The sequence below is a fragment of the Zea mays genome, chromosome 9, assembly GCF_902167145.1.
Source record: "Zea mays cultivar B73 chromosome 9, Zm-B73-REFERENCE-NAM-5.0, whole genome shotgun sequence".
In the NCBI taxonomy this organism is placed as follows: Eukaryota; Viridiplantae; Streptophyta; class Magnoliopsida; order Poales; family Poaceae; genus Zea; species Zea mays.
In genome coordinates, this window is record NC_050104.1 from 42,484,172 (window position 1) to 42,772,529 (window position 288,358).

The following is a 288,358-nucleotide window of genomic DNA, read 5'->3' on the forward strand; positions in this document are numbered from 1 at the left end:
CTCCGCTAGGTAAATACGCATCCAGTGCACTAACACCTGCATCCAATTGTTCACTAGAGCCGCTCAATTTCCCATTTTCCCCCAAATCACCTGAACCACCGCCGCGTGAACGCCTCACCATGGCTAGCTCATCTCAGGTCCGCTCATACCCTCTGCTCTTTCGTTTCAGTGTACTTGTGTGTCCCTGATGCTCCCTGACCCCGCCAATTAGGCTAGGACCCCTTAGATCACCGGGAAAATGTCGTGCTGTCCATTATGCCCGCTGTCACCGTGGACAGAGCGATTTAGAGCTCCGCTAGTGAAATTAATTGAGGGGAAACACTTGTTAGAGCTTGAATTAGGTCTCAGCCGAAGTAGAGCACCGGTCATCGAGTGATCCGGCCAGTATGAGCTCGCCGGAGCTCGGTTCTCCGCCGTGCGGCGCCGTGGACCGCAGGTTGTAAAGAGATGAAAGCGCGAGGGTGTTTTTGCAAGTGTCAGCGAGACAGAGGAACAGTGGGAAGGATTCTTTATAGAAATTTCAAACCGCCAGGGTTCCTTGCGCAAAACTGAGCGCGCGGGCGCGCGTGCGGGCACGCGTGCGGGCGAATTCTGTCTTTGCTGGGCCGTCTCGGATTGAAATGAGCCCAATACTGTAGAGTCTTTCTTCTTTTCTTTTTCTCCCAGGACTGAATAATTCCTAGAAAATATTAGAAAAAAGCGAAAAATACCAAACCAATTTTGCTAGGCTTCTATTTTCCTATAGTATTTGATAAAAATAGTTTCATAATTTTTAGTTCCAATAGGGAATTTTGGGATATTTAAAATAGCCAAAACCCATACTTCTGGAATTTTAAAAAGTAATTAATTATCCCAAAATTCACCAAACTTTTTAGATAAGCTTTAAATATTATTTAGAAGCCTTGGGTAAAATTTGGTATGATTTGGACCATGTTTGGTACTTAGAACCCAAAACCCTAGTCCCCTGCCCTATGAACTTCACTCTAGACTCCAAAAACCCTAGTTTCCCGGAGACTCGTGAAGGAAAGTTATATTCAAGACATTAGATAATATACTTTTATTATCTTTGCACTTTCATGAGCATTACATGAGCATTCATGATTATATATGGTTATATATAGAAAACGAGGAAGAGATAGAAGTTGAAGAAGCGAGGACTACACCACCACCTGAAGAACCTCAGGCAAGAAACTGCTTTTACTTTGATATCTGTGGAGCAGAGCCTGACTCACCTATCACACAAGGCAAGCCCCAGTGCATTTGCCACCTCCTTGCTATTTTAAAAACTTTCTCACTTGCTTGATGCATTAGGTGATAGTAGTTGTGTGCTAAACCAGTTGCTGCATTTCCTTGGATTTGATTACTTCTCCTTAATCCCCTGATTTACAAAAAGGTTTTTCTTCTGCTAAGCTTTGCTCTAGAAAACAAAATGTTTTGTTTTGACAAAAGATGATGCTTCAAAGTGGGTGGGATGTTTTCAAAAATAAAACTTGATGGTGGATCCATCATGGCCATGATGGGTTCAACATCGGAAAAGATGTACCTCTGCCAGGTACCAAACTTTGGGGTTGAAATGATAAAGCTGAGACCGGGCGGGTGACTTGCACAAGAAGAGAGTCTCGGTGTAGTGTCTCCGTTTGAGTCGATTAAGGACCTTCTCGATGTAGGCTTGATGATCAAGGACCCTTTAACTGGTCACATGCCTCATCATGATCATGGGTAAGCTTTGCCTCGGGCAGACTAATACTAGAATTAGATAACACGCAATGGGAGTGGAGAGATGGCGAGAGTAGCGTGTACCCTTTGTGGCAAGAGGCTGGACGGTGGTGTATCTGTGCTCTCGGTTGGCGTGAACCTGATCTGGTCTTAAGAACCCCGGTGGCGATTTGACATATGCAAGGGTTAAGTGCTACATATGTCGTGTGATCGGAGATCCTCAGCTGAGTATAATCGATTCGGATAGCCGTAACTTCGTGGACATGAAGACTTGGTCACTACCCTACACGTAGCATTCCAGTGAACAAGAAGGGTTGATAAGAAATTGGCTAGTATAGGTCAAGTGCTTGAACTAGGGTAGAAAGAACTCTAGAACTCAGGTAATGACTTAACTTGCTAATAAAACTGGACTTTTAAGGATCCACTATTAGTAAGCATTTCTGCAAACAGAGTCTTTGATTATTGATAAACCATACCTTGACTCCTAAAGGCCAGCATATCCTTGAGAGTCTTTTATTTTGACGGGTAAGACTTGCGAAAGTACACTTCGTACTCAGGGCTTTGTCCCATGTTGTTTTAGGTGAGGAAGCAACAAATTTTTGTTGCTTCTGTTCCATGGTGGTGCCTAAAGAAGAAAATCAAGACTGAAGCCGCGGGAGGAAGTGCCCTCCTTTAAGAAAAACTTTTTACTAATTATCGGGAGGGGTTTTTGCCTCCCATGTTATGTAATAATAATACTCCTGCACTCCTATATTCACTCTGGTCTGTAATAATACTATGCTTTCTTATTTTAAAATAAAGTAAGTTATTGTAACTACTTCTGCATTCCCGTACCTCCTATGTGTTGTAATGTCTGCGTGACGGGTGAAACACTCTTGGGCAAGGTAAGGAATACAGATACTGAACTTGTCAAGTGATAAGGGGCACCTGCAGGGTTGTCTGAGGTCCGTTGGACGAGGACAACGATAGGTGGGTCTTATGACTTGGGAGGTTGTGTCACAGCTGGTATCGAAGCGAAGCCCATCTCTGTAGATGTTATGAGGCATTTTCAAAAAGAATTTTCAAAGACTTATCTAGAAAATTTATTTCCTTCTTATCTAACTACCTTCTGAAGTACTTATTTTAAAGACCAGATAGTAGGGTGCAATGTATAGAAGGTTGTGAATCAACTAAGGTTGATTCTGTAATTATGCATGCATCATACTAAAAACTATACTAATAAGATTTGGAGATATGCCGCCGCGCACGAGGAAAACCGCGAGCAAGTCTATCGGACAAATTGGCGTGCCTCGCCATCAACTAGCTCCAAGGCATGAGGATTGTAGGAGTGGTAGCAATGATCCCATCGGAGATCTGGAAGCTCAGGTAGAGCAGCTTCGAACAGAGCTCCGTCACAGGAACAATGTGTGGGTCGAGGATGGTCAGCGCATAAATGAATTAAGAACTAACATCCGACATCTGCAAGACCAACTTGCTGAATGAGATTTAGCGCTCGATTGGGCTGTTAACTCACGTTCACTTTCTTGGGCCAAGGAAGCCAAAGCTCAAGCCCGTGTGGAGGAGCTTAGCACAACCGTGGATAACTTGCAAGTGTACTGCAATACATTGCATGAAAAAGTTCATGACTTGTATTCGCGACTGCACCCTGACGTACCTGCAGATCCTGTCAGAATGGGAGCTAGACCTTCTGGAACAGCGGGTGAAGCCCTTGGTGGGGAACTGGACCTTTTCAGGCCCCTCCTTCAATGAACCTAGCTGATGAATGGAATCCTACACCCGACAGTGAAGCTACCAAAAGTGATAAGAAGCTAGAGTAGTGTAGTATAGAAATAATGTTAATGTATAATAGGTAATGTGGTCCTGTTGTAAATTCGAGTCTGTACCATTACCTTTTAAAGTAATGTAAAATGGATGGTGTGCTTTGGCATATTATATTTTCCAAATGTTCTTTGCCTCAGGTGCCGTCCAGGACTCGTGGACAGGATGGTGCGGGAACCTCCCGTGGGAGGAAGACTACTCCTAATCCGCCACCAGTACCCCAACCCTTGGCTGAGGCTGTCGCTGCCTTAGTCAATGCAACAACCGATAACACCCGCTTCCTTCGCGAAATGGCGGGACAACAATATCAGCAGAAAGGCGGGCGAGCTTATCCACAAGGACCCTGCAAAACTTCATATTTGGATTTCTCAGAAACGCGTCCCCCACTGTTCGTCAAGGCTGAAGATCTCCTTAAAGCGGATGAATGGATTCGGGTTATTGAGCAAAAGTTTGGGCTTCTCCGATGCACGGAGACTCAGAAGCCCTTATTTGCGGCACAGTAGTTGCGAGGCCCTGCCAGCACCTGGCGGGGAAATTATGTGGCTATCTAGCCTGCTGGTCATCAAATTACCTGGGACGAATTTAAACTGGAATTTCGGGAACACTACATTCCAGGAGTGCTCCATATGAAACAAGAAGAATTTATTAAGCTTAAACAAGGTGGAGATACTGTTACACAGTATCTCAACAAGTTCAACCATTTGTCGCAGTATGCCATTGATCAGGTCAACACTGATCTGAAGAAGAGAAATTGTTTTATGAGGGGCCTTAATGATCGGCTGTAGTGGAAAATGGCCACCTGCCTCGACCTCTCTTATAGCAGGGCTGTTAGCACGACACTGGCAGTCGAAGCCAAGTATGTAGGCCCGGGCAAGTCAAAGGGCTATGGAGGTGACAGGCCCAACCAGGGGCTTGAGAAGCGACAAAGGTTGGTGATCCGACCTTTTAATCAAAACCATTCTTCACCACGTCCACCCTCCTACCCCTTTAAACAACCTGTCTTTATCCGCCCCGCCACTGCCCCCACCTCAACAAATCAGCCGAGTGCCCCTGGTACTCGTTTCCCTGCACTCCCGAGTTCGTCTACTGGTTGCTTTAATTGTGGGAAGTCTGGACACTTCATTAAAGACTGCCCATATCCGAAGCGGAACAATTCCAATAATCAGCAGAACCCGGGAAGTTCCAACCAAGGCAAGGGAAATGCGGCAAACAATGCTGCGGGCAAAAATATGAAGAAAACTGGGCGGATTTATTATACGCAAGTGGCCACAACGCCAGAAGGAGAACCAGTCATGATGGGTACGTTTTTCGTGGCCAATCACCCTGCAGTTATTCTGTTTGATTCTGGTGCTTCACATACATTCATAAGAAAGAAGTTTGTGGAGCAACATTGCATTCCATACAATGAATCAAGGGAAGGGTTTATAATTCATTCGCCTGAGGGACAAATATTCACTAAAGAAGTGGCTTTCCATGTGCCCGTAACATTGGCTGAACGAGACTTTCCCACAAATATGATTGTTCTGAAAGGCCAAGATATAGATGCAATTTTGGGCATGAATTGGTTAGCCCAACATAAAGCTATTCTCAACACTGATCTGAGAACCATCAGGTTGAGCTATGGCCAAGAAGAGGTTCTCTTGTCCATTCCCGTAGCTACTACAACTAAACCATTTGGCAGAGTATATGAAGCCATCATACCGGAAATCCAAGATATTCTGGTAATATGTGAATTCTCAGACGTCTTTCCGGAAGATCTACCTGGATTGCCTCCAGAAAGAGATGTAGAATTTGTGATTGAGTTGAAGCCCAGTACGTCTCCTATTTCTAGAAGGTCGTACTGAATGCCTCCGAATGAGTTGGTAGAGCTCAAGACACAATTACAAGATCTGCTAGAAAAGGGATTCATCCGACCAAGTTCATCACCTTGGGGTTGTCCAGCCATCTTTGTTAAGAAGAAGGACCAAACACTTCGGATGTGTGTGGATTATAGACACCTTAATGAGGTCACAATCAAGAATAAGTACCCTCTTCCCCGGATTGACATCCTATTTGATCAGCTTACCGGAGCTCGGGTATTTTCCAAGATTGACCTCAGGTTGGGTTACCATCAGATCCGTATCCGACCCGAAGATATACCTAAGACCGCATTCACTACGCGGTATGGATTATTTGAATATCTGGTTATGTCTTTCGGACTAACAAATGCTTCTGCCCACTTCACATATCTTATGAACTCGGTATTCATGGACGAGTTGGATAAATTCGTGGTGGTGTTCATTGATGATATCTTGATATATTCCAAGAATGAAGAGGAGCTTGCTCGGCATTTGCGGATCGTGTTAACGCGCTTGAGGGAGCATCAACTATATGCTAAATTTAGTAAATGCACATTTTGGCTGGAGGAGATCCAATTTTTGGGACACGTGTTGTCTGCTAACGGGATTGCAGTGGATCCCAGCAAGGTCAAGGATATTTTGGAGTGGAAACCCCCAACCACTGTACATCATGTCCGAAGTTTCCTTGGACTGGCTGGTTATTACCGCCGATTTATTCCAGATTTTTCCAAGCTTGTGAAGCCAATCACAAGTTTATTGAAGAATGATACTAAATTTAATTGGTCTTCACGATGCAATGAAGCCTTTGAGCAGCTGAAAGTATTATTGACCACTGCTCCGGTATTAGCCCAACCGGACATTGAAAAGCCCTTTGATGTGTATTGTGACGCATCAGGCAGTGGTCTAGGCTGTGTTCTAATGCAAGAAGGCCGAGTGGTAGCATACGCTTCAAGGCAGTTACGCCGGCATGAGGAGCATTATCCAACTCATGACCTAGAATTAGCTGCTGTGGTTCATGCCCTGAAAATATGGCGTCATTATCTGCTGGGGAATATCTGTCATGTCTATACAGATCATAAAAGCTTGAAATACCTCTTTACCCAGTCAGAGCTTAATATGAGGCAGAGGAGATGGCTTGAGCTGATTAAAGATTATGAATTGGAAATTCATTATCACCCAGGCAAGGCTAATGTAGTGGCAGATGCGTTAAGTCGCAAGGCTTCCTGTCATTGTCTTACGATGAAGACTTCTGACATTACACTATGCCAAGAAATGGAAAAATTGAACCTGGGAATGATTCAACATGGAACTTCAAATCACTTGAAGCTTGAGTCAGTCCACCTGCAAAGAATAATTGATGCACAAAGAAATGATGAGGGTATGTGTTGGGGACTTGTTGTCAAATGCTTCGAGTTAAGAACAAGGCAACACAAAATGTTAAATGTTAATGTCCTTCGTCCTTCGAAGCATTATTTCCCCTAGAATATAATGATCTTCAGACGAAGGTTATGAAGGATATACCTTCATTAATGCAATATATGTTAATAAAAGAAGAAGCATATGAAATATGAGAAGTAACATAAACAATCATATGACATTATTAATTCATTCTCATTATACTATCCTGGAAAGACAAAACAATATTGAATTACAAGATGTACCTTCGGCTTGACAAAAGGTAAAAGTACAAGCGTGACACCAAAGTGAATACAAGTCAGCCTGAACAGTACGAGGATACTGTTCATCTATTTATAGGCACAGGACGCAGCCTGTGAGAAATTACATTCATGCCCTTTACATTTATTATGAGCTTATAGAAAAATCTATGAGGACTGGATAGCCTTTTCCCTTTTAAGTCGGTTCCTTGGTTCCCTTTCCCGTGATTGAGCCGAAGCTTCTTTGCGCATAGCTTCGAAGCATCGGCAACCTTCGTCACGATCGCGCCCTTCTCATCGTGTAATCCAAAGGTACCTGTCCATAAGCCATACTTGGAAGACATTGTTAATTTACGTTTTTGAGGACCTTCGGAGGACGAAGGCCCCCAACAGTAGCCCCTCGCAGTATTAATTTGTTTAAAATAACGAATTCATACTGCGTTATGGACGAAGGCCTTAAGCCGAAGGTCCGAAAAAACACCTTCCTTTTGCTAGAATAGCAACAGTCAATGACAAACGGGACCCTCCAATTTGGAGTGCATCGAGCGTATAAATAAGAACTCACCCTGACCACATTTGGTACACTGTTTGTGCCACTTGCTTTGTTTTCTCAATTTTATAGCTCTTGCTCACCAACACTTGCTTAGTTTCTCAAGCTTTCTAAGCTTCGGTTTGAAGGGCATATTTTCGTCATTTCCGAAGAAAAGATGTCTCAATACAAGAAAGTTGCTGCTGAGACAAAGCTAACCAAAGAGGAGAAGCTCTTTGAGCAGAAGAAGGCTGCGAATCCTTATATAGCTGGGTTTTTAGAATCAATGGCAAAATCAAATACAGAGAAGATTACAAAAGAAATATTGGAGGGCCTGTCTGAAGATACTGGTGACAGTGATAGTTATGATGCTGAAAGTGGGGGTGAAGATTCTGAGGACCGGCCCTGGAGGAGGCCAAGTCATTCGATTTTCGGAAAATCGATCATCAAGCAAAGTCACCTTGAGAGTATGAGAGGAAGATACTTTCAGGATATGTCTATTGTGAGAGCTGGCGGAGACAACAACATCCCTGCCCCTGAGGAAGACGAAGTTGTGATTTACCGAAGCTTCTTCAAAGCTGGGCTTCGGTTTCCATTGAGCAGGTTTGTGGTCGAAGTGCTGAAAATTTATCAGATCTTTCTTCATCAGATAACCCCTGAAGCTATTATTAGAATGGGAATTTTTGTCTGGGCTGTGAGAAGCCAGGGAGTGGAGCCAAGCGCGAAATGTTTCTGCAGTATGCATGAACTTGCATATGAGGCGAAGGCCATGGGCAAGGAATAGTATCACAATAACTTTGGCTGTTATGGATTTACTACCCGCCCCAACGCAAGCTATCCGGTGCCAACATACCGAAAAAGGTGGCCTGGAGCCTGGATGGAGGAATGGTTTTACATGAAGAACGACTTGAAGGCAAGAGAAGATATTAAAGAAGTTATTATGCGCCCCATTTGGTCCTGCTTCGGCCTTCAAAGGCCAAAGGTTGAGATTGATGAAGCCGCCGAAGCATGCCAAAAAGCTTTTGGTACTGTCTGCTTTTTTATTGGTACAAGAGATTTAGTCCAGGAGCATATAGCCTTCAGAGTATGGCCACTTGTAGAGAACTGGGAAATGCCGAAGGAGACTGTCACCAAGTCTGGCGAAGGTGAGCTGGTTCGACTGAAATACACCTTCAGATATGGAGATAAATTTGATGAACCGAATGATGACTGGCTGAAATGTATCGAAACTACAAGTGATGAACTGCTTGGGCCATATTCCAAAGCGGAAGATAATGCCTTATCCACATCCTTCGTGGGCCGGGGAAAAAAGAGATTAAACAGAGTTTTTGATGCCATTGATTTTATTTACCCCGACTACTGCTATCCGCTGCGAGGACGGGGAAGGAAGAGGAAAACTGCTGCTTCGGCCACTCCAGATGAGCCTGCACCGAAGAGCAAAAAGTTGAAAGTCCTTACCCACCGGCCACGTTATATTGAGCAGGCCGTGGTGCCTGAGTTTGGCGGGGAGACTTCTTCAGCTACTGAACCAAAGGAGCCCATTCCTCCTATGCAGAAGGCTGAAAAACCGACTACAATGCCGAAGGCGCCCTCAGCCGAGCTAGCTAAGTTAAAGACTGGTAGAGATAAGGCCGAAGAGCCAAAAACTGAAGGAACAAAAATGTTAGAAATTTTAAGCCCTTCGGCGAAAGTAATAGTGCCGAAGGCACAAAAAAGTCTTGCGGCAACTCTGAAAAGAAGAAGAATGGCAAATGTACTAGACGTGCTAGAAACAGTAAAGGCTTTAAGCTCTACTCCTTCAAGGAAAATTGTCGAGGCTTCAAAAATGCAAACCGAAGCTGAAACAAAGCCGGCCAAAATCGAAGCTGCAGTAGGCCAAGCTAGTGACGAAGCTGGGCCTTCAGAGCTTGCCGAGAAAAAACCTTCAGAAATTGAAGAAAAAGCAACAAAAGAAAAAGCCTCACAACAAACTTCGCCTGAAAAGGTTGCTGCTCCTGTTCCTGAAGCTTTGGAAGAGAGCATTGATTACATCATTCGCCATGCTTCGGGAAAGGTGCTTTCTTCAGAAGAAAAATGAAAAGCTCGCCATTATGCCCAAAAACTGAAATACCTGAAGGGGGCACTAGTGTTTAATGGCAGCGGAGAAGAAGATTTTTTATACTGTCTCCCGGATAACAAAGAGATATCCGAGCTGGGAGATAGGAAGAAGCTTCGGATTTTCGAAGTTAGAAGATGGCCTCTCAATATTGTCAAAGGATGAATTAGCTGACAGTTTAGCATATAATAGCATAAAGGTATGAAAATCAATTTTTGTATTTGAAAATAAATTATTTGTTTATACTTAATACTATACTCCTCTTGCAGGGCTTGATCCTTAGCAATGCCCTCAGGGCACAGAAAAATATCGAAGATGAAGGGTGTACAATGGCTCTGAATAACCTTCGCTCAGAGATAATTGAACTAAGGAACGAAGGCCTTGAAAAGGATAAAAGATTAATTTCATTGGTAAACAAAATAAAAGAAGACAAAGCTAGTTCCAGAGCTCAAGCTGAGGCCCAGAAGAGTGAAATTGAAGATCTTCGGAAACAATTAGCTGAGGCTAAAGTAAAATGCGCTGTTGCTGAAGCTGATCGAGATGCCAGCGAATACTGGAAAAATTATTTTTAAAAGACAGTTGCAGAGCTTCGCGCATCGAAGGTAAGATGTTTTGAAAAATCTGTGGGATGCGTGAAAAAGATGAAGACTAGCTTCACCAACGTGGGCGCCTACTCAAACGAAGACAACTTTATACGAGGTGACCCTGAGGGCGTTATCGAGTGGATCAGTGGTGAAGCCGAAGCTTTTGAAGAAATCTTAAGTGATCGTGGGGACGTCTGCGCCTTCTCTGGCGCGAGAGGAGTTGCAGCCGTCCTGGAGAAGGCGGGTTGCGAACATGTTAAAACCTTGGCTCAGGCCAAAGCTGCCTTCTCTGTTGACGACACAAAGGACCCCTCGGCCGAAGCAAGTTTATTGGGTGGCAAATTTTTCACTGATATTTGGAACAATGGCGGCCGAGAAATGGCTCATGAAATAATGAAGAAGAGCGAAAAAGATATCCACGACTCTCGAGAAGCAGCAAAGAAAGCTAAGAAAGCCGCAGAGCTTGAGAGACAGATAGGTATTGTTTAATGGCTTGTAGCTTCGTTGTTTGTTTTCGAGGCTTCGAACTGATTGATTTTTTCTGTCGCAGCTGAGCTACCTCCTCCACTGGAGCCGTTCGACCCCCTAGCCGACCCGGAAACAAAGAAAGCGATAGAAATCATTAATATGGCCGAAGCTATTGTCGACGAAGTTGTTACCAAACTGCTTAACGAAGTTGCAGAAAAAGTTCTCAAGGAAGAAGAGTAGCTATTGTAAAAACATTTATAGGATATTAATGTAACATTTGCTGAACTATGTGTGTAATATTTGGTGTTTATAAATTTGAATGCAATATGCGAATTGTTTGTAATTCAGTTCTTTGCGATGCATGAAACTTTATGTACGTACCGTTTTTGAGCCTTCGGCAAAAAAACACCTTCCCTTCTTTTCATGCTTCATAAAGAAGAGTTTTTATGCCTCGTAAGAATCATCCACACTTTGCAAAAACATCAATGCTTCATAAACAATAGATCCCTTCTTCCACATCAGAACCGATGAAGCTGTAATTCTCAGCTTACTTTGTGCCTTGGCATCTTTTCATTTTTCATAAAGCATTCTCCGAAGATCGGCTTCGTTTCCAATTGATGTCGTTGATGTGATATGATGTATGATGTGATGCTATGCGATATGATGTGATGATATGATGCAAAGAATGATGCTAATGCCGTAGACACATACCCACGCTGAAACACAATCTCTGCGTCCCCTTAGGAACCATCAAAATCTCTTTGCCATTTATTTTCGGCTTCACCGCTTATTTTTTGGTGTAAGTTCTGCATTCCCTTAGGAACGTCTTTTGAACTTCTTCGCCTTCTATTTCGGCGGTATTCGCGTTGACTTTTCGCGCTTCGCCTTATATTTCGGCGGTATTTGGCTCTGCATTCCCTTTGGAATGACTTTTGAGCAGAAAACTTACACTGCGCTCCCTTAGGAACGACTTTTTGTAGCTTCGGCAAACTTACGCTGCGCTCCTTAGGAACGACTTTTGTAGCTTCGGTAAAACTTGCAATGCGATTTTTAGCTCTGCATTCCCTTAGGAACGACTTTTGAGCTTCAGCAGTTTTTGAGCTTCGTGAGTCTGTGGGAAAAATATATTTCACTATGACAAGAACGAAGCTATTACAAGAAATTAAAAATGACAAGAAGACTAGATTTACATTGATTGTTCCTTATTAAAAAGAAAATGACAATGAATGTAAAAATGCTTCAGAGGTAGGATATCTCTCAATAGATGTGTTTTGATTCTGGCACAGTACTGTTGACTATGCGAGCTTTGGATTCCTCCCTGAGATCTCGCTGCTGATGAGTCTGATGGCTCCCTTCTGGCTGCTGACCTCGTGAATAGGCAGGTTGTAGTGGCGACGGAGGTGGAAGCTGTGGCCAAGAAGCTTGTGGCTGACTAGCCGAAGCAACAGAAGCTGCAGGATGATTACTCACATATTCTGGTATGTAGGGTGAGTGACACGAAGCAGTGTGCAGGACCTGCTTCGGTTGACTTTGCCGAGCTTCGGCTTCTGCGATCTCCTTCTGCTTTTGGATGGTGATTTGGCACATTCTTGTAGTATGGCCCTTGTCTTCACCACAAAATAGGCAGTAGATCTTCCTGGGCTGGTCCCCATATCTTCCTCCGAAGCCCCTGGCGCCTCTGCCTCTTGGAGCTGGCGACCGAAAAGAGCTTTGTTGCTGCCCCAAAGATTCTGAAGTATACTGCGGCCTCTGCACCTGACTTCCTCTATCATCACTCTGAGTGGAGTTGTGAATTGACCTGACATGCCTCGGGTGGATTCTTCCTCCGAAGCCCCTAGTCATCTCAGAGAACCTGTAAGCTTCCTCCCTTCTTTGGCGGAAGTCATTGTCAGCCCTGATATACTCATCCATCTTTTGAAGCAGCTTCTCCAGAGTCTGTGGAGGCTTTCTAGTGAAGTACTGGGCAGTAGGTCCTAGACGAAGCCCCTTAATCATGGCCTCAATGACAATTTCATTGGGCACTGTGGGCGCTTGTGCTCTTAGACGCAAGAACCTTCGGACATACGCCTGGAGATACTCCTCATGGTCTTGCGTGCATTGAAATAGGGCCTGAGCTGTGACTGGCTTCATCTGAAAGCCTTGGAAACTTGTCAATAGCATATCCTTGAGTTTCTGCCACGAAGTAATAGTCCCTGGCCGAAGAGAAGAATACCATGTTTGAGCCACATTCCGAACTGCCATGACGAAGGACTTGGCCATGATGGCTGCATTGCCTCCATATGAAGATATAGTTGCTTCATAACTCATCAAAAACTGCTTCGGATCTGAATGCCCATTATACATGGGGAGCTGAGGTGGCTTGTATGATGGGGGCCATGGGATAGCCTACAGTTCTGCTGCTAAGGGAGAAGCATCATCAAAGGTAAAGGTATCATGATTAAAATCATCATACCATCCATCCTCGTTGAACAAGCCTTCTTGATGAAGCTCCCTGTGTTGTGGCCTTTGATCTTGTTTGTCTTGAGCAAGATGGCGTACTTCTTCAGTGGCTTCGTCGATCTGCGTTTGAAGATCAGCCAGTCGAGCCATCTTCTCCTTCTTCCTTTGTACTTGCTGATGGATTATCTCCATGTTTCTGATTTCTTGATCCAACTCTTCTTCCTGGAGTGTTGGACTAGTGGCCATCCTCTTCTGGCTTCGGGCCTCTCGGAGAGAAAGGGTCTCCTGATTTGGGTCTAGTGGCTGTAGTGCGGCAGCCCCTGGCGCTAAAGCTTTCTTCGGCGGCATGACGAAGGTCAGTGCTTGCCGAAGGTGGTCGAAAAAGGGTTCACCGGAGGTGGGCACCAATGTTGGGGACTTGTTCTCAAATGCTTCGAGTTAAGAACAAGGCAACACAAAATGTTAAATGTTAATGTCCTCCGTCTTTCGAAGCATTATTTCCCCTAGGATATAATGATCTTCAGACGAAGGTTATGAAGGATATACCTTCATTAATGCAATATATGTTAATAAAAAAGAAGCATATGAAATATGAGAAGTAACATAAAAAATCATATGACATTATTAATTCATTCTCATTATACTATCCTGGAAAGACAGAAACTCCAGACAGAAACTATATTGAATTACAAGATGTACCTTCGGCTTGACAGAAGGTAAAAGTACAAGCGTGACGCCAAAGTGAATACAAGTCAGCCTGAACAGTACGGGGGTACTGTTCATCTATTTATAGGCACAGGACGCAGCCTGTGAGAAATTACATTCATGCCCTTTACATTTATTATTAGCTTATAGAAAAATCTATGAGGACTAGATAGCCTTTTCCCTTTTAAGTTAGTTCCTTGGTTCCCTTTCCCGTGATTGAGCCGAAGCTTCTTTGCGCATAGCTTCGAAGCATCGGCAACCTTCGTCACGATCGCGCCCTTCTCATCGTGTAATCCGAAGGTACCTGTCCATAAGCCATACTTGGAAGACATTGTTAATTTACGTTTTTGAGGACCTTCGGAGGACGAAGGCCCCCAACAATATTAAACACCTTCATGAGAAAATGGAGGCCGGTAAAGCCAACTGCTTCAAAAGAGATGATCAAGGTGTTGTATGGTTTAAGAACCGCATAGTTGTGCCCAAGAATGATGAGATCCGCCAACAAATTTTAGATGAAGCACATCTTAGTCGCTATTCTATTCATCCCGGAAGCACTAAGATGTATCATGATCTAAAGCAGCATTATTGGTGGACGAAAATGAAGATTGAAATTGCACGCTATGTGGCAAAATGTGACACTTGCAGACGTGTCAAGGCCATACATATGAAGACTGCTGGCCCATTGCAGTCTTTACCTATACCAACATGGAAATGGGAGGATATTAGTATGGACTTCATTGTGGGGTTACCCAGGACAGCAAAAGGGTATGATTCCATTTGGGTTATCATTGATCGACTTAGAAAGATCGCCCACTTTCTCCCAGTCAAAGTAAAGTATCCAATAATCGCATATGCAGAACTGTACATTGCTCGCATTCTCAGTTTACACGGTGTTCCGAAGACCATAGTGTCGGATCGTGGACCTCAATTCGTATCCAAATTCTGGGAAGAACTTCATAAATCCTTGGGTACTAAATTGCTCCACAGTTCGGCATATCATCCCCAAACTAGTGGACAGACTGAGAGAGTAAATCAGATACTTGAAGATGTTGCGAGCATGTGTTCTAGAATTTCCGCAGAAATGGGATGATTGCTTACCATTGGCGGAGTTCTCGTACAATAATAGCTATCAAGAGAGCATCAAAATGGCACCCTTTGAAGCTTTGTACGGACGACGGTGTCGTACTTTGTTAAACTAGTCTGAACCAGGTGAAAGAAGTTTTTTCAGGCCTGATATGGTAAAGGAAACAGAAGAGAAAGTTCAACGAATAACTCATAATTTGAAAGAAGCCCAAGCTCGACAGAAGAGTTATGCAGACAAGCGACGTCAACCCTTGCACTTTCAAGTTGAAGATTATGTTTACCTGAAAGTTTCACCAATGAAGGGTGTAGCACGTTTTAGGGTAAAGGGGAAGCTTGCACCCTGGTACATTGGCCCTTTTCCTATCCTTAAAAGATATGGACCGGTGGCGTACCGACTCCAATTACCCGAAACATTGTCTGCTATGCATAATGTGTTCCATGTGTCTCAATTGAAGAAGTGTCTTTGGGTTCTAGATCGAACTGTTGAAGTAACAGATGTTGCCTTAGAACCAGACTTGACATATTCCGAACATCCTATTCATGTCTTGGATCAAAAGGACAGGGTTACCCGAAAGAGAACTCTCAAGTTTTATAAGATACAGTGGAACCAACACACGGAAGATGAGGCTACTTGGGAAACTCAAGATTTCTAGAAAAGAGTTTCCCAGACTTTTTAGCTTCATGTAAATTATGAAATATGTACAATTGTTGTAGAGGAGGAATAAACCCTGGCACCCTTGCCTTGTACAAGAAAGAAGGAAATAAAAATATGCCGTGTTTCCTTTTCCACTACTTGCCCTAGGACTTTTAATCTCGGGACGAGATTCTTTTATGGGGGGAAGGATGTAACACCCCTGGTCTTACTACCACTAAAACTTGAGCATAACATCATAATCATTGGCATATCATGTGTTTGTCACACCTAGAGTGCATTCACTAGGCAAAAATTTCAAACAAAGTTGTATTGATGTGACAGGTCATGAGTAAAACTCTAGAGTAGAGTACTTAACCCTAAACTGGGCTCAGAAGAGTAAACAAAGTATAAATAAGAGCAAACTTCAAAACTTATTTGTAATGATCATAAAATGTCACCATTAATGGATTTGATAGCATCCAAACCCTAGAAGTACCAAAAACCCTAAATAGACCCCTGGAAAACCCTGGACTGAAACCCTAGGGGGTTATCTGTAAAAATGTGCACATTTTGGACCTAAGTGCAAAAATCATGGAAATAGGGTACCTCATGTCAAATGGTTCACATGTTTGAAGATTTACAAGCCAAAAGGTGTGACTTGGCTTATTTGCAAAAAGCCATTCAATTCCTTTTATAAGGCTAAGTCTGAATTTCAGTGAATGGGATTAACTTTGAAGTCCTGTAATTTCAAAACTATAAGGATTTTGCCCTAGGTCAGCACATCAAATTTGTAGAGCTATGTAAGGAGAATAACTTTGCTGTAGGGATTAAGCCTTGGTCACATGAAAATTTTAGAGTAAAATGAGCCCAAAGTTGGGCTGTCAGACTGCCCTAAGTCTGAATTCAGACTAATAGTGAGATTGGATGAACTTAGGGCTCAATTTTAAGTAAGTTTCTGTGAATTTTTGTGGGTGCACAATGTAACAAAGTTAGAGCTGGTTTATCAGGCTTCGAGTTTGATGCAGAGTATTGGTTGAGTCATCACATAAAATATAGAGCAAAATCAATCCCAAGCATGCAATGTCAGGCCAACTGATGAAGCTTCGCGATGGTACAGTAACCGGATTAGAACGCCAGCACAGAGAACCTCTGTCACACCCGACTTTAAGGAACAAAGCCAGGTGCATCTCATACATGCGCCAAGAAGACAACACATATAATAACAGAGTGTATAGAGATAAATGTTATAAAACATCAGAGTATTTATTACATAGCGGAAGACTTATTACAAAATAAAATAGTAAATATAAAATGAACTAAGGATCGTCGGCGCCAATGTCAACTGAGAAACGCCACCTAGATCAGATCAAACTCCTCGCCTTGTGGCTCCTCCTGAATCACCTGCTCTTCTCCTGTGGGGGGGTGTGAGACAGCAAGGGTGAGCTCACACATGATCATCGCTCAACAAGTTGTGGGGAATAATGTGACATGAACTCACCAAAGGTGGGAGCTCATGGAGTGTAAGGCTTATCAAAGAGAATGGATAAAGCTGAGCATTTCTTTTAAGTAGTTGGTCAAAATTTTATTAGCAGTTACTAAGTGTAAGTAAATACCAAACCTTAAATAAAGTAATAGAACAAAATTAATAATAATCCCATGCATATGCGAATGACAAATTGAATATAAGTTCCATAATTTAATCATCAGAGAGTCCTGAGCTGCTCATGACCGTGAGCTCGGCTAGTATACCAGTTTTTACACTCTGCAGAGGTTGTACCCTTTACCCACAAGTCATGCTACCCATCTGCCAAGGGGTCGCGAATCCCATACACCTCTACCTAGGAAGCGCGGCAGGGCAACACTACGAGGCCTTTACAAAGTTCCACTAGCTTCCGAAAACCCGCTACAGTTTATAGGAAGCTCCAATGCAGGGTTCTTGTCTGACCGCCATCGCAGCAAAATCAACCAAGGACCTCCCTACACTGACCACTCCCCTACTGCCCTTGCCCCTTTCGGGTAAGGTAGTCTTCCACTAGCTTTCCTAATTAGTGAGCCAAGGGCGTCCCATTAAACCCTTGTGGTGGCACGTGGTTCTCAAGTTAAGCTCTATGTTCCAATTAACATTAATGAACTTGACATGAACATAAATAGAATAACAAAAGAATTGGAACATAGATGTAATAAAAGATTATCCCAAAACCATGTAAAGCAATAGCAAACTACCCAAGTGATTCAGGGGTAAACAAGGTAATGAGATAAACAATCTAGGGTAACCTATTGGGTCCCATCAAAATTAACCTATGCATGAATAAATGATATTAAAGAACATTATCGGGTAAAAAGTGGTCAAGGGCACAACTTGCCTTCAATGAGCTCCTGCTCAGCTACTTCTATCTGCTGCTCACCAGGATCCTCGGTCACGTGCTTCTACTCGCCACAATACAAACAAACACAATATGCAGGGAAAAATTAACATCACACCAAGCATGTAAACAAAATACACAACAATATTCTACATATTAAAATAAAATCCTAGGAACAGGAATCATAATTTTTCGAGTTATAGATTTTAAGTTATGGATTTTTAAAGGTTTTATGTGTTTAAAATAGGATTAAGTGAGAGATTAAATTTCTTATTGTTTTCATGATAAAACAGAGGCTCTAAGTGATAGAGAATTAAATTATAAAAATTTAGAAAGTGGAATGGATTAATTTGGAGCAAGTATGAATTTTCTATGAATTTATCAAGTTCTAGTAATTATTTTCATATTAAAAATCCATTTTCTATTTCATTTATTTAAATTATATGGGTTCTGGACTGGGCCTCAATAACAGAAAACAGCAGGGGTCTCGGTGCAAGTGTTTCTAAGACTCAGAGAGTAACTGGCGTGGACGACGGGTTATTTTTAACAAAATCTGAGGGCTTAAATGCATTACTGCTCGGCTCAAAGGTTATCGGCAATCCCTGGTCGTTGGATCTCAAACCGACCACGCGGATTAGATCGAAACCTAACTGAACCGGTACGCTCCCTCAGCCGCCAGATCTCGCACCTACGGCTCGGATTTTATGGTGGCCAAAACATCGCGGATCGCCCGATCGGTCATCGACGGTTGCGATCAAACTGAGCGAAGGGGTATCTCTGCTCTAATCGGAATCGTTCGCCAAAAGATCAACGGCCACGAGCGCATCCGTTCCACTGACGGCCACCCACGGCGGCGCCGCCCAAGGAGTACGACGGAGGGTTGCCGGCGTACACCCAATCCCGCCTCCCCAGTGTTATCTACTACCCGATTTCTAGTGCAATGCCAAGAGCAGTGAATTGTGAAACTAGTAGTGGCGCCATACCGGGAGATTAGGCTCCGAGGGAGTTCGTCCTCGCTGCGCGGCGGCTCGGCCGCGGAAGCTGATGTCCGGCGAGCGATACGGGCCCAAACCGCCCGCGATCCCGCCAAATTACGCGATGCGCAGAACACCCAGACGGTGCCGAAGCCGTGCGCAGCTGCCCGCGATCACTCGACGGTGTGAACTCGGTTTGAGCCGCGGCGGCGCTCTTCCTCTCACTGGTGGCGGTGGCGGCCCTAGAAATTAGGTTTCCCCTACGAACTCAAGTAGCCGGGGACCAGAGGAAAAGCCAGAGCGGACGTAGCTTTATCACCCAGCGCGGTCCGTTGGGTCGTGCGCGCGAGAAACGCGCCGATGGCGTGCCCGCCATGCGCGGTGAAGCTGTTAGGGGCGAACCTGACACGCGGGGGCCACACGCAGTGACAGTGGTTTTTAGGCCACTCGGCACCAGAGGATGACAGCATGGGCCCACAGGTCAGCGCGTGGAGGTCATCCAGCGCGCGCGCGCAGGGGCTGATTCGCGGGGTCCACCTGCCAGCGAAAGAATGAGGGGCGCGGTATAGAGTTGGGCTGGTGCGCGTGGGTAAAGTGCTATTGGGCCGAATAGGGTTTGGCCGACCCAACAGGATTTCTTCCTCTTTTCTTTTCTTTTCTTTTTCTTTTTCTCTCTCTTTTCAAATTCAAGTTGTGTTCAAATTTAATTCAAACTCTTGTGACCAAATATTCTCAGATGATATTGCGCCATAAAAAGCTACTTTGAAGATATATTATTATATATATTATTTTTATATCTTTTCTCTTTTTGGTTTCACTTCTAGAATTTCTTTTCTTCTTTTCCAAACTCTAGAATTTCTTTTAGGATTTAATTTTCCATTGGGGTATTAGCATAATTATTTTTTTTTGTTTACCATATTTTTATATCATCACAAAATGCACACAAAGTAAGATCCAGCATGATGCATAATTTGTTTTTGGGTATCTTTTATTATTTATTTATTTATTTGTTTTCATGTGACGTTCCCATGGAATGATAAATATGAATAACACTCATATATACAAAGGAATATCATTTCTCCTTTTAGGTTATCCTCCACAAATTACAAGTTGGGTGTTACAAATCCTACCCCCCTTAAAAATAATCTCGTCCTCGAGATTTAGGAAGAATGAGGGAAAAGGTGGGGAAAATCTATGTGAAGCTCTTCTTCTCTTTCCCATGTTGCTTCATCTTCACCGTGGTGACTCCATTGCACTTTGCACATCTTTATCACCTTATTCCTTGTAACTCGAGTCAATGTGTCAAGAATCTTGGTAGGATACTCAACTTAAGTCAGATCATCTTGAACACTAAGGTTCTCCATTGGTAGCTGATCTTCAGGTACCCTGAGACATTCCTTCAGTTGTGACACGTGGAATACATTATGCACCTCAGATAGATTATCAGGTAGCTCGAGTTGATAGGACATCTCTCCAACTCGCCTTAAAAACTCATAATGGTCCCCCATAGCGAGGGGACAATTCTCCCTTGACTTTGACTCTCCTCATTCCATGAAGTGGTGACACCTTGAGGTACACATGATCACCTTCCTCAAACTTCAGTGGTCTTCTTCTATTATCAGCGTAGCTCTTTTGCCTGATCTGAGCAACTCTCAAATTCTCCTGAATTATACAGACTTGTTCTTCTGCCTCTTGAATCATTTCAGGTCCAAAGAACTGTCTTCCCCTAGTCTGATCCAATATAGAGGAGTCCTGCATTTCCTGCCATACAGAGTCTCGAACGGTGACATCTTTAGACTGGCCTAGTAATTATTATATGAGAACTCAGCATAAGGTAGACTCTTGTCCCAACTACTACCATGCTGATGGGCACAAGCTCTCGACATGTCCTCCAATACTTGATTAGTCCTTTCAGTTTGTCCATTAGTCTGACGATGGTACGCCGAACTAAAATTCAACTTCGTATCCACATTCTCATGAAAACTTTTCCAAAATCTAGAGGTAAATTGTGATCCTCTATCCAAAACGATCTTCTTTGGTACTCCATGTAAACTGACAATCCGAGCCATATATAACTTTGCCAGTTGAGAGCCTTTATAAGTAGTCTTGACAGGAATGAAGTGAGCCACTTTAGTCAACCTATCCACAATCACCCATATAGCATCATATCCTTTCTGGGTGCGAGGCAATCCAGTAATAAAATCCATACCAATCTCTTCCCACTTCCATTCGGGTATCTTCAGTGGGTGCAGTAGTCCAGCTGGCCTCTGGTGTTCAGCCTTAACTCTTTGACATACATCGCACATAGCCACATGTGCAGCCTCATCTCTTTTCAATCCATACCACCAATACTTCCGCTTCAAATCCTGATACATCTTAGTACTACCAGGATGGATAGAATAATCTGAATCATGGGCCTCCTTTAAAATAGTCTCTCGAAGGCTTTCAATATCAGGAACACACATCCTGTCCTTGAACCATACGGTGCCTTGCTCATCTTCCGTAAATTCCGGAACTCGACCTTCAGTAATCAGATCCTTAATCTCTTTTATTTTAGCATCGTCAAGTTGACCTTTGCGAATTTCTTGCTCCAAAGTAGGTTCCACATCAATAATAACTCCTTCAGTATGAGCAACTATCCCCAGGTTAAGTCTCCTGAAATCCTCAACAATCTCATCGGGTAGCTGGGCAACAATAGCTGAATAAACATGCTCCTTTCGACTCAAGGCATCTGCAACCAAATTCGCCTTGCCCGGGTGATAGTGAATTTCCAAATCATAATCCTTAATAAGCTCCAACCAACGACATTGCCTAAGGTTGAGATCGTTCTGAGTGAATATATACTTCAGACTCTTATGATCCGTGTACACTTGGCACTTGGTCCCCATGATATAATGTCTCCAAATCTTAAGCGCATGCACAACGGCTGTCAATTCCAAGTCATGAGTGGGGTAGTTCAACTCATGTTTCCACGTAACTGACGAGACGCATAGGCGATCATATGCCCTTCTTGCATGAGCACACATCCTAAGCCTTGGCCACATGCATCGCAATAAATATCAAATCCTTTCTGTAGGTCTGGCATAACCAATACTGGTGGCGACATTAATCTCTTCTTCAATTGATCAAAGTTGTCTTGGCACTTCTCATCCCACTTAAATTCTCTTCCTTTCTCCGAAAGCGAAGTCATAGGTTTGGCAATCTTAGAAAATCCTTCAATAAATCTCCGATAATATCCTGCTAGTCCCAAGAAACTCCGAATCTCAGTAACTGTAGTGGGTACTCTCCACTCCATTATCTCCTTAACCTTAGCAGGATCCACCGATATTCCTCCATTAGAAATAATATGACCAAGAAATGGCACCTCGCCAATCCAAAACTCACACTTGCTAAACTTGGCGTAGAGTTGATTATCTCATAGCTTCTGTAGCACCAATCTCAAATGTTCATCATGATCACTTTCACTCCTAGAATAGATAAGAATATCGTCGATGAACACCACGACGAATCTGTCCAAATACTCCATAAACACCTTATTCATCAAATTCGTGAAATAAGCTGGTGCATTGGTTAATCCAAATGACATAACCGTAAACTCGTATAATCCATATTGGGTTGAGAAAGCCGTCTTAGGAATATCTGATGGTATAATCTTCATTTGATGGTAACCCGATCGGAGATCAATCTTCGAGAATACTCTTGCACCTCTCATCTAATCAAATAAATCCTCAATGCGGGGTAATGGATACTTGTTCTTCATAGTGACATCATTAAGAGTCCTACAATCCACGCACATCCCTTGCGATCCTTCTTTCTTCTGTACAAATAGAACCGGCGCTCCACAAGGTGAAGAATCCGAACGAATGTACCCAGCCTCTTGTAATTCCATTAATTGCTTCTTAAGTTCCTTTAGCTCTTCTACGGACATCATGTATGGCCATTTAGAAATGGGGGCAGTCTTAGGTAAGGGATCAATAACAAACTCAACTTCCCTATCTGGTGGCATCCTTGGTAACTCCTCTGGAGAGACATCCGGAAAATCCTTAACCACACGGATGTTGTCACCAACAAACTTCCCATCGACTAAGAATGCCGCTAGTTTGGTGGCGGTAGTTACTGCAATTCCAACTTCAAATCTTTCTCCTTTGGAACTGGTGAGTTCTATGGTTCCTTTAGCACAGTGTATAAACAACCTTTGCCTTTCTTAACCATGACATACCAAGGATCACGTCTATACTGCTTCTCTTCTAACAATATAGGGGTAGCCCATCTGGGTTAGAAATACAGGGTAAGAAAGGAAGAATTGTAGACAAGGTGAGTAATTATGAGGAATGTTACTTCGGGGGATTCATTAGCTAAGTAGATTAGTGTGTCACCTACTAAAGCTAATACATTACCTTATGTTGGTACATGCTAAAATGCCCGTCTATACTATTTCAATCAATCAAAGAAGCAAATCAGGCATTTATCATCAGCACAATCAACCAACATTTTTTTAATAGAAAAATAATTTTAATTTTTGTCTTAGGTTCCCTATCTCTTAAAATATCATAGATGTAGGATTCCCAGGTGTGAAATCCATCTCGTCTCAAAGTAGAGGAGGTAAGAGTAATAGAGTAGGAAAGCAAAAAGTGAGACCAGATCAAGATGAGATAAGTATAGAATGAATCAGAGTAAGGTAAGTAGTGAAGGGTTTTGTCCATCTCTATCTAGGTTTCGTCCTACAGTCAACATTTCCTCTGATACCACTTCTGTCACACCCGACTTTAAGGAACAAAGCCAGGTGCATCTCACACATGCGCCAAGAAGACAACACATATAATAACAGAGTGTATAGAGATAAATGTCATAAAACATCAGAGTATTTATTACATAGCGGAAGACTTATTACAAAATAAAATAGTAAATATAAAATGAACTAAGGATCGTCGGCGCCAATGTCAACTGAGAAACGCCACCTAGATCAGATCAAACTCCTCGCCTTGTGGCTCCTCCTGAACCACCTGCTCTTCTCCTGTGGGGGGGGGGGGGGGTGTGAGACAGCAAGGGTGAGCTCACACATGATCATCGCTCAACAAGTTGTGGGGAATAATGTGACATGAACTCACCAAAGGTGGGAGCTCATGGAGTGTAAGGCTTATCAAAGAGAATGGTTAAAGCTGAGCATTGCTTTTAAGTAGTTGGTCAAAATTTTATTAGCAGTTACTAAGTGTAAGTAAATACCAAACCTTAAATAAAGTAATAGAACAAAATTAATAATAATCCCATGCATATGCGAATGACAAATTGAATTTAAGTTCCATAATTTAATCATTAGAGAGTCCTGAGCTGCTCATGACCATGAGCTCGGCTAGTATACCAGTTTTTACACTCTGCAGAGGTTGTACCCTTTACCCACAAGTCATGCTACCCATCTGCCAAGGGGTCGCGAATCCCATACACCTCTACCTAGGAAGCGCGGCAGGGCAACACTACGAGGCCTTTACAAAGTTCCACTAGCTTCCGAAAACCCGCTACAGTTTATAGGAAGCTCCAATGCAGGGTTCTTGTCTGACCGCCATCGTAGCAAAATCAACCAAGGACCTCCCTACACTGACCACTCCCCTACTGCCCTTGCCCCTTTCGGGTAAGGTAGTCTTCCACTAGCTTTCCTAATTAGTCAGCCAAGGGCGTCCCATTAAACCCTTGTGGTGGCACGTGGTTCTCAAGTTAAGCTCTATGTTCCAATTAACATTAATGAACTTGACATGAACATAAATAGAATAACAAAAGAATTGGAACATAGATGTAATAAAAGATTATCCCAAAACCATGTAAAGCAATAGCAAACTACCCAAGTGATTCAGGGGTAAACAAGGTAATGAGATAAACAATCTAGGGTAACCTATTGGGTCCCATCAAAATTAACCTATGCATGAATAAATGATATTAAAGAACATTATTGGGTAAAAAGTGGTCAAGGGCACAACTTGCCTTCAATGAGCTCCTGCTCAGCTACTTCTATCTGCTGCTCACCAGGATCCTCGGTCACGTGCTCTTCTACTCGCCACAATACAAACAAGCACAATATGCAGGGAAAAACTAACATCACACCAAGCATGTAAACAAAATACACAAAATATTCTACATATTAAAATAAAATCCTAGGAACATGAATCATAATTTTTCGAGTTATAGATTTTAAGTTATGGATTTTTAAAGGTTTTATGTGTTTAAAATAGGATTAAGTGAGAGATTAAATTTCTTAATGTTTTCATGATAAAACAGATGCTCTAAGTGATAGAGAATTAAATTATAAAAATTTAGAAAGTGGAATGGATTAATTTGGAGCAAGTATGAATTTTCTATGAATTTATCAAGTTCTAGTAATTATTTTCATATTAAAAATCCATTTTCTATTTCATTTATTAAAATTGTATGGGTTCTGGACTGGGCCTCAATAACAGAAAACAGCAGGGGTCTTGGTGCAAGTGTTTCTAAGACTCAGAGAGTAACTGGCGTGGACGGCGGGTTATTTTTAACAAAATCTGAGGGCTTAAATGCATTACTGCTCGGCTCAAAGGTTATCGGCAATCCCTGGTCGTTGGATCTCAAACCGACCACGCGGATTAGATCGAAACCTAACTGAACCGGTACGCTCCCTCAGCCGCCAGATCTCGCACCTACGGCTCGGATTTTATGGTGGCCAAAACATCGCGGATCGCCCGATCGGTCATCGACGGTTGCGATCAAACTGAGCGAAGGGGTATCTCTGCTCTAATCGGAATCGTTCGCCAAAAGATCAACGGCCACGAGCGCATCCGTTCCACTGACGGCCACCCACGGCGGCGCCCCCGAAGGAGTACGACGGAGGGTTGCCGGCGTACACCCAATCCCGCCTCCCAAGTGTTATCTACTACCCGATTTCTAGTGCAATGCCAAGAGCAGTGAATTGCGAAACTAGTAGTGGCGCCATACCGGGAGATTAGGCTCCGAGGGAGTTCGTCCTCGCTGCGCGGCGGCTCGGCCGCGGAAGCTGAAGTCCGGCGAGCGATACGGGCCGAAACCGCCCGCGATCCCGCCAAATTACGCGATGCGCAGAACACTCAGACGGTGCCGAAGCCGTGCGCAGCTGCTCACGATCACTCGACGGTGTGAACTCGGTTTAGGCCACTCGGCACCAGAGGATGACAGCATGGGCCCACAGGTCAGCGCATGGAGGTCATCCAGCGCGCGCGTAGGGGCTGATCTGCGGGGTCCACCTGCCAGCGAAAGAATGAGGGGCGCGGGATAGAGTTGGGCTGGTGCGCGTTGGTAAAGTGCTATTGGGCCGAATAGGGTTTGGCCGGCCCAACAAGATTTCTTCCTCTTTTCTTTTCTTTTTCTTTTTCTCTCTCTTTTCAAATTCAAGTTGTGTTCAAATTTAATTCAAACTCTTGTGACCAAATATTCTCAGATGATATTGCGCCATAAAAAGTACTACTTTGAAGATATATTATTATATATATTATTTTTATATCTTTTCTCTTTTTGGTTTCACTTCTAGAATTTCTTTTCTTCTTTTCCAAACTCTAGAATTTCTTTTAGGATTTAACTTCCCATTGGGGTATTAGCATAATTATTATTTTTTGTTTACCATATTTTTATATCATCACAAAATGCACACAAAGTAAGATCCAGCATGATGCATAATTTGTTTTTGGGTATCTTTTATTATTTATTTGTTTTCATGTGACGTTCCCATGGAATGATAAATATGAATAACACTCATATATACAAAGGAATATCATTTCTCCTTTTAGGTTATCCTCCACAAATTACAAGTTGGGTGTTACAACCTCGCCGCCGGCGACCGTGCGCCTTGATTCGTGCTCGCCGCTATGATTCGTGCTCGGCTCAGTTAGTTAACGTCGTGGGGTGGTAAATAACATCGTATGGATGAACTTGAGCCCCTGTTCATTCTGGCCATCGTGTCCCGCCACGGTCGATCGTGCTGGCATCACCGAAGTTCACTGTTATCCGACCAGACCATGCGGCTTGGAGGGTTAACACGTCGCTGTGAATCGGTATGACAAGCCCGGCCATCGCCGGTGAGTTTGCCATAGTTGTGGCCATGAATCATCGCGCCAGTGACTCAGTCCCTCTCTCCGGCCGCCGCGTGTCGCCGTTCAATTCACTGGCCACCATTCAATCATGCTATAAATTGAGTGCACCCGCGGCTCTGCTAGGTAAATACGCATCCAGTGCACTAACACCTGCATCCAATTGTTCACCAGAGCCGCCCAATTTCCCATTTCCCCCAAATCAGCCGAACCACCGCTGTGTGAACGCCTCGCCGTGGCTAGCTCATCTCAGGTCCGCTCATACCCTCTGCTCTTTCATTTCAGTGTACTTGTGTGTCCCTGATGCTCCTCGACCCCACCAATTAGGCTAGGACCCCTTAGATCGTTGGGAACACGTCGTGCTGTCCGTTGTGCCCACTGTCACCATGGATAGAGCGAGTTAGAGCTCCGCTAGTGAAATTAATTGAGGGGAAACACTTGTTAGAGCTTGAATTAGGTCTCAGCCGAAGTAAAGCACCGGTCATCGAGTGATCCGGCTGGTATGAGCTCGCCGGAGCTCGGTTCTCCGCCGTGCGACACCGTGGACCTCGGGTTGTAAAGAGATGAAAGCGCTGAGGTGTTTTTGCAAGTGTCAGCGAGACAGAGGAACAATGGGAAGGATTCTTTATAGAAATTTCAAACTGCCAGGGTTCCCTGCGCAAAACTGACCGCGCGGGCGCGCGCGTGGGCGAATTCTGTCTTTGCTGGGCCGTCTCGGATTGAAATGAGCCCAATACTGTAGAGTCTTTCTTCTTTTCTTTTTCTCCCAGGACTGAATAATTCCTAGAAAATTTTAGAAAAATGCTAAAAATACCAAACCAATTTTGCTAGGCTTCTATTTTTCTATAGTATTTGATAAAAATATTTTCATAATTTTAGTTCCAATAGGGAATTTTGGGATATTTAAAATAGCCAAAACCCATACTTCTGGAATTTTAAAAAGTAATTAATAATCCCAAAATTCACAAAACTTTTTAGATAAGCTTTAAATATTATTTAGAAGCCTTGGGTAAAAATTGGTATGATTTGGACCATGTCTGGTACTCAGAACCCAAAACCCTAGTCCCCTGCCCTATGAACTTCACTATAGACTCCAAAAACCCTAGTTTCCTAGAGACTCGTGAAGGAAAGTTATATTCAAGACATTAGATAATATACTTTTATTATCTTTGCACTTTCATGAGCATTACATGAGCATTCATGATTATATATGGTTATATATAGAAAACAAGGAAGAGATAGAAGTTGAAGAAGCGAGGACTACACCACCACCTGAAGAACCTCAGGCACGAAACTGCTTTTACTTTGATATCTGTGGAGCAGAGCCTGACTCACCTATCACACAAGGCAAGCCCCGGTGCATTTGCCACCTCCTTGCTATTTTAAAATCTTTCTCACTTGCTTGATGCATTAGGTGATAGGAGTTGTGTGCTAAACCAGTTGCTGCATTTCCATCCTTGGATTTGATTACTTCTCCTTAATCCCCTGATTTACAAAAAGGTTTTTCTTCTGCTTAGCTTTGCTCTAGAAAACAAAATATTTTGTTTTGACAAAAGATGATGCTTCAAAGTGGGTGGGATGTTTTCAAAAATAAAACTTGATGGTGGATCTATCATGGCCATGATGGGTTCAACATCAGAAAAGATGTACCTCTGCCAGGTACCAAACTTTGGGGTTAAAATGATAAAGCTAAGACCGGGCGGGTGACTTGCACGAGAAGAGAGTCTCGGTGTAGTGTCTCTGTCTGAGTCGATTAAGGACCTTCTCGATGTAGGCTTGATGATCGAGGACCCTTTAACTAGTCACATGCCTCATCATGGGTAAGCTTTGCCTCGGGCAGACTAATACCAGAATAAGATAACACACAATGGGAGTGGAGAGATGGCGAGAGTAGCGTGTACCCTCCATGGCAAGAGGCTAGACGGTGGTGTATCTGTGCTCTCGGTTGGCATGAACCTGATCTGGTCTTAAGAACCCCGGTGGCGAGTTGACATATGCAAGGGTTAAGTGCTACATATGTCGTGTGATCGGAGATCCTCAGCTGAGTATAATCGATTCGGATCACCGTAACTTCGTGTACATGAAGACTTGGTCACTGCCCTACACGTAGCATTCCAATGAACAAGAAGGGTTGATAAGAAATTGGCTAGTATAGGTCAAGTGCGTGAACTAGGGTAGAAAGAACTCTAGAACTCAGGTAATGACTTAACTTGCTAATAAAACTATACTTTTAAGGATCCACTATTAGTAAGCATTTCTGCAAACAGAGTCTTTGATTATTGATAAACCATACCTTGACTCCTAAAGGCCAGCATATCCTTGAGAGTCTTTTATTTTGACGGGTAAGACTTGCGAAAGTACACTTCGTACTTAGGGCTTTGTCCCATGTTGTTTTAGGTGAGGAAGCAGCAAATTTTTGTTGTTTCTGTTCCAAGGTGGTGCCTAAAGAAGAAAATCAAGACTAAAGCCGCGGGAGGAAGTGTCCTCCTTTAAGAAAAACTTTTTACTGATTATCGGGAGGGGTTTTTGCCTCCCAGGTTATGTAATAATAATACTCCTGCACTCCTATATTCGCTCTAGTCTGTAATAATACTACACTTTCTTATTTTAAAATAAAGTAAGTTATTGTAACTACTTCCGCATTCTCGTACCTCCGATGTGTTGTAATGTCTGTGTGTTGGGTGAAACGCTCTTGGGCAAGGTAAGGAATACAGATACTGTAATACCCCAGGATCCACAAATACCCCGAGATGCTACTAAATCTCACTACCAACAGCCAAAAACTAAGAAATAAAAAATTTGGCAGCATCTACTTTGTATTTATAAGCATCGCAGAAGCAAAAGAGATATATCAATACAAAATGAATCATACTAGCATGATATAATTCTCATCAAGGATGATTAACCACAAATGAACCAACTTATGCCTACATCATACTTTAAAATATGAACCTCAAAAGTCAATAACCCAAGCTAATTATTTGGTTCTTTAAACTATGCGTGCAACGTGCCGCTACTTCCCACTCCCCTTGATAAGCATCAAGCACCTGCATTGAGTATTGCAAGAGTGAGATGAAACATCTCAGCAAGCAAATTGTTTTGACAAGATATTTAAACCACAAGTTGAATTAATCAACATTTTAAAAGAATCTCAATTAAGATGAGAAATACTTGTAGGTATAGAATTCAATAGTTCCAATATAACCAATACTATCTCATTTCCTCGAACAACCACAATAGGTTGTATAACACTTCCCTGTGTCAACAATATCTGCAAATATCACTTTAATGTATGCATAGGAATGCAATGTGTATGTCTTCTGCCTTCACACCTCTGAGGGTATAAAACCACATCATTTGCAATTATCACTTCAATGAATGCATATGAATGCAATGCATATGTCCTCTGCCTTCATACCTCTTAGGGTATGAAGCCGCATCGTACCCCTCCTCCGGCAACGTACGATGCTAAGTTGTACCGGTATGGTCGGACCATAGGTCACGACAAAACTTTAGATGCAAATGAGTCATGCAATGCATATGGCATGCTGCATTTATCAATATACTTCACTTTCTTCACATACAATACAAACCTCAAATAATACTTCATCGTCCTTCAGGGGTGTGAATTAATCACATGGGTCATACTCGAACCATAATCATCATCAATATATGATTGAGCATCAATATAATACCATCAAGTAAAGCATCATCATAAAGTTCAATTATGAAAGAATTCAATAATTCTGAATATTAGAGTGTAGGCGATAAAAATAACAAGTCAAAACGGTAGCAAGCACCGCTACATTCACTTGCCTTCATCGAAGAAGAAAATGTACTAAGCATGATCCGGAGCACAACCACCAATTCTTGAAGAGGAACGATGATGACGACAGGCGACTGTGTGCCCTAATCTTCCCTCTCTTCTCTCCCTTGTTCTTCCTCTCTTCTCTTGGGGCAAGGCACAAAAGGGGATGGATGCTAGGGTGGGAGGTATAAATAGTAGAAAACTCCCCCAATTCTAATATCCAATGGCTCAGATCGACCGGCACTTGAAAAAACTCATTCGGACTCCAAACAAGGCAAACTAGTAGTCGATCGGAATCGTCTCGACGATATCTATGCATCTACTGTCTCCGATCATCAGTAGGACACACCATATTAGGATTATAAACATGGTTTGGTTTTTAGGGTATTATAGATACCGAACTTGTCAAGTGATCAGGGGCACCTGCAGGGTTGTCTGAGGTCCGTTGGACGAGGACAACTGTAGGTGGGCCTAATGACTTGGGAGGTTCTGTCACACGAGCGAAGTTCTTCAACTGTTTTTTCTAGATGGTTTTTCCAATATTCACTGATCTCTCGTCTAGCTTCTACGAGACCGCATTTTTCTTTGGCTTCTGCCAACTGTTTTCGAAGGTCTTTGATTTCATTCTGTTGAATTTCAGCCTGAGTCTTGAAACTAGCTTCGTCTTCTTTCACTTTATTTACCAATGAAATCAAGATTTTGTCTTTCTCAAGACCTTCGTTCCTTAATTCGATCACCTCTGAACGAAGGGTGTTCAGAGCCATTGTATATCCTTCGTCTTCAATGTTTTTCTGAGCCCTAAGCGCATTGCTAAGAATTAAGCCCTGCAAGCAGAGGACACAATTAAGTATGACAAATAAAATATTTTGTTTTCAAATACAAAATTAGCTCTTATACCTTCATGCTCTTATACGCTAAGCTGTCAGCAAGCTCATCTTTCGATAAGAGTGAAAGGCCATCTTCTAGCGTCGGGAATCCGATGCTTCTCCCTATCTCCTAGCAAACAGATATCTCCTTATTATGCGGGAGACAGTACAAATAATCTTCTTCCCCACTGCCATTAAACTCTAATGCCCCCTTCGGGTATTTTAATTTTTGGGCGTAGTGTAGTGCTTCTAGCTTTTCTTCTTGAGAAAGTCTCTTCCCAGAAGCATGGCAAATGATGCAATCAGTGCTTTCTTTTGAAGCTTCGGAAGCAGGAGTTTCAACCTTTTCAGGCGCAACTTGCTCTGTCACCTTTTCTTCAACTACGACAGGCTCTGTCTCAGTGGGCTCTGAAGGCCTAGCTTCGGTTTCAGATTGAGTTACTACAGCTTCGACTTCTGCCTGCTTTGTTTCAGCTTCGGGTTGCGCTTTCGAAGCTTCGGCAATTTTTCTTGGAGTAGAGCTCAAGGTCTTTGCTGTCTCTAACATAACATCTAGCACATTTGCCATCCTTCTCCTCTTAGGAGTTGTGGCAGAACTCTTTTATGCCTTCGGCACTGATACCTCTGATGAAGGGCTCAAAATTTCTAGCACTTTTATTTCTTCAATATTTGACTCTTTAGCCTTACCCTCACTAGCCTTCGTCTCAACTAGCTCAGCTGAAGGTAGCTTCGGCATTGTAGCTGGATCTTCAGTCCTCTGTGCAGGAGGAACAATTTCTTTTCCTTTGGCGGCCGAGGAGGCCCCTTCGCCAAATTCAGGTATCACAGCCGGTTCGATGTAACGCGACCGGTGAGTCAGAACCTTCATCTTCTTTCTCTTCGGCTCAGCCGTGATGGCCGAAGCAGCAACCTTTCCAGCACCAGCAATCTTCCTTTTTACCCTTGCCCTCACAGCGGGTAACAATAGTCAGGGTATACGAAGCCAATAGCATCAAATACCCTGTTCAACCTTTTCTTATTCCGACCCCCGAAGGCTGCGGACAAGGCATTGTCTTCCTTTTTGGAGTATGCTCCAAGCAGTTCATCACTTGTAGCTTCGATACACTTCAGCCAATCATCATTTGGTTCATCAAACTTATCCCCAAACCTGAATGTACACTTCAGCCGGACCAAATCACCTTCGCTAGAGTTAGTGATGGTCTCCTTCGACATTTCCCAGCCTTCTACAAGCGGCCACACCCTGAAGGCTATATGTTCTTGAATTAAATCCCTTGTCCCAATAAAAGAGCAAACAGTGCTGAACGCCCTCTGACACGCTTCAGCGGCGTCATCAATTTCGACCTTCGGCCTTCGGAGGCCGAAGCGAGACCAGATGGGGTGCATAATGACTTCCTTAATATCTTCCCTTGCTTTCAAATCATTTTTCACATAAAACCATTCTTCTATCCAAGCTCCAGGCCATCTTTTCCGAAATGTCAGCACCGGATGACTTGCGTTGGGACGGGCGATAAATCCATAACAACCGAAGTTGTTGTGGTACTGTTCTTTACCCATGGCCTTCGTCTCATATAGAAGTTCGTGCATACTGCAGAAGTACTTGGCGCTTGGCTCTAGCCCTTGACTTTTCACCGCTCAGACAAAAATCCCCATCCTTATTACGGCTTCGGGGGTGATCTGATGAAGGAAGATTTGGTACGTCTTCAGTACTTCAACAACAAACTTACTCAAAGGGAACCGAAGCCCAGCCATGAAGAAGCTTCGGAAAATCACAACTTCGTTCTCCTCAGGGGCAGGGATGTTGTTGTCTCCGCCAGCCCTCACAATAGACATATCTCGAAAGTATCTTCCCCTCATGTTTTCGAGATGACTCTGTTTGATGGTTGATTTTCCGAAGATTGAATGACTTGGCCTCCAGGGCTGATCCTCAGAATCTTCGTCCCCACTTTCCACATCATAGCTATCGCTGTCACTAGTATCTTCAGACAAGCCTTCAAGTATCTCCTTAGTAATCTTCTCTGTATTTGTTTTTGCCATCGACTCGACAAATCCATCAATATAAGAATCCACAGTCTTCTTCTCCTCAAAAAGCTTCTCTTCAGTCAGCTTCGTCTCGGTAGCAACCTTCTTGTCTTGAGACATTTTTTCTTCAGAAATGATGAAAACACGTTTTTTAAACCGAAGCTCAAAGAGCTTGAAAAAATAGCAAGCGCTAGTGAGTAAGAGTTATAAAATTGAGAAAATAAAGCAAATGGCACAAGAAGTGTATCAAGTGCAGTCGGTGTAAGTTCCTATTTATACGCCCAGTGCGCTCCAAATTGGAGGGCCCCGCCTGTCATTAACTATTGCTATTCTAGCAAAGGGAAGGTGTTTTTTCAGACCTTCGGCTTAAGGCCTTCGTCCATGTCATAGTCTGAATTCGTTATCTTAACAAATTAATACTGCGAGGGGCTACTGTTGGGGGCCTTCGTCTTCCGAAGGTCCTCAAAAACATGATCTAACAATGTTTTCCAAGTGTGACATATGAACAGGTACCTTCGAACTCGAGTTAAAACTATACGCGATGTGAAAAGCATGATTGAGACGAAGGCTGATGCCGCTCCGAAGCTACATGTAAGGGAGCTTCGGCTAAGTGGCGGAAAAAGGAACCGACTTAAAAGGGAAAAGGCTATTTAGTCCTCGTTGGTTTATCCATAAATCAATAGTAAATGTAAAGGGCATGGATGTAAATTTACACAGGCTGCGTCCTATGCCTATAAATAGATGAATAGTACCCCCGTACTGTTCACACTGATTTGGTAATCTCTTGTGTGTCACGCTTGTATTTTTATCTTCTCAAGCCGAAGGTACATATGTAATTCAATATTGTTTGTATTTTTCTATGATAATATAATGAGGATGAATTGATAATCTTATATAGTTATTTATGTTATCTCTTATATTTTATATACTTCTTCTCTTATTATCATATACCACAATGATGAAGGTATGTCCTTCATGACCTTCGTCTGAAGATCATTATATCCTAAGGGAAATAATGCTTCGAAGGACGAAGGGCTTTAACCTTTAACATTTTTGTGTTGCCTTGTTCTTAATTCATAGCATTTGAGAACAAGTCCCCAACATATAGCTCATTTTCTACCAGTCAAAACATATTATCCGGTCATTACTTATGCTCAGATATATGTGGCTCGTATTCTCAGTTTACATGGAGTTCCAAAAACAATAGTGTTGGACCGGGGACCGCAATTTGTATCCAAGTTTTGGGAAGAACTGCACAAATCCTTGGGTACTAAATTACTCCACAGTTCGGCTTATCATCCCTAAACAAGTGGACAAACTGAGAGAGTAAATCAGATACTTGAAGATATGCTACGTGCATGTGTCTTGGAGTTCCCGTAGAAATGGGATGACTGTCTGCCATTGGCAGAATTTTCTTATAATAATAGCTATCAAGAAAGTATTAAGATGGCATCATTTGAGGCACTGTACGGACGACGATGTCGAACTCCCTTAAATTGGTCTGAACTGGGAGAACGGTGGTTTTTCAGGCCTGACTTGGTCAAAGAAACAGAGGAAAAAGTTCAACGGATAAGACACCACTTGAAAGAGGATCAAGCTCGGCAGAAAAGCTATGCGGATAAACGACGCCGACCTTTGGTCTTTCAAGCCAAAGATTATGTATACCTGAAAGTATCATCGATGAAGTGTGTTAATCGGTTCAGGGTAAAAGGAAAGCTGGCACCCCGATATATTGGCCCGTTTCCCATTCTTGAATAGTGTGGACCAGTGGCGTACATACTTCAACTGCCTGAGTCATTATCTGCGGTACATAATGTATTCCATGTATCCCAGTTAAAGAAGTGCCTTCGGATTCCTGATCGAACCATAGATGTGGTGGATGTTACTTTGGAACCAGACTTGACTTATTCGGAACATCCTATTCGAATTCTAAATCAAAAGGACAGAATCACTCGAAAAAGGACTCTTAAATTTTATAAGGTACAATGGAACCGGCACACTGAAGATGAAGCTACCTCGGAGACTCAAGATTTCTTGGAGAAAAATTTTCCTAGGTTTTTAGCTTCATGTAACATGTAAGATTTGTATATCTAATTGTAAAGTTGGAATAAACCCCATACCACCCTAGGACCTTAAATCTCGGGACGAGATTCTTTTATGAGGGGAAGGATGTAACACCTCGGGTGTTACTGGCACTAAAACTTGAGCATGAGATCATATGCATCGACATTTCATTTTGTTTATTACACATAGAATGCATCCACTAGGTAAAACTTCAAAACAAGTGTGATGTGGTGGCTTGAAGTATTCTTAACCTAGGGTAGGGTACTTAACCCTGGGATTAGGGCAGGTGGGTAATGGGAAGCCAAAATGAGGAATACCTCAAAAACCATTGGAAATATTCATAAGAGATTAAGTTTGATGGCTTTGAGTGGTACAAAAACCCTAAAGCACCCAAAACCCTAAAAGGAACCCTAGAAAACCCTAATTTGTACCCTAGGGGGTGATTTCAAATTCTATACACTTTTGGACCAAAGTGTATATATCAAAGTGGTAGAACATAAAAAACCAAGCAACTTTTACATTGGAGGATTTTCAAGTAGTGTGGAACAATTTGGACTTAATTGCAAAAAGTCCCAAGAACACCAATGTGGTTAACTCTGAAATTTTAGTGAGATTAAGCTGACTTGTATTTCTTAATCATGAAGATTTTGCTCTAAATCAATACATCAAACTTGTAGATCTATGTTAGGGGAACAAGTTTGATTAAGTGACTAAGCATTAGTCCTGTACAAAAATTGGAGATAAATGGACATGAAGTTGGACTGTGAGTCACCTTTGAAGACTGAACCTGGCTGACAGTGAACTCTGATAAACTTTGGGGGCGAATTCAAGTATGATCCAGTTGATTTTTGGTCGTAGTTGCTGTAATAAAATTAAAGTTGGATTATAGGAGATTAACTTTGTTACAAACGAATTAGGGAGTTGCCACACAAAAATTAAAGAACAAAGCACTACAAATCACTCTGTCGGAACAACTGATGAATAGCGTGATGGTACAATAACTGAATCAGATCGCCAGGTTCAGTGTATCTCACAGCTGGTGATCCTGCACCGCGATCCTCGTCGGCGCTGCGATTCGTGTGCTCTAGCGTGCGTATAACGGTCGCCGGTGGAAAGATCTTGCGTGGGGACGAAGTCGGGGCACTGTTACCGCCCAGTCGCCGTACCCACTTGCGTTGCAACGTGGCCGGACGGTCCTCGCCGTGGAGATCGCCGTTCACCGCGATTGCGCCATGCCATAATCAATTCACCATGCCGTCGCAAGCTGCAAGGACTCAGCAGTGACCACCGTAGACAGTTAGCCAGTGAGCGCCACGTTAGCAACCTCCGGTGACTCCTCCCCCTTCTCACCGTGCGCGCTTCCCCGTCCAAATTCGCCCTCCTCGTGGCTGTCTTCTATAAATTGATGCCCTAGTCTGCTCCGCTAGGTTGTTACGAAGCCAGAGCACCAGCCCTCGCCTTCGATTAGCCACCGTAGCGCCCTGATTTCATTCTTCCCCCAAATCGGCCAAAATCGCCGCCGTAAGCATCTCGCCGTGGCCAGCCATCGACGGGTTGATTCATACTTCTTTGATTCGTGTTCTAGATTCCTTTGAGTCTCATGTTGCTCATAGGCCCGATTGATTGAACTAGACCACACTGAATCATCGAGAACACCTCGGTTTTCGCTTGGGTCTCGTCGTCGTCGTGGGTAGAAGAACTCTGGGCCAGATTAATTCAATTGAGGGATGGATTGAGATCGACAGTGGTGGAATTAGGTGTAGACCGACTTAGGGCATGAATGGTTAGGTGTTGCGGCTGGTGCAAGCTCGCCAGAGCGCGCACGCCGCCGTTCACCGTCGGGGTCTTGGAGTTGTAAAGAGAAAGAAGTGTGAGGGGTTTTGTGCGAATGTCAGAGAGACACATGAATATTGTCGCAGCTTCTTTACCAGTTATTCAAAAGGCCGGGGGCCTATGCGCAAAACCACCCGCACGGGCGCGCATGGGCGCGAGTTTCCCCTGTCGGTGGGTCGTATTAGGCTCGTTTCAGCCCACCACTATTCATTCTTTTCCTTTTTCTTTTTTCTCCCAGGCTTGGAAATTTATAGAAAATTCTAGAAAAAATGATAAAATTATGGGACCAATTTTACTAGACTCATAAATTCACCTAGTATTTAATAAAAATAGTTTCAAGATTTTTAGTCCAAACCTAGATTTATTTGGTATTTAAAGATGCCTAAACCAAACCTTTTAGAATTTCAGAATTAAATTGGTAGCTCCAAAAATAGTAAAACTTTTTGAGTAAGCTTAATATGATGATTAAAACCCTTGAGTAAAGTTTGGCATGCTTTGGATATTGTTTGATCCCAAACCCAAGAAATTAGCTATCTAGGATTTAAATACCTAACCCTAATAGAGCACTAAACTAGGAAACTCTAGTGATTAGTGGGCACCGTGAAGGAAAGTTGTATTCAAAATACAATTTAGTGTGTTTCTATTATAACTTCATATTCATAGCATCACATGAGCATTCATGTATATGTATTGTTATGAATAGAAAACGAAGAAGAAGTGGTAGTCGAAGAAGAAGTTGCACGACAAGCTGAAATTCCACCTGTCGAAAATAACTTCTACTTTGATATCTGTGGGACAGATCCTGAGCCTCCTACAACACAAGGCAAGCCCCGGTGCATTTACCCTTTCCTTGTTATTTCAACTCTTTATCACTTGAAATGATGCATTAGGTGATAGGAGTTGAGTGATAAACAATTGTTGCATTTCCTTCCTTGGAACTGACTACCAGTCCTTGATGCATGTTTTACTTAAAAGTTTTCTGATGCTTAGTCTTTCCTTAGAAAACAAAATGTTTTGTTTTAAACAAAGATGATGCTTCATATGGGATGGGAAGTTTTCAAAGAAAAGACTTGATGGTGAATCCATCATGTCCATGATGGGTTCAACATCGGAAAAGATGTACCTGTGACAGGTACCAAACTTTGGGTTGTAAATGATAAAGACGAGACCGGGCGAGTGACTTGAATGAGAAGGAAGTCTCGGTGTAGTGTCTCCGTCTGAGTCGATTAATGATCGTGTCGATGTAGGCTTGATGATCGAGGACCTTTTAACTGGCTACATGCCTCGTCATGGGTAAGCTTTTCCTCGGTTGGACAAATACCAGAAAGGCCACCACACAATGGGAGTGGAGAGATGGAGAGAGTAGCGTGTACCCTCCGTGGCAAGAGGCTGGACGGTGGTGTATCTGTGCTCTCGGTTGGCGTGAACCCGTTCTGGTCTTGAGAAACCCGTTGGCGAGTTTACATATGTGTGGCAGAACCTCCCAAGTTATTGGGCCCACATGCACCTATCCTTGTCTCACAGACCTCAGACGGCTATGCATGTGCACCGGATAACTTAACAGGATCTGTCCGAGTGTCCCATGGACCTCAGATAAACCACTTACAACCAGGACCGCAGGATTAAGTAAACACAAATCACACACCAACCATTTGCAGTGGAAATCTTATTACCAAATTTTACAAGTTACAACAAATTTACATTATATTTATCAGAGTGGTTACAAAAGTGGTTCAAAGAATAAACTTTGAAATGTTATAAATTATTTATAAGTTTGAAATATATGCTAGCTCAGTGACAGTTCTCAATAAGAAGTATAGGAGAGGTACTTAGACTTATAAGAAGGCCGTGCCCACCGGCGCTTAACATCAATCACAATCAAAGTGACTCGTAACCTGCAGCAACAATGGGAATAAAACCCTAAGTACACAAGTACTCAACAAGACTTACCCGACTAAAGAAAAGTCTCTCAAGGGTATACTGGTTTTAAAAGGATTCAAGGTAAAGCTTATCAAGAATCAAGGACTGTTTGCAGAAATGCTTACTAATAGTGGATCCTTAAAAATCCAGTTTTATTGACAGGTTAAGTGAAGTTACCTGCATCTAGAGTTCTTTTTGTCCTAGTTCAATCACTTGGCCTATACTAGCCGTTTTTTATCATCCCTTCAGTTCACTGGATTTCTACGTGTAAGTCAGTGACCAAGTCTTCATGTCTGAGAAGTAACGGCGATCCGAATCGATTAATACCCAGCTGGGGATCTCCAATCACACGACATATGTAGCACTTAACCCTTGCATATGTCAACTCGCCACTGGGTTTCTTAAGACCAGACCGGGTTCATGCCAACCGAGAGCACAGATACACCACCGTCCAGCCTCTTGCCACGGCGGGTACACGCTACTCTCGCCATCTCTCCACTCCCATTGTGTCGGGGACCATAATTAGGGGTACCCTCAAGACTCCTAATTCTCAGCTGGTAACCCCCATCAGCATAAAGCTGCAAAGGCCTGATGGGTGCGATTAAGTCAGGGATCGGTCCATTCGAGGGACTCGATCACGCCTCGCCCGAGCCTAGCCTCGGACAAGGGCAGCCGACCCCGGAGGATCTCCATCTCGCTCGAGGCCCCCCTCCAGCGACGAACATACTTCGGCTCGCCCCAGGCCCTGTCTTCGCCAAGAAGCAACCCTGACCAAATCGCCGCGCCGACCGACCAAATCGCAGGAGCATTTAATGCAAAGGTGACCTGACACCTTTATCCTGACGCGCGCCCTTCAGTCGACAGAGCCGAAGTGACCACCGTCACTTCGCCGCTCCACTGACCGGCCTGACAGAAAGACAGCGCCGCCTGCGCCACTCCGATTGCGGTGCCACTTGACAAAGTGAGGCTGACAGGCAGTCAGGCCCGGCCGCAGGCACCATAGGAAGCTCCGCTTCGCCCGACCCAGGGCTCGGACTCGGGCTCAGCCCCTGAAGACGGCGAACTCCGCTCCGCCCGACCCAGGGCTCGGACTCAGGCTAAGCCCCGGAAGACGGCGAACTCCGCTCCGCCCGACCCAGGGCTCGGACTCGGGCTAAGCCCCGGAAGACGGCGAACTCCGCTCCGCCCGACCCAGGGCTCGTACTCAGGCTAAGCCCCGGAAGACGGCGAACTCCGCTCCGCCCGACCCAGGGCTTGGACTCGGGCTAAGCCCCGGAAGACGGCGAACTCCGCTCCGCCCGACCCAGGGCTCGGACTCGGGCTAAGCTCCGGAAGACGGCGAACTCCGCTCCGCCCGACCCAGGGCTCGGACTCGGGCTAAGCCCCGTAAGACGACGAACTCCGCTTCGCCCGACCCCAGGGCTCGGACTCCGCCCTAGCCTCAGCCGACGGTCTCCGCCTCGCCTGACCCAGGGGCTCGGACTCGACCTCGGCCACGGAAGACAGACTCGACCTCGACTTCGGAGGAGCCTCCACATCGCCCAACCTAGGGCGCGGACCAGCCACATCGACAGGAGGCACCATCATTACCCTACCCCAAGCTGACTCAGGCTACGGGAAACGAGACCGGCGTCCCATCTGGCTCGCTCCGCTAGATAGGCAATGATGGCGCCCCGCACGCTCCCTAACGACGGCAGCTCTCCGCCCCCTTACGGAAGCAAGAGGACGTCAGCAAGGACTCGACAGCCCCGACAGCTGTCCTTCCGCCAGGCTCCGGCGCTCCTCCGACGGCCACGACATCACACGAACCGGGTGCCAAAACCTCTCCGGTCGCCACGATGGCGTGTACTTAGGGCGCTAGCTCTCCTCCGCTAGACACGTAGCACTCTGCTACACCCCCCATTGTACACCTGGATCCTCTCGTTACGCCTATAAAAGGAAGGACCAGGGCCCTCTTACAGAAGGTTGGCCGCGCGGGGACGAGGACGAGACAGGCGCTCGTGTAAGGCCGCTCGCTCCATCACCCGTGTGGACGCTTGTAACCCCCTACTTCAAGCGCACCCGACCTGGGCGCGGGACGAACACGAAGGCCGCGGGATTTCCACCTCTCTCACGCCCGTCTCCGGCCACCTCTCTCCCCCCTTCGCGCTCGGCCTCGTGCCGACCCATCTGGGCTGGGGCACACAGCGACATTTCACTCGTCGGTCTAGGGACCCCCCGGTCTCGAAACGCCGACAGTTGGCGCGCCAGGTAGGGGCCTGCTGCGTGTTGACGAACAGCTTCCCGTCAAGCTCCAAATGGGCAGTCTCCAGCAACCTTTCCAGCCCGGGACGGTGCTCCGTTTTGGGAGTCTCGAGTTCATGTCTCTCGACGGCAGCTACGACATGATACTCCTTCCACCGCCGAGCGACAGCGACAATGGCGGCCGACAGCCCGCCCGCCGGCGGCGGAATCGACGACGTCTTCCCCGCGTGGTGGAAGAACAACATTCGAGCTCACCCCGTCCTCTCCCCCTCCGACGGAGGAGGAGGCGGGGCAACCAAGGCCAAGCAGGAGGCAGCGCCTCATCGGTTGTGGAGCGAGTCGACGGCGCGAGCGCCCCAACGGGGGGCGCATCGGGCATCGACCTCGCGTGTGAGACGAAGACGAGCGACGTCTCCCCGCGACACGCCAATCCCAAGCAAACGGACGACGCCAGCACGCTCGCGAAAGGCTTGCTGGACGTCACCCTCGTACCTGAGACGACGGTGCAGTCAGTCCCCGACGTGACTTCATCACCGCCCGTCGACCAAGAGGTACCGACCGATTCCCATCTCACGCCTTTCGGATTCAGCCTCGACCCGCCAAGCGGCTTCGCTTTGGCGGACGCTCTCGTAGAGGCGAGTCCAAACCCTCTGGGGTTTCGTGTGCGGTCACCCTGGGACCGGCTGACGGACGTCTCGACCTACGGGCCCTCGGGGTCCGAGGAAGATGGCGAGCCCGACTTCTGTTGGGATTTCTCTGGACTTGGCGACCCCAGTGCCATGCGGGACTTCATGACCGCATGCGACTACTGCCTTTCCGACTGTTCCGACGGTAGCCACAGCCTCGGCGACGAGGACTGCGGCCCAAGCCGCGAATGTTTCCACGTCGATCTAGGGGGTCCCTCCGAAGGCAACCATCTCGGCATGCCGGAGGACGGTGATCTCCCTAGGCCGGTGCCTCGCGTTGACATCCCACGGGAGCTAGCTGTGGTCCCCTTTCAAGCGGAGGGCCATGACCCACAGCTCGAGCAAATCCGCGGGGTGCAGGCCAGGCTCGACGAGGGAGCAGGAGCGCTTGAGCCAATCCGCCGGGACGTCGGGTAGGCATGGGCGGGCCAACCTCTGGCCAGAGAAATGCGTCATCTACCCTAGGGCTTCCAGCACCGCATCACCAACGATGTCAGGGTCAGGCCGCCACCCGCATCCAGTGGGGTCGGCCAGAACCTGGCTATAGCAGCAATGCTTCTCCGTGCGATGCCAGAGCCATCAACCAACGAGGGGCGACGAATCCAGGGAGAGCTCAAGAATCTCCTGGAAGGCACCGCGGTCCGACGGGCCGAGAGCTCCGCCTCCCGAAGGCAGGGGTACCCCTCGGAACATCATGCTGCGACTTCCCGATTCATGCGGGAAGCCTCGGTCTACACCGGGCGCACGCGCAACACTGCGCCTGCGGCCCCGGGACGCCTCGGCAACGAGCACCATCACCGCGACCGTCAGGCCCACCTCGACGAGAGGGTGCCCCGGGGCTACCACCCCAGGCGTGGAGGACGCTACGACAGCGGGGAGGATCAGAGTCCCTAGCCCGAACCACCCGGTCCGCAGGCCTTCAGCCGGGCCATACGACGGGCGCCGTTCCCGACCCGGTTCCGATCCCCGACTACTATCACAAAGTACTCGGGGGAGACGAAACTGGAGCTGTGGCTCGCGGACTACCGGCTGGCCTGCCAACTGGGTGGAACAGACGATGACAACCTCATCATCCGCAACCTCCCCCTGTTCCTCTCCGACACCGCTCGCGCCTGGTTGGAGCACCTGCCTCCGGGGCAGATGTCCAACTGGGACGACCTGATCCAAGCCTTCGCCGGAAATTTCCAGGGCACGTAAGTGCGCCCTGGAAACTCCTGGGACCTCCGGAGCTGCCGGCAACAGCCGGGAGAGTCTCTTCGAGACTACATCCGGCGATTCTCGAAGCAGCGCACCGAGCTGCCCAACATCACCGACTCGGATGTCATCGGCGCGTTCCTCGCTGGCACCACTTGCCGCGACCTGGTGAGCAAGCTGGGTCGTAAGACCCCCACCAGGGCGAGCGAGCTGATGGACATCGCCACCAAGTTCGCCTCTGGCCAGGAGGCGGTCGAGGCTATCTTCCGGAAGGACAAGCAGCCCCAGGGCCGCCCACCGGAAGATGCCCCCGAGGCGTCAACTCAGCGCGGCGCCAAGAAGAAGGGCAAGAAGAAGTCGCAAGCGAAACGCGACGCAGCCGACGCGGACCTTGTCGCCGCCGCCGAGTACAAGAACTCTCGGAACCCCCCCGGAGGTGCCAACCTCTTCGACAAGATGCTCAAGGAGCCGTGCCCCTATCACCAGGGGCCCATCAAGCACACCCTTGACGAGTGCGTCATGCTTCGGCGCCACTTCCACAGGGTCGGGCCACCCGTGGAGGGTGGCAGGGCCCGCGACGACGACAAGAAGGAAGATCACCAGGCAGGAGAGTTCCCCGAGGTCCGCGACTGCTTCATGATCTACGGTGGGCAAGCGGCGAACGCCTCGGCTCGGCACCGCAAGCAAGAGCATCGGGAGGTCTATTCGGTGAAGGTGGCGGCGCCAGTCTACCTAGACTGGTCCGACAAGCCCATCACCTTCGACCAAGCCGACCACCCCGACCACGTGCCGAGCCCGGGGAAATACCCGCTCGTCGTCGACCCCGTCATCGGCAACATCAGGCTCACCAAGGTCCTCATGGACGGAGGCAGCAGCCTCAATGTCATCTACGCCGAGACCCTCGGGCTCCTGCGTGTCGATCTGTCCTCGGTCCGGGCAGGCGCTGCGCCTTTCCATGGGATCATCCCCGGGAAGCGCGTCCAGCCCCTCGGACAACTCGACCTTCCCGTCTGCTTCGGAACACCCTCCAACTTCCGAAGGGAGACCCTGAATATCGAGGTGGTCGGGTTCCGAGTAACCTACCACGCGGTACTGGGAAGGCCATGCTGCGCGAAGTTCATGGCCGTCCCCAACTACACCTACCTCAAGCTCAAGATGCCGGGCCCCAACGGGGTCATCACCGTCGGCCCCACGTACAAACACGCGTTCGAATGCGACGTGGAGTGCGTGGAGTACGCCGAGGCCCTCGCTGAGTCCGAGGCCCTCAGCGCCGACCTAGACAGCCTCTCTAAGGAGGTGCCAGACGTGAAGCGTCATGCCGACAACTTCAAGCCAGCGGAGACGGTTAAGTCCGTCCCCCTCGACCCCAGCGGCGACGCATCCAAGCAGATCCGGATCGGCTCCGAGCTCGATCCCAAATAGGAAGCAGTGCTCGTCGACTTTCTCCGCGCAAACGCCGACGTTTTCGCGTGGAGTCCCTCGAACATGCCCGACATACCGAGGGATGTCGCCGAGCACTCGCTGGACACCCGAGCCGGAGCCCGACCCGTCAAACAGCCTCTGCGCCGATTCGACGAAGAGAAGCGCAGAGCCATAGGCGAGGAGATCCACAAGCTAATGGCGGCAGGGTTCATCAAAGAGGTATTCCATCCCGAATGGCTTGCCAATCCTGTGCTTGTGAGAATGAAAGGAGGGAAGATGCGGATGTGTGTAGACTACACTGGTCTAAACAAAGCATGTCCGAAGGTTCCCTACCCTCTGCCTCGCATCAATCAAATCGTGGATTCCACTGCTGGGTGCAAAACCCTGTCTTTCCTCGATGCCTACTCAGGGTATCACCAAATCAGGATGAAAGAGTCCGACCAGCTCGCGACTTCTTTCATCACACCCTTCGGCATGTACTGCTATGTCACCATGCCGTTCGGCTTGAGGAATGCGGGTGCGACGTACCAGCGGTGCATGAACCATGTGTTCAGCGAACACATTGGCCGGACGATCGAGGCCTACGTCGATGACATCGTAGTCAAGACGAGGAAAGCCTCCGACCTCCTTTCCAACCTTGAAGTGACATTCCGATGTCTCAAGGCGAAAGGCGTGAAGCTCAATCCCGAAAAGTGTGTCTTCGGGGTACCCCGAGGCATGCTCTTGGGGTTCATCGTCTCCGAGCAGGGCATCGAAGCCAACCCGGAGAAGATCGCAGCCATCACCAGCAAGGGACCCATCAAGGACTTGAAGGGCGTACAGAGGGTCATGGGATGTCTCGCGGCTCTGAGCCGCTTCATCTCACGCCTCGGCGAAAGAGGTTTGCCTCTTTACCGCCTCTTAAGGAAGGCCGAGTGCTTCACTTGGACCCCTGAGGCCGAGGAAGCCCTCGGGAACCTGAAGGCGCTCCTCACGAATGCGCCTATCTTGGTGCCCCCAGCTGTCGGAGAAGCCCTCTTGATTTACGTCGCCGCGACCACTCAGGTGGTTAGCGCCGCGATTGTGGTCGAGAGGCAAGAAGAGGGGCATGCATTGCCCGTCCAGAGGCCAGTCTACTTCATCAGCGAGGTACTGTCCGAAACCAAGATCCGCTACCCACATGTTCAGAAGCTGCTGTACGCGGTGATCCTCACAAGGCGGAAGCTGCGACACTACTTCGAGTCTCATTCGGTAACTGTGGTGTCATCCTTCCCCCTGGGGGAGATCATCCAGTGCCGAGAGGCCTCGGGTAGAATCACAAAGTGGGCGGTGGAAATCATGGGCGAAACAATCTCGTTCGCCCCTCGGAAGGCCATCAAGTCCCAGGTCTTGGCGGACTTCGTGGCTGAATGGGTCGACACCCAGCTCCCAACAGCTCCGATCCAGCTGGAGCTCTGGGCCATGTTCTTCGACGGGTCGCTGATGAAGACAAGAGCTGGCGCAGGCCTACTCTTCATCTCGCCCCTCGAGAAGCACCTACGCTATGTGCTACGCCTCCATTTCCCGGCGTCCAACAATGTGGCCGAGTATGAGGCTCTGGTCAACGGGTTGCGGATCGCCATCGAGCTAGGGGTCCGATGCCTCGACACTCGCGATGACTCGCAGCTCGTCATCGACCAAGTCATGAAGAACTCCCACTGCCGCGACCCGAAGATGGAGGCTTACTGCGATGAGGTTCGGTGCCTGGAAGACAAGTTCTACGGGCTCGAGCTCAACCACATCGCCCGGCGCTACAACGAGACTGCGGACGAGCTGGCTAAAATAGCCTCGGGGCGAACAACGGTTCCCCCGGACGTCTTCTCCCGAGACCTGCATCAGCCCTCCGTCAAGATCGACGACACGCCCGAGCCCGAGGCACCGTCGGCCCAGCCCGAGGCACCCCCGACTCGGTCCGAGTCACCCCCGACTCGGTCCGAGTCACCCTCAGCTCGGTACGAGTCACCCTCGGCTCAGCCCGAGGCACCCTCGGTTCGGCCCGAGGCACCCTTGGTTCGGCCCGAGGTACCCTCGGCCCCCAAGGGCGAGACGCTGCACGTCGAGGGGGAGCGAAGCGGGGTCACGCCTGATCAAAACTGGCAGACACAGTACCTGCAATATCTCCACCGAGGAGAGCTACCCCTCGACCGAGCCGAAGCTCGGCGGTTGGTGCGGCGCGCCAAGTCGTTCGTCTTGCTGGGAGATGGGAAGGAGCTCTACCACCGTAGCCCCCCAGGCATCCTCCAGCGATGCATCTCCATCACCGAAGGTCAGGAACTCCTACGAGAGATACACTCGGGGGCTTGCGGTCATCACGCAGCACCTCGAGCCCTTGTCGGGAATGCTTTCCGACAAGGTTTCTACTGGCCGACGGCGGTGGCCGACGCCACTAGAATTGTCCGCACCTGCGAAGAGTGTCAGTTCTACGCAAGGCAGACCCACCTGCCCGCTCAGGCTCTGCAGACGATACCCATCACCTGGCCTTTTGCTGTGTGGGGTCTGGACCTCGTCGGCCCCTTGCAGAAGGCACCCGGGGGCTACACGCACCTGTTGGTCGCCATCGACAAATTCTCCAAGTGGATCGAGGTCCCACCCCTAAACAGCATCAGGTCCGAGCAGGCGGTGGCGTTCTTCACCAACATCATCCATCGCTTCGGGGTCCTGAACTCCATCATCACCGACAACGGCACCCAGTTCACCGGCAGGATGTTCCTGGACTTCTGCGAGGATCACCATATCCGGGTGGACTGGGCCGCCGTGGCTCACCCCATGACGAATGGGCAAGTAGAGCGTGCCAACGGCATGATTCTACAAGGACTCAAGCCTCGGATCTACAACGACCTCAACAAGTTCGGCAAGTGATGGATGAAGGAACTCCCCTCGGTGGTCTGGAGCCTGAGGACAACGCCGAGCCGAGTCACGGGCTTCACGCCGTTCTTTCTAGTCTATGGGGCCGAGGCCATCTTGCCCACAGACTTAGAATACGGTTCCCCGAGGACGAAGGCCTACACTGACCAAAGCAACCAAGCTAATCGAGAAGACTCGCTGGACCAGCTGGAAGAGGCTCGGGACAAGGCCTTACTACACTCGGCGCGGTACCAACAGTCCCTGCGACGCTACCACGCCCGAGGGGTCCGGTCCTGAGACCTCCAGGTGGGCGACTTGGTGCATCGGCTACGACAAGACGCCCGTGGGCGGCACAAGCTCATGCCCCCCTGGGAGGGGCCGTTCGTCATCGCCGAGGTTCTAAAGCCCGGAACGTACAAGCTGGTCAACAGTCAAGGCGAGGTCTACAGCAACGCTTGGAACATCCAACAGCTACGTCGCTTCTACCCTTAAGATGTTTTCAAGTTGTTCATATACCTCGCTCCCATGCAAAGTTTAGTCATCAAGGAAGGGTCAGCCTTGCCTCGGCAAAGCCCGACCCTCCCTCGGGGGCTAAAAGGGGGGAACCCCCTCTGCGCTGAATTTTTTCCTCGAAAAAAGATCCTTTCTGCCAGAATGTCTTTCGTGCTTTTCGACCACTTCGGAAGTGGATCCTGAAAACGATGGAGTACACGTAAGCAGCCAAGGCTGACCGAGCCGAGGGACTCCTACGCCTCCGGGATACGGATACCTCACTCATCACCTTCTGCGATAAGTAACTCATGTTCGGATAAGTGATTCCGCGGACCGAACAAGTCTTCACGTTCGAAAGCTCCTCTGCCGAAGCGATTCTTCGAGCCTTCTCGACTACGTTGGTGACAGAACCCTATGGACGGGTAAGAGTGCGCGTAAGCGGCAAGGCCGACCGAGCCAAGGGACTCCTACGCCTCCGGGATACGGATACCTCACTCATCACCTTCTGCGAGAAGCAACTCTCGCTCGCACAGACAATTCTGTTATCGACGAAAAAGTCTAGATACTCGAAACAAGAGGAAAAGAGACGCAACTTTACAACACGGCGAGGGTGTGTTTGGGCCTCGGTGGCCGCAGAAAACACACACTACAAGATAATCCGATCCTGTAGGCTCGGATCATGACGGTTGAAGGGAGCAGCAGCACCCTCGGCATCGGCTCCACCTTCGGCGAGGTCCGACCTAGCCTCGGACGGCGACGCGGTCTGAGGGTCTCCACTCCGAAGGACGACATCATCACCAAGCCCGGGCCATCGCCGCCAGGGTCTTCTCCGAGAATCCTGCCCGAGCAGGCGGCTCGGCTGGTCACCCCGAGGCCTCGGCCAGCTGTCCTCCGAGGACATCAACCTGGCCCGAGGCCTCGGCAGATCAATTCCGGCGTCGGTCCCGCTAACGGACGACCCGGCCAGGCTCCGGCCGACCAAGTCTTCTTTTTCGAGCCAACTCTGCCTCTGTCCATGCTGACACCGCTACCCCTGGCCTCGACTCATCGAAGAGCGGCCGAGGGGTTCCTTTAACTAAGCAAGAGAAGTCTCGGATAACAAGGCTGACCGAGCCGAGGGACTCCTACGCCTCCGGGATACGGATACCTCACTCGTCACCTTTGCACGGGGCAACTCACGCTTGGTGAAGCGGTTCAGACAACCAACAGGCGAGTCTTAGTGCTCGGAAATGAGGAAAAAATACATACATGTTCAGGCCTCGACAGCCACAATGAACAAAAACACTGGCATTCAAAGTGCCATTACAAACGGAACTCCGGTTTCGTCCCCGCGGGTATGAACAACCTCCACACCGGGGAGCCTGCGGGGCGACGAGTTCCGGGCGACTCGCCAGCGACCTCTGCAGCAGCAGCCATGGTCCCAGGACAGACGCGGCCGCCGGAAGGCTCTCGTTCACGTTCCCGCTCAAGGGACGCGAACCAGCCATCAAAGCCAAAGAGCGGGCCGCTCCAAAGCGCATCGGCAGGTCCTCGTTCCCGTCCTCACCACGAAAGCGAGGAAGAGGGTGGAATGTTGCATCCTAACTGAGCAGCAACAGTTCGCCTTCCCCAGCATGGCTGGAGGACGCCTCCTCCGCAGAGCTGGAGAACGGTTGCCACCACCAGAAGCTAGAAGAAGAGGTGGCCAGCCGGCCCGCGCGGGAGGTAGAGCCCCGGCTCGCCTCGCTCTCCGCCCCAACAAGGATGATGAACATCCTTGAAGCTGAGGGCGGGACCAAGATCACAGCCTGGCTTGCCTCTCCCCATCCAGGGGCTGGTGGTCACCGTCTTGGGTGACCACCGGCGGAGGGGTGCAGCTGGGCTGCATGATGAAAATCCTTGAAGCCGAATGATGGCTGAAAGGTACCAACTCCCACGGAGTTGCGTTCCTCCAACGGCAAGGCGGAAGGACTGCGGGCATCCCCCATCCGGGGTCTCGGAAGGTGGAAAGACACGATGCATAAGGGAGCGCGAAGACATGGTCGCCTTTCAAGGGGGTCGCCCTCCTTTTAAAGGCGACTCTCCCTACTCGCGTCCCCAACCGTCGTGGGCTGAGTCTTCTCCAACATGCCCCAAGGTCCTCCCCCTACGGCGCGGGGGCTGGGTCCCACACATCATGCAAGCCGGCCCAGAGCAGAAGAAGCCAAACCGCCGCGTGCGGTGCATGCAACCGCCCAGCAGTTACAAGCGGCCCTCCACTTTTGCCCAGACCAGCGGGCGAGAGGGCGGGCAGCCATGCAGGCGGCATGCAACCGCGCCAAGTGGGCGCACCTCTCCCACTTCCAGCGCGCCTAGCATGGAGGCCCAGACCCACGCGTCATGCAACCGATGCGCCCGATGCTACGTGCGAGCAACTGCACCGCCACTCGCGCCACTGCCACGCCTCCTCGACTGCGGAACCAGTACCGTGACTCGAGGCAACCCTACGCACGACCCAGTAGCGCCAGCCTGGCGCGACGGTCAATGCGGCCAAAAATGGGCCGGCAGTAATGGCGGTGGCAGGCGGGCAGGGGCAGCGGTCACGTCGTCAGCCAAGCTTACGTCCCATCCGGGGGGCAGCGAGAGAACCCTCTCTCACGGCGTGAAGACGACACGCCCGTGTTCTGTTCCTCAAACGGCTCGCGCACGCGCAACGGCCGCCCCGCGAACCGCACGCCCCGTCGCATTAACTCCACGACGGGAAAGGCGGCGCCTCTGGCAGGGGAAGCGAGCGACGCTTCGCCTTCGCCATAATGACCACGTCAAAAAAGGTACGCCACGTCGTTCAATTTCGTACCCTTTTCCTTTTCCTCTTTCTCTCTCTTACAACAGGGACCGAGAAAGGGGGATACCCCGAAAAGGATCCTTCCCCGTGAAGGAACCAGGCTCTGAGCCTCCCTACTGATCAGAGGTTTGAAGGCTGGCCCCTCGGAGGGGTTCAACAGCCGCCTCAGAGCGCGTGGGCTCCACACCCACTACTGGTCAGAGGGTCGAAGGCCGGCCCCTCGGAAGGGTTCAACGACCGCCTTAGGCTACTCGGGCTCCGCGCCCACTACTGATCAGGGGTTCGAAGGCTGGCCCTCGAAAGGTTCACAGCCGCCTCAGACACAGAGCGAGGGATGACCATGGGTACGTTCGATACATAACCAAGGCTCGGGTTGCGCTCCCGAGGTACCCTAGGACATTTCCGAGACCAGCGGGAACGATCTTGTAACGGAATCCCATCAGAGGGAGGCATCGAGCCCTCGGACCCCGTCGACAGGGGACCGGGTCCGGCAGATCACCCGCAGGTACTTTTGGGCGCGCCTCTGGGCCTCTAGCCGACCCCTAGCGAATGGGGCACGGACGTCCGCTCGGATTACCCGCCAGCAGCTCACCGGAGACACCATGTTCGGCGCCCACCGAGGGCAACATGGCGCTTTCCCCCCCCTCCTCCTTGCGGAAAGGCGACGCAGGGGCGTATGTAAAAAAGTCGAGTCTGTCCCTGATCGTCCTCTCGCCCTGTGCAGAGTCTCGGGGGCTGCTCTCGCAAACCCGGCCCCGGCCAATCCGTTGACAGCGTCAACATACCAGCCTGAGAACTTGGGACCCGACCGTGCTCCCGGGCTACGCCCAGTTCGCATGAGGGAACGACCAGACCAGCCGAAGCATTACGCGAGGCATTAAGACCTCGAAGGAGTCAAACCACTCCTCCGAGGCCTCGGGGGCTACACCCGGCGGGTGCGCTCGCGCGCACCCACCGGAACAAAACGCAACCGAGAAAGGCTGGTCCCCTTGCAAAATAGTGCGACAAAAGCCTCCAAGCGAGTGCTAACACTCCCTTCGAGGCTCGGGGGCTACTGTCGGGGACCATAATTAGGGGTACCCTCAAGACTCCTAATTCTCAGCTGGTAACCCCCATCAGCATAAAGCTGCAAAGGCTTGATGGGTGCGATTAAGTCAGGGATCGGTCCATTCGAGGGACTCGATCACGCCTCGCCCGAGCCTAGCCTCGGACAAGGGCAGCCGACCCCGGAGGATCTCCGTCTCGCCTGAGGCACCCCTCCAGCGACGAACATACTTCCGGCTCGCCCCAGGCCCTGTCTTCGCCAAGAAGCAACCCTGACCAAATCGCCGCGCCGACCGACCAAATCGCAGGAGCATTTAATGCAAAGGTGGCCTGACACCTTTATCCTGACGCGCGCCCTTCAGTCGACAGAGCCGAAGTGACCACCGTCACTTCGCCGCTCCACTGACCGGCCTGACAGAAAGACAGCGCCGCCTGCGCCGCTCCGACTGCGGTGCCACTTGACAGAGTGAGGCTGACAGGCAGTCAGGCCCGGCCGCAGGCACCATAGGAAGCTCCGCTTCGCCCGACCCAGGGCTCGGACTCGGGCTCAGCCCCTGAAGACGGCGAACTCCGCTCCGCCCGACCTAGGGCTCGGACTCGGGCTAAGCCCCGGAAGACGGCGAACTCCGCTCCGCCCGACCCAGGGCTCGGACTCGGGCTAAGCCCCGGAAGACGGCGAACTCCGCTCCGCCCGACCCAGGGCTCGGACTCGGGCTAAGCCCCGGAAGACGGCGAACTCCGCTCCGCCTGACCCAGGGCTCGGACTCGGGCTAAGCCCCGGAAGACGGCGAACTCCGCTCCGCCCGACCCAGGGCTCGGACTCGGGCTAAGCACCGGAAGATGACGAACTCCGCTTCGCCCGACCCCAGGGCTCGGACTCCGCCCTGGCCTCAGCCGACGGTCTCCGCCTCGCCCAACCCAGGGGCTCGGACTCGACCTCGGCCACGGAAGACAGACTCGACCTCGACTTCGGAGGAGCCTCCACATCGCCCAACCTAGGGCGTGGACCGGCCACATCGACAGGAGGCGCCATCATTACCCTACCCCAAGCTGACTCATGCTACGGGAAACGAGACCGGCGTCCCATCTGGCTCGCTCCGCCAGATAGGCAATGATGGCGCCCCGCACGCTCCCTGACGACGGCAGCTCTCCGCCCCCTTACGGAAGCAAGAGGACGTCAGCAAGGACTCGATAGCCCCGACAGCTGTCCTTCCACCAGGCTCCGGCGCTCCTCCGACGGCCACGACATCACACGAACCGGGTGCCAAAACCTCTCCGGCCGCCACGATGGTGTGTACTTAGGGCGCTAGCTCTCCTCTGCTAGACACATAGCACTCTGCTTCACCCCCCATTGTACACCTGGATCCTCTCCTTACGCCTATAAAAGGAAGGACCGGGGCCCTCTTACAGAAGGTTGGCCACGCGGGGACGAGGATGAGACAGGCGCTCGTGTAAGGCCGCTCGCTCCCTCACCCGCGTGGACGCTTGTAACCCCCTACTACAAGCGCACCCGACCTGGGCGCGGGACGAACACGAAGGCCGCGAGATTTCCACCTCTCTCACGCCCGTCTCCGGCCACCTCTCTCCCCCCTTCGCGCTCGGCCTCGCGCCGACCCATCTGGGCTGGGGCACGCAACGACATTTCACTCGTCGGCCCAGGGACCCCCCGGTCTCGAAACGCCGACACATTGTGTGTTGGCCTTTCTGGTATTTGTCTGCCCGAGGCAAAGATTACCCATGATGAGGCATGTGACCAGTTAAAAGGTCCTCGATCATCAAGCCTACATCAACACGGTCCTTAATTGACTCAGACAGAAACACTACACCGAGACTCTCTTCTCGTGCAAGTCACCCGCCCGGTCTCAGCTTTATTATTTAAACCCAAAGTTTGGTACCTGGTAGAGGTACATCTTTTCCGATCCATTGTGAAGCCATCACCTTTTGTTTTTAAAACAAAACATTTTGTTTTTCTAAAGCAAGGCTAAGCATCATAAAAATACTTTTCATAAAAGGGTATCAAGGAAGGTATTCAATTTTCCAAGGAAGGAAATGCATCAATGTTTAGCACACAACTACTATCACCTAATGCATCAAACAAGGTGATAAAGATTTTTAAAACAGCAAGGAGGTGGAAAATGCACCGGGGCTTGCCTGGAATAAACACTATGTTAGTGTTTGTTAGATGACGTCCACTTGACGATCAGCCTTTTGTTCCGATACTTGCTCCGTCTGTCCATCTTCAGGTTCGTCCATCAACATCATCTTGCGGAGAAGCTCACGCGTTACATCAGCTTGCGGTCAACTTGGCTTGTCTTCCACATCACTTGCTCAACAAGCACACCTAATGAAATGTATAATGCACATGAATGAATGCTAGTACAAATATTACAATATAGAGAAGGCCACTTGAAGAAAATTAAATACCTATAGCAAGACATCACAAATCTAGTACGAAAATACTAGATATCAATATCACATTAAAACTATAGCTATGGCATTCTAATTTTGATCGGATTTAATTCTAACATTTCGGCTAACAACAATTTGTGCCAATAATAAATTTAGCTCAAATCCACTATACTGATTAACGAATACTAATTCGGGCTTTTCGTCGATCACACGTTAAATATCGCACTAATTTGGTTCTTCGCCAGCTTACTCCAACTAAACCTATAAATCACTTTGAGGCAACGAACAATCAAACCGTCGCCATAAACACTCACCACTACCAAATTTATACTTGCAAATTTAACTAATGTCTAATACCACCACAGACATTGCTACCACTCTAGACATAAGCCAATCGTAATAAGGGCATAATAATCAAGATATATTCATATATATCAATCAGCAAATTACAGTGATTGTTATTACTAAATATAGAATATCATTATTACTATAGCATCGACTCCATCAAACACACCTTAAACCTAAACTTCACTGTACGACGCAACTACTTTACAATCAAGAACGTAATCACATTTCTATATGGAATGGGGTATATCACAACTGAAAGTTGCCTAGAGGGGGGGTGAATAGGCAATTTAAAACTTTTTCAACAAAACTAGAAACGAACTAGGTAAAACCGGTTCAACCGGTGTCAAAACCGGTTTGCACGAGCTCAACTAAAGAATGAGATATAAAACTGAATTGATCTCGAAATCCACCCAATTAACTTTGGAAATGAGATGTTCTAGTTGATCCATAGGGTTCAAAGTAGTAGATCTGAGAAGAGCACTTCTCAAAATCTACACACCAAAAAGATATAAACAAATCTTCCACGCAATGGTGAGAGAACGAAGAACACAAACAAACACAAGATTTATCCCGAGGTTCGGTCACACCACCAAGATGCCCTACTTCCTCGTTGAGGCGCCCACAAAGAGCCAGGGCTCTTTCAACCCTAATCCTCCCTTTGCCGACCACAAAGGTCAAGCCCACACAATAATCTTTGCTCAAACGAGCGGGTAATATAAGCTTTCTTGTGGTCTTCCACAAGATTTGGAGACTCACAAGAGACACCTAGTCATCTAGGAGCTAGAAGCTCCAAGAGTAATGAATCCACAAAGAACTCGATGTAGTACCAAAGCTCGAATCAAGAAGAGCAAGAGAGATTTGGAGATGAAGCACAAAAACCGCAGCTCTCAAACTCACTCAAAGATTTCTCTCCAAAGATTTGAAATGGGGAGACAAGAGGTGTGTGAGAGAGAGTGGGAGGTGTTTCTCAGGTTAGGAATGGAGTCCAAGTCGTGCTCTACTGTGGGGAGAGAGGTAGGAGTGAGTATATATAGGTGGGGCTCCAAAACTAGCCGTTTTGACTTTTCTGCCCAAAAACCGGTTGAACCGGTCCCAAAACCGGTTGAACCGATTTTCAAAAAGCTGCGGCTGACACAACAGACTGGCAGGAAAAAGTGAACAGTGCAAAAACCGGTTGAACCTGTTTTAAAACCGGTTGAACCGGTTTCCACGAGACAAAAACCGGTTGAGTGTCCGGCTGAACCAGTATTTGAATACCAGCTGAACCAGCCTGAAAACCAGCTGAACCAGTATTTTCCAGAGAGCAATTTTGGCCAAGACAGACTTAAAAAGGTTGTACTACATACTTTCACTAAGGATTAACAAGGGTAAAATGGAAGTTTTAGATCAAGGATTTTGAGCTTTAGTACCAACACCAACCTTCTTTTTGGATCCCCCTTGATAGTACGACGATTCCTATACTCAAGTTAAATAAAATATAATTAAGTAAACTCCTTGAGAAATTGGTGTCTCATGTGTGATTTCTCCATGGCGCTGCTTCATAAGGATCACAAACATCCTTGTCTCGCCTTTTGAAGCAAACACAAAGCATACCCTGTGACTTGTACCATTTCACCATATATGAGTTCAAATCATGGCTTCAAGTCACTTTACTGATGCATCAACATATTATAACTCTTCATAGCTAATTAGTTCATCGACTAAGTGCAAGTACTCTCTTCTTCACCTTAGCCATGGTACCTCGGTCCACAAGCCGTCGCTTTGCCTTCACCTTCGCTTAGTTCCTCGAAGCCCTTTCCTTGCTATCTTCACCCTATCAAGCCATTCTTGAGTCACATCATATTGAGCATCCATTGAGAGAATCATTTCTTCAATATTGTGAACCTTGCTTGAATGTCATCTAGATATAAATGCTAAGATCAATCAAGCTCTAGTTTGATTCTCATAGAAGCATATATGGACTAATAGTAATATGGTCAAGCCAATTCATGATTCCTCATATCTCATTCACTCTGGCTTGACCAGTCCTCTTTAACACTTCAATCTCTATTCTGATCATATTTATGCATAGTGATTTCTTAGGTCTTGTCCATATATTCAAACCAATATAGAGACCATATTATATCCATTTGCATTGTCTCATTGGTTATTTAACCTTGTGTTGAACCTTTGTTCACTGATCATTATACACTATTCAAGTATGTTCATCATACTGAATTTCCTGTTCAACACTTAGCAAACTTGTTAGACCTTTAAATGTGTTGTTATCCAAATCACCAAAACTCACAAAAGGGATGAATGCACTTTCAATCTCCCCCTTTTTGATGATTGATGACAACACATTTAAAGCTTACATAAGATTTGATAAATAATATTTTGAATCCTATGATATAGTTTCCTCCCCCTAAATATGTGCATTTCAGAAAATATCAATTTTGTACTCAAATGCCAAAAGCACATATTTGGGTCAAAGAGTGAAGACAACATATATCATACTATTCATAGGGTGCAGTGTGTCATAAAATAAATGTGATGCTCATGACATAGAATGCACTTATCAACTTTCTACAACTTATGTTTTTCTTATGATTCCCCTTTTTTGTTAATTATTTCTCCCCTTTTTAAAACGTCTTCTAACACTTAGTTACATAAGACTAAAGATAAGCTTTAATGCAAAATTTCTCCCTCTTTGTCATAAATCCCCAAAAAGGATACAAAGAATATAAAGGGTAGAAATTATGATTAAGCAAGATGTGAACACACTATCATGAAAAGAGTCCTTATATGGCACAAAGGTAAGGGAGAAGTGTCATAAGTGATGTACCTTTGCGTTTTACCTTTTCAAAGGGGTGTTCCACACTTGTGTTGTATTTAGAGTTCATTTTGCAATCTCTTGTTGGCATAATTGTGACATAGGTTGAGAATATCAAATGAATATTGTCATACTAATTGAAAGATAAATCTTGATACCTGGAGTCTAGATGTCACATAACATTTTCTTATCATAACAAGAGGCAGCATGAAAATTGCACAAGTATGAATTATACAACTAGTGATCATGTACTAAAAATATCAATTGAAAACCACCAATTGATACAATTTGATAGATAATCAGATCACTAATTGCATATTACACTAAGTTCTCCTCAAGTTTTAGTGCACACATATATATGAATTCAATTGATACCTGTTGAGAGTACTTATTTGCAACTTAAAGTACCATTGGCATACAAGGAGTATCAATTGAACATAATCATGCAACATAAGGAACATGTGCACTATTTAATCAATTAAGTTCTAGACAAGAGAATTTATAAGCTATGCTACTTCAGACATTTGCAATCCAAAAGGATGTGATACATATTTACCAATTTTAGATGACGTTGGAGTAGCATATACAAGAGAAACTCATTCTCTTATGAAATGTATAGAAGAGACATTTATTGGAGCAAAGAATCTTTGATACCCATCAAATTTTGCAGTGGAAGCGATTGTCTTTGCTTGAAGATTCCTTTCTAATTTGAGACTACACACATAATAGACTTGAAAATGAAGTTAGTCTCAAAGATTCAAATTATAGACCATTCTCCCCCTAAATGTATGCATACAAGTGATGAATACTTGTTTAGCTTATGCACTTGGACTTGTGAGGCCAGGGGATTAAGTTCTACAATTTGAGCCTTGGTACAAATAAAGTATGAAAATGTAAAATTGTACCAATTGAAGGAATTACTCATAATCAAAAGGTATACTAATAGACATGATATGCAATATTTTAAGCCAAGATTCTTGAGAAGTTAGCATGTTTGACTCATACCTCACTAAGATGACTTAAGACTAACTTATGACATCACCACAAGAGGTATTAATCAAATATCTAGAGATTCTTTAATCGTCACAACAAGTGCAACCTTATGATGTGACTTAAGATATTTCATATACATGCACACACTAGCATGTAAGAGCCTAGATATACAAATGTAATACAATAGTTCATGGAGTGACACACCTTTGTTCTACGTCACATGGTCTCCATTATAATCATGAATTTCCATGTTAGCTTTTGATAGGCTTGACATTTCAAAGAGAAACTTATCCTCTTCAAACGATCAGGAGAAACTCATTTTCTTGATAGGTTCAAGGGAAACTCATTTTCATTTCTATGGAACCATTCATCCTCATTTAATGTTCTCCAAGGTGTGAGACTACACAACATGAACTTGAAAGAAATCATTAGTTTAATAGGATATAGGCTAAACTCTCCCTCAATTTGTGCATGTAAGAGTACACAAAATACACTTATGCACATCAACAATACGAGGTTAAAGGAGAAGTTTGCACTGTATCTTGGTTTAACATAACATGCTTTAAATAGATGATGAAAATTAAACCATTAAAAGTTTAAGAACTAAAAGTATATCAATTGAAATCTTGAAGGGTAAAGCATGCTAATATGAACCTCAAACCTCATAATGAAGGATGTCATATAAATATGTCACTACATCTTCATTATTTGGTTGACAAAAAGTGTAACTCCCTTCTCGAAGGACTGTGCTTTCTTTTCTTTTATGATTTCATCCAACCAAGTGATCTTGAACTTTATTCATCTTTGCTTGGTTCGATCATACTTGATATGAGACCCATTGAAACTCAATGATTGAAAGAACCAAAACTCTTATATTTGTAGATTTTGAATCCATCTTGAAATCACTTGGAAGGACCTTGTTGAAACACTTAGAAAAGGGAGCATTAAAAACACAAGGGAGGGTTTCACAAATGATGATCCTTATATGTGGATGGAAAATGAATCATCATTCTTGAAACCCAAAAGGATAGACTAAATTCCTTTAAATTAGTGCACACATATAGTTGATGTCAAAGTTATATGCACTATTGAACATTTTATAATGGAATGAATTTAACCTATACTGTTGGGGACTTGTTCTCAAATGCTATGAATTAAGAACGAGGCAACATAAAATGTTAAATGATTTTGTCCTTCGTCCGTGAAGCATTATACCTTTTGGGGATAATGGATCTTAGACGAAGGTTGATAAGCGTCTTATTACGAAGTTGAACCTTCGTAATAAACTTTCAATAAACGTTGTAGAATAATGCAAAGTAAAAGGTAAGAATGGATAAATGATTCACAGATGCATTATGTAATATTCACTTAATATATTGAATCATAAAATACAATGATACCTATGCCTTGACAAAGGTTGTATTCCGAGAAATGTGATTGCAAAAATCCGAATGCGTGAACAGTAACGGAATACTGTTCACTATTTATAGGCACAGGACGCAGCCTGTGAGGAATTACAAGTATGCCCCTTATAAGAACTTACAACGTTGACTCAGACCTTTATGGACTAAAAGGTCATTCTATCTTTAAGTCGGTTTGTAATGCCGAAGCTCTGCGAAAAGGCACCTTCGGCTATCTTGTGCGAACAGCTTCATCCGAGGATCACTTCTTTCTATAAGACCTTCGGCGACGAAGCATAGACCCAACAGTAGCCCCTTTCGCGGTGCTAGATCGTTTTTCGTAACGAGCTTGATCCGTGAAAAAAGTTTCTTAAGCTTCAGAGCACCGAAGGTCTCAAAAAACACCTTCCCTGAGCTCGTTGTCGAGAAACGATTGGATTTCCCTGCGCGCAGCGGCCCCACCTTGCAGAGTTACTGTTCGGTCACTGCGGTCCACCGTACAGCGAGTGCGAGCGGGTGTCCGCCTGGTGTAAAACTCCTGGCGCTTCACCTTCTTACCTGCGGCACTATATAAACAGACGAGTAGGTGTGAAGTTACCACAGCATTTACTGCTATTTGCACTGTTTTGCTGCCAAAATTTTTAACCATCGCCGAAGCTTGTTTGTCAGATTTGAACGAAGCTCCATCTTGAAGCCTGCTTCGGAGAAAAAAGTATTAAAGTTTCACAAGTTCATAATTAAATGGCCAGAGTTCGCTCTACAGCTAGGGTTGAGCGTGAGGGGGACGAAACTGAAGCTTCGGAGACTGTCCCTATCTCCGAAGCCATGCAACGATCCGGGTTAGTGACTTCGGAGAAGATTCCTGATGATGATGCGGAACAAGCTATTGCTGAAGCAGAAGGAGAAGATGCTGGGGAAACTGACCCCGAAGATGATTATCACCTTGCCACGCCAAGCAAACCCAGTCATTTGGACTTCGGGAAATCTACTGTTTCGAAGGCTGATCTGTCCAAGATGGTAAAATCAGGCTATTTTACTGAAAATCAAAAGAAGCTATTACGCTTCGGGGGAGAAGAGACTACCCCGAAGCCGGAAAAAGATGAGATTGTTATTTTTAAGAGCTTCCTAAAAGCTGGATTAAGATTCCCCCTTCATGGGATTATTGCAGAGATATTGAAAAATTTTGGAATCTATTTTCACCAACTAACTCCTAACGCTATCGTTAGGCTTAATGTTTATATCTGGGCACTCCGAAGCCAGGCGATGGAACCATTTGCTGACAGCTTCTGCCGAGTTCACGAACTGCACTATCAGACAAAGGCTAGAAAGGATGGTTTACATGAGAACTTTGGTTGTTATAATTTTGCTTATCGGAAAAGTACGAAGTATCCTGTGATCAGCTACCGAAGCAAATGGGCAGCTGGGTGGAAATCAGAATGGTTCTATGTTAAGGTTGATGATGATAAAGAAAAGCTTGTGCAAAGTCCACTGGAACTGACCTTCGGAGAAACCCGCCCCCAGTGCCACATGTTACCAGAGGGTCCGACCCAAAAAGCAATGTACGAATTCAAAATAATTGCAGAGAATATCAGTACAAGGGACTTGGTCCAGGAATTCTTGGCTTTCAAGGTTTTTCCTAGTGTAAAAGAGTGGGAAATGCCGAAGCTGAAGGGGGAAAAGAAAAAAGGTGAACTTGTACGTTTGCCTTACTACTTCAAATTTGAAAAATACTTTAAAACTCCTTGCCAAGAGTGGCTGGATACGATTGAAGTGATGTGCAACGAGATACTTGGCAATTATTCAAAAAAGGAAGATCAATTGATGACCGCAGCCTTCGGCACCCGTCCGAAACGAAGGCTAAATCGAGTGTTGGACGCCTTGGGTTTCGAATACCCAGACTACGAAGATCTGAACAAAGGTGCCGGAGGCCAAAAGAGAAAAAGGGCAACTGAAGCCTTAGATGAAGGTGAAAAAGAGCCAGTAAAGAAGAAAATTCCAAAGAAAAAGAAAACTTCTTCTCCGAAGCAACAAATATCCGAAGCAAAAGAAACCCCCGCATCACCTTCTGCTGCTGTTGTTGAAGAAATTCTGAAGGTAATGACTGAATCCTTACCTGCGAAGCTAAGCCCACTGGGTCCTCAACTGACTAAGTTTTTTCAGAAGGACAAGGAGCCTGAGAAATCGAGGAAAACAATCAAGGGGAAGAAACAAAGAATTATTACCGTGACAGAGGTAATTGATAAAACACCACCAAGAGCTTCGGCCCAAAAAACACGAGCAGCAGCAGAGGGGGCAGATATTGAAATTGCACCTTCGGAGGCCGCAGCCGCCGAAGTTACCTCAGCTGAAGATTTGAATTTGGAAAGCACAATTGAACATATTGACCAAATGTTACTAAACATGGCTGCAGAAGAAGCTACCACTGCTGCCGAAGAGGCCGTGACCGCAGCGTCAAAGAAAGGAAAAGAAATTGCTGATGAAACTTCGGAAAACAAAGCCTTCACGTTCCAAAACTTAATTGGAGAACATTTAACAAAAGCTGAAATAGAAGAGCTTAAAGAGTATGCCCAATCCTGTGGATACAAACCTGGGGCACTCCTCTTCGGAGGTGTTGATGATGAGAAATTAGAGTGTATTCGAGACCAAACAGGGGCCAAAATCATCAGCACTCTGTCCAGGAATATTGGATTCCCGAAGCTAGAGACGGACATCAGCCGTTACCGACGACAACACGTCGTTGGTAGTTTATTTTACTCCAACTTCAAGGTGAATGACTTGTCCCTTAACTTTTATTACTTCTAATAAAAACATGTCTGACGAAGGTTATGTTTATGTAGAGTATGCTATTGAGCAAAGCCTTGCAAATGCAGCAAGATCTTGAAGATAAAAAGCATGAAGTTATAATTGGAAATTTGGAAAACAAAATAAAAGAGCAATCAGATGCTTTTGAGAAAAAGAACTTTGAGCTCCAGGCAGCCGAAGGTTTACTGGCGGAAGCTGAAGCAAAAATATCAGAACTGAACACGAAGCTTCTCCGCCAGTCTGAGCAGTTCGAACAAGAAAAACAAGATCTCAATGCAAAACTTGAAGCCGAAGCTCAGCAAAATTCGGATTTGAGAAAACTACTGACAAATCTTCAAGAAAAATGCCTTGAATTTAGCAATAATTGTATTCAACGACTAAGGAAGATTTTTCACTCAGTTGGAGCCAGCAGCGAAAAATTTACCCCCTCAGCTGAAGATCTACCAAAAACCTTCGAACACATTGAGGGGGAGATTGACGAGCTCGACGAAGTCATAGCTGGGCATGGCGACTTTTGTGCCTGGGTGGCTTCTCGAGGGACTGCTGCAGCCTTCCTAAAGGCTGGCTGTGATCATGGGAAAATTGTCAACAGGCCAAATTTTACTTTGTCACCATCAATCCTGGATGACATCCCTGATCTTGCCCGAAGCATCTCAAATCGATTCATAAAAATGATATGGACAAAAGGTGGTCGAGAGAAAGCTGGAGACGAAGCTCGAAGCCACCTTGATCCAGTAAGAAATCATACCTTGTGCTTACCTTTTTCTGTAAACTTGATTTTGACTTCCAACGACCTTATTCGTGTAGGATAACGAAGCCGAAGCTGATGCCCAAAAATAATGCCGAAGCCGAAGCTCCTTGGAAATTTAGATAGTAGACTGCAGACAGTACTTAAAAAACTTTTGAGATAACTTTTGTGAATGTAAACAAAACTTATCTTTAATGTATGCTGTTCATACCTTGTAATATATCCTTAACCTTTCACTGATGTATGAGAAATGCTTTGATGTGGACGAAATTTCCTTTTTGAGCCGAAGGCGAAAAAACACCTTCCCTTCTTTTCGTACGCAACGAAGCATAGAAAACAACATTTTCCTTTTTTCCGAAGCTCTCCTTCATGGAAAACAACATTTTCCCCTCCTTTTTCTTTTCTTGCCGAAGCAACCATTTTATGCGATGAAGATGATTAGCCTACATATGCCTAGATGAATGTTTATGAATGCAAATGCTATGATGTAATGTGATGTGCAGATGAACGGCCAAACACGTATCCGAAGCCATATTCATAGCCATTATTTTCTTGAAAACAAACACACCTCAGCTCTGCATTCCCTTAGGAACGACTTTGGAGCTTCTTCGCCTTTACTTTTGGCGGAATCAGCGTTGACTTTTCGCTGTAAGCTCTGCATTCCCTTAGGAACGTCTTTGGAGCTTCTTCGCCTTTACTTTTTGGCGGAATCAGCGTTTACTTTTCGCTGTAAGCTCTGCATTCCCTTAGGAACGTCTTTGGAGCTTCTTCGCCTTTACTTTTTGGCGGAATCAGCGTTTACTTTTCGCTGTAAGCTCTGCATTCCCTTAGGAACGTCTTTGGAGCTTCTTCGTTTTTACTTTTTGGGCACTCGATGGTGCACTCTCAGCTTTTACATTTACATTCTTTGGGGGATTTTGCTCTTATAAGACTAAAAAAGGAAATTACATATGTTGGCCCCATTAAAAACCTTTCTCCCCCTTTGGAAAGGAAAAGGGTGCCATAAAAGAAAAAATATGGAAAATTACATCGAATTATACATAATATCGCCGAAGCTCATCCGCATTCCAAGACCTAGGAATGTCGTTACCGTCCATATCCTTCAATCTGTATGAACCGGGCCTTGACGAAGATGCTACTAAGAAAGGCCCGTCCCATTTCAACTGCAATTTGCCCACTGTTTCCGGGTTGGCCACCCTCCGAAGCACCAAGTGCCCTGGCTCAATATTTTTTAGCCGAACCTTTCTATCCCGCCATTTGACTGTTTCAGCTTGATATTTATTAATATTCTCCACGGCTTGCAGTCTGATCCCTTCTAAAGCATCTTTTTCTATAGAATAAGCAGCTTCGGAATCTGATTCTGCCGAAGCTACTATCCTTATTGATCCGGCTTTAGCTTCTTCTGGAGTTATTGCTTCGTCACCGAATAACAACTTGAATGGAGTGAAGCCTGTAGATCTTGATGTTGTCGTGTTGTGGCTCCACACCACTTTGGTTAGCTGGTCTGGCCATTTTCCTCTAGGTTGATTGAAGATTAGCTTCATTATTCCTGTCATTATAATGCCGTTGGCTCTTTCAACGAGTCCATTTGACTCCGGGTGCCTGACTGATGCGAAATGGATCTTCGTACCAATTTGGTCACAGAAATCCCTGAAAGCTTCGGAGTCAAACTGTGTTCCATTGTCCACAGTGATAGCCTTTGGCACCCCAAAACGACAAACAATATTCTGCCAGAAAAATTTTTGGATGGTAGCCGAAGTTATTGTGGCTAAAGGCTTCGCCTCAATCCATTTAGAAAAATATTCCACAGCTACCACAACATATCTCAGGTTCCCTTGGGCTGGTGGTAACGGACCTAACAAGTCAAGGCCCCACCTTTGCAATGGCCAAGTGGGTTGTATGAGCTGTGTCAAGGACGAAGGTTGTTTTTGATCTCTTGCACATTTCTGACAACCTTCGCACTTTTGAACCAATTCTGCTGCATCCGAAGCTGCCTTCGGCCAATAAAACCCTTGACGGAAAATTTTTCCGAGTAACGGCCTAGATCCAATGTGAGATCCACACAGGCCTGCATGTATTTCTTTCATTAACTCTATACCATCGGTTCTAGATAAGCATTTAAGCAGCGGAGCACAAACTCCATGTTTATACAACTCCCCTTCTATCATGACATATGGGCGAGCTCTTGCTTCTATCCTCTTGTTATAAGCTTCGTCATCTGAAAGAAACTTACCCTGAAGGTAAGAGATGATCTCGGTTCTCCAATCTTCGCTAAAAACAGGAGATATATTAAGAACTGCTCTTTCAAGAAGTTCCACCGAAGGTGCTTTTATTGTTTCGAAAAATACATCCGAAGGTAAAGGCAGCCCCTGTGCTGCTGACTTAGCTAGCAAATCAGCATGCTCATTTTGTCCTCTAGGGATATTTTTGACAGAAAACCCTTCGAAGGAAGCTTCAACTCTTCGAACCATATCCAGATATTTTTCAAGCTTCGGATCCTTAGCCTTGCAACTTTTGTCAATATGACCCGAAACAACCTGGGAATCAGTTTTAAGTATGGCTCTTCTGATTCCCATTGCTTTTAACTTTCGAAGACCTAGAATCAATGCTTCGTACTCAGCAATGTTGTTTGTGCAATTAAAATCAAGCTTTGCTGCATAACAAGTTTTGACTTTGGAAGGTGAAACCAACACAGCAGCCGCTCCTGCTCCGAAGGTTCCCCAAGATCCATCACAAAACACTGTCCAGGCTTCGTTGTCTTTATTTGTTTCCTCCTCCTGAGCCCCTGGCGTCCAATCAGCAATAAAGTCTGCCAGTGCCTGTGACTGAATCGAAGATCTATGAACATATTCAATACAAAATTCATTGAGCTCTGCAGCCCATTTTCCAATCCTTCCAGTAGCTTCTCGGTTCCTCATAATATCCTTCAGAGGTTGCGAAGAAGGAACAATTATGTTGTAAGCTTGGAAATAGTGCCGAAGCTTCCTGGAGGCCATCAAGAAAGCATACAGTATCTTCTCCAACTCTGTATAATTTTTCTTTGATAAACTAAGGACTTCGGAAACAAAATATATTGGGGCCTGCCTTCTGACTTGACCATCAAGCTTCTCTTGGACAAGCGCTGCACTTACCGCTGAGTGCGAAGCTGCCACATATAATAATAAAGGAGCCCCTGGCATTGGTGGAGTCAGTGTTGTTAGATCTATCAAATACTGTTTCAGTTCTTCGAAAGCCTTCTGCTGGATTGGTCCCCATTGAAAGACTTCGGCCGACTTCAGCACTTCGAAGAATGGTAAATTTCTCTCTGCTGATCTGGATATGAATCTATTGAGAGATGCCAATCTTCCTGTCAATCTTTGAGCCCCCTTCTTTGTAGTTGGTGGCTCCATCCGAAGTATAGCTTCAATTTTACTTGGATTGGCTTCAATTCCCTTTGTTGAAACCAAGCATCCAAGAAATTTCCCCTTCTTCACTCCGAAGACACATTTTTCTGGATTTAACTTTAAGCCAGCTTGCCTGAAACTGGCAAAGGTCTCCTGCAAATCAGCAATATGATTTTCCTGCTTCGTGCTTTTGACAATGATGTCATCAACATAGGTTAGCACATTTCTGCCTATTTGAGATTGAAGAACCTTCGCAGTCATTCGGCTGAAACTTCCTCCAGCGTTTTTGAGCCCCTCAGGCATCCGAAGATAGCAATATGTGCCACTTGGAGTGATGAAGCTAGTCTTCGGCTCATCTTCCTTCTTCATCCAAATTTGGTGATAGCCTGAATAGCAGTCTAACAGACTCATGAGCTCTGACGAAGCTGCTGCATCAACTAAAGAGTCTATCCTTGGTAGGGGGAATTCATCCTTCGGACAAGCCTTGTTAAGATCTGTAAAATCGATGCACATTCGCCACTTGCCATTGGCCTTTTTTACCATAACAGTGTTAGCCAGCCATTCTGGGTACTTCACCTCTCTAATAACTCCTGCACTGAGGAGTCTTTTGACTTCGTTACGAGCACCTTCGGCCTTATCATCTGACATTTTCCGAAGCCTTTGCTTTCTGGGTCTGAAGGATGGATCAACATTGAGCGAGTGCTCGATAACATCTCTATTAACTCCACAAAGATCATTGGCTGACCATGCAAAAACATCCTTGTTATTGAACAAAAACCTTATCAAGGTTTTCTCTTGCTCTTCGGATAACTGAGATCCTAACAGCACCTTCTGCTCTGCTATGTCCTCACATAAGAGCATAGGCTTCGGCTGGTCTGCTGAAGCTGCTTTCTCCCTCCTGAACTTGTACTGTTCACAAGCTTCAGCTCCATCTATGTTATGGATTGCTTTTGAGTCAGTCCAATTGCCTTCGGCCCTTCTTGCAGCTTCTTGACTTCCATGGATAGCAATGGGTCCCTGATCCGAAGGTATCTTCATGCAAAGATAGGCAGGATGAAGGATTGCTTCGAAGGCATTAAGAGTACCACGACCAATAATTGCATTGTAAGGATATTCCATGTCAACAATGTCAAACATAACTTGCTCAGTTCTAGTGTTGTTGATGAATCCGAAGGTGACTGACATGGTGATCTTGCCCAGTGCTACAATCTGTCTTCCTCCGAAGCCACAAAGAGGATGTGTAGCATCATGAATCTTATCTTCTGGCTCTTGCATTTGTGTGAAGGCTTTAGCAAATATGATGTCAGCTGCACTGCCTGTATCGACCAAGACATTGTGAACCAGAAATCCTTTGATAACACAAGAGATAACCATGGCATCGTTGTGTGGGTAATCTTTGAGCTGAAGGTCCTCTTGAGAGAAGGTAATAGGAATGTGAGACCATCTTGATTTGATGAAGGGTCCTTGCACCCCAACATGCTGTACTCTTCTCTGTGCTTCCTTCTTCTGCTTCTTGTTAGCTGGCTCTGAGGACGAGCCACCTGTGATCGGGAGCACCAGCTTCGGGTCCGAAGCAACTCCAGCTTGGTTGTTGAACGAAGCCATCAGCTCAAAAAGTGGAAGTGAGTTCACCGGAGGTGGGCGCCAATGTTGGGGACTTGTTCTCAAATGCTATGAATTAAGAACGAGGCAACATAAAATGTTAAATGATTTTGTCCTTCGTCCGTGAAGCATTATACCTTTTGGGGATAATGGATCTTAGACGAAGATTGATAAGCGTCTTATTACGAAGTTGAACCTTCGTAATAAACTTTCAATAAACGTTGTAGAATAATGCAAAGTAAAAGGTAAGAATGGATAAATGATTCACAGATGCATTATGTAATATTCACTTAATATATTGAATCATAAAATACAATGATACCTATGCCTTGACAAAGGTTGTATTCCGAGAAATGTGATTGCAAAAATCTGAATGCGTGAACAGTAACGGAATACTGTTCACTATTTATAGGCACAGGACGCAGCCTGTGAGGAATTACAAGTATGCCCCTTATAAGAACTTACAACGTTGACTCAGACCTTTATGGACTAAAAGGTCATTCTATCTTTAAGTCGGTTTGTAATGCCGAAGCTCTGCGAAAAGGCACCTTCGGCTATCTTGTGCGAACAGCTTCATCCGAGGATCACTTCTTTCTATAAGACCTTCGGCGACGAAGCATAGACCCAACATATACTATGGTACATCCCACTAAGGATAGAATACTAAAAACAACTGAACGAGAGGAAGTTTTCATACCTTGGCCTCTTATCAACTTCATCTTACTTTAGTTGAATAATATCCTTTAAGCTTGTGATTTATCCAATTTAAAACAAGCACCATCTCTTAACATAGATTTTCTATGGATAAACTCAACACAAGAGATGGCATTAGTAGCACAAGCACTAGTTTCTTATTTTTCAACCCTTTATATGTGGAAGGCAAGCGAGTTGCTAAAATAGAGAAACCTCATAATATGGACTAAATTTCCCTTGAGCCCTTATGCACAATATATTTTGAATGACATGGATAATATGCATGGTTGTTCAATGAAGCCTAAAGGGCTGACTTAATCCATATTATGGTGAGTGTCTAATATGGAAGAATAAAATCCAAATTAACTAGATAGAAAATACGTCACATAATTTTGGATTGTTGACCATATGATAATTGTTGGGGACTTGTTCTCAAGTGCTATGAATTAAGAACAAGGCAACATAAAATGTTAAATGTTAATGTCCTTCGTCCGCTGAAGCATTATTTCCTCGAGGATTTAATGAACTTCGGACGAAGGTTATGACGGGACAATTACGAAGGTTGAATCTTCGTAATTAAACTCTCAAAGATTATATAAAGTAATGCAAGATATAAAGCATTAAAGATAAGTAAATTATAAGTAAACAACATCATTTTTATATATTAAATAAACTTGATGTATTCAAATATTAGATACATTTATACCTCTGCCTTGGCAAAGAATAATCTCCGAGTGATGCAATTGCAATTACAGGAATGCGTGAACAATAAAGGAATATTGTTCACTATTTATAGGCACAGGACACAGCCTGTGAGGAATTACAATCATGCCCCTCATAAAAGTTTACAACATTGACTCAGACCTTTATGGACTAAAAGGTCATTCTATCTTTAAGTCGGTTCGACCCTTCATCTTCGGATATGTTGCAATGCCGAAGCTTCATGAATGGTACCTTCGACGTCACGTACGAGCAGCTTCAGCCGAAGCTGTCTCTTTCTGCAGGACCTTCGGCGACGAAGCATGGTCCCAACAGTAGCCCCTTCGCGGTGCTAGATCGTTTTTCATAACGAGCTTGATCCGTGAAAAAAGTCTCTTAGGCTTCAGGAAGCCGAAGGTCCGAAAAACACCTTCCCTGAGCTCGTTGTCGAGAAACGATACAGTTTCCGAGCGCGTAGCGGTCCCACCCTGCAGGTTTACTATTTGGTCTTTGCGGCCCACCGCGCAGCGGGTGTGAGCAGCTGTTTGCCTGGTGTAAAAATCCTGACGATTCACCTTCTTACCTGCAGTACTATATAAACAGACGGGTAGGTGTGAAGTTACCACAGCATTCATTGCTATTGCACTGTTTTGCTGCCAAAATTTTTAACCACAGCCGAAGCTTGACTCTCGCAATCATACGAAGCTCCAGTTTAGAGCCTACTTCGTCAGAAGAAAAAGCTTCGGGAGAAGAAGTTATTTATTTCCCAAGAAGTCTTTCAAAGAAATTCAGAATTAAATGGCCAGAGTGCGCTCTACCGCTAGAGTTGAGCGTGAGGGAGGCGAAGCCGAAGGAGCGGAGACTGTTCCTATCTCCGAAGCAATGTGACGATCCGGACTGGTGACCTCGGAAGGAATCCCCGCTGCCGAGACAGAACAGACTGTTGCCGATACAGAACAAGTTGCTGCCGAAGCGGAGGAAGGAGATATTGAGGAAGCTAATTCCGATGATGATTACCATATCGCCGTACCGAGCAAGCCCAGCCATTTGGACTTCGGAAAATCGACTGTCTCCAAGGCTGATTTCTCCAAAATGGTGAAGTCGGGCTATTTCAGTGACAATGAGAAGAAGCTGCTTCGCTTCGGGGGGGGGGGACTACCCCGAAGCCAGAAAAGGATGAAATAGTTATTTTCAAGAGTTTTTTGAAAGCTGGGTTGAGATTTCCTTTGAATAGGATGATTTCTGAAGTGCTGCAAAGGTTTGGGATCTATTTTCATCAGCTGACTCCTAACGCCATTGTCAGGCTTAGCGTTTATATCTGGGCTCTCCGAAGCCAGGCGGTAGAGCCGTTTGCTGATAGCTTTTATCGAGTTCATGAGCTGCATTACCAGACTAAGGCAAGAAAAGATGGATTGCATGAAAATTTTGGCTGCTATAACTTTGCCTATCGGAAAACCACAAAGTTTCCTGTAATCAGCTACCGAAGCAAATGGCCGGCAGGCTGGAAGTCAGAATGGTTTTATGTCAAAGTTGACGAAGACAAAGAGAAGCTGGTACAGAGCCCTCTTGAACTGATCTTCGGAGAAACAAGGCCCCGATGCAAAATGGCAGTAGAAGGTCCAACTTGGGCTGCATTGGCTGAATTCAAAATTATTGCAGAACATATTGGCACTAGAGATTTAGTGCAGGAATTTCTGGCCTTCAGAGTATTTCCAACTATGAAGGAGTGGACTATGCCGAAGCTTAAAGGAGAAAAGAAAGAAGGGGAGCTTGTCAGACTGCCTTATTATTATAAGTTTAAAAAATATTTTAAAGCACCCTGCCAAGAATGGCTCGATACAATTGAAACAATGAGTAATGAAATTCTTGGAAATTACTCCAAAAAAGAGGACCAGCTGATGACAGCAGCCTTCGGCACTCGGCCGAAGCGAAGGCTGAACAGGGTGCTTGACGCTATAGGATTTGAATATGCTGACTATGGTCGAGTGGGCGGGGATGCTGGAGGCCCGAAGCGAAAAAGAATTGCCAGCGCTACTGACGAAGAGGTCGGCAAGGTAGCCAAAAAGAAAAAGAAAAATTCTGAAAAACTTAGTCCTGAAGAGTTAAACCCTGAGCCGAAGGTGCCCACTACAAGAAAGAGAAAAAGTGCCTCTCCAGAGCCGGAAACGCTGGTTCGAGAAGAAGATACTCCTGCTACTCCTTCTGCTGTTGAAGTAGAAGAGATTATGAAGGTAATGACTGAACCCTTGCCTATCAGGCTAAGTCCGCTGGCACTAGAACTGACGAAGTTTTTTCAGAAGGACAAGGCAGCTTCGGCAGCAGAAAGTCCTGCGAAGCCGAGAAAACGGAGAATTATTCAAGTGACAGATGTGATCCATCAGACGCCGCCACCGGCGACGGTGTCAAAAATTGTCTCTGCCGAGACTGCCGAAGCCAAAGGCGCCGCAGCCGAAGCTACTGGAGTGGAAACTACTGAAGCTGAAACCGACGAAGCCGAAACTACCGGGGCCGAAGCCGGGACCGCCGAAGAGTCAAACCTGGAAACCACACTTGAGGTTATTGACAATATACTCCTGAAAATGGCTAAAGAAGAAGTTGCTGTGGCTGCGGTGAACACGACAACTGAAAAGGGGAAAGAGCAGATTGATGAAATTTCGGAAGAAGGAGATTTTAACTTTCAAGATTTGCTTGGACAAGAGTTAACAGACGCCGAAAAAGAAGAGTTGAAAAAATATGCCATATCTTGCGGATATAAATTAGGGGCTATGCTATTTGGTGGGGTCAACGAAGGGAAATTAAGATGCCTTCGGAACCGCACCGAGGCCAAAATTGTTAGAACCCTCTCCAAAAGCATTGGCTTGCCGAAGCTAGAAGCGGACCTGTGCCGTTATCAACGACACCATATCGCCGGAAGCTTGCTTTATGCTAACTTCAAGGTAACAAATATTTTTGTTATTTTATTACTATTATTATTATCTTTTAGGTCGTGTTCTAACGAAGATCGTTTCGACAGAGCATATTATTAAGCAAGGTTTTAAAAATGCAACAAGATCTGGAAGAAGAGAAAAACAAAGCCGTCATTCAAGATTTGGCTGAAAAAGTTGAGAATTATGAAGCTAATCTGAAAAAGAAAGACTTCACAATCCAGGACCTTGAAATCATGGTCAAAGAGCACGAAGGTGCATTAGAAAAGAAAGATTTTGTTATTCAGACCATGGAGGGTTCTTTGGCTGAGGTCCAAACTGAGAATAACAAGTTAAAGAATGAATTGCTCCGACAGTCAGAAAAATTCGAGCAAGAAAAGAAATATCTTGAAGCAAGCCTGAAAACTGAAGTGGATAAAAATTCAAATTTGCAGAAATCCTTTAAAGAACTTCAGGAGAAATGCTTAAGCTTCGGCAGCCGATGCGTGCAGCGGCTGAAGGATGTGTTTCACTCTGTTGGAGCTAGCTCTGCGAAATTTACACCTTCAGCTGAAAATCTGCCCAGAACATTAGAATATATTGAAGGCGAAGTTGATGCCCTTGACGAAGTTATTGGTGGGCACGCCGACTTCTGCGCCCTGGTAGCTTCTCGGGGTACAGCTACTGCTTTTTGAAGGCTGGCTGCACGCATGGAAACATTGTGAACAGACCAAACTTCAGCTTGTCAGCATCAGATCTGATAGATATCCCAAGCCTAGCCCGAAGCATTGGAAATAGATTCATGACCCAGATTTGGGTAAGTGGCGGGCGAAAAATGGCAGGTGACGAAGCTCGAAGCCATCTTAAGCCGGTAAGAAACTTATGTTTGTTACTTTTACCTTCTCCTTTGAAATTTGCACCTTTCTTATCCTGCTGTTTGGCATACACAGGATGACGAAGCTGAAGAATGACGAAGCCGAAGACGAAACCTAGGCTGAAGCTTAAAGTTGCTTACAATATGCTTTCCTGTAAAAATTCTTGGAGAAACTCTTGTAATATAGCTATGGAACAACTCATGTAAATTTGTACATACCTTGTAATATATTCTGTCTCCCTTATCCGCATTCAGTCTGCTTTGCTGTGGACGAAACTTCTCTTTTGAGCCGAAGGCGAAAAACACCTTCTCTTCTTTTCGTACACAACGAAGCATTAAAAAAATTTTCCTTCGAAGTTTTTTCCTCATTTCTGAAGCTCCTGTCTTCTTTTATGTAGTATGATGATGATTCTATATATGTCTAAATGAATGTTTATGAATGCAAATGACATGATGAAATGTACTGTGCAAATGAATATTGGGACACATGTTCAGAAACCATAAACACAACCCTTCATTCCCTTAGGAATGATACAAATCTTTTTGCCGTTTACTTTTCGGCTTCACCGTTCACTTTTCGGTGTATCAGCGTTGACTTTTTGCTGTAAGCCTCCCTTGGGAGCTTCTTTGCCTTTTACTTTCGGCGGAATCAGCGTTTATTTTTCGCTGTAAGCCTCCCTTAGGAGCTTCGTCGCCTTTTACTTTCGGCGGAATCAGCGTTTATTTTTCGCTGTAAGCTCTGCATTCCCTTAGGAACGACTTTTGAGCTTCTCCCTGTTTCCTTTTTTTTCTCCTTTGCATTTACATTTACATTTTCTGGGGGATATCATTCTCATAGAATTGAAATAAGGAAAATTACATGTTGTGGCCCCATTAAAAACCTTTCTCCCCCTTTGGAAAGGAAAAGGGTGCCACAAAAGAGAATATAAAAAATTACATCAAACTAAACATAATATCGCCGAAGTTCATCCGCATTCCACGATCTAGGAATGTCGTTGTCGTCCATATCCTTCAATCTGTAGGAACCGGGTCTTGACGAAGATACTACCAAAAAGGGGCCTTCCCACTTCAGCTGTAATTTGCCTACTGTTTCAGGGTTAGCTACTCTTCGAAGTACCAAGTGTCCTGGTTCAATGTTCTTCAGCTTGACCTTTCTGTCACGCCATTTTATTGTTTCAGCTTGATATTTATTGATGTTTTCCACAGCTTAAAGTCTGATCCCTTCAATAGCATCTTTTTCTACAGAGCAATCAGCTTCGTTTTCGCCCTCTGCCGAAGCTACTGTCCTTATTGATCCTGTTTTGGCCTCTTCTGGGGTTATTACTTCGTCACCAAACAATAGTTTAAAGGGTGTAAAGCCTGTTGATCTTGACATGGTTGTGTTATGACTCCACACCACTTTGATTAACTCGTCTGGCCACTTTCCCCTGGTCTGATTGAAGATTGGCTTCATTATTCCTGTCATTATGATCCCATTGGCTCTTTCGACAAGTCCATTTGACTCTGGGTGTCGGACTGATGCAAAATGGATCTTCGTGCCGATTTGATCACAAAATTCTCTGAAGGCTTCAGAATCAAACTGTGTCCCATTATCCACAGTAATAGCCTTCGGCACTCCGAAGCGACAAACAATGTTTTGCCAGAAGAACTTTTGAATAGTAAATGAAGTTATTGTGGCTAAGGGCTTTGCCTCAATCCATTTGGAAAAATATTCCACTGCCACCACCACATATCTTAAGTTCCCCTGTGCTGGTGGTAATGGACCTAGCAAATCCAGACCCCACCTTTGCAACGGCCAAGTGGGTTGTATTAATTGAGTTAAAGACGATTGATCTCTTGCACATTTCTGACAACCTTCGCACTTTTGAACTAAATCCGCTGCATCCGAAGCTGCCCTTGGCCAATAAAATCCTTGGCGAAAAACTTTCCCAAGCAAGGGCCTAGATCCAATGTGAGATCCACACAGGCCTGCATGTATGTCCTTCATTAATTCTATACCTTCGGATCTGGATAAACACTTGAGCAATGGGGAACAGACCCCACGCTTGTATAACTCCCCTTCTATTATGACATACGGTCGAGATCTTGCTTCTACTCTCCTGTTATAAGCTTCGTCGTCTGAAAGAAAATTACCCTGAAGAAAAGAGATGATCTCAGTTCTCCAATCTTCACTATAAACAGGGGATATGTTAAGGATTGCTCTTTCAAGAAGCTCGACCGAAGGTGCTTTTATTGTTTCAAAAAATACTTCCGAAGGTATAGGCAGCCCCTGGGCTGCTGACTTAGCCAATAGATCAGCGTATTCATTTTCTCCACGAGGAATATTTTTGATAGAGAAACCCTCAAAGGAAGCCTCAATCCTTCGGACTGTATCTAGATACTTTTCAAGCTTCGGGTCTCTTGCTTTGTAGCTCTTGTCAATATGACCAGAGATAACATGAGAATCAGTTTTAAGAATGACCCTTCTGATTCCCATTGCCTTTAATTTCCGAAGACCCAAGAGCAGAGCTTCATACTCAGCGATGTTATTTGTGCAACTAAAGTCAAGTCTTGCCACATAACAAGTTTTAACTTTGGAAGGTGAAACCAACACAGCAGCCGCTCCTGCTCCAAAGGTTCCCCAAGACCCATCGCAGAACACTGTCCATGCTTCGGCATCTTTATTTGTTTCTTCCTCCTGAGCCCCTGGCGTCCAGTCAGCAATGAAGTCTGCTAACGCCTGGGACTGAATCGAAGATCTATGAACATAATCAATACAAAATTCATTGAGCTCTGCAGTCCATTTTCCAATCCTTCCAGTAGCTTCTCGATTTCTCATAATATCCTTCAGAGGTTGTGAAGAAGGAACAATTATGTTGTAAGCTTGAAAATAGTGCCGAAGCTTCCTGGAGGCCATCAAAACAGCATACAGTACCTACTCCAATTCTGTATAATTTTTCTTTGATAAACTAAGAACCTCGGATACAAAATATACTGGGGCCTGCCTCTTAACTTGACCTTCAAGCTTCTCTTGGACAAGTGCTGCACTTACCGCTGAGTGCGAGGCTGCCACATATAATAACAAAGGAGCCCCTGGCGTGGGTGGAGTTAATGTTGTTAGATCTATCAAATACTGCTTCAGCTCTTCGAAGGCTTTCTGCTGGATTGGTCCCCATTGAAAGACTTCGGCTGACTTCAGCACTTCGAAGAATGGTAAGTTTCTCTCTGCTGATCTGGATATGAATCTATTGAGAGATGCCAGCCTTCCTGTCAATCTTTGAGCCCCCTTTTTTGTACTTGGTGGTTCCATTCGAAGTATAGCTTCGATTTTATTTGGGTTGGCCTCAATTCCCTTTGTTGAAACTAGGCAACCAAGAAATTTCCCCTTCTTTACTCCGAAGACACATTTTTCTGGATTCAGCTTTAGACCAGCCTGTCTAAAATTAGCGAAGGTCTCCTGTAAATCAGTAATGTGGTTATCCTGCTTCGTGCTTTTTACAATGATATCATCAACATAAGTTAATACATTCCTGCCTATCTGAGAATGGAGAACCTTTGCTGTCATTCTGCTGAAGCTTCCTCCAGCATTTTTAAGCCCCTCGGGCATCCGAAGGTAGCAATATGTTCCACTAGGGGTTATGAAGCTGGTTTTCGGTTCATCCTCCTTCTTCATCCAGATCTGATGATAGCCTGAATAGCAATCCAGCAAACTCATAAGTTCTGATGAAGCTGCTGCATCGACTAAAGAATCTATCCTTGGTGATGGAAACTCGTCCTTCGGACAGGCCTTATTGAGGTCAGTAAAATCGATACACATTCTCCATTTACCATTGGCCTTCTTCACCATAACAGTGTTAGCCAACCATTCTGGGTATTTTACCTCTCTAATAACTCCGGCACTGAGGAGTCTTTTCACTTCATTCCGAGCACCTTCGGCCTTGTCATCAGACATCTTCCGAAGCCTCTGCTTCCTGGGTCTGAAGGATGGATCAACATTGAGCGAGTGCTCAATAACATCCCTGTTAACTCCGCAAAGATCATTAGCTGACCAAGCAAAAACATCTTTATTGTTGAACAAAAACCTTATCAAGGTTTTCTCCTGCTCTTCGGACAATTGAGATCCCAATAACACCTTCTGCTCTGCTATATCCTCACATAAGAGCATGGGTTTCGGCTGGTCAGCCGAAGCAGCTTTTTCCCTTCTGAACTTGTATTGCTCACAAGCTTCAGTTCCATCTATATTATGGATTGCTTTTGAGTCTGTCCAATTTCCTTCGGCCCTTCTGGCAGCTTTTTGACTTCCATGAATAGCAATGGGCCCTTGGTCCGAAGGTATCTTCATGCAAAGATAAGCTGGATGCAGAATTGCTTCGAAGGCATTAAGAGTACCACGACCAATGATTGCATTGTAAGGGTACTCCATGTCAACAATATCAAACATAACTTGTTCAGTCCTTGTGTTGTTGATGAATCCGAAGGCCACTGACATTGATATTTTGCCGAGTGCTACAATCTGCCTTCCTTCGAAGCCGCAGAGGGGATGTGTGGCATCAAGAATTTTATCTTCAGGCTCTTGCATCTGTCTGAAGGCCTTAGCAAATATGATATCAGCTGCACTGCCTGTATCAACCAAAACATTGTGGACCAGAAATCCTTTGATAACACAAGAGATAACCATGACATCGTTGTGTGGGTAATCCCTGAGTTGAAGGTCCTCTTGGGAGAAGGTAATAGGAATGTGAGACCATCTTGACTTGATGAAGGGTCCTTGCACCCCGACATGCTGTACCCTTCTCTGTGCTTCCTTCTTCTACTTCTTGTTGGCTGGCTCTGAACATGAACCGCCTGTTATCGGGAGTACCAGCTTCGGAGCCGAAGCAGCTCCAGCTTGAATGTTGAACGAAGCCATCAGCTCAGAAAAGTGGAAGTGAGTTCACCGGAGGTGGGCGCCAATGTTGGGGACTTGTTCTCAAGTGCTATGAATTAAGAACAAGGCAACATAAAATGTTAAATGTTAATGTCCTTCGTCCGCTGAAGCATTATTTCCTCGAGGATTTAATGAACTTCGGACGAAGGTTATGACGGGACAATTACGAAGGTTGAATCTTCGTAATTAAACTCTCAAAGATTATATAAAGTAATGCAAGATATAAAGCATTAAAGATAAGTAAATTATAAGTAAACAACATCATTTTTATATATTAAATAAACTTGATGTATTCAAATATTAGATACATTTATACCTCTGCCTTGGCAAAGAATAATCTCCGAGTGATGCGATTGCAATTACAGGAATGCGTGAACAGTAAAGGAATATTGTTCACTATTTATAGGCACAGGACACAGCCTGTGAGGAATTACAATCATGCCCCTCATAAAAGTTTACAACATTGACTCAGACCTTTATGGACTAAAAGGTCATTCTATCTTTAAGTCGGTTCGACCCTTCATCTTCGGATATGTTGCAATGCCGAAGCTTCATGAATGGTACCTTCGACGTCACATACGAGCAGCTTCAGCCGAAGCTGTCTCTTTCTGCAGGACCTTCGGCGACGAAGCATGGTCCCAACAATAATATTCATTCATCTTCCAATTGGACCTTTATTTCATAATCAACAACTGATGTGTATCCTCAAGTGCTTCTTCTTCCTTAGTGGCTACACAAGTCACAAAAGATATAAGATTTGAAAATAATATGCACTTGAGATTCAGTTGTTACCACCCTTGCTACTATCTCCAAATATGATTTATACATCCATTATCGAGCACCCAACTTGATCCATTGAAGGAGTGATCCTGCAAAACAAGTTTAAGCTTCATATCTTGGTACCCAATTTGAATTGGGTCCTTTGAGATTAGTAGTAAGAGCCTTGAGTACCCACATATACTTGACAACCATCTTACATGGTTTCAAGTCAATATTTAATCACATAGATAAAAGCTAGAGTTAAGAATAGGATCCTTTTCTCCTTTTTTTTGATACATCATTGTGTTGCCTTCTTGATGATGAACCTAGCTTGACCTTGGGTGCACCTAGCTTATCAAGGTTAGTCGCACTAACATTCATATCATAAAGACAAGTTATGCATGGAATTTACAACTTAGTGATCCAATTGAATGTGAAGCATATGGATACCGATTGAAATAGATTTCTAAGATATCAAAATATAGGTTTACAAGATTTAGAGAGTATGGATCACTAATTGTACCTTTTACAGTTTAAAAATCATATCCATGTTAGTGCATATGTATGTGATGAATATCAACAAAAAGGATTCTTATGCACTTTTAGATTTAACGATAAGGAAATTTAAAATGCATCAAGAGTAGCTATTTTGAAAACAAAGATTACAATACATAAGAATGAGATACAATTTTTACCATTATGGATTGAGTTAGTATAGCTTACTCAAGAGAAACTTATTCTCTAAGACACAAGATACCTAATGTGCTCCCCCAGATATGTGCATCAAGTATTTGAATGACTTTGTCAAATGCACTTTCAATTCAATTAAGAGTCGCATGAGGAGTACATTAGATATATTGGTCAAGGCATGACAATTTGCAATGAATTAACTTATGCCTAAGAATACTTACCACCATATAGAATGTACCATTTGTTATACCAATTTGACAGATCTTACTATCTGTGGTGGTGTCACCTTAGTATTCTTCTTTTCATCATTTGTGGAGATTTCCTTCTTTGTTATCTCTTTTCCTTTTAAAACTAGTCGATAAAACACTTTGAAAAGAGGTATTAGTAGTACAAGGAAGTATTTAATGAATGATGATATCTATATATGAATGGCAAACAAATAATCATTTATGAGGCGTAAAGGCATAAATTAAATTCCTTTTAAGTTAATGCACATGGAGCAGTGAATTCACAATATGCACTAATTTACAAATTTAAGCCAAAAGGAATTTAACCTTCATATTGACATTCATTTCCATAGAATATATTATTACCAATTGAACGAATGCCACTTGGAAGGAACTACTATTGATCAACTACAAATTGAAGCAATTTGTTCCATACCTTTGCCTTGAGCATTGCTAATCTTTCTTTTAGGTGAAGATTAACCTTTAAACTTGTGATTTTACCAATTGAAAGAGCACAATCTCTACTTATGAATTTCCATGAAATATCTTAAAAGAGATTGTATTAGTAACACAAGCAATAGTTTCCTGTTTAGCAACCTCTAGTATATGAATGACAAGAAGGTTACTAAAACAAGGAAACCTCATGATATGAACTAAATTACCCTTACAAGCATCATGCATAACATCAATTGTAAAAAAGATGAAAGTAGCATGATTATTTAATTAAGTTTACATGGCAAGTTTCATTCATAGCATGGTGAGTGATTAATGTAGAAGACTCAAATCCAATTTAAACAAGAATGAATACTTCACATAGTATTGGTTTTATCTTCTTTGAATGTTGAATGACACACTCCATTTGGGAAACACATTCTCATGTTGTGAGACTACATAAACACTTGGATAGAAACATTAGTCTCACAACTCTAGTCATATAGAGAATTCCCTTTTGGTAAGTGCTTTAAGAATTTGAATTTCTTACTTAGCACTCTATTAATTTAAGAACATGGGATAATACTCTTTATGTCTAGGTCATGGCAATAATATGATGATTAACTTGAAATATGCCACAAGATACATACAATCAATTTAAAGCATGTATATTGTCACAATATAAAAATATGAACTTGCAATCTACCATATAATTAGATCCTTTCCAAAGCAAGGTAAAATCTTTTAAGTTCATTCTCAAGTGCTTCATTTTTCCTATGTGGCTACAAAAGACACAAAGGAATATACCAATTAAAAGCAATGTGCACTTAAGAATTAATTGTTACCATCCTTTGGATATCACTTGGTTTTAGGCCTTTTGCTTGATTCCCACAAAGGTTAATCCTTATTCCCTACAACACAAGTTCTTGCTAGAGATGAATATGAAGTTAGTGATATAACAATTCAATTTATTTTTGGGTCAATCTTAAAGGATAGACAATGTAAGATTGATAGCTTGAGATAAGAATTGAGTTAAACCGCTCAAGCACCCCAACTCTTTATATCATCTTTGGGTACCTGCAAAACTTATTAAGTACATTTTGGTACCCATCTCATGATGGGTCCATCAAGGTTAGCCAATAAGGACTTAGGCACCCAAACAACCTTGGTCATAGAATGTGGTGAACTCATCACCTTTCTAGCACAAGAGTCAAATTTGGGTCTCCTAAGCATATTTGAATGTATTGACAAGTTAGGCTTAGGAGTTTTACCCTTTGGACAAACCTTGAATAGATGACCTTTTTCACAGCAATTGTAGCAAATGTGGTGCTTGTCCTTGCAATGCATTTTCCTTTTGCTTTCATCTTTCTTGATGGTCATCTTTCTTGATCGTGCAAGGTCTTGATTTTTCATGTGGGGGCATGAATCAATTTCATGACCTTTCTCCTTGCATCCATAGCACCTTCTATCGCTTCTCTTTGATCTTTCTTTGTTGAAGCACATAGGTACATTATTAGAACAAATAGTATGAGCATTAATTTTCTTACCATGAATTTTGCTCATGCCCTTCTTGGAAAGCTTGGTATTCTTTTGAAGGGGTTTTGTGCATGCTATGGTTGTCCCCTTCTCAAGTTTTTTCACCATATTATCACAGTTATCTTGAGAAGGTTGAGCATGACACTTTCCCTTCAAAAGAGTTAAGCTCCTTCTTAGCCTTCCAACTTCTTCCTTGAGCTCTTTATTTTCTTATGTGATAGAAATATCACTAATTCCTGAAATCTCTAGCTCAATGGAGATTGGCTTTCTTGAAAGCAACATTTGTTAGCACATGATAATATAGTTTCTACTTGAGTACATGTGCATATGTGAGGTTGGTATGATTTCAAATTAGTTAACACAACCTCATGAGCCATTTCTAACATGATATGTGAATCCATAAATTTATTATGAGAGCACACAAACATATCATGTTTTTCTTGCAAAGCTAGATTTTCAATATTTAGCCTTTCTATCGTGTTCTTGAACATAGCATTTTTATTTTCTAATTGAGCAATATATGATGAATGATTAACAACTTTAATTTGCTCAATTGAAATGTCTTCATACCTTTGGACCAAATCATCATGAGAGCACTTTAGCTTCTCATGCTCTTTGGTCAACTTCTCTAAGTCTTCAATTTTTCTAATGAGGAAGTCTTCTTGCTTATGAAGCATTTCTTTTTGTGCTTCCGCTCTTTTCATGAGTTTGAGCAAGCTCATCCGATGTTTCTTGCTTAGCTGAGCGAAGAATTGTTGAAGATCATCCTCATCTTCACTATCACTTTCTTGCTTCTCCTCATCCTCACTTTCGCTTTCACTGTCACTCCCATTAGCGACAAAGCACATATGAGAAGTGGATTTGAAAGACGAACCTTGTGAAGAGGTGGATTCGCCGTTTGGTCTCCATCGATCATTTTCTTCTTCTTCAATCTTGTTCTTCGCCCCATCTTCCTTCATTTTGAGGAACATCCTTTCGGCGATTGTCATGGCAAGATCTATTGCCCTAGGATCAACATCTGCACCAAAAGATGAAGTCAAGACAACCTCAACTTTTTCGAGCTTAGAAGCACTTTCGTTTCTTAGTCCCCCCGACATGATCTTTTCCTCACGCGGTTAAGCATTAGAACGAGGATTAGGCTCCGATACCAATTGAAAGTTGCCTAGAGGGGGGTGAATAGGCAATTTAAAACTTTTTCAAAAAAACTAGAAACGAACTGGGTAAAACCGGTTCAATCGGTGTCAAAACCGGTTCAACTAAATTGCTCAACTAAAGAATGAGATATAAAACTGAATTGATCTCGAAATCCACCAAGTTAACTTTGGAAATGAGATGTTCTAGTTGATCCACAGGGTTCAAAGTAGTAGATCTGAGAAGGGCACTTCTCAAAATCCACACACCAAAAAGATATAAACAAATCTTCCACGCAATGGTGAGAGAACGAAGAACACAAACAAACACAATGAGCAAGAGACACAAGATTTATCCCGAGGTTCGGTCACACCACCAAGGTGCCCTACTTCCTCGTTAAGGCGCCCACAAAGAGCCGGGTCTCTTTAAACCCTAATCCTCCCTTTGCCGACCACAAAGGTCAAGCCCACACAATAATCTTTGCTCAAACGAGCGGGTAATACAAACTTTCTTGTGGTCTTCCACAAGATTTGGAGACTCACAAGAGACACCTAGTCGTCTAGGAGCTAGAAGCTCCAAGAGTAATGAATCCACAAAGAACTCGATGTAGTACCAAAGCTCGAATCAAGAAGAGCAAGAGAGATTTGGAGATGAAGCACAAAAACCGCAGCTCTCAACTCACTCAAAGATTTCTCTCCAAAGATTTGAAATGGGAGAGACAAGAGGTGTGTGAGAGAGATTGGGAGGTGTTTCTCAGGTTAGGAATGGAGTCCAAGTCGTGCTCTACTGTGGGGAGAGAGGTAGGAGTGAGTATATATAGGTGGGGCTCCAAAACTAGCCGTTTTTGACTTTTCTACCCAAAAACCGGTTGAACCGGTTCCAAAAACCGGTTGAACCGGTTTTCAAAAAGCTGCGCACAACTTTTTGGTTGACACAACAGACTGGTAGGAAAAAGTGAATAGTGCAAAAACCGGTTGAACCTGTTTTAAAACCGGTTGAACCTGTTTTAAAACCGGTTGAACCGGTTTCCACGAGACAAAAACCGGTTGAGTGTCCAGCTGAACCAGTATTTGAATACCAGCTGAACCAGCCTGAAAACTAGCTGAACCAGTATTTTCCAGAGAGCAATTTTGGCCAAGACAGACTTAAAAAGGTTGTACTACATACTTTCACTAAGGATTAACAAGGGTAAAATGGAAGTTTTAGATCAAGGATTTTGAGCTTTAGTACCAACACCAACCTTCTTTTTGGATCCCGCTTGATAGTACGACAATTCCTATACTCAAGTTAAATAAAATATAATTAAGTAAACTCCTTGAGAAATTGGTGTCTCATGTGTGATTTCTCCATGGCGCTGCTTCATAAGGATCACAAACATCCTTGTCTCACCTTTTGAAGAAAAAACATAAAGCAAACCCTGTGACTTGTACCATTTCACCATATATGAGTTCAAATCATGGCTTCAAGTCACTTTACTGATGCATCAACATACTATAACTCTTCATAGCTGATTAGTTCATCGACTTAGTGCAAGTACTCTCTTCTTCACCTTAGCCATGGTACCTCGGTCCACAAGCCGTCGCTTTGCCTTCACCTTCGCTTAGTTCCTCGAAGCCCTTTCCTTGCTATCTTCACCCTATCAAGCCATTCTTGAGTCACATCATATTGAGCATCCATTGAGAGAATCATTTCTTCAATATTTGAACCTTGCTTGAATGTCATCTAGATATAAATGTTAAGATCAATCAAGCTCTAGTTTGATTATCATCGAAGCATATATGGACTAATAGTAATATGGTCAAGCCAATTCATGATTCCTCATATCTCATTCACTCTGGCTTGACCAGTCCTCTTTAACACTTCAATCTCTATTCTGATCATATTTATGCATAGTGATTTCTTAGGTCTTGTCCATATACAGACCATATTATATCCATTTGCATTGTCTCACTCGTTATTTAACCTTGTGTTGAACCTTTGTTCACTGGTCATTATACACTATTCAAGTATGTTCATCATACTGAATTTCCTGTTCAACACTTAGCAAACTTGTTAGACCTTTAAATGTGTTGTTATCCAAATCACCAAAACTCACAAAAGGGATGAATGCACTTTCAACAACGCATCTATTTAATTCACTAATAATCCGATGAGTAGTAGTAGTAAACCAGAGTACTATTATTAACCTGCCACGAATTCCACAAAAACAACGACTCAGGTTCCGACTTTCTACCAGACATATTATTTAATCGATTATAACAATAATAGGTATGCTACAAACAAGTTCATCATCGTACCCAATGCATCCATACAAATAAACTATTTCTCCGACTAACAGAAATAACGGATCGACTTACCACGACTAAACTCGACGCGACATCCACGAACATAGCAATGGTTTTGACTTCGATCTTTCTATCGGGCACACAAGCGTCACCCGAACCTCGCTTGCTTTTGCCTAACATCTGGGATTCTCTCCTCACAAGCACACATAAACATACCAATGATTAGCATCGAATAAATCGACGCCACGTATAGATACTAATGAAGAATAATCACAAGGAGACAGCGGGTCATCATCGAGGTTCGACGAGGTCGAGCAGGGAAGGATGGGGTTCAACGGGCTCGACGACAATACGGGAGTGTGTCATATAGAGTTGCAGGTCTAGCAAGCTGACGCAAGTGACAGAGACAGCTGCGTATGGCAGCAGTGCGTCGACAGTCTATGGGTTTGGGCATTTCATCGAATAGGTAGTATGCGAGGCACGACGTCAACGACCGGAGGGGTGGATGGTGTCGCAACTGGGGCTATACCGGCGCGGCGAGGCTACGCAGGCATGGTGTGCTACTCGACAGTCACCAAGGCGCTGCACGAGTGAGGAAATACAACCGGCGCGCGCGTGCTGGATGGCGTCCATGGCGAGGTCGCGGCCAAGTCGAGCAGGGCTGTGACCGGGCGAGACCTCGGCACAGGGAAACGGCAGGCGACCAACACGAAGGGGTGACTTGAGTCGCGACCAGGGACTCGAACAAGAGCGCCATCGACCATGGAGGCGAGCGCCGTGGGAAGCTGAGGGAAAGCTCAAGCACTAGGAACAGGGAGGAGGGAGGACAGCGGTCGGACCTAGGAACCGGGGCACACACGTCGGGGTAGGACTCCAGGTGGCGGCATGATGGAGCTTGAGGGGGACCTAGAGGGAGATGGGGCGCGCGTGGTACCAGAGCAGGAGGGCGCGCCACCACGGCAAGGTGGAGAACGAGCAGAGGCGCCGAGTGGAGGGCCACGACGAACAAAGAAGCTTGCGCGCAACCATGGAAGACGGGACTTGGTGGGGCGCGGCCTTAGACGGAGCTCAACTCGGAGCCGAGACCAGGGGCACACGACGGCGAACTGGGCGCAGAAGATGGAGGCCGAGGGTGGCGCGCGGCTATGGTTGGGGCGAGCTGAGGGGGCCGCCATGGGAGAAGACGAGGGCGCACACAGAGAGGAGCGCGCGTGAGGAGCCACTCGGCGAGAAAGCTCCACGACGAGCAGAGAGGGAAAGAGAGGAGCGGCTGGGCCTGGGCGCAGGGAGAACGCGCGCGCAGGGGAAAAGATCAGGGCGCGGCTATAAAAATCAGGGGAGAACGGCAGTGGTAGATAGGGATGGGAGGGGATATTTTCCCTTTTTTAATTTCTTCTTTTTTTTTCTTACCGAAAACACATATATTTTTTAATCAAGATTTTTAGCGATAACTAAAGGGTCGATGGAACTTGTGACACTGTTTGATTTGATTTGAAACCCGATAAATTTTATCTGCGGTCTGAACACTTAATTCCATGGTCACGAGTAATTTGCGTGGTGAATCGAATCTCAATTATAATTCCTTGATTATCAACCTCACGCACGATTTCTCTCAGACAATGCGCGACTCAGATTATTTTGCCCCGAACATTTGAGTCGTCGAGTTCAAATTAATTTGCCCGGGATAAAAATTGTAAGAGTAGGTCGAGCTTCCGACTTCATATTCTCTTAATTTATAACTTTTAAACGGACATACGACTCGACATATCGCGAAATAAATTCAAGATATCGATGCCACATCTAGAGTGCGATCCTTCCGGAAGATGTGTGCATTGTTCTTTTCGGATAGCACTAGGCTCCAAATTTTACATAAAATCAGAAGTCTTCTGATTTTTGTATTCACTTACGCGCATGATCCGAACAGTTCAAAATTCGCGAGCAAACGAAGATTCGATAATCCAAAAGTTTCCTAAACCCCTTTTTAATTGCTTAGATTATGGAAATGAATACGACACCAAACTCGAACTTTTGCGAGATGATTAAAATTTAGTGTCCACTTTATTTACTAATATCCCGCGCTTAAATCCATAATCGTTGTTTACGTAAAGTAACACCTGGGGCGTTACAATATGCAAGGGTTAAGTGCTACATATGTCATGTGGTTGGAGATCCCGAGCTAGGTATTAATCGATTCAGATCGTCGTTACTTCTCGGACATGAAGATTTGGTCACTGAATTACACGTAGCAATCCAGTGAACTCAAGGGTGATAAAAGACGGCTAGTATAGGCTAAGTGCCTGAATTAGGATAGAAAGAACTCTAGATACAGGTAATGACTTAACCTGATAATAAAACTAGATTTTTAAGGATCCACTGTTAGTAAGCATTTCTGCAAACAGAGTCTTTGATTCTTGATGAGCTTTACCTTGAATCCCATTAGCTAGCATATCCTTGTGAGTCTTTTCCTTTGTCGGGTAAGACTTGCGAAAGTACACTCCATACTTAGGGTTTTCGAACCCATGTTGTTGTAGGTGATGAAACAGCGAAGTTTTGCTATTTCTGCTCGAAGGTGGTACCAAAGGAGGAGGCAAATCAGCGAACTTGTTAGTGGGAGGATGTTTTACCTCCCTGATATGTAATATTATGTTATGCACTCAGATACCCGGTATTGTAATAAATACTCTCCCTATATTTTATGAATGAAAATTACGTTATTGTAATCCGCTTCCGCTTATTCTTTTCTCCGATTACGTGTGTATTGTCTGCGTGATGGGTGAAGCACTCTTGGGTGATATGATGATGATACAGATGACCGAACTTGTCGAGTGATTATGTGCATCTACATGGTTGTACGAGGTCCTTAGGACAAGGACATATGTAGGTGGGCCTAATACCTTGGGAGGTTCCGTGATAGATGTGGAGCGACATGTCCTTCGATGCGAATCATGTCATAAAGCTAAGTCTTGTTTAAACCCTCATGGCTTATACACTCCACTACCTATTCCTAGTGTGCCTTGGGAAGACATATCCATGGATTTTGTTCTTGGTTTACCACGAACCAAGCAGGGAAGGGATTCCATTTTTGTTGTGGTTGATTGATTTAGCAAAATGGCACATTTTATTCCATGCCACAAGAGTGATGATGCTTCACATATTGCTGAATTGTTTTTCAAAGAAGTTGTTCGTTTACATGGGATTCCACGAACCATTGTTTCTGACCATGACACTAAATTTTTGAGTTACTTTTGGAAAACTTTGTGGGGAAAACTTGGAACACAACTACTGTTCTCTACAACATGTTATCCATAAACAGATGGACAGACTAAAGTTATAAACCGAACATTATCAATGCTGCTGCGAGCTATTCTCAAGAAAAATTTAAAACTTTGGGAAGAAAGTCTACCACATGTCGAGTTTGCATACAACAGAGCTGTACACTCGACTACTAAATTTTGTCCATTTGAAATTGTATATGGCTTCAAACCCACTGCTCCCATAGATCTTTTGTCATTGCCTGTGTAGGAACTGATGAACTTTGACACTAGCAAGCGAGCCGAGTTAATCAAGAACCTTCATGAAAAAGCTCAAGCAAATATTGAGAAAATGACCAAGAAATATGAAAAGCGTGCCAACAAGGGTCGAAGAAAGATGTTGTTCAAACCAGGAGACATGGTTTGGGTACATCTACACAAAGAAAGATTTCCTGAACAAAGCAAAAGCAAATTACAACCACGAGCCGATGGTCCATTCAAAGTGCTTCGCAAGATCAACGATAATGCTTATGAAATTGATCTGCCAGATACTTATGGTGTGATTTCCAATTTTAATGTGGCCAACCTCTCTCCTTTCTTTGGATTGGAAGAGTCGAGGACGACTCTTTTTCAAGGAGGGAGGATGATGTGACCATACCAACATTGTCAACCTTGTCGACCATTCCTACTGGACCTATCACTCAAAGCCGAGCGAAACAGATACAACAAGAGGTGCATGCTCTACTTTACAAATTTAAATTAAACACTAATGATAACTTTATGCTACCTAAGTTATATATGTTTATATTGCTTAGGTTCACCAAAGAGGAAGGATAAAACATATCAAGGGCAAATTAGAGAGAAGAGCCATGTTCGAGTCAGTCCAACACAACAGAACCATCTAGAAGAAACAATCATATCTTTTGAGTCCCAAAAGCTATGAAGGCCCATAAGTACATTTTGGAAAGCTATTGAAGTCTAGTTTCCGATGCTTCTAAGGACAACTTAATTGGATCTCCCAGCATGGTGATCGACCTACTTTAGTGCTGGCTAGTTAGAAGGTCAACAATTTGCTTGATGACCAAGTTTACGTATTAAACTGCATCATTCTACGAAGTTTAATTAGGCATGATATACATGTCGAGAAAGCTTATCAAGTCAGCTTTCCAACGCATCCAGACCCATGCCATTTGAAGACTCCTAGGATAAGTTATTATCAAAATACTGAAGGCTGCGCAGAAGTCAAACAACCACACGGAATTCAGCTTTGGAGATCTCCCGAAGAGGCCCCTTCACATTAGCACATTAAAATACTTTCTTTTCGTGTTTAAACCTACCTAAGGCTGGTTTTAGCTAGTAAAAATACCCCCTATGTCTATGATGTAAAACAACTTTAGATAACCTTTGATGATTTGATAATCCAAGTGATTACCGCAACTGAGCTGCTGAGTGTTTACTCTACCCCTGTTCTTCCTTGTTCTCCTAGACTTGTGAAGAGATTTATCTGGGATCCACTAGTTCGTGCCTTACAAGTTCTAGTACGGCTGCCTTGCATTTTATGGATTAGCTCCGGTTGTGGTTCTGCGGTCGTTCGGAGATAGAGTCAAAGTCTACACAGTTTCGGTGTCTCTCTCCCCGTCGCTTGGTCACCTCCAACCTTGATCAGGTATAAAATTAGTTATCCACTGTTTTTCAACAAATTTACCTTGTTATCCCATCACTTTTATATCCAACAATCCTATTTATCAACCTACTGTCATGAAGATCAGGCCACCCTAGTACCGAATATAACTCGGTACTTATCACAAGCAATGTGTGTGAGTGAGAAATGTTGGAAAGCTTGAATGTGATCAACAGAAGGTTCAAATGGCCAAGAGATGGGTCCAAGACCTGAAAACTACATATATACCACCCTTCCAACCAACTAGCCTGTTGGGGGGCTTCTTCACCGAAGGTCCTCCAAGCAAAAACACCTTCGGCAGTGTGATATGCGAACTGACACAACACGAAGGTACAAGCCAAAGCTACAATTCATGGAGCTACGGCATGACAACGCCTTGAGACGAAGGGCAGCACTGACTTAAAGAGTAAAAGACTGTTTAGTCCTTTATGATTTGTGTTTTGGTTATGATTAGTTATCAAGGATACAAATGTAACTTTGTCCGGGCTGCGTCCCGTGCCTATCAAGGATACAAATGTAACTTTGTCCGGGCTGCGTCCCGTGCCTATAAATAGATGAACAGTACCCCAGTACCGTTCACGCTGACTTGTATTCACTCGCACGTCACTCTTGAACTTATACCTTCTGTCAAGCCTAAGGTATAAATGTAATTCATTGTTATTAATTTTTGTACATGATGAGATAATGAAAATATAAATAATCTGACAATTCAAGATAATTGCTCATATGATCTTCCATGTTTCATATGCTTCTCTACTTTCATTATTATATGCTGAGATGATGAAGGTATGTCCTTCATAATCTTCGTCTGAACATCGTTATATCCTTAGGGAGATAATGCTTCGAAGGACAAAGGTCTTTAACCATTAACATTTTGTGTTGCCTTGTTCTTAACTCATAGCATTTGAGAACAAGTCCCCAACGTTGGCGCCCACCTCCGATGAACTCACTTCCACTGTTGAGCTGATGGCTTCGTTCAACAACGAAGTTGTAGCACCTTCGGTTATGAAGCTAGTTCTCCCAATCACGGGCGGTTCAAGTTCAGAGCCAGCCAACAAGAAGCATAAGAAGGAAGCGCAGAGAAGAGTGCAACATGTTGGGGTGCAAGGACCCTTCGTCAGGTCCAAGTGGTCCCACATCCCAATCACCTTCTCCCAGGAGGATCTTCAGCTAAAAGACTATCCTCACAATGATGTTATGGTCATATCTTGTGTCATCAAGGGATTTCTGGTCCACAATGTTCTGGTTGACACAGGTAGTGCAGCGGACATTATATTTGCAAAGGCTTTCAGGCAGATGCGAGAGCCAGAGGACAAGATTCATGACGCTACACACCCTCTTTGTGGCTTCGAAGGACGGTAGATTGTGGCACTTGGCAAAATCACAATGTCAGTTACCTTCGGTTACGTCCACAACACAAGGACTGAGCAAGTTGTTTTTGACATTGTCGACATGGAATATCTGTACAATGCAATCATTGGTCGAGGAACACCTAATGCCTTCGAAGCAATACTTCATCCAGCATACTTATGCATGAAGATACCTTCGGAACAAGGGCCCATTGCCTTCCATGGAAGACAAGAAGCTGCTAGAAGGGCCGAAGGGAGTTGGACAGATTCAAAGGCAATCCATAACATAGATGTAGCCAAAGCTTGTCAACAATATAAGCACAAAAGAAAGAAGGCTGCTTCGGTAGATCAGCCAAAGCCTATGCTCCTATGTGAAGATATAGCAGATCAAAGGGTACTGCTGGGATCTCAGTTATCTTATGAGCAAGAAAAAACCCTGATAAGGTTTTTATTCAACAACAAAGATGTCTTCGCTTGGACAGCCAACGATCTTTGTGGTGTCAATAGAGATGTCATCGATCACTCACTTAATGTGGATCCTTCTTTCAAGCCTAGGAAGCAAAGACTTCGGAAGATGTCTGATGATAAAGCTGAAGGTGCTCGGAACGAAGTAAAGAGACTTCTCAGTGCTGGTGTTATCAGAGAAGTAAAATATCCATAATGGCTAGCTAACACTGTTATGCTGAAGAAGGCTAATGGCAAATGGAGAATGTGTATTGATTTCACAGATCTCAACAAAGCATGCCCAAAGGACGAGTTCCCATTACCAAGAATAGATTCCCTTGTAGATGCAGCAGCTTCTTTGGAGCTCATGAGTCTACTGTACTGCTACTCAGGCTATCATCAAATTTGGATGAAGAAGGAAGATGAGCCAAAGACTAGCTTCATAACTCCTAGTGGCACTTATTGCTACCTTCGGATGCCTGAGGGGCTCAAGAATGCTAGAGGAAGCTTCAGCAGAATGACAACCAAGGTCCTTCACTCTCAAATAGGCAGGAATGTGCTAACTTATCTTGATGACATCATAGTAAAGAGCACGAAGCAAGAGAATCATATTGCTGACCTGCCGGAGACATTTGCCAATTTCAGGCAAGCTGGTCTGAAATTAAATCCAGAAAAGTGTGTTTTTGGAGTAAAGAAGGGCACGTTCCTTGGTTTTCTAGTATCAACGAAGGGAATCAAAGCTAACCCAAATAAGATTGAAGCTATTCTTAGGATGGAGCCGCCAAATACAAAGAAGGGGGCTCAACAGTTGGCAGGAAGGTTGGCATCGTTAAATAGATTAATACCCAGATCAGAAGAAAGGAATCTACCATTCTTTGAAATACTGAAGTCAACCGAAGTTTTCCAGTGGGGTCTGGCTCAGCAAAGGGCTTTCGAAGAGTTAAATCAATACTTGATCGACTTGACAACTCTAACTCCACCTTCGCCAGGGGCTCCATTGCTCCTATATGTAGCAGCCTCTAACTTTGCAGCCAGTGTAGCACTTGTACAGGAGAAGCAAGATGGCCAGGTCAAAAAACAAGCACCAGTATATTTTGTCTCCAAAGTTCAAAGCTTGTCAAAGAAAAATTATACAGAATTGGAGAAGGTGCTATATGCTGTGTTGATGGCCTCCAGGAAGCTTCGGCATTACTTTCAAGCATATCATATAATTGTTCCTTCGTCGCAACCTTTGAAAGACATAATGAGAAATAGAGAAGCTACTGGGAGGATCGGAAAATGGGCTGCCGAGCTCATTGAATTTTCTATTGACTATGTACACATGTCCTCAATTCAGTCCCAGGCATTAGCAGATTTCATCGCTGATTGGACGCCAGGGGCTCAGGAAGAAGTAACAAAAGACGCCGAAGCCTGGACAGTCTTCTGTGATGGTTCTTGGGGAACCTTCGGCGCAGGAGCCGCTGCTGTCCTAGTAGCACCCTTTAAAGTCAGAACATGCTATGCAGTAAGACTGGATTTTAGTTGTACAAATAATATTGCTGAGTACGAAGCCCTTCTGTTGGGGCTTCGGAAACTAAAGGCAACCGGAATCAGAAGGGCGATCCTTAAAACTGACTCCCAATTCATCTCTGGCCATGTAGACAAAAGCAGCAAGGCAAGGGATTCGAAGCTTGAAAAATATTTGGACACAGTCCGAAGGTTGGAGGCCTCTTTCGAGGGTTTTTCTGTAAAAAATATTCCAAGAGGGGAAAATGAGCATGCAAATCTACTAGCTAAGTCAGCAGCATAGGGGCTCCCTCTACCTTCGGAAGTATTCTTTGAGACAATAAAAGCACATTCGGTTGAACTTATGGAAAGAGCAGTGCTCGCAATATCACCTGTACATAGTGAAGATTGGAGGACTGAAATCGTATCTTTCCTCCAAGGCAATTGTCTTTCGAATGACGAAGTTTATAACAAAAGAATGGAAGCAAGGACAAGACCATATGTCATGATAGAAGGGGAGTTATACAAACATGGAGTGTGCTCTCCACTTCTCAAGTGTTTATCCAGAACCGAAGGTATAGAACTAATGAAGGAAATACACGCAGGTTTGTGTGGATCTCAAATTGGGTCCAGGCCTTTGCTGGGAAAAGTTTTTAGGCAAGGATTTATTGGCCAAGGGCAGCTTCGGATGCAGCATATCTGGTTCAAAAGTGCGAAAATTGTCAAAAATGTGCAAGAGACCAGAAGCAACCTTCGTCGCTAACTCAGCTAATACAACCAACCTGGCCATTGCAAAGATGGGGCTTAGATTTGTTAGGTCCACTCCCACCAGCACAAGGCAACTTGAAGTATGTTGTAGTGGCAGTAGAATATTTTTCCAAATGCATTGAGGTGAAGCCCTTAGCTATAATAACTTCGGTCATGGTCCAAAAATTCTTCGGGCAAAATATTGTTTGTCGCTTCGGTGTGCCGAAGGCAATAACCGTGGACAATGGTACACAATTTGATGCTGAAGCATTCAAAGATTTTTGTGACCAAATTGGTACGAAGATCCATTTTGCATTAGTTAGGCATCCAGAGTCAAATGGGCTGGTAGAAAGAGCAAATGGTATTATAATGACAGGAATAATGAAGCTAATCTTCAACCATCCCAGAGGAAAGTAGCCAGACGAGCTGATTAAAGTGGTGTGGAGCCACAATACAACTGTGTCAAGGTCAATAGGATTTACACCCTTCAAGCTCCTATTTGGTGACGAAGCAATAACTCCGGAAGAAGCAAAAACAGGGTCAATAAGAACAATAGCTTCGGCAGAAGACGAAGCTGATTATCAAGTAACAAAAGATACTATAGAATGGACTAGACTTCAGGCTATAGAGCACATCAATAAGTATCAGGCCGAAACAATAAAATGGCGTGACAGAAAAGTTCTATTAAAAAAATATCAAGCCAGGGCATCTGGTGCTTCGAAGAGTGGCCAACCTAGACAAAGTGGGCAAGTTGCAACTAAAGTGGGAAGGTCCTTTTCTGGTAGTATCTTCGTCAAGGCCCGGTTCTTACAGATTGAAGGATATGGACGGCAATGACATACCCAGATATTGGAATGCGGATGAGCTTCGGCGATACTATGTGTAATATGATGTAATCTTTTTTCATTTTTTCTATGGCACCCTTTTCCTTTCAAGAGGGGAGAAAGGTTTTTAATGGGGCCATAGTTTGTAATTTTTCATTCTTATTGAGCCCTACGAGGGCAGAATCCCCCAAAAGATGTAATATGTAAAATCTGAGCGTGAACCATCGAGTGCAAAAAGAAAAACAGGGAGAAGCTCAAAAAACGTCCCCAAAGGGATGCAGAGCATGACGAAGCTACAAAAAGTCGTTCCTAAGGGAGCGCATCGTAAGTTTTTTGCTCAAAAGTCATTCCTAAGGGAATGCAGAGCCAAAAGCATGATGAAGCTGCAAAAAAGTCGTTCCTATGGGAGCACAAAGTAAGTTTTCTGCTCAAAAGTTGTTCCAAAGGGAATGCAGAGCCAAATACCACCGAAATAGAAGGTGAAGAAGTTCAAAAGTCGTTCCTAAGGGGATGTAGAACTTAAATGCCACCGAAATAGAAGGTGAAGAAGCTCAAAAGTCATTCCTAAGGGGATGCAGAGCTTAAGACTCAAAAGTCGTTCCTAAGGGGATGCAGAGTCTGGGTGTGGTTTCGTGTGTGTGTTTCGGACATTCATTTGTACATTACATTACATCATTCATTGCATTCATATACATTCATGTAGACATTCATAGGATCATCATCATAACATAAAGCACAAACAAATACTTCAGCTTTGATAACAATGCTTCAATGAGCATGAAGAAGCGAAGATATGCTTCGCTGTGTACGAAAAGAAGGGAAGGTGTTTTTCGCCTTCGGCTCAAAAGATACAAGTTTCGTCCATACCAAAGCAATTTACACATGAAAGAAAAGGTAAAATATATTACAAGGTATGGACAAATATACAGAGTAATGTTCAATTCTCGATTACAATGTCTTTTATAGAGATAATACAAATGCCTCTAAAATGTCTACGCAGGTAGGCCTAAAAAACAGCTTCAGCGGCCTTCGGAATCTGCTTCGGATTATTAATCTTCGGCATCATCATCCTACACACAACAAAGCCGTATAAGGTAAAAAGTAATCACAAGAAAAGGTAAGCAACAAGTATAAGTTTCATACCAGCTTAAGCAAACTTCGGGCCTCATCACCAGCCAAATCCCGACCACCGTTCGCCCAAATTTGTGTTATAAATCTGCTCCCTATGCTTTGGGCCTCGCTAGGAATGTCAACCAAATCCGTTGAAGATAGACTGAAAGTTGGTCTATTGACCATCTTCCCGTGCGTACAACCAGCTTTCAAAAATGCTGCAGCTGTGCCGCGAGAAGCTAGCAGGGCACAGAAGTCACCGTGCCCCGCTATTACTTCGTCAAGTGCCTCGACTTCGCCTTCAATGTGTTCGAAGGTGCTTGATATGTTTTCGGCCGAAGGGGTAAAATTTTCAGCGCTGGCTCCAACTGAGTTGAAAACCTTCTTCAATCGCTGTATGCAGCGGCTGCCGAAACCCAGACACATGTTCCGAAGCTCTTTCAAAGATTGTTGTAGCTTTGTATTTTCGATAGCTTCAGTTTCGTATTTTGTCTGCAAGTTTTTTCTTTCTTGTTCGAAGCTCTCTGATTTTTGGAGAAGTTCCCTGTTTAATCTAGCATTTTCGGTTTGCGCTTCCGCAAGGGAACCTTCCATTGCTTGGAGTAGAAAATCTTTCTTTTCAAGAGAAGCTTTATATTCTTTAATTTTGTTCTCTAAACCCTCGATTATAATTTCGTTCTTTTTATCCTCGAGGTCTTGTTGCATTTGCAGCACTTTGCTCAGCAACATACTCTGTACAAATAAACCTTCATCAACAAACTTGCTTCGTCGCAAAAATTAAAAATAAAATTTTGCTTCATCATAAGAATTTTACCTTAAAGTTGGAATAAAACAAACTACCGACGATATGTTGTCGTCGGTAGCTGCTAATATCGGCTTCGAGCTTCGGAAAAATGACAATCTTTGATAGAGTGTCGATTACCTTCGCCCCAGTACGGTCACAAACGCATCCCAAGGCCTCTTCATCGATTCCACCAAAGAGCATGGCTCTTGCCTGGTAGCCACAAGAAATGCCATATTCCTGTAGCTCCTTCTTTTCAGCCTCAGATAGTTCTTGTCCGACCAGGTTCCGAAGGTCAAAACCCTGCAAGCAAAAACACCTTTGTCAGCGTGATATGCGAACTGACACAACACGAAGGTACAAGCCAAAGCTACAATTCAGGGAGCTTCGGCATGACAACGCCTTGAGACGAAGGGCAGCACCGACTTAAAGAGTAAAAGACTATTTAGTCCTTGATGATTTGTGTTTTGGTTATGATTAGTTATCAAGGATACAAATGTAATTTTGTCCGGGCTGCGTCCCGTGCCTATAAATAGACCCCAGTACTGTTCACGCTGACTTGTATTCACTCGCACGTCACTCTTGAACTTATACCTTCTGTCAAGCCTAAGATATAAATGTAATTCATTATTATTAATTTTTGTACATGATGAGATAATGAAAATATAAATAATCTGACAATTCAAGATAATTGCTCATATTATCTTCCATGTTTCATATGCTTCTCTACTTTCATTATTATATGCTAAGATGATGAAGATATGTCCTTCATAACCTTCGTCTGAAGATCATTATATCCTTAGGGAGATAATGCTTCGAAGGACGAAGGTCTTTAACCATTAACATTTTGTGTTGCCTTGTTCTTAACTCATAGCATTTGAGAACAAGTCCCCAACATAGCCGTTATGGGACATTCCCCCTTTTACTGCAGACTCATGGATGGTCCACCCATGAAAGTAACGACTAGTTTGTTTCTAAAATCTATCAGAATTGTTAGAAAAGGCGACATGCAGATGGTTCATCGACCACGACCAAACGGTTTGCTAGTCATGAGTTTGAGTCTCTCAACAACCCTACAATCCTAGATTTGCATAATCAGTTAGCACTACACACGGTTCGTGCCCTTGGGTCTGACGGTCCACATTTTACAATGCTGGACCTCACTAGAACAAGTCACAATTTGTCCATCGATTGTTTTACACCTATGGACGGTCCGCCACCTAGGCATCGACGATTCGCCACCTGGGATAGAAGAGTGTCCATGACCTAGGAACGGGCTGTCCGCCAGCAACCACTTAGAAACCACACATCCCACGTAAATTCCAACAAATATATTGTGGACGGTCCATGCCCTTGGGTCGGGCAGTTAGTAGTAGACAAATAATGTATACTAGAGACTTAACCAAATTTAGAGGCATCTCTGGCATCTATTGTGGACAGTTTGCCTAAAGCCACACACAGTCTATAGTACAAATAATGCGCACCACATAGAAACTTAACATTTCTACAATCTTCTTTGTTAGCCCTATAGAGGGTCTCGTCACCTAACATAGATGACCAAATTACACAATTCAACCCTTTTCAATATCTGCTTTTGAATAGTTTTTTCTTTCGCAATCGGAAGCGTTGTTAGCCCTTATGTTAACGCATCAACTATATGGTCTATTGTTGGGGACTTGTTCTCAAATGCTATGAATTAAGAACAAGGCAACATAAAATGTTAAACGTTAATGCCCTTCGTCCGCTGAAGCATTATCTCCCTTAGGATATAATGAACTTCGGACGAAGACCATAAGCAAAATATCACGAAGGTCTTACCTTCGTGATTAGCTCTATAGAACAATGTAAACAATGCTAGAATATGAAAAATTAAAGAAATTTATACCAAAGACAGATATTGTTAAACATATATTTTATTATACAAACTTAAATATTAAGACATAATATTTAAGTACATTTATACCTTTGCCTTGACAAAGAACAATAATTCCAGTGTGATGCGTCAATGATTACCGAATTGCGTGAACAGTAAAGGAGTACTGTTCATCTATTTATAGGCACAGGACGCAGCCTGTGAGAAATTACAATCATGCCCCTTACAAAAAATTACAATTATGACTCAGACCCTTATGGACTAAGAAGTCATTTCATCTTTAAGTCGGTTCGAACCCTCGTCTTCAGATACGTTATAATGCCGAAGCTTCATGAGTGGTAGCTTCGACACTATGTTTAAACTGATTTGCCGAAGGTGTGTCTTCCTGCAGGACCTTCGGCGACGAAGCATGACCCCAACAGTAGCCCCTTCGCGGTGCTAGATCGTTTTTCGTAACGAGCTTGATCCGTGAAAAAGTTTCTTAGGCTTCGGGAAGCCGAAGGTCCGAAAAACACCTTCCCTGAGCTCGTTGTTGGGAAACGATAAAATTTCCGAGCACGGAGTGGTCCCACCATGCAGATTCACCTTCTCGGGTTTTGTGGCCCACCGTTCAGTGGGTGCGAGCGACTGTTCGTCCGGTGTAGGAGACTTGACGATTCACCTTCTTACCTGCAACACTATATAAACAGACGAGTAGGTGTGAAGTTACCACATCATTCATTGCTATTGCACTGTTTTGCTGCCAGGAATTTAACCATAGCCGAAGCTTGACCCTTGCGCTCAAACGAAGCACCACCTCGGATTCTGCTTCGTCACAAGAAGAGCTTCGGAAAAAAGGTCATTAATTTCAAAAAACTTCTAAAAGTTCACAATCAAATGGCTAGAGTGCGTTCCACTGCCAGGGTTGAACGTGAGGGAGATGAGACCGAAGCCACTGAAACCGTTCCAATTTCCGAAGCAATGAGGCGGTCTGGGCTGGCGACATCAGGGGATACATCTGTCGTCGAAGCAAAACAAGCTGACGTTGAAGAAGATGAATTTGAAGATGAGTACGGTGCAACGCCATCTAAACCCAGCCACTTAGAGTTTGGGAAGTCTACTATTACCGAAGGTGATATGGCTAAGTTACTGAAGCTAGGCTATTTTAGCGAAGACAAAAGGGAGCTGATTCGCTTCGGGGGAGAGGAAATTACCCCGAAGCCAGAAAAAGATGAGGTGGTGGTTTTTAAGAGCTTCTTCAAAGCAGGGTTAAGGTTTCCCATGCATGGGATGATTGCAGATGTTTTAGAGAGATTTGGGATTCACCTTCATCAGTTAACTCCTAACGCCATTGTTAGGCTTAGTGTTTACATCTGGGCACTCCGAAGCCAGGAGGCAGAGCCACTTGCTGAAGGTTTTTGCCGGGCACACGAGCTTCATTACCAGACAAAAGCTAGAGAAGATGGGCTGCATGATAATTTCGGCTGCTACAATTTTGCATATCGGAAAGATGCCAAGTATCCAGTTATCAGCTATCATACAAAATGGCCAGCTGGCTTGAAGAGTGAATGGTTTTATGTCAAAGTAGATGAGAAGAAGGAGAAACTAGTTCAGAGCCCTTTGAGTTTAACCTTCGGAGAAACTAGACCCCAATGCGTCATGTCTCCAGATAGTCCATGTCAGATTGCACTGGGCGAATTTCGGGTTGTTGCAGAGCACATTGGCACCAGGGATCTGGTCCAAGAATTCTTAGCCTTCAGAGTATTCCCAACTTTGAGGGAATGGGACATGCCGAAGCTGAAAGGGGAGAAGAAGAAGAAAGAGCTTGTTCGGCTACCTTATTATTACAAGTTTAAAAAACATTTTAAAGCACCTTGCCAAGAGTGGTTGGACACAATTGAGGTTATGTGCAACGAGATCCTTGGCAACTATTCTAAGAAAGAAAATCAGTTAATGACTGCGGCTTTTGGTACTCGTCCGAAGCGAAGAATGAATCGGGTGATGGATGCCTTGAATTTTGATTATCCTGATTATGAGCAATTAGGCAGAGGTGCCGAAGGCCAGAAAAGAAAAAGAGTTGCCAGCGTCCTCGACAAAGAAGCTACTAAATTAGCTAAAAAGGACAAAGAAATTTTTGAGAAAAGAAAACCGAGCCCTGAGCCGAAGATAGCTACTTTAAAGAAAAGGAAAGCTACGGCCCCGAAACCAAAAACGTCGGGCCAAGAGGGAGAAGCTCCTGCGACGCCTTCTGCTGCCGATGTGGAAGAAATTCTAAAGGTAATGACTGAACCTTTGCCTATCAAGCTAAGTCCGTTGGCGCCACAACTGACGAAGCTTTTTCAGAAGGAAAAGGAGCCTTCGGCAATGGAAAGTCCTGCTAAGCTGAAAAAACGGAGAATTATCCAAGTGGCCGATGTTATTCACCAGACACCGCCGCCGGCATCAGTGCCAAAAATACCAATTACTGAAAGCACTGGTGCCGTTGAAGGCGCCGGCGGTGCCGAAGCTACAGCCACCGGAGCCGAAGGTGCCAGAGCTGAGACCGCCGAAGATTCTGATCTAGAAACCACACTTGGTGATATTGAAAACATGCTTCTAAAAATGGCTAAGGAAGAAGCTGCTGCGGCCGTGATGGACACAACAATTGAGAAAGGAAAAGAGCAAATTGAAGATACTTTGGAAGTGGAAAACTTCAATTTTCAAGATATACTAGGGCAAGAGTTATCAGAAACTGAAAAAGAAGAACTGAAGAAATATGCTGTATCGTGTGGGTACAAACCAGGGGCTCTACTGTTTGGCGGAGTCAATGAAGAGAAATTGAGGTGCCTTCGGAATCGAACCGAGGCAAAGGTCGTTAGGACTTTCTCGAAGAATGTTGGCCTGCTGAAGATTGAGGCGGACCTCTGCAGGTCTTGGCGACAGCATATCGCCGGTAGCCTATTCTATGCTAATTTTAAGGTAAAACTCTTAACTTTTTATTATTTTTTGAATTAAGATGTTTTCTGACGAATGTTGTTTTGGTAGAGTATATTACTAAGTAAAGTGCTGAGGATGCAAAAAGATCTCGAAGACGAGAAAAACAAAGCTACAATTAAAGATCTAGAAAATAAAGTCAAAGATCACGAAGCTGCTTTGGAGAAAAAGGACTTCGTCATCCACTCTATGGAGGGTTCGCTAGCACAAGCTCAAGCCGAAATTGACAGATTAAACAGCGAATTACTCATAAAATCAGAAAAATCTGAGCAAGAGAAGAAAAATCTTGAAACGAATCTCAAAACCGAAATTGAGAAGAGTTCAAGTTTGCAGAAATCATTGAAGGAGCTTCAGGATAAATGTTTAGACTTCGGCAACCGATGCGTGCAGCGGCTGAAGGATGTCTTTCACTCAATTGGAGCCAGCTCTGATAAGTTTACACCTTCAGTTCAAAACATGTCAAGCATCTTTGAATATATTAAGGGCGAAGTTGATGCACTTGACGAAGTTATCGCTGCGCATGCCGATTTCTGCGCCCTGTTAGCTTCTCGAGGCACAGCTACTGCTTTCCTGAAGACTGGCTGCACGCACAGGAAAATTGTTAATAGGCCAAACTTCAGTTTGTCACCAGCACATTTGATTGACATCCCCAGCCTAGCTCGAAGCATAGGAAACAGGTTTATGACTCAAATTTGGATAAACGACGGGCGAAAAATGGCTAGTGACGAAGCTCGAAGCCACCTTTAGCCAGTGAGAAACTTATACTTGTTACTTTTACCTTTTCCTTGAAGTCTGCACTTTTCTCATTTTGTTTTAATATGTACAGGATGATGAAGCTAAAGAATGATGAGTTGAAGCCTTAACAGAGAAAGACTTTGCTGCAGAAGATTCTAGAGAAAATTTTGTAATATGATTGTAAAGAATTTTATGTAAATTTGTGCGTACCTCGTAATATATCTTTACCCCTTTGTCCGTGTATGATGTGCTTTGCTGTGGACGAAATTTTCTTTTTGAGCCGAAGGCGAAAAACACCTTCCCTTCTTTTGGTACACAACGAAGCATGAGAATTTCTTCTTTCTGTTTTTCCCGAAGCTTTATCCTTATAGCCGAAGCATCTGCCTTCTCTGTATGATATGATGATAATGATCCTATATATGTCTAAATGAATGTTTATGAATGCAAATGTCATGATGTAATGTATCGTGCAAATGAATGTCCAAATACATATTTGAAGCCATAATCAAAACCTTCATTCCCTTGGATATGACTCAAATCTTCTTTGCCGCTTATTTTTCGGCTTCACCGTTTATTTTTCAGTGTATCAGCGCTGACTTTTCGCTGTAAGCCTCCCTTAGAAGCTTCTTCGCCTTCTATTTCGACGGAATCAACGTTTATTTTTCGCTGTAAGCCTCCCTTAGGAGCTTCTTCGCCTTCTATTTCGGTGGAATCAGCGTTTATTTTTCGCTGTAAGCCTCCCTTAGGAGCTTCTTCGCCTTCTATTTCGGCGGAATCAGCGTTTATTTTTCGCTGTAAGCTCTGCATTCCCTTAGGAACGACTTTTGAGCTTCTCCCTGTTTTCTTTTCTTTTTTGTTTGCACTCGATGGTGCATTCTCAGCTTTTACATTTACATCTTTGGGGGATATGGCTCTTATAGAGCTGAAATAAGAAAAAGAGAAATTACATGTTATGGCCCCATTAAAAACATTTCTCCCCCTTTGGAAAGGAAAAGGGTGCCATAAGAAAGAATAGAAAAAATTACATCAATCTAGACATAATATTGCCAAAGCTCATCCGCATTCCATGATCTAGGAATGTCGTTGCCGTCCATATCCTTCAATCTGTAAGAACCGGGTCTTGACGAAGATACTACCAGAAAAGGTCCTTCCCACTTCAGCTGTAGCTTGCCTACTGTGTCTGGGTTGGCCACTCTCCGAAGCACCAAATGTCCTGGCTTAATATTCTTTAACCGAACCTTTCTATCACGCCATTTTATTGTTTCGGCTTGGTATTTATTGATGTTTTCCACAGCCTGAAGCCTGATCCCTTCTATGGCATCTTTGTCCACAGAGTAATCAGCTTCGTCTTCTGCCGAAGCCATTGTTCTTATTGATCCTGCTTTTGCTTCTTCCGGAGTTATTGCTTCGTCACCGAATAATAACTTGAATGGTGTAAAGCCTGTTGACCATGATGTCGTTGTATTGTGACTCCATACTACCTTAATTAATTCATCTGGCCATTTTCCTCTGGGCTGATTGAAGATTAATTTCATTATTCCCATCATTATGATGCCATTAGCTCTTTCGACAAGTCCATTTGACTCTGGATGCCTAACCGATGCAAAAAGGATCTTCGTGCCAATTTGTCCACAGAACTCTTTAAAAGCTTCGGCATCAAACTGTGTTCCGTTATCCACAGTAATGGCCTTCGGCACTCTGAAGCGACAAACGATATTTTGCCAGAAAAATTTCTGAATGGTAACCGAAGTTATTGTGGCTAAATGCTTCGCCTCAATCCACTTCGAAAAATATTCTACTGCTACTACAACATATTTTAAATTTCCTTGTGCTGGTGGTAGCGGACCTAACAAATCAAGGCCCCACCTTTGCAATGGCCAAGTGGGTTGTATTAACTGAGTCAGAGACGAAGGCTGTTTTTGATGTCTTGCGCATTTCTGATAGCCTTCGCATTTGGACTAGTTCTGCTGCATCCGAAACTGCCTTTGGCCAATAAAATCCTTGACGAAAAACTTTTCCCAGTAAAGGCCTAGATCCAATGTGAGATCCACACAGGCCTGCGTGTATTTCCTTCATCAATTCTATACCTTCGGCTCTGTATAAACATTTGAGTAGTGGAGAACAAACTCCATGCTTGTACAGCTCCCCTTCTATTATAACATATGGTCGAGCTCTTGCCTCTATTCTCTTGTTATAATCTTCGTCATCTGAAAGGAAATTACCCTGAAGGAAAGAAATGATCTCAGTTCTCCAATCTTCACTATGAACAGGAGATATATTGAGGACTGCTCTTTCAAGAAGTTCAACCGAAGGTGCTTTTATTGTTTCAAAAAATACTTCCGAAGGTAAGGGCAGTCCCTGTGCTGCTGACTTGGCTAGCAAATCAGCATGTTCATTTTCTCCTCGAGGAATGTTTTTGACAGAAAACCCTTCAAAGGAAGCTTCAATCCTTCGGACCGTGTCTAAATATTTCTCAAGCTTCGGGTCTCTTGCTTTACAACTTTTGTAAATATGACCAGAAATAACCTGGGAATCGGTTTTAAGAACCACCCTTCTAATCCCCATTGCCTTTAACTTCCGAAGACCCAAAAGCAAAGCTTCATACTCAGCAATATTATTTGTGCAGCTAAAATCAAGTCTTGCTGCGTAGAAAGTTTTAACTTTGGAGGGTGCAACCAACACAACAGCTGCTCCTGCCCCGAAGGTTCTCGAAGAACCGTCACAAAATATCGTCCATACTTCAGTATCTTTAGTTGTTTCCTCTCCTTGAGCCCCTGGCGTCCAATCGGCAATGAAGTCTGCTAACGCCTGGGATTGTATTGAGGATCTGTGCACATAATCAATGCTGAACTCATTGAGCTCCACAGCCCACTTTCCAATTCTTCCAGTAGCTTCTCTGTTCCTCATGACATCCTTCAAAGGTTGTGACGAAGGAACAATTATATGATATGCTTGAAAATAATGTCGAAGCTTCCTAGATGCCATTAAGACGGCATATAAGACCTTCTCCAATTCTGTATAATTCTTCTTTGATAGACTAAGGACTTCGGAGACAAAGTATATTGGGGCTTGCTTTTTGGTTTGTCCCTCAAGGTTTTCTTGAACAAGTGCCGCACTCACTGCTGATGCGAAGCTGTCACGTACAGCAACAGAGGAGCCCCTGGCGTTGGTGGAGTTAACGTCGTTAGGTCTATCAAATATTGCTTTAGCTCTTCGAAGGCTCTCTGTTGAGCTGATCCCCATTGAAAGACTTTGGCTGACTTCAGCATTTCGAAGAATGGTAAATTTCTCTCTGCTGATCTAGATATGAATCGATTGAGAGATGCCAGTCTTCCTGTTAGTCGTTGAGCCCCCTTCTTTGTGCTTAGCGGCTCAATCCGAAGAATAGCTTCGATCTTATTTGGATTAGCTTCGATTCCCTTTGTTGAGACCAGACACCAAGGAATTTCCCCTTCTTTACTCCGAAGACACACTTCTCTGGATTCAGCTTCAGACCAGCCTGTCTGAAATTAGCTAATGTCTCCTGCAGATCAACAATGTGATTTTCTTTCTTGGTGCTTTTAACTATAATATCATCAACATAGGTTAGCACATTTATGCCTATCTGAGAATGGAGAACCTTCGCTGTCATTCTGCTGAAGCTTCCTCCAGCGTTCTTGAGCCCCTCAGGCATCCGAAGATAACAATAGGTTCCACTAGGGGTTATGAAGCTGGTTTTTGGCTCATCCTCTTTCTTCATCCAAATTTGATGGTAGCCTGAATAACAATCTAGCAGACTCATAAGCTCTGACGAAGCTGCTGCGTCAACTAGGGAATCTAACCTTGGCAGTGGAAACTCATCCTTCCGACAAGCCTTGTTGAGATCAGTAAAATCAATACACATCCTCCATTTGCCATTGGCCTTTTTTACCATAATAGTGTTGGCCAGCCATTCTGGATACTTCACTTCTCTGATAACTCCGGCGCTGAGAAGTCTTTTTACTTCATTTCGAGCACCTTCGGCCTTGTCATCAGACATCTTCCGAAGCCTCTGCTTTCTGGGTCTGAAGGATGGATCGACATTGAGCGAGTTTTCAATAACATCCCTGTTAACACCACAGAGATCGTTAGCTGACCATGCAAAGACATCTTTGTTGTTGAACAGAAACCTTATCAAGTTTTTCTCCTGTTCCTCAGACAATTGAAATCCCAGCAGCACCTTCTGCTCTGCGATATCTTCGCATAAAAGCATGGGTTTCGGCTGATCGGCCGAAGCAGCCTTCTCCCTTCTGTACTTGTACTGTTCACAAGCTTCGACTTCATCAATGTTGTGGATTGCCTTTGAATCTGTCCAATTCCACTCAGCCTTTCTGGCAGCTTCCTGACTCCCATGAACAGCAATAGGTCCTTGATCCGAAGGTATCTTCATGCAAAGATATGCTGGATGAAGAATTGCTTCGAAAGCATTGAGTGTTCCGCGACCAATGATTGCATTGTAAGGGTACTCCATGTCGACAATGTCAAACATAACTTGTTCAGTCCTTGTATTGTTGACAAATCCGAAAGTCACTGGCATGGTAATCTTACCAAGCGCTACAATTTGTCTTCCTCCGAAGCCACAAAGAGGGTGCGTAGCATCATGAATCTTGTCTTCTGGCTCTTGCATCTGTCTGAAGGCTTTAGCAAATATAATGTCGGTTGCACTGCCTGTGTCAACCAAAACATTGCGGACTAGAAATCCTTTGATGACACAAGATATGACCATAGCATCATTGTGAGGGTAATCCTTGAGTTGAAGGTCCTCTTGGGAGAAGGTAATTGGGATATGAGACCATCTTGACTTGATGAAGGGTCCCTGTACCCCGACATGCTGTACCCTTCTCTGTGCCTCCTTCTGCTTCTTATTGGCCGGTTCTGAGCATGATCTGCCTGTGATTGGGAGCACCAGCTTCGTAGCCGAAGCAACACTAGCTTTGTTGTTGAACGAAGCCATCAGCTCAGAAAGTGGAAGTGAGTTCACCGGAGGTGGGCGCCAATGTTGGGGACTTGTTCTCAAATGCTATGAATTAAGAACAAGGCAACATAAAATGTTAAACGTTAATGCCCTTCGTCCGCTGAAGCATTATCTCCCTTAGGATATAATGAACTTCGGACGAAGACCATAAGCAAAATATCACGAAGGTCTTACCTTCGTGATTAGCTCTATAGAACAATGTAAACAATGCTAGAATATGAAAAATTAAAGAAATTTATACCAAAGACAGATATTGTTAAACATATATTTTATTATACAAACTTAAATATTAAGACATAATATTTAAGTACATTTATACCTTTGCCTTGATAAAGAACAATAATTCCAGTGTGATGCGCAATGATTACCGGATTGCGTGAACAGTAAATGAGTACTGTTCATCTATTTATAGGCACACGACGCAGCCTGTGAGAAATTACAATCATGCCCCTTACAAAAGATTACAATTATGACTCAGACCCTTATGGACTAAGAAGTCATTTCATCTTTAAGTCGGTTTGAACCCTCGTCTTCAGATACGTTATAATGCCGAAGCTTCATGAGTGGTAGCTTCAGCACTACGTTTAAACTGATTTGCCGAAGGTGTGTCTTCCTGCAGGACCTTCGGCGACGAAGCATGGCCCCAACATCTATGATGCACTAAAAAACCATCAAGGAAGTATTATTGACCCCTCTTGATATCTAGCCTACTAACCCGGTCAATTTAGTTCTCTAAATATCTCTTGACCGGAAAAACGAAAATTCTATCGAATACCATTACCTTGAGCTATCCAACATTTCCACTAAAGTCCTTCAAGACTTTATGTATATCACATGTCCATAGACCAACCTGCATTCTTATTTTCTCATAGAAATCATTAGTCCACACATGTTTGTTATTAATTACCAAAACACTACTTAATGGCCTAGATGCTCATAGCGCGCCTTCCCGTTTCTGATCTTCTGTTCTCTTTCATTGCCTGAGATGGACGCCAATGCCCTAGATGTCGTCGCCTTCAAGAAAAGCTCAACACTATACCATGTCGCTAAGGCCAGAGGTGACACACACTTATAGGGAAGCACGCATGGTCGTCGAGGTCTAGGCAACCCTTAGCTACCTCTTCACGCTTAGCCATGGGGAAGTATTTTTACTAAATATTACTTGATTTAAGGAGTCTAAAAAAATTGGTCTCTTGTTTTTACCATTTTTCTACTATGTTCTATAGATTTCTCAAGTTAGCAGTAAAAAGAAAAGAATAAAACTATGAATAGCATCGGGCCGAATTTAGCCCAGTCTATGGTGGAACCGCCTGAATTATTCTAGCTTAAGAGCCCAAGTCACACCCTTAAAGGCAGCAAAACACTTAAACCGAAATAAACCGTCAGTCCCTCGGATCTAGTCCGATAGAGCCACTTACCAAGGATCGAATACCACTAGCTCACACGAAGGTGAGGCACAGAGAAAATACAATAAAACATAATACCGCAAATTTAAGAAGTATCAGTAGTGATTACATTATCAGAGTTTCGAAAGCAGTAGCAATTGTTTTTATTGCAGCAGAAATAACTAATGGAGAAAACCGAGTAACATGTCAGAAAAGCGAGGTCCGGACAGTCCGCCAACCTTGGTCGGACCGTCCGGGACCTGGGAACTTGGAGCACCAGTGCTCTGACCACGAAGGATTAACACACGCGGACTGTCCGCCATACAAGGCCGGACGGTCCGCGACCTAGGAGTTAGTACTGTCTGGGCTTAGGCCACGGACAGTCCGTAGTACAAACACCCAAAAACACATAGTCCCTGCCTAAAACCATTTGGCACTCGCGGACGGTCCGCCGACCCTAGCCGGACAGTACGCATAATAATACAGGGACTGTGCAGAGAGCAATCTTCTCTGGTCAGGACTGCGGACGGTCCGGCCCCAAGGCCCGAACGGTCCGCAGTACAAAAGTACAGGACTAGTCCGAAGTGACCACACTTTGGACCCCACTGGATGAATCGCGAACGGTCCGCCCACATGGCCCGGACGGTCCGCCTATCCCATGACTTAGCAACTTTTCAAACACGCTTTTGAAAAGATTTTTAACTCTCGAAATTGGAAGCGTTGTTAGTCCTCATGCAAATGCAACCACTAGATGCTCTATGAGGCACTATGTTTTACACAAACCAAACTCATTGACCCCTCTTAATAGTACGACCATCTAGCATACTAATCCGGTCAAATATCTTCTCTAAACTCCTGGAGACCGGCAAAAACAAAAACCTATTTTATACCTTTGCCTTCACTTGATCCATAACCAATGCTTATAAGTCGCCAAGATTTTCTGTTCTATGTGGTTCAACCTACATTCTTATTTCTCCAAGAACCGTTAGTCCACAAGTAGTTGTCATTAATTACCGAAACATCACTAAGGGGCCTAGATGATTCACAATCTCCCCCTTTTTGGTAATTGATGACAGCACTACATATTTTATCCAAGAGAAGTTTTGATTTTCAAATCTTCCTCATATCTTAGGTATAAGAAGAATTTTAGAGATGAGTTTCATAAGACTTATCTTGATTTGAAGTTCCGTCCGAGAGATAGATAAGTCTTAACAAAACTCAGAGTGTAGGAATAGCCCTCCCCTATATGTGTGCATGATGTTTCTAGTTGAAGATATGACACACATAATCGATCGGAGTTTTGATGGAGATCTTCCTACAGACATGGTTATCGAGGCATACAAGAAGTAATATGTAAAAATAAGCGCAGCATATTTAATCACTCCTCGATCAACCATTCACAGAATAATTCGAACTAATAAAAACTTAATTTAACAAACATAGTTCAATCCACAAAATATTACAAACATTGGTACACAAACATAAGACATAGTTCACCAAATGCCACTACTACAGCAAACCTCTGTACAGGCGGTTTGGTTCGCTTCTACACAGGCGGTTCCAGGAACCGCTTGTGGTGCACCGCCTGTGATGTAAAACAACATCACAGGCGGTCAATCAAAAACCGCCTGTGAAAAACACAGATTACAGGCGGTCCAGTTCAAAGGAACCGCCTGTGATAGACACACATCACAGGCGGTTTCTTATCCTAGCCGCTTGTGTTAGCCACACATCACAGGCGGTTTTTTATATAAGTCCGACTGCATACAATATAAATCACAGACGGTATTCAATATACAGATTCATATATACAGAATTTTCAAACACAGAATATACACAGATTTCATACACAGATTATACACAGATTCACACAGATTGCATACACAGATTTATACATATCAAGTTTCATAACAGGTTCCATACACAGATTCATCCACATATCAAGTTCCATCGTCATACACAAATTTATACACATATCAAGTTCCATAGACAACTAAACATCTCAAAGTTCCATAGACAACTAAACATCTAAAGTTCCTAACTAAAGACCTAAACACTGTGTGATATCGTGTACAAACTTAGTTCTGGGAATTTTTGCAAATTTCCATTTGTATTGTAGAATAGCCCTTGTTGATGAAGAACTTCACAGCGCATAAAGTAAAGCAAGTCTCTTACAACCTTAGCAACGCCGATGGAAACCATATCTCTTTCTAACCATTCAGCATTGATCTTGGATTTAGGAAACTGCAATGAAAGCAAAAAGCAAGCGGTGCTAAGAGTAATGTGATGAGCAACAATATAACATAAAAATTGCAACATAGACAATGATAGCGAACTTACATCCTCACGATTGACCATGTAATGGAAGGTGACACGACACCATTCGCATACATAATAACCGCACAGGACAGTACCGGGAGGTTGTTTGTCACCATATGGAAATAATGATATTGACAAATTAGGCTTGTCCTCTCGATGTTCGCCGCCAAGATCTTTCCAATAAAAACGGTATGCACTGCATATAAGAATAGCATTGTGAGATTAAGAATACATTTGTTAAGTTGTAATAAGTACAAGTGTGCAATAATAATCATACTTCTCTAAAATCTTCAAGAAGTCATTATACGTAGCCTTTTCCATTCTCAGTGAGTCGAAGACCACGACTTTACCATCCTTTGGAAAGATCATGATACAAATGTAGTGGTCACTATATAGACATAGACGAAAACACATGTTAAGATCACGATTGCCATAATTTATAGTTCAAAATTAAACCATGTCGATAACTTACTTAAAGTGGTGCGGAGCTATTATTAAGTCCTTGCCATGTTGTACATGATTATACATGGCTCGTCCAATGTATGCCGCCATTACACACATGAAGCCGGGGCGGCTTTAAATTTTGTGACCACACATCCGGACATAGTACGCCGGCTCACCATCGTCTGGCCCCTTAACAAGCTCGCAGACGTCTTCAGCCCGAAGGTTGTTTGCTATCACCAAATGTTTCCAGCCATCGGCGAAGACCACAAATAACGGGAAGTGGTAGACTACAGGGCTTAATCTCTTCTTTGGGTCCTTCAGCATTATAACATCACAGCCATGCCTTCTCTGTCTAACTGCATTGGAAAGTGCACTTCTATCTGCGAGCTTGCTTCCCGACCCGATTCAGGCATTCCACCGATGCCATTCTCCATATAAGTCTCAAACAGAGAATAGGGATGAGGTATTCAAGATTGTAGGCGCTAGTGCTCAACTACTAGCATCTATAGATATGGACACAAGTCCAAATTTGGTGCTACTCGACACCATCGATATCACTAGAAAAAAATACATCAAAGAGATCCACTTCCCAATAGTACTCGAAGATAGTTCATTGACTTGACACTCTCTAAGAGGTTCATACAAAATACATTATCTCTAAGAGTGAAACCTACGATACTCATATCGTGTTGTTTAGGACTAAACATCAACAACCCCTTGACTGGTCGCTATCATACTCAATTCCAAAATATTTTTCCAATATGTCGGCTTGAGTAAGGAGATCTGGGCTTGGGAGTTCCTCCAAATCATCTGCAGCTTCATCATCTTCAGCATATTGCAGGGCTTCATCTTGAATAATTTTAGCTCTCTTGGAGTCAGCATACTTTTTGATGGACAGAGCACACTTCTCAAGCATGTCGCATACATCTCCAATTTGAAACAAAGTGGTCTTAAGTGAGTACACTGATTCCGGTTCACTAGTATCCACAACCCCATCAGTCACTAGACTGCGTATGATGTCAACATGTGTCTCGATGACTCGAACTGAGGTCTCAACCATGTCAAGTGGCTCTTTTTCCATCTCTGAAACTGAAAATGACCAAGTCTCACAATCAAAAGAACAAAGGCAACAAAGGCAGGGATCAGAGGGAAAACAAGGATGTGGCTTATAGGGCAAAAAGAAGGGTCCAAATAACATTGTCATGGCTATGAACAAGTCAAAGATGGGAGATAAGAACAAGTCTTATAACATAGGGTTGGGAAGCAAAGATAGGTATTCAAAAAACTTAGAAGGGAGATAAGAACAAGTCTTATAACATAGGGAGATAATAACATTGCCATGGCTATGTACTTCCATGATGTATGTGGCCATAAGCACATTTGGCCTAATGATTATCAAACAAATATAGGTAGTCAAAAAACACTAAAAATAGACTTCATATAAGAAGTAATTGACAACCAAACAATAAGCAATAAGCATATTGACAATATATGTAAGTGAAAATATGCACTTATGAATATGCAAACAATAAGCAATAAGCAATAACCAAACAATAAGCAATAAGCATATTGACAAACATTTAATCTAAGCACTGATAATCAGGGATAGCCATCGATTGGGCAGAATGCATATACACAATTTGTCAATATGCACTTATGAAATATACACAATGAAATACTCCAAGTACTTGAACTGAAATATACACAATGAAATACACAATTCTGCTTGGCATATACACAATTTGTAGAACATTGCTTGCTTGTAGAATATACACAATGAAATACACAATAAGAATGCATATACACAATTTGTAGAACATTTCTTGCTTGTAGCCAATGGAACCTGAACTGAATTAAGAGCTCGAGGAAGAAGAAATGGAACCTGAACTTCGACCTTATCGAGAGGAAGAAGACAGAGCTCGTGGACGGCGGCGCTTCGGGCTCGGGGACCGTGACGGCGGCGCTTGGGCTCGGGGACTCGGCGCTCGGGCTCGGGGACAGCGGGTGCTCGGGCTCGGTGAAGGGGACGGTGGCGCTCGGGCTCGGTCTCGGGGACGACGTTGCTCGGGCGCTTGGGGACGGCGTTGCTCGAGCGCTCGGGGACGGCGGCGCTCGGGCTCGGGGACGAGGACGGCGGGGCTCGAGCTCGGTGAAGGGGACGACGGCGCTCGGGCTCGGTGAAGGGGGACGGCGTTGCTTGGGCGCTCGGGGACGGCGGCGCTCGGGCTCGGGGACGGGGACGGCGGCGCTCGGGCTCGGGGACGGGGACGGCGGCGCTCGGGGACGGGGACGGCGGCGCTCGAGCTCGGGGACGGGGACGGTGGCGCTCGGGTTCGTGCTCGGGGACGGGGACACGGCGGCAGCCTGGCGGCGCACTGTGTCAGCTCGGGCGGGAAGAGTTAGGGTTCCTGCCGACCAACGAGCCTTTTATATTGTAAAGAATCCCAGGCGGATATTTAGCAAAACCGCCTGTGATAGACAACATCACAGGCGGTTGTTAATTCCGACCGCCTGTGATAAATTAACTTCACAGGCGGTCGACGTAAAAAACCGCCTGTGATGTTATCTATCACAAGCGGTTTTGCTAAATATCTGCCTGTGATGTGTGTACACTATAAAAGGGCTAGCCCCCGACGGGTTCCAGAACCCTAACTCGTAGAACCCTAATTCACAGCACTGTAGCGGCGGCGGTTTTTTTTGAGATCTACAGGGAGAAGGTTTTGTTTTTGAGTTTATTGATTGATTTCAATAGTTTATGCATATATATGATCTCCATTTTTTTCTTTCTCATTTTGATGCGATTTTTTGCCTCAATTTTGTAATATATAACGGATTTGAAGAAAAGCTTTGGAATTCAAGATTTGGACTTATAATAGTTGATCTAGTTTAAAGATTCTTTAAAAACACAATTGTCTCACCTCAAGGTATCTATTGTTGCAATGTTTGTTTTATTTTCATACATATCAATTCGTTTCATGTTTTATGGATGAATTCAATTAATTAATGATTTTATTGATGTTAATCAATATAAGGATAGGTAATGGACCGAGGTTGGATGTACAATGTGCCAAGACCACATCCGTTGTATATTCGAAATTTGAGAAGCTTTATTGGAGCGGCCAAAAAGCACGCGAATTTGCGAAAGAGCAAGGAGATATTATGTTCGTGCATCGACTGTGATAATAAGATAGCTTGGAGAGATACAGGAGTAATCCAGTCACATCTGCTAAAAAGAGGGTTTAAAAACAATTACACGATATGGTCAGAACATGGTGAGTTGGATCCGTGTGAAGTGTCTGGTAATGACGAGAGAGTTGTCGGAATTTTAGATCTTAAAGTTGATGGTAAAGTGGATAATGTGGATGCTAATCAAGATTTTGAAGAATTTGATTACGAAGAGATGTTGCGCCATATGGAACCAGAAATGTTGAGTTCTGTGGGATCGCAGAAAAGGCTATCTAAAATGGAGGGACTGGAAAGTGCTTCAAAAGAACCTTTATATGATGAATCAAAGGGTTGTGACAAAGAGTTTACTACACTGCGTACAGTTCTAGAACTTCTGAAGTTGAAGGCTAGCGCCGGATGGTCTGATACTAGCTTCACAGATCTTTTGAATTTTCTGTCCCAATTACTACCAAAACCCAACAAACTACCAACAAGCACTTATAAAGCGAAGAAGCTTATATCTCCCATAGCTCTGGGTGTGCAAAAAATTCATGCATGTCTGAACCATTGTATTCTGTATCGTGGCGATTTTGAGAACGCATCAAGATGCCCAGTTTGCAATGTCAGTCGATACAAGAAGAGCTACAATCAAGACTGTGTAAAAAAATTCCCGAAGAAAAATAAGAACAAGAAATCCACTATTGGACCTGAAAGTGACGATGACACTTTTGATGACATGGATGGGAAAAAGAAGTCAAAGAACCCAGCTTTGGTGATGTGGTATCTTCCAGTAATTGATCACTTAAAATGTTTGTTCTCAAATCCTAGGGAGGCTGAGCTTATGCGTTGGCATGCTGAAAATCGCAAGCAGAATAACAAACAGATTCGACACCCTGCTGATGCATCACAATGGAAAAATTTCGATCTTATGTATCCTGAGTTTGCCAAAGAAACCAGAAATGTAGGATTTGCTTTGGGTACAGACGGAATGAATCCATTTGGTGAAAAAAGAAGTGTACATAGCACCTGGCCCGTGACTTTAACGATGTACAACCTTCCATCATGGATGTGTCACAAAAGAAAGTACATTATGTTGACTATTCTTATTCAAGGTCCGAAATCAGTTGGTGTTGATATTGATGTGTTCCTAGAACCTCTTATGGAAGATATGACAAAGCTCTAGAATGAAGGAGTTAGAATATGGGATGAGTATTGCCATGAGTATTTCAACTTAAGAGCAATTATATTTGTTACCATCCATGATTCTCCCGGTGGCGCCACACTATCAGGGCAAAAGACTAAAGGAAAGAATGGTTGTGTAGTGTGCGTCGATGGAACTGCTTCCATGTACCTTAAATCATCCAAGAAGTTGGTGTTCATGGGACACAGACGGTTCTTGATGAAGCAGCATAAGTACCGAAAGATGAAAGCGGAATTTAACAATCAACTGGAAAGTGAAGGTGCACCAAAGCCTTATAGTGGGAAACTTGTTTTTGAAATTGTAAAGAACATTCATGTTGTATTCGGAAAGGGAAAAAACAAAGGAGAAAAGAGAAAGAGAACTGACCCTTCAACTTACACAACTTTCAAGAAGCAATCAATTTTTTTCAAGTACCTCCCATACTGGAAGGATATGGAAATTTGCCACAGCATTAATTTGATGCATGTAACAAAAAATGTTTTTGACAGCATCATTGGAACCTTGCTGGGCATGCCGAGTAAGACAAAAGACGGACTCTAATCACGCAATGATCTAGTAGATCTTCAAATCAGATCGGAACTTCATCCAGTGGATAGTGGCAAAGGGAAGCCTTACCTCCCCCCAGCTAGCTACAACTTGTCAGTTGAGGAGAGAACAAAGATTTGCAAATGTTTGCGTGGGTCAAAGTGCCCACAGGTTTCTCATCCAATATCAGCAGACTAGTCAGGATGAAGGACTTGTCTCTATTTGGCTACAACTCTCATGACTGCCATGTGATGATGACGGTGTTCCTCCCAATTGCGGTAAGAGCCCTCGAAACAGAGCATGTCAAAGTTGTCATCACACGCTTGTGTTACTTTTTCAATGCGGTTTCACAAAAAGTAATAGCTTTAGAAGACTTGGACTATCTAAAGGCATACATCATCGAGACTATGTGCAAGCTTGAAATGTGTTTTCCTCCATCATTTTTTGATATGCAAGTACACCTAATCATACATCTCGTGGATCAGATAAAAATATTAGGGCCACTATATTTACATCATATGTTTCAGTTGGAGCGATACCTGGGAGTATTAAAAGGTTTTGTGCGAAATCGCGCTCACCCAGAGGGTTCAATCATGGAGGGATACACTACAGAAGAAGTGATTGAGAGCTGTATAGATTACATCAGTGACGGAGCAATGATAGGTGTGCCTGTACCTAAACATGAGGGTAAACTATGTGGGAGAGGGAGAATGGGCAAGAAAACTTTTCGCGTTGAGGATTACAAGCTAGTACATTGTGCTCATGGTAGTGTACTACAACATCTCACGATAGCCGAGCCTTACATAGAGGAACACCTGGATGAGCTTCGTAAAGAAAATCAGAACCGCACAGAGGATTGGATCATGAGGGAGCACAAACATCGTTTTAGCGAATGGTTAATGGACAAAAACATCCCATTCGGAGACTCTTTGGAAGAGAAAACAATGAAGAATTTGGCTTCTGGGCCATCGTGTTTTGTGACATCATGGCAAGCATATGACATCAATGGGTACACATTCTACACTAAATCAAAAGACATGAAAAGTGTTGCACAAAATAGCGGTGTTCGTATCAATGCTTTTGACCTACATGGACAGAAGACCACATATTTTGGATTCATAGAGGAAATATGGGAACTTGATTATGGCCCAAGCATGAAAATACCCTTATTTAAGTGCCAATGGGTACAACATCCCGTGGGGGTGATAGTGGATAACTACGGACTCACACTGGTAGACTTAAAGAAAGTAGGATATAAAGATGACCCGTGGGTTCTCGCCGAATGTGTTGCACAAGTGTTCTATGTACTCGATCCAGCAGATGAGAAGATGCATGTAGTTATTTCTGGAAAGCAAAAAATTGTTGGAGTTGAGAATGTGGGAGACCAAGATGAGGAATACAATAAGTATGAAGAGATGTTCGTCTTTAACGGTCCAGAGAGAATCAAGCGCGTGGAAAAGAAAATTGATAAGAACTTAAAGCCATACATGCGGAAAAATGGTAGTTCATGAAAAATTGTATGAATCAAATTGTATTTGTTATCATGTATGATCGACTATGAATTGTGGTTTCCAATTAATTTAAAATCTCTCTAGTTATCTATGTGTGCTATTATAATTCATTTAAATTGTATTTGCATATTATTGTTAAAAATTAAATATTAATTCATTTAAATTGTATTTGCATATTTCTGTTAAAAATTAAATATTAATTCATTTAAATTGTATTTGCATATTTCTGTTAAAAATTAAAATTATTTTCATATTTAAATTGTATTTTCATATTTTTACAATCACAGGCGGTTTTTTCTTAGGGTCCGTTTGTGAAAAGGATAGAGCACCACAGGCGGTCCTAAACAAAACCCGCTTGTGATACTATTACATCACAGGCGTACTGAACCGCCTGGGACATCACAGGCGGTTTTCTAACCGAACCGCCTGTGATGTAAAAAGCCTACCGCTTGTATAGAGCCAAATTGTACTAGTGTGCATAAGGACATAAAGTTCAAATTGTAAACATGCATATGCAAAGTCTCAATGTCCACATGAGCTCCCCTTGAATATGACATCCCCCAACTTCTCTTCTCTTCTCTCCCCATTTGGCATCAATTGCCACAAAGGAGGGATCTCACTGAGCACCAGGTGGAGGGTACTTGCTGTAATAATGAGTGTTGAAGGTGTCGAAGAGAGAGGAGAACTACCCGAAGTCAGTCTGGAGCTGCTGTTGACTCTTACGGTTATCCTGAATGCTTTCATTGGTGGACAGGTTGTCAAATTGATTAGATAAGACTCCCATATTATCCTGAAAACTCTGTTGCATGTTGTTCATTCTAGTCATAAGAGGATCATGAATAGTTTCTTGGATGTGAGAGCGAAATTCTGAAAGCTCAGAGTTCAGCACATCAAGATTGTCATCAAAGCGAGACTGCATGGCATCCATGTGCTGGTCCATATGGGTCATCATGCCCTGAAAGCGGCCATCCATGTGTGTCTGGAGCCCTTGCTGCATGTTCTGAAAGTAAGGATCAAAATAGCCTGGACCAGGCTGCTAGAACTGCTAAGGCTGAGGAGGAGGTGGAGGAGGAGGCATCTGCTCAGCTGCATCAGCTTCAGGAGCAACTCCTTCATCATCGCCAGCTTCTTCCTCATCATTTGGGAAAGGAGTAAGAGGCCTGGTGAGGAACCTAATCTCATTCTTGAAAGGCCTAAAGGGAGTGTGAGCTATCTCACAACGCCCCGCAAATCTGGTCTTAGCTCTGATGAGAGCCATGTGTATGGAGCATAGGCCAAATTTTGGTTCTTGTCCATCTTGAGGTCATTCAATTGTCTCATCGTGAATAGCACCACATTCATTACCTCACCATTCATGATATGGTGGATGATGTTCCAGAACTTATCTCTGATCTTGCTCTTATCTCCACTCTTTGGAAGAATTGTCACTCTAGCAATCTTGTTAATAATAGCAGGATGATGCCTCAGTCCTAGAGTCTCACCAAACCTCCTAGGAATGCCAGCCTTGCTGGCTCATAGAATTGCACAAATTCTTCAAAGTTATCCTCAGTGTACAAATCAATCCCAGCTGAAATTGTATCATAGTCCAAATTGTTTGCAGTAGCAAATTCATCAAAGGTTGCAGAATACCTCTTGAAGCCAGTCATCCAAGTGATGGATTGCTCATCAATGTCAATCTCAGCAGTGGCCAGGAATTGTTTCACAACCATCTCACTGAAGTCTGTCCTCTGGCCCATAAAGTGATAGATACCACATGCCTCAAATTTTGGAATCAATCCCTCCATGACTGATTGACCTAGCATAAACGTCCAATCGATAACTTGATGTTTGTGAAAGTTTGTATCCATTAGTCTTCCCTAGAAGACATTAAACTGAAGCTGAGTATGAAAAGATTGAATGTTGGTGTCTAAGGGCAGATCATACTAATTAACTGTCCTCCTGGAGCAGTACTCAGCCATAGAGAATCTCCTCTTTGGATAAGTCCATCCTGTAATGTCAATTGGATAGTCGGGATGAGCGTGTGGAACATCTTCTGTGTCCATAGAAATGCTACCCCCACCTGAAGATTGGGCCTCTGAGTCTGTAGTTCGATTATAATCTGCATCATCTGCATGAGGGCGCTTCGACTTGAAATGACTGGCAAGCTTCTTCCTAAGACCACCCAGACCACTGCAATATATATGAGAAATAACCACTGGTGAATAGTTGACAACGCCACAATATAGAGAAAGAAAGTGTAACTTTCTGTTAGGGGCCGGACTGTCCACGCTAGGGGGCCGGACTGTCCGCGCCAGGGAGCCGGACTGTACGCGCCATCCTGGCGGACCGTCCGCAACCGTCCAGGGGCGATTTTTAGAACCCTAGCCGCCCCATTCATTCAATCAACGATTCGACAGAAAATAACCATCCAAATCAGTTCAAATTTTTGCACAATATTCGCAATGAGTAACGCTAGCAATTTCACCAATCAAATTTGTAAATCCACTGCCCAATTCTAGATCAGAGAGAAAATCCGAGGAATCCCCAAATTTGAATAAAAATGACAAAGTCCTTGAGATTTTGAAATACCAAGATGAAGATATGGTTGATGAACTCCGAGCAATCTCCCAGACTGTCCGTGCGCAAGTTCGCTTCACCGTCCGCTCACAATCGACAAGAGTCACTTTTTGGCGTGTGGAGTGAGAGAGAGAGGGATAAGCGTTGAAAGTGACACTCTGGCTGCCTCTGCCCGACTTATCAGTCTGTCGCGGACGGTCTGCGAGGGGTCGGCGGACGGTCTGCGCCCTGTCACTTCAGACGGTCTGCTTTGCTGACTTGGACTCAAATCTCCAAACTGTAACACCATAAAAGCCATCAATTAAAACTAATGAATTTAGTTATTATGTTAATTAGGGTAATAATTTTTAGTGTTTAATTATTTATTTGTATTTTGATCGTTTTCTTTGCATGCGCTTGATTGATTATCGGAATGTTTATCATCAATTCTTTTAAAGAAAAACCTGGTAATTAATATAATAATTAAATAATATAAAAGTTATTAGTCTAAAAACAAGTATTTTATTTATAAATAGTTTTGGTGAATTTTTTATGAATTTTCTAGCCCTTTAAAAATATATTTCAGAATTAGAAAAAAAACAAAATCTCCTAACCTAGCCGGCCCAACCAAGGGCCCATCTCCTAAACCTAACACGCGCTCACGCTCCAACCACAACAGCCGCCGCCTCTCTCCTGTGCTTCCTCTCCCTCTCTCTCTCTCTCTTCTCTCTCTCTCCCTCCTCTCTCTCACCGCTCTCTCTCTACAGCGCGCAAGCACAGCGGCCGAGCCGCTGCCAGGCCGGCCTCGCCCGCGTTCGAGCAACCCCAGCCCAAGTCGCCCTCTCCCGTGGCCGCGACGGTCCGCGCACCCAGGCCGCTCGCCGAGCCGCCCACGTCGACCGCGCCCGAAGCCCCGCGGCCGAGCCAAGCGCCGCGAGCCCGACGCCCAGACGTCGCGCGACCCCGAGCAGACCCGCACGTCCGTTCGCTCACTGCGTTAAGGATCATCACTACGACTGTTTCTTCCTCCCCATTGCTCTCCCCATTGATGTCTTGGGAAGTAACCAAAGCCATTGATGGCACTTGAAGCCCCACCGGCCATTGACGTCTCCCTGGCAGACTCTTTCTCTCTCTCCTGCTCCCTATAAAAATCAGCAGAGCTCTCTCCCATTCCTTCCTACTCGAGATCGCCTCTTTCTCTAGTGCTCCTCGCTCATCGCTAGTTCCGCTCGTCGCCATCGTTGCCGTTCGTCGCCGGAGTTCGTCATCGTCGGAGCCCGTGGAGTTCGCCGGAGCTACACCATCCGCCGTCCGCAGTCGAGCCCCTGCTCCTCTTCACCCGGCCGAACCCCCGTCGAACTCTCCCCGTCGCACGCGCGAACCCAAGGTTGAAGACGACCCAAATTATTTTGTGTATTTTTATAAAAGTGCTTTTTGATTCAATTCATGAATTGTATATTTAGTTTGTTGTAATTTGAACACGTGTGATCCAATTTATGTGTATGTGCGTTATGGAATTGTTTGGTAGATTCATGCGATTATTAGCACCGTGATATTTCATGTTAATCGATGCGTTGATTTTTGGATTAGAGAAATATGACGTAGATTGAGTAGTCACACGTTGGTAATAAAAATACTAGATAAGAATTTGTAGTCAAATTTGCTCACAATAAACTTTAGAAACTAAATGGAGAATTATAGTTATAGGTGCATTTTAGTGGATTTAGAAAGTGGTATAGAACTCATGTCACATGAATAATATAGGATTTTTAGATGATTTATCTAATTATTTTATTAACATTTTCTTCTTATAAAGAAAGGAGAAAATATCGTTAGTAGGATGGAAAATAGATTTTTGCTAGTCAAATAAATATGTTCGCAAATTGAACACTTAGATTTTTAGAGTAAGCAAAATATTAGTTTATGTCAAAATAACCTCACTTATTATAAAAAGTTCAATTAGTATTTATAGGGATTTTTAGAATGTTAAATTCATTTTTGCTATACTAAATAATTGAGTTAGAAATAATAAAAGCTATTAATTTATTTATTAGTATTAAAGACGATAATTATCATTTAATTTCATTGATGATGTTAAAATATATTAATATTAGTTAAAATTATATTTATTGCACCCACCCATAAATTCACCATTTAGGACTCACAATAATAGCTATAATTGAATTAATAAGTATTTACGCGATTAGGACGAATTTAAGATGTGATTAGTGTGATATGTTAATGTGTGTTTAATGATGTGTTGGTGTATGTTTATGAAATGGTGCATGTTTATTTATTGGTCTATGTTTTATTTTTGTTGTGCGCTATGCGACTCTATTAGAAGCCGACTGTGCGGTAGACGAACCGAACTCGTTCGAAGACGATTCGCAGGACTCGCTTGAGCAAGGCAAGTGGATTCTCCCTCTGCATATTCTGTTTGTACCCACTCATTGCATATAATAATGTTTATTTTTTGATATATTGCATAATTTGATGGGTTTACCTAATTAAGGATTTCCTAGATTTACTACCTGTATTCCTTGTTTAACCCGGGAAAATTGTAAGCTGTGCAAAATTTGTGCTACCGCTCAACTTTACGATTTTAATGTCACTCATTAATTGTTATTAATGTTCCAAGAATTTAATTGGCAATTATGAAATTAACCCGATGGTTAAGATAACATTATTTCAAATTAATTGGAACATGGAGTGACCACCCAGGATAACAGTGCAACCACGAGTGATATCATGGCTCTGGCTTTGGTAATTAGCTTTATATGCTTAGTGCCTAGCAACCTTACCTGAAATATGGGCAAGAGGGGGAGCGGTGGGTGCTGGCAGCCCACGTTAATATGGGGGCGTATTCTTGTCTAAGGTACCTTACCCAGGGGGCCACCACCATCGTCTTTAGAAACCTTAGCGGGTTGCTTCGTATTAAGGTATTTTGTGAAAGCCTCATAATGGATCCCTAGTCATTCACCTCGGTAGTGTTTAAGGGTCCGATCAACCCGGGCTAGATGGGATACATGGCTTGTGGGTAAAGTTGTACCACCTCTGCAGAGTGTAAAACTGATATATCAGTCGTGCTCCCGGTTATGAGCGACCTGGACTCCTCACATGATAATTGAACTTGAAGATGGAATTAAATTGAGATCCGATGACCTGCCAATAATTTGCTTAAGTGGTTTCACTTAAGTGTTTTTGTTATATTCATATTCCTTTGTTTAATGGGATATTTGGGATTCACACTTATTAGTAAGACAGGTGTTGTTAATAAAATGTTGACCAACTAAAATGCTTACCGCTCAACCTTAGCCTCACCTTGTTATACCTGCATTAATTTTTCCCCCACTTGCTGAGCCCCGACCATAAGTGAGCTCACCCTTGCTAATATTTTGATCAGAGGGTGATGCTGGAGACTTTGATGGAGATTTTATCGACGAGGAATTCTAAGTCTAACGATACGCCGGTCATCTTCATGTGGGAGATTGCCCCTGTTACTTATTTCCGCTTTACTTTGATGTGATACTTGTTAAAGATACAATGTTTCAGATGATGTAATAAAGTATTCTACTCTCTTTACGCCTTTATTGCATTGTCTTTTGATATATTACACTTGTGACGTCAACATATGTGTGGAAATGGATCCTGGCACACATATGGTATGCACTCGGTTCTACCCCCTGGAACCGGGTGTGACAGAAGTGGTATCAAAGCTATGCTGACCCTAGGTCGTTAGACTAGTTAGAAATGGAAAGCCTAGTTAGTCTTTCAAAACTTGAGTTATTTTCCTCCATAAAAAACTTATTTTATCTCAAAACTCAACTCCTTTATATTCAACTCTTCTAGTCTGATTTTCTCTCGTCTATCAGAAGGTTGCTATCAGAAGAACTGCTTACAAAAGTATCGCCTATGTTGCTCAAGATCGGCCAGCGCCCTCTACTCCACCTTTGGATGATGAAGAAGAAACGTCTTTCTCTACCTTATCCTCATTCTTTTTGGAAGGCTTTGTTATGGAACCCCTGAGTCTATCACCATACTCCTTTAGGTTGATAGGATAGTTTATTGAAATAAGCTAGACGCAGTAGACGATAAAACAGTGTTATACTATAATAATAACAACAATGTGATGGTGATGTTTGATATGTTTGAGTTGGATTTTTATTTGAGTGCAATGGTCTGATGGCCATAAGAGCATTAAAAAACATAAACTTAAGAAATTCCCCTCTAGAATCTTTTCTACTCCCCACTTCTCTAAGAATTTCAATCTCTGACTAATAAGATGGTGAAAGCTCGCCAAGGACCCAACAACAACCGGAACCAACATGGTCAACAGATACCACCACCACCACCGAACCCCAACATGGAACAGTTCATCGCCGCCCAGATGCAGATTCTGCAAGGAATCACTGTGGCTGTTCAACAAATTCAGCAGAACCAGCAGAATCAGCAACATCAGCAGCAACAGCAGTATGCACCCCTGACCAGAGATAAGCATCGGGATTTCATGAGTCATCACCCGCCGACATTTTCTCATGCGGTTGATCCTCTGGATGCCGATGACTGGCTCAAAGTCATTGGAAAGAAGCTTGACATCACTCAGTGCAACGACCGGGAAAAGGTCTTGTACGCCTCGGGAAGACTCGAGGGAGCCGCGTCCGATTGGTGGGATGCCTTCACAGCGGCACATCCCAATGCAGATACTATAACCTGGCAGGAGTTCTAAGCGAACTTCCGCGCTCATCACATTCCCTCGGGAATTATGAAGTTGAAGAAGAAGGAATTCCTTTCCCTTACTCAAGGGAATATGTCGGTTAGTGAGTACCGTTATCGCTTCACTTAGCTTTCACACTACGCACCGGAAGAAGTGGACACAGATGAGAAGCGCCAAGAGCGTTTCCTAGAAGGATTGATCGGACCTCTGAATTATCAACTTCAGAGCCATACATTTCCTAATTTCCAGACACTGCTGAACAAGGCAATTGGCCTTGAAAGCAAAAGAAAGGAATTATCTGACCATAAAAGGAAGTTCCAAGGTCAGTCAAGCAGGAACACCTGCCTGAACAACGCTCAAGGTTCGCAGTTCTGCTCTGGAAATCAAGGTGGAAATAATTATCAAGTGCGACGCTCTGGACAGCAAAGCCATAGAAATAATCAGAGTCAGAACCAACAAAGGAGCAACTCTCAGACCAACCAGAGGTCTAGTCGAAGTTCCTAGAATCGTCAAGGTGGCGCCAGTAACGTGCAGGCCAGAAGCAACGCACCAGTCCAACCCAACGGCTGTTTCAAGTGCGGTGAGCTATGCCACTATGCCAACAACTACCCAAGGCGCAACCAGCAGACACCCCAGAGGAGCAATACTCAGAGGAATGACCAGAACACCCCCGCTCGTGGATCTGCACAGAACAAGACTCCGGAGAACCAGAGTAGAGGAAGGGTCAATCACGTCACCGCAGAATCAGTGCCTGAGGATGCCGACATAGTGTATGGTATGTTCCTTGTTAACTCCATACCTGCATCAGTTTTATTTGACTCTGGAGCATCACATTCGTTTATAACTGAGTCATTTGTGGAAAAACACAACATACCTAAGTACCCTCTTAAGAAGATGTTACATATTAGTTCACCGGGAGGTGACATGAAGGCCGCACACTCATGCCCCCATGTTAATATCAAGATTCAAGGAATAGATTTTTCAGTCAACCCAGTTGTTCTAGGATCCAACGGTATTGATGTGATTCTTGGATGCAACTGGTTGAAAAGTTGTGATGGAGTGATACAGTGTGCCAATGGAACAATTATGTTGACAAGTCCTCAAGGTGAAATAATCCAAGTTAACATAGACAAGTCAACAGATGAAAAAGGGAAAACAGTGATCAATCACTTGGAAGAAAAGCCCTTGGAAAATATCAAAGTAGTGTGTGAATACCCAGACGTATTTCCGGAGGAATTACCAGGTATACCACCTGACTGTGATATAGAGTTTTCTATTGAATTATTACCCGGAACCGCACCTATCTCGAAAAGACCATATAGCATGGATGTCAAAGATTTAGTATAACTGAAGAAACAAATAGAAGAATTACTAGAAAAAGGTTTCATTCGCCCAAGTTCATCCCCTTGGGGAGCCCCAGTGCTATTTGTGAACAAGAAGGATGGTTCGAGGAGAATATGCGTTGATTATAGAAGTTTGAACGAAGTAACCATCAAAAATAAATACACATTACCTCGGATTGAAGATTTATTCGATCAAATGAAAGGAGCTAAGATATTCTCGAAGATAGATCTGAGATCGGGATATCATCAGTTAAAGATTCGAGCAGAAGATGTACCGAAGACAGCCTTCACGACAAGATATGGATTATATGAGTTTTTGGTCATGTCATTTGGACTGACTAATGCACCAGCATACTTTATGAACTTGATGAATAAAATATTCATGGAATATCTGGATCAGTTTGTGGTCGTATTCATTGACGACATACTGATATATTCTCCGAATGAAGAAACACATGAAGATCATCTAAGGCTAGTCCTACAAAAGCTTCGTGACAACCAACTGTATGCGAAGTTCTCGAAGTGTGATTTTTGGTTAAAGGAAGTTGCTTTCTTAGGGCATATCGTTACCGATGGTGGAATTAAAGTGGACCCAGGAAAGATAAGTGAGATACTGGATTGGAAGCAACCAAAGGATGCGTCCAAGATCAGAAGTTTTCTTGGATTGGCAGGATACTATAGAAGATTTATTGAAGGTTTTTCCAAGTTAGTGAAACCTCTTACCTCTCTACTGGAGAAAGGTAAAGAGTTCAAGTGGGATGAAGCTTGCCAGAATTGTTTAACCACTGCACCAATATTGGTAATGCCAAACATTCACAAGGGATTTGATGTGTATTGCGATGCATCACACCTTGGACTTGGATGTGTGCTAATGCAAGAAGGAAAAGTGATAGCTTATGCTTCAAGGCAGTTGAGAAAGCATGAGAAGAATTATCCTACGCATGATTTGGAACTAGCTGCCGTAGTGCATGCTTTGAAGATTTGGAGGCACTATATGATTGGAAACAAGTGCAAAATCTTCACGGATCACAAAAGCTTGAAATATATATTCACTCAGAAAGAACTCAATCTAAGACAGAGAAGATGGCTTGAGTTTATTAAGGACTATGATTTGGAAATACAATATCACCCCGGAAAAGCAAATGTAGTAGCTGATGCTTTGAGCCGTAAGGGTCAAGTGAACAACATCACTACTCATTTGATGTCACAAGAATTGTTCTGGGAAATGGAACAACTCAACCTTGGTATGCTCAATAATGTAGAAGCAACGGTTATGGAAGTTGAATCTACTTTGGAAGAAGAGATTCGTAAAGGACAAGAGTCTGATAAGAAAATTAAGGAAATTAAGCTTTGATTGGTTTAGGTAAAACCCCAGATTTCATGGAAGATGAACAAGGCACAATATGGTTTAAGAAGAGAATCTGTGTACCAGAAATCGAGCACTTGCGCCAACTCATTTTGAGAGAAGCTCATGATTCAGCTTACTCTATTCACCCTGGTAGTACAAAGATGTACCAGGATCTTAAGGAAAAGTATTAGTGGTACGGATTGAAAAGAGATGTTGCTACTCATGTTGCATTATGTGACGTGTGTCAGCGAGTTAAAGCAGAACACCAAAGACCAGCAGGATTGCTACAACCTCTCAAGGTACCAGAATAGAAATGGGAAGAAATCGGTATGGATTTCATAGTTGGACTACCCCGTACTTGGGATGGCTATGATTCAATATGGGTCATAGTAGACAGGTTTACTAAAGTGGCACACTTTATACCTATGAAGACAACATACTCGGGAGCCCAGTTAGCAGAGTTATACATGTTGAGGATTGTTTGTCTGCATGGAGTACCGAAGAAGATCGTATCAGATCGAGGAACCCAGTTTACCTCGCGCTTTTGGAAAAGACTACATGAAAGTGTAGAACACCGCTTTATTGGAATCAGACTGGAGAAAGTCAAGTATTTGGTCCAGAAATTCTCCAAGAAGCGGAAAAGCATGTGCAGATCATCAGAGAAAACTTGAAGACAGCACAGTCAAGACAGAAAAGCTATGCGGATAATAGAAGAAGAGAGTTGATGTTTGAAGTAGGAGACTTTGTCTACCTTAAAGTTTCACCGATGAGAGGAATGAAAAGGTTTAAGGTTAAGGGAAAATTATCTCCTCGCTATATTGGCCCATTCAAGATTGTGAAAGAAAAGGTGAAGTAGCCTATCAGTTAGAGCTACCCGATAGATTATCGGATGTGCATGACGTATTTCACGTATCACAACTTAAGAAGTGCTTAAGAGTACCCGAAGAACAGTTACCCATGGAAGAACTGAATGTTAATGAGGATTTGACCTATTCGGAGCACCCAGTCAGAATTCTGGAAACATCTCGCAGAATTACACGGAGTAAAGTCATTAGCATGTGCAAGGTTCAGTGGAGTCATCATTCGGAAGATGATGCCACTTGGGAAAGAGAAGATGAACTCAGAGCAGAATTCCCCCAGTTATTCTCGGAAGTTTCTTAATCTCGAGGACGAGAATCTTTTTAAGAGGGGTAGGTTTGTAACTGTTGGGGTGAAGGCAAAGACGCCACCCTTCGCTCGAGGCCTCTGCCGTACTCGTTGCGCCAACGGTGACAAGACAACGGGCAGACTTACCCTTCGTCTCATACGCCGCCGGACGAAGACCTGTGACGAGGTCGGCTCATCTTGCGACCTCGTCCAGAATGGAGGCCCGCGTACGATTCGGCCCATTGTAACAGGCCCTGCGTGGCCGTTGCGGGTTACGGGCCTAATTTGTAAAGGCCTCGCTGTAATTATGGTCTGTAACTCCGCTTTATGGGAATATTCCGGGGATAACCTAGGTGTCTGAGGGCACATGCGTCCTTAACACGGGACGCTGGGCGCTCAGATACCTATAAATACCCCCGCACAGTGCCTGTGAGAGGCTAGATTAACAGAGCTATTGCCATCCCGTGCGAAAACCCTATTTACGTCACTACACACCCCCGTTGGATCATCTTGCACCGGAGAGCAAGTTCCAACATTTGGCGCCCACCGTTCGTGCTACGAAAAAACCACCCGCGATGGCACCCAAGAAAGCTAGCTCGAAGGCTGACGAGGCTGCGAAGGCAGCACTGCTGGCCGCAAAAAAGGGCAAGGCCCTCGCCCTCACCCACTCCACCCACCAAGAGGCTACTGAAGACGACGTTCTCCGCACCTGCGAAGACGACGCCCTCCGCGCCAGCGGCCCTGAAGGACAACCGCAACCTCCCCCAGGCTTCGCTCCACCGGAGGGCGCGGACCTCACCGAGGATGGCGAAGTCCTTGGCGTCTCAGCAGAAGAACAGCTACAACTGCGCGCCTTGCGCATCAAGAACCGCAATCTCCAGAGGCAAAAAGAGATACTTGAGGCCAAGCGCCAACGTGTGTCTGCACTAGCCAAGGTGTGGCAAATGATACGCGACGAAGAGCAAAAGGCCCAGGAACTCGAGCAGGAGATCGCGCTGATGCAGCGCGAAGACCACCTCGGCCTGCAGCACGGGCCACCCCTGCAACAGCGCGCACAACTGGAAGACCTTCGCGAAGGCCACCTCGGCCTGCAGCACGGGCCACCCCTGCAACAGCTGCGCAAATGGAAGACCTACACTTCCCCCAGCGCGACCACGCCTTCCCACACGCCACGCCATTCCAAGGGGTCAACTACCTCGACGAGCGAAGTCCCCTGGCGCCACACCTGCAAGTGACACCCTGGCCTGCCAGCTTCCGGGCAGGGACCTATCCCAAGTACAACGGCAGCACTGACCCAGCACAGTACATCATGAGTTATCAAGTCGCCGTTGCATCTTCCGGAGGGGACGACGCCACGATGGCCAAGTCTTTCATCATCGCCCTCGAGGGCCCAGCTCTCACCTGGTTCACCCTGTTGCCACCGCTGTCCATCGACTCCTGGAGTAGCCTCCGGGACAAATTCCTGCTCAACTTCCAAGGGTACCGCCCAGACACTGATGCCTTGGCCGAACTCTCACTCTACAAGTAGCTGGAAAAAGAGACTCTGCGGGAGTATTACCGCAAGTTTCTGACACTCAAGTCACAGCTGCCCTCGGTCGATGACCAGATCGCCATCCACTACGCCATCAGTGGCCTTCGCGCCGGCGTCCTTTACAGCCACTGCATCAGAGATCCGCCCAAGAACCTCTAGGAATTATATCAGCTATTTGAAAAATACGCCAAATCCGAAGAGCTCCACCAGCGCAAAGTTGAGTCTCAGAGGAAACCCAAAGATGCTCCACAGTCCAGCCGCACGTGGACGAGAACTCCGCAGCCAGACTCCGGTCGAGACAGCCACAATCAGCAGCAGGTGCACAACATCGCCAACCAGCACCCCGCTGGTGACACCCCTCACCGCCAGGAATATCCCCCCAGGGCCGCGGAAATGGAACTCGCGGTAGGGGCCGGGGACGTGCGCAGCCGCCGCGCCGATTCTACTGTCTTTTTCACGGCGAAGACTGCGCCCACCAAAACAGAGACTGCCCAGAGACGAAGGCCACCAAAGATAGGATGGCACGGGCGCAGCCAGCCGACAACCCTAGAGTTGTCGCGCACACTTATCAGCAACCCCCTCCACCATACATCCACGCCCCCCGCCCCGCATCCACCGCACCACGCATACCAACACCTCCAGGAAGTACAAATCGTACCTCCCCCACCCCCACCTCCACACCAGCAACAACAAAACATCCACCACCCCCATGCCCCAAAACAAGAGGACTTCACCGATCAGTCGTATCGCGGAGTCATTCATATGATCACTGGGGGGTCCAGCACCGACTTCGACACGAAGCGGCAGAAGCGGGACCACTACCGCAGCATCAACCACGTCGCCATTACCGGTCCGGTCGTGCAGTCGAAGTGGTCCCATGTGCCACTGACCTTCGACGCTCGAGACGTTGATCTGCGCAGCGCCCCCCACATCGACGCCATGGTCATCAACTGCAGCGTGGCAGGCTGGGACCTACACAAAGTTCTAGTCGACAATGGCAGTCAAGCAGACATCATCTTCCTCCATGCCTACGACCGCATGGGCATAAGCCACGGCCTGCTAAAGCCTTCGGACAACCCGTTGTATGGTTTCGGCGGCAAGGGCACATTTCCCGTCGGCAAAATAGAATTGCCTCTCTCCTTCGGTGTAGCACCCAATGCTCGAAGTGAGCAAGTGACCTTCGATATTGTGGATATGGTATATCCGTACAACGCCATCATGGGCCGGGGCTCCATCAACAAGTTTGAGGCAGCCATTCACGGACTTTACCTGTGCATGAAGATACCAGGTCCGTTAGGCGCCTTCACGGTCTACGGCAACCAGCAGACTGCGCGCAACATAGAGCGGGACTTCGTCCCCGGGCAAAGAAATGTGCACTGCCTCACGGCACAACGCGAGGTCCCTGCGTCCGCTAGCCCAACCGACAAAGAACACGACAAGGCACAGCTGCAAAGCAACGACGGGACCAGGACTGTTCCCCTCGACCAGGCCACACCCAAGCAGACAGTCACCATCAGCGAAGACCTCACTTCGCATGACGAGGAGAAACTCCTCTGCTGCTTGTCCAAGAACAAAGACGTCTTCGCCTGGTCCGCCCTCGACCTAGTCGGGGTCAGTCGATCCATAATTGAGCACAGCTTGGGAATCGACCCTTCGGTGAGACCGAAAAAACAGCGGCTCCGCAAAATGTCCGACGAGAAGACAGAAGCCGCCAAGGCCGAGGTACATCGCCTCCTGGAAGCCAAATTTATCGAGCCAGTGGCTTACCCCACGTGGCTCTCCAACGTTGTGATGGTGCAGAAGAAGAGCGGCAAGTGGCGAATGTGCATCGACTTCACCAGTATCAACAAGGCCTGCCCAAAGGACAACTTCCCGCTGCCTCGGATCGACAAAATAGTCGATAGCGCGACCGGGTGCGAAGTCATGTCACTCCTCGACTGCTTCTCCGGTTACCATCAAATATATATGAAGGAGGAAGACAACGCCAGCACCAGCTTCATAACACCCTTCGGCACGTATTGCTTCATCAGAATGCCGGAGGGACTCATGAACGCCGGGTCCACCTTCTCCCGGCTTACCAAAACAGTGCTCGAAGGGCAGGTCGACCGAAATATATTCACATATGTGGACGACATCGTCGTTGCCAGCAGAAGCAAGGAGGATCATCTTGCCAACCTCGCCGAGACATTTGCGAACATGCGGGACGCACGCCTTCGCCTAAACCCCGAAAAGTGCGTCTTCGGCGTTCGCCAGGGAAAAATATTGGGCTACCTGGTGTCGCACCGCGGAATCGAGGCCAACCCGACCAAAATTCAGGCCATCATCAACATGACGCCCCCGCAATCAGCCAGAGACGTCCAGCGCCTGACAGGCAGGTTGGCCGGCCTCAACAGATTCATCTCCAAGTCCACAGAGCGAAGTCTCCCCTTCCTCAAAACTCTCCGTGGCGCAAAAGACTTCGCCTGGGGACCAGAGCAGGCAGCGGCCTTCGCCTCTTTAAAACAGTACCTGTCGGAGTTGGCAGTCCTTACAAGCCCCGACTCTTCGCTACCCCTTTTGCTCTATGTTGCGGCTTCGCCGCATGCGGTCAGCGCGGCACTGGTGCAGGAGCAGACAGTTGAGGGCGTGATCAGGCAGTGCCCAGTTTATTACGTCTCCGAAGTGCTAACACCATCAAAATGTAACATGGCGGAACTGGAGAAGATTGCCTATGCAGTTGTTATGTCTTCGCGCAAATTGCGCCACTATTTTGAAGCATTCAAGGTCCGCGTCACCTCAGATAGGGGACTCGGCGAATTATTCAGAAACCCGGAGGCATCGATACGGATCGCCAAATGGGCGGCCGAACTCTCCGGCTACCACATCACTTTCGAGCCTAGGACAGCGATCAAGTCACAAGTTCTAGCAGACTTCGTCGTCGACTGGACCGGGCCAATAACACAGCCGGACCCGTCCGCAGAGAAGGTTTGGACGATCCACTGCGACGACACATGGTGCCATGCGGGGGCAGGCGCCGCTGTAGTCATCACCTCACCCGTCGGGGTCAAGCACAGATACGCGGCATGCCTCAGCTTCGCTCTGTAATCTGACAGATGCACAAACAACATAGCAGAATACGAAGCCGTCATCCTCGGCCTCCGCAAGCTGAGGGCCCTCGGTGTCACCACCTTCATTATCAGAACAGACTCCAAGGTAGTCGCCGGCCAAGTCGAGAAAGACTATGCAGCAAAGGACCCCGCACTTATGCAATACCTCGCGGCCATCCGAAGTCTCGAGAGACAATTTAAGGGATTCACCTTGCAGCATGTGGACCGGGCCAAGAATGAAGAAGCCGACGCATTGGCCAAGGCTGCTGCCAGAGGCGAGTCCCTGCCCTCCGACGTGTTCTACCATGTTATCGGCATGCCAGCCGTCCGGAGCCCCGAAGGGCTCCAAATAACCAATGACAGCGAGGGCCACCGCATAGTCAACCTTATTATGACCGAAGACTGGCGAGCACCAATAACCCTGTTCCTACAGGGGTACTACCACCCAACCGACATCAACGAGGCCAAGCGCCTCAAACATCGAAGCCAGGACTTCGCACTGATTGAGGGCCAACTCTACAAGAAGGGGGTCAGCCAGCCAATGCTTAAATGTGTCACCGAGACCGAAGGCATCCAAATCCTGCGCGAAGTCCACAGTGGCACTTGCGGCTCTCACGCAGGGCCAAGGGCCCTAGCCGCAAAGGTGATCCGCCAAGGTTTCTACTGGCCCGCAATGATCTGCGTTGCAAATCAGGTCACAAGGTCCTGCGAAGCCTGCCAGAAGTTTTCTCCTCTATCAGGCAGCCCTCGCAATTCACAAAACTGATCGCCCACACATGGCCTCTCCAGCGCTGGGGCCTGGACATCGTCGGGCCCCTGCCCACGGCTTAGGGGAACCTCAAGTTCACCTTCGTCGCTGTCGAGTACTTTACCAAATGGATCGAGGCGAGGGCTGTTTCCACAATAACATCAAAGACTGCACAGAAATTCTTTTGGCAAAACATTGTTTGCCGCTTCGGAGAACCGTCCGAACTCACAGTTGATAACGGCAAGCAGTTTGACAGCCAAGACTTCAAGGATTTCTGCTTCTCCATTGGCACCAAGCTTGCCTTCGCCTCAGTATATCACCCGCAGTCCAACGGAGTTGTGGAACGCGCCAATGGAAAAATTTTCACAGCGGTCAAGAAGATGCTCCTCGACGAAAAAAGGGCAGGTGGGCCGACTTGTTACCTGAAGCGGTCTGGGCGCTAAACACGACTGAGTGCAGGGCGACTGGGTTCACCCCTTTCTGCCTTCTATATGGATCGGAGGCCATGACCCCACAAGAAATAAAGCATGGGTCCCCGCGAACAGTTGCGTCAGCTGTCCCCGACGTGGACGAACCCACTTCGAAGGATCTTATCGACGGAGACCGCGTCTTCGCTCTACAAGCTCTAAATAAATACCAAGCCCAGACAAAAGCATGGCGCGACCTCGCAGTCATCCCGCGGGAATTCAGCAAAGGGGACCTCGTACTCGTCCGAACAGCTCGGACAGAGTTCAGGGGCAAGCTGGAGCCCAGGTGGGAGGGCCCTTTCATTGTCAAGACGAAGGCCTCCCCCAGCGCATACAGGCTCGCAACGCCAAACGGCGAACACTTGGAGCATTCCTGAAACATCGATAATCTCCGCAAATTTTTTGTTTGACTCATCAGGGCCAGCTCGCCCTTGTAATTCGCAAAAACAATTTTATTCTGGCCCGCACTCTTTTCCTCCCGGGGGGTGAGGTTTTTAACGAGGCAGAGTCATGTAATATACAAGTGAAAAATCCCACGCAAAAATCTACGTCGAAAAAAGACCGCGCCGACGGTCTCCGACATTCGACCAATACAAAGTCACCGCGAGGCCGAGCGCTAGCTACCCTCGCGTGCGACACTCCGCGCAAAAGTCGCCTAAGGGTGCAGCCGGACTAGCACAACAAGTGCGAAAAATCGAAGTCTTCAGCGAAGACTATCCGTGCAAAAGTCGCCTAAGGGTGCAGCCGGACTAGCACAACAAGTGCGAAAAATCGAAGTCTTCCACGAAGACTATCCGTGCAAAAGTCGCCTAAGGGTGCAGCCGGACTAGCACAACAAGTGCGAAAAATCGAAGTCTTCCGCGAAGACTATCCGTGCAAAAGTCGCCTAAGGGTGCAGCCGGACTAGCACAACAAGTGCGAAAAATCGAAGTCTTCAGCGAAGACTATCCGTGCAAAAGTCGCCTAAGGGTGCAGCCGGACTAGCACAACAAGTGCGAAAAATCGAAGTCTTCCGCGAAGACTATCCGTGCAAAGGTCGCCTAAGGGTGCAGCCGGACCAGGCACAACAAGTGCGAAAAAGACTACACCAAACTATCCGCGCAAAGACCGACTACATACGCGCCAGACCGACATAACAAATACACCTTCGTGAGCATAGCCGAATGCGCGAAGGCACACAACCTCATAATACAAGCCATTATATATGTACAAGCGAGGGCATCACACTTTACATCGGCTCAACCTTCGGAATAATTCCCATCTCCCTATAGTTAAATAGCATTATCCTCAGCTCCTCACCCGCAAAAAGACTTCGCAGCTCCCCCTCACCTGCACTCGCAGCGGCCGGCAGGGACAACAGCTCATGCCTGCCAACACTGCCCACACGAAGCCGACCGCCGTCCGCCTCACTCACTCTACGCTTCGCAACCGCCCTTCGCCGCCTGCGCCCAGCACTTGGACCAGGCACAACTTCAGCATCCACAGCACGCGGCGAAGCCTCCGCCGCCGCCACATCCAAGGCCGCAAAGTAATCCAAGTCCTCATCCGACGACTCTTCAGTCCACTCAACTGAAGTCCCAGAGTCACCAAAATCAGAAAACTTAGACGCAGATTCATCCGATTCATTCCCATCATCCACGGTCGAAGCCGCCAAAAAATTAGCAGCAGCGGTTGCGTGCGCAGGCCCAAAATCTTGAACCTGCGCAGCAACCAAGGTTCAGCAACATATGCAAAATTCCCTAACTACCCACACCCACTAAGCCACCTGCGAAGACCCAGCCGTCGCGGGATCCTCCGCTGCCGGCTCCACCGCCATCTTCACAGGATCCTCAGCCCTCGGCGCAGCAGTTGGCGACGGGCTACCGCCGGCCGCAGTGGCTGCGGGGGCATCAGGGGCGCCTTCGACGGTTTCTGGGGGCGGCGCCGGGGCGGCCTCGGACACAGCCGCCACCGGGTTCGACTCCGAATCAGGCTGCGCGCTTTTCAACGCCCCGAAGTCCTCCACCTTCTCGTTACGCGCCGCCTGAGACACAGCACACAGATTCAGCAAACCCACATATAACCCACATTCAACAACACCAAACAAAAGTCAAACATTACCTGACCCCTCGCCGTCTCGGACCGCTCCCTGACCACCTCCCGACCGTGAGGGCCCCACATCCGGTCGAAGAGGGCTCCCGCGGATTCCTTCACCACAGGGTCCTCAACCTTGTAAATATCGCGCTCGAAATCCTCATCAGCTTGGTCGAAGACCTCATAGTGCCGGCACCCTTCGCGGGACAGCGCGTTCATCGCCCCTTCGCAGGTGACCAGGGAGGCATAGGACATAAACCCCTCCACGATGGCGGGGAGCGCCAGCAACTCCTCCTGCAGCCACTCGAGGCAGCGAAGACCGGGCTCTCGGTCTGGCACTTCGAAGTCAGCGGTCCGCGCGCCTAGCTCGTGGTATGAGTCTATAAGCTGTTTGCGTGTCCGCTCAGCCTCCGAGCGCGTCGAAGCCTAGGCCCTCTCCACACGGGTCTGCAGAGCGTTGAACCGCTCCTCCAATTCCTCGGCTCGCTGTCTGGCAAGACTGCCCTCCGCCCGCGCCAAATTGGCCTCCGCCTGCGCAGACTGCGCCTTGGCGAGGGCCTCATTAGCCTCCTTCCTCTCCTCCGCCAGTTGGCGCCGGAGGTCAGTCCTCTCACCCTCCAGCGCGGCCACCTTATCCGCCAACTTGCGGCACTTGCTATCGGTGGCCGACTTTTCCCGGACGGCGTCAGCATGTTGCGCCCGAAGTCTCTCGACTTCGGCAGACACAACTGCCGTAAGGGCCCCCGACGCCGCGCGGTCTGTGAAGTCAGCCGCCTACAAGACACACATAAGACCACAGCCCCAACGAAGCTGCTAAAAACCGAAGTCTAGCTCAACTTACCTGACTTAATGCCTCCTTCAGCCGGCGGGACATAGCGCCCGCCTCGTCCCTGACGGCAGTGAGTGCCGGAATCTCACCACCGGCACTAAGAGCACTACCCTTCGCCCTAGGCACCACAGCAGCCGCCGCGGTTGCCACAGCGGGCGGAACAACAACAAGTTGGCCTTCACCCGACCCTGCAACGTATCAACAGATTAAAAAAACTCGAGCTAACAACTTACCATCAAGATAATCATCCACGCTAATATCGGTGGCGAAGTCGGCAACGCGCTTGCCCGGCGGAGGCAACTCTCGGGCCTTTACGGCTCCGGCCGGGACAGACTTGGTACCGCCGGCGGCGGCCACCTTCACAGCCTCCGGCACCCTGCTGGACCTAGAGGCGGCCGACTTCGCCGCCAGCGTCGGCTGGCTTCCGCCGGGGGCAGCAGCCTTCGTAGTCCCCCGCGACCTCTTCGGCCTGGCCTCATGCAGCCTGATGACCGCCTGGCGCTTCTGCGCAGCTCCCTGACGATCCTTGTCCATCACTGCCGACACAACAGCAGCAATATTCCGCTCGTAAGGAAACACTCTCCAATCACGAACCATGCGAGATGTAAAAAAGTCTTCGCCGGCCGCGCGGGGGATAGGAACATTCTTAGGCCACCAACCCCCGGTAACCCTCAGCATCCGCGCCGAAGACTCCCGGAGCTCGGGCGAAGACATCCTTCCCCCTAGGGCCGCGCATGTCCTCATCAATTCCCTAGCAAAACCATCGGAAACCCCCAGTCCTCCCGTAGCAATACCTAGCTTCCTCTTCTTAGAGGATGGGGCGGCCGCTGGCGCGGGGTCGTCTCCAGTCTCTGCCGCCGGCTTCTTCCCGCGACGATTCACATCGTCTTGCCCGGGATAACCGCCATACGGCAGACGGTTCAACTCGAAGACCCTGTTCAAGCGGTCATTAGACCCGCGTATATCCCAGCTACGCTGGCCCTCTGTCTTCGGCACGTACCGACCAACAATCCGCACCGCCCCATCCTCCGCCTCACGCACAAAGGCGACCGGATCGCGGCTATGCAGATCCAGTGCGAAGGCGGGACTTCGCACCAGCATCCCACCACGGGAAGGCATCTGGTGAGGGCATACTTTGCCCAGCGCCCAGCCATGCGCCAAAGGCCACACCCCATACGCCACAAACTCCTCAACCAAATCGCGCCCGCTGCTCAGGCCGGCCGCGCACCGAAGGGCCCCTTCGTTTGCATCCTCCTCTGCCACTTCAAACTGCGGGTATGCTGAGTAATAATGCGAGCACATCTCGGCCACGGGGAGCCCCGGATGGTCTTCGACTGTGCCCTCCGCAACATAGAACCAAAACTCATGCCAGTTGCCCCATTTATTGCGGGCACAAGGAACCAACTCAACTACCTCCATCGAGGTCTTGCCGGTCTTCGGCGTAAATGTACAGGACCCAAACTGAGCAACCTTATTTCCGATCATCCTTTTCTGCTAGTGCAGGCAATAGTACTTCGCGAAGACTTCGACCGATGGTTGTCCGTCGTACGAAGTCGTCGCCCAGACATATTTCGACAGAGCCACCACGGCATTCGGAGTCAGTTGGTGGATCTGGACGTTAAATCTGCGCAGGACTTCTCCCACGAATTGGTGCGCAGGTAGGCGAAGACCAGAGGCAAAGAACGCCTCGAAGACAACCAACTCGCCTTCTGGCTCGGGGACCTCCTCCGTCCCCGGGACACGAGCGACTCTGCCGCCAAAGTAACCAAGCTGTTGCATATCTTGCACGCGGACCGAGGACATCCGCGACACACCGAAATCCACCGTGTCACCGGCGCGCAACTCCTCCGCCGCCACAGTGCTCAGCGTCTCCTCAGATGACGCGTCGGTCGGCGGCGTAGCGGCAGCAGAAGAAGAAGAGGTCGACATCGCTACGTACCGTCGGCGGCGGCGGGCGGTCTGCTTCACACGGGCCAGATCTCCGGCGAACAAGAGCAAGGAGGGCAGACGAGCAGCAAGAGGTTTGAGAAGGCGGTTAGGATTTTCGCGGAGCGCGGAAAGATAAAGTTCAAAACGCGCCGCCCCCGTCCCCTTTTATACACAGGGCGCGGTGCTTCGGGAAACCCGCAATCCAACAGTACGGCGTCAATCAACGGTCACGTCAAAAACCCCCACGGAACCACTTCGAGCGAGGGCAGCGTCTCCGCCATCTAGCGATGTCTTCGGCACCAGATGACTTTGTCGAACTGGTCCCTCGGAGGGCAAATGTTGGGGCGAAGGCGAAGACGCCACCCTTCGCTCGAGGCCTCCGCCGTACTCGCTGCGCCAACGGTGACAAGACAACAGGCAGACTTACCCTTCGTCTCATACGCCGCCGGACGAAGACCTGTGACGAGGTCGGCTCATCTTGCGACCTCGTCCAGAATGGAGGCCCGCGTACGATTCGGCCCATTGTAACAGGCCCTGCGTGGCCGTTGCGCGTTACGGGCCTAATTTGTAAAGGCCTACCTGTAATTACGGTATGTAACCCCGCTTTATGGGAATATTCCGGGGATAACCTAGGTGTCTGAGGGCACATGTGTCCTTAACACGGGACGCTGGGCGCTCAGATACCTATAAATACCCCCGCACAGTGCCCGTGAGAGGCTAGATTAACAGAGCTATTGCCATCCCGTGCGAAAACCCTATTTACGTCACTACACACCCCCGTTGGATCATCTTGCACCGGAGAGCAAGTTCCAACAGTAACACCATAAAGCCATCAATTAAAACTAATGAATTTAGTTATTATGTTAATTAGGGTAATAATTTTTTTAGTGTTTAATTATTTATTTGCATTTTGATCGTTTTCTTTGCATGCGCTTGATTGATTATCAGAATGTTTATCATCAATTCTTTTAAAGAAAAACCTAGTAATTAATATAATAATTAAATAATATAATAGTTATTAGTTTAAAAACAAGTATTTTATTTATAAATAGTTTTGGTGAATTTTTTATGAATTTTTGATCCCTTTAAAAATATATTTCGGAATTAGAAAAAAAACAAAATCTCCTAACCTAGCCGGCCCAACCAAGGGCCCATCTCCTAAACCTAACACGCGCGCACGCTCCAGCCACAACAGCCGCCACCGCTCTCCTGTGCTTCCTCTCCCTCTCTCTCTCTTCTCTCTCTCCCTCCTCTCTCTCATCGCTCTCTGTCTCTGCAGCGCGCAAGCACAGCGGCCGAGCCGCTGCCAGGCCGGCCTCGCCCGCGTTCGAGCAGCCCCAGCCCAAGTCACCCTCTCCCGTGGCCGCGACGGTCCGCGCGACCCGCGCGCCCAGGCCGCTCGCCGAGCCGCCCGCGTCGACCGCGCCCGAAGCCCCGCGGTCGAGCCAAGCGTCGCGAGCCCGACGCCTAGACGCCGCGCGACCCCGAGAAGACCCGCACGTCCGTTCGCTCACTGCGTTAAGGATCATCACCGCGACCATTTCTTCCTCCCCATTGCTCTCCCCATTGATTTCTTGGGAAGTAACCGAAGCCTTTGATGGCACTTGAAGCCCCACCGGCCATTGACGTCTCCCTACAGACTCTTTCTCTCCCTCCTGCTCCCTATAAAAAGCAACAGAGCTCTCTCCCATTCCTTCCTACTCGAGCTTGCCTCTTTCTCTAGTGCTCCTCGCTCATCGCTAGTGCCGCTCGTCGCCGGAGTTGCCGTTCGTCGCCGGAGTTCGTCATCGCCGGAGCCCGTGGAGTTCGCCGGAGCTACACCATCCGTCGTCCGTAGTCGAGCCCCTGCTCCTCTTCACCTGGCCGAACCCCCGTCGAACTCTCCCCGTCGCACGCGCGAACCCAAGGCTGAAGACGACCCAAATTATTTTGTGTATTTTTATAAAAGTGCTTTTTGATTCGATTCATGAATTGTATATTTAGTTTGTTGTAATTTGAACACGTGTGATCCAATTTATGTGTATGTGCGTTATGGAATTGTTTGGTAGATTCATGCGATTATTAGCACCGTGATATTTCATGTTAATCGATGCGTTGATTTTTGGATTAGAGAAATATGACGTAGATTGAGTAGTCACACGTTGGTAATAAAAATACTAGATAAGAATTTGTAGTCAAATTTGGTCACAATAAATTTTAGAAACTAATTGGAGAATTATAGTTATAGGTGCATTTTAGTGGATTTAGAAAGTGGTATAGAACTCATGTCACATGAATAATATAGGATTTTTAGATGATTTATCTAATTATTTTATTAACATTTTCTTCTTATAAAGAAAGGAGAAAATATCATTAGTAGGATGGAAAATAGATTTTTGCTAGTCAAATAAACATGTTCGCAAATTGAACACTTAGATTTTTAGAGTAAGCAAAATATTAGTTTATGTCAAAATAACCTCACTTATTATAAAAAGTTCAATTTGTATTTATAGGGATTTTTAGAATGTTAAATTCATTTTTGCTATACTAAATAATTGAGTTAGAAATAATAAAAGCTATTAATTTATTTATTAGTATTAAAGACGATAATTATCATTTAATTTCATTGATGATGTTAAAATATATTAATATTAGTTAAAATTATATTTATTGCACCCACCCATAAATTCACCATTTAGGACTCGCAATAATAGCTATAATTGAATTAATAAGTATATTTACGCAATTAGGACGAATTTAAGATGTGATTAGTGTGATATGTTAATGTGTGTTTAATGATGTATTGGTGTATGTTTATGAAATGGTGCATGTTTATTTATTGGTGTATGTTTTATTTTTGTATGTGCGCTATGCGACTCTATTAGAAGCCGACTGTGTGGTAGACGAACCGAACTTGTTCGAAGACGATTCACAGGACTCGCTTGAGCAAGGCAAGTGGATTCTCCCTCTGCATATTTTGTTTGTACCCTCTCATTGCATATAATAATGTTTACTTTTTGATATATTGCATAATTTGATGGGTTTACCTAATTAAGGATTTCCTATATTTACTACATGTATTTCTTGTTTAACCTGGGAAAATTATTAAGCTGTGCAAAATTTGTGCTACCACTCAACTTAACGATTTTAATGTCACTCATTAATTGCTATTAATGTTCCAAGAATTTAAGTGGCAATTATGACATTAACTCGATGGTTAAGATAACATTATTTCAAATTAATTGGAACATGGAGTGACCACCCAGGATAACACTGCAACCACGACTGCTATCATGGCTTTGGCTTTGGTAATTAGCTTTATATGCTTAGTGCCTAGCAACCTTACCTGAAATATGGGCAAGAGGGGGAGCGGTAGGTGCTGGTAGCCCACGTTAACATGGGGACGTATTCTTGTCTAAGGTATCTCACCCAGGGGGCCACCACCATCGTCTTTAGAAACCTTAGCGGGTTGCTTCGTATTAAGGTATTTTGTGAAAGCCTCATAATGGATCCCTTGTCATTCACCTTGGTAGTGTTTAAGGGTCCGATCAACCCAGGCTAGATGGGATACATGGCTTGTGGGTAAAGTTGTACCACCTCTATAGAGTGTAAAACTGATATATCAGTCGTGCTCCCGGTTATGAGCGACCTGGACTCCTCACATGATAATTGAACTTGAAGATGGAATTAAATTGAGATCCGATGATCTGCCAATAATTTTCTTAAGTGGTTTCACTTAAGTGTTTTTGTTATATTCATATTCCTTTGTTTAATGGGATATTTGAGATTCACACTTATTAGTAAGACAGGTGTTGTTAATAAAATGTTGACCAACTAAAATGCTTACCGCTCAACCTTAGCCTCACCTTGTTATACCTGCATTAATTTTTCCCCCACTTGCTGAGCCCCGACCATAAGTGAGCTCACCCTTGCTAATATTTTGATCAGAGGGTGATGCTGGAGACTTTGATGGAGATTTTATCGACGAGGAATTCTAAGTCTAACGATACGCCGGTCATCTTCCTGTGGGAGATTGCCCCTGTTACTTATTTTCGCTTTACTTTGATGTGATACTTGTTAAAGATACAATGTTTCAGATGATGTAATAAAGTATTCTACTCTCTTTACGCCTTTATTGCATTGTCTTTTGATATATTACACTTGTGACGTCAACATATGTGTGGAAATGGATCCTGGCACACATATGGTATGTGCTCGGTTCTACCCCCTAGAACCGGGTGTGACACAAACTTTGTCCACTTTCTGATTTTGAATTTCTAATTTGAGTTGTAGCTCATATATGGACATTTTGACCAATCCAAGGGTTAGTATGCCAGCATGTACACAAGATGTATTTGAGGAATACAAATTTTCATATAAAACTATTTAGATTAAACAAGAATAAAAAAATTCATCAAAAAATACCCAATAAATATCCTAGAGAGCATATTTAGAATTGAAATGCAATACTACACATGTGTATTCAACCTCAAGCCACGTTTGAGAGATCTATCACATTCATTTCACTTCTTAATGTGCAAAATCTCGTTTCATCTAATGGCTTTGTAAATATATCAGCCAATTGATCATCCGTGCCAATTGAATATATAGTGATATCTCCCTTTCCAACATGATCTCTCAAGAAGTGATGTCGTATATCAATTTTGCTTTTTAGAAGACCATGAAACAAGAGATCTTCCAAGAAATTGGCAACAACCGGAGGTGCTCTTCCTATCAACTTTGCAACCCACGTAATCCGAATCCGAATATCCAATTAATTCAAATTGAGCACCTTTGGGATACCATAGACCAATATTGGGGGTATACTTCAAATATCTTAGAATTCTTTTTGTGGCCTTCATGTGAATCTCTCTAGGTGAAGCTTGAAATCGAGCACACATGCAAACACTAAACATAACATCGGGCCTAGATGCGGTAATGTAAAGCAAACTACCAATTATTGGGCAAAAAAGTTTTTGATCAACCATAGTACCTCCCTCATCTAAGTCTAGATGACCATTTGTTGCCATAGGAGTTTTGATAGGCTTTGCATTCTCTAAGCCAAACTTCTTGAGCATATCCTTCAAATATTTTGATTGACTTATAAAGATTCCATCTTTTAATTGTTTGATTTGAAGACCAAGAAAGAAGCTCAATTCTCCTATCATAGACATTTCAAATTCTTTTGACATCATTTTTCCAAATTCCTCACAAAACAGTTCATTAGTAGATCCAAAAATAATATCATCAACATAAATTTGACAAACAAACAAATCTTAGCCAATTCTTTTAGTGAATAGGTGTAATACCATAATTTGAAAATCACATGATAAGAGATTATTTTCCTTCGATATTTGGTCACAATTTAATAGGGCATGTGAACACCACATAAAAAACAAATAATTAATAAAAGGCATGCCACGAAATTATGCATCATGCTGATTTTTACTTGATTGTGCATTTGTGGATAATAAAATAAATTAGTCATTAACAATATATTAATGAACCCATAGAGTTCAGCCTTTAACTTGGAAACAAAACCATGAAAATAGAGGAAAGAAGGAAATAATATTCAATATAAAATAATATTATAATTAAATAACTTCACCACAAGATGGTATGACCCAATTGCATAGCTAATATGAATTTAAATTTGCAATTAAGTTGAGTTCAAAATTTAGAATCAAAAGAATTAAGAATAAAAGAAAACAGAAAATAAAAACAAAAGAAAAAAGGGAAGAAGACTTACCAGCCGCGCTTGGGCCCAATCTTGAGATTCCAGCCCACCAGGATTTCCTACCGTGCAGCCCAATTCCATTCCCAGAGCCACGTCGTGGATGACACATGGGGCCCATTTGTCTGCGAGACCGAGTCATCACCGCGTGTTGGAACCACTTCTATCACCGTTCGGTGGGACCCACTTGTTGGTCGTTGCGGATGTGTTTTCGTTCTCGCCCGTGTCCATGCCAGGCGGGCCTGTACCACTGTTACTCTTTCCCTCACCTTCCGCGTATGGCAGGCGACTCCCCTGCGAGCGCCGAGATCCTTGGACCAGCTGACGCGAACCTCGCGGGACCGACCTATCGCACGTCGTGGGGGATAAAGGACACCGTCCCCTCACCTTTTCCTTATAACCATCCAGACGTTGAGCGACCAGAGAGAGGAGGAGAGAGAAAGCGGGTGCCACCGTGGGGTCTCCCATTGCGCCGCCGGTGGAATCCATCAACGCTGGGAATACGACCTCGGGGTGAGGTCTAGGGTGTTCGCATGCCTCCGTGGGGGTCGTTCGTGCACGCAGTCGGGATCTATCGCCTGCGTGGTGGGTGAATTACTCGTCGAAACTTTGCTCGCGCCGTCCTTCCGCCTCTTGCCGTGGCATGGCTCCTCCACCTCGCCATTGTCGGTAATAAGCACTTCCCTATGTTCGTCACACTCTCAATTGCGCTTAGCACCTAGTTAATCGTAGTTTGGCGCTCGGATTCGCCAGTAGTGGTCACTGCCACGCGCTGCCGCCGGGAGGCTGGGTGCGCCGCCGTGACTCGGTCTGGAACGGAGAAGAACGGTTCTGACCGTCAGATCCTAGGTGGACGGTCGAGATCATAATGTGTCGATACCCCTTCGATCCATTGAATCGTGTCCGTCGATGATAGGATCGACGAACCTCTGTGCGTACCGATTCGATAAGAGACCAGATCTAATCTAGGCCATTGCACCCGAATCCTGCGGCTGATATCGCGCCACACCCCTTCGGCTTGCGCAGATTGCAATTAAACCCCTGCACTTTACATAATCCAACCCGCCGTCCTCGGCGACTAAAGCCTGAGTCTTAGAAAACTTCGGTTTAGTCCCCTGACTTTTCTGGGATTCGAGGCCCAGTCCAGAGATGATTAAAAATAGAGAAATAATTATAGAAATTCGTTTTTAATACCAAAAACAAATATAGAAACTTGTAAAATGCATAGAAAATTCATTTTTAGTCCAAACTAATCCATTCCAATTTCTAAAATTTTGTAAATTTAATATCTATCACCTACATCCTCTGTTTTGGCATGAAAACAGTAAGAAAATTAATTTCTCATTTAATCCTATTTCAAGCAAATTAAACCTTAGGAAATTCATAACTTAAAATCTATAACTCCAAATTTAATGATTCATGTTCCTAGGTTCTTATTTTAATATGTAGATTTTTATCATGTATTTTATTTACATGTTTGGTGTGATGTTAATTTTTGCTATACTATGTATGTATTGTGTTGATGCGAGTAGACGAGCAAGCCACTGTGGATTCTGAGGTTCAGCAGGTAGAAGTAGCTGAGCAGGAGCTCATTGAAGGCAAGTTGTGCCCTTGATCACTTACTTTTTCCCAGCCATGTTCTTATTCATTATAATGATCTGCATATGTTAGCTTTGATGGGATCCTTTAGGTCACCCCAGTTTTGGTTATCTTTATACCTTGTTCACCACTGAAATATTTTTGGGCAGTACCTGCTATTGCTTTATATGGATTTGGGTATGGAGATACACTATTCATGATTATTCTTTTATTATCTTTTTATTATTACTGTTCATGTTAAGATCATTATGTTAATGGGAACATGGAGCGACCATCCGGGAAAATAGTGCTACCACAAGGGTTTAATGGGACGCCCTTGGCTGATTAACTAGGAAAGCTAGTGGATGTCTTCCTTACCCGAAAGGGGCAAGGGCAGTAGGGGAGTGGTCAGTGTAGGGAGGTCCTTGGGTTGATTTTGCTGCGATGGCGGTCAGGCGAGGGATTCCTGCACTGGAGCTTCCTATAAACTGTAGCGGGATTTCTGAAGCTAGTGGAACTTTGTAAAGGCCTCGTAGTGTTACCCTGCCTTGCCTCCTCGATAGAGGTGTATGGGATTGGCCATCTCTTGGCAGATGGGTAACATGACTTGTGGGTAAAGATGTGCAACCTCTGCAGAGTGTAAAACTGGTATACTAGCCGTGCTCACGGTCATGAGCAACTCGGACCCTCACATGATTAATTTATGGAACTTAAATTTAATTTGACATTTGCATCGCATTTGGGATTGTTTTACTATTAATTTTTTTATTATTATTAAGGTTTGGTATTTACTTACACTTAGTAATTGCTAATAAAATTTTGACCAACTTATAAAAGCAATGCTCAGCCTCAGCCTCTATTTTGTTGATCAGCCTTACACTTCACATGAACTCCCACCTTTGGTGAGTTCATGCACATTATTCCCCACGACTTGTTGAGCTATGAACGTATGTGAGCTCACTCTTGCTGTCTCACACCCCCCCACAGGAGAAGAATAGGTGGTCGAAGAGGAGCCGCCTAACACTGAGGCATTCGACTTGATCTAGGTGGCGTCTCCCAGTCAGCTTTCTGGTGCCAAGGATAGATTTTAGTTCCTGCTTTATTCATCTTTTATTTTGTAAGACTTCCGCTATGAAATAATGTCGGGGACCATAATTAGGGGTACCCCCAAGACTCCTAATCTCAGCTGGTAACCCCCATCAGCACAAAGCTGCAGAGGCCTGATGGGCGCGATTCAGGTCAAGGCTCCGTCCACTCAAGGGACACGATCTCGCCTCGCCCGAGCCCAGCCTCGGGCAAAGGCAGCTGACCCAGGAGGATTCACGTCTCGCCCGAGGGTCCCCTCAAGCAACGGACGCACCTTCGGCTCGCCCGAGGCCCAGGCTTCGCGGAGAAGCAACCTTGGCCAGATCGCCACGCCAACCGACCGTATCACAGGAGCATTTAATGCAAGGATCGACTGACACCTTATCCTGACGCACGCTCCTCAGTCAACAGGGCCGAAGTGACCGCAGTCACTTCGCCGCTCCACTGACCGACCTGACAGGAAAACATCGCCGCCCACCCTGCTCCGACTGCTGTGCCACTCGACAGAGTGAGGCTGACAACAGCTAAGTCCAGCCTTGGGCGCCATAGGAAGCTCCGCCTCGCCCGACCCCAGAGCTCGGGCTCAACCTCGACCTCGGACGACGGACTCCGCCTCGCCCGACCCCAGGGCTCGGACTCCACCTCGGCCTCGGAAGGCGGTCTCCGCCTCGCCCGACCCCAGGGCTCGGACTCAACCTCGACCTCGGACGACGATCTCCGCCTCGCCCGACCCCCGGGCTCGGACTCAACCTCGACCCCGGACGGCGGTCTCCGCCTCGCCCGACCCCCGGGCTCGGACTCAACCTCGACCCCGGACGGCGGTCTCCGCCTCGCCCGACCCCCGGGCCCGGACTCAGCCTCGACCTCGGAGGAGACTCCACCTCGCCTGACCTCGGGCTCGGACCGACCACGTCACAGGGGGGGGCATCATTACCCTACCCCTAGCCAGCTCAGGCTACGAGGAACAAGACCGGCGTCCCATCCGGCTCGCCCCGGTAAACAAGTAATGATGGCACCCCGCGTGCTCTATGACGACGACGGCTCTCAGCCCCTTACGGAAGCAAGGAGACGTCAGCAAGGATCCGACAGCCCCGGCAGTTGTACTTCCACGGGGCTCAAGCGCTCCTCCGACGGCCACGACATCACATGAACACGATGCCAAAACCTCTCCGACAGCCACGACGACACGTACATAGGGCTCTGGCTCCCCTTTGCTAGACACGTTAGCAAATTGCTACACCCCCCCATTGTACACCTGGGCCCTCTCCTTACGTCTATAAAAGGAAGGTCTAGGGCTCCCATACGAGAGGGTCGGCCGCGCGGGAGAACGAGCCGACGCACAAGGCTCTCTCTCTCTCTCTCTCTCTCTCTCTCTCTCCCACGCGAACGCTTGTAACCCCCTACTGCAAGCACATCCGCCCTGGGCGCAGGACAACACGAAGGCCACGGTTTCCCCTTACTGTTTCTCCCCCCTTTGTGTTCTGTCTCACGCCGACCCATCTGGGCTGGGACACACAGCGACAATTTACTCGTCGGTCCAGGGACCCCCCCCCCCCCCCCCCCCCGGGGTCGAAACGCCGACAGTTGGCGCGCCAGGTAGGGGCCTGCTGCGTGTTGACGAACAGCTTCCCGTCAAGGTCCAGATGGGTAGTCTCCAGCAACAACTCCAACCCGGGACGGTGCTCTGTTTCGGGAGTCTTGAGTTCATGTCCCTCGACGGCATCTACGACATGATACTCCTTCCTTCGTCGCGCGACAACGACAATGGCGACCGTCAGCCCGCTCGCAGGCGACGGAATCGACAACGTCTTCCCCACGTGGCAGAAGAGCAACATCTGGGTCTGTCTGTGACACCCCAGTGTCACCTAGGGTTTCTCTCAAATGCCAAACCAAGAACCATTATTTTATGTGAGCCAAAGTAAGCATGAGCATCAAAATAACTTAAGTAATAAAGAATTCACCAAGTATATACTTAAAAGTGTCATGATCAAAACAATTGAGACTTTTAAAAGATAAGAATGTGCAACCCAAATTAAAAACCCTAAGTGAGCCCCATGAGCAAAACTCAAGAAAATAAGAAAAAGGGAATGAAAAGTTTAAAATTTTGACTTGAGCTAATTATGAAAATTAAAGTATATTTAATGGGCAACAAGAAATGTTGAGAAAGCTTAGCCAAAATAACTCAAATAAAACCCCAAATCAAGCTTCTCATATAGGGACTCATTGGGAATTCTGAATTTCAGAATTCTGAAATTCAGACCTTGAGCCAAAGATCAGGGATGTTCACCTTGATCCCTAACTCGAATCCTAATGGCCCCATTGACAAAATTGTGTCTAACTAACCCCTCTGTCGTATGCCAGAAGATGGCATTGGGACGCGAGCCCTAGACACGACAAAACCTTGGATTTGCCTCGGGTTTAGGCAGGGAGACAGACCAAATTTCCTGGCTCCATATCTCTGCAACCAGTAGGCAAAATCCTATGACCCCCACACAAGAATGGTAGCTTGTAGGGAGGAGAAGAGGTTTTGTGCACTGACCAAGGCGAGAGCAGGCTCGGATGAGCGACCACACGCGCCAGAGCTTGGGCAGAACGCACGGGCACACATGTTCGACCCTGGTCGGCACGCCAGAGCTCGCCCAACCCGCGCGCGCGCTCACCCCGGCGTCCGGTCAAGTCCGCCGCGCGCCCACGCCCTCGGCCGTGCCCGCCCGCGCCTATAAAGCCTCCCCGGGCGCACCTCTCTTCGCCCCGCACTCACCCTCACCGGCCAGCCACCTTTCCTTAGCTCCGGCGAGCTTAATTCCGCCCGCCATTGCCGCCAGAGCTTCGGCCGCCGTGGCCAGCCAACTCCAGCCACCCTCAAGCCCAGCCAGTGCTTCGGCTAGCTCCGCCAGTAGCCCGTGAAGCTCGCCAAGCCCTCAGATCCGGCCGAACTTCACCGGAGGCCCGAGATCGACCTCACCGGACTTCGGTCTTCCGCCGCCGCGCGTGGACCGAGCTATCCAGTGAGTCTCCGCCCAATTCCTGGCGCTCATATCTTCTCTGGCATCCCGTGGACCTCCCTGACCCATTTGATTGAACTATCTCGCCGTGACCAGGCCGGTCTCCTCGCCGCCGACGAGCATCCCCGCCTGCGCGCGTGGACCGACCGACTCCGGCCATCTCCGACGACGTTCCGCACACCATTGTGATCCCCGAGACCTCCCCTTCGTCCTCGACCACTTCACCGGAGCAATCTCGCCGCCGGTAAGCCCCTCCGCCCTTTCTTCCGCCGCGGTTACTGTTTAAGGTAGAGGAAGGACCTCGGGTTAGGATTTGTAGAACCCGAGGGGTTTTCTGTGATGTCAGTGACTCATGTGAATAGTGGCTTAAGGGCTGATTCGCGAAGAAAACTTAGAAAACCCGCCAGGGACCCCAGTGCAAAGTGGATTTCCATTTAATCAATTCTGTTAATCTTTTTAAAAGACCAGAGAACTTAGAAAATCCATAACTTGATGAAATCTTAATAAAAAGTTGTCAAACCAATTTTGCTAGCTCCTGAATATTATGATCTATCATTTAAAAATAGTAAACCCCATGCTTTCTGTTCAAAATTTTAGAGTTTAAATTTAAAAACAGAAACCCACTAAACCTTGTTTAATTAAGGAAAATTAGTTTTTCTTCTGTGCTGAACTTAAGAAAATTTGTAGATGTTTAAACCTCATTTAGACACTGTTTAAAAATAATGGGAACCCCAGCATTGAAAAATATGATGTAGTTATTCCTTTAAAGCTAATTTGTCCAAAACTTAGAGAAAATCAGAAAGGCCTTAGAAATTAATGAACAGTGATTAAAATTATTTTTCCTAGTTTACTTATGCAACAGAGAACCTAGGAAAAATACAGAGACCATTAATTTGGACCAGTTTTAAATTAAAATGGTTTGTTTAGCCTTATATAAGACTGAAAATCAATTATTAAATAGGCAAAACTATAACCAAAATGCTTGATAAAAACCCAGTGAACTTGTAACCACCAGAGCCCCACTACAAAAATACAGAGCACCTCAGCCCAAGTTTTTAAGTAAAGAAAATAAATACAAGGTGATAATAAGGCATTTTTCAAATAAATCATGAACAACCCCTTTTAATGTGATAATGGGCAACCAAAAATTTGCTAAGCCCATGATGAGGTAAACTACCAGAGAAAAATGCAAACCCATGAAAAGAAGTAAACCCATACCTTTTGCTAATGATTTAAGAAGAAGACCACTTAATTCAAATAATGCAAACCACCCCTTCCCTTAAGCAAAAAGAGGCCAAACTTCAGAATGATTGCTCTTGCACAAAATACTAACTAGGAAAAATGAGAACTCTGTTGTTTGATACTTTTCAAATATAGTGGTAGTAGAAAGCACCCATTTGGCTAGAAACTTGAGAAAACCATAGAGAATTAATTAAGAGGTATTAATGGCTAGAAATTTGTATCAAGTCATGTTATGACACCTAAAAGACAGCAAAAATAAGTTTTAGAGAATTACCCACTGTTAAATAATAGTTGTAGTTCAAAGCACCCCTTCTGCCCTAAAATTTGGTAATTTTGGCCAGAGCAAACCATTCACTTTCTGACCCCCAAATTTTGAGACAGGGAAACATACACCAGTAACAAGCCACTGTAATTTTTGTGGAAGTTTTAGAATTTTATAAAAGCAACTTGTAGTTCAAACCTACTCCAAAACATTAAAGAGAATAAAAGAAAAGGGAAGAAGAAATAAACCTCACCCCAATAAGTCTAACTTGAGAACTTATCATTTATCCCTAAGACTTAAAAGGAATTCAGTGGAACCCCAAAAAATAAACCTACCCCTTACCTTAGCTAAGTATAACCCAACTTACCAAGCATACCACTAAGGGTTTTACATAAGTAAAGTTAACTTGTTTAAACTCAGAAGATCATACACCTTTGAAGTTGTAATTTCTAAAAGCACATATCATATCATGCATATATCTTACGCATTGCATTCATTAGATTGCGATCTTGCCGACGGAGAGTACGTGCTCATCCCCGAGCAAGGACCTGTCCAAGAGGAGGACCAGGAGCAGGCTTCAGAGGCTGCTATTGAGGATCTCCCCGCAGCCCCAGCAATTGAAGGCAAGCCCCGGTTTTATGCATAACCATGTTATTATATGCTACTTTACTACACTTAATGCTTGTAGGATTGCAATGTGCACTTAAGTGTAGGAGTTGCTTGAAACCTCTAGTTGCATGAACTTAGGATTCCTTTTTGAGATGAATACTAGTATGCTAGGTCGAGTAGCTGCTTGCTAATCAGGATCTCGGTAGAAGTCGAGTGATTTTTCTAGCACTCGCGCGAGGTCAGGAATTGATTGTATTCATCTTGATAACGGGATCTATGTTGGTCTATGGATTTGGATCCAGGGAGGATGCCTTGTCCATGAGACGGGAAAAATGAATTAAGGATTAATGTGTGGATACCTGAGTCAAGCTTTTGAACGTACTAAGCACATGCCGGGAAAAATGGTAACCGGTAAACCTAGTACCTGAGTGAAGCCGGGCGCAGACTTTATCCCTCATGCGACCTGAGACTGGGTCTCCCATGCTAGCTATGGTGGGTACAAGTGCGGTCACTGCACGGCGGCAGCCGGGGTCAGTGGAGCATTGTATGCCAAGGCGGTGAGGCCTGGACGCGAACGGGGAATCGATGGGGACGGTTGTCATGAGCGGGGTCGGAGTACCCTGACATGCCGTGTGTTTAGGTTTACCTTGCAAGGTTTAAAACTCGATTCGAATCGTCTGCTTCTCGCAGCTAATGAGACTGCTTGATTCCTTGTACTGCATCGAGTAAGAAGTGAAATGTGGTTATAGGAGATAACTTGTTGATTGAACTAATTGATTGTTACCATGAATGCTTAGAAGGAGCAAATCTAGCTAAGTTAATGATGGTAGAATTTGAAAAGCTAAAAATTGATTTTAGAAACAGCTAGTGCTTTTGGCAAACCAAACCCCTCAGCCAAACAGCTGCATAGTCTAGAGGTAGAGGAGTAGACTCCTCACACCGGTTAAGTCTAGCTGAGTATTAGTATACTCAGCCTTGCTTGTGGCACAATTTTTGCAGGTACCATGCAGGAATTGGTTGATGGTGTGACTTGGCCTACCACCCTGCCACCGGGTTGGACGGTCGAGTGGGATGTTGCTCCGGCAGGAGAGGAGCCTGAGGAGTAGTGGGCTAGGCCTTGCCCATTTCCTCATTACCGACGACATCGATTATCCGCTGCACTTTATGTTGTGAACTTTATTTGCTACTCAAAAACTCTGATTTATGTAATAACTCAGTACTTAATTTGAGGTTTCTTGTTTTATTGTATTTCTTCTGTGACTCACCTTCGAGTGAGATTGTGGAATTTGATCCTGGTTAAGTGGCTCTATCAGACTAGATCTGAGGGACTGACGGGTTATCCCGATTTAAGTGTGTTACGACCCCTGGGCGTGACTTAGGCACTTAAGCTGGAATAATTCGGGCGGTTCTGCCACACTGTCCCGTCACCTTCCCCGCCGACGGAGGAGGAGGCGGGGCAAGCATGGCCAAGCAGGAGGCGGCACCTCGTCGGCTGTCGAGCGAGTCGACGGCGCCGGCGCCCCAACGGGGGACACGTCGGGCGTTGACCTCGCGTTTGAGACGAAGACGAGCGTCGTTTCCCCGCAACACGCCAACCCCAAGCAGATGGACAACACCAGCACGCTCGCAAAGGACTTGCTGGGCGTTAGCCTCGTACCTGAGATGACGGTGCAGTCCGTCCCTGACGCGACTTTGTCACCATCCGTCGATCAAGAGGTACTGTCCGTTTCCCATCCCATGCCTTTTAGATTCAGCTGCGACCCACCAAACGACCCCGCTTCGGTGGACGCTTTCATAAAGGCATGTCCAAACCCTCCGGGGTATCATATGTGGTCGACCTGGGACCGACTGACGGCCGTCTCAACCTACGGGCCCCTGGGTTCCGAGGAAGATGACGAGCCCGACTCTGGTTGGGATTTCTCCGGGCTCGATAACCCCAGTGCCATGTGGGACTTCATGACCGCATGTGAGTACTGCCTCTCCGATTGCTCCGATAGCAGCCACAGCCTCGGTGACGAGGACTGTGGCCCAAGTCGCAAATGCTTCCACGTCGATCTAGGGGGTCTCGACGAAGGCAACCATCTTGGTATGCCGGAGGACGGTGATCCCCCTAGGCCTGCGCCTCGCGTTGACATCCTTCGGGAGCTAGCTGTGGTCCCAGTCCCTACGGGGGTCAGGACGCACAGCTCGAGCAAATTCGCGAGATGCAGGCCAGGCTCGACGAGGAAGCAGGACAACTTATGCAGCTTCGGCAAAATATCGGGCAGGAGTGGGCAGGCCGAGCACCGGCCGGAGAAGCGCGTCATCTGTCCCAGGACGTCCAGCACCGCATTGCCAATGATGCCAGGGCAAGGCTGCCCCCAGCTTCTAGTGGGGTCAGCCAGAACCTGGCTGCAGTAGCGATACTACTCCGAGCGATGCCGGAACCATCCACCACCGAGGGGCGGCGTATCCAGGGAGAGCTCAAGAATCTCCTGGAAGATGCCGCGGTCCGACGGGCCGAGAGCGCTGCCTCCCGAAGGTAGGGGTACCCCCCGGAGCATCGCGCCGCGACTTCCCGATTCATGCGGGAAGCCTCGGTCCACACCGGGCGTACGCGGAACACAGCGCCTGCGACCCTAGGTCGCCTCGGTAACGAGCACCGCCGCGACCGTCAAGCCACCTCGACGAGAAGGTGCGCCGAGGCTACCACCCCAGGCGTGGGGGACGCTACGACAGCGGGGAGGATCGGAGCCCCTCGCCCAAACCACCCGGTCTGCGAGCTTTCAGCCGGGCCATACGACAGGCGCCGTTCCCGACCCGGTTCCGAACCCCGACTACCATCACCAAGTACTCGGGGGAGTCAAAGCCGGAACTATGGCTCGCGGACTACCGATTGGCCTGCCAGCTGGGTGGGATGGACGATGACAACCTCATCATCCGCAACCTTCCCCTGTTCCTCTCCGACGCCGCTCGAGCCTGGCTAGAGCATCTGCCTCCTGCACAGATCTCCAACTGGTATGACCTGGTCAAAGCCTTCGCCGGCAACTTCCAGGGCACGTATGTGCGCCCTGGGAACTCCTGGGATCTCCGAAGCTGCCGCCAGCAGCCGGGAGAATCCCTCCGGGACTACATCCAGCGATTTTCGAAGCAGCGCACCGAGCTGCCCAACATCACCGACTGGGATGTCATCGGCGCGTTCCTCGCTGGCACCACTTGCCGCGACCTGGTGAGCAAGCTGGGTCGCAAGACTCCCACCAGGGCGAGCGAGCTGATGGACATCGCCACCAAGTTCGCCTCTGGTCAGGAGGCGGTCGAGGCCATCTTTCGGAAGGACAAGCAGCCTCAGGGGCGCCAGCCGGAAGACGTCCCCGAGGCGTCCGCTCAGCGCGGCACCAAGAAGAAGGGCAAGAAGAAGTCGCAAGCGAAACGCGACGCCGCCGACGCAGACCTTGTCGCCGCCGCCGAGCACAGGAACCCTCGGAAGCCTCCCGGAGGCGCCAACCTGTTCGACAAGATGCTCAAGGAGTCGTGCCCCTATCATCAGGGACCCGTCAAGCACACCCTTAAGGAGTGCGTCATGCTTCGGCGCTACTTCCACAAGGTCGGGCCACCGGTGGAAGGTGGCAGAGCCCACAACAACGACAAGAAGGAGGATCACAAGGCAGAGGAGTTCCCCGAGGACCACGACTGCTTCATGATCTACGGTAGGCAAGTGGCGAACGCCTCGACTTGGCACCGCAAGCAAGAGCGCGGGGAGGTCTGCTCGGTAAAGGTGGCGGCGCCAGTCTACCAAGACTGGTCCGACAAGCCCATCACCTTCGACCAGGGCGACCACCCCGACCGCGTGCCGAGCCCGGGAAAGTACCCGCTCGTTGTCGATCTCGTCATCGGCAACATCAGGCTTACCAAGGTCCTCATGGACGGAGGCAGCAGCCTCAACATCATCTACGCCGAGACCCTCGGGCTCCTGCAGATCGATTTGTCCTCGATCCGGGCCGGCGCGGCGCCCTTTCACGGGATCATCCCTGGGAAACGCGTCCAACCCCTCGGGCAACTCGATCTGCCCGTCTGCTTCGGGACTCCCTCCAACTTCCGAAAGGAAACCCTCACATTTGAGGTGGTCGGGTTCCGAGGAACCTACCACGCATTACTGGGGAGACCATGCTACGCCAAGTTCATGGCCGTCCCCAACTACACCTACCTCAAGCTCAAGACGTCAGGCCCCAACGGGGTCATCACCGTCGGCTCCACGTACCGACACGCGTACGAATGCGACGTGGAGTGCGTGGAGTACGCCGAGGCCCTTGCCGAATCCAAGGGCCTCGTCGCCGACCTGGAGAGCCTCTCCAAGGAGGCGCCAGATGCAAAGCGCCACGCCGGCAACTTCGAGCCAGCTGAGACGGTTAAGTCCGTCCCTCTTGACCCCAGCAACGACGCCTCCAAGCAAGTCCGGATCGGCTCCGAGCTCGACCCCAAATAGGAAGAAGTGCTCGTCGACTTTCTCCGCGCGAACGCCGAGGTTTTTGTGTGGGGTCCCTCGGACATGCCTAGCATACCGAGGGATGTCGTCGAGCACTCGCTGGATATCCGAGCTGGAGCCTGACCTATGAAGCAGCCTCTGCGCCGATTCGACGAAGAAAAGCGCAGAGCCATAGGCGAGGAGATCCACAAGCTGATGGCTGCATGGTTCATCAAAGAGGTATTCCATCCCGAATGGCTTGCCAACCCTGTGCTTGTGAGAAAGAAAGGAGGGAAATGGCGGATGTGTGTAGACTACACTGGTCTAAACAAAGCATGTCCGAAAGTTCCCTACCCTCTACCTCGCATCGATCAAATCGTGGATTCCACTGCTGGGTGCGAAACCCTGTCTTTCCTCGATGCCTACTCAGGGTATCACCAAATCAGGATGAAAGAGTCCGACCAGCTCGCGACTTCTTTCATCACACCCTTTGGCATGTACCGCTACGTTACTATGCCATTCGGTTTGAGGAATGCGGGTGCGACATACCAAAGGTGCATGAACCACGTGTTCGGAGAGCACATTGGCCGAACGGTCGAGGCTTACGTCGATGACATCGTAGTCAAGGCAAGGAAGACCTCCGACCTCCTCTCCGACCTTGAAATGACATTCAAGTGTCTCAAGGCGAAAGGCGTAAAACTCAATCCCGAGAAGTGTGTCTTCGGAGTCCCCCGAGGTAGGCTCCTGGGATTCATCGTCTCCGAGCGGGGCATCGAGGCCAACCCGGAGAAAATCGTGGCCATCACCAACATGGGGCAAATCAAGGACTTGAAAGGAGTACAGAGGGTCATGGGATGCCTTGCGGCCCTGAGCCGTTTCATCTCGCGCCTCGGCGAAAGAGGCCTACCTCTGTACCGCCTCTTAAGGAAGACCGAGCGCTTCACTTGCCCCCGAGGCCGAGGAAGCCCTCGGGAACCTAAAGGTGCTCCTTACAAGCGCGCCCATCTTGGTGCCCCCCGCTGCCGGAGAAGCCCTCTTGATCTACGTCGCCGCTACCACTCAGGTGGTCAGCGCCACGATCGTGGTCGAGAGATGAGAAGAGGGGCATGCATTGCCCGTCCAGAGGCCGGTCTACTTCATCAGTGAAGTACTGTCCGAGACCAAAATCCGCTACCCGCAAATCCAGAAGCTACTGTACGCGGTAATTCTGACGCGGCGAAAGTTGCGACACTACTTCGAGTCTCACCCGGTGACTGTGGTGTCATCCTTCCCCTGGGAGAGATCATCCAGTGCCGAGACCCTCGGGTAGGATTGCAAAATGGGCGGTGGAGATCATGGTCGAGACAATCTCGTTCGCCCCTCGGAAGGCCATCAAGTCCCAAGTCTTGGCGGACTTTGTGGCTGAATGGGTCGACACCCAGCTTCCAGCAGCTTCGATCCAACCGGAACTCTGGACCATGTTTTTCGACGGGTCGCTGATAAAAACAGGAGCGGGCGTGGGCCTGCTCTTCATCTCGCCCCTCGGGAAGCACCTCCGCTACGTGCTGCGCCTCCATTTCCCGGCGTCCAACAACGTGGCCGAGTACGAGGCTCTGGTTAACGGGTTGCGTATCGCCATCGAGCTAGGGGTCCGACGCCTCGACGCTCGAGGCGACTCGCAGCTTGTCATCGACCAAGTCATGAAGAACTCCCATTGCCGCGACCCAAAGATGGAAGCCTACTGCGATGAGGTTCGGCGCCTGGAGGACAAGTTCTTCGGGCTCGAGCTTAACCACATCGCCCGACGATACAACGAGACTGCGGACGAGCTGGCTAAGATAGCCTCGGGGCGGACAACGGTCCCCCCGGACGTCTTCTCCCAAGACCTGCATCAACCCTCCGTCAAGACCGACGACACGCTCGAGCCCGAGGCGTCCTCGGCTCAGCCCGAGGCACCCTCGGCCCCCAAGGGTGAGGCACTGCGCGTCGAGGAAGAGCGGAATGGGGTCCCGCCTAATCGAAACTGGCAGACCCCGTACCTGTAATATCTCCACCAAGGAGAGCGACCCCTCGACAGAGCCGACGCTCGGCAACTGGCACGGCGTGCCAAGTCATTCGTCTTGCTGGGTGACGGGAAGGAGCTCTACCACCGCAGCCCCTCAGGCATCCTCCAGCGATGCATATCCATCGCCGAAGGTCAGGAGCTACTACAAGAAATACACTCAGGGGCTTGCGGTCATCACGCAGTGCCTCGAGCCCTTGTTGGAAACGCCTTCCGACAGGGTTTCTACTGGCCAACCGCGGTGGCCAACGCCACTAGGAATGTACGCACCTGCCAAGGGTGCCAATTCTACGCAAGGCAGACCCACCTGCCCGCTCAGGCTCTGCAAACAATACCCATCACCTGGTCGTTTGCTGTGTGGGGTCTGGACCTCGTCGGTCCCTTGCAGAAGGCACCCGGGGGCTACACGCACCTGCTGGTCGCTATCGACAAATTCTCCAAGTGGATCGAGGTCCGACCCCTAAACAGCATCAGGTCCGAACAGGCGGTGGCGTTCTTCACCAACATCATCCATCGCTTTGGGGTCTCGAACTCCATCATCACCGACAACGGCACCCAGTTCACCGGCAGAAAGTTCCTCGACTTCTGCGAGGATCACCACATCCGGGTGGACTGGGCTGCCGTAGCTCACCCCATGACGAATGGGCAAGTAGAGCATGCCAACGGCATGATTCTGCAAGGACTCAAGCCACGGATCTACAACGACCTCAACAAATTCGGCAGGCGATGGATGAAGGAACTCCCCTCGGTGGTCTGGAGTCTGAGAACGATGCCAAGCCGAGCCACGGGTTTCACGCCGTTCTTTCTAGTCTATGGTGCCGAGGCTATCCTGCCCACGGACTTGGAATACGGATCCCCGAGGACGAGGGCGTACGACGACCGAAGCAATCGGACCAACCGAGAAGACTCACTGGACCAGCTAGAAGAGGCTCGGGACATGGCCTTACTACACTCGGCGTGGTATCAGCAGTCCCTGCGATGCTACCACGCCCGAGGGGTTCGGTCCTGAGACCTCCAGGTGGGCGACTTGGTGCTTCGGCTATGACAAGACGCCCGATGGCGCCACAAGATCACGCCTCCCTGGGAAGGGCCATTCATAATCGCCAAGATTTTGAAGCCTGGAACATACAAGCTGACCAACAGTCAAGGCGAGGTCTACAGCAACGCTTGGAACATCCGACAGCTACGTCGCTTCTACCCTTAAGATGTTTTCAAGTCATTCATATACCTCGTCTACATACGCCAACCAAGTCTAACCATCAAGGAATGGTCAGCCTTGCCTCGGCAAAGCCCGACCCTCCCTCGGGGGCTAGAAGGGGGGCACCCCCTCTGCGTCAAAATTTTCCTCGAAAGAAGTCTTCCACCAAAACGACTTTCGCGTCTCCCGGCTATATCAGTAGCAGGACCCCGAGAAACGAATAAGAGTGCATGTAAGTGGCAAGGCCGATCGAGCCGAGGGACTCCTACGCCTCCGGGATATGGATACCTCACTCGTCACCTACCGCGAAAAATAACTCTTACTTGGGTAAGCAATCCTACGACTGATGAACGAGTCCGGATACGCAAAACAGGAGGAAAAGAAACACAGCTTTATATCACGACGACAAAGTGTTCGGGCCCCGGCGACCGCAAAGGACACATACGCATTCAAAATAAACTGCTCCGGCAGAATCAGGCGTCGCCCGGAGAAGGAGCTGCGCCCTCGGCTTCGTTTCCACCCTCGGCGAGATCCACCCCGGCCTCGGACGATGGCGCAAGCGGAAGGATCTCTGCTTCGAAGGTGGTCGCCAGCGTCGCGCTTGGGCCCGCGGCGGCCGCGTCAAGCCTCTGGACTTCGGCCAGGGCAACTTCATCTTCGTCGGGAAGGCAATACCCCTCGCTGACCGGCTCCAGATCCACATCATAGTGGGAAGCGAGCACGGCGAAGGCCCGCCTAACGCCGTGATGCAGCGCCTCGCGGAGTCTGCTGCGCACGTGGTCACCCAAGGCCTGCAGGCGACTCTGGGGGGAGCTTCACGAGGGGACATCGTCAAGACCGAAGATCTGGCAGAAGGCCGAGATAGCCTCAGACATGGCCACGCGGTCGGCCTCCTCTGCTCAGCCGCCTGGGCAAGTGCCTTGGTGGACTCGTCAAGGGCAGACTCGAGCTCTGCAAACAGCCAAAGCAGAAGTCTTCAAACACAAGTTGAAGAATGAAGCTGAATCAAAATCATAAAACAGCCAAGACATACCTTCGGCTCGGGCACGCTGCTTCGAGGCTGCGGCTTGGGCGGACTGAGCAGACCCGACGGCCGCGGCTAGGTCCGCCGCAAGGGCTCCGGCCCGAGCAGACGCCTCGGCTAGCTGGTCTCCAAGGGCCTCAGCCCGGCTTTCAGCCTCGGCGGCCCAGCCCCGAGATTGGTCCCGCTCGCCGATGACCTGGCCAAGCTCCAACTGCCGCCGCTGCACCGCTACGCGTGCCGCCGCTGCCTCTGCCCCTAGATCAACACAGAGCAAATGAAGGTCTGCCACCTCGGCGCTCCGTTGGGAGAGGCGCTCGGTAGCCTCGGCAAGCGTGGTCCTCAGGAACCGCAGCGAACCCCAGACATCGGCCTCGCGGCGGATAAACGACGACTTGGCGGCGCTCAGATCCGTCAAATCCTGAGGAAAGGAAGAGGGGCATCACAAAGAATGCCTTGATCACGTGAAAGGTATGCCTGAAATCCTTACCTGGAGGATCTTGGGAACGTCCCTACAAAGGACCTCCAAGGTCGACCGAAGCGACCCCACCGTCGCCTCGGCACACTCACGAAGCCCATCCCAAGACTGCTCCTCTCGCTCATCGTCAAGAACGAAGAGGGGATCCGAAGCACCACGGGTCCAGAACCAGAGCGACTGATGTCGCCCGTCGGGACTGCGCCGCACAAGGACGAGGTTGCCGCTCCCCAGGGCGGGTCACGGTTCTGCGCCCCCCTCCTTCGAGGCATCGAGTAACGGCGCCTCGGCCATCTCAGCGTCGGCGGCGACGTGTGGCTCCACGGCCAGAACGGCAACAGCCTCGGCAGAAGCCGGTGCCAGCGCCGGCAACACGTCTGGTGGGCTCGAGGCCGTAGCCGCGCCAGCAGTCTCCCTCGGCACGACGGCCGCCTCGATGAAGGGATCAGCCTCGGGAGCTCGCCCCACGGCAACCTGTGTCGCCTGAGCGCCCTGCTCAAGGGCACCTTGTGTGGAGGCCAGCCGGCTGGCGAGGCCCGGTGCAGCACCGGCTGCAGAAGCTGGCGCCGTCTTAAGGGCCTTTCGAGGAGCCAGACCGGTCGAACCGTGCCTCCGTTTGCTAGGAAGAAAGGAAAGAGAAAGATCAGGACACACGAAGAAGGAGTCGGGTCAAAGATATCCTCAGATACTTACCCACTCCGGGCCACGACCAATCGTGCCTGAGGGGAGGTCCCTCGAGCCTCGATCCCTGCGGGTACCACTGAGGTTAGCCCCGCTGCCGGCTTCGGCACCATCTTTGCCTCGGGCGCCCGAGGCACCAGAGGGACGAACTACCCAGGCACAGCCACGACGACCCGAGGATCAGCCTCCTGTGCAGTCGGCACGGGCAACGGCTCTTGGGGAACAGGCGGGTCGGCCAGACTCCCCGGGGTCACCTCAACTACCTCGGCCAAGGGGTCAAGTACCCCCTCGGCCTGCCCCCGTTCTTCGGACCGGGACCCCGACGTCCCGGCCCCGGATACCGATGGCGCCAGCCCGCTCGGGGGCTGGCTCGACAACCCCTGGCCCAGCTTTAGATCCGGGCTGAGGCCGAGGCGGGCAGCCATGTCATCGTCTTCATCATCGTCATCGTCGTCGTCGTCGTCATCGTCAGGCGTCTCCGGCGACGGCTCCCTCGGGAGCCCGTCCCTCTCCTGCCGACGACGAAGCCTCTCCAAGGCATTCCGAGCCCTCATCCGCTCGCGGGCCCAGGCCTTCTTCGCGTCCTTCTTCTCCTTCTTCTCCGCGGTGACCCTCCGCGCGGCTCGGTCCACCGCGTCCTCCGGGACCAGTGGTAGGGAAGGCTTGTGAAACCCCACCTCCTGGAGACGGATGAAAGGTCCCGGCTATGAGAACCAAGGGCAATCCGACACAAGAAGGAAGAAGGAGCGGACACTCACCAGGGACACACACCCGCGATCGGGTCGCATCGAGAGCTGGGTGAGGGCGCCGGCGTCTAACCTCCCTACCGTGCCGGCTACCCGCCTGTGGAGGTCATAGGCGGGGAGGGGGACCGAGGACATCTGCAAACCCTCCAAGTCGACCCTCGGCGTCATCTCCGAAAGCGGCAGCCGCCGCTCCGTCAAGGGGAGCACCCTCCGGCGATGAATGGCGTCAACCACCCCCGCGGCGGTGAGCCCTCCTTCTCGCAGCTCCTCCAAGGCCTTCAATAGGGGCTGGAGATTCTTCTGTTTCTCGCGCGGGGCCCCATAGTGCCAGTTACTGCCAGCGGCGGTCACCACTCATTGAGAAAACGACGGGAGCCTCCCATCATCATTCCGGAGATAAAACCACCGGCACTACCACCCCTTGTTCGAAGACCCAAGGATGGCAGGGATGTACTGCTACGCCCGCGCCTGCCTCAACTGGAGGATGCAGCTACCGGCCCGCACCGCCATGCGAACTCATCTTTCCCCCGTCGTCGAGGCAAAAAGCTCCGCAGAGAAGAGATGGGTCCACAGGTCCCAGTGGGGGCAATCCCCAAAAACCCTTCGCAAAACCGCCGCGAAGATGGCTGCTTGCGCGATGGAGTTGGGGCTGAGATTATGCAGCTCCACCCTGTAGAAGTGCAGAATCGCCCACATGAAACGACTTGCCGGCACTCTGAACCCCCGCTCGTGAAAAGAGACGAAGCTCAGCACATACCCCAGCGGCGGGGACGGGGCGGCTCCACTCGGAGGGGCCATCCACTCCGGCTGCGGGTCACCGGAGAGAGGACGAAGCAAACCATCGGCAACAAGGGCCTCCAGATCATCTGTCGTGACGGTGGAGAAAGGCCACGGGTCGCGCGGCGAAACAACGGTTACCCGGTCGGCCATCACCAAGCAGAAGAGGTGGCGGCGGAGCGGACAAGGTTCGCGGTTTTCTTTCTCTGGCTATTCCCTCAGGTTGCGGAAACCTAAGTGGGAGGCGAGCAGCAGAGTAAAGAACCATCACCGATCCCTCTTCCGAATATATAAAGGCCCAGGCGAGACCCGTTCGACACTTCGCCCGAACCCGCCGCGAGATTCAAAACTCAAAGGCGAAACGCCCGTTCCTCGAACGGCTCGCGAACGCACAACGGCTGCCCCACGAACTACTCATCCCGTCGCATTAACTCTGCGGCAGGACAGACGACACCTTTGGCAGGCGAAGCAGGCGACGCTTCACCTCTGCCATAATGACCGCGTCAAAAAAGGTGCGCCACGTCGTTCGATTTCATATCCTTTTCCTCTTCCTCTTTCTCTCTCTTGCTACAGGGACTGGGAAAGGGGATACTCCGAAAGGGATCCTTCTCTGCGAAGGGAGCGGGCCCCAAGCCCTCCTACTGATCAGAGGTTCGAAGGCTGGCACCTCGGAAGGGTTCAACAGCCGCCTCAGAGCACTCGGGCTCCGCGCCCACTACTGATCAGAGGTTTGAAGGCTGGCCCCTCGGAAGGGTTCGACAGCCGCCTCAGAGCACTCGGGCTCTGCGCCCCCCACTGGTGAGAGGTTTGAAGGCTGGCCCCTCGAAAGGGTTCGACAGCCGCCTTGGGTCACTCGGGCTCCGCGCCCACTACTGATCAGGGGTTCGTAGGCTGGCCCCCGAAGGGTTCGATAGCCGCCTCAGAGCACGCAGAGCGAGGGATGACAATGGGTACGTCCGATACATGGCCGAGGCTCGGGCTATGCTCTCGAGGTACCCTAGGACATTTCCGAGACCAGCACGAGCGATTCTGTAATGGAATCCCATCAGAGGGAGGCATCGAGCCCTCAGACCCTATCAAACGGGACCGGGTCCGGCAAATCACCTGCAGGTACTTTTGGAGCACGCCTCTGGGCCACTAGCCGACCCTTATCGAATGGGGCACGGGCGTCCACTCGGATCACCCGTTAGCAACTCACTGGAGACACCATGTTCGGCGCCCTCCGAGGGCAACATGGCGCTTCCCTCCCTCCTCCTTGCGGAAAGGTGACGCAGAGGCGTATGAAAAAAGCCGAGTCAGTCCTTGACCGTCCTCTCGCTCTGTGCGGAGGCTCGGGGGCTGCTCTCGCAAACCCGGCTCCGGCCAAATCGTTGACAGCGTCAACATACCAGCCCGAGAACTTGGAACCTGACTATGCACCCGGGCTACGGCCAGTTCGCATGAGGGAACAACCAGACCGGCCGAAGCATCACGAAACGCGCTAAGACCTCGAAGGAGTCAAACCACTCCTCCGAGGCCTCGGGGGCTACACCCGGCGGGTGCGCTCGCGCGCACCCACCAGAGCGAAACGCAACCGAGAAAGGTCGGTCCCCTTGCAAAAAAGTGCGACACAAGCCTCCAAGCGAGTACCAACACTCCCTTCGAGGCTCGGGGGCTACTGTCGGGGACCATAATTAGGGGTACCCCCAAGACTCCTAATCTCAGCTGGTAACCCCCATCAGCACAAAGCTGCAGAGGCCTGATGGGCGCGATTCAGGTCAAGGCTCCGTCCACTCAAGGGACACGATCTCGACTCACCTGAGCCCAGCCTCGGGCAAAGGCAGCCGACCCAGGAGGATTCACGTCTCGCTCGAGGGTCCCCTCAAGCAACGGACGTACCTTCGGCTCGCCCGAGGCCCAGGCTTCGCGGAGAAGCAACCTTGGTCAGATCGCCACGCCAACCGACCGTATCGCAGGAGCATTTAATGCAAGGATCGACTGACACCTTATCCTGACGCGCGCTCCTCAGTCGACAGGGCCTAAGTGACCGCAGTCACTTCGCCACTCCACTGACCGACCTGACAGGAAAACAGCGTCGCCCGCCCTGCTCCGATTGCTGTGCCACTCGACAGAGTGAGGCTGACAACAGCTAAGTCCAGCCTCGGGCGCCATAGGAAGCTCCGCCTCGCCCGACCCAGAGCTCGGGATCAACCTCGACCTCGGACGATGGACTCTGCCTCGCCCGACCCCAGGGCTCGGACTCCACCTCGGCCTCGGAAGGCGGTCTCCGCCTCGCCCAACCCCAGGGCTCAGACTCAATCTCGACCACGGACGACGATCTCCGCCTCGCCCGACCCCCGGGCTCGGACTCAACCTCGACCCCGGACGGCGGTCTCCGCCTCGCCCGACCCCCGGGCCCGGACTCAGCCTCGACCTCGGAGGAGCCTCCACCTCGCCTGACCTCGGGCTCGGACCGACCACGTCACAGGGGGGGCCATCATTACCCTACCCCTAGCTAGCTCAGGCTACGAGGAACAAGACCGGCGTCCCATCTGGCTCGCCCCGGTAAACAAGTAATGATGGCACCCCGCGTGCTCTATGACGACGGCGGCTCTCAGCCCCTTACGGAAGCAAGGAGACATCAGCAAGGATCCGACAGCCCCGACAGCTGTACTTCCACGGGGCTCAAGCGCTCCTCCGACGGCCATGACATCACATGAACAGGGCGCCAAAACCTCTCTGACAGCCACGACGACACGTACATAGGGCTCTGGCTCCCCTTTGCTAGACACGTTAGCACATTGCTACACCCCCATTGTACACCTGGGTTCTCTCCTTACGTCTATAAAAGGAAGGTCCAGGGCTCCCATACGAGAGGGTCGGCTGCGCGGGAGAACGGGCCGACGCACAAGGCTCTCTCTCTCTCTCCCACGCGAACGCTTGTAACCCCCTACTGCAAGCGCATCCGCCCTGGGCGCAGGACAACACGAAGGCCACGGTTTCCCCTTACTGTTTCTCCCCCCTTTGTGTCCCGTCTCGCGCTGACCCATCTGGGCTGAGACACGCAGCGACAATTTACTCGTCGGTCCAGGGACCCCCCGGGGTCGAAACACCGACAAATAATTACTCTGATTATTGTGACATTTATCTCTATACAATCTGTTATTATATATGTTGTCTTCTTTGGCACATGTATGAGATGCACCCGGCTTTGCCCTTAAAACCGGGTGTGACAGAAGTGGTATCAGAGGCAATGTTGACTATAGGATGAAACCTAGATAGAAATGGACAAAACCCTTACCTTCTTACCATACTCTGATTCATTCTATACTTATCTCACTCTGATTCTTTATATACTTTTCTTGATCCTGTCTCACCTTCTACTGTTCTACTCTGATCATTCTTACCTTTTCTACTCTAAGACAAGATGGATTTCACACCTTGGAATCCTACCCATGACCTTATTAAGAGATAGGAGACCTAAGACAACAATTAAAATTATTTTCTCTATTAAAAATGTTGGTTGATTGTGCTGATGATCAATGCCTGATTTGCTTTTTTAATTCATTGAAATAGTATAGACGGGCATCTTAGCATGTACCACCATAAGGTAATGAATTAGCTTTAGTAGGTGCCACATTTAGCTAATAAATCCCCCAAAGTAACATGCTTCGTAATCACTACCTTGTCTACAATCCTTTCTTTCGTCCCCTGTGTTTCTAACCCAGATGGGCTACCCCTATAGTTTTAGAAGAGAACACTATAGATGTGATCCTTGGTATGTCATGGTTAAGAAAGGTAAAGCCAGTTTATACACTGTGCTAAAGGAACCATAGAACTCACCAGTTCCAAAGGAGAAAGATTTGAAGTTGGAATTGCAGTAACTACCGCCACCAAACTAGCGGCATTCTTAGTCGATGGGAAGTTTGTTGGTGACAACATCCGTGTGGTTAAGGATTTTTCGAATGTCTTTTCTAGAGGAGTTACCAGGGATGCCACTAGATACGGAAGTTGAGTTTGTCATAGATCTCTTACCTGGAACTGCTACATATAGGATGTTTGTAGAAGAATTAAAAGAACTCAAGAAGCACTTAACGGAGTTTGCAAGATGCTGGGTACATTCGTCCGAGTCTTCACCTTGGAGAGCACCGATTTTGTTTGTACAGAAGAAAGATGGATTGCAAGGGATGTGCGTGGATTGAAGGTCCCTTAATGGTGTCACTATGAAGAACAAGCATCCATTACCCCGCATTGAAGATTTATTTAATCAAATGAGAGGTGCAAGGGTATTCTCGAAAATTGATCTCCTATCGGATTACCATCAAATGAAGATTAGGCCATCGGATAATTCCAAGACGGATTTCTCGACCCGATATGGTTTATATGAGTTCACTGTTATGTCATTTGGACTAACTAATGCACCAGCCTATTTTATGAATCTGAAGAATAAGGTGTTCATGATCTAGACAAATTCGTCGTGGTTTTCATCGACGATATTTTTATTTATTCCAAGAGTGATAGTGATCATGAGGAACATCTGAGATTAGTGCTATAAAAGCTAAGAGATAATCAACTCTATGCCAAGTATAGTAAATGCGAGTTCTGGATTGACGAGATGCCATTCCTTGAACAAATCATGGAAGGATATCAGTGGATCCTGCTAAAGTCAAGGGGATAGTGGTGTGGAGCATACCCACTATAGTTACGGAGATTCGGAGTTTCTTGGGACTTGTAGGATATTATTGGAGATTTATTGAAGGATTTTCTGAGATTGCTAAGCCTATGACCTCGCTTCTGGAGAAAAGAAGAGAATTTAAGTGGGACAAGAAGTGCCAAGAAAGCTTTGATCAATTAAAGGAAAGATTGATGTCACCACCAGTATTGTTTATGCCAGATCTACAGAAGGGATTTGACTTTTATTGTGATGCATGTGGTTAAGGCTTCGGATGTGTGCTTATGCAAGAAGGACATGTGATTGCCTACACGTCTCGTCAGTTGCGGAAACACGAGTTGAACTACCCCACTCATGACTTAGAACTGGCAGCCATTGTGCATGCGCTTAAGATTTGGAGACATTATATTATGAGAACCAAGTGTCAAGTATGCACGGATCATAAGAGTTTGAAGTACATATTTTTCACTCAGAAGAATCTCAACCTTAGGCAACGTCGTTGGTTGGAGCTTATTAAGGATTATGATTTGGAGATTCACTATCACCCAGGCAAGGCAAATTTGGTTGCAAAGGCCTTGAGTCGAAAGGAGCATGTTCATTCAGCTGTTGTTGCCCAGCTACCCGATGAGATTGTTGAGGATTTCAGGAGACTTAACCTGGGGATAGTTACTCACATTGAAGGAGTTACTATTGATGGGGAACCTACCTTGGAGCAAGAAATCTTCAAAGGACAGACTGGCGATGCTAGGATACGAGAGATCAAGGATCTTATTACTGAAGGTAGAGGTCTGAAATTCACGGAGGATGAGCAAGGCACCGTATGGTTCAAGGACAAGATAGGTGTTCCTGAGATTGATAACCTTGGTGAGACTATACTAAAGGAAGCTGATGACTCAGATTATTCTATTCATCCTGGGAGTACCAAGATATATCCGGATTTGAAGCAGAAATACTGGTGGTATGGATTGAAGAGAGATGTAGCTGCACATGTGGCTATGTGCGATGTGTGTCAAAGAGTTAAGGCTGAACACCAGAGGCCAGCTGGACTGCTGCACCCACTAAAGATACCCGAGTGGAAGTGGGAAGAGATTGGTATGGACTTCATTACTGGATTGCCTCGCACCCCTAAAGGACATGATTCGATATGGGTTATTGTGGATAGACAGACCAAAGTGACTCATTTCATTCCGGTCAAGACTACTTATAAGTGAAAGGGAAATGTGCCCTTGGGCCATTTCTAAGTATTTTGGTGATTGAGTGCCAACACAAGTGGACTTATGTTAATCTATGCAAAGTGATGGATAAAGTGCAAATCAAGTAAAAAGGTATGTTTCTAAGACTTAGTACATTGTTTTGGAGACTAATGTATTGTGTCAAAGTGCTGGAAATAGGAGAAATCAAGTTGGAAAAGAGATGGCTTTGTTCAGCCAAAGCCAGCTCGGTCTGGGTGCACCGGACTGTCCTGTGATGCACCGGACAGTGTCCGGTGGTGCACCGGACAGTGTCCGGTGCGCCAGGCCGGTGTCTGTCAACTGGCTGCTCTCGGGAAGCAATTAACGGCGTACGACTATAAATCACCGGACTGTCCGGTGGTGCACCGGACTGTCCGGTGAGCCAACAGTCGACTGGGCCAACAGTCGGCCGCGTAATCCGCGCGCGACGCGTGGCAGAGCCAACGGTCAGAAGGGAACACCGGACTGTCCGGTGCGCCAACGGCTCTGAACCGCCAACGGTCGGCTTCGCCAAAGAAGGAAAGAAATCCGCACCGGACAGTGTCCGGTGCGCCAGGTGACAGAAGGCAAGAATTGCCTTCCAGGAATGCTCTCAACGGCTCCTAGCTGCCTTGGGGCTATAAAAGGGACCCCTAGGCGCATGGAGGAGAATACCAAGCAACCTTTGAGCACAGTTGATCATTCACACTTCATTCTTGCGCACTTGTTCGACATCCTTAGTGATTTGAGCTCCGTTCTAGTGAGAACCTTGTGATACTCTTTTGAGCTCAAGTCTTGATCTTGTGTGTGCGTATTTGCTGTGGATTTGGGTGTCTTGCTTCCCTTCCTTACTCTAGTGCTTCATTGTGATTCTTATTGTAAGGGCGAGAGACTCCAAGTTGTGGAGATTCCTCGCAAACGGGAAAGAGTAAAGTAAAGAAGAACACTGTGGTATTCAAGTTGATCATTAGATCACTTGAGAGGAGTTGAGTGCAACTCTCATCCGTTGGGACGCCACAACGTGGAGTAGGCAAGTTTTGTACTTGGCCGAACCACGGGATAAATCCTCGTGTCTCTTGTGCTTGCCCTTATTGTGTCTATTGTGCTTCACAATAGCTCTCCTCTCTACTCACTTGATTTCATTGTTCTAACTCTTAATCAAGTTTGTGGTGTTAAGTTTTAAGTTTTACAAGATCACCTATTCACCCCCCCTCTAGGTGCTCTCAATTGGTATCAGAGACGTTCTCTTCAAGAAAGGGACTAATCGCCCGAAGAGATGGATCCTAAGGGCAAGGGGATGGTGGTCAATGATAAGGAGAAGGAGTCTTTCGTCAATGATCCAAAGGATGACAAGCCTACTGACTCAGGCTCGGGCTACAAAAGAAAAGACGGGAGGAAGAAGAAAACAAGGCGCATGAAGGAGATAGTCTACTACGACAGCGATGAATCTTCCTCTTCCCAAAAGGACGACGACAACGACTACGAGAAAAAGAAGACAGTTAATTCAAACTTTTCCTTTGATTATTCTCGTATTCCGCAAAGTTCCAATGCTCATTTGCTTTCCATTCCCCTCGGTAAACCCCCCCACTTTGATGGAGAGGACTACGGATTTTGGAGTCACAAAATGCGTAGCCACTTGTTCTCTCTCCATCCAAGTATATGGGAAATAGTAGAAAATGGAATGCACTTTGATAGTACGGATAGTCCCATGTTCATTAATGAGCAATTTCACAAAAATGCACAAGCTACTACTATTCTTCTAGCTTCATTATGCAGGGATGAATACCATAAGGTGAGCGGCTTGGATAACGCCAAGAAGATTTGGGACACCCTCAAAATCTCACATGAGGGGAACGATGTCACCATGCTCACCAAGATGGAGTTGGTGGAGGGCGAACTTGGAAGATTCACAATGATCAGGGGCGAGGAGCCAACCCAAACGTACAACCGGCTCAAGACCCTCGTCAACAAAATAAGGAGCTATGGAAGCACGCGATGGACGGACCACGACGTCGTCCGCCTAATGCTAAGGTCTTTTACTGTCCTTGATCCACATCTTGTGAACAATATTCGTGAGAATCCTAGGTACACCAAGATGACGCCCGAAGAGATCCTTGGAAAGTTCGTAAGCGGGCGGATGATGATGAAGGAGGCAAGATACGTTGACGATGCGTTGAATGGCCCAATCCAAGAGCCTCAAACCATTGCTCTCAAAGCAACAAGGAGCAAGGAGGCGCTACCTAGCAAGGTGGCACAAATTGAGGCGGTCGGGCTTAATGATGAAGAAATGGCCCTCATCATCAAGCGTTTCAAGACGGCGCTAAGGGGTCGCAAGGAGCATCCAAACAAGACCAAGACGAAGGGGAAGCGCTCATGCTTCAAATGTGGTAAGATTGGTCATTTTATCGCTAACTGTCCCGATAATGATAGTGACCAAGAACAAGGGAACATGTCACACCCGGATTTCGGGGCACCAAGACCCGGGCGCGAACATAATCACCAGGTGTGCTGGGACCAAGTCTCACACATATGATGAATCATGGCACAGGATCGAATGTCACAACTTTACTATATAATAGGAGTTCTATACAAAATAAATAATTACATATAAGGAGACAACGGTCCAGCAACCCAAAGTTGACTGGGAGACGACGGCCTAGATCTCTCACGAACTCATCGCAGCATCCTCCTTGCGCCTCATCCTGCGGTACCTGTTCTTGACCTGTGGGGGGGTGTGAGACAGCAAGAGTGAGCTCACATACGTTCATCGCTCAACAAGTTGTGGGGAATAATGTGCATGAACTCGCCAAAGGTGGGAGCTCACGTGAAGTGTAAGGCTTACCAAAGAGGATGGTTAGAGCTGAGCATTGCTTTTAAAGTTGGTCAAAATTTTATTAGCAGTTACTAAGTATAAGTAAATACCAACCCAATTAAGTAGTAGAACAAAGTAACAACATCACCTGCAATGCAATGCATATGACAAATTGAATTTAAGTTCCATAATTTAATCATCAGAGAGTCCTGAGCTGCTCATGACCGTGAGCTCGGCTAGTATACCAGTTTTACACTCTGCAGAGGTGGTACCCTTTACCCACAAGTCATGTTACCCATCTGCCAAGGGATCACGACTTCCCATACACCTCTACCGAGGAGGCGAGGCAGGGTAACACTACGAGGCCTTTACAAAGTTCCACTAGCTTCAGAAAACCCGCTACAGTTTATGGGAAGCTCCAATGCAGGAATCCCTTGCAGGACCGCCATCGCAGCAAAATCCTCCTGAGGGCCTCCCTACACTGACCACTCCCCTACTGCCCTTGCCCCTTTCGGGTAAGGTAGTCCTCCACTAGCTTTCCTAATTAATCAGCCAAGGGCGTCCATAAACCCTTGTGGTGGCACGTGTTTCTCAAGTTAAGCTCTATGTTCCAATTAACATTTAATGATCTTGTCATGAACATAAATGAAATAACAACATAATTGGAACATAAATATAATGAAATATTAACCCAAAACCATATAAAGCAGTAGCAGAACTACCCAAGTGATCCAGGGGTAAACAAGGTATTCAGGATAAACAAACTAGGGTGACCTATTGGGTCCCATCAAAGTTAAACCTATGCAGATCATTATGATTAAATAGAACATGAGTGGGTAAAAGAAGTGATCAAGGGCACAACTTGCCTGGGACTTGAGATTCCAGGTACCAACTTGCTTTTCAGATGACACGTGTCCTCGCTCTAGTCGTAGCAATACAAACAAACATTGTATAGGCAAAATTAACATTACACCAAGCATGTAAATAAAATACAGTAATAATCTAGACATTAAAATAAGATCACAGGAACTGGAATCATTAAATTTGGGGTTATAGATTTTAAGTTATGGATTTTCTAATGTTTTATGTGCTTAATACAAGATTAAGTGAAAGAATAATTTTAATGTGTTTGTCATGTCAGAACAGAGGCACTAATGGGTAGACAATATTATTACAAAAATTTAGGAATTGGAATGGACCAATTTGGAGTTCATATGAATTTTCTACAAATTAAACAAGTTTCTGCAATTAATTTAATACTAAAAATCTATTTCTAATTTAATTTCCCTAGTTTTCCTGCTCTCTGGACTGGGCCTCAAATACCAGAAAGAGCAGGGGCCCTGGTGCAATTAATCCTAAGACACAGTTGACCCACAAGCTAGACTGCGGGTTATTTCTTCTACTTTCCAGGGGGGTCTTTAGGAAGTGTTATCGGCGAAGGGGGTATCTAGCATCCAGGGTTGTTGGATCACAAACCGACGGTTAGGATTAGATCTTTTACTGTAATGAAACGGTACGCCATAATGGCCGCAGGATCCGAAACGCGCGGCCCAGATCAACACTCGATGTGAATCATCCGATCCCCAATCTAATTCCAGATCCGCGCACGCACCGGTATGAGCTAGATCTAACACTGGTCATCCGTTGAAGATCGAACGGCCAACAGTGTTTCTTCCAGCCCCCAACAGAGCCCAGTGCTCCACGCCGCAGACTGACGGCGCACGCGCTGCCCATGGTGGAAGAACACTGGAGCAAAACTTGCCCGGCCACAACTCCATGCCGGCAACCACCCGCGTACTAGCCTACCCACGGCCACGCCATGGCCGGTGTATGACCACCGATTCCCAAGATCCCGAACACCATCCGGAGGTATGCTAAACGAAGCAGAGAAAAGGGGAACAGAATGGGAGATACCTCATCGCGTGTTAACGCAACAAGGTGCCCTGACGACGATGAGAAGCGGATCCGCGGCACTCCAAGCCCCGATGACAAATCCCGCAAGCTCCACCGAGCTTCGAGAACGCGCGGCGCGGACCGGTGAACCCCGGTCACCCAGCGAAGACCACACCGCGGGCATCCCGGCTGCAGGGGTCGGCGGAGCACTCGATCTCGTCGTTGGTGGCGGCCCTGGCAGATGGTGGCGGCATGGGCACGGTCGATCAGAGAGGGGGCGCACCGAGCGGAGGCCATTGGGGAGGGAGATGGAGAGGAGGAAAGGACGGTGCTCGCTTATATGCGCAGAGGAAGTGGTGGTTACGCGGCCCGCGAATTTCGCCCGAGCGCAGACGTGCCCCCGCCGGACCGCGCAGAATCGAGTGGATTCGTTGCGAGGATCTAGGGGGCCGCGATGTCCACGGCGAGGGAGAGACGGCGCAAGACCCGCACGATCAGTTTGTCGCGCAGCGTGGGCAGACTTGCTGGCGAGTGGGCCCCACGTGATAGCAGCTTGCTGCACAGATGGGTGTGTGTGCGGCGCGCGCGTCCCCCGCGGAGTCCGCGCGGCAGGTCCGCTCCCGGAGGTTGAAGGGAATGCTGACGCGACGGGCCCGCATGGAAGTGTCCAGTGAAATGGAGACCGCGCGCGACGGGAGAGGAGGCGTCTGACAGAGCGGCTCATGCAGCAGAGAGATGGGGCGCGGGCGAGCTACTGACCGGTGGGATCAGGAAACCAGCGCGCGACCGATGGCAGGTGTGGACTCGCGTGTGAATGGACGGTGGGACCCGCACGACAGGTCCGCACGGCGCTCGGCCTGAGTTAGTGGGCTGGCGGGACGAGTAAAGCCCAGTTAGGTTTAGTCTTTTTTTATTTTATTTGAATTTCTTCCTAGGTTTCAAATTTGATACTTGAATTCAAATTTGATTTGAAAGCTGCCCCTAGGTTTTCTGTACAAATAAAAATACTATATTTTTTTAAAGGATTAGATTTCATATTTTTTAAGGGATTAATTTATCCATTTTAAACAAATTAAATTTCCCCTTATTTTTTTTCCTTAATTGAGTATGCACAAAGAAAAGAAAATCAAATAATTCCCACAACACTTAACATATAAATATATTTATTTATTTATCTAGTTATTTTCCCTTACACAGATTTTGGGCTTTACAAATCCTACCCCCCTTAACAGAAATCTCGTCCTCGAGATTTGTAAGGAAAAGGTATATACTAATATTGTCTCAACACATATGCACAAACAAAATCTCAGCATGATGCATACTTTATTTGCAACACACGGGGTCAATTAGACCTTATTATTCCTCCTACAATAGTATCACACCGACTACTAACTAAAGTAACATTTAGATCTTACAAATAGTAGTAATTTATATATATGTTTATGTAGCTCGGTGGAGCTGGTGGTTAGGAAAGCATGGGTGTATATATGTATGTCCACTTTATTATGTAGGATAGAAGATGCCTTTAAAGCATAGATAGGTTTGGGCAAGAAAGGGTAGGGTAAGGAAATACTCCATCCAAGATTGTGGATCTTGATTCCTTTGAAGATCTGACTTGAATCTTATCCTTCCTTGATTTGATGAGGTCGATCATCTTCAATCTTCTTTCTTAAAGTTGTCATCCGAATTTGGGACATGTAGTGAAGGTAGATTCTTAGGTAAACAAAATAGGTTAATAGGTGGTTATGAGTTAAATAAGTTTAAGCAGAGTATGTCTTGTTGTTTTGCTTCTAGATTGGTTGGATAAGTTATGTAACCTGTTATATCAGTCAAGTTTGGTGTTATCATCAAGGATAATGGGTATTGGTGTTACCATAACTAGGGACATAGTTGAGATAGGTGTGGGTACATGGGATAGGTAGATTGAACCGAGTTTTTTTTTTGCTTGTAAGATAAATGGGTTGGGCAACCTATTAATATAGGCTGGGTCGTGGTTTCTCGGACAAGTTGGTCCAAGACACAAGTTTAGGTTTGGAATCCATTCGTATGAAGATGGTCTAATCTGTGTTCCCAGCATTAACTAACTTGTTTAAGTAACTCCCATTAGATCAGATCATATTAGATTAGGTAGGGTCTTCTTATTTTATTTTGGAATAGATCATGTTTGTTACGATATTATGAGATAAGAAAAGTGGTGGGGATAAGTATGCTTGTTAGGTCAAGATGAGTCTCTAAGATCATGGTAGAATCTTTTGAGATTAGTTAAATCTATTAGGATTAGTTAACATATTTTCAAGATAAGATGAATCTATTAAGATAAGAAAGAATCTTTTAAGATAAGATGGATCTGTTAAGATAAGAAAGAATTTTTTTTAAGATAAGAGAGATCTATATAGAATAGGTACACTTTAATGGAAGATAATCTAAGTTGTTTAGTTATCTTATTTATTGATATCTATACGTATATGTAGGCGTAATTGTGAACGTTACTCCACAACTCATCACATTCAATCAAAGATTCAAATCAGACAAATATCATAAGAACAAACAATCAAGCGTATAGATACCGATAAAAATAGTTTTCTTTTTGTTCCTAAGAGTAGGTCTCCCATTCCTAAAGGTCACTTTAGGCACAAGATTTCAAAAATGTGAAATCCACAGTTGTCTTTAGAAGGAAGAGGTAAGAATAATCAGAGTAAAGTGGAAATAGATGAGAAAAGATTAAGATGAGTTTAGAAAAGAATCAGAGTAGCAAAGGTAAGTAAGTATTGGTTGTCCAGTTCTATCTAGGTTTCGTCCTACAGTCAACATTCCTCTGATACCACTTCTGTCACACCCGGATTTCGGGGCACCAAGACCCGGGCGCGAACATAATCACCAGGTGTGCTGGGACCAAGTCTCACACATATGATGAATCATGGCACAGGATCGAATGTCACAACTTTACTATATAATAGGAGTTCTATACAAAATAAATAATTACATATAAGGAGACAACGGTCCAGCAACCCAAAGTTGACTGGGAGGCGACGGCCTAGATCTCTCACGAACTCATCGCAGCATCCTCCTTGCGCCTCATCCTGCGGTACCTGTTCTTGACCTGTGGGGGGGTGTGAGACAGCAAGAGTGAGCTCACATACGTTCATCGCTCAACAAGTTGTGGGGAATAATGTGCATGAACTCGCCAAAGGTGGGAGCTCACGTGAAGTGTAAGGCTTACCAAAGAGGATGGTTAGAGCTGAGCATTGCTTTTAAAGTTGGTCAAAATTTTATTAGCAGTTACTAAGTATAAGTAAATACCAACCCAATTAAGTAGTAGAACAAAGTAACAACATCACCTGCAATGCAATGCATATGACAAATTGAATTTAAGTTCCATAATTTAATCATCAGAGAGTCCTGAGCTGCTCATGACCGTGAGCTCGGCTAGTATACCAGTTTTACACTCTGCAGAGGTGGTACCCTTTACCCACAAGTCATGTTACCCATCTGCCAAGGGATCGCGACTTCCCATACACCTCTACCGAGGAGGCGAGGCAGGGTAACACTACGAGGCCTTTACAAAGTTCCACTAGCTTCAGAAAACCCGCTACAGTTTATGGGAAGCTCCAATGCAGGAATCCCTTGCAGGACCGCCATCGCAGCAAAATCCTCCCGAGGGCCTCCCTACACTGACCACTCCCCTACTGCCCTTGCCCCTTTCGGGTAAGGTAGTCCTCCACTAGCTTTCCTAATTAATCAGCCAAGGGCGTCCATAAACCCTTGTGGTGGCACGTGTTTCTCAAGTTAAGCTCTATGTTCCAATTAACATTTAATGATCTTGTCATGAACATAAATGAAATAACAACATAATTGGAACATAGATATAATGAAATATTAACCCAAAACCATATAAAGCAGTAGCAGAACTACCCAAGTGATCCAGGGTTAAACAAGGTATTCAGGATAAACAAACTAGGGTGACCTATTGGGTCCCATCAAAGTTAAACCTATGCAGATCATTATGATTAAATAGAACATGAGTGGGTAAAAGAAGTGATCAAGGGCACAACTTGCCTGGGACTTGAGATTCCAGGTACCAACTTGCTTTTCAGATGACACGTGTCCTCGCTCTAGTCGTAGCAATACAAACAAACATTGTATAGGCAAAATTAACATTACACCAAGCATGTAAATAAAATACAGTAATAATCTAGACATTAAAATAAGATCACAGGAACTGGAATCATTAAATTTGGGGTTATAGATTTTAAGTTATGGATTTTCTAATGTTTTATGTGCTTAATACAAGATTAAGTGAAAGAATAATTTTAATGTGTTTGTCATGTCAGAACAGAGGCACTAATGGGTAGACAATATTATTACAAAAATTTAGGAACGGGAATGGACCAATTTGGAGTTCATATGAATTTTCTACAAATTAAACAAGTTTCTGCAATTAATTTAATACTAAAAATCTATTTCTAATTTAATTTCCCTAGTTTTCCTGCTCTCTGGATTGGGCCTCAAATACCAGAAAGAGCAGGGGCCCTGGTGCAATTAATCCTAAGACACAGTTGACCCACAAGCTAGACTGCGGGTTATTTCTTCTACTTTCCAGGGGGGTCTTTAGGAAGTGTTATCGGCGAAGGGGGTATCTAGCATCCAGGGTTGTTGGATCACCAACCGAAGGTTAGGATTAGATCTTTTACTGTAATGAAACGGTACGCCATAATGGCCGCAGGATCCGGAACGCGCGGCCCAGATCAACACTCGATGTGAATCATCCGATCCCCAATCTAATTCCAGATCCGCGCACGCACCGGTATGAGCTAGATCTAACACTGGTCATCCGTTGAAGATCGAACGGCCAACAGTGTTTCTTCCAGCCCCCAACAGAGCCCAGTGCTCCACGCCGCAGACTGACGGCGCACGCGCTGCCCATGGTGGAAGAACACTGGAGCAAAACTTGCCCGGCCACAACTCCATGCCGGCAACCACCCGCGTACTAGCCTACCCACGGCCACGCCATGGCCGGTGTATGACCACCGATTCCCAAGATCCCGAACACCATCCGGAGGTATGCTAAATGAAGCAGAGAAAAGGGGAACGGAATGGGAGATACCTCACCGCGTGTTAACGCAACAAGGTGCCCTGACGACGATGAGAAGCGGATCCGCGACACTCCAAGCCCCGATGACAAATCCCGCAAGCTCCACCGAGCTTCAAGAACGCGCGGCGCGGACCGGTGAACCCCGGTCACCCAGCGAAGACCACACCGCGGGCATCCCGGCTGCAGGGGTCGGCGGAGCACTCGATCTCGTCGTTGGTGGCGGCCCTGGCGGATGGTGGAGGCATGGGCACGGTCGATCAGAGAGGGGGCGCACCGAGCGGAGGCCATTGGGGAGGGAGATGGAGAGGAGGAAAGGACGGTGCTCGCTTATATGCGCAGAGGAAGTGGTGGTTACGCGGCCCGCGAATTTCGCCCGAGCGCAGACGTGCCCCCGCCGGACCGCGCAGAATCGAGTGGATTCGTTGCGAGGATCTAGGGGGCCGCGATGTCCACGGCGAGGGAGAGACGGCGCAAGACCCGCACGATCAGTTTGTCGCGCAGCGTGGGCAGACTTGCTGGCGAGTGGGCCCCACGTGATAGCAGCTTGCTGCACAGATGGGTGTGTGTGCGGCGCGCGCGTCCCCCGCGGAGTCCGCGCGGCAGGTCCGCTCCCGGAGGTTGAAGGGAATGCTGACGCGACGGGCCCGCATGGAAGTGTCCAGTGAAATGGAGACCGCGCGCGACGGGAGAGGAGGCGTCTGACAGAGCGGCTCATGCAGCAGAGAGATGGGGCGCGGGCGAGCTACTGACCGGTGGGATCAGGAAACCAGCGCGCGACCGATGGCAGGTGTGGACTCGCGTGTGAATGGACGGTGGGACCCGCACGACAGGTCCGCACGGCGCTCGGCCTGAGTTAGTGGGCTGGCGGGACGAGTAAAGCCCAGTTAGGTTTAGTCTTTTTTTATTTTATTTGAATTTCTTCCTAGGTTTCAAATTTGATACTTGAATTCAAATTCGATTTGAAAGCTGCCCCTAGGTTTTCTGTACAAATAAAAATACTATATTTTTTTAAAGGATTAGATTTCATATTTTTTAAGGGATTAATTTATCCATTTTAAACAAATTAAATTTCCCCTTATTTTTTTCCTTAATTGAGTATGCACAAAGAAAAGAAAATCAAATAATTCCCACAACACTTAACATATAAATATATTTATTTATTTATCTAGTTATTTTCCCTTACACAGATTTTGGGCTTTACAGAACAAGAGGGAAAAGAAGAAGGCTTACAAGAAGGCTAAGGGCGAGGCACACCTTGGAAAGGAGTGGGACTCTGATTGTTCATCGTCCGACTCCGATAATGAAGGACTCGCCGCCACCGCCCTCAACAAGTCGGCCCTCTTCCCCAACGAGCATCACACCTGCCTCATGGCAAGGGAAAGGAAGGTAAGCAATCGTGATACTAGTACTTACGCTTCCTCAAGTGATGAAGAATCTAGCGATGATGAAATAGACTATTCATGTTTATTCAAGGGCCTAGATAGAACTAAGGTTGATAAGATTAATGAATTAATTGATGCCTTGAATGATAAGAATAGGTTATTAGAAAAGCAAGAGGACCTTTTGTATGAAGAACATGATAAGTTTGTAGAGGCACAAAAATCTCTTGCTTTAGAAATTAAAAGAAATGAAATGCTTTCTTGTGAATTGTCTACATGTCATGACTCTATTTCTAGCTTAAAGAGCATAAATGATTATTTGAATGCTAAGTTAGAAATAACTAATAAATCAACATCTTGTGTAGAACATGTTGCAATTTGCAATAGGTGTAAAGATTTTAACGTTGATGCTTGTAGTGAACACCTAGTTTCAATTTCCAAATTGAATGATGAAGTAGCTAGTCTTAATGCCCAACTTAAGACTAGCAAGAGTGAATTTGACAAACTAAAATTTGCAAGGGATGCCTACACGATTGGTAGACACCCCTCAATCAAGGATGGTCTTGGCTTCAAGAGGGAAGTCAAGAACTTAACAAGTCATAAGGCTTCCATCTCCACCAAGGAGAAAGGGAAGGCCCCTATGGCAAATAGTATTCAAAAGAACCATGCTTTCTTATACCATGATAGAAGATATTCTAGGAATGTTCATCATGATAGAAGTTGCAATGATATTGTTTCACATGCTTATGATTCAAATACAATGTTTGCTTCAAGTTCTTCTATGATGTATGATAGAAGTTTGGCTAGGAAAAATGTTGTTCATCATATGCCTAGAAGAAATATTGTTCATGTTCCTAGGAAAGTAATGAATGAACCTTCTACAATTTATTATGCTTGCAATGCTTCCTTTGCTATTTGTAGAAAGGATAAGAAGGTAATTGCTAGAAAATTAGGGGCCAAATGTAAGGGAGACAAGACTTGCATTTGGGTCCCTAAGACTATTGTAACTAACCTTGTAGGACCCAACATGAGTTGGGTACCTAAGACACAAGCCTAAATTTGCCTTGCACGTTTATGCATCCGGGGGCTCAAGCTGGATTATCGACAGCGGATGCACAAACCACATGACGGGGGAAAAGAGGATGTTCTCTTCCTACGTCAAGAACAAGGATCCCCAAGATTCAATCATATCCGGTGATGGGAACCAAGGCAAGGTGAAAGGGTTAGGAAAAATTGCTATTTCATCCAAGCACTCTATTTCTAATGTGTTATTAGTTGAGTCTCTTGGATATAACTTGTTGTCTGTGAGTCAACTGTGTAATATGGGATATAACTGTTTATTCACAAATGTAGATGTGTCTGTCTTTAGAAGAAGTGATGGTTCATTAGCTTTTAAGGGTGTACTAGACGACAAACTTTATTTAGTTGATTTTGCAAAAGAGGAGGCCAGTCTAGATGCATGCTTAATTGCTAAGACTAGCATGGGCTGGTTGTGGCATCGCCGTTTAGCACATGTGGGGATGAAAAACCTTCACAAGCTTCTAAAGGGAGAACACGTGATAGGTCTAACTAATGTAACTTTCGAAAAAGATAGACCTTGTGCAGCGTGTCAAGCAGGTAAATAGGTGGGAAGCTCTCATCATGCCAAAAATGTGATGACAACATCAAGACCCCTGGAGTTACTTCATATGGACCTCTTCGGACCCGTCGCCTATCTAAGCATAGGAGGAAGTAAGTATGGTCTTGTTATAGTTGATGATTTTTCCCGCTTCACTTGGGTATTCTTTTTGCAGGATAAATCTGAAACCCAAGGGACCCTCAAGCGCTTCCTAAGGAGAGTCCAAAACGAGTTTGAGCTCAAAGTGAAGAAGATAAGAAGTGACAATGGGTCCGAGTTCAAGAACCTTCAAGTGGAGGAGTATCTTGAGGAGGAAGGAATCAAGCACGAGTTCTCCACTCCCTATACACCACAGCAAAATGGTGTGGTAGAGAGGAAGAACAGGACGCTACTAGACATGGCGAGGACGATGCTTGGTGAATTCAAGACGACTGAACGGTTTTGGATGGAAGCCGTGAGCACGGCTTGCCACGCCATAAACCGGGTCTACCTTCATCGCCTCCTCAAGAAGACTTCGTATGAGCTTCTAACCGGTAACAAACCCAATGTGTCTTACTTTCGTGTATTTGGGAGCAAATGTTACATTCTAGTGAAGAAAGGTAGGAATTCTAAGTTTGCTCCCAAAGTTGTAGAAGGGTTTTTGTTAGGTTATGACTCAAATACAAAGGCGTATAGGGTCTTCAACAAATCATCGGGTTTGGTTGAAGTCTCTAGCGACGTTGTATTTGATGAGACTAATGGCTCTCCAAGAGAGCAAGTTGTTGATCTTGATGATGTAGATGAAGAAGACATTCCAACGTCCACAATGCGCACCATGGCGATTGGAGATGTGAGGCCACTAGAACAAAAGGAGCAAGATCAATCTTCTTCCTCAACAACGGTGCATCCCCCAACTCAAGAAGATGAACAGGTTCATCAAGAGGAGGCGTGTGATCAAGGGGGAGCACAAGATGATCATTTAATGGAGGAAGAAGCACAACCGGCACCTCCAACCCAAGTTCGAGCGACGATTCAAAGGAATCATCCCGTCGACCAAATATTGGGTGACATAAGCAAGGGAGTAACTACTCGTTCTAGATTAGTTAATTTTTGTGAGCATTATTCCTTTGTCTCTTCTATTGAGCCTTTCAGGGTAGAAGAGGCCTTGCTAGATCCAGACTGGGTGTTGGCCATGCAGGAAGAGCTCAACAACTTCAAGAGAAATGAAGTTTGGACACTGGTGCCTCGTCCCAAGCAAAATGTTGTGGGAACCAAGTGGGTGTTCCGCAACAAACAAGACGAGCACGGGGTGGTGACAAGGAACAAGGCAAGACTTGTGGCAAAAGGTTATGCCCAAGTCGCAGGTTTGGACTTTGAGGAGACTTTTGCTCCTGTGGCTAGGCTAGAGTCAATTCGCATATTGTTAGCCTATGCTACTCACCATTCTTTCAGGTTGTCCCAAATGGATGTGAAGAGCGCTTTCCTCAATGGGCCAATCAAGGAGGAGGTGTACGTGGAGCAACCCCCTGGCTTCGTGGATGAACGGTACCCCGACAATGTGTGTAAGCTCTCTAAGGCGCTCTATGGACTTAAGCAAGCCCCAAGAGCATGGTATGAATGCCTTAGAGACTTTTTAATTGCTAATGATTTCACGGTTGGGAAAGCCGATCCAACTCTTTTTACTAAGACTTGTGATGGTGATCTTTTTGTGTGCCAAATTTATGTCGATGACATAATATTTGGTTCTACTAACCAAAAGTCTTGTGAAGAGTTTAGCAGGGTGATGACTCAAAAGTTTGAGATGTCAATGATGGGCGAGTTGAGCTATTTCCTTGGGTTCCAAGTGAAGCAACTCAAGGATGGGACCTTCATCTCCCAAACGAAGTACACGCAAGATTTGATCAAGCAGTTTGGGATGAAGGACGCCAAACCCGCAAAGACTCCAATGGGAACCAACGGACACACCGACCTCAACAAAGGAGGTAAGTCCGTTGATCAAAAGGCATACCGGTCTATGATAGGGTCTTTACTTTATTTATGTGCTAGTAGACCGGATATTATGCTTAGTGTATGCATGTGTGCTAGATTTCAATCCGATCCAAAGGAGTGTCACTTAGTGGCTATGAAGTGAATTCTTAGATATTTAGTCGCTACGCCTTGCTTCGGGATCTGGTATCCAAAGGGGTCTACCTTTGACTTAATTGGATATTCAGACTCCGAATATGCTGGATGTAAGGTCGATAGGAAGAGTACATCAGGGACGTGCCAATTCTTAGGAAGGTCCCTGGTGTCGTGGAGCTCTAAGAAACAAACTTCCGTTGCCCTATCCACCGCTGAGGCCGAGTATGTTGCCGCAGAACAGTGTTGCGCGCAACTACTTTGGATGAGGCAAACCCTCAGGGACTTTGGCTACAATCTGAGCAAAGTCCCACTCCTATGTGACAACGAGAGTGCTATCCGCATGGCGGATAATCCTGTTGAACACAGCCGCACAAAGCACATTGACATCTGGCATCACTTTTTGAGAGACCACCAGCAAAAGGGAGATATCGAAGTGTTTCATGTTAGCACCGAGAACCAGCTAGCCGATATCTTTACCAAGCCTCTAGATGAGAAGACCTTTTGCAGGCTGCGTAATGAGCTAAATGTCTTAGATTCGCGGAACCTGGATTGATTTGTAGCATACATGTGTCTTATGCTTTGATCATGTTCCTTAATGCATTTTGTTGTTTATTTATGGTGCTCGAGTTGTACAAGCACTCCCCGGACCTCACAAGTCCATTTGCAAGTGATGCACATATTTAGGGGGAGATGTGCTACAACTTGACCCTTTGAGACTAACTGTGTGCTTGAGTTTGCTTAATTTAGTCTCAAAGGAGGTTTGAAAGGGAAAAGGTGGACTTGGACCATGCAAGACTTCCACTGCACTCCGATGAGAGGGTAACTCATTCCAAGTTCATCTCCATGCTTTTATTGCCTTTTTACTCTTAGTTGAAGATTTTGGTGAGGCAATGAGGTTTAAGGGCCAAGATTGATCCCGTTTTGGTGCTTGATGCCAAAGGGGGAGAAAATAAGGCCAAATCAATAAATGGATCAGCTACCACTTGAGAATTTTGAAAATAGTAGAGTTAGAATTTTTGATTTGTCAAACTTCTAAATGAATCTATTTGTCAAAAGTTGATCTCTTGTGGGGAGAATATTTGATTATGGGAAATAGGGGGAGTTTTTGAAATCTTTGATCAATTTCTCTTGGAACAACTCTCTTTATGTCTCAACAAGTGTGTTTAACTTAGAGATAGGAAATTGAGGTTAATTTGCAAAAACAAACCAAGTGGTGGCAAAGAATGATCCATATATGCCAAATTTGAATCAAAACATTTTTGAGTTCTCATTTGTATTGATGTTGCACTTCCTTTAGTTGATTTTTTATTGTGTTGGCATAAATCACCAAAAAGGGGGAGATTGAAAGGGAAATGTGCCCTTGGGCGATTTCTAAGTATTTTGGTGATTGAGTGCCAACACAAGTGGACTTATGTTAATCTATGCAAAGTGATGGATAAAGTGCAAATCAAGTAAAAAGGTATGTTTCTAAGACTTAGTACATTGTTTTGGAGACTAATGTATTGTGTCTAAGTGCTGGAAACATGAGAAATCAAGTTGGAAAAGAGATGGCTTTGTTCAGCCAAAGACAGCTCGGTCTGGATGCACCGGACTGTCCGGTGGTGCACCAGACAGTGTCCGGTGCGCCAGGCCTGTGTCTGTCAACTGGCTGCTCTCGGGAAGCAATTAACGACGTATAGCTATAAATCACCGGACTGTCCGGTGGTGCACCGGACTGTCCGGTGAGCCAACAGTCGACTGGGCCAACGGTCGGCCGCGTAATCCGCGCGCGACGCGTGGCAGAGCCGACGGTCAGAAGGGGACACCGGACTGTCCGGTGTGCACCGGACAGTGTCCGGTGCGCCAACGGCTCTGAACCGCCAACGGTCGGCTTCGCCAAAGAAGGAAAGAAACCCGCACCGGACAGTGTCCGGTGGTGCACTGGACTGTCCGGTGCGCCAGGCGACAGAAGGCAAGAATTGCCTTCCAGGAATGCTCTCAACGGCTCCTAGCTGCCTTGGGGCTATAAAAGGGACCCCTAGGCGCATGGAGGAGAATACCAAGCAACCTTTGAGCACAGTTGATCATTCAGACTTCATTCTTGCGCACTTGTTCGACATCCTTAGTGATTTGAGCTCCGTTCTAGTGAGAACCTTGTGATACTCTTTTGAGCTCAAGTCTTGATCTTGTGTGTGCGTATTTGCTGTGGATTTGAGTGTGTTGCTTCCCTTCATTACTCTAGTGCTTCATTGTGATTCTTATTGTAAGGGCGAGAGACTCCAAGTTGTGGAGATTCCTCGCAAACGGGAAAGAGTAAAGTAAAGAAGAACATTGTGGTATTCAAGTTGATCATTGGATCACTTGAGAGGAGTTGAGTGCAACTCTCGTCCGTTGGGACGCCACAACGTGGAGTAGGCAAGTTTTGTACTTGGCCGAACCACGGGATAAATCCTCGTGTCTCTTGTGCTTGTCCTTATTGTGTCTATTGTGCTTCACAAGAGCTCTCCTCTCTACTCACTTGATTTCATTGTTCTAACTCTTAATCAAGTTTGTGGTGTTAAGTTTTAAGTTTTACAGGATCACCTATTCACCCCCCCCCCCTCTAGGTGCTCTCAATAAGGGGTCTCAATTGGTAGAGTGATATATGGTTCGGATTGTGTGTTTACACGGTGTACCGAAGAAGATCATTTTGGATAGAGGATCACAATTTACCTCAAGATTTTAGAAAAGTTTTCATGAGAATATGGATACGAAGTTGAATTTTAGTTTGGCCTACCATCCTCAGACTGATGGACAGACTAAAAGGACTAATCAAGTATTGGAAGACATGTTGAGCACTTGTGCCCTTCAGCATGGTAGTAGTTGGGACAAGAGTCTACCTTATGCTGAGTTCTCATATAATAATAGTTACCAGGCCAGTCTGAAAATGTCACCGTTCGAGGCTCTATATGGCAAGAAGTGCAAGACTCCTCTATATTGGATCAGACTAAGGGAAGATAGTTCTTTGAACCTAAACATATTCAAGAGGCAGAAGAACAAGCCCGTATAATTCGGGAGAATTTGAGGGTAGCTCAGACCAGACAAAAGAGCTATGCGGACAATAGAAGAAGACCACTGGAATTTGAGGAAGGAGATTATGTGTACCTCAAGGTGTCACCACTCTGGGGTATGAGAAGATTTAAAGTCAAAGGGAAGTTGTCCCCTTGCTTCATTGGACCCTTCTTGATCTTAAAACGAGTGGGAGAGGTGGCATATCAATTGGAGTTACTGGATCATCTTGCGGATGTTCATGACGTCTTTCATGTATCTCAGCTGAAGAAATCTCTTAGGGTACCTGGAGAGCAGCTACCAATGGAAGACCTTAGTGTTCAAGATGACCTGACTTATGCTGAGTACCCTATCAAGATTCTTGATACACTGACTCGTGTCACGAGAAATAAGGTGATAAAGATATGCAAAGTGCAATGGAGTCACCATGGAGAGCATGAAGCAACTTGGGAGAGAGAAGAAGAGCTTTGTATAGATTTCCCCATCTTTTCCCTAGTCCTTCCTAATCTCGAGGGCGAGATTCTTGTTAAGGGGGGTAGGATTTGTAATACCATAATTTGTAATTCACATGATAAGAGATTATTTTCCTTCGATATTTGGTCACAATTTAATAGGGCATGTGAACACCACATAAAAAAACAAATAATTAATAAAAGGCATGCCACGAAATTATGCATCATGCTGATTTTTACTTGATTGTGCATTTGTGGATAATAAAATAAATTAGTCATTAACAATATATTAATGAACCCATAGAGTTTAGCCTTTAACATGGAAACAAAACTATGAAAATAGAGGAAAGAAGGAAATAATATTCAATATAAAATAATATTATAATTAAATAACTTCACCACAAGATGGTATGACCCAATTGCATAGCTAATATGAATTTAAATTTGCACTTAAGTTGAGTTCAAAATTTAGAATCAAAAGAATTAAGAATAAAAGAAAACAGAAAATAAAAACAAAAGAAAAAAGGGAAGAAGACTTACCGGCCGCGCTTGGGCCCAATCTTGAGATTCCAGCCCACCAGGATTTCCTGCCGCGCAGCCCAATTCCATTCCTGGCGCCACGTCGTGGATGACACACGGGGCCCATTTGTCTGCGAGACCGAGTCATCATCGCGCGTTGGAACCACTTCTGTCACCGTTCGGTGGGACCCACTTGTTGGTCGCTGCAGATGTGTTTTCGTTCTCGCCCGTGTCCATGCCAGGCGGGCCTGTACCAATGTTACTCTTTCCCTCACCTTCCGCGTATGGCGGGCGACTCCCCTGCGAGCGCCGAGATCCTTGGACCAGCTGACGCGAACCTCGCGGGACCGACCTATCGCACGTCATGGGGGATAAAGGACACTGTCCCCTCACCTTTTCCCTATAACCATCCAGACGTCGCGCGACCAGAGAGAGGAGAGAGAAAGCAGGTGCCGCCGTGGGGTCTCCCATTGCGCCGCCGGTGGAATCCATCAACGCCGGGAATACGACCTCGGGGTGAGGTCTGGGGTGTTCGCATGCCTCCGTGGGGGTCGTTCGTGCTCGCGGTCGGGATCTACCGCCTGTGTGGTGGGTGAATTACTCGTCGGAACTGTGCTCCTCCACCTCGCCATTGTCGGTAATAAGCACTTCCCTATGTTCGTCACACTCTCAATTGCGCTTAGCACTAGTTAATCGTAGTTTGGCGCTTAGATTTGCCAGTAGGGGTCACTGGCGCGCGCTGCCACCGGGAGGCTGGGTGCGCCGCCGTGACTCGGTCTGGAACGGAGAAGAACGGTTCTGACCGTCAGATCCTAGGTGGACGGTCGAGATCATAACGTGTCGATACCCCTTCGATCCATTGAATCGTGTCCGTCGATGACCGAATCGACGAACCTCTGTGCGTACCGATTCGATAAGAGACCAGATCTAATCTAGGCCATTGCACCCGAATCCTGCGGTTGATATCGCGCCGCACCCCTTCGGCTTGCACAGATTGCAATTAAATCCCTGCACTTTACATAATCCAACCCGCCGTCCTCGGCGACTATAGCCTGAGTCTTAGAAAACTTCGGTTTAGGCCCCTGACTTTTCTGGGATTCGAGGCCCAGTCGAGAGATGATTAAACTAGAGAAATAATTATAGAAATTCGTTTTTAATACCAAAAACAAATCTAGAAACTTGTAAAATGCATAGAAAATTTATTTTTAGTCCAAACTGATCCATTCCAATTTCTAAAATTTTGTAAATTTAATATATATATCACCTAGAATCTATGTTTTGTCATGAAAACAGTAAGAAAATTAATTTCTCATTTAATCGTATTTCAAGCACATTAAACCTTAGGAAATTCATAACTTAAAATCTATAACTCCAAATTTAATGATTCCTGTTCCTAGGTTCTTATTTTAATATGTAGATTTTTATCATGTATTTTATTTACATGTTTGGTGTGATGTTAATTTTTGCTATACTATGTATGTATTGTGTTGATGCGAGTAGACGAGCAAGCCACTGTGGATTCTGAGGTTCAGCAGGTAGAAGTAGCTGAGCAGGAGCTCATTGAAGGCAAGTTGTGCCCTTGATCACTTATTTTTTCCCAGCCATGTTCTTATTAATTATAATGATCTGCATATGTTAGCTTTGGTGGGATCCTTTAGGTCACCCCAGTTTTGGTTATCTTTATACCTTGTTCACCACTGAAATATTTTTGGGTAGTACCTGCTATTGCTTTATATGGATTTGGGTATGGAGATACACTATTCATGATTATTCTTTTATTATCTTTTTATTATTACTGTTCATGTTAAGATCATTATGTTAATGGGAACATGGAGCGACCACCCGGGAAAACAGTGCTACCACAAGGGTTTAATGGGACGCCCTTGGCTAATTAACTAGGAAAGCTAGTGGATGTCTTCCTTACCCGAAAGGGGCAAGGGCAGTAGGGGAGTGGTCAGTGTAGGGAGGTCCTTGGGTAGATTTTGCTGCGATGGTGGCCAAGCGAGGGATTCCTGCACTGGAGCTTCCTATAAACTGTAGCGGGATTTCTAAAGCTAGTGGAACTTTGTAAAGGCCCCGTAGTGTTACCCTGCTTCGCCTCCTCGGTAGAGGTGTATGGGATTGGTCATCTCTTGGCAGATGGGTAACATAACTTGTGGGTAAAGATGCACAACCTCTGCAGAGTGTAAAACTGGTATACTAGTCGTGCTCACGGTCATGAGCAGCTCGGACCCTCACATGATTAATTTATAGAACTTAAATTTAATTTGACATTTGCATCGCATTTGGGATTATTTTACTATTACTTTTTTTATTATTATTAAGGTTTGGTATTTACTTACACTTAGTAATTGCTAATAAAATTTTGACCAACTTATAAAAGCAGTGCTCAGCCTCAGCCTCTATTTTGTTGATCAGCCTTACACTTCACATGAACTCCCACCTTTGGTGAGTTCATGCACATTATTCCACACGACTTGTTGAGCTATGAACGTATGTGAGCTCACTCTTGATGTCTCACACCCCCCCACAGGAGAAGAACAGGTGGTCGAAGAGGAGCCGCCTAACACTGAGGCATTCGACTTGAACTAGGTGGCGTCTCCCAGTCAGCTTTCTGGCGCCAAGGATAGATTTTAGTTCCTGCTTTATTCATCTTTTATTTTGTAAGACTTCCGCTATGAAATAAGTACTCTGATTATTGTGACATTTATCTCTATACACTCTGTTATTATATATGTTGTCTTCTTTGGCGCATGTATGAGATGCACCCGGCTTTGCCCTTAAAACCAGGTGTGACAATAGGGTAGTGTCAACCTTCCCAATTTTAAAGTCTTTGGAAAGCAAGAAATCCCTAAGCCTTTCGTACCAAGCGCGTGGGGCTTGCTTAAGTCCATAGAGAGCTTTAGAAAGCTTGTACACATGGTTAGGTCTTTTGGGGTCCTCAAAACCGGGAGGTTGTTCAACATACACTAGTTCACTAATCTTACCATTTAGAAAGGCACTCTTTACATCCATTTGGTAGAGCTTGATATTATGAGCACAAGCATAAGCAAGAAGGATCCGGATTGCTTCCAATCTTGCCACGGGAGCAAATGTCTCACCAAAATCCAATCCCTCTATTTGAGTATACCCTTGTGCAACTAATCGTGCCTTGTTTCTTACTACTAATCCATCTTCATTGTGCTTGTTGCGAAACACCCATTTGGTACCAATAACATTGTGGTTCTTTGGTCTCTCAACAAGCTCCCAAACTTCATTTATGTGGCAGAACCTCCCAAGGTATCGGGCCCACATGCACCTGTCCTTGTCCCAAAGACCTCAGACGGCCATGCATGTGCACCAGATAACTTAACAGGATAAACCACTTACAACCAGAACCGCGGGATTAAGTAAACACAAATCACACACATCAACATTTTTTTTGCAGCGGAAATCTTATTACCAAATTTTACAGGTTACAAAAAAAATTTCATTATATTCATCGGAGTGATTACAAAAGTATAAGTTTGAAATATATGCCAGCTCAAGTGACCATCCTCAATAAGAAGTATAGAAGAGTTACTTAGACTTATAAGAAGGCCGAGCCCACCGGCACTTAACACCATCATCAGCAGCACAAAACTATGACCAGAAAAACAACAGGGAATAAAACCCTGAGTACGGAATTACTCAGCAAGACTAACCCGACTAAAGAAAAGACTCTCAAGGGTATGCTGGATTTAGGAATCAAGGAGATGCTTTTAGCGAGAATCAACTTAAATACTTTTGCAGAAATAGCTTACTAAAGTGAGTCCTTACTTTCAACATTTTAATGCTAGATTAAGTATTAATAGACCTTGTTTGCATCTAGTCTAATTTCACCATCTCATCAATACAACATCATTTTTATTCATGAAGTTCACATCCTGACTTAGGTTGTAGGTCAGTGACCAAGTCTCCACTGTCCGGGGATATAACGGCGATCCGAATCGATTTACTCAACTGAGGATCTCTAACCACCCGACATATGTAGCACTTAACCCTTGCATATGTCAACTCGCCACCGGGGTTCTTAAGACCAGATTAGGTTCACGCCAACCGAGAGCATAGATACACCACCGTCCAGCCTCTTGCCACGGAGGGTACATGCTACTCTCGCCATCTCTCCACTCCCATTGCGTGTTATCTTATTCTGGTATTAGTCTGCCCGAGGCAAAGCTTACCCTGTCCCATATCCAGGGCATGTGGCCAGTTAAGATAGTCCTTGATCAGCAGGCCTACATACGCATCCAATCCTTAATCAACCTGGGTAGAACATCACCTGTTCCAAGCCCAAGTCCCGATTTAAGTACTTTCACCCTTAGGATTGTTTGTATTCCTTAGGATGAAAAGAGCATCAAAGGGAACTTTGCAGTAAGATCCCACCACGCTCTCAATGAAAATATTCTTGCAGGTAGAAGTCATCTTTCCTCAGGATAACCCCTGAACTAGGCTTTAATGCAAAAGACAACCTTTATCCACAAGATCTGAGCAGGGCTAAGCATTTTTGTAAATCATATTTTGATACTTCATCAGAAGTATCTATAAAGGTATGGATATCAAGGAAGGCAATGCATCAAAGGGTTTCCAAGCAACTCTTATAAACCTAATGCACATTTCGCTAGACTTAAAGTGTGCAAAACATTATTTAAAAACACAAGGAAGGGGTTGCATACACCGGGGCTTGCCTGGAATAAACACTACGTTAGTGTTGTTAGGCGACGTCCACTTGGCGAGCATCCTTTGGCTTGGCACTCGTTCAGATTATCCATCTTCCAGTTCGTCCATCAGCATCATCCTGCGGATTAGCCCACGCTTGGGGTCAACTTGGCTCTTGTCCTCCACATCTCGTGATTAATAAGCGTACCTAAATGATTTGCATAATGCAATGAATGCATATAAGTAGGAATAGCACAAATCTAAATAGTGTTACGCGATAACGAATTAAACAACTAGCGGCGAGGCGTTGTACTATTTTATATGAAAACACTAGTTATCGACGTACGACTAAGCGCAATAATTACGCTTCTCGAACCTATCGCAAACATCACGAAACAACAAATTATACACATTAATCACGATTAGCCTAAACATAACTTATTAGTTAATTAATTAAATTCTAAACTTATTCCTCGCTTTATAAATTATACCATATTGTCCACAAAGAACTATTTTAATTTTATTTTACTCCTCACATATTGTACATGTCAACAATTACTCAAACATTTCTTTATCATAATTATATACACATCTTTATAAGTGATTAAAATATTTCATCATCACACAGGCCTACTAATATTCTACTTGGTACACTAATTTAGCTGATTAACCGGAATAGTGAAATAACTCGCCATAACTGAATCTGGCTCGATAAGCGCAAGAACCGCGAAGTCGACGAGATTTTCGTGACTCACGCAATATCGAGCACCTAATGAGCATCGCACTAGCACATTAATTTATTTAACGATCGAACTATTCTGAATAATTCATTAGCTTACCGTTTCAATAGTTGCCTCGAATCCGCGAGATCGGTAGTGATTTTCCGATCCAGGCAATTTATCGAGCGCTTGGGGAATATCGCGCTGCTAGCTTCGTCTTCACCCGGTTCTTGGGATTTCTTGATGACGCACGGATCGACGACAACCTTCGATTGAAGTCTGGAGCGAGCTGGTGAGGTGGGGATCGAGCCGGAGATGACGTGTTTGACGACTCGACGGCAAATGACGAGACGATGAGCAAGGCAGGATCCGAGCTAATAGGTACAGTATGGGACAGCGACTAGCAAGACGGACGAACTAAGTCGCGAGGTCGACCGACGAGGGAATTTAAGGAACACGACAGTCAGTCGGCGAGCTGGCAAGTTCGGATAGGGACGGCTGACGTGAGGACCATGACGAATATGAAATCGATGACCGACCAAGATATGATTGGTGAGTTGAGCGACTCCAATGATTTGACGGCAGTCACGACAGCAAACAGGAGGACGCGCGCAGAGAAATAGCACGACACGGTACCTAGCGCCATGGCCAGGGCGAGTTCGGACACCAGCACACGCAGCGTTTTACCGTGTCCAACGCTCGCGTCATGGACTTGATATCGACTGCGAGCAGTTTCGTGCGCACGACAACGCGATGGAGGCGAACTGAACAGAGAGCTTCGCGGCAGCACACGCAGGAACAACGGAATGCTACGCGTGCGACGCAAAGGCGAGCAGGACGTGAACTGGGCTGAGTCAAGCCAGGAAGCTTCGACGAACGCGAAGGGGCTCAAGCGGGATCGACGGCGCGACCATCCAGGCCGAGCAGGGAACTGCACACGACCACGACAGACAAGTCGGCCAGCACGAAAAGGCGACGGCGAGCTAGAGCAGAGGGCGCCACGAGCTGAAGACCGACGCAACAAGTTTGAATGGGGAGCTTCAACAGGGAGGAACAGGGACACGACAAGCTGACGGCGTTGTGGAGGATGAAACTCGCGAGCAGGGAGATACGCCGGGGAGCCAAGTATTGAGAGGTCCTGGCCGACGACCAGACCTTGCTGGAGGCCTGGAGCGCAAACAGTGGATGGTGGTGTGGTGACTAGCCGGGTTGGTGACCAACGACGCATGACGCGGACACGTTCAGGTAGCCGCGGCCATGGTCGAGCTCACCGGTTTGCCGAGTACGGCGTCCTGTGTCGGCAACACGGGACCAGAGGTGCGGATGGTGAGCACCCCATTTGGTGGAGCAGCAGAGCAGAGATATGCCTGCTGGTGAGGGCGGAACGCGCCGAAGACCATGAAGTATGGGTGCCGAGCGCCATGGATCGGAGCTGGGAGAGAGGGACGCAGGGAGGACGCCACGGCTGGGAGCTGCTCGCGGCAGCAGGCGCGGTACCAAGCACGGCCATGGGAGCAGGCCGGAAGCGCGTCGCGAGCAGAGAAAAAGAGAGTGGAGGGAGGAGAGAGGAGCGCGGACGAGAGCCGCTCGGCTGGGGAGCGCGCGCACAGGGAGCGTTGAGCGCTGAGATCTGGGAAGAGGGAGCAGAGGATGCCGGCGCCATGGGCGAGCGGGGAAGTACCGCGCGTAGGGAAGGATCGAGCTGGAGGAAGATGACGCGGTGGAGAAGAAAATAGACTGGGCAGCGGGATTTTATCCCCCGGCGGCTGGAGATCTTTTCTCCCCTGAGCGGCGGCCGGATGGCTGAAAAAAATCGGAGAAGGGGATAGAAATGGAAGAAGGCCAGCTGCGCGTGAAGAAGAACGACGGCGGGATTTTTCTATCCACGAACTGAACGGCGACTGAGAAGATTTTTCCCCAGCAGATGAACGCGTGCAGGTAAAAATTTGGTGAAGATAAGCCTCACGCGAGAAAAATCAGCAGGAGGCGGTTAGAAAAATATTTTCCCTTTTTTCAGATTTTCAGAAATTCATAGATATTTTTGAATCGGGATTTTTAGCGACGAACAAATAGTCGATGCGCGATACGGCAAACAGCCATACACATTATTTTCTCGGATCACGAAACGGAACATCCGAGGTTTACGATTCTGACTAAATTTTGATTAGATAATTTTTGTGACTATTTCGGCCACGATGTAAATGGACCAGATTGATACGAGTTTGGCTTCGGTATTTTAATCTGCGTGATTCGACTAATATTAGCCGAAACCATATCTGCTGATGCACGCGCGATTTTGTCGTCAAAACAGCGTGCAGAAGGGTAAATTGAATCATATCCTCGCGCACGATTTCACTCAGACGACGCACGATTCGGATTATTTTACCCCGAACATTTTAGTCGCCGATTTCAAACTAATTCGCCCGGGATAAAAATCATACGAGTGGTTCGGACTTCCGAATTCGGATTCGCGCGAGCGATGAATTTTAAATAATCACCGGACGCACCGATTTTCGGAATAACTTTGTTCCGAACATCACGAAAATTTAGGAATAGCCCAGATAGATAAAGACAAAGTCGAACTCACAACCGATGAAACAGATGCGATATTAAAATCGCGATAGGCGAAGATGTTTAAAATTTAGCATCTGTCTTATCCACTGATATTACGTGCTTAAATTCATACTCGTTGTCGAGCAGAATATAAACACCAGGGGTGTTACAGCCCTCCCCCCTTAAAATAATCTCGTCCCGAGATTCGGAGCGAAAGACTTCTAAGGGTAGAGAAGCATGTAACCCATTTCCATATCAGCGATAATCGTGAGACATTTCCAAATAAAGGCGAGTGTCTCAGGATGTCGTTTCTCTAGTGGGCATAACATGTATCGCCTTAGGCTAATTTAGAAATGTCCACCAATAGAGATGATGTCAGCCAGAGGAACACATAAGGTTCTATGTGTGCAGTTTGCTTTTTCTGATGACACTGTACTATCTAAGTCTGTTGAGCGAGCGACAAATACGTGATTTTACCCAAACAGAATCAGATGCACCATCTTGGGTAAAACACACAGAAAGAGGTTTACCAACAAGTGGTTACGATAAGTGCATAGCACAGGGGACGAGTGTGGATGTCGAATACTGTCGCGGTTAACATATGGCTAATCCGAGAATTCAAGTCCACGAAAGATGGTATAGATTCGAGAGAATCACCAGCGGATGGATTTGTAGATACGGACTTTACAACCAGTCCATTTTATCCAGCACTAGTCACGGCTCGACTTGATCACACACGCTGGAAAAGCACACGTGAGGCGATCGAGGCATGACTAGAGCGATGAATAGGTGGTTATCCGTCGAATTAACTTGACTTTTGTAAGTACTTTCTCAGGATGGTTTGAGCCAAAGTGAGTTTAGACAACTCGACAAAACGATCTCTAAACTTAGCTTTCGTTCATTGGGCAGTTACAAGTTAGTCAAAGCCAACTTGTTGAACTACTTTTGACATTGAGCAGGTCCTCTCAGTACTATCGGTAAGCCAAGGGTTGAGAGTTCACTCTTATTAAGAGTTGATCATGCATTTGGGCAGGAATCCATTTGGTCTAGTTGTTCATTCGTTTCTTCTATACGAGATGAACCGACTTGGTTAGGAAATACATGGATTAAATAAGGGAGTGAATGAACAAACTCCTACATCTCAGCAGTTGGAAAAGCCAATCTCCATTTTGAGAGCTAATCAGTTGTCTCTCAACACTAAAAAGCTTCAAGGCTTCACCTTTACACAAAAGACGTAAAGGGAACTTGTATGAGTAGTCACTACCAAGATCAAAAGGAAAGAGACTACACATGAAAGTGGTATATCCGTTTGATCCAACGGAGATGACAGACATTGCTTGATCACTTCACAAACAACATAGAAATTGTTTCAAGGAAGAGGCCTACAGAAGATAACATATTGATATAATCTCATAATGGATTATGACTACTAACTGTGATACTAGCGTGTGCCGAGTAGCGCAACCATATGTGCTCACACACAGAAGGCCCTCGGTTTCCTCATGGCACCACTGGTGTTAGTCATAACGCCATTATCAGACATAACCAATAAGAAATCTCACGTGACACAAATGAATTGGGCAAGGGTGACAATGTACAAAGAGATACTCCACCTGTAAGGATGGTTACAAGTAGAGAGCCAAACAGATCATGGCCGATGAAATGAACAAGGCATGGCCATAACCTAAATTTGTATAAGTTTGGTCATGGAGGGATAATGGTAAATTCAAATTTGGATCATGGTTCACTAACTAAGAACATGGCCTAATTTTTGGTTTAGGCAAACAAGTTACCAACCTTCTATCGACACCTCCAATACAAGGCAAACACATATAAGACCTTAATAGGTTACCTAAAGAATGGAGGACACCTATTTCATCGAAGTTCATAATTCAGCATTACACCACATTATCTACAATCAATGGTTACTGGAATAAAGATGAGAGAAGCATTTTGGGTGTATAGGTGACAAACAAGATGCAACAATCAGGATGCATGCTCGTCCTATACGTCCTCACAAATTTTTGCCAATCTAAAGTGGCAATAACATTCTATATCGGTGGCATACTTACGACTCTCACGGTATTTGCTAGTCGTCAGCTACACATACGTTTTCGAGGTTAGTGTACCTGCAGAAGATTTCATCACAGCCCAATTTCCCATGATGCAATTCACACATGACAGTTTATCACAGTTTATACTCCATATATTTCTATATGGAGGCCAGCTCATCATTAAGCGCCGAGCCACGCATAGGTGCCATTGCCACACTTTAACCATAGGCAACTCATTATGGTAACTCACCTTCTTACCTGAGCGTAGGTGCGTTGTTACAAGTACATTACACTTCTCAGTAGTCCCATGTATGTATACCCATACACATCCATGGGGTACCGAATTCCCAGAAAAGTAAATACTCCACATCGCAGCCTTCATATATACATATGTGGAACATGTATATAATCAAGCGCTACAATTAAGCACTTCCATAGACCGACGGTTGTTCGGTCATGCTCTCACATCTCACCTTACTTTGAGTGCCGATCCATTCAAAACTGAATGGCCTTAAAAATAACAATACACATGTATGCAATACCCCCGGTTGTGGGTTAATGGTTTTCAAATAAGCCACCTAATAGTCCTTAATTTAGGGCTTAACAGAGGATGTCGCTAGCATTATAGTTTTTCAAAGCTGTTTTTCAAAACCTGTCGGGTACCGTAATTAGGGGTACCCCCAATGCTCCTTAATCCGGCTGGAAAACATCTTCAAGAACAAACCATACACGGCTGACAAAGCGTGGTTCCAGTCAAGGCCACGTCTACCGAGGGACGCGACCTCATCCAAGACCAGCCTCGGGCGGGAACAGTAGTCCTCGATGGATTCACGCCTCGCCCGAGGGTCCCCTCAGTCAGCAGACGCACCCTCGGCTCGCCCGAAGCCCAGCTCGGGCAGACTTTATCGTGCAGCAACCTTGGCCAAATCGCCTTACCAGCCGACCGTATCGCATGCGCATTTAATGCGGGGATCGTCTGACACCTTATCCTGACACGCGTGCCTCAGTCGGCAAGGTCAAAGTGACCGCAGTCACTTCACCCCTTTACTGACCGATCTGACAGGAAAACATCGATGTTCGCCCCGCTTCGGCTACTGTGCCAACCACCAGGATAAAACTGAGTCACGATCTCCCACGAGTTCGGCCTCGGGTGCAATAGGGAGCTCCGCCTCGCCCGACCTCAGGCTTCGGCCCCAGCCTCGGCCTCGAGAGAAGGTCTCCGCCTCGTCCGACCCCAGGCCTCGGCCTCAGCTTTGGCCTCGGGAGGAGTCACAACCTCGCCCGACCTCAGCCTCGGCCTCAGGAGAAGTCTCCGCCTCGCCCGACCCAGGCCTCAGACCGACTACGCTATAGGGGAAACATCATTGCCCTACTCCTGGCTAGCAGCCTCAGGCTACGAAGGAACAAGACCGGTGTCCCATCTAAGGTTACTCCAGCAACAGGTAATGATGGTTCCCCGCGTGCGCCCATGACGTCGGTTTGCTCTCAACCTCCTACGGAAGCAAGGAAATGTCAGCAGCATCCGTGCCACACCGCCAGCTATGCTTCTACAGGGCTCAAGGCGCTTCTCCGACGACCACGTTAGCCCGTGTACAGGGCCCAAGGCACTTCTCCGCCAGCCACGTTAGCACATAGCTACACCCCCACTGTACAGCTGGGCATCTCCTTGTATCTATAAAAGGGGATGTCCAGGGCCTTCCTAAAAGAGGTTCAGGTGGAGATACGTGGACGCAGCACGTCGACAAGGGGAACGCAGGGACGTGGGGCAGACGAGACAGGCAGCACGCAGGGACTCTCTCTCTCTCTCTCTCGCTCTCGCCTTCGCTCTCTCGCGATGCTTGTAACCCCTATTACGAGCACCCCGGTGCGAGATAACATAAGCCTCATTTCCCTCTTGTGTTCCATCTTGCATCAACCCATCTGGGCAGGGACACGCAACAACAAATTCACTGGTCGACTGACGGTCTTCGCGGGTCCGAAACGCCGATAGTTGGCGCGCCAGGTAGGGGCTCACTGCGTGTTAACGAACACTTTCCCGTTGAGTTCCAGATGGGTAGCCTCCAGCAGCCTCTTCAGCCGGGGACGGTGCTCCGCTTTGGGAGTCTCGAGTTCATGTCCCACGACGGCAGCTACGACATGGTACTCCTCCCCTCGCAGCGCGACAGCAACGACGGTCGTCGGCTCGCCCGGCAGCGGTGAACTCGACGACGACTTCCCACCGTGGCAGGAGAGGAACACCCGGGTTTGTCCCGCCACCCTCCTCGCCGGAGGAGGAGGAGACGGGGCAACCGTGGCTAGGCAGGAGGCGGCACCTCGTCGGCTATCGGACCGGAGCGAGTCGACGACGCCGGCACCCCTGCGGGGGACATGTCGGGTGTTGTCCTCGCACCTGAGAAAACGACGGGTGTCGTTTCCCCGCAACGTGCCAACCCTAAGCGGACTGATGACGCCAGCACCCTCGCGAAGGACTTGCTGGGCGTTAGCCTCGTACCTGAGATAACGGTGCATTCCGTCCCCGACGCGACTTCACCACCGTCCATCGACCAAAAGGTACCGTCCGTTTTCCACCCTGTCCCTTTTAGATTCAACTTCGATCCACCAAGCAACCCCGCTTCGATGAGCGCTTTCGCAAGGGCATACCCTGACCTTTCAGGGTATCATATGTGGTCATCTTGGGACCGACTGACGGTCGTCTCAACCTCCGGACCCACGGGTTCCGAGGAAGACGACGACTTCGACTCCGGTTGGGATTTCTCCGAACTCCGTGATCCCAGTGCCATGCGAGACTTCATGTCCGCATGTGACTACTGCCTCTCCGGCTGCTCTGACGATGACCACAGCCTCGGCGACGAGGGTTACGACCCAAGTCGCGAGTGTTTCCACATCGATCAGGGGGATCACGGCGAAGACAACCACCTCGGCATGCCGCAAGATGACAACGCCCCTTGTGCATGTGTCTCGCGTTGACATCCCGTGGGAGCTAGCTGTGGTCCCAGTCCCTGCGGAGGGTCAGGACACACAGCTCGAGCAATTCCGCGAGATGCAGGCCAAGCTCGACGAAGAAGCAGGGCGGCTTGTGCAGTTCCGACAAAACATCGAGCAGGAGTGGGCTGGCCGAGCACTTGCCAGAGGAGCGCGTTATCGGGCCCAAGACGTCCAGCGTCGTATCGTTGACGATGCCAGGGCAGTGCTACCCCCGGCCTTCAACGGGGTCGGCCAGAATCTAGCTGTAGCGGCGATGCTACTCCGAGCAATGCCGGAGCCATCCACCACCGAGGGGCGGCGTATCCAGGGCGAACTCAAGAATCTCCTGGAAGATGCCGCAGTCCGACGAGTCGAGAGCTCTGCCTCCCGAAGGCAAGGGTGCCCCTCGGAGCATCGCGCAACGTCCTCCCGACGCGTGCGGGAGCCTCGGTCCCAACCGAGCGCACACGGGACGGGACGCCCGCAGTCCCGGATCGCCTCGGCGACGAGCAGCACCGCCGCGACCGTCAAGCCCGCCTCGAAGAGAGGGTGCACCGAGGCTACCACCCCAGGCGCGGAGGACGCTACGACAGTGAGGAGGACCAGAGCCCCTCGCCCGAACTGCCAGGTCTGAGGGTCTTCAGCCGGGCCATACGACGGGCGCCGTTCCCGGCCCGGTTCCGAGCCCCGACTACCATCGCCAAGAAGGGGGGCGACAAGGAAGAGGAGTTCCCGGAGGTCCGTGACTGCTTCATGATCTACGGCGGACAGGTGGTGAACACCTCGGCTCGGCACCGCAAGTAGGAGCGCCGGGAGGTCTGCTCCGTGAAGGTAGCGGCGCCGGTCTACCTAGACTGGTCCGACAAGCCCATCACCTTCGACCAAGGCGACCACCCCGACTATGTGCCGAGCCCAGGAAACTACCCGCTCGTCGTCGACCCCGTCATCGGCAACGCTAGGCTCACCAAGGTCCTCATGGACGGAGGCAGCAGCCTCAACATCATCTACGCCGAGGCCCTAGGGCTCTTGGGGGTAGATCTGTCCATGATTCGAGCCGATGCGGCACCCTTTCACGGGATCGTCCCCGGTAAGCGTGTCCTACCCCTGGGCAACTTGATTTGCTCGTCTGCTTCGGAACTCCCTCCAACTTCCGCAGGGAGACCCTCACGTTCGAGGTGGTCTAGTTCCGAGGGACCTATCACGCGGTAATGGGAAGACCGTGCTACGCCAAGTTCATGGTCGTCCCCAACTACACGTACCTCAAGCTCAAGATGCCAGGCCCCAACGGAACCATCACCGTCGGATCCACGTACCGCCACGCTTATGAGTGCGACGTGGAATGCGTGGAGTACACTGAGGCAATCGCCGAGTCCGAGGCCCTCATCGCCGACCTGGATTGCCTCTCCAAAGAGGCGCCTGATGCGAAGCGCCACGCCGGCAACTTCGAACCAGCCGAGGTGGTTAAATCCGTCTCTCTCGACCCCAGCAACGACGCCGGCAAGAAAGTCAGGATCAGCTCCGAGCTCGACCCCAGATAGGAAGCAGTGCTCGTCGACTTTCTCCGCACAAATGCCTAAATTGTTGCGTGGAGTCCCTCGGACATGCCAGGCATACCGAGGGATGTCGCCGAGCACTCGCTGGATATCCGAGCCGGTGCCCGACCCGTGAAGCAGCACCTGCGCCGTTTTGATGAAGAGAAGCGCAGGGCCATACGCGAGGAGGTCCACAAGCTGAGGGTTGCAGGGTTCATCAAAGAGGTATTCCATCCCGAATGGTTAGCTAACCCTATGCTTGTAAAGAAAAAAGGTGGGAAATGGAGGATGTGCATAGACTACACTGGTTTAAACAAAGCATGTCCGAAGGTCCCCTACCCTCTGCCTCGCATCAATCAAATTGTGGACTCCACTGCTGGGTGCGAAACCCTGTCATTCCTCGACGCCTATTCAGGTTATCACCAAATCAAGATGAAAGAATCCGACTAGCTCGCGACTTCTTTCATCACACCTTTTGGCATGTATTGTTACACTACTATGCCATTTGGCTTGAGGAATGCAGGTGCAACCTACCAAAGGTGCATGAACCATGTGTTCGAAGAGCACATCGGCAGAACGGTCGAGGCTTACGTCGATGACATCGTTGTCAAGACAAGGAAAGCCTCCGACCTCCTCTCCGACCTCGAAGTGACTTTCGGGTGCCTGCGCGCAAAGGGCGTAAAACTCAATCCCGAAAAGTGTGTCTTCGGAGTCCCCCGAGGCATGCTCTTAGGGTTCATCGTCTTCGAGCGGGGCATCGAGGCCAACCCGGAGAAAATCACGGCCATCACCAACATGGGACCCATCAAGGATTTAAAAGGAGTACAAAGGGTCATGGGATGCCTTGCGGCTCTGAGCCGCTTCATCTCGCGCCTTGGCGAGAAAGGATTGCCCTTGTACCGCCTCTTAAGGAAGGCCGAGCGCTTCACTTGGACCCCTGAGGTCGAGGAAGCCCTCGGGAACTTAAAGGCACTCCTCACTAACGCGCCCATCTTGGTGCCCCCCGCTGCGGGAGAAGCCCTCTTGATCTACGTAGCCACAACCACTCAGGTGGTCAGCGCCGTGATCGTAGTCGAGAGACGGGAGGAAGGGCATGCACTGCTCGTCCAGAGGCTGGTCTACTTCATCAGTGAGGTGCTATCCGAGACCAAGATCCGCTACCCACAAATCCAGAAGCTACTGTACGCAGTAATTCTGACACGGCGAAAATTGTGACACTACTTCGAGTCTCATCCGGTGACTGTGGTGTCATCCTTCCCCCTGGGAGAGATCATCCAGTACCGAGAGGCCTCGGGTAGGATAGCAAAATGGGCAGTGGAACTTATGGGCGAAACGATTTCATTCGCTCCTCGGAAGGCCATCAAATCCCAAGTCTTGGCGAACTTCCTGGCTGAATGGGTCGACACCCAATTGCCGACAGCTCCAATCCAGGCTGAACTTTGGACCATGTACTTTGATGGGTCGCTGATGAAAATAGGAGCAGGTGCTGTCTTGCTCTTCATCTCACCCCTCGGGAAACATGTGCGCTACGTGCTGCGCCTCCATTTTCCGGCGTCAAACAACGTGGCCGAGTACGAGGCTTTGGTTAACGGGTTGCGCATCGCCGTCGAGCTAGGGGTTCGGCGCCTCGACGCTCGGGGCGACTCGCAACTTGTCATTGACCAAGTCATGAAGAACTCCCACTGCCGCGACCAAAAGATGGGGCCTATTGCGACGAAGTTCGGCGCTTGGAAGGTAAGTTCCATGGGCTGGAGCTCAACCATGTTGCTCGACGGTACAACGAGACCGCGGATGAGCTAGCTAAAATAGCCTCGGGGCGGACGACGGTTCCCCAAACGTCTTCTCCAGGGACATATATCAACCATCCGTGAAACTTGACGACGCGCCCGAACCCGACGAGACCTCGGCTCAGCCCGAGGTACCCTCGGCCTCCGAAGGTGAGGCCTTGCGCATCGAGGGAGAGTGAAATGGGGTTGCACCAAACCAAAACTGGCAGACCCCGTACCTGCAATATCTCCTCCGAGGAGAGCTGCCCCTCGACAGGGCCGATGCTCGACGACTGGCTCGGCGCGCCAAGTCGTTCGTTTTGCTGGGTGATGAAAAAGAGTTGTACCACCGCAGCCCCTTGGGCATCCTCCAACGATGCATATCCGTCGTCCAAGGACAAGAGCTGTTACAAGAAATACACTCGGGGGCTTGCGGACACCATGCAGCACCTCGAACCCTCATGGGAAACGCTTTCCGGCAAGGTTTCTACTGGCCGACCGCGGTGGCCGACACCACTAGGATTGTACGCTCCTGCCAAGGGTGTCAATTCTACGCGAGGCAGACGCACCTGCCCGCTCAAGCCGTGCAAACAATACCCATCACTTGGCCATTTGCCGTATGGGGTCTAAACCTTGTTGGTCCTTTGCAGAAGGCACCCGGGGGCTTCAAGCACCTGCTGGTCGCCATCGACAAATTCTCCAAGTGGATCGAGGTCTGACCATTAACCAACATCGGGTCCGAGCAGGCAGTGGCGTTCTTGACAAACATTATCCATCGCTTTGGGGTCCCAAACTCCATCATCACCGACAATGGCACGCAGTTCACTGGGAAGAAGTTCCTGGACTTCTGCGAAGACCACCACATCCGTGTGGACTGGGCCGCCGTAGCTCACCCAATGACAAATGGGCAGGTGGAGCGCGCCAACGGTATGATTTTGCAGGGACTAAAGCCGAGGATCTACAACGACCTCAACAAGTTTGGCAAGCGGTGGATAAAAGAACTACCCTCGGTGGTTTGGAGTCTGAGGACGACGCCGAGCCGGGCCACAGGCTTCTCGCCGTTTTTCCTAGTCTATGGGGCCGAGGCCATCCTACCCATGGACTTAGAATACAGTTCCCCGAGGACAAAGACTTACGACGACCAAAGCAACCAGACCAGCCAAGAAGATTCGTTGGACCAGCTAGAAGAGGCTCGGGACGTGGCCTTACTACACTCGGCGCGGTATCAGCAGTCTCTGCGACGCTACCACGCCCGAAGGGTTCGGCCCCGAGGCTTCCAAGTGGGAGACTTGGTACTTCGGCTGCGACAAGACGCTCGAGGGCGCCACAAGCTTACTCCTCCCTGGGAAGGACCCTTCATCATCACTAAGATTTTAAAGCCCGGGGCATACAAGCTGGCCAACAATCAAGGCGAGGTCTACAGCAACGCTTGGAACATTGAACAACTACGTCGCTTTTACCCTTAAAATGTTTCAAGTCGTTCATGTATCTCGCTCTCTTTACATGCATAAATAAAGTCTAACCATCAAGTATGGATCAGCCTTGCCTCGGCAAAGCCCGACCCTCCCTCGGGGGCTAGAAGGGGGGAACCCCCTCTGCGTCAAATTTTTCCTCGGAAAAGTCTTTTACCAGAACGTCTTTCGTGCTTTTTGACTGCGTCGATAACAGAATCCTAAAGACGAGCGAGAGAGACCTTGAATGGCAAGGCCGACCGAGCGGAGGGACTCCTACGCCTCCGGGATACGGATACCTCACTCATCACCTTCCGCGAAAAGTAACTCACGCTTGGATAAGCGATTCTGCTACCGAAGAAGTCCTAACGCTCGAAAACTTTTCTGCTAGAATGACTTTCGTGCCTTTTCGACTGCGTCGATAACAGAATCCTAAAAACGACGGAAGAACACGTAAGCGGCAAGGACGACCGAGCCGAGGGACTCCTACGCCTCCGGGATACGGATACCTCACTCATCACCTTCCGCGAAAAGTAACTCACGCTCGGATAAGCGATTCTGCTACCGAACAAGTCCTAACACACGAAACGAGAGGAAAGAAAACAGAGCTTTATAACCCGACGATTAAAATGTTTAGGCCTCGGCGGCCACGAAAAACATACACATACTTCAAGCAAATTGTTCTTGCAGGCTCAGACATCGACAGGGGGAGGAGCGGCACCCTCGGCGTCATTTCCACCCTCGGCAGAATCTGGCACGGCCTCAGACGGCGACACAGGCGGAAGGATCTCCACCTCAAAGGAGGAAGCTAGCGCCGCACTTGGGCCCTCGACGGTCGCGTCAAGCCTCTGGACCTCGGCTAAGGAAACCTCCTCATCGTCGGGTAAGCATTACCCCTCGCTAACCCACTCTAGATCCACGTCGTAGTGGGAAGCGAGCACGGCGAAGGCCCACCTAACGCCATGGTGCAGCGCCCCGCGGAGTCTGTTGCGCACATGGCCGCCCAAGGCCCGCAGATGACTCTGGGGGGAGCTACCCGAGGAGACGCCGTTGAGACCGAAGGCCTGGCAAAAGGCCGAGATACCCTCGGACATGGCCGCAGGGTCGGCCTCCTTCTGCTTAGCCACCTCGGCAAGCGCCTTGCAGTTCTTGACGGACTCATTAAGAGCCATCTCAAACCCTGCAGACAGTCGAACAACATTCTTCAGACACAAGGAGAAGAATGGATACAAAAACAAAGTCACAAAGCGGGCAGAACATACCTTCGGCCCGGGCACGCTGCTGCGAGGCCTAGGCTTGGGCGGACTGGGCAGACCCGGCGGCCACAGCTAGGCTCTCCGCAAGGGTCCCGGCCCGAGCGGACGCCTCGGCCAGCCGCTCCGTGGCCTCAGCCAGCTGACCCCTAAGGGCCTCAGCCCGGCTCACGGCCTCGACAGCTTGGCTCCGAGATTGGTCCCGCTCACCGATAGCCTGGCCAAGCTCCAGCTGCCGCAGCCGCATCTCCTCGGCCTGGGAGGTCACCAGCTCCCGGGCCGACAAAGCCTCTGCTCGTGCCGACGCCACCCATGTCCGCGCCGCCGCTACCTCTGACTTCAGCTCGTCGCAGAGCAACCGAAGGTCCGCCACCTCGGCGCTCCATTGGGCAAGGCGCTCGTTGGCCTCGGCAAGCGCAGCCCGCTGGGATCGCAGCGACTCCCAAACGTTGCTTTCACGGCGGATGAACAGCGACTTGGCGGTGCTCGCATCCGCGAGCTCCTGAGAAAGGAGAGCAAGGTGTCACAAAGAATGCCCTGGTCACACAAGGTGTACGTCTAAATCCTTACCTGGAAAACCCTGGGAACGTCCCTAGAAAGGATTTCCATGGTTGACCGAAGCGACCTCATCGCCGCCTCGGTATAGTCACGAAAACTATCCCGAGCCTTCTCCTCCGACTCATCGTTGAGGAAGAGGAGGGGCTCCGAGGTGCCGCGACCCCAGAACCGGAGCGGCTGCCCACACCACTCATTGGGATTGAGCTGCGCAGGAGTAAGGCCGCTGCTCCCTAGGACAGGCCACGATTCTGCACGACCCTCCACCGAGGCGTCGGGTCACCCTGCAGCCGGTGCATCGGGTACCACCGCCGTCGACGTGCTGGGCCTCTCCTCGGCTAAGGTGGCGAGCCTCCGATCGCCAACCTCGGCAACGACGGTCGCTCCCTCTTCATGGCCAAGAACGGGGAGGTCGGGGATGACCATGGGCGGCGGCGCCTCAACCGTCCCGACGTCGGTGGCGACAGGCGGCTCCACGGGCGAATGAGCGGCGACCCCGGCAAGAGTCAATGCCGGCGCCGGCAACATGTCAGGCGGGCTCGGGACCGTGGCCGCGTCAGCAGCCTCCCCCGGCACGATGGCCGCTCCCGCAGGGGGTCAGCCTGGGAGGCTTGCCCCATGGCAACTCGTGCCGCCTGGGCCCCCCGCTGGAGGGCGCCTTGGGCAGAGGCCAACCAACCGGCGTGGTGCGCCGTAGCACCAGCCGCCGAAGCCGGCTTCGTCTTAAGGGCCTTCGTTGGGGCCAGACCGGCCGGGCCCTGCTTTTGCTTGCTGAAAGAGAGAGACGGCAAGTTCATGACACACAATGAAAGAACCAAAACAAAGGTATCTTCAGATACTTACCCGCTCCGGGGCAAGGCCAGTCGTGTCTATGGGGAGGCCCCACGGGCCCCTATCCCTGCAGGCGCTGTCGAGGGTTGCCCCACCACCGGCTTCGGCACTGTTTCCGCCTCGGACGCCCGAGGCGCCGAGGGAGCATCCTACCCAGGCATCGTCACGACGGCCGAGGGACCTGCCTCCGGTGCAGCCAGCGCGGGCACCTGCTGTTGGGGGACAGGCGGATCGGCCTGACCCCCCGGAGTCACAACAATTGTCTCGGCCAAGGGGTCAAGTACCCCCTCGGCCTGCCTCCGCTCCTCGGATTGGGACCTTGGTGTCCCGGCCCCAGGCACTGATGGTGCCAGCCCACTTGGAGGCTAGCTCGGCGACCCCTGGCCTAGCCTCGGGTCTGGGCTAAGGCCAATTCGGGCTGCCATGTCATCGTCTTCGTTGTCATCATCATCATCATCGTCGTTGTCGTCGTCAGGCATCTCCGGCGACGACTCCCTCGGGAGCCCATCCCTCGCCTGCCTCCGACGACGCTTCTCCAAGGCTTCCCGAGCTAGCATCTTCTCGTGAGCTCGGGCTTTTTCCGTGTCCTTCTTCTCCTTCTCCTTCTCCGCGGCAAGCCTCCGCGTGGCTCGGTCCGCCGCATCCTCCGGGACCGGTGGCCGGACGGGTTTGTAAATCCTCAACCCCTGAGGATGAACAAAGATCCCAACAGTAAGAATCAAAGGCATAGAGAACTCAGCGCAAAACAGAAGGAGGATCGGACACTTACCAGGGACACATACCCACGGTCGGGACGCATCGCGGGCTGGCTAAGGGCGCCAGCATCCAGCCTCCCTACCGTACGCACTACTCGCTTGAGGAGGTCGTCGGCGAAGTGGGAGGTCGAGGACATCCGCGAGCCCTCCGAATCGACCCCCGGCTTCATCTCTGCGAGCCGCAACCGCCGCTCTGCCAAAGGGAGCACCCTCCGACGATGGATAGAGGCGACGACTCCCGCAGCGGTAAGGCCCGCATCGCGTAACTTCTGCAAAACCTGCAGAATAGGCTAGAGCTTCTCCTGGTTCTCGCGCGTAGCCCCCCAGCGCCAGTTAATGCCGACGGCGGTCACCACTCGTTGAGAAAACGGCGGAAGCATCCTGCTGTCGTTCCGGAGACAAAACCACCGGTTCTGCCACCCCTTGTTCGAAGACACAAGGGAGGCAGGGATGTATTGCTGCGCGCGCCCCGGCCTCAGCTGGAGGGTGCAGCCACCGGCCCGCACCGCCATACGGACCTTCTTCGCCTCCGTCGTCGCGGCGAAGAACTCTGCGGAGAAGAGATGGGTCCACAGGTCCCAGTGAGGGTCAATCCCCAAAAAAACCTCGCAAACCGCCGCGAAGATGGCCGCTTGCGCCATAGAGTTGGGGTTGAAGTTCTGCAGCTCCACCCCGTAGTGGTGTAGGAGCGCCCGCATGAAGTGGCTCGCTGGCACTCCAAACCCCCGCTCATGGAAGGGGATGAAACTGACCACATACCCCGGCGGCGGAGTCGGGTCAGCCTCGCTCGCGGGGGCCATCCACTCCGGCTGCGGCCCATCGGAGAGGGGACGGAGCAGACCATCGGCAACGAGGGCCTCCAGATCCTCCACAGCGACGGTGGAGAAAGGCCACGGGTCGCGTGGCGGAATGATGGTCACCTTGTCAGCCATCGCCGAACGGAGGTGGTGGAGGCGGAAGGGATGAGATGTGTGGTTTCCTTTTCTCTGGCTGCTCTCTTAGGTTGCGGAAACCAAAGCAGAAGGCAAGCGCAAATGGCAGGGTAAAGAACCACCAACGGCTCCTCTTCCAGATATATAAAGGCCCGGGCGAGATCTACCCAAGGCTTCGCCCGAACCTGCCGCGGAATTCAAACTCGAAGGTGAAACAGTCTTTCTGTTCCTCGAACGGCTCGCGCACGCGCAACAGACGCCCCGCGAATTGCCCATCTCGTCGCATTAACTCCTTGGCAGGGCAAGCGACACCTTCGGCAGGAGAAGCGTGCGCCGTTTCACCTCCGTCATGATGACCGCGTCAAAAAAGGTGTGCCACCTTATTTAAATTCATATCCTTTTCCTTTTCCTCTCTCTCTCTCTCTCTCTCTCTCTCTCTTGCCACAGGGACCAGGAAAGGGGATATTCTGAAAAGGATCCTTCCCAGCGAAAGAAACGGGCCCGAGCTCTCCTACTGATCAGGGGTTCGAAGGTTGCGCCCTCCGTGGTTCGGCGACCGCCCCAGAGCATTCGGGCTCCAAGCCCACTACTGATCAGGGGTTTGAAGGCTGGCCCCTCGGAAGGGTTCGACAGCCGCCCCAGAGCACACAGAGTCAGGGATGACCCTGGGTACGTCCGTTACATGGCCGAGGCTCAGGCTACGCTCCCGAGGTACCCTAGGACATTTCCGAGACCAGTAGGAACGATTTTGTAACGGAATCCCACCGGAGGGAGGCATCGAGCCCTCGGACCCTATCGAATGGGTACGGGTCCGGCAAATCACCTACATGTACTTTTGTAGCGCGCCTCTGGGACACTAGCCGACCCTTATCGAACGGGGCCCGGTCGTCCACTCGGATCACCAGCTAGCAACTCACTGGAGACACCATGTTCGGTGCCCTCCGAGGGTAACATGGAGCTTTCCCCCCTTCCTCCTTGCGGAAAGGCGACGAAGGGGCATACCACAAAAGTCGAGACAGTCCTTGATCGTCCTCTCGCTCCGTGCAGAGGCTTGGGGGCTGCTCTCGCACCAGGCTACGGCCAAACTGTTGACCATGTCAACAAACCAGCGTGAAAACTCGGAGCCTGACCGTGCACCTGGGCTACGGCCAGGCCGCATGAGGAAACAACAAGGCCGACTGAGGCATCGCGAAAAGAATTAAGACCTCAGAGGAGTCAAACCACTCCTCCGAGGCCTCAGGGGCTACACCCGGCGGGTGCGCTCGCGGCTGACGTGAGGACCATGACGAATATGAAATCGATGACCGACCAAGATATGATTGGTGAGTTGAGCGACTCTGATGACAGGAGGACGCGCGCAGAGAAACAGCACGACACTGTACCTAGCACCATGGCCAGGGCGAGTTTGGACACCAGCACACGCAGCGTTTTACCGTGTCCAACGCGCGCGTCACGGACTTAATATCGACTGCGAGCAGTTTCGCGCGCACGACAACGCGACGGAGGCGAACTGAACAGGGAGCTTCGCGACAGCACGCGCAGGAACAACGGAACGCTACGCGCGCGACGCAAAGGCGAGCAGGACGCGAACTGGGCAGAGTCGAGCCAGGAAGCTTCGACGAACGCGAAGGGGCTCAAGCGGGATCGACGGCGCGACCATCCTAGCCGAGCAGGGAACTGCACGCGACCACGGCAGACAAGTCGGCCAGCACGAAAAGGCGACGGCGAGCTAGAGCATAGGGCGCCGCGAGCTGAAGACCGACGCAAGAAGTTTGAATGGGGAGCTTCAACAGGGAGGAACAGGGACACGGCAAGCTGACGGCGTTGGGGAGGAAGATACTCGCGAGCAGGGAGATACGCCCGGGGAGCCAAGTATTGAGAGGTCCTGGCCGACGACCAGACCTGGCTGGAGCGCAAACAGTGGATGGTGGTGTGGTGACTAGCCGGGTTGGTGACCAACGACGCATGACGCGGACACGTTCAGGTAGCCGCGGCCATGGTCGAGCTCACCGGTGTGCCGAGTACGGCGTCCTGTTGTCGGCAACACGGGACCAGAGGTGCGGATGGTGAGCACCCCATTTGGTGGAGCAGCAGAGCAGAGATATGCCTGCTGGTGAGGGCGGAACCCGCCGAAGACCATGAAGTATGGGTGCCGAGCGCCATGGATCGGAGCTGGGAGAGAGGGACGCAGGGAGGACGCCACGGCTGGGAGCTGCTCGCGGCAGCAGGCGCGGTACCAAGCACGGCCATGGGAGCAGGCCGAACGCGCGTCGCGAGCAGAGAAAAAGAGAGTGGAGGGAGGAGAGAGGAGCGCGGACGAGAGCCGCTCGGCTGGGGAGCGCGTTCACAGGGAGCGTTGGGCGCCGAGATCTGGTAAAAATTTGGTGAAGATAAGCCTCACGCGAGAAAAATCAGTAGGAGGCGGTTAGAAAAATATTTTCTCTTTTTTTTTTCAGATTTTCAGAAATTCATAGATATTTTTGAATCGGGATTTTTAGCGACGAACAAATAGTCGATGCGCGATACGGCAAACAGCCATACACATTATTTTCTCGGATCACGAAACGGAACATCCGAGGTTTACGATTCTGACTAAATTTCGATTACATAATTTTCGTGACTATCTTAGCCACGATGTAAACGGACCAGATTGACACGAGTTCGGCTTCGGTATTTTAATCTGTGTGATTCAACTAATATTAGCCAAAACCATATCTGCTGATGCACGCGCGATTTTGTTGTCAAAACAGCGTGCAGAAGGGTAAATTGAATCATATCCTCGCGCACGATTTCACTCAGACGACGCACGATTCGGATTATTTTACCCGGAATATTTTAGTCGCCGAGTTCAAACTAATTCGCCCGGATAAAAATCATCCGAGTGGTTCGGACTTCCGAATTTGGATTCGTGCGAGCGATGAATTTTAAATAATCACCGGACGCGCCGATTTTCGGAATAACTTTCTTCCTAACATCACGAAAATTTAGGAATAGCCCGGATAGATAAAAACAACGTCGAACTCGCAACCGATGAAACAGATACGATATTAAAATCGCGATAGGCGAAGATGTTTAAAATTTAGCATCCGTCTTATCCACTGATATTACGTGCTTAAATTCATACTCGTTGTCGAGCAGAATATAAAAACCAGGGGTGTAACAATTTCGAGTGAAGTTATTTAATTCTTCATGCATTGCATTCACCCAATCAACATCAAGTAGAGCTTCATCTACACGGTTAGGTTCCATACAAGATACAAAAGAGAAATGTTCACAAAATGAAGCTATACGAGAGCGAGTTTGAACACCCTTACTAATATCACCCACAATTTGATCAACTGGGTGATCCTTCACAATAGAATGATGATGTTGGGGACTTGTCCTCAAATGCTATAAATTGAGAACAAGGCAACACAAAAACAGGTTATTTGTTAATGCCCTTCGTCCTTCGGAACATTATTTCCCTAAGGATATAATGATCTTCGGACGAATATATATATATATATATATAAGCATATCAAGGGTGGATGAGGCATGTAAAACATAAAGGATAATGTGAACAAACATATAACATCATCATACACATTTCTTATTATATAATCATAAATGAATGATGACAATATTGAATTATATTCGTACCTTCGGCTTGACAGAAAAATGAAAGTACAAGCGTGACGCAAAAATGAGCACCAGTCAGCGTGAACAGTACGGGGGTACTGTTCATATATTTATAGGCACAGGACACAGTCTATGAGAAATTACAATTATGCCCTTTACATTTACTATTGGCTTATAGAAAAATCTATGAGTACTGAAAAGCCTTTTCCTTTTTAAGTCGGTTCCCTTTTCTGCAATTTAGCTGAAGCTCCCTTTCGCACAGCTTCGGAGCAACGACAACCTTCGTCACGATCAAGCTCCTCATCGTGTACGCTTTTATCATGAATCCGAAGATACCTATCCATAAACCATACTTGGAAGACATTGTTAAATTATATTTTTGAGGACCTTCGGAGGACGAAGGCCTCCAACAGTAGCCCCTCGCAGTATTAATTTGTTTAAGACAATGAATTTAGACTGCGACATGGACGAAGGCCTTAAGCCGAAGGTCCGAAAAAACACCTTCCCTTTGCTAGAATAGCAACATTCAATGACAGACGAGACCCTCCGATTTGGAGCGCGTCGATCGTATAAATAAGAACTCACCCTGACCACATTTGGTACGCTACTTGCCGCTTGCTTTGTTTGCTCAATTTTTTAGCTCTTGCTTACCAACGCTTGCTTAGCTTCTCAGACTTCCTAAGCTTCGGTTTTAAGGATGCATTTTCGCCATTTCCGAAGAAAAGATGTCTCAAGACAAGAAAGTTGTTGCTGAGACGAAGCTGACCGAAGAGGAGAAGCTCCTTAAGGAGAAGACTGCTGGATTTGTGGAGTCAATAGCAAAAACAAATACAGAGAAGATTACTAAAGAGATACTAGAAGGCTTGTCTGAAGATACTGATGATAGCGATAGTTATGATATGGAGAGTGGAGGCGAAGACTCTGAAGATCGGCCCTGGCGACCAAGTCATGCAGTCTTTGGGAAATCAACTATCAAATAGAGTCACCTTGATAATATGAGAGGAAGGTATTTTCGAGATATGTCTATTGTGAGGGCTGACGTTGACAGGGCCGTTCCTGCTCCCGAAGAAAACGAAGTTGTGATCTTCCGAAGCTTCTTCAAAGCTGGACTTCGGTTCCCGTTGAGCAAATTTGTGGTTGAAATTTTAAAGACATACCAGATTTTCCTTCACCAGATCACTCCCGAAGCAATTATTAGAATGGGAATCTTCGTCTGGTCTGTGAGAAGTCAAGGTCTAGAGCCAAGTGCAAGATGTTTTTGCAGTATGCATGAACTTTCGTATGAGATGAAGGCCTCGAGTAAAGAACAATATCGTAACAATTTCGGTTGCTATAGCTTCGTTGCTCGCTCTGGCGCAAGCTACCCAGTGCCAACGTTTCGGAAGAGATGGCCCGGGGCCTAGATGGAAGAGTGGTTTTACGTGAAAAATGATTTGAAGGCGAGAGAAGACATTAAAGAAATCATCATGCGCCCCATCTGGTCCCGCTTCGGCCTCCGAAAGCCGAAGGTAGAAATTGATGAGGCAGCCGAAGCATGCCGAAGGGCCTTCAGCACAGTTTGCTCTTTTATTGGGACAAGAGACTTACTTCAAGAACATATAGCCTACAAGATATGGCCACTTATAGACAGCTGGGAAATGCCGAAAGAAACCATCACTAACCCTAGCGAAGGCGGCCTGGTTCGATTGAAATACACCTTCAGGTTTGGGGACAAGTTTGTTGAACCAGATGATGACTGGCTGAAGTGTATTGAAAATACTAGCGATGATTTATTTGGAGCATATTCCAAGTCCGAAGATAATGCAATATATGCGGCCTTCACGAGTCAAAAAAAGAAAAGATTGAATAGGGTTTTTGATGCTATTGGATTTGTGTACCCTGACTATCGCTACCCGCCACGAGGGCAGAAAAGAAAGGGTGCAACTTCTGGAAAGGTTGCCGCTTCGGTTTCTCCAAGCGAGCCTACGCCGAAGAGTAAAAAGTTGAAAGTCCTCACCCACCGGCGCCGTTATATTGAGCCGGACGCGGTGCCCGAGTTTGGCAGGAAGACTTCTTCAGCTGCTGAGCCAAAGGAGCCAATTCCTCCTACGCAGAAGGCTAGGGGTGGTAATGGATCGTGATCCAAATAGTTCTTCACAAAATGTCAAAGCCCTAAATAAATTATAGTTCAAAAATGACTATAAATAGAGCCCGATCCTAACCCGCTTCGATCCTTAAATCTTATAGTGCAAAATTTATAGCCCATTGTCAGTCCTACAGAAGGCTGAAGAACCGGCTACCATGTTGAATGCACCCTCAGCCGAGCAAGCTAAGACAAAGACTGGTAAAGATAAGGCCGAAGAGCCAAAGAGTGAAGGAACAAAAATGTTAGAAGTTTTGAGCCCTTTGGCGGAAGTAACAGTGCCGAAGATACAAAAAGGTCTTGCGGCCACTCCCAAAAGAAGAAGGATGGCAAGTGTACTAGATGTGCTAGAAACGGTAAAGGCTTCAAGCTCTACTCTAGGGAAAATTGCCAAAGCTTCGAAAACACAAATCGAAGCTAAAATAAAACTGACCGAAGTCAAAGCTGCAAAGAGCCAGGCTAGTGCCGAAGCTGGGCCTTCAGAGTCTGCTAAGAAAAAACCCTCGGAAATTGAAGAGAAGGCAGCGGAGGAAGAGGCTATAGAACAGACTTTTCCTGAAAAAGCTGCCGCTCCTGCTCCCGAAGCACCTTCTGAAGACCTTGATTATGTCATTCGACATGCTTTGGGAAAAAGTTTATCTGAGGAAGAAATTTTTGAAGCTAAACACTATGCCCGAGAGCTGAAGTACCCGAAGGGGGCCTTAGTGTTTAATGGTACAGATGAAGATGATTTCTTGTATTGTCTCCCGGACAACAAAGAATTATCCGTCTGTCGGGAGATGGCCAGAAGTATGGGTTTTCCGAAGCTCGAAGCTGGCCTTTGTGCCATGACGAAGGACGATCTTGCGGATAGCCTTGCATACAACAGTTTGAAGGTACAAAAAGTTGTGAATTTTGAAGTTTATGGATTCTGTAATAGAGTCTTTTATTCCCATGTTAATCCATTCATTCTTTCTTGTAGGGCTTAATACTTAGCAACGCCTTAAGGGCGCAAAAGAATGCTGAAGACGAGAGCTGCACTATTGCTCTCAACAACCTTCGAACAGAGGTTATCAAACTGAGAAACGAAGCCACGGAAAAAGACAAAATTCTACTTATATTGGTGGACAAAGTAAAGGGGGATGAAGCTAACTTCAAGGCTCAATCTGAAATTCAAAAGAATGAGATTGAAGACCTTCAAAAACAACTCGCAGAGGCCAAATTAAAATGCACTATTGCCGAAGCTGATCGAGATGCTAGTGAGTATTGGAAAAATTATTTTGAAAAAATAGTTGCAGAGCTTCGCGCATCAAAAGAAAGATGTTTTGAAAAATCTGTGTAATGTGTAAAAAAGATAAAGACTAGCTTCGCCAACGTGGGCGCCTACTCAAACAAAGACAACTTCATACAGGGCGACCCTGAGGGCAGGGTCGTTCCTGAGTTTGGAGGGGGCCGGGACAACATTATAAATAAGGCCCCAATATAAGTACTATTTTTTACTATTATATATTTATTTATAATTCAATGTATCAAAAAATGAGCGCTAAAAAAAGAAGTTAGATCATTACCTCAAATATATTATAGATCATCTTAAAAATGTCTTCTAACATTTCTTGATGCAAAATCATCAATGATAGCTTTAATATTAATATCATCTAACAAATTATTCTCAATACATAAAGTTGCTAGCATACTTCTTAGGAGGCATAATATCAATGACAATCTACAAGGAATTAATAGAATAAATTAATTCATGTAATTTGTTAAGCATAATTACTTGCTAAAGCAATTAAAAACTATAGCCTTGCTTGACAATGGTAGCCTGATCGGCTGAGGTCTGAGGGCTGATTCGTTGTTCCCTGACTGGCTGATCCTGTTGCCCTGCGTTGTGAATATGTACTCCCTAGCGCGTATGTGTATTTACACTGTGTCCGTCCGCCGTCCCGCGTGTGTTGTTTATGTGCCTCCATGTTCCTGAGTTTGGCGCCAGCCTACAGCTGCATGTAGTCGTAGTCCACTAGTTTTGTACTTCTGTATGGTATATGGGGTGGGGCCCCTAGATCTGGGGGCCCAGGTCGGTTGCCCCGCTCGCCCTGCCCCAGGCACGGGCCTGCCTGAGGGCGTCATCGAGTGGATCAGTAATGAAGCCAAAGCTTTTGAGGAGATTTTGAGTGACAGTGGGGATGTCTATGCATTCTCTGGTGTGAGGGGGGTTGCAGCCATTTTGGAGAAGGCAGGTTGTGAACATGTTAAAACCTTGGCTCAGGCCGAAGCTGTGTTCTCCGTCGACGATACGAAGGACCCCTCGGCCGAAGCGAGTTCAATAGGTGGAATTTTTTTTATTGATATATGGGATAATGGCGGCCGAGAGATGGCTCATGAAATAATGAAGAAGAGCGAAAAAATATTCATGACGCTCGAGAAGCAACGAAAGAAGCTGAAAAAGCTGCGGAACTCGAAATACGGATAGGTATCACTTAATGGCTTTTAGCTTTGTTGTTTATTTTTGTGACTTCGAACTAATTTATGCCTTCTACCGCAGCTGAACTATCTCCTCCCCCAGAGCCATTCGACCCACTGGCCGACCCAGAGACAAAGAAAGCAATAGAAATTATTAATATGGCCGAAGCTATTGTAGATGAAGTTGTTACCAAACTGCTAACCGAAGCTGCAGAAAAATTTCTGAAGGAAGAAGAGTAGCTATTGTAAAAACATTTTCTAGAATATTATTGTAACATTTGCTGAACTATGTTTGTAATATTTGATGCTTATATATTTGAATGTAATATATGAATTGTTTGTAATTCAGTTCTTTGCGATGCATGAAACTTTATGTACATATCGTTTTTGAGCCTTCGGTGAAAAAACACCTTCCCTTCTTTTCATGCTTCGTAAAAAAGAGTTTTTATGCTTCGTAAGAATCATCCACCCTTTGTAAAATCATCAATGCTTCGTAAACAATAGATCCCTCTTTCCACATCAGAACTGATGAAGCTGTAACTCTCAGCTTACTTTGTGCCTTGGCATCTTTTCATTTTTTGTAAAGCATTCTCCGAAGATCGGCCTCGCTTCCAATTGATGTCATTGATGTGATATGATGTATGATGTGATGCTATGCGATATGATGCAAAGAATGATGCTAATGCCAAAGACACATACCCACACTGAAACACAATATCTGCGTTCCCTTAGGAACCATCAAAAATCTCTTTGCCGTTTATTTTTCGGCTTCACCGCTTATTTTTCGGTGTAAGTTCTACATCCCCTTAGGGATGTCTTTTGAACTTATTCGTCTTCTATTTCGGTGGTATTCGCGTTGACTTTTCACGCTTCGCCTTTATATTTCGGCGGTATTTGGCTCTGCATTCCATTTGGAACGACTTTTGAGCAGAAAACTTACACTACGCCCCCTTGGGAACGACTTTTTGTAGCTTCGGCAAACTTACGTTGCGCTCCTTAGGAACGACTTTTGTAGCTTCGACACATTTACGCTGCGCTCCTTAAGAACGACTTTTTGTAGCTTCGGTAAAACTTGTAATGCAATTTTTAGGTCTGCATTCCCTTAGGAATGACTTTTTAGCTTCGGCAGTTTTTGAGCTTCGTAAGTCTGTAGGAAAGATATATTTCATTATGACAAGAACGAAGCTATTACAAGAAATTAAAAGTGACAAGAAAACTAGATTTACATCAATTGTTCCTTATTAAAAAGAAAATGACAATGAATGTAAAATGCTTCAGAGGTAGGATATCTCTCAATAGATGTGTTTTGACTCTGGCACAGTATTGTTGACTGTGCGAGCTTCGGATTCCTCCCTGAGATCTCGCTGCTGATGAATCTGATGGCTCCCTTCTGGCTGCTGACCTCATGAATAGGCAGGTTGTAGTGGCGGCGGAGGTGGAAGTTGTGGCCAAGAAGCCTATGGCTGACTAGCCGAAGCAACAGAAGCTGCAGGAAGATTACGCACATACTCTGGTATGTAGGGTGAGTGACACGAAGCAGTATGTAGGACCTGCTTCGGTTGACTTTGCCGGGCTTCGGCTTCTGCGATCTCCTTCTGCTTTTGGATGGTGATTTGGCACATTCTTGTAGTATGGCCCTTGTCTTCACCACAAAATAGACAGTAGATCTCCTGGGTTGGTCCCCATATCTTCCTCCAAAGCCCCTGGCGCCTCTGCCTCTTGGAGCTGGCGGCCGAAAAGAGCTTTGTTGCTGCCCCGAAGATTGTGAAGAACACTGGTACCTCTGCAGTTGACTTCCTCTGTCATCATTTTGAGTGTTGTGAATTGACCTGACATGCCTCGGGTGGATTCTTCCTCCAAAGCCCCTAGTCATCTCAGAAAACCTGTAAGCTTCCTCCCTTCTTTAGCGGAAGTCATTGTCAGCCCTAATGTACTCATCCATTTTTTGAAGCAACTTCTCTAGAGTCTGTGGAGGTTTTCTGGCGAAATACTGGGCAATGGGTCCTGGACGAAGCCCCTTGATCATGGCCTCAATGACAATTTCATTAGGCACTGTAGGCGCCTGTGCTCTAAGACGCAAGAACCTTCGGACGTATGCTTGAAGATACTCCTCATGGTCTTGCTTACATTGAAACAAAGCCTGAGCTATGACCGGCTTCGTCTGAAAGCCTTGAAAGCTTGTCAGTAGCATATCCTTGAGCTTCTGCCATGAAGTAATAGTCCCTGGCCGAAGAGAATAATACCATGTTTGGGCCATTTCGAACTGCCATGACGAAAGATTTGGCCATGACAGCTGCATTGCCTCCATATGAAGATATGGTTGCTTCATAACTCATCAAAAACTGCTTCAGATCCGAATGCCCATCATACATAGGGAGTTGAGGTGGCTTGTATGATAGAGGCCATGGGATAGCCTGCAGTTCTGCTGCCAAGGGAGAAGCATCATCAAAGGTAAAGGTATCAAGATTAAAATCATCATAGCATCCATCCTCATTGAATAGGCCTTCTTGATGAAGCTCCCTGTGTTGAGGCCTTCGATCTTGCTCGTCTTGAGCAAGATGGCGTACTTCTTCAGTGGATTCGTCGATCTGCCTTTGAAGCCAGACGTGCCATCTTCTCCTTCTTCCTTTGTACTTGTTGATGGATTATCTCCATGTTTCTAATTTCTTGGTCCAACTCCTCCTCTTGGAGCGTTGGGCTAGTGGCCTTCCTCTTCTGGCTTCGGGCCTCTCGAAGAGAAAGGGTCTCCTGATTTGGGTCCAGTGGCTGTAGTGCGGCAGCCCCTGACGCTGAAGCTTTTTTCGGCGGCATGACGAAGGTCAGTGCTTGCCGAAGGTGGTCGAAAAGGGTTCACCGGAGGTGGGCGCCAATGTTGGGGACATGTCCTCAAATGCTATAAATTGAGAACAAGGCAACACAAAAACAGGTTATTTGTTAATGCCCTTCGTCCTTCAGAACATTATTTCCCTAAGGATATAATGATCTTCGGACGAAGGTTATGAAGGACATACCTTCATCATTTCAATATATATATATATATATATATATATATATATATATATATATATATATATATATATATATATATATATATATATATATATAAGCATATGAAGGGCGGACGAGGCATGTAAAACATAAAGGATAATGTGAACAAACATATAACATCATCATACACATTTTTTATTATATAATCATAAATGAATGATGACAATATTGAATTACATTCGTACCTTCGGCTTGACAGAAAAATGAAAGTACAAGGGTGACCCAAAAATGAGCACCAGTCAGCGTGAACAGTACGGGGGTACTGTTCATATATTTATAGGTACAGGACACAGCCTATGAGAAATTACAATTATGCCCTTTACATTTACTATTGGCTTATAGAAAAATCTATGAGGACTGAACAACCTTTTCCCTTTTAAGTCGGTTCCCTTTTCTACGATTTAGTCGAAGCTCCCTTTCGCATAGCTTCGGAGCAACGACAACCTTCGTCACGATCAAGCTCCTCATCGTGTATGCATTTATCATGAATCCGAAGATACCTGTCCATAAACCATACTTGGAAGACATTGTTAAATTATGTTTTTGAGGACCTTTGGAGGACGAAGGCCCCCAACAGATGAATTCTTGATACCATTTGAGAATTGCTAGTTGAAGCATGAGGAGGAACCGAATGACTTGAAGTATCTTGATCATGAGTATCCATAATTTTATCATTTTGTTTGCTTTTGTGATTTTCTTCATTTAGGGTTGAAGAGGATGGAATGACAACCACACAATTTTCATCATCATCTTCCTCTGGCTTTATTTCACCAATAGCCATTGTTTTCATAGCATTTCTCAATTGAGTTCCACCAACATCATCATGATTATCACTTCCATCTTGAGCTTCTTCAATAATACCATGAGTCTTGTTGAAAACTCTATAAGCCTTACTATTTGATGAATATCCAAGTAGAAAACCCTCATCACATTTCTTCTCAAATTTAGAGAGTCGGCTTCCCTTTCTCAAAATATAGCATTTGCAACCGAATACTCTAAAATCTGAGATATTTGGCTTTCTACCAATGAACAATTCATAGGGAGTTTTCTTCAAGAGCTTGTGACAATATAGCCTATTTGATGAATGGCATGCGGTGTTTATTGCTTCGGCCCAATAAGAATCTGACACATTATATTCCGCTAACATAGACCTAGCAATATCAATGGGAGTCCTATTCTTTCTTTCAACAATATCATTTTGTTCCGGAGTATATTTGGAAGAAAATTCATGTTTAATACCCTTGTCATAACAATATTCATCAATTCTAGCATTTTTGAATTCCGACCCATTATCACTTCTAACTTTCTTGATATCAAAATCAAATTGGTTTTGAGCCAATATAGCAAATGACTTGAATGTTTCAAACACATTAGATTTATCCCGAAGAAAGTAAACCCAAGTGAATCTAGAATAATCATCCACAATCACAAGGCAATAGGAATTACCGCCGATACTCACAAACGATGTTGTCCCAAATAAATCCATGTGAAGTAATTCCAAAGGCCGATGAGTAGACATTTCACTTTTATTTTGATCAGTATTTGCCACTTGTTTCCCGGCTTGACAAGAGCTACACAATTTGTTCTTCTCAAATTTCACATCTTTCAAGCCACGGACTAAATCATGTTTGGTTAAACGATTGAGTTGCTTCATTCCAACATGACCAAATCTTCTATGCCATAACCAACCTAGTGAAGCCTTTGAGAATAAGCAAGTTATGAGCTTTGCCTCACTAGATGAGAAATCAACAAGATAAAGATTTTCATATCTAAAACCTTTAAACTTAAGATTGCTACCATCAACACTAGAGATAATAACATCATCAACGGTGAAATTGCAACTAAATCCTAAATCACATAATTGAGCTACAGATAGTAAATTAAAATTCAAAGACTCAACCAAGAGCACATTTGATATGGAATGGTCATTTGAAATAGCAATTTTACCCAAACCTTTAACCTTTCCTTTCTGATTATCTCCAAATGTGATACTATCATAACTTGAGCAATCTTCCGCACTCATTTGGGTGAATATTTTCATATCTCTGGTCATGTGTTGAGTGCATCCACTATCCAACACCCAATGATTCCCTCCCGCCTTGTAGTTCACCTACAAAAGGAAATCAATCTCTTTTAGGTACCCAAACTTGCTTGGGTCCTTGGATGTTAGTGACCAAGGTTTTTGGCACCCAAATAGCTCTCTTCTTATTGCCAACAATTTAAGTACCAACAAATTTAGCATGAACACCTTTTGCATTATGAGAAAGAACATAACAATGCTCAAAACAAGTGGAGGATACATTCTTTAGATTAGGACAATTCTTGATATGTCCCTTCTTGTGACACTTGTGACACAATCTGTCACATTCTTTCACAAACAATGTCTTTTGCTTTACAAAAGCATTCTTTCCTTTCTTGGGAACATATCCAAGACCCTCACGATTAAGTGAGCACCGTTGACTTCCCAATATGAAATCCAATTTAGCCTTTCCACCATATGCCTTCTCTAGATCATGGGTTAGAGCATTCACTCTATCTACTAATACTTCATTCTCAACAATGATTTGTGATTCATCAAGAGCAATATTGTTGGGGACTTGTTCTCAAATGCTATGAGTTAAGAACAAGGCAACACAAAGTATTAAATGTTAAAGTCCTTCGTCCTTCGAAGCATTATTTCCTCTAGGATATAACGATCTTCGGACGAAGGTTACAAAGGACTTACCTTCGTAAGCATGATATATAAAAATAGAGAGGAAATCATACGAAGTATAAGAGACAACATGAACAATTAAATATGTTGTTATTATTGAATCATTTCTATTTTATTACTATGAATAAATAGAAATGATATCATGTTGCAAGTGTACCTTCGGCTTGAGGGAAGGTAAAGAGTACAAGCGTGACGCAAAAGCAAAATGCCAAGTCAGCGTGAACAGTACTGGAGCACTGTTCATCTATTTATAGGCACGAGACGCAACCCATGTAAAATTACACTCATGCCCTTTACATTTGCTAATAATTCTACAATAATTCATCGGGGTCTAGATAGCCTTTTCCCCTTTAAGTCGGTTTCCTTTTCTGTTATCACGCCGAAGCTCCCTTGCGCACAGCTTCGGCTTCGTTCCATCCTTCGTATCCCTTGTGCTTCTTCACACTGTGATTTTGACTCAAGTCCGAAAGGTCCAAGTTCGAAGGTACCTGCTCATGTATTATACTCCAGAAACATTGTTAAATCATGTTTTTGAGGACCTTCGGAAGCCGAAGGCCCCCAACAGTAGCCCCTCGCAATATTAATTTGTTAGGATGATAAATTTAGATTGTGATATGGACGAAGGCCCTAAGCCGAAGGTCCGAAAAAACACCTTCCCTTTGCTAGAATAGCAACAGTCAATGACAAGCGGGACCCTCCCACTTGCAACGCCCTAGGAGTATAAATATGAGCACAATGCGAGCTCACTTGGTACGCTCTTTGCCATCTGCTTTGCCTGCTCAAACAGCTCTTGCCTACAAACGCTTGCCTAGCTTTTTAGATTTTTTAGCTTCGACCTTAAGAGCACATTTTCAACATTTTCGAAGGGATGTCTCAAGATAAGAAAGTTGTTGCTGAAATGAAACTAAGCCTTTCTGAGGAGAAGAATTTGGGCTTTCTTGAATCAATAGCGAAAACAAATACAAAGAAGATTACTAGAGAAATTTTAGAAGGCTTATCTGAAGATACCGGTGAGAGTGACAGTTATGATGTGGAAAGTGGCGGCAAAGACTCCGAAGATCGACCATGGCGACCAAGCCATACAGTTTTCGGAAAATCAAGTATTAAACATAGTCATCTTGATAACATGAGAGGAAGATATTTTCGGGATATGTCTGTTGTGAGGGCAGATGATGGAGAGAGGACTGTGCCTACTCTCGAAGAGAATGAAGTTGTGATCTTCCGAAGCTTTTTTAAAGCTGGGCTTCGGTTCCCCTTAAACAGATTTGTGGTTGAAGTTCTAAAGATATATCAGGTCTACCTACATCAACTTACTCTCGAAGCAATCATAAGAATGGGAATCTTCGTATGGGCCGTGAGGAGCCAGGGCTTGGAGCCAAATGCAAAAAGTTTCTGCAATATGCACGAGCTATTATATGAGATGAAACCCTAGGGCAAAGAGCAATATCATAACAATTTTGGCTGTTATAGCTTCGGTGCCCGCTATGGGTCAAGCTGTCCCGTGCCGACATTTCAGAAGAGATGGCCCAGAGATTGGATGCAGGAATGGTTCTATGTAAAAAACGATTTGAAGGCACAAGAAGATATTAAAGATATTATCATGCGCCCTATCTGGCAGCGCTTCGGCCTCCAGAAACCGAAGGTGGATATTGACGAGGCAACCGAAGAATGCCAGAGGGCCTTCGGCGTAGTTTGCTCTTTCATCGGGACAAGGGATTTAATCCAGGAGCACATAACCTTCAGAGTATGGCCACTTGTAGAAAAGTGGGAAATGCCAAAGGAGACTATCACCAAGTCTGACGAAGGTGGGTTGATTAGGATGAAGTTCACCATCAGGTACGAAGGTAAGTTTGTTGAGCCAGATGATGATTGGCTGAAATGTATTGAAGCTACAAGCGATGAACTGCTTGGGCCATATTCGAAGGCAGAAGATACTGCATTGTCTGCGGCCTTCGGAGGCCGGAAGAAGAAAAGGCTCAACCGAGTTTTTGATGCTATTGGGTTCATGTACCCTGACTACCGCTACCCGCTACGGGGGCAAAAAAGAAAAGATGCAACTTTCGGGAAAGATGATGTTCAGCTGCTCCAAGCGAGCCTGCGCCGAAGAGGAAAAAGGTGAAGGTCCTTACTCACCGACCGCGCTTTATTGAACCGGCCATAGTGCCCGAGTTTGTCGGTGAGACCTCTTCGGCTACTGAAGCCAAAGAACCTACACCTGCACAGAAAACTGAAGAGCTGACTGCAACGCCGAAGGCCGAAAAACCTGAAGAGCCGAGAGCTGAAGGGACAAAAACATCAGAAATTTTAAGTCCTTCGGCAGAAGTTGAAGTGCCAAAACCCAGAAAGGTCCAGCAATGACCCCCAAAAGAAAAAAGGATGGTTAATGTTCTGGATGTACTGGAGACAATAAAGTCTTCAAGCTCTACTCCGAGGAAAATTGCCGAAGCTCAAAAAGCACAAATTGAGACAACAGCTTCTGAAGCCGAAGCTACAAAGCACCAGGCTGAGATCGAAGCTGGGCCTTCAGAGCCCGCCAAGGAGAAATCCTTGGAAACCGGAGGAGAAACGACAAAGGAGGCTATAAAGCAAATTCTGCCTGAAAAAACTCTCTCTTCAACTCCCGAAGCATCTTCCAGAGTACCTGATTATATTGTACGACATACTTCGGGCAAAAGGCTATCTGAAGAGGAAAAACGAGAAGCTCATCATTATGCCCAGAAATTAAAATATCGAAAAGGGGCGTTGATATTCAACGGCAACGGAGAAGAAGACTTCTTGTATTGTCTCCCAGACAGCAAGGAGATCTCTGTCTGCCGGGAGATGGCAAGAAGCTTCAGATTCCCGACGCTAGAAGACGGGCTCTCAGTGTTATCAAAAGATGAATTGGCCGACAACTTAGCATACAACAGCTTAAAGGTGAGAGAATAAGATTTTTGTACTTAAAAACAATTTTTTTTCGTTTGCTTATACTTAATACCACACTCCTTTTGCAGGGCCTTATTCTTAGCAACGCCCTCAGGGTGCAAAAAAGCGCTGAAGACGAGGGATGTACCATGGCCTTGAATAACCTTCGTTCCGAAGTAATTGAGCTAAGGAACGAAGGTCTTGAAAAAGACAAAATATTAAACTCATTGACAAACAAGATAAAGGAAGACGAGGCTACTTCAAAAGCCCAAGTCGAAGCCCAGAAATGCAAAATTGATGATCTTCGGAGTCAGCTGGCAGAAGCAAAATTAAAATGTGCAATTGCCGAAGCTGACCGAGACGCCAGTGATTACTGGAAAAATCATTGGGAGAAAACAACTGCAGAACTTCGGTCTTCAAAAGAAAGATGTTATGAAAAATCCATAGAATGTGTGGGAAAAATTAAGACTACTTTCGCCAGCGTCGGCGCATATTCGAATGAAGACAACTTCGTACTGGGCGATCCCGAAGGTCCAATTGACTGGATCAACGGCGAAGCCGAAGCTTTTGAGGAAGTTTTAAGTGGCCGCGGAGATGTCTATGTCTTCTCAGGTGCCAGGGGAATTGCAGCTATTTTGGAGAAGGCAGGATGCGAGCATGTGAAGATTCTGGCCCAAGCCGAAGCTACGTTCTCTATTGAAGATATAAAAGACCCCTCGGCCGAGGCAAGCTTTGTTGGCGGAAAGTTTTTTCCGATATCTGGGAAAGTGGTGGCCGAGGGATGGCTCACGAAATTATAAAGAAAAGTGAAAAAGATATCCACGATGCTAGAGAAGCAGCAAAGGCAGCTGAAAAAACTGCAGAACTTGAAAGACGGATAGGTATTGTCTAATTGCTTTTGACTTTATGTTTTATTCTTGTGACTTCAAACTTATTCATGTTTTATATCGCAGCCGAATTATCTCCTCCCCCGGAGCCCTTCAAGTCACAAGCCGACCCCAAACAAAAAAGGAAGGTGAGATTACTAAGATGGCCGAAGCTATTATGGACAAATTTGTGACTCAACTACTAAACGAAGCTGCGGAAGTAGTTTTAAAAGAAGAATAGCTATTGCTGTAAAAACATTCGGAATACTGATGTAATATTTGCTGAACAAAGTGTGTAATATTCTATAGTTTTGAAAGTAATATATATAAGCTGTATGTAATTCAGTTCTTTACGATGCATGAAACTTTACATACATACCGTTTTTGAGCCTTTGGAGAAAAAACACCTTCCCTTCTTTTCATGCTTCGTCAAGAATATCCATATTCGTGAAAATATTATGCTTCGTAAGCAATAGATCTTCTCTGATACTAAGGTTGACGAAACTGTACTTCTTCAAACTTTATTTTGTGCCTTGGCACAATTTCTTCGAAACAATTTCCGAAGATTAACATTGTATTCCCTTCTTGTGCCATTGATGCAATATGATGTATGATGTCATGTTATGCGAATGATGTGATGATGCTATGATATGCAAAATGATATTTGTGCCGAAGATACACACACGTTCCCACAGTAGAACACAGTCTCTTTGCCGCTTATTTTTCGGCTTCACCGCTTATTTTTCGGTGTATCAGCGTTGACTTTTCGCTGTAAGCCTCCCTTAGGAGCTTCTTCGCCTTTTATTTCGGCGGTATCAGCGTTTATTTTTTGCTGTAAGCTCTGCATTCCCTTTGGAACGACTTTTGAGCAGAAAACTTACGCTGTGTTCCCTTAGGAACGACTTTTGAGCAGAAAACTTACGATGCGTTCCTTAGGAACGACTTTTTGTAGCTTCGGAGATACTTTCTGTAACCACGAGCTCTTAAGAACGAGTTTTCATGCTTCAGCAACTTTTTGGATTCCGTATGTCTGTGTATAAGATATATTTTCACTATGACAAAAACGAGCTGTTATAAGAAATTGAAAACGACAAGAAAAACTTAGGCTTTCAATGATTGTTCCTTATTAAAAAGAAAAATGGTAACAAATGCAAGAACTATTTCAGCAGCAGGATATCTTCTAGTAGATGTGCTTCGACTCTGGTACAGTACTGTTGACTGTGCGAGCTTCGGACTCCTCTCTAAAGTCTCGTTGCTGATGAGTGTGCTGGCTCCCTTCTGACTGCTGGCCTCGTTGTATTGGTGGTGGAGGTGGAAGCTGTTGCCAAGATGCCTGAGATTGGCTTGTCGAAGCAACAGAAGCCGCAGAATGGTTACCCACATACTCTAGAATGTACGGTGAGTGGTACGAAGCAGTATGCATAACTTGCTTCGGCTGGCTCTGTTGGGCTGCAACTTCTGCTATCTCTTTCTGTTTCTGGATGGTGACATGGCACATCCTGGTAGTATGGCCCTTGTCCTCACCGCAGAATAGGCAATAAATTTTTCTGGGCTGATCCCCAAACCTTCCTCCGAAGCCCCTGGCGCCTCTGCCCCTTGGAGCTAGGGGCCGAGGATAGCTCTGTTGCTGCCCCGAAGCCTGGGAGGAATATTGTGGCCTCTGTTGCTAGCTTCCTCTGTCATCATTCTGAGTGGAATGAATTGATCTGACGTGCCTAGGATGGACTCTTCCTCCGAAGCCCCTGGTCATTTCAGAGAATCTGTAAGCTTCCTCCCTTCTCTGTCGAAAGTCATTATCAGCTCGGATGTATTCGTCCATCTTCTGGAGCAGTTTCTCTAGGGTCTGAGGAGGTTTCCTGGCGAAGTATTGGGCTGTAGGTCCTGGCTGAAGCCCCTTAATCATGGCCTCAATGACAATTTCATTGGGCACCGTTGGCGCATGTGCCCTTAGTCGTAAGAACCTTCGGACATATGCCTGAAGGTATTCTTCGTGATCCTGGGTGCACTGGAACAAAGCTTGAGCAGTGACTGGCTTCGTCTGAAACCCTTGGAAACTGGTGATAAGCATGTCCTTCAGCTTTTGCCATGATGTGATTGTTCCTGGCCAAAGAGAGGAGTATCAGGTTTGTGCAACATTTTTGACTGCCATGACGAAGGATTTCGCCATGACTGCAGTATTGCCACCATATGAAGATATGGTTGCTTCGTAGCTCATCAGAAATTGCTTCGGATCTGAGTGTCCGTCATACATGGGGAGCTGAGGTGGTTTGTAAGACGGGGGCCAAGGTGTAGCCTGCAGTTCAGCTGACAGAGGAGAAGCATCGTCAAAGGCAAAATTTCCATGGTGGAAGTCCTCATACCACTCATCCTCGTTGACGAAGCCCTCTTGGTGAAGCTCTCTGTGCTGGGGCCTTCGGTTTTGCTCATCCTGAGCAAGATGACGAACTTCTTCAGAGGCTTCGTCTATCTGCCTTTGCAGGTCAGCTAGCCGAGCCATCTTTTCCTTCTTCCGTTGCACTTGCTGATGAAGCATCTCCATATTCCTGATTTCTTGGTCCAAGTCGTTCTCCTGAGGCGTTGGACTAGTGGCCTTCCTCTTCTGGCTTCGGGCCTTCCGAAGAGAAAGGGTTTCCTGGTTCGGGTCCAGCGGCTGCAGAGCAGCAGCCAGCAGCCCCTGTTGCTGAAGCTTTCTTTGGCGGCATGACGAAGGTCGATGCTTGCCGAAAGTGGTTGGAAAGGGTTCACCGGAGGTGGGCGCCAATGTTGGGGACTTGTTCTCAAATGCTTCGGCTTGAGGGAAGGTAAAGAGTACAAGCGTGATGCAAAAGCAAAATGCCAAGTTAGCGTGAACAGTACTGGAGCACTGTTCATCTATTTATAGGCACGAGACGCAGCCCATGTAAAATTACACTCATGCCCTTTACATTTGCTAATAATTCTACAGTAATTCATCGGGGGTCTAGATAGCCTTTTCCCCTTTAAGTCGGTTTCCTTTTCTGTTATCACGCTGAAGCTCCCTTGTGCACAGCTTCAGCTTCGTTCCATCCTTCATATCCCTTGTTCTTCTTCACACTGTGATTTTGACTCAAGTCCGAAAGGTCCAAGTTCGAAGGTACCTGCTCATGTATTATACTCCAGAAACATTGTTAAATCATGTTTTTGAGGACCTTCGGAAGCCGAAGGCCCCCAACAAATATTATCATTCATAAGAGAAATTTTGCATTTACCACAAATAGAGTTAGTAGGTTGTGGTTCACTTGTAGGCCTATCAAGTAAGTCACAAGTGACTCCAACATCCTCGGTGACCACCACAACTTCATGCACAATAGATGAGTTTTGAGGTTCCGCAAGCTTCTCACAATTCACTTTTAGATCGTTGTGAGAGGTCTTGAGCTCCTCAAAAGACACTTGGAGGTTTTTATACAATTCCTTCAAGGTCTTAAACTTTTCTTTTTCTTTGTGCATGTAGTCATTGGCCTCACCTAACATTCTAACAAGATCATATGAATAGCCATCATCATCATCATCATTTATATCATTTAAATCGGTGATGATTTTCACCTTAGAATCTCCCTTTGCCATGAGACAATGAGGGGATGAGAAAAGTGAAGGGGCTTCCTTGATGGCAATTCCGACATTAAGCTTGGATGAGGTGTCATCATCATCATCATCCGAGCTATCATCCAAATCCCATTCAACTAGGTAGGCTTTGCCATCTTTCTTCTTGTTGTAGAATTTCTTCATCTTCTTATCATCTCCATCTTTGCCCTTCTTCTTCTTGTTAGGGCAATTCATGGCGATGTGACTGGGTTCCCCACACTCAAAACATTTTCTATCATTGAAAGCATTTCTTCTTGATGTTTTGCCTTTTCTAGGTTGACCCCTCTTCATCTTCATGAATTTGTTGAATTTCTTTACAAATAGAGCCATATCTCCATCACTCTCACTTTCATTTTCTTCATCATCACTATCTTCTTTTTCAATTGCCTTAGAAGCTTTAGCTTTGAGAGCGATTGATTCATTCTTCACTTTCTTTGCCAAACTTATAGCATCGGCTTGAGATTTCTTGAATATATCTTGAGTAAGAATTTCCCCCAATACTTTGGTTGGAGAAGTTGTAGATAGATCAATTCTTACTAACATGGTCACAATGGTCTCATACTTCTGGAAGAGATCTAAGGAACTTATGAGTGAAATCCACATCCGGTACATTAAAACCAAGTCCCTTGAGTTCATTCACTATCTCATTTAACCGGTTGAACATATCGGATACACTTTCATCTTCTTTCATAATGAATTGCTCAAATTTTCTTTTGCACACATATAACTTAGCACTCTTCACAATTGTAGTTCCTTCATGAATTTGCATTAGCTTAATCCAAATCTCATGAGCAGTTGTGAGATTCTTGATACAGTTGAACTCATTTATGTCAAGAGCATCATAGAATACATTCATGGCTTGATCATTTGTAAGAATGTTTTCATTGTCACTAGCCGATGGTTCATCTTCTTTCAACACAACAAACCCATTCTTGACAATTGGCCAAATTTTTTCGCCCATTGCTCTAAGATGCATTGACATTCTTATTTTCCAATAGTCATAGTTATTCCCATCAAAATGCGATGGCTTCCCAATGTGCACATTGTTGTTACTAGCCATTTTGTCCCACTCCGGGATGATTAGATCCACAAACAATGGAGTCCTCGGCTCTGATACCACTTGTAGGATCTAGGACACCGGCTAGAGGGGGTGAATAGACGGTTTTGACTAGAATAAAAAACACTAGAGAAATTTAATCAATATGACAAGAGGTATAAATTCTCTAGTGACAACAAGTAAATAATCTATGAGAATCAACTATGGTGATTGTGTACGAGAAGAACAATATGCGAAATACTAATCACTTGCACGACAATAAGTAATGCAAGAAAAGAAAATACACCGGATTTTATCCCGTGGTATCGGTGATTTGCCGATCACCCCTAATCCACGTTGAGGTGGACTTCAAGCAGTGGACAAGAAATCACTCAATACCTCGTTTCCACTAATGTCACCATTGCCGCTCCGGCGAGGTAGGCGTGAACCCCTCACAATCGACACCGCGGCTCCTCCTAAATCTTCTTGGAGAGCTCGACGGAGACAACACCCGAGCCGTCTAGGAGGCAGCAACCTCCAAGAGTAACAAGCCGATGACGCTTGCTCGGTGTACCACCTAGTGCCTCAAGAATCACCAATAGATGCAAATGCACTAGGAACTCTCAATCTCTCACTAGAATGCAATCTCAAGCAAGGAGTGTGAGAGAATGAGTGGGAGGATCACAAATGAGCTCAATGTGTGCAAGGAATGGCCAAGAGAGCCCTCACATACGAGCTCCCCTTCTATTTATAGCCCACCTAAAAAATCCAACCGTTATGTGCAACTAGCACACTTTCTGCGCACACGCGGACGGTCCGCACCCTGAGGCCGGACGGTCCGCCGTACAAGTAACGGCTATTTTTCCCGTTTGAAATATGTTAGAGCTGTCAGAAAAGCGAGGTCCAGACAGTCCGCCAACCTTGGCCGGACCATCAGGGACCTGGCAACTTGGAGCACCAGAGCTCTGACCACGAAGGATTAACACACGCGAATTGTCCGCCATACAAGGCCGAACGGTCCGTGACCTAGGAGTTAGTATTGTCTGGGCTTAGGCCCCGGATAGTCCGTAGTACAAACACCCAAAAACACAGCCCCTGCCCAAAACCATTTGGCACTCACGGACGGTCCGCCGACCCTGGACGGACAGTCCGCACAATAATACAGGGATTGTGCAGAGAGCAATCTTCTCTGGTCACGACTACGGACGGTCCGGCCCCAAGGCCCGGACGGTCCGCAGTACAAAAGTACAGGACTAGTCCGAAGTGACGACACTTCAGACCCCACTGGATGAATCACGGATGGTCCGCCCACATGGCCCGGACGGTCCGCCTATCCCATGACTTAGCAACTTTTCAAACACACTTTTGAAAAGATTTTTAACTCTCGAAATTGGAAGCGCTGTTAGTCCTCATGCAAATGCAACCACTATATGCTCTATGAGGCACTAAGTTTTACACAAACCAAAGTCATTGACCCCTCTTAATAGTACAGCCATCTAGCCTACTAATCCGGTCAAATATCTTCTCTAAACTCCTGGAGACCAGCAAAAACAAAAACCTATGTTATACCTTTGCCTTTACTTGATCCACAACCAATGCTTATAAGTCTCCAAGATTTTTTGTTCTATGTGGTCCAACCTGCATTCTTATTTCTCCAAGAATCGTTAGTCCACAAGTAGTTGTCATTAATTACCAAAACATCACTAAGGGGCCTAGATGATTCACAGAGTACCTGCAAAAATTATGCCACAAGCAAGGCTGAGTATACTAATACTCAGCTAGACTTACCCGGTGTGAGGAGTCTACTCCTCTACCACTAGACTATGAAGCTGTTTGGCTGGAGGGGTTTGGTTTGCCAAAAGCACTAGTTGAGTCTAAAATCAAGTTTTAGATTTTCAAGTTCTAAAATAATAATTTAGACTAGATGAGCACCTAACTATCCATACATGGTATCAAGCAATTTAGTCAACCAACATCTTTTGTAAGTGACCTCATTTCCACATATTACTCAATGCAGTACAATGGATCAAGTAGTCTCATTAGCTGCGAGAAGCAGACGATTTGAATCGAGTTTTAACCTTGCAAGGTAAACCTAAACACACGACATGTAGGGGCACTCCGTCCCCACACATATCAACCGTCCCCATCGATCCCCCGTTCACGGCCAGGGCTCACCGCCTTGGCATACAATGCTCCACTAACCCCAGCTGCCGTCGTGCAGTGACCGCACTTGTACCCACCATATCCGGAATGGGAGACCACGTCTCAAGACGAGGGATAAAGTCCACGCCCGACTTTACTCAGGTACTAGGTTTACCCGTTACCATATTTTCTTACATGTGTTTAGTACATTCAAACGCTTGACACAAGTATCCGCACGTTAATCCTTATTCTAATTTCATCTTGTAGACAATGCATCCCCAAGGATCCGTGTCCACAGACCATCATCGTTCCATTATCAAAAATGAATACAACCAATTCCTGACCTCGCGCGAGTGCTAGAAAAATCACTCGACTTCTATCGAGATCCTGATTTAGCATAGCAGCTACTCGACCTAGCATACTAGTATCCATCTCAAAAGGAATCCTGAGTTCATGCAACTAGGATTTCAGGCAACTCCTATACTTAAGTGCACGGTACAAGCCTACAAACATTAAGTGTAGTAAAATATCATATATAAACGGTTATGCATAAAACAGGGGCTTGCCTGGAATTCAACACTAGATAGTGTTTGCTAGATGACACTCGCTTGGCGAGCATCCACTGGTTAAGTCCATCCTTCTTTGGGTCGTCCACCAACTGCATCTTGTGGTTGGCACCACATCACTTGCACGATCATCATCTCTCAGTCCTAAATGAGATGCAAGATGCATATGTATGAATATAATGAAAAATATCACAAGATATACAAAGACACACGATAGCGAGCTAGATATAAGGCGCAAGACACGGTAGCGCCAACGATCATACGTAGGTGCTAATTAGCCATACGTTATCGACTTACGAATTTAACACTACTAAGAAACCGACAAATACTATCATATACATAGCCACCACAAACACGACATCACGAGTACAAGCATTTATTTAATTGGATACGACTTTTCATTAGTTCTATTGATCGCACAAAAGCATCCCAGACAACACAAGTTCAATAGAGGACATAGGCATCAATGTCTATCGAACTCCTATATCACAATCAACTAGAGAAAGAAACATATAAAACATGACACACATGCAATATTAAGCTTAGTCATGGCAAGTCTACATTAATTAAGTGCTAACCAAACATTTTTAGCAAAAAGGGTGAACTAAACAATCCAATGAGCACTTGCAGATTTTTGAACAGCAACACAGCAGTTACTTGTTTTAATCATAACTCTTCAAATATTAATCCAAAAAATAGCAAACTAGAACTTTCTGGAAAGCTTAAAAATGCTCTACAACTTTGGTATTTTTACCTCAACATGATTCAACACTTAGCAAGGTCAAAAGTGCTAACACGACAGCTCTATCTAGATTTGGACAGATTCAGACTTGCGACTTTAAAAATCCATAACTAGAGATTCATGCACCCAATTCAAGTGATCCTAGATTTTATAGAAAGATAATGAAATTGCCAACAGAACATTTATAAACATCTCAAGGTGATTCAGTATGCAATTAAGGATAAAAGACACTAGAAGGCTTTGCTGTCCAGATTTGGACATATTCAGACTTCACACTTCAAACGCCAATAACTTAATCTTCAGACCACCAAAAAGAGTGTACAAGACTTTTTGGAAATCTTAGCAAAAGTACTACATAAATTTTATAATCACCAAGAAGTGATTCTATGTTTAACTAAATCAAACAATACAGTTTTCGAAATCTGTTCTGACAGTGGACCAAATACAACAATCATCTTATAAAATTCATAACTCTCCAACTATCAGGTTCATTGTCATGAACATTTAACACAAGTATGATAAGAATATTATCTACAACTTTCTTATAATTGACAAGGACTGATTCAAAACTGAACTTAAGCAAACAATGCGATCTCTGAAATCTGTATAGCAATTGGACAGATTCAGTTACTGAACTTGTGAAAAGCATAGCTTCTAAACGATCAGACTTATGGCTGTCAAATTTTAGCACAAGCAAGATAATAAAGTTATCTACAACTTTTCTATATACCTTTTCTACAGAAAACATAATTAAGTTTATTAAACAGACAACACAGCGAAAACAGTGCATGCAGCCCAAAATAGCAACTAATAAGTTCAGGACCTATTTACTTCAAGAATTACCATGTTCTAGAGACTGGAATTACTCTAACACTTTTACCATTTGTTAGAGTTAAAATAATCAAATGAGGACCAACAAGTCGACTTACTAATTTTTATCCAAGTCATTTTGTGCGCTAGAATTACCACACAATTAACAAACGCATTCACCAAAATAAAGCACTTCGGCACACATGTCTGACATCACACAAAATTAAGATGAAGCACTATTAATATTTAGCTTTAGACCGCCATGACATAACCATGATAGCACCAAATCTATGAAATGAAATTCGAAAAAGAAAAACTTCAGCACATAAGCCCTTGGCTGCACTATTCACCTGAGTCATGCGCTTTTCTCGTAACCCCCTATAGTTTTAGAAATTGCGCGCTGGTCCCTTTTCTTCAACCTCCAGACGAGACACCACTACCAGCATGATGGAAGGAAGAAACTGGCCGGCCAAGGGGGCTTGCCGGCGGCGAGGGAAGCGCAGGAGCGTGGGCCGAGGCACCCCCGGCATCCGCCGTGCCCGAGGGCGGCCCCAGCCTGGCCGGAAAGGGCCCAAGCATGCCTGCCCACAGCCACCGGTGGTGCTGCCCTATCGCGACGGCGACACAACCTATTCAGCTACGGTTCTGCATGGGGAAAAGAGCGCCCCAGACTCCACGATTCTAGGGAAACATGATGCTGCAGTTGAATCGAGCAGACAAGGGATGAAACGACAAGATTGTAGAGCTCCCATCTCCCAACAATGGCGGTCAGGGAGGACGGATGGTAGGGGAGGAGAGGAGGGCTGAGAGGGGGCGAGTGCGGTCGATGGAGTACTGAGAAGAGCATGGTGTTCTTATAAAGCCGCGGGCATCACCACCATTGGAGGATATGGGCGGTGGCCACTGCCACACGACTGGCTGCTTGCTGTTCACGCTCCCTCCCTGCAGCAAACTGTCGAGCACGCATTGGACGACCGCTTTTGTCGTTTTATGTTTGGAGTGGGACCTCGATCACTGCAGAAGATATGTTCCTTGATCTATACTCTACAAATTTTATACAAAACTTGAGGTAATTTGGGCACTGGTTAGAAAGTTATCGACCCGCGAAAATTTGTTTGTCAGTGGCTTAGAAATCAGTGGAAACTTGTGAAAACTGAGTGTCAAATTATGTCAAACGGAATTGGATGAATGCCATCTTTGAATATGTTGTGCCTCTATTAGTTATTAACAACTTTTATATTTGGAGAAACTTTAGTTGTTCAACAAAAATTTGGGAACGTGAGACATCGACCCGAACGACACTGATTCCAGACTTGGAAGAATTCGAATTCTGAAATCAGATATTCATTCTGTCTTGATGGCACTGTTTGAGATACTTAGAGATTGAATCAAGGCTTGGTTTAAATATAATATTTGTTGTATAACACCTGTTCTCCAACTTTTATTAAAGGTAAAACCTCATATCTTGAATATAAATTAAAGTTTCACTTTGGTCAAGGTAGCATCATTATAAAGCTTCAAATTATATTTTTAAGGCAATCAGGGTATTTTCTCGACAGTTTCTCAGTATGAACCCTTAATAACTTTTCTTGTAGAGTTCATATAGAGTTGTTTGAGTAAGATGACAAGGTTTGGTTGAATTTCAAAATTTGCATTTGTTCAGACGAGCAGTTTCAAGCATGTATAAGATTTATCTTTTCATGTGAGTATTTGCTTTAAACTTCTAGAATTCTTTAGAATACACTTGATAGATAGAGATGAATTATGATATAGAGAAAACAAGTTGATTTGCATAAGAATTAGTTAGAGGTTGACACAACAGAGCATTCTATTTGGGAGTACGGATCCGGATAAAATAGTTGGACGTAGATCAAGGAATCAGGCTCGGACACAGCTCGAATAACAACTGTCAAGAGTTCGAATAAATGAGTCTGGACGAGAGTTGCGAGACGAGATTGACTTTCGAATTTGCGTTTGCTTCATGAAACAAAAATTTTTAACAGTCTCCAAATTTGGCTGTTCTTGAGATCGAATAATTCCAAAATTTGGTGAAACATTCATGAGTAACTTAATGAATGGAGATAGATGCGATCGAGAAATAGAAATTTTCACTGAGCATCCGATATTAGGATAAATCTCCCGACATAACACGAAATAGACACCTGGGGTGTCACACAGTCGACATAGACCTACATAGAAACCGCGCGCGTCCGTGCCCGTGCGCGTGACTTTGCCCAAAGGCCCCTGGTGTTTTTAATATCCAGTAAAGAATCCTTGGACACTTTTCATATGTCTCACTGACAAATGCACATATGCCCTTCCCTTCTCTGGTCTTTACAACTCCAGATTCCCGACGACAGCACGCTCGCCCGCTGACCACTCCTTGCTGGGACACACAACAAATGACGACGATCGTCGAACTCGAGCACCTAATCGTCATCCCCAAGCCAAGGCGACTCTATTCCATACATTAATTGAACTAATCGGGCTCAAGATTCCCTTTGCCCACGACTGCGACGGACACCGAGGATCGGCGAAGCCATTCCCGTCGACCAAGTGTGGTAGCGTTCAATTACCGAGCATGACAAGTCTCTGTGGTTCATAAGACTACTATAACAACGACCGGAAGGACCGGAGAGAAGATAGAATTAGTCGGCCACGCTAAGGAAGGCCACGACGGCGCATAAGGACGACAAGGCCATGTTCTCATTAATATACTACGGTAGCGTTCAATCGGTTGGGTTTAGAAGCTATCAGGGATACAAGAGATACTTAGACACGAGTCAGAGAGGGGTGAGCTCACCTAAGGAGCTCTAGCCACGGTGAAGCACCTCACGACGGCGATGGTGACTAGTTTTTGGGAATTCCGGTGACTGGGGGCTATGGTGCACGAGTGTAACACCCTGAATTTGGGGGTATAAAATTTATTCTCTAATATCTATAAAATTCAGGTATTACTACTTTTCTCACCTCTATAATTTTTCTTTTCCATTCTCATTAATAGAATTTTGGGTTAATTATGTGAGAGATATATTGTTTTCTTTAGAATATTAAAACTAGGGGAGATATGAATGTTTGCATCATGCTAAGCTTATACTTTGTTTTTGGTTGATGCACATGTTTGAAATATTTGAATCTGAATTGTGGTTTGATTTGATTTGAATTCCATAGAGAAAATAAAAAGAAAATGAATTAGAAATTCAGAAGAAAAAGGAAAAACCATTTCAACCTACTTCGGCCCAGTTTGGCCCAACCCCGCGCGCCCCCTTCCTAATAGGCGGCCCCCGTCTGTTAGCGCCATCCCAGCATCGCGGGCCCACCTATAGATTCCACAGGTAGGTCTTAGTTTTCTTCCTCCTCCTTTGGAACCACCTTGGAACAGAAACAACAGAACTCAATAATTTCATCACCTACAACAACATGGGTTTGAAAACCCTAAGTACGGAGTGTACTTTCGCAAGTCTTACCTATCAAAGGAAAAAGACTCTCAAGGATATGCTGGCTTTTAGGCATCAAGGTAAAGCTTATCATGATTCAAAGACTCTTTTGCATAAAAGCTTACTATGAGTGGATCCTTAAAAATTCATTTTACTTATCAAGTTAAGTAGTTACCTACATCTAGATTTCTTTCTATTCTAGATCAAACAGTTGGCCTATACTAGCCACCTTTTTATCATCCTTTGAGTTCACTAGTCACTACGTGTAGGTCAGTGACCAAGTTTTAATATCCGAGAAGTAACAGCGATCCGAATCGATTAATACCTAGTTGGGGATCTCCAACCACACTACATATGTAGCACTTAACCCTTGCATATGTCAACTCCCACCTGGGTTTCTCAAGACCAGAATGGGTTCACGCCAACCAAGAGCACATGTACTCCACCGTCCAGCCTCTTGCCACGGAGGGTACACGCTTCTCTCGCCATCTCTCCACTCCTATTGTGTGGTAGCCTTTCTGGTATTGGTTCGACCGAGGCAAAGATTACCCATGATGAGGCATATGACCAGTTAAAAGGTCCTCGATCTACATGCCTACATCGGATCGGTCCTTAAACGACTCAGGCGGAGACACTACACCGAGACTCCCTTCTCGTGCAAGTCACTCGCCCGGTCTCGTCTTTATCATTTAAACACCAAAGTTTGGTACCTCACAGAGGTACACTTTTTAGATGTTGAACCCATCACGACCGTGATGGATCCACCATCATAAGTCTTTTTTTTGTAAAAATCCCCATCCAGTGTGAAGCATCACCCTTTCAAAAAACATTTTTTTCTATAGAAAGATTAAGCACTAGAAAACTTGTTTAAATAAAATAGGAAACAAGAACTGGTAACCAAATCTTCCAAGGAAGGAAATGCATCAATTGTTTAGCACACAATTCCTATCACCTAATGCATCACATAAGGTGATTAAGAGTTTAAAACAACAAGGAAAAGGGGTAAAATGCACCGGGGCTTGCTTGTGTTGCAGGAGTTTCTGTTTCCACACCACAGATGTCGAAATAAAATTTGTTCTCCACTGGAGGATTGTCAGTCTGCAAGACAACTTCTTCCTCTATTACAAATTCTTCTTTGTGCTCTATACATGATAATACATGTACATGAATGCTTATGCTATGTCATGAATATGCAATCATACAATAGAGATATAGTAAGCTACGTCTTGAGTACAACTTTTCTTCATGGTACTAGCCAATCACTAAGATTTCCTAATTAAGTGTTATTTTAGGATTAGTGTTAAATGATTAATCTTATGAAGCTAATTATTTGGTTTTCTGGTCAAACTGTGTCCAAATCATTTCAAACTTTACTCAGGGCCTCTGACCATCATATTAAGCCTACCCAAAAAGTTTTATGATTTTTGGAACTACTAAATTATTTCTAAAATCCTAAAAGACTTGGTTTAAGCACCTTTAAATTCTACACAATTTCAGGTTTAGAATAAAAATCTTGGAATTATTTTTATTAAATACTACATGATTTTTGGAATCTAATAAAATTGGCCTCATAATTTTACCAATTTTCTACTATTTTCTATACATTTCCCAAGTTAGTAGTAAAAAGAAAAGGAAAACTGATGAACAACACCTCGTCGAATTCGGCCCAGTAGACCCAAGCCCACGCAGAAGTCGTGTGCGCCTGCGATCGCGCGGGTGAATTTTGCCGAGATCTCTGACGGTTCAAACAATCGCGAAGTGCCCCCTGGTACTATTCTCATGTGTCACTGACAACACATCAGAGCCCCTCCCCTTTGTTTCATTTACAACCGTGAGTCCCCGACGAGCGTCGCGTCGAACACTTGGCCGGCTATAACACCCTGAATTTGGGGGTATAAAATTTCTTTTTAAATATCTACCAAATTTAGGTGTTACTCTTGTCTCTCTCTAGTCTCTCTCTCTTTCTTTTAGCTAGAATTGAGTTAATTAGGAGATGGATAAATTATTTATTTTGTCAAAACAATATGAGTTATGAAATGTTGCAACATGCTGAGCTTAAAGTATTCTTTAAATTCTTGCACATGTTTGAATTAGTTTGAATTTGAAATTTGGTTTGAATTTGAATTGAAAACCCTAGAGAAAATAAAATAGAAAAGCAATTGGAAAATCCCTGGAAAAAGGAAAAGTCATTTCAGCCCGAGCAGCCCAACTCGGCCCACTTAAGCCCCACGCGCGCCCGCCTCTCTCTGACAGGTGCTCCCCACCTATCGGCGCCAGCCCACGCCCGCGCGCTCTCCTCTTTCTCTCTCTCTTGCCCGCTGCCCAATGAGGCCGACCTGTCGGCGTCGACCTCATCTACGCACGCGCAACTTCTCTCGCTGTCCCACGGGTCCCGCTTGCCAGCCCGGCCGGCCCGTTCACTCGTCCGCCCTCACTGACCGGTGGGTCCCATCTGTCGGACCCTTCCCCTCCGAACCGCCCGCGCGTCGCCGTGGACTCCACAACCACGACACACGTCGTGGCCGCGCCCGTCCCCACCCTGGCCTTTTTCTAGCTGCCCAGCACCCGCTCACCCTCCTCTTCCCTCACTCGCGCACTCGCAGCCCTCAGCACTCGCCTGACACCATGCACACACTAGGGAGTTCCACGGCACTCGTCGTGGTCTTGCGCCCGTTCTACGGTCACCGTCGAGCCCTCGCCGCGCCCGTTGCCTCGGTAAGCTCCACCTTGTTACCCGCAACTCGGGACACGCCTCGGTTTGTCCTTTCTCCCTCTGGTTCGCCTAGTCCAGATCACCAGTTCAATGTCGCAGCTCCACCGTCATTGACCTGTGTCCTCACCGAGCCCCTGACGCCATTCGTTTGTTCTTGAGTCTTACCTCGAGGTAACCGTCATAACCCAGCCTCTATTGTTCCCTGCCTTCTGCATAGTCGCTCGCAATTGCTCGCCGGATTGTTCCCCGGTCTGCCGAGGACTCCCCTCCGTCGTTCGGTTGCCTCATTCCCATTCACACAAACCCGACCCCTCCTTAGTGCTCGCCAAGTCCTCCCCAACCTCTCTAGCTATCGAGACCGACTTCTCGCGCCCTAGGAGCCCCGGTCTGCCTCGCCTCCGACGACGGCGCCGTCGTGTCCGTAGGGAGCGCTGCCCTGGCTAACAGGCGAAGTTGAAGTCCCTGGTGCTCATCCTATCCGCCGAACTCTAATTGGACGGCCCGATTTCAATTAAGCCGGACATAATTCCAACCACCCGATTCGGATCTGACCGCTCGGATCCGCTCCCTCCCCTGTGCCCTACAGCTAGGCCCAGCCGGTCAGGCCGCCTCGCCCTAGGCCACTAACATCCCTGGCTCGCTTGTCAGCTCGCGCTCGTGTCTGCGCACGCGCGTCCGCTCAACCAGATCTGATCTCGGCCGTTGCTCGTAGATCCAACGGCTGAGGAGGCCCCGTACCCGTTCACACGGCTGTTTTGCTAAAGAGACCCTCAGTTCTCGGGTAATAGAACCCGCTGTCCTTAGGTTCAACGCGTAGGCCCCTGAACTCTTATAAACAGACCCCTGGCCTTTTAAATAATCACAGATTTGGACCTAATTTTGTAATTCAAACTTCAAAACTTGTTTATTTCATATCTTTTTCATATGAACTCTAAATTTAGTGATTCAAATTGCAAAATCATCATAGGAATATTCTCTGTTCAAAGAAATTATGTTCATTCACAGTCTGTGCACTTTAATTTTATACTTAACATATAGACTAGTGTCACACCCGGTTCTGGGGGCAAAACCGAATGCATAGCATATGTGAGCCATGATCTATTTTCCACACATATGTTGATGTCACAAGTGTAATATATGAAAAGACAATGCAATAAAGCGTAAAAGGGAGTAGAGTAACTTTATTACATCATCCAGAACATTGTATCTTAACAAGTATCATAATCAAAGTACAGCAGAATTAAACATGGACACTCTTCCACAGGAAGGTGACTGGTGCATCGTTAGACTCAAAACTCATCAACGTCATCTGCGAAGTCTTCGTCATCACCCTCTGATCAAAATATTAGCAAGGGTGAGCTCACTTATGGTCAGGGCTCAGCAAGTGGGGGAAATAATGCAAAGTTAACAAGGTAGGTTATGGATAAGCGGTAAGCATTTTGGTTGGTCAATATTTTATTAGCAACACCTGTCTTACTACTTGTAAGTGTGTCCCAAATATCCCAATTTAATCAAAGTCATAAGATTATATCAAAAACACTTAAGAGAAATCACTTAAGCAAACCACTGGTAGATCATCGGATCACGATTTATTTTCCATCTTTAAGTTCAATTATCATGTGAGGGTCTAGGTTGCTCTTAACCGTGAGCACGACTGACATATCAGTTTTACACTCTGCAGAGGTGGTACAACTTTACCCACAAGCTGTGTATCCCATCTAGCCTGGGTTGATCGGACCCATAAACACTGCCTAGGTGAATGGCTAGGGATCCACTATGAGGCTTTCACAAAATACCCTTAGTACAAAGCCAGCCGCTAAGGTTTCCATGTCAGTATTGATGGCTCTCTGGGTTAGGTAACTTAGCCAAGACTACCACCCCATGTTAACATGAGCTGCCACCAAACCACTGCCGCCCCCTCTTGCCCATCTTTCAGGTAGGGTTGCTAAGCACTAAGTCTATAGAGCTAACTACCAAAGCCAGAGCCATTATAGCACTCGTGGTTGCACTGTTATCCTGGGTGGTCACTCCATGTTCCATTTAATACAAAATGTTCTTGTTTAACCATCAGGTTCACATCATAAATAAAACTTCATTTCTGGAACAAAGTATCATTAAAAGAGTGACATCATACTTATCAAGTTGAACAGTAGCAAAAATTGCTAAGCATAGTATTTATCCTAGGGTAATCAAGGAATAGTGTTGGTAATTCTAGGTAATCCTATTTAGGCAAATCCCATCAATTATGCAATATCCGAAAAGTAAACATTATTATATGCATTATTTGGGTACAAATAGAAATGCAGAGGGAGAATCCAGTTGCTTGATCGAATGTGTCCTGTGGGTCGTCGTCGAACGAGTTTGGTTCGTCTACCCCACAGTCAACTTCTAATCATCAATTCACGTATTGTAAATACAAAAGAATACGTACGCCAAATAAATAAACATACACCATTACATGGGTAACATTCACCATTACATAAACATTCATATATCACACAACTATACTCATAAATATGTCTAAAACATAATTAATCTACTACATTCTTCACTTTGAGTTATCATTGATGAAAATATGAGTAGGTGACTACGAAGCTAGTTTATGTAATATAACGTACATAAAATGACTTAACAAACTTTATGGAAAATAATTATTAATTAATTCTTTTCTTTATGTCTAATAATAATCCTTTGTGTTTTATCCTTTCCTTACTAAATAGAATTATACGTGTCGCTAAAAAATATTTATTTATAAATCACTAAACATTAATATTCTAAAAATTAATGTAGATTAATAATTTTGGACTTTAGTAACATAATCATGGTGATTTTGACATAATAAATATTTTACTAATTCTAAGTAGTTAAGTGCTATACAAATGAACATATTTATCATGACTAGTAATAATCTAGATGTTAACATGACCAAGGAAAATGGGACCTAGTACTTATTTTAATTCCTTATATCATTAAAATTATACTTAAACAATGACTAACTTAATATTATTTTATATGCTAAAATGAGAAGTTAATCAAAAATGATTCTAGTACTTAATCACAAAATTAAAGAATCGTGACATAACTTATTTATTTTTGAAATACAAAAATGTCCATGTCCAATATTATCGCAGGGCTGATCTAAAATTAAACTTATACATCAGGGGTCTCTTTTTAATAGTTTCTGAACTGAATTTTTCGGAATTAGTTTTACGCAAAACCAAGGGCTAAAATGTAAAATCGTCTTCTTCTACCTTGGAGCTCTTGTTCGCGAACAGGGAGCTCGACGAGGGGGGTTCGGCCGGGGTAGGGAGCGGGACAGGGGCTCATCGTCGGGTGAGGAACGAGGCACGGCCAACAAGGGCACAGCTCCGGTGAGCGGCGTAGGTCACGGGCACGAGACGACGGTGCGACTCTGGCGTGTGAGCGAGGAAGAGGGCGCGAGGTGGGAGAGAGAGAGCTCGGGCAGGGGGAAGAAGGAGGCTCCGGTCGACGGTTTTTATAGAGGGAGAGAGGAAACCGAGAAGGCGCCGAGGGAGGAGGTGGCCGGCGGCTTCAAGGCCATCATAACTCAAATAATGGTGTTGGTTTCCATTAATGAGGAGAGGAAATGGGGGAGGGAAGGAAGGGGAGGAATCGACCGTTTTCGGCTCGAAGGGACTCGAACGGGCGCAGCCTGGGTGCGAGTTGGGCTCAGCCGGAGAAGCGGCGCAGGAGCGCGCCCATGGCACGCGGTAGTGCAGTTGGACTTTCAAAGAAATTCTATAAAAACAACCATAAATCAAATATGAGAAACCAAAAGTTATTCTAAATGAAAAAATAAAAATCAAACACTTGAAAGAAAAAAAATTCTTTGCTATTATGACCACTAATATTCTAAATATATTATTTTTAGTTGGTGGCTTTTTTTGAGGTGTTACAAACCTACCCCCTTAAAGAATCTCGTCCTCAAGATTAATGAACTTCTGAGAATAATTGGGGGGAATTCTGCTCTGAGTTCATCTTCCCTTTCCCAAGTGGCTTCATCTTCCGAATGATGACTCCACTGAACTTTACACATGTTGATAACTTTACTTCGAATAATTCTGCGAGATGTTTCCAAAATTCTGATAGGATACTCTGAATAAGTCAAATCTTCATTAACATTGAGTTCTTCCATAGGTAATTGTTCCTCTGGTACTGTTAAGCATTTCTTAAGTTGTGACACATGAAATACGTCATGCACATCTGATAAACTATCGGGTAGCTCTAACTGATACGCTACTTCACCTTTTCTTTCCAAAATTTTGAATGGGCCAATGTAGTGGGGAGATAATTTACCCTTAACCTTAAATCTTTTCATTCCTCTCATTTGTGAAACCTTAAGGTACACGAAGTCTCCAACTTCAAAGATCAACTCTCTTCTTCTATTTCAACTTAGCTTTTCTATCTCGACTGTGCTGTTTTCAAATTCTTTCTGACAATCTGTACTTGCTTTTCTGCTTCTTAGAGAATTTCTAGACCAAATACTTGACTTTCTCCAGTCTGATTCCAATAAAGTAGTGTTCTACACTTTCGTCCATCAAGTGCTTCAAATGATGCCATCTTTAGACTTGCCTGGTAACTATTGTTGTACGAGAATTCTGCATAAGGCAAACTTTTATCCCAGGTTCTACCATGTTTTAGAGCGCAAGCTCTTAACATATCTTCCAACACTTGGTTTGTTGTTTCTGTTTGCCCATCTGTTTGCGAATGATAAGATGAGCTAAAGTTTAGCTTGGTATCCATAGACTCATGTAGTCTTTTCCAAAAGTGCGAGGTAAACTGGGTTCCTCGATCTGATACGATCTTCTTTGGTACTCCATCCAGAAAAACAATCCATGACATGTATAACTCTACTAATTGGGCTCCTGAGTAAGTTGTCTTCACAGGTATAAAGTGTGCCACTTTAGTCAACCTGTCCACTATGAACCATATTGAATCATAGCCATCCCGAGTATGGGGTAATCCAACTATGAAATCCATACCGATTTCTTTCCATTTCCATTCTGGTATTTTGAGAGGTTGTAGCAATCCTGCTGGTCTTTCGTGTTTAGTTTTAACTCATTCACACACATCACATAGCGCAACATGACTAGCCACATCTCTTTTCAAACCGTACCACCAATACTTTTCCTTCAAATCCTGGTACATCTTAGTACTTCCAGGGTGAATAGAGTAAGCCGAATCATGGGCTTCTCTTAAGATAAGTTGGCGTAGGTGCTCGATTTCTAGTACACAGATTCTCTATTTAAACCATACTATGCCTTATTCATCTTCCGTGAAATCTGGAGCTTTACCCAAACTAATTAGAGTTTTAATTTCCTTAATTTTCTCAACAGATTCCTATCCTTTACGAATCTCTTGTTCCAAAGTAGATTCTACTTCCATAACTGTTGCTTCCATATTATTGAGCATACCAAGGTTGAGTTGTTCCATTTCCCAGCATAATTCCTGTGACATCAAATGAGTAGTGATGTTGTTCACTTGACCTTTACGACTCAAAGCATCTGCCACTACATTTGCTTTTCCTAGGTGATATTGTATTTCCAGATCATTCTTTGATTAACTCAAGCCATCTTCTCTGTCTTAGGTTGAGTTCTTTCTGCGTGAAAGATATATTTCAAGCTTTTGTGATCCGTGAAGATTTTACACTTGTTTCCGATCATGTAGTGCCTCCAAATCTTCAAACTGTGCACTACGACAACTAATTCCAAATCATGCGTAGGATAATTCTTTTCATGCTTCCGTAACTACCTTGAACCATATGCAATTACCTTTCCTTCTTTCATTAACACACATCCAAGTCCTAGATGTGATGCATCGCAATACACATCAAATCCTTTATGAATATCAGGCATAATTAAGACTGGTGTAATGGTTAGCTGTTGGGGACTTGTTCTCAAATACTAAGAGTTAAGAACAAGGCAACATAAAAAGTGTTAAACGTTAAAGTCCTTCGTCCTTTGAAGCATTACAACTCTTCGGATATAATGAATTTCGGATGAAGGTTATGAAGGACATACCTTCATAAGCACAATAAATGATGAAGAAAGACTTATATACAAAATATGGAAAATAGCATAATCACTTTAAACATTATTATCAATTTATTTTCATTTACGTTACTTGTATAAGCAATAACAAATTACAAATGTACCTTCGGCTTGAAGGAAAGCAAGGGTAAAAGCGTGACGCGAGAGCGAATGCCAAATCAGCGTGAACAGTACGTGGGTACTGTTCATCTATTTATAGGCAAGGGACATAGCCCATGTAAAATTACATTCATGCCCTTTACATTTGCTAATAACTCTATAGTAATCCTTCGAGGTCTAATTTGCCTTTTCATCTTTAAGTCGGTTCCCCTTTTCTGCTGTCATGCCGAAGCTTTCCTGCGCACAGCTTCGTGATCACCTTGTCCTTCATCATAATCATCTTTCGTCTGGCTCAAGCTTCGTCTTAACCATGCTCTGTATGCTCATGATCCGAATCCGAAGATACCTGTTCACATATTTCACTTGGAAAACATTGTCAAATCATGTTTTTGAGGACCTTCGGAAGCCGAAGGCCCCCAACAGTAGCCCCTCGCAATATTAATTTATTAGTGATAAATTCATATTGCGATATGGACGAATGCCTTAAGCCGAAGGTCCGAAAAAACACCTTCCCTTTGCTAGAATAGCAACAGTCATTGACAAGCGGGACCCTCCATTTTTTAACGCACTAGGTGTATAAATAAGAGCTCACCACGAGTTCATTTGGCACGCTTTCTTGCCATCTGCTCTTGCTCACTCGACTTTTAGCCCTTGCGCAACAACACTTGCTTGGCTTTTTAAATTTTTAAGCTTCGGCTTCGAGAGCACTTTCTCAGCATTTTCGAAGATGTCTGAAGATAAGAAAGTTGTTGCTGAATCAAAGCTGAGCCTTTCTGAGGAGATGCATCTCGACTTTCTTCAATCAATAGCAAAGACAAATACAGAGAAGATTACTAGGGAGATTTTAGAGGGTTTATCTGAAGACACTGGTGACAGTGACAGTTATGATGTGGATAGTGGTGGTGAAGATTTCGAAGATCGACCTTGGCGACCAAGCCATGCGGTTTTTGGGAAATCAAGTATTAAACAAAGCCATCTTGTCAATATTGTGAGGGCTGACGAAGGAGAGAAAACTTGTCCGACTCCCGAGGAGAATGAAGTCGTGATATTCCGAAGCTTCTTAAAGGCTGGACTGCGGTTTCCCTTGAGCAGTTTTGTCGTGGAAGTACTGAAGATATTTGAAATCTGCCTTCATCAAATTACTCCCGAAGCAATCATAATGATGGGCATCTTCGTCTGGGCCGTGAGGAGCCAAGGTTTAGAATCAAATGCAAAAAGTTTATGCAACATACATGAGCTATTGTATGAGACAAAACCCTGGGGTAAAGAGAAGTATCACAACAATTTTGGCTGCTACAGCTTCGGTGCCCGATCTGGGTCAAGCTGTCCCGTGCCAACCTTTCGAAAGAGATGGCCCGGCGACTGGATGACGGAATGGTTTTATGTGAAGAATGATTTTAAAACACGGGAAGATATTAAAGATATCATTATGCGCCCTATCTGGCAATGCTTCGGCCTCCGGAGGCCGAAGGTGGAAATGGATGAAGCAGCCGAAGAATGCTAGAGAGCCTTCGGCGTGGTTTGCTCTTTTATTGGGACAAGGGATTTGATCCAAGAACACATTGCCTTCAGAATATGGCCACTTGCAGAAAAGTGGGAAATGCCGAAGGAAACCGTCAGGGAACCTGACGAAGGTGGACTAGTTAGGCTAAAATACACATTCAAATACGGAGATAAGTTTGTCGAGCCAGATGATGACTGACTGAAAAGTATTGAGGCCATAAGTGATGAACTGCTTGGATCATACTCGAAGGCCAAAGACACTGCACTATCAGCGGCCTTCGGAGGCCGAAAGAAGAAGAGACTCAACCGAGTATTTGATGCAATTGGGTTTGTCTACCCCGACTACCGTTATCCAACACGGGGTCAAAAAAGAAAGAATACTTCTTCCGGGAAGGAAATTGCTTCAGCCGCTCCTAGCGAGCCGGCGCCGAAGAGGAAAAAGATGAAGGTTCTCACACACCAGCCACACTATATTGAACCGGCCACAGTGCCTGAGTTTGTCGGTGAGACCTCTTCGGCCACCAAAGCCAAGGAGCCGACTCCCCTTCCGAATGTTGAAGAGTCAGTCATAATGCCGGAAATAGAGAAAATAGAAGAACCGAAGGCTACAGAAACAAGGACATATGAAATTTTAAGTCCTTCAGCAAAAGTTGAAGCACTACAAAGCCAAAAGGGTCCAGCAATAACCCCCAAAAGAAAAAGGATGGTTAATGTACTGGATGTTTTGGAGACAATAAAATCTTCAAGCACTACTCCGAAGAAAATTGTTGAAACTTCCAAAGTGCAAATTGAAACCTTTGGTGCCGAAGCTTCAAAGCACCAAGCTGAGACTGAAGCTGGGCCTTCAAAGCCCGCCAAGGTGAAATCCTTGGAAGCCGAAGAATCAAAAACGACAGAACAAATTTTGGCTGAAGAAACTGGCACTGCCGCCCCCGAAGCATTTTCCGAAACTTTCGATTATATTTTACGACATGCTTCGGGGAAAAAGTTGACTGAAAAAGAAAAGCAAGAGGCTCAGTTTTATGCCCAAAAACTGAAATATCCAAAGGGGGCATTGATATTCAACGGCAGCGGAGAAGAAGACTTCTTGTATTGTCTCCCTGACAGCAAGGAGATTTCTGTCTGTCGGGAGATGAGCAAGAGCTTCGGATTCCCAACATTAGAAGACGGGCTCTCGGTATTATCAAAAGACGAGCTGGCCGACAGCTTGGCGTACAATAGCTTAAAGGTGCGAAAATGAGGTCTTTGTATTATTTCTTGAAATCAAAATTTTTCATTTGCTTAAACTTATTGACACACACACAATTTTTTTGCAGGGCCTTATACTTAGCAATGCCCTCAGGGCTCAAAAAGATGCTGAAGACGAAGGGTGTGTTATGGCCCTAAGCAACCTTCGTTCCGAAGTAATTGAACTAAGGAACGAAGGTCTCAAAAAAGATAAAATATTACACTCATTGGTGAATACAATAAAAGAAGACGAAGCTACTTTCAAAGCTCAAGCTGAGGCTCAGAAGCGTGAAATTGAAGATCTTCGGAAGCAACTAGCCAGAGCTAAAGAGGAACGCACACTTGAAGAAACAAAACGAGAAATTAGTGAACAATGGGCAAATCATTTGGAAAAAAGCGTTGAAGAGCTTCGTGCATCCAAGAAAAGGTGCTATGAAAAATCCATAGAATGTGTTAAGAAAATAAGAACCAGCTTCGCCAGCGTTGGCGCATTTTCAAGTGAGGAGAACTTCGTAAGGGGTGACCCCGAAGGCCCAATTGGATGGATCAGCCACGAAGCTGAAGCTTTTGAGGAAATTTTGAATAGTCGTGGAGACATATGTGCCTTTTCGGGTGCCAGGGGGATTGCTACTATTTTGGAGAGGAAAGGCTGTGACAATGTGAAATTCTTGGCCCAATCTGAAGCCGCCTTATCCCCTGAAGATATAAGAGACCCCTCGACCGAAGCAAGCCTGGTCGGTGGAAAATTTTTCACCGACATCTGGGACAATGGTGGCCGGGAAATGGCCCAAGAAATTATACGAAAAAGCGAGAAAGACATTCATGACGCTAGGAAAGTAGCAGAGGCCGCTGGGAAAAGTGCGGATCTCAAAGGGCAAATAGGTATTGACTAGTGATTTTTGGCTCTTTGTTGTAATTTTTTGATTTCGAACTTGTTTACGCTTTGTAATATAGCCGTACTTTCTCCTCCCTCAGAGCCTGTCGAGCCGTCGGCGGACCCCCACGTGAAGGGGGATGACGAAATTAGAAAAATGGCCGAAGCCATCATGGATAAAGTTGTTGATCAGCTACTAAACGAAGCTGCAGAAGTAGTTCTAAGGGAAGATTAGATATTGTTGTAAAAACATCTAGAATGTAATGTTTGTTGAGGAACATGTGTAATATTTTGTAACTTTGAATGTAATATATAAGCTATTTATGGTTCTATTCTTTATGATGCATGAAACTTCGCATACATACCGTTTTTGAGCCTTCGGCGAAAAAACACCTTCCCTTCTTTTCATGCTTCGTAAATAATATCCGTGTTCTCATAAAATCAGTAACCAATCCTCGTAAAATCAATAACCAATAGATCTTTTCATTTCAGAGTTTGACGAAGGTATAGTTCTTCAATAGCTATTTTTGTGCCCTGGCACTATTTCTTCGAAACAATCTTCGAATATCAATACTGAGACCCCCTTCTTGCGTCGTTGATGCAATATGATGTATGATGTTATGCTATGCAAATGATGTGATGATATGATGTTATGCAGAATGATATTTGCCGAAGATCGACGTTTATTTTTTACCGCAAGCCTCCCTTAGGAGCTTCTTTGCCTTTTACTTCAGCGGAATCAGCGTTTATTTTTCGCTGTAAGCCTCCCTTAGGAGCTTCTTCGCCTTTTACTTCAGCGGAATCAGCGTTTATTTTTTGCTGTAAGCCTCCCTTAGGAGCTTCTTCGCCTTTTACTTCAGCGGAATCAGCGTTTATTTTTCGCTGTAAGCTCTGCATTCCCTTTGGAACGACTTTTGAGCAGAAAACTTACGCTGCGCTCTCTTATGAACGACTTTTTGCTGCTTCGAGGAAACTATACTGCGTTCCTTAGAACAAATTTTTGATAATTCGAAGGTCCTCCTTGCCACCATAGATTCTTATGCTTCAGCAACATAAGCCTATGGAGAAGATATATTTTCATTATGGTAAAAAGCGAAACTGTTACAAGAGATTGAAAACGACAAAAAGCACCTAAGCTTCCAATAATTGTTCCTTATTAAAAAGAAAATGAGACTGAATGCGAAAAGCTGCTGTCGGGGTAGGATATTTGTCAGTAAATATGCTTCGACTCTGGCACAGTACTATTGACTGTGCGAGCTTCGAACTCTTCTCTAAAGTCTCGTTGGAGGTGAGTGTGCTGACTTCCTTCTGGCTGCTGGCCTCGTTGCGTTGGTGGTGGAGGTGGAGGCTGTTGCCAAGATGCCTGAGGTTGGCTTGCCGAAGCAACAGAAGCTGCAGGGTGGTTGCCGACATACTCTGGAATGTAAGGCGAATGGTACAAAGCAGTATGCATGACTTGCTTCGGCTGACTCTGTTGTGCTACAGCTTCTGCTATCTCCTTTTGCTTCTGGATGGTAACATGGCACATCCTGGTGGTGTGGCCCTTGTCCTCACCACAGAATAGACAATAAATTTTCCTGGGCTGATCCCCAAACCTTCCTCCGAAGCCCCTGGCACCTCTGCCTCTTGGAGCTGGCGGTCGGAAAGAGCTTTGCTGCTGCCCCGAAGCTTGCGAGGAATACTGTGGCCTCTGTTGTTGACTTCCTCTGTCATCACTCTGAGTAGAGTTGTGAATTGACCTGACGTGCCTCGGGTGGATTCTTCCTCCGAAGCCCCTTGTCATTTCAGAGAACTTGTATGCTTCCTCCCTTGTTTGGCGGAAGTCATTGTCAGCTCGAATATACTCATCCATCTTCTAGAGTAGCTTCTCCAAAGTTTGAGGTGGTTTCCTGGCAAAGTATTGGGCTGAAGGTCCCGGCCGAAGCCCCTTAATCATGGCCTCAATGACAATTTCATTGGGCACCGTTGGTGCTTGTGCCCTCAGACGCAAGAACCTTCGGACATACGCCTGAAGGTATTCTTCGTGATCCTGGGTGCACTGGAATAAAGCTTGAGCAGTGACCGGCTTCGTGTGAAACCCTTGGAAACTGGTTATCAGCATGTCCTTCAGCTTCTGCCATGAGGTGATTGTTCCTGGCCGAAGAGAGGAGTACCAGGTTTGCGCAACACTCTTGACAGCCATGACGAAAGACTTTGCCATGACTGCAGTATTGCCACCATACGAAGATATGGTTGCTTCATAACTCATCAAGAATTGCTTCGGGTCTGAATGTCCGTCGTACATGGGGAGCTAGGGTGGCTTGTAAGACTGGGGCCAAGGTGTAGCCTGCAGTTCAATCGTCCTTGTTGTAGAAGCTCTCCTGATGAAGCTCTCTGTGCGGAGGCCTTCGGTTCTGCTCATCTTGAGCAAGATGACGAACTTCTTCAGAGTCTTCGTCTATCTGCCTTTGCAGGTCTGCTAGATGAGCCATCTTTTCCTTCTTCCGTTGGACCTGCTGATGGAGCATCTCCAAGTTTTGGATTTCTTGATCCAAGTCGTCCTCCTGAGGCGTTGGACTGGTGGCCTTCCTCTTCTAGTTTCGGGCCTCCCTAAGAGAAAGGGCATCCTGATTGGGATCCAGCGGCTGCAGAGCGGCAGCCCCTGTTGCTGAAGCTTTCTTTGGCGGCATGACGAAGGTTGATGCTTGCTAAAGGTGTTCAAAACTCAAAAAGTGGAAGTGAGTTCACCGGAGGTGGGCGCCAATGTTGGGGACTTGTTCTCAAATACTAAGAGTTAAGAACAAGGCAACATAAAAGTGTTAAACGTTAAAGTCCTTCGTCCTTTGAAGCATTACAACCCTTCGGATATAATGAATTTCGGACGAAGGTTATGAATGACATACCTTCATAAGCACAATAAATGATGAAGAAAGACTTATATACAAAATATGGAAAATAGCATAATCACTTTAAACATTATTATCAATTTATTTTCATTTACGTTACTTGTATAAGCAATAACAAATTACAAATGTACCTTCGGCTTGAAGGAAAGCAAGGGTACAAGCGTGACGAGAGAGCGAATGCCAAATCAGCGTGAACAGTACGGGGGTACTGTTCATCTATTTATAGGCAAGGGACGCAGCCCATGTAAAATTACATTCATGCCCTTTACATTTGCTAATAACTCTATAGTAATCCTTCGAGGTCTAATTTGCCTTTTCATCTTTAAGTCGGTTCCCCTTTTCTGCTGTCATGCCGAAGCTTTCTTGCGCACAGCTTCGTGATCACCTTGTCCTTCATCATAATCATCTTTCGTCTGGCTCAAGCTTTGTCTTAACCATGCTCTGTATGCTCATGATCTGAATCCGAAGATACCTGTTCACATATTTCACTTGGAAAACATTGTCAAATCATGTTTTTGAGGACCTTCGAAAGCCGAAGGCCACCAACATTAGCCTTTCCTTTAATTCCTCGAAACATTTCTAACATGCTTCATCCCACTTAAATTCTTTACCTTTCTCCAACAGTGAAGTAAGGGGTTTCACTATTTTGGAGAAGCCTTCAATAAATCTTCTGTAGTATCCTGCTAATCCAAGAAAACTCCTGGTCTTGGACACATCTGTGGGTTGTTTCCAATTTAGTATTTCACTTATTTTACCAAGGTCTACTTTGATTCCTCCATTGGTGATAATATGACCTAGGATAGCAACTTCTTTCAGCCAAAAATCACACTTTGAAAGTTTCGCATACAACTGATTGTCTCGAAGTTTCTGTAGAACTAATCTCAGATGATCTTCATGTGCTTCTTCACTCTAAGAGTATTCAAGTATGTCGTCGATGAATACCACCACAAACTGGTCGAGGTATTCCATGAATACTTTATTCATCAAGTTCAAAAAGTAAGCCGGTGCATTAGTCAACCCAAAAGACATAATCAAAAACTCATATAGTCCATATCTTGTGGTGAAGGTCGTTTTAGGTATATCTTCGGTTCGAATCTTCAACTGATGATAACCTGATCTTAGATCTATTTTTGAGAATACTTTAGCTCCTCTCATCTGATCAAACAGATCTTCAATCCGAGGTAACGGGTACTTGTTCTTAATCATTACTTTGTTCAAGCTTCTATAGTCGACATATAGGGATGGCAACAAGCGCATTTTACCCGCGTGCCCGCGGGTAAAAACCCTATAGGGTGCGGGTTTGGGTGTGAGTTTGTACCCATCGGTACGGGTTTGATTCTCAACCCGACGGGTTTTTTCTCGTGGGTATGAAAATGTTGTACCCGTGCCCGCAAACCCGCGTGTGTATATATATATATAGACAACTTGTGGGTACTGTGCCCGCGGGTAGCGGGTTTGGGTAACATACGCTACCCGTCGCGGGTATGGGTTTAACATTAATCTCGTGGGTACGGGTTTGTAATCTCTGTACCCACGGGTTTTAAATCTGTTGCCATCCCTATCGACATACATTCTCCTCGAACCATCTTTCTTGTTCACGAATAGAAGTGGGGCTCCCCATGGCGACGAACTGGGGCAGATAAAACCTTTTTCTAGTGATTCTTCTATTTGTTTCTTCAGTTCAATTAAATCTTTGACATCCATTCGGTAAGCTCTTTTTGAGATCGGTGTAGTTCTGGATAATAGTTCAATATAAAATTCTATATCACAATCAGGTGGCATAACTGGTAATTCTTTCGAAAATACGTTTGGATATTCACACACTATTCTGATGTGGATATTCTGATGTGTAATTCTATATATATGCTTCAGTTGTTGCTGGCATACTGGCATTGACTTCAACTCTTTCTCCTTGCGAAATGGTTAATGTATCCATCCTCTTAGCACAGGATATTACTCCATCATACTTGGTTAAGTAGTCTATTCCAAGTATCACGTTGATTCCACTCGATTCCAAAATTATCAGCTCTATTATAATGCTTAGGCCTCTAATTTCAATCTTAGTCTGAGGGCATGAGTGAGTGGCTCTAAGTTCACCTCCCTGTGATCGAATTATTAGTTTCTTCTTCAAGGGATAGTTTGGTATATTCTGTTTTCCCACAAATGACTTTGTTACGAAGGAGTGAGATGCTCCAGAATCAAATAAAACTGATGCATGTATGGAGTTAATAAGAAACATACCATACACCACGTCGGCATCCTCAGGAACTGATTCTGCTGTCACGTGATTAACTCGTCCCCTACTCTGGTTCTGCGGAGTCTGGTTTTGTGCAGATCCACGAGCAGGTGTGTTCTAGTCAGTCTTCTGGTTGCTGTTCTTCTGGGGTGTCTGTTGCTTACGCCTTGGGCAATTATTAGCATAGTGGCCAAGTTTGCCACACTTGAAACAACCATTAGGTTGGACTGGGGTAGTTGTGATGTTGTTCTTGGCCGGTGTGTTCACGGTGCTTCCTTGACAATTCTGTTGTTGTCCACTAGACCTTTGACCGGTCTGAGTGATGTTCCTCTGTTGGTTCTGATATTGGTTGCTCCTCTAACCTTGTTGTCCATAGCGTTGTGCTTGATAGTTGTTGTTCCCACTCTGATTTCCGGAGTGGAACTGAGAACCATGGGAGTTGTTCTGATGGGTATTCTTGTTGGACTGCCCTTGGAACTTTCTCTTGTGATCAGACAACTCCTTCCTTTTGCTTTCAAGGCTAATGACCTTGTTAAGAAAAGTCTGAAAGTTGGGAAAATTGTGGCTCTGTAGCTGATAGTTTAAAGATCCAATCAAGCCTTCCAAGAAATGTTCTTGGCGCTTCTCGTCAGTGTCCACTTCTTCTGGGGTGTAACGTGAAAGCTGGGTGAAGCGATCATGGTACTCACAAACGAACATGTTCCCTTGTGTGAGGGAAAGGAACTCCTTCTTCTTGAGCTTCATGATTCCCGAGGGAATATGGTGAGCACGGAAGTTCACCTGGAATTCCTGCCAAGTTATGGCATCAGCATTAGCATGTGCCGCGGTGAAGGCATCCCACCAGTCGGACGCGGCACCTTCGAGTCTTCCCTTGGTCATTGCACTGGGTGATGTCCAATTTCTTCCCAATGACCTTAAGCCAATCATCGACATCCAAGGGGTCAACTACATGAGAGAAAGTAGGCGGGTGATGGCTCATGAAATCTCGATGCTTATCTCTAGCTTGTGGTGCTTGTTATTGTTGATGCTGGTGCTACTGGTTCTGCTAATTCTGTTGTATCTGCTGCACAGAAGCAGTGAGTCCTTGCAGAAGTTGCATTTGTGCTGCGATCAATTGCTCCATGTTGGGGTTTGGCGGCGGTGGTGGCAACTGTTGACCACGCTGATTCTGGTGGTTACTAGGACCTGAGCGAGTGTTCACCATCTGGTTGGTTAGAAAGTGCAATTCCGGGGTAAGTGAGGAGTAGAGAAGATTCTAGGGGGAATAGTTTATTATTAAGGTTGAGTTTATTATTATATATTTTTTATGCTCTTATGGCCATCATTCCATTTGACCATTGCACTTAAGCAAAACTCCAACTCAAACATTGCAAACAACACAATCACATGGTTGTTATTATTATAAGTGTAGTAATATAAAGGTGTTCATAGTCTAACGCGAAATCTAACTTATTACAATATAAAAAAAATCTATAGAAGCTTGGTGATGGATCATGGTTCTCCATAGCGGATCCTCTTGCGGAGAGGGGACAACGCCATGGCAGGGACTTGAACTTCAGGGGGATTCCTTTCTTCTGGTTGAGCTTCCAGGACTGCAATTTTTGCGTGTGCATCCTCCAGCTCCAAGTGTACCCTAGAGAGGTCCAGGGTAGCACTATCTAGGTCGGTGTTAAGACTTGCCACCACACCAGCTAGGGTGTTGAGGCGATCTTCTTCATCTCCTCCTGGAACAATGCTGGTCTGGTTTTCCCCACGAAGATGCAGAGGGAGATGCATGTACTTCGTGTTGTGCAGCTGCTGCCGGTAGGTGTGGATGAGGGACCATAGAGTTCGCCTAGCAGCATCGCTGACCGAAGCAGCGTAGGTGGATAGAGGCATCAGAGACTCGTGAGTTAATAGAGTCCTGAACCCTCTATCACCTGCATCCATCACCCTGACATGAATGCGAGTGATGTAGTAGCAAGCCTAAGGGGGCTCGCACACCTGCCTGGTCTCATACAGGGGTCAGACGTAGGTTCCCAACGTATGTAGAACATCCTGCAGCAGGTTAGGAAGTGCTCCGTCTCGAACATTGATGTATAATGTTCGGTGATAGGCCATAACCCCACGTAGTGGTCCTAATGTTCATCGTTGGCTTCCTCGTTGATGTTCTCTTCTTCTTATTCTTCATCTTCATCATCGTCACCAGAGTCGTCTGGGACATCGCCTCCAGGAGCAGGGGCTTGGTCTGCTGGTGCTGGCGGTGCCGAAGATGACGATCCAGCTGCGAAGGCTAGTGATTCTGCCAATGGGGTGGGCGTAGGCAGAAACTCCTCCAAGCTGTCCTCCAGAATAACTCTGTTCTCCACACGAATGCGAGGGAGATCCACAAGGATTTCCTCGACTACCACTGGGTAGACGAGAACTTGCTGTGGCGGAGGGATGTAGTTGGTGTTGGTCCAGGTGGTTTGGATTGTACGAACCATGTACAAGAGAAAATGTCAACTCAGTTGAATTTTAAAGATGTAAGGTTAATAAAATAATTTTGTAAGAACAAAATTAGCATGTTTTGAACAGTCTAGGCTTTCTATTTCTAACTAGTCTAACAACCTAGAGTTAGCATAGCTTTGATACCACTTCTGTCACACCCGGTTCTGGGGGCAAAACCGAATGCATAGCATATGTGGGCCAGGATCCATTTTCCACACATATGTTGATGTCACAAGTTTAATATATCAAAAGACAATACAATAAAGGAGTAAAAAGGAATAGAGTAACTTTATTACATCATCCAGAACATTGTATCTTAACAAGTATCATAATCAAAGTACAACAGAATTAAACATGGACACTCTTCCACACGAAGGTGACAAGCGCATCGTTAGACTCAAAACTCGTCAACGTCAACTGCGAAGTTTTTGTCATCACCCTTTGATCAAAATATTAGCAAGGGTGAGCTCACTTACAGTCGGGGCTCAGCAAGTGTTGGAAATAATGCAAAGTTAACAAGGTAAGCTATGGATAAGCGATAAGCATTTTAGTTGGTCAATATTTTATTAGCAACACATGTCTTACTACTTGTAAGTGTGTCCCAAATATCCCAATTTAATCAAAGTCATAAGATTATATCAAAAACACTTAAGTGAAATCACTTAAGCAAACCACTGGTAGATCATCGGATCACGATTTATTTTCCATCTTTAAGTTCAATTATCATGTGAGGGTCCATGTTGCTCTTAACCGTGGGCACGGTTGACATATCAGTTTTACACTCTGCAGAGGTAGTACAACTTTACCCACAAGCCGTGTATCCCATCTAGCCTGGGTTGATCGGACCCGTAAACACTGCATAAGTGAATGGCTAGTGATCCACTATGAGGCCTTAACAAAATATCCTTAGTACAAAGCCACCCGCTAAGGTTTCCATGTAAGTATTGATGGCCCTCTGGGTGAGGTAACTTAGCCAAGACTACCACCCCATGTTAACATGAGCTGCCACCAAACCACTGTCGCCCCCTCTCGCCCATCTTTCAGGTAGGGTTGCTAATCACAAAGTCTACAGAGCTAATTACCAAAGCCAGAGCCATTATAGCACTCGTGGTTGCACTGTTATCCTGGGTGGTCACTCCATGTTCCATTTAATACAAAATATTCTTGTTTAACCATCGGGTTAACATCATAAATAAAACTTCATTTCTGGAACAAAGTATCATTAAAAGAGTGACATCATATTTATCAAGTTGAACAGTAGAAAAAATTGCTAAGCATAGTATTTATCCCAGGGTAATCAAGGAATAGGGTTGGTAATTCTAGGAAATCCTATTTAGGAAAATCCCATCAAATTATGTAATATCCGAAAAGTATTATTATATGCATTATTTGGGTACAAATAGAAATGCAGAGGGAGAATCCACTTGCCTTGATCGAACGTGTGTAATACCCAAATTTGTAAACCTTGGTAATAGAGGTAATTCTCTTATTTGCTCTGTTTCAATTTAACTAAGCATGAGAACAACCCCATTTCCGGGGATTAAATGACTAATGTCAACTAAACAATATGTGCATCATATTGGAGTTTTGTTTGTTGTGCATATAATAATAATAGCAACACTATTAATCCAAATATACTAATAAGAAAATTGAATTGGAACTCAAAAGGATATTAGGGTTTGAAAATAGAAATGGGAAAAAGGATAGAAAAGAGAAGGGAAAAGGTATAAAATATAAAGAATATATATATAAATATATCTCCAAAATTTGTACTTTTAAATTGTGCAATATAATTAGTAAACAATCCGCAAATCAAGTTTGAAATTCGAATATTAGAATTTGAATAAAGAAGGATCTGAAATAGAATAATAATAAAAAAGAAACAGAACTGTGCAACCGGGCCGACCGGCCCAGCTAACCACCTCAGCTCGCGCGGCCCATTTCCACTCGCTCCGCGCGGCTGGGAAAACGTCACTGGGCAGCGGGGCCCACTTCTCAATCTATGTGCATGCCCGCTCTGATCACGAGCAGGGCGCCATCTGCGCGGGCTGACAAACGGGGCCACTGCACAGTTCTTCGCCACGTGGATGACCGAGCCTCCACACTAACACGTGGGCCCGGGCAGCATTCACCTCACCCTGCATGGTCCGCGCACTGACTCCACGCCGTGTCTCTAACACATGGGCCCGGTCGGTCGGACTGTGCTTCTTCCCTTTCCCCGCCCGCATGGCGCGGATCCGAGCTCCATGGCTCATCCACCCGCGCGGACTCCGCGCAACAGAACCCGACGCGCACGCGCCGGAACGGACGACGATCTTCGCGCGAGTGCCACGGTCAGCCATACCCGATTATTGCGGATCCCTAGGACTCGGGGCCATATATCCTGGCCGCGCGCACCAGGCCTTCGCCATCTGTGGAGCTCGGCGTTTCCCCCTTCGCCGCGTGCTGCTCATCCTCTCCCCTCCTCGCCACCGCTCGGCGATCCGCCCGACGCCTCGCCAGAGCGCGTGGATGTCGCGGCGTCCACCAATTTGGGGGTCATGGCGTCGTAGCTGGGGCACGGGTTAAGCTAGTGTTGCCGCCATCTGGTGCTTGCACTACCGCTTGCAGTCCGTGCTGCGGTTAGAGAGCTTTGCCAGCGTGCGTGGGAAGTGAATCCACCCTCGATTTGGCTAGGGGCGCCATAGTCTGGCGGGAATTCTTCACCGAAATTGGGTGGCAGCACGAAATCCCTTTCCTCCATGGACCTGCTCGTGCACCCTCGCAACCACAGGTAAGGCACCATGCCCTAGTTTGTTAATTCCTCCGCAATACGATACTAGTGGTGGCGGTGCAATTAGGGCGCTTGGTCGGAGAACCATGCTCGCCGATTGGAGCTAGTCTGTTGCACGTAACTACGTCTCTGGTGTCCGGAGGAGGAAGACGACATCTAGGCCGTGTATTTTGCGATAGCCGGTCGGGATTATATGTAGAGTAGTGCAAGTGACAGTCGTCGGATCGCGATCGTGCGGTCCAGATTAGAGTGTCGTACCGGTTTAGCTGGGATTGATCCGGACCCTCGATCTTTTATCGGACGGGTGCGGTTAGATCGTGCGTTAATACAACCCCGTCCATGGATCTCGGATCCTACGGACCCAATGGCATACTGTTTCATAGGGTGGCTGGTAGAATCAGGGTCGTTGGCCTCTAATCCAACGGATCTCGTTTGACCATACCCCTTCGGCCTGTCATAATCGCTAGAGTCCCTGTCCTTTTAACAAAATAACCCGCCGTCCACCAGTGCTATTCCCTAGGTCTGAGAAAACTTACCCACTGGCCCCTGGGTTTCTCTGATTTTGACGTGTAGTCGAGTCAGCGAATAAAAACAGAGAAAATCATTTTAAAATCATTTTTAATACGAAAATAATGGTAGAAACTTGTATAAATCGTAGAAAAATCATATTGGATCCTTTTTAGTCCCTTCTAGTTCCTATAATTTTGTATTAATATTTTTTATTACTTGGTAGCACTGTTCTAACATGAAAACCATACTAGAATTGATTACTCAATTAATTTATAGCAAACACATACGGACTTTGGAAATTCATAACTTTTTCATTTTAATTCTGATTTGATCCATTCAAGTTGCGTTAGTCTCGTATGAATATTTACTACACAGTAGCAACATTTGTTATATGATATCCTCTACGTTTATAATTAGGTAACTAATAGGATTAACTGCCTTAATATTAATTCTCATCTTATGGATATGATTTGACCAGATGACCTTTAATCAAATAATGATTTAGATTAAAGTGGAGACAGTTATTAAGAGAATAACCTCTGAAATGATTTATATTTATAATGTAGTCTAATATTTTAACCACATAGATCTTTTATAAAATCATAACTTATTAACCATGACTCCGATCTTAGTAGTTCTCGATTCCACGATCTCGTAGCTTCGCGTAGATCATTATTATTCAATTTGTTCTCATGTTTGGTGTGATGTTGATTTTATCTATACCATGTTTGTTTGTATTGCTACAACTAGTGTGAGGATCTGAAGAATCATCCTGGTACCTGAATTCTCAAGTGCCAGACAAGTTGTGCCCTTGATCACTTCTTTTTACCCAGTCATGTTCTTATTAATCATAATGATCTACATATGTTAATTTTGATGGGATCCAATAGGTTACCCCAGTTTTGGCTATCTTTATACCTTGTTTTACCACTGAATAATTTTTGGGTAGTATATGCTATTGCTTTATGTGGTTTTGGGTATAGAGATATACATCAATCATGATTACACTTATTATTATCTGTTTATTATTTACTATTCATGATAAGATCATTATGTTAATGGGAACATGGAGCGACCACCCTGGAAAATAGTGCTACCACAAGGGTAGTATGGGATGCCCTTGGCTGATTAACTAAGAAAGCTAGTGGATGACTACCTTACCCGAAAGGGGCAAGGGCAGTAGGGGAGTGGTCAGTGTAGGGAGGTCCTTGGGTTGATTTTGCTGCGATGGCGGTCAGGCGAGGGATCCCTGCATTGGAGCTTCCTAGAAACTATAGCGGGTTTTTTGAAGCTAGTGGAACTTTGTAAAGGCCTCGTAGTGTTACCTTGCCTCACCTCCTTGGTAGAGGTGTATGGGATTCATGACCCCTTGGCAGATGGGTAACATGACTTGTGGGTAAAGATGTGCAACCTCTGCAGAGTGTAAAATTGGTATACTAGTCGTGCTCACGGTCATGAGCAGCTCGGACCCTCACATGATTAATCTATGTAATTAAAACCCAATTTGTCATTTGCATCGCATTGGGATTATTTTATTATTACTTTTACTGATTATTACTAAGGTTTGGTCTTTACTTATACTTAGTAATTGCTAATTTTTTTTGACCAAGTTATAAAAGCAATGCTCAGCTTCAACCTTTATTTTGTTGATCAGCCTTACACTTCACATGAACTCCCACCTTTGGTTAGTTCATGCACATTATTCCCCACAACTTGTTGAGCGATGAACATGTGTGAGCTCACCCTTGCTGCCTCAGACCACCACAGGAGAAGAACAGGTGGTTCAAGTGGAGCCATACATCAAGGAGTTCGATTCGATCTAGGTGACGTCTCCCAGTTGACATTCTGGCGCCAAGGATGGATTTTAGTTCGATCTATATTTATATTTTATTTTGTAAGACTTCCGCTATGTAATAAGTACTCTGATTATATTGTGACATTTATCTCTATACACTCTGTTATTATATATGTTGTCTTCGTTGGCGCATGTATGAGATGCACCTGGCTTTGTCTCTTAAACCTGGGTGTGACAGAAGTGTTATCAGAGGAATGTTGATTGTAGGACAAAACCTAGATAGAACTGGACAACCATTACCTACTTACCTTACTCTGATTCTTTCTATACCTTTCTTGATCTAGTCTCATCTTTTACTATTCTACTCTGATTAACCTTACCTTTGCTACTCTGATTCTTTTCTAAACTTATCTTAATCTTTTCTCAACTATTTCCGCATTACTCTGATTATTCTTACTTTTTCTTTCTAAAGACAAATGTGGATTTCACACATTGAAATCCTATCCCTAAGATGACCTTTAGGAATAGGACACCTAACCTTAGGAACAAAAACAAAACTATTTTTTATATAGGTCTCTATGTACTTCAATGTTTGTTCTTATGATACTTGTCTGATTTGGATCTTTGATCGAGTGTGATGAGTTGTGGAATAAGTCCACAATTGCATCTGCATATACACCTAGACATAAAGGAAAATATTTATAAAATAGACAACACAGAATACCCCCCATTAAAACATATCTAGCTTCATAAGATTCATCTTATCTTAAAACTTACTTTCTTACCTTAATAGAATCATCTTATCTTGAAAAGATTTTATGCCATCCTAGTAGATCCAATAATCTCAAAAGATTCTACCTTATCCTTAAGGATTCAACTTGCCCTAGTAAGCATATTTATCCCACACTAGTGTAACAACCATGATCTAATCCAAAGTAATTAAATATTATTTAGTCTAATTTAGTTATAGCGATCTAGTCATATCATATCTAATCTACTATGCTCCAATCTAGTGTGAGTTACTTAATGCTGATACAAGGATAAGACCATACTCCTAATTCACTTAAGACTAAATTGGTGACTTAGATCAACTCGGTCATACCCAACAACTTGACCTACATAACAGGTTCCATAACTAATCCCATCTAGCATATAGCTACCTACTAAACCCTCTACCCATCTATTACCTACATATCTATCTTAACCTCCTGTCCCACACTCGGATGAAGACACCAAGGTCTGAAAATAAGAGCTCAACCTCGACAAGGAAGGAGATGAGTCAAATCCAACTCCAAGAGGAATCAAGATCCACAATCTTGGATGGAGTCTTTTCTTACCCTATTCTTTCTTACCCAAACCTATATATGCTTTAAAGACATATTTTATCCTACATAATAAAGTGGCTACACCCATATATATACCCATGCTTTCCTAATCACCTGATAATTAGTGATATCGACAAAAAAATTGGTAATAAAATCAGTTAGAAACTAACCCATAGACTGCAAACAATTCATTCTACATCTCTTACTAATTGTAACACCCCATGTGTTTATATTCCGCTCGACAACGAGTATAAATTTAAGCACGTAATATCAGTGAATAAAATGGATGCTAAAATTTTAATCATTTTTGCCTATCGCGATTTTAATATCGCATCTGTTTCATCGGTCGCGAGTTCGACATCATTTTTATCTATCCGGGCTCATCCTAAATTTTCGTGACATTCGGAACATAGTTGTTCCGAAAATCGGTGCGTCCGGTGATTATTTAAAATTCATCGCTCGCGCGAATTCGAATTCGGAAGCCCAACCCACTCGGATGATTTTTATCCCGGGCAAAGTAGTTTGAACTCGACGACTAAAATGTTCGTGGCAAAATGATTTCAATCGCGCAGTGTCTGAGAGAAATCGTGCGCGAGGTTGATAATCAAGGAATTATAATTGAGATCCGATTATCACACAAATTGCACGTAACCATGGAATCAAATGTGCAGACCGCTGGTAAATTTATCAGATTTCGAATCGAATCAAACTGTGTTGCAAGTACCATCGACCCTTTTGTTATCGCTAAAAATCTCGATCCAAAAATATCTGCCATTTTCGGTAAAAAAAAAGGAAAATTCAGAAAAAAATCCCACCGCTCATGACCAGTTCTTATCCGGCCGCTTGATTTTTTTTTCCTGTACGCGAGTTCAACTCCATGGAGATTTTTGTTCTCCACGCGTCTGCGTCTCCTTGCAATCCTGATCCGTGAGCGTTTATTCCTGGTGAATATACCCCACGTCATCTTCTCCCTAACAGGCTATAGCACGCACGCTTTTAAGCTCCTTCGTTCTCGGCTTCCAGTCGCAGGCGCCCTGCCTTTCTTCCACCTCGGCCGCTCCTCTTTCCTCCTCCCATTTCCCAGCGCGCCGTGGTCTTCCCCAAGCTCCCTGGAGCCTCCTCGCCGCGTGCCCTGCTGTCGAGTTCCCCTTCGCGCAGAGCTTTTCCCTCCCTGCTCCATCTCCCTTCTCGCCACGCTCGGATCTCGTCACCGCCGTCCTCAAGCTCGGCGCCTCCTCTGCTCCCTCCAGCTCGCGGAGCTCCCTCCCATGGCGTCCATCCGGCAGCACCTAACCAAGGCTCCTGCTCGGACCGAGCGTCCTCACCCAGCGCCGCGCGCTCAGTTCCCATGGCCGTCGTGTGCCCCTGCAGCGCGCCCTCGTCTTCTTCCCAGCGTCGCGCGCGCGAGCTCAGCATCCATCTCCTTGCTCGCCCCTGCTCACGCTCGGAACTCCCATGGCTGGCGCTTGGCCTCAGCTCGCCGCGCTCTGCCGAGGCCCCTGCTCCCACGCGTGTCCCCGGCTCCCTACTCGCCCGGCTCGGATTTTGCTCCTGCGCAAGTGAATCGCCCGGCCCGGCTTGGACACCATGTCAAGTCCCCTGCGTGGTGCCCGGGATTTTGTAGCGCGTCCCTGTTTGTCGTCTGTCCACGCGTCATGCGTGGATCAACGAAACAAAAATCTGCGTGTCGTCGAGTCCGTCATTTTCCTCATCTAGTGCTTGCGTGGCCTTACCCGAACCGCGCTGCCGTTGACGCAACACAGGGTTAATTCGCTGCTCTGTTCAACTCGTCGAGTCCTAGGAATATGTGCGCACGTCTTAGTTGCCGCCAAATATCTTCGTGCCCCACACACTCATCTTTGCTAGCTGATCATGCATCTCAGTTCTTTGTTCCGAGTCCGCCAGTTGTCATTGCTCATCCGCGTCATGACATCATTCGTCGTGGTTCAGCTCGCTAGTTCGTCGTTGTTTCGTCATCTCGATGCCAATCCCTACATGACATCTCCGAATTATGATCGCGCGGTCAAAAGAATCCCCAAGAAAGATGTCCAAAGATTTGATGGTGGTGTGCGTGAAGTTCGTGTGGCCCCTACAAATCGCTCGACAAATTGTTTGAATCGGAAAATCATTACCGATCTCGCGGATTCGAGTCAGCTGTTGGAAGGGTACGATAATTAATCGCGTGATGCTGAAGATGAGCCAAGTCGACCCCAAGCGCGGGCTACTCCGCATGGTGATGCTGATGGACAAATCTGAAGATGGATAAACTGAACAAGTATCTGAACAAAAGTTGATCGTCAAGTGGTCGTCGTCTAACAAACACTAACGTAGTGTTTATTCCAGGCAAGCCCCGGTGCATGCAACCCCTTCCTTGTGTTTTTAAATAATTTTTACACACTTTAAATCTTGCGAAATGTGCATTAGGTTTATAGGAGTTGCTTGGAAACCCTTTGAAGCATTGCCTTCCTTGATATCCATACCTTTATAGATACTTCTGATGAAGTATCAAAATATGATTTACCAAAAATGCTTATCTCTGCTTAGATCTTGTGGATAGAGGTTGTCTTTTGCATTAAGGCCTACCTCAGGGGTTATCCTGAGGAAGGATGACTTCTACCTGCAAGAATATTTTCATTGGGAGCGTGGTTGGATCTTACTGCAACGTTCCCTATAATGCTCTTTTCATCCTAAGGAATACAAACAATCCTAAGGATGGAAGTACTTAAATCGGGACTTGGGCTAGGAACAGGTGTTGTTCTACCCAGGTTGATTAAGGATTCTACTGAATGTAGGCTTGATGATCGAGGACCTTTTAACCGATCACATGCCTCGTCATGGGTAAGCTTTGCCTCGGGCAGACTAATACCAGAATAAGATAACACATAATGGGAGTGGAGAGATGGCGATAGTAGCGTGTACCCTCCGTGGCAAGAGGCTGGACGGTGGTGTATCTGTGCTCTCGGTTGGCGTGAGCCTGATCTGGTCTTAAGAACCCCGGTGGCGAGTTGACATATGCAAGGGTTAAGTTCTACATATGTCATGTGATTGGAGATCCCTAGCTGGGTATTAATCGATTCGGATCGCCGTTACTTCTCGGACATGAAGACTTGGTCACTGCCCTGCAATCTAGGTCATGGATGGAATCTTAATGTGCAAAAATCATGTTGGATTGATTAATGTGATGGTGAAATTAGACTAGATGCAAACAAGGTCTATTAATACTTAATCTAGAATTAAAATGTTGAAAGTAAGGACTCACTTTAGTAAGCTATTTCTGCAAAAGTATCTAAGTTGATTCTTGCTAAAGCCTTTTCCTTGATTCCTATTTAACCAGCATATCCTTGAGAGTCTTTTCTTTAGTCGGGTAAGTCTTGCTTAGTACTTGCGTACTTAGGGTTTTACCCATTGTTGTTGTAGGTTATGAGTCACTTGATTGTGATTGGTGTTAAGCGCCGGTGGGCACGGCCTTCTTATAAGTCTAAGTACTTCTTCTATACTTCTTATTGAGGATGGTCACTTAAGCTAGCATATATTTCAAACTTATAAACAATTTACAACAGTTCAAAGTTATTTCTTTGAATCACTTTTGTAATCACTCCGATCATGTACATTGTAAAACTTGATGTAACATGTAAAATTTGGTAATAAGATTTCCGCTGCAAAATTGTTGGTGTGTGATTTGTGTTTACTTAATCCCGCGGTTCTGGTTGTAAGTGGTTTATCCGAGGTCCTTGGGGCACTCGGACAGATCCTGTTAAGTTACCTGGTGCACATGCATAGCCGTCTGAGGTCTTTGAGACAAGGGCAGGTGTATGTGGGTCCAATAACTTGGGAGGTTCTGCCACACTAATCTCGAGGACGAGATTTCTATTAAGGGGGGTAGGATTTGTCATACCCAAATTTGTAAACCTTGGGAATAGAGGTAATTCTCTTATTTGCTATGTTTCAATTTAACTAAGCATGAGAACAACCCCATTTTCGGGGATTAAATTACTAATGTCAACTAAACAATATGTGCATCATATTGGAGTTTTGTTTGTTGTGCATATAATAATAATAGCAACACTATTAATCCAAATATACTAATAAGGAAATTGAATTGGAACTCAAAAGGATATTAGGGTTTGAAAATAGAAATGGGAAAAAGGAGAGAAAAGAGAAGGGAAAGGGTATAAAATATAAAGAATATATATATAAATATATCTCCAAAATTTGTACTTTTAAATTGTGCAATATAATTAGTAAACAATCCGCAAATCAAGTTTGAAATTCGAATATTAGAATTTGAATAAAGAAGGATCTGAAATAGAATAATAATAAAAAAGAAGAAACAGAACTGTGCAACCGGGCCGACCGGCCCAGCTAACCACCTCAGCTCACGTAGCCCAATTCCACTCTCTTCGTGCGGCTGGGAAAACGTCACTGGGCAGCGGGGCCCACTTCTCAATCTCTGTGCATGCCCGCTCTGATCACGCGCAGGGCGCCATCTGCGCGGGCTGACAAACGGGGCCACTGCACAGTCCTCCGCCACGTGGGTGACCGAGTCTCCACACTAACATGTGGGCCCGGGCAGCATTCACATCACCCTGCGTGGTCCGCGCACTGACTCCGCGCCGTGTCTATAACACGTGGGCCCAATCGGTCGGACTATGTTTTTTCCCTTTCCCCGCCCGCATGGCGCGGATCCGAGCTCCACGGCTCAACCACTCGCGCGGACTCCACGCAACAGAAGCCGACGCGCACACGCCGGAACGGACGGCGATCGCCGCGCGAGTTCCGCGGTCAGCCATACCCGATTATTGTGGATCCCTGGGACTCGGGGCCATATATCCTGGCCACGCGCGCCAGGCCTTCGCCATCTGTGGAGCTCGGCGTTGCCCCCTTCGTCGCGCGCTGCTCATCCTCTCCCCTCCTCGCCACCACTCGGCGATCCGCCCGATGCCTCGCTAGAGCGTGTGGATGTCACGGCGTCCACCAATTCCTGGTCATGGCATCGTAGCTGGGGCACGGGTTAAGCTAGTGGTGCCGCCATCTGGTGCTTACACTACCGCTTGCGGTCTGTGCTGCGGTTCGAGAGCTTCGCGAGCGAGCCTGGGAAGTGAATCCACCCTCGATTTGGCTAGGGGCGCCGTGGTCTGGCGGGAATTCTTCACTGGAATTGGGTGGCGGCGCGAAATCCCTTTCCTCCGTGGACCTGCTCGTGCACCCCCGCAACCACAGGTAAGGCGCCATGCCCTAGTTCGTTAATTCATCCGCAATACGATACTAGTGGTGGCGGTGCAATTAGGGCGCTTGGTCGGAGAACCATGTTCTCGCCGATGGGATCTAGTCTGCTGCATGTACGGCTCTGGCGTCCGGAGGAGGAAGACGGCGTACAGGCCGTGTATTTTGCGGTGGATGGTCGGGATTAGATGGATAGTAGTGCAAGTGACAGTCGTCAGATCGCGATCGTGCGGTCCAGATTAGAGTGTCGTACTGGTTTAGCTGGGATTGATCTGGACCCTCGATCTTTTATCGGACGGGTGCGGTTAGATCGCGCGTTAATACAACCCCGTCCATGGATCTCGGATCCTATGGACCCGATGGCATACTGTTTCATAGGGTGGCCGGTAGAATCAGGGTCGTTAGCCTCTAATCCAACGGATCTCGTTTGACCATACCCCTTCGTCCTGGCATAATCGCTAAAGAGTCCCTGTCCTTTTAACAAAATAACCTGCCGTCCACCAGTGTTGTTCCCTGGGTCTGAGAAAACTTACCCACTGGCCCCTGGGTTTCTCTAGATTTGACGAGCAGTCCAGTCAGCGAATAAAATCAGAGAAATTCATTTTAAAATCATTTTTAATACAAAAATAATGGTAGAAACTTGTATAAATCGTAGAAAATTCATATTGGATGCTTTTTAGTCCATTTCAGTTCCGATAATTTTGTATTAATATTTTCTATTACTTGGTAGCACTGTTCTAACATGAAAACCATACTAGAATTGATTACTCAATTAATTTTATAGCAAACACATACGGACTTCGAAAATTCATAACTTCTTCATTTTAATTCGGATTTGATCCGTTCAAGTTGCGTTAGTCTCGTATAAATATTTACTACGCAGTAGCAACAATTGTTATATGATATCCTCTACTTTTATAATTAGGTAACTAATAGGATTAACTGCCTTAATATTAGTTCTCATCTTATGGATATGATTTGACCAGATGATCTTTAATCAAATAATGATTTAGATTAAAGTGGAGACAGTTATTAAGAGAATAACCTCTCAAATGATTTATATTTATAATATAGTTGAATATTTTAACCAAACATATCTTTTATAAAATCACAACTTATTAACCATTACTCTGATCTTGGTAGTTCTCGATTCCACGATCTCGTAGCTTCGCGTAGATCATTATTATTCAATTTGTTCTCATGTTTCGTGTGATGTTGTTTTTATCTATACCATGTTTGTTTGTATGGCTATGACTAGCGCGAGGTTTCGAGGATCTGAAGAATCATCCTGGTACCTGGATTCTCAAGTGTCAGGCAAGTTGTGCCCTTGATCACTTCTTTTTACCCATTCATGTTCTTATTAATAATAATGATCTGCATAGGTTAATTTTGATGGGATCCAATAGGTTACCCCAGTTTTGGCTATCTTTATACTTTGTTTTACCATTGAATAATTTTTGGGTAGTATATGCTATTGCTTTATGTGGTTTTGGGTATAGAGATATACATCAATCATGATTACACTTATTATTATTTGTTTATTATTTACTGTTCATGATCAGATCATTATGTTAATGGGAACATGGAGCGACCACCCGGGAAAACAGTGCTACCACAAGGGTAGTATGGGATACCTTTGGCTGATTAACTAGGAAAGCTAGTGGATGACTACCTTACCCGAAAGGGGCAAGGACAGTAGGAGAGTGGTGTCGGCGTTTCGAGACCGGGGGGGTCCCTGGGCCGACGAGTGAATGTCGCTGCGTGCCCCAGCCCAGATGGGTCGGCGCGAGGCCGAGCGCGAAGGGGGAAAGTGAGGTGGCCGGAGACGGGCATGAGAGAGGTGGAAATCCCGCGGCCTTCGTGTTCGTCCCGCGCCCAGGTCGGGTGCGCTTGCAGTAGGGGGTTACAAGCGTCCACGCGGGAGAGGGAGCGAGCGGCCTCGCGCGAGCGCCTGTCTCGTCCTCGTCCCCGCGCGGCCAACCCTCTGTAAGAGGGCCCTGGTCCTTCCTTTTATAGGCGTAAGGAGAGGATCCAGGTGTACAATGGGGGGTGTAGCGAAGTGCTACGTGTCTAGCGGAGGAGAGCTAGCGCCCTAAGTACATGCCGTCGTTGCAGCCGGAGAGGTTTTAGCACCCGGTTCGTGTGGTGTCGTGGCCGTCGGAGGAGCGCTGGAGCCTGGCGGAAGGACAGCTGTCGAAGCTGTCGAGTCCTTGCTGACGTCCTCGTGCTTCCGTAAGGGGGCTGAGAGCCACCGTCGTCAGGGAGCATGCGGGGAGCCATCATTGCCTATCTGGCGGAGCGAGCCAGATGGGACGCCGGTCTCGTTTCCCGCAGCCCGAGTCAGCTTGGGGTAGGGTAATGATGGCGCCTCCCGTCGATGTGGCCGGTCCGCGCCCTAGGTTGGGCGATGTGGAGGCTCCTCCGAAGTCGAGGTCGAGTCTGTCTTCCGTGGCTGAGGTCGAGTCCGAGCCCCTGGGTCGGGCGAGGCGGAGACCGTCGGCTGAGGCCAGGGCGGAGTCCGAGCCCTGGGGTCGGGCGAAGCGGAGTTCGTCGTCTTCCGGGGCTGAGCCCAAGTCTGAGCCCTGGGTCGGGCGGAGCGGAGTTCGCCATCTTCCGGGGCTTAGCCCGAGTCCGAGCCCTGGGTCGGGCGGAGCGGAGTTCGTCGTCTTCCGAGGCTGAGCCCAAGTCCGAGCCCTGGGTCGGGCGGAGCGGAGTTCGCCGTCTTCCGGGGCTTAGCCCGAGTCCGAGCCCTGGGTCGAGCGGAGCGGAGTTCGCCGTCTTCCGGGGCTTAGCCCGAGTCTGAGCCCTGGGTCGGGCGAAGCGGAGCTTCCTATGGTGCCTGCGGCCAGACCTGACTGCCTGTCAGCCTCACTCTGTCAAGTGGCACTGCAGTCGGAGCGGCACAGGCGGCACTGTCTTTCTGTCAGGCCGGTCAGCGGAGCGGCAAAGTGACGGCGGTCACTTCGGCTCTGTCGACTGAAGGGCGCGCATCAGGATAAAGGTGTCAGGCCACCTTTGCATTAAATGCTCCTGCGATTTGGTCAGTCGGCGCGGCGATTTGGTCAGGGTTGCTTCTTGGCGAAGACAGGGCCTCGGGCGAGCCGGAAGTATGTTCGTCGCTGGAGGGGGCCTCGGGCGAGACGGAGATCCTCCGGGGTCGGCTGCCCTTGTCCGAGGCTAAGCTCGGGCGAGGCGTGATCGAGTCCCTCGAATGGACCGATCCCTGACTTAATCGCACCCATCAGGCCTTCGCAGCTTTATACTGATGGGGGTTACCAGCTGAGAATTAGGAGACTTGAGAGTACCCCTAATTATGGTCCCCGACAATAGCCCCCGAGCCTCGAAGGGAGTGTTAGCACTCGCTTGGAGGCTTTCGTCGCACTTTTTTGCAAGGGGACCAGCCTTTCTCGGTTGCGTTTTGTTCCGGTGGGTGCGCGCGAGCGCACCGGCCGGGTGTAGCCCCCGAGGCCTCGGAGGAGTGGTTTGACTCCTCCGAGGTCTTAATGCTTCGTGCAATGCTTTGGCTGGTCTGGTCGTTCCCTCATGCGAACTGGCTGTGGCCCGGGTGCGCGGTCGGGTTCCAAGTTCTCGGGCTGGTATGTTGACGCTATCAACGGTTTGACCGGAGCCGGGTTTGCGAGAGCAGCCCCCGAGCCTCTGCACAGGACGAGAGGACGGTCAGGGACAGACTCGACTTTTTTACATACGCCCCTGCGTCGCCTTTCCGCAAGGAGGAGGGGGGAAAGCGCCATGTTGCCCTCGGTGGGCGCCGAACATGGTGTCTCCGGTGAGCTGCCGGCGGGTAATCCGAGCGGACATCCGTGCCCCATTCGCTAGGGGTCGGCTAGAGGCCCAGAGGCGCGCCCAAAAGTACCTGCGGGTGATCTGCTGGACCCGGTCCCCTGTCGACGGGGTCCGACGGCTCGATGCCTTCCTCCGATGGGATTCCGTTACAAGATCGTTCCCGCTGGTCTCGGAAATGTCCTAGGGTACCTCGGGAGCGCAGCCCGAGCCTTGGTTATGTATCGAACGTACCCATGGTCATCCCTCGCTCTATGTCTGAGGCGACTGTGAACCCTTCGAGGGCCAGCCTTCGAACCCCTGATCAGTAGGGGGCGCGGAGCCCGAGTAGCCTGAGGCGGTCGTTGAACCCTTCCGAGGGGCCGGCCTTCGAACCTCTGACCAGTAGTGGGTGTGGAGCCCACGCGCTCTGAGGCGGCTGTTGAACCCTTCGTGGGGCCAGCCTTCGAACCTCTGATCAGTAGGGAGGCTCGGAGCCTGGTTCCTTCACAGAGAAGGATCCTTTTCGGGGTATCCCCCTTTCCCGGTCCCTGTTGTAAGAGAGAGAAAGAGGAAAAGGAAAAGGATACGAAATTGAATGACGCGGCATACCTTTTTGACGCGGTCATTATGGCGAAGGCGAAACGTCGCTCGCTTCCCCCGCCAGAGGCGCCGCCTTTCCAGCCGCGGAGTTAATGCGACGGGGCGTGCGGTTCGCGGGGCGGCCGTTGCGCGTGCGCGAGCCGTTCGAGGAATAGAAAACGGGTGCGTCGTCTTCACGCCGTGAGAGAGGGTTCTCTCGCTGCCCCCGAATGGGACGTAAGCTTGGCTGACGACGTGACCGCTGCTCCTACCCGCCTGCCACCGCCATTACTGCCGGCCCATTTTTGGCCGCATTGACCGTCGCGCCAGGCTGGCGCTGCTGGGTCGCGCGTAGGGTTGCCTCGAGTCACGGTACTGGTTCCGCGGTCGAGGAGATGTGGCAGTGGCGTGAGTGGCGGTGCAGTTGCTTGCACGTAGCATCCGGCGCGCCGGTTGCATGACGCGTGGGCCTGGGCCTCCATGCTGGGCGCGCTGGAAGTCGGAGAGGTGCGCCCACTTGGCGCGGTTGCATGCCGCCTGCATGGCTGCCCGCCCTCTCGCCCGCTGGTCTGGGAAAAAGTGGAGGGCCGCTTGTAACCGCTGGGCGGTTGCATGCACCGCGCGCGGCGGTTTGGCTTCTTCTGCTCTGGGCCGGCTTGCATGACGTGTGGGACCCAGCCTCCGCGCCGTAGGGGGAGGACCTTGGAGCGTGTTGGAGAAGACTCAGCCCACGACGGTTGGGGACGCGAGTAGGGAGAGTCGCCTTTAAAAGGAGGGCGACCCCCTTGAAAGGCGACCATGTCTTCGTGCTCCCTTATGCATCGTGTCTTTCCACCTTCCGAGCCCCCGGATGGGGGATGTCCGCGCTCCATCCGCCTTGCCGTTGGAGGAACGCAACTCCGTAGGAGTTGGTACCTTTCAGCCATCGTTCGGCTTCAAGGATTTTCATCATGCAGCCCGGCTGCACCCCCCCGCCGGTGGTCACTCAAGACGGTGACCTCCAGTTTGATGGCGGGGGAAAGCAAACCGGGCTGCGGCCTCTGCCCCTCCCTCAGCCTCAAGGATTTTCATCACCAGTGCTGTGGAGGGGAGTGTGCCGAGTTGGGGTCGGCCCCCGCGTGGGCGGTGGCCCGCTCCTTCCCTCAGTGATCGGGGGGAAGGGCGGTTGTTGTCCGTGGCGCTGGCAGCTGCCGTGTGCCTGGCTCTCGGACCCGAGTGGCTTCGGAGCTGCTCTCGGCGCCGGCTTCCGCCACGGCAGCTGGAAGAGGTTCTTCCGCCGACGGGATAGCCGGGGCCGCCTACAGACCGACCTCCAACTCTACGGCCTTCTGCCCGTCCTTGCCTCACGAGTTTGGGCATGGGTGGCGGCCTCCTGGCAGCAGCATCCGCCCTGAGGTCATTGCTGCCGCTGTTCGGCCCCCCGAAGCAGAAGTCGTCGTCGTCGCCGCTGCTGGAGCGGGTGACAGCGTGCCGTTCGTCGGTCTTCTGTTGCTCCGCAGGCCCCCCCATCGAGTGAGGTTGCTCGTACCTGCGGAGGTGGAACCGGAGTTCCGTTTGTAATGGCACTTTGAATGCCAGTGTTTTTGTTCATTGTGGCTGTCGGGGCCTGAACATGTATGTATTTTTTCCTCATTTTCGAGCACTAAGACTCGCCTGTTGGTTGTCTGAACCGCTTCACCAAGCGTGAGTTGCCCCGTGCAAAGGTGACGAGTGAGGTGTCCGTATCCCGGAGGCGTAGGAGTCCCTCGGCTCGGTCGGCCTTGCTTGTCCGAGGCTTCCCTTGCTTAGTTAAAGGAACCCCCCGGCCGCTCTTCGATGAGCCGAGGCTAGGGGTAGCGGTGTCAGCATGGACAGAGGCGGAGTTGGCTCGAGAAAGAAGACTTGATCGGCCGGAGCCTGGCCGGGTCATCCGTTAGCGGGACCGACGCCGGAATTGATCTGCCGAGGCCTTGGGTCGGGCTGATGTCCTCGGAGGACAACTGGCCGATGCCTCGGGGTGACCAGCCGAGCCGCCTGCTCGAGCCAGATTCTCGGAGGAGACCCGGGCGGCGATGGCCCGGGCGTGATGATGAAGTCGTCCTTCAGAGTGGAGATCCTCGGACCGCGTCGCCGTCCGAGGCTAGGTTGGACCTTGCCGAAGGTGTTGTTGACGCCGAGGGTGCTGCGGCTCCCTTCAACTGTCCAGATCCGAGCCTGTAGGATCGGATTATCTTGTAGCGTGTGTTTTCTGCGGCCGCCGAGGCCCAAACGCACCCTCGCCGTGTTGTAAAGTTGTGTCTCTTTTCCTCTTGTTTCGAGTATCAGGACTTTTTTGTCGGTAACAGAATTGTCTGTGCGAGCGAGAGTTGCTTCTCGCGGAAGGTGATGAGTGAGGTATCCGTATCCCGAAGGCGTAGGAGTCCCTCGGCTCGGTCGGCCTTGCCGCTTACGCGCACTCTTACCTGTCCATAGGGTTATGTCACCAACGTAGTCGAGAAGGCTTGAAGAATCGCTTCGGCAGAGGAGCTTTCGAACGTGAAGACTTGTTCGGTCCGCGGAATCACTTATCCGAACGTGAGTTACTTATCGCAGAAGGTGATGAGTGAGGTATCCGTATCCCGGAGGCGTAGGAGTCCCTCGGCTCGGTCAGCCTTGGCTGCTTACGTGTACTCCTTTGTTTTCAGGATCCACTTTCGAAGTAGTCGAAAAGCACGAAAGACATTCTGGCAGAAAAGATCTTTTTTTCGAGGAAAATTTCGACGCAGAGGGGGTTCCCCCCTTTTAGCCCTCGAGGGAGGGTCGGGCTTTGCTGAGGCAAGGCTGACCCTTCCTTGATGACTAAACTTTGCGCGAGAGCGAGGTATATGAACAACTTGAAAGCATCTTAAGGGTAGAAGCGACGTAGTTGTTGGATGTTCCAAGCGTTGTTGTAGACCTCGCCTGGATTGTTGGCCAGCTTGTACGTTCCGGGCTTCAGAACTTCGGCGATGACGAACGGCCCCTCCCAGGGGGGTGTGAGCTTGTGCCGCCCTCGGGCGTCTTGTCGCAGCCGAAGCACCAGGTCGCCCACCTGGAGGTTTCGGGACCGGACCCCTCGGGCGTGGTAGCGCCGCAGGGACTGCTGGTACCGTGCCGAGTGTAGTAAGGCCTTGTCCCGAGCCTCTTCCAGTTGGTCCAGCGAATCTTCTCGATTAGCTTGGTTGCTTTGGTCAGCGTAGGCCTTCGTCCTCGGGGAACCGTATTCTAAGTCTGTGGGCAAGATGGCCTCGGCCCCATAGACTAGAAAGAACGGCGTGAAGCCCGTGGCTCGGCTCGGCGTTGTCCTCAGGCTCCAGACCACCGAGGGGAGTTCCTTCATCCATCGCTTGCCGAACTTGTTGAGGTCGTTGTAGATCCGAGGCTTGAGTTCTTGTAGAATCATGCCGTTGGCACGCTCTACTTGCCCATTCGTCATGGGGTGAGCCACGGCGGCCCAGTCCACCCGGATATGGTGATCCTCGCAGAAGTCCAGGAACTTCCTGCCGGTGAACTGGGTGCCGTTGTCGGTGATGATGGAGTTCGGGACCCCGAAGCGATGGATGATGTTGGTGAAGAACGCCACCGCCTGCTCGGACCTGATGCTGCTTAGGGGTCAGACCTCGATCCACTTGGAGAATTTGTCGATGGCGACCAACAGGTGCGTGTAGCCCCCGGGTGCCTTCTGCAAGGGGCCGACGAGGTCCAGACCCCACACAACAATTGGCCAGGTGATGGGTATCGTCTGCAGAGCCTGAGCGGGCAAGTGGGTCTGCCTTGCGTAGAACTGACACCCTTCGCAGGTGCGGACAATTCTAGTGGCGTCGGCCAGTAGAAACCTTGTCGGAAAGCATTCCCGACAAGGGCTCGAGGTGCTGTGTGATGACCGCAAGCCCCCGAGTGTATCTCTCGTAGGAGTTCCTGACCTTCGGTGATGGAGATGCATCGCTGGAGGATGCCTGAGGGGCTGCGGTGGTAAAGCTCTTTCCCATCTCCCAGCAAGACGAACGACTTGGCGCGCCGCGCCAACCGCCGAGCTTCGGCTTTGTCGAGGGGTAGCTCTCCTCGGTGGAGGTATTGCAGGTACGGGGTCTGCCAGTTTTGATAAGGCGTGACCCCGCTTCGCTCCCCCTCGACGTGCAGTGTCTCGCCCTCGGGGGCCGAGGGTACCTCGGGCCGAGTCGAGGGTGACTCGGACCGAGCCGAGGGTGACTTGGACCAAGTCGGGGGTGCCTCGGGCTGGGCCGACGGTGCCTCGAGCTCGGGCGTGTCGTCGATCTTGACGGAGGGTTGATGCAGGTCTCGGGAGAAGATGTCCGGGGGAACCGTTGTTTGCCCCGAGGCTATTTTAGCCAGCTCGTCCGCAGTCTCGTTGTAGCGCCGGGCGATGTGGTTGAGCTCGAGCCCGTAGAACTTGTCTTCCAGGCGCCGAACCTCGTTGCAGTAAGCCTCCATCTTCGGGTCACGACAGTGAGAGTTCTTCATGACTTGGTCGATGACGAGCTGCGAGTCACCGCGAGCGTCGAGGCGTCGGACCCCTAGCTCGATGGCGATCCGCAACCCGTTGACCAGAGCCTCATACTCGGCCACATTGTTGGACGCCGGGAAATGGAGGCGCAACACATAGAGTAGGTGCTTCCCGAGGGGCGAGATGAAGAGTAGGCCTGCGCCGGCTCCTGTCTTCATCAGCGACCCGTCGAAGAACATGGTCCAGAGCTCCGGTTGGATCGGAGCTGTTGGGAGCTAGGTGTCGACCCATTCAGCCACGAAGTCCGCCAAGACCTGGGACTTGATGGCCTTCCGAGGGGCGAACGAGATTGTTTCGCCCATGATTTCCACCACCCACTTTGCAATCCTACCCGAGGCCTCTCGGCACTGGATGATCTCCCCCAGGGGGAAGGATGACAGCACAGTTACCGGATGAGACTCGAAGTAGTGTCGTAGCTTCCGCCACGTCAGGATCACCGCGTACAGCAGCTTCTGAACTTGTGGGTAGCGGATCTTGGTTTCAGACAGTACCTCACTGATGAAGTAGACTGGCCTCTGAACGGGAAATGCATGCCTCTCTTCTTGCCTCTCGACCACAATCGCGGCGCTAACCACCTGAGTGGTCGCGGCGACGTAAATCAAGAGGGCTTCTCCGGCAGCTGGGGGCACCAAGATAGGCGCATTCGTGAGGAGCGCCTTCAGGTTCTCGAGGGCTTCCTCGGCCTCAGAGGTCCAAGTGAAGCACTCGGCCTTCCTTAAGAGGCGGTACAGAGGCAGACCTCTTTCGCCGAGGCGTGAGATGAAGCGGCTCAGAGCCGCGAGACATCCCATGACCCTCTGTATGCCCTTCAAGTCCTTGATGGGTCCCATGCTGGTGATGGCTGCGATCTTCTCCGGGTTGGCTTCGATGCCCCGCTCGGAGACGATGAACCCCAAGAGCATGCCTCGGGGTACCCCAAAGACACACTTTTTGGGATTGAGCTTCACGCCTTTCGCCTTGAGACATCGGAATGTCACTTCAAGGTCGGAAAGGAGGTCGGAGGCTTTCCTCGTCTTGACTACGATGTCATCGACGTAGGCCTCGACCGTCCGGCCAATGTGTTCGCCGAACACATGGTTCATGCACCGCTGGTACGTCGCACCCGCATTCCTCAAGCCGAACGACATGGTGACATAGCAGTACATGCCGAAGGGTGTGATGAAAGAAGTCGCGAGCTGGTCGGACTCTTTCATCCTGATTTGGTGATACCCTGAGTAGGCATCGAGGAAAGACAGGGTTTCGCACCCAGCAGTGGAATCCACGATTTGATCGATGCGAGGCAGAGGGTAGGGAACCTTCGGACATGCTTTGTTTAGACCAGTGTAGTCTACACACATCCGCCATTTCCCTCCTTTCTTTCTCACAAGCACAGGATTGGCAAGCCATTCGGGATGGAATACCTCTTTGATGAACCCTGCCGCCATTAGCTTGTGGATCTCCTCGCCTATGGCTCTGCGCTTCTCTTCGTTGAATCGGCGCAGAGGCTGCTTGACGGGTCGAGCTCCGGCTCGGATATCCAGCGAGTGCTCAGCGACATCCCTCGGTATTCCGGGCATGTCCGAGGGACTCCACGCGAAAACTTCGGCATTTGCGCGGAGAAAGTCGACGAGCACTGCTTCCTATTTGGGATCGAGCTTGGAGCCGATCCGGATCTGCTTGGAGGCGTCGCCGCTGGGGTCGAGGGGGACGGACTTAACCGTCTCCGCTGGCTCGAAGTTGCCGGCATGACGCTTCACGTCTGGCACCTCTTTAGAGAGGCTCTCCAGGTCGGCGATGAGGGCCTCGGACTCGGCGAGGGCCTCGGCGTACTCCACGCACTCCACGTCGCATTCGAACGCGTGTTTGTACGTGGGGCCGACGGTGATGACCCGTTGGGGCCCGGCATCTTGAGCTTGAGGTAGGTTCCTCGGAACCCGACCACCTCGAACGTCAGGGTCTCCCTTCGGAAGTTGGAGGGTGTTCCGAAGCAGACGGGAAGGTCGAGTTGTCCGAGGGGCTGGACGCGCTTCCCGGGAATGATCCCGTGGAAAGGCGCAGCGCCTGCCCGGACCGAGGACAGATCGACACGCAGGAGCCCGAGGGTCTCGGCGTAGATGATGTTGAGGCTGCTGCCTCCATCCATGAGGACCTTGGTGAGCCTGACGTTGCCGATGACGGGGTCGACGACGAGCGGGTATTTCCCCGGGCTCGGCACGTGGTCGGGGTGGTCGGCTTGGTCGAAGGTGATGGGCTTGTCGGACCAGTCTAGGTAGACTGGCGCCGCCACCTTCACCGAATAGACCTCCCGACGCTCTTGCTTGCAGTGCTGAGCCGAGGCGTTCGCCGCTTGCCCACCGTAGATCATGAAGCAGTCGCGGACCTCGGGGAACTCTCCTGCCTGGTGATCTTCCTTCTTGTCGTCGTCGCGGGCCCTGCCACCCTCCGCGGGTGGCCCGGCCCTGTGGAAGTGGCGCCAAAGCATGACGCACTCCTCAAGGGTGTGCTTGATGGGCCCCTGGTGATAGGGGCATGGCTCCTTGAGCATCTTGTCGAAGAGGTTGGCACCTCCGGGGGGTTTCCGAGGGTTCTTGTACTCGGCGGCGGCGACAAGGTCCGCGTCGGCGGCGTCGTGTTTCGCTTGCGACTTCTTCCTGCCCTTCTTCTTGGCGCCGCGCTGAGTTGACGCCTCGGGGGCATCTTCCGGTGGGCGGCCCTGGGGCTGCTTGTCCTTCCGGAAGATAGCCTCGACCGCCTCCTGGCCAGAGGCGAACTTGGTGGCGATGTCCATCAGCTCGCTCGCCCTGGTGGGGGTCTTGCGACCCAGCTTGCTCACCAGGTCGCGGCAAGTGGTGCCGGCGAGAAACGCGCCGATGACATCCGAGACGGTGATGTTGGGCAGCTCGGTGCGCTGCTTCGAGAATCGCCGGATGTAGTCCCGAAGAGACTCTCCCGGCTGTTGTCGGCAGCTCCGGAGGTCCCAGGAGTTTCCAGGGCGCACGTACGTGCCCTGGAAATTGCCGGCGAATGCTTGGACCAGGTCGTCCCAGTTGGAGATCTGCCCCGGAGGCAGGTGCTCCAACCAGGCGCGAGCGGTGTCGGAGAGGAACAGGGGGAGGTTGCGGATGATGAGGTTGTCATCGTCCGTTCCACCCAGTTGGCAGGCCAGCCGGTAGTCCGCGAGCCACAGCTCCGGTCTCGTCTCCCCCGAGTACTTTGTGATAGTAGTCGGGGGTCGGAACCGGGTCGGGAACGGCGCCCGTCGTATGGCCCGGCTGAAGGCCTGCGGACCGGGTAGTTCGGGCGAGGGACTCCGATCCTCCCCGCTGTCGTAGCGTCCTCCACGCCTGGGGTGGTAGCCTCGACGCACCCTCTCGTCGAGGTGGGCCAGACGGTCGCGGTGATGGTGCTCGTTGCCGAGGCGTCCCGGGCCGCAGGCGCTGTGTTGCGCGTGCGCCCGGTGTAGACCGAGGCTTCCCGCATGAATCGGGAAGTCGCGGCATGATGTTCCGAGGGGTACCCCTGCCTTCGGGAGGCGGAGCTCTCGGCCCGTCGGAACGCGGCGCCTTCCAGGAGATTCTTGAGCTCTCCCTGGATTCGCCGCCCCTCGGTGGTTGATGGCTCTGGCATCGCACGGAGAAGCATTGCTGCTGCAGCCAGGTTCTGGCCGACCCCACTGGATGCGGGTGGCAGCCTGACCCTGACATCGTCGGCGATGCGGTGCTAGAAGCCCTGGGGTAGATGACGCATTTCTCTGGCCAGAGGTTGGCCCGCCCATGCCTGCCCGACGTCCCGGCGGATTGGCTCAAGCGCTCCTACTCCCTCGTCGAGCCTGGCCTGCACCCCGCGGATTTGCTCGAGCTGTGGGTCATGGCCCCCCGCCTGAACGGGGACCACAGCTAGCTCCCGTGGGATGTCAACGCGAGGCACCGGCCTAGGGAGATCACCGTCCTCCGGCATGCCGAGATAGTTGCCTTCGGAGGGACCCCCTAGATCGACGTGGAAACATTCGCGGCTTGGGCCGCAATCCTCGTCGCCGAGGCTGCGGCTACCGTCGGAACAGTCGGAAAGGCAGTAGTCGCATGCGGTCATGAAGTCCCGCATGGCACTGGGGTCGCCAAGTCCAGAGAAATCCCAACAGAAGTCGGGCTCGTCATCTTCCTCGGACCCCGAGGGCCCGTAGGTCGAGACGTCCGTCAGCCGGTCCCAGGGTGACCGGACACGAAACCCCAGAGGGTTTGGACTCGCCTCTACGAGAGCGTCCACCAAAGCGAAGCGAAAGGCGTGAGATGGGAATCGGTCGGTACCTCTTGGTCGACGGGCGGTGATGAAGTCACGTCGGGGACTGACTGCACCGTCGTCTCAGGTACGATGGTGACGTCCAGCAAGCCTTTCGCGAGCGTGCTGGCGTCGTCCATTTGCTCGGGATTGGCGTGTCGCGGGGAGACGGCGCTCGTCTTTGTCTCAAACGCGAGGTCGACGCCCGACGCGCCCCCCGTTGGGGCGCTGGCGCCGTCGACTCGCTCGACAGCCGACGAGGCGCTGCCTCCTGCTTGGCCTTGGTTGCCCCGCCTCCTCCTCCGTCGGCGGGGGAGAGGACGGGGTGAGCTCAAATGTTGTTCTTCCACCATGCGGGGAAGACGTCGTCGATTCCGCCGCCGGCGGGCGGGCTGTCGGCCGCCATTGTCGCTGTCGCACGGCGGTGGAAGAAGTATCATGTCGTAGTTGCCGTCGAGAGACATGAACTCGAGACTCCCGAAACGGAGCTCCGTCCTGGGCTGGAAAGGTTGCTGGAGACTGCCCATCTGGAGCTTGACGGGAAGCTGTTCGTCAACACGCAGCAGGCCCCTACCTGGCGCGCCAACTGTCGGCGTTTCGAGACCGGGGGGTCCCTGGGCCGACGAGTGAATGTCGCTGCGTGCCCCAGCCCAGATGGGTCGGCGCGAGGCCGAGCGCGAAGGGGGGGAAGTGAGGTGGCCGGAGACGGGCGTGAGAGAGGTGGAAATCCCGCGGCCTTCGTGTTCGTCCCGCGCCCAGGTCGAGTGCGCTTGCAGTAGGGGGTTACAAGCGTCCACGCGGGAGAGGGAGCGAGCGGCCTCGCGTGAGCTCCTGTCTCGTCGTCGTCCCCGCGCGGACAACCCTCTGTAAGAGGGCCCTGGTCCTTCCTTTTATAGGCGTAAGGAGAGGATCCAGGTGTACAATGGGGGATGTAGCGAAGTGCTACGTGTCTAGCGGAGGAGAGCTAGCGCCCTAAGTACATGCCGTCGTGGCAGCCGGAGAGGTTTTAACACCCGGTTCGTGTGGTGTCGTGGCCGTCGGAGGAGCGCTGGAGCCTGGCGGAAGGACAGTTGTCGAAGCTGTCGAGTCCTTGTTGACGTCCTCGTGCTTCCGTAAGGGGGCTGAGAGTCGCCGTCGTCAGGGAGCGTGCGGGGAGCCATCATTGCCTATCTGGCGGAGCGAGCCAGATGGCACGCCGGTCTCGTTTCCCGCAGCCTGAGTCAGCTTGGGGTAGGGTAATGATGGCGCCTCCCGTCGATGTGGCCGGTCCGCGCCCTAGGTTGGGCGATGTGGAGGCTCCTCCGAAGTCGAGGTCGAGTCTGTCTTCCGTGGCCGAGGTCGAGTCCGAGCCCCTGGGTCGGGTGAGGCGGAGACCGTCGGCTGAGGCCAGGGCGGAGTCCGAGCCCTG